General features: G+C 40.6%; 2 protein-coding genes and 3 pseudogenes across 3 annotated transcripts; all 5 read right to left on the bottom strand.

The window, feature by feature from the left end:
* Positions 1 to 3,140: 3,140 nt before the first annotated feature.
* LOC109689243 (cystatin-A) lies at positions 3,141 to 14,574 on the bottom strand. Its single transcript, XM_020167999.2, has 3 exons — positions 14,328 to 14,574; positions 5,865 to 5,966; positions 3,141 to 3,370 (listed from the first exon to the last, which is right to left on the bottom strand). The coding sequence occupies exons 1-3, from the start codon at positions 14,391 to 14,393 to the stop codon at positions 3,236 to 3,238; spliced, it is 303 nt and encodes a 100-aa protein (XP_020023588.2). The 5' UTR covers positions 14,394 to 14,574; the 3' UTR covers positions 3,141 to 3,235.
* A 123,464-nt stretch (positions 14,575 to 138,038) lies between these two features.
* LOC109677455 (cystatin-A-like) lies at positions 138,039 to 196,641 on the bottom strand (annotated as a pseudogene).
* On the bottom strand, positions 171,660 to 171,751 carry LOC141423663 (U6 spliceosomal RNA; annotated as a pseudogene).
* A 7,372-nt stretch (positions 196,642 to 204,013) lies between the features above and the next one.
* Positions 204,014 to 205,785, bottom strand: LOC109677454 (zinc finger protein 131 pseudogene; annotated as a pseudogene).
* A 7,212-nt stretch (positions 205,786 to 212,997) lies between these two features.
* On the bottom strand, positions 212,998 to 284,323 carry Casr (calcium sensing receptor). Of its 2 annotated transcripts, XM_074073269.1 has the most exons (7): positions 284,119 to 284,323; positions 245,022 to 245,448; positions 242,154 to 242,460; positions 236,541 to 237,425; positions 223,877 to 224,107; positions 217,665 to 217,788; positions 212,998 to 216,172 (listed from the first exon to the last, which is right to left on the bottom strand). In XM_074073269.1, exons 2-7 carry the CDS (start codon positions 245,204 to 245,206, stop codon positions 214,692 to 214,694), a joined length of 3,213 nt encoding a protein of 1,070 aa, XP_073929370.1. In that variant the 5' UTR covers positions 245,207 to 245,448; positions 284,119 to 284,323; the 3' UTR covers positions 212,998 to 214,691. The 2 variants fall into 2 exon arrangements, with proteins under 2 accessions (XP_073929370.1, XP_073929371.1); XM_074073270.1 differs by lacking the exons at positions 242,154 to 242,460; positions 284,119 to 284,323 and having other exon boundaries at positions 245,022 to 245,140.
* Between the last annotated feature and the right edge of the window lie 4,035 nt (positions 284,324 to 288,358).

Below are 288,358 nucleotides of genomic sequence, written 5' to 3'. Positions count from 1 at the left end.
TATGTAAGTTGGTGTTATTCTTTTGCAGCTTTCCATATTCTTTTTTGTTGTTGTTCTATAAGCTTGGCATTTTAACTATGATGTCATCACATTATATTCTATCATGTCTCTTTGGGGTTCTAAGTACCTGCTGTACTTGAATGTCCATATCTTTTCCTAGATTTGAAGAACTCTTCACTATAATTTCATTTAATCAATTTTAAGTGCCCTTAGTTTGTATCTTAGCTCCTTCTTCTTCCTTATAAATCCTTTCTTTCTTTAATTAAAGAGGTTCACACTTGAAAACTTTCCTCTACTCTTTGAGCCATGCCTTCAATCTATTTTGCTCTGGTTATTTTGGAGATGGGAGCTCACAAACTATTTGTCTAGGCTAGCCTCAAGCCACAATCCTCCCAATCTTAGCCTCCCAAAAGCTAGGATAACAAACATGAGCCATCGGTGCCCAGATATCCCATGAATTCTTAGGTTTCATCTATTGATCATGGCCCAGATTTCTTGAAATTTGTGGATATATTTGTTTGTTTTTTCATTTATTTCTGTCTGGATGTAATATTTCTTCAACTTAACTCTGTCTTCAGCCACTGATATTCTTTCCTTTTTTTCTTTCATTTCTTCTTCTTCTTTTTTTTTTTTTTTGGTGGTGCTGGGGTTTGAAGTAAAGGTGCTCTACCACTTGAGCCATTCTGCCAGCCCTCTTTCCTCTTCTTGATTTAGTCTATTGGTGATGCTTTCCATTGTGTTTTAAAAGTTAATTTACTGAGGTCTTCATTTACAACATTTCTTTTTTTTCTTTCTTTTTTTTGGTCTTTTGGTCTTTGAATCTTAATATCCTAACTGAATTTCTCGTGCATGCTACTAACTTTCTCATCCAGTTTTGTTTGTTTGTGTTTGTTTTTGTTTTTTTGTCAGAACTGAGGGTTGAACTCAGGGCCTCATACTTGCTAGGCAGGGGCCCTACCACTGAAGCCACTCTGCCAGCCCCTCCCCCAGGTCTTGAATTGACTTCCTTACTACATTCATCTGTTTGTTTGAACCATCTTTGAAGTCATTGATCATTTTTAAAGTATATTTTTGAATTGTTTGATATGTCAGTCATTTCATTATCTTTGGATTCAAGATTAAAGATTTATGAGCTTTTGGAGTAGTCATATTCCTTTGCTTTTTCCTATTTCTTGTGGTTCTAGGTTGTGATTTGTATATCTCTTAGTATAGATATATCATCTGGCTTTACTCTAGGGTCTTCTCTTGAGGATTCAATCCCCTTTCCACTCAGAAAGGAGAAAACAAACTTCTGCAACAGTAACAACACTGTTCAGGCCGATGCTGTCTGTGTGCTAGCACCAAGATGGTCAAGGGTCTGTTGACAGCTTCATGGCTGCATTCACTTTAGAAGCTTCCCTTCTTTGCATACCCTGGGCCATGTCTGATATTAATAAGCTTAGTAGCTTATGGATTGGACAGCTTCTCTTTCACTCTAAACCCCACCCCCACCCCCCACCCCCACAATTTGTGTACCCCATATCAGCAAACAACCTAACCTACAGGGGGAAGTCCCCCAAGTGCATATGAGAGTAGAGGGACTAAACAGAGCCCTGAGGGCTACACTGGAGGGGAAGAACAAAGGGAACCTGGCATTCTACCTATGGGTAGAATCAGATCTCACCCAGCTTTACATCACCCTGTGGGAAGGAGAACACTAGGAAAATAGAGCAATCTGCTGGGCCTGTGCTTCAAGCTCTCAGTCCCCTTTGGCAGCAGACTGCACTCAGAAGGGAGGCAAATTTTATCTTGGATGCCAGTGAATCTTTAGGTCATGGACTCGGGTTTGGGCTCAGAACGCTTGTCTATGGGGTGGTCCTCTATCAGTCTTTGCCACAGAGGGTGGATCCACTGACCCTCCTGCCTTTCACAGTTTGTGCTCTTACTGCCCATATGTCACACAGTCCATGTAACCAACCCTCTCCCACCCTATGCTTCCCTCTTCTGGCTGTGTCCCAGCTCAACACTGTGGCAGGGTATGTCTAGACTTCCTGACTTCCAATTGTTCCTTATTTTTTGGTCCTCAGTTCCTCAGTTTCAAATAGACCCCTTCCTGACAGTACCCAGCAATAGCACTCAGAGTTATGGCAATGACAAAGTGGTTTCCTTCTCCAAGGCTGGCCTGTCATGCAGGAATCACTCTCACACCAAATCCCCACACTGAATTTAAGACATGTTAGAATTGTGAGCTTAACCTGCTGCTGGGATCGCCAGTGTTTTCACCGGGGCTGCCTGGTTTGCCTTATGGCTGTGGTGGTGGTTTTGGCTTCCCCTTCCCCCCATGGATGCCAGAGCTGGGCTCCAGTACACTTCTCACTTTTCTTTCTGTTTCTTTGGGGTTTTCCAGCTGTCCTGTCACCTCTGTCAGGATTGCTGGTGATGTTCCTTTTTCTGTCTTTGGAATATAGTCTGTCCTGTGCTACCCTGCCTCTTCTCATTCAGTGTCACACAGAGGAGGCTTACAACTGGGGAAAGTTCGGTGATGTCTGGGACCTAGATGCTAGCCGGGCATCAGTGTTATTTCCTGACTCTGATGGTTTTACTTCAGTTATGCAGGAGCATAACCTTGTTGGTGAGAAACACACACTAGTATTTGTACTAGTGAGTACTAGTAAATATTTGTTGGTGATGGAACGTCACTGTAGGTAGGTGATTCTTAAACAAAAGGTCTTTCGCAGCTTTTCTGTAAGTTGAAGATTGTTTCAAAATAAAAATAGAGGGCAGAAGCATGACTTAAGGAGTAGCATGCCTGCCTAGCAAGCACAATTTTCCAAATTCAAATCTTAGTAACCCCCCCAAATATATATATTATAAAATGCCTAATTTATTTTTTGAATTTGAGGGTGGATATGTAATGTTAGGCTCTATAAACCACAAGGAACAAGGAGGTTGATTCACTGACAGCCCATAATCTCCCCTGTCTGTGGTGGGGTTGGAGTTGTACTCCTCTTTAGCCAGTTGCATTAGGACTGAATAGTTTTTACAAAGTTTCCAATTGACATCAGTTTGTCTAGAATTTTTATTCTAAAGCAGTAACACTGATTTTGAGAAAGAAAAAAGAATCTCTGTTTAATATAATAAATGAGATATAATTGAAGAAATAATTTTTTGAAGAGCACTGTTTCTTTATTGATAGCTGTATCTATTAACAAGGATTATTAGCCAGTAATATGAAGGAATTAGATCTGTTTGAGGATCAGTGGTGAAAGCCAGTCAGCTCGTCATCTTCACGTTTGCCTGTCTCATAACCAGTAAGTTCCAACTCCTTATTTTGTCCAGGAAGAGCTCTGAATACTCTCACATGAATATATTCACCATCACCTACTCTTATCTGAAAAGTATAAAAAAGAATGAAAAAAAAGATTTGTTCATTTGGATGTACATCAAGTGAAAGATCTACAGGCTTATAAAGACTTCACTGCATTAAGTCCTTCTGCGTCAGCACTTCTAGACCTGGTGCAGACTCATCTTCCAAACACCTACCACCTTATTTTATGAAAGAAAGGACAGGTTCATGGAATGGCAAGAAGCATACGTCCTAGGTTTATTATTCTTTATTAAAATCTGGGCAGAAATGACAATGCAGAATTGCAGTTTATTTTCATAGAAGCCCAGAGCATAGTAGATAGTAGTCTATATTTTTGTTGATTCTGTTTTCTGACTTCTAAATTGGGATAATCTATTTGCCATACAGGGAGATAAGAGAAAAAAATCAGAATTGCTTAAGAAAATTTGGGCTATATGGTTCTCAAATCTATACTATATTGGAACCTACTTTAGAAATGCCCACTGAGCATTTGAGGACTGAGCAGAGGAAGGTGAGAGCTGCCTCCCTTGTAAAAAGGTTTTGGAGTCGTTGGTATTGAAGGGATGGTAGTTTAAGCATGAATCCAGGACCTGGAAAACCCTTGGTAAAAATTTCTACTTTGGTTTTGAGGGGGGACAATAAAGGCCTGTTTCATGTGGTATTTATTGTTCTCTGATGTTCCTTGATTTTAACTAATGCCATTTATCAAAGTTTACTATAATACTATGATACAAGGATACATTTTATACACAGTAAGATACATTTTATATAAATCATTATATTGATTTCTTATTATAGGCCTAAAGAAAGGTAAAATAATATCCATTTTAAATAATCAGATACAGATTAATAGAGATTAAGTAACTTTCCATAAATCTCCCAGCAAGTAAATGGTAGAACTTAAATTTAAACCTAGATATGTTAGATTATGACATCTACATTGTATTTATTTATTTAGAGACCAGACCTTGATATGTTCCCTTATCTTGCTTGAAACTGGCAATCCTCCTGTCTCAGCCTCCTGTGTGCTGAGTTCTTAGGTATGTGGCACCATGCCTGGCTCAACATCTATGGTCTTTTGACTCTATAGTGTAGCATTTTAAAGTACTTATTTTGTATTTGGAGCAGGGCATCATCCTTTAAAAACATCACTAGAAGCAGCTCTGGATCCAGAGTCTGGGTCTTTTATAGTTGTGTGACCTTTGTTAGTTACTTCATCTTCCCAGGGCTTGAGTATTTGCTTTTTTGTGATTATAAGTGAGAAAGGACATGGACAGCTCTGAGAAGCATCCCTGCCACATTCTAAGTGTTCAGTAGATCATTTGTCCCATTATGCAGGTTACAGGATTAAGGCAGAGGAGGAGAATCTTTGAACATGCAGGATTTGACTAGTAGAACAAGTCAAGCAAAGATTCAAACTCAAGACAGGCACCAGAGCCTGTGGTCCTTCCATTTTACCCATCCTGCCTCTTGATAGGTACTCAAGAAACATAGGGAAAGTCACATCACTAGCAAGACCTTAAATCTAGAGAGTGGTGTTCAGAGCTGAGGAATCAACAACCAGACTGCATGAAGTAAAGAGGCAACTGGGGTCAGTGACTGAAATCTAACAGAATGTTGAGAGGAGAAGAAAACAGAGGGCTGGCTACACAGAGTGGTCAAGAGGAGAAATTTTCAATTTCTAATGAACTTTGTAAGAAATGTGTGAGGGAGTTAATATGTAAAATGTATGCATTTGGATTAATCAAAAATTATTAAAATGATCCCAGTTTTGATGGAATGTTTCCTATCTTTGAACAAAATTATTTTACCTGGAAAACTTTCTTTTCCAGTTGTGATGAAAGATGGCAAAAGGAGGAAATAATGCCATTTTCTTCTGAAGACACCTCAGGGTCTCATTCACATGAGTGTGCTCAGGACTGGAGCTCAAATTTTTTAAGACTGAGCTGGTCCACCTACCTGATTCAGTGCTGTAACTCACACTGAGCTGGCTACCTCCATTTATTTTATGCTAATTACATTTTAGAAATGTATATCTTAAGTAGTTAATTATTTTTAAAGAGAAATAAATCATATTGTTTCCCAGTCAAATGGTTAAAGTAAAAAGTAGGCAAATACACTCAAATGTCTGTTATTACTATTTTAAAAATCATCATTGTTATCTGGATAGGAAGGGATAAAAAGGAAGGAAGGAAAGAGAGAAAGAAAGAGAGAAAGAAAGAAAAAGAAAAGTTATTTTTTGGAATGGGGTAGGGCTCAAGTGGTAGAATGCCTGCCTAGCAAGGGGAAGGCCCTGAGTACAAACCCCAGTACCACCACCAAAAAGAGAATGAAAGCTTTCTAAATTCATAAGAAAAAAAATATATAAATACAATGTCATTTTCCAAATTTAGAATCTAGCACTTGAAAGGTATCATGCCAGCATCTTAATTTAGGACAACCAGAAAGAACAAAGCATATGGCAAGGGAAACAAGAAACACTATATCAAATGAGAAATAAATATCTTTCAGTGCTAACCTTAATGTAAAAATTAGTTCCAGCAACTACTTGAGTTTTATATTCTACAGCTTTAAATTCTTGGTAGGTCTCATTTGTTTTTTCTTCAAGCTGTAGTTTAATCTGAAAAAAGAAAAGAGGAAACAAATTATTAAAGTTGCATTTGTGCACATGTGGAAATATTACAATGAAACCTTTTTGGAAAGTGAATATACACTCATAAAATGTTAATAATAATTTAAAAAGCTAAATTGGACTCTGAGTTACAAATCTGTGAAAATCATATTCCTAAATGTTCGAGGATGGTAATGAGATCTAAGATCTATTTTCAGTAGAAAAGCAGTATTTCAATAGGAAACACTTATCTTTAAGAAGACAACATTAGGGCTAGAATGCCTCAAGCAGTAGAGCGCCTAGCAAGTGTAAAACCCTGAGTTCAAAACCCCAGTATCACTAAAAAAAAAAAAAAAAAAAAAAAAGATGGCATGGGTTAAAACATCACATTGTGTTGCTTTAGGAGGAATTAATGTCAAATCTATGTGATGCTGCAATACAGTCACTTTGTTTTTCCTTTTTTGGTGTACTGAAGTTTGAACTTAGGGCCTATACCTTGAGCTACTCCAAAAGCCCTATTTTGTTATGGGCTTTTTTGAGATAGGGTCTTCTGAGCTATTTGCCCGCCTGGCTTCGAACTGAGATCCTCCTGATCTCTGCTCCTGAGTAGCTAGGATTACAGGCGTGAGCCACCAGCACCTGGCAATATGGTCACATTTTGATTCATAATACTCCAGTGGTTACGTATGTCTTTGATTAGTAAAAAGCAGGAGAGCAATAGTTACTACTTACTTTATTTTATTGTTGTGCTGGGTAGGGGTACATTGTGGCATTTACAAAAGTTCTTACAGTATATCAAATATATCATACTTGAATTCACCCCCTCCACAATTCTCCTTTATCCCTTCCTTCCCCCATTCCTGGAATAGTTTCAACAGGTATCATTTTTACATTTATATACATGTGTACACAGTATTTACACACATTCACCTTCCTACATAATGGAACTACTGTGTAAACAGCTATTATACTGTATTGTTTAGGGAAAAAAAGTCTGTACCTGTGCAATACAGATGCAGTTTTTCTTAAGTATTTTTGATAAATATTTTTTATACATAATTGGTTGAATCTATGGATTCAGAATTCACAAATACAGAGCTCCAACAGTGTCTATTCCTCTGACACTACAGGGTACATTTGGCTTCACCCCTTTCCTTATTTATAACTCTTTTCTCAAATATTGAGATTGAAGTCTAGCTCTCATTATTCACAATGTACTTATTTGTTCAGATCTAGTTTATGAATGAAGTAGTTTCAGAATTGCTAATCTAAAACCCTGTGGAAAATACATTTACAAACTAAGGTACAGGATTTGTGTACAGTTGTTATAAAGACCCTGTGATTACTCTGGGCACACCCAGATAATTCAGGACTTTGCCATCTCAACCTAGTCACATCTTACACTCATTCTCCCCTAATTATGCATGGAACAAATGCTTCTAAAAACAACAACAGATTAGGGGAAATGCCTAGATATTGGGTGTCACATGGCTCAAATCTTCAGATCCTAGAAAATTACCAAATTTTGGTAATTTTGCTTTGTCGGGCAACACAGCTACAGGTTCTAGGAATTAAAATGTGAACATCCTCAGAGGATTACTATTCTCTCTACGACAGGGGATAGAAGCTTAGATGCCAGCACTGCTGAACCAGGTCTGAGAATTGAGCTAGAGAATCTCAAATTCAATATGCAAACTTTTACTAATCCACCAAGTTTTGGATATCCACCCCTCCTTTGTGTTCTTAGCTGGGCTGCTGGCTTGATATCTAGAGTTGACTGTGACCCCTCTGACCTGGTTTCTGCTGCTATACCCAGTTGCTGTTCCCCTTCCTTGGCCTGCCATGAGGAAACAGTGTGGGTTTGCTCCTTGGTTCCCAAAGGAAGGAGACTCTCAGAGAGGAAAAGCTGGTAAAATACATTTCCTCCAGAGTTGTTTGAGATTTTCTTAATGCTGCAGAGCATGGATCTTGGTGAGTTGGTAATTTTCTAGGATCTGAAGATTTGAGCCAGGTGACACCCAACATCTAGGCATTTCCCCTAATCTGTTGTTGTTTTTCAGAAGCATTTGGTCCATGCATAATTTAGGGGAGAATGAGTGTAAGATGATGGTGGCAACATAGGTATGACATATTTTGAGAAATTTATAGTAAGGAAGGGCAATTTTCATAGTAGTTGAAAGGACGGCAGGGGTAGTAGAGATGTCTTGTGAACATCTGTCATCATCCGATAAGTTTTGAAGGAAAAAGTCTGGGAAAGGCACCCAAGATGCAAGAAATAAAATCACCGGCTTACAGAAGCAGGACTAGCTGGGTGCTGGTGACTCACTTCTGTAATCCTAGCTACTTGGGAGGCTGAGACCTGGAGGATTGCAATTCAGGCCAGCCTGGGCAAATAGTTTGAGAGACCTCATCTCCAAAATAAGCAGAACAAAAGTGTGAAGGTGTAGCTCAAGTGGTAGACTGCCTGCTTTGTAAGTAAGAATTCCTGAGTTCCAACCCCATTGCCACTAAAGCCAAACAAAAATACTGAAATTAAAAAAAAAAAGGACTCCCTGAAGAAAGGAGGACACAAAGTCTAGGACTGAAGGGAGGAATGAGATCCAATGGGGGATAAGGTAATTTGTGGCATTTTCTCACCAGATGCCTACAATTTCCTAAGCAGAATAGGAAGTAAGACATTCTGTTTGAGGGATGATGGGGGACAGGAGAGATTGAGAAGCTGAGGAAAGGAGTAACAAATATGACTGAAAGGATGTTGGGGGTCCTGCTGTGGTTGTTCAGCATGAATTCATAGAACTATAATGGTGAGCTTTCTGTGGCTCTGTGTTTTCCTGGAGCAGAAATCTCTGGTCCTGTAGTAGAGAAGCTGAGGAGGGGGCAGGGTTGTGGGCGTGATCTCTAGTTGAGGACTGGAATGTCAGAGCTCGCAGGGTCATAGGAATTAGGGTGGAGGAGTGTATGAAACCTCATGGATAAGAGACGATGGGAGGTAAAGGGGTAAGGGAGAGTATTCGAAGGGGTTGAAAGACCAAAGTAAAGCACACCCACAGTGGGCATACTTTGAGACACCCGTTTGAACATCAACTTAAATATTAATAACAAAAACCAGGACTGAAAAACAGACACAGTGTGTGTGGGGAAGGGAGGCACTAGTGGGAGGAGAGAGGGTGAAGGAAGGAGATCAAGGTGATGGTATATGGTTGATGAACTTCATATACCTATATGAAACAGAACTAAAAAGCTTCTTGTAATTGCTTTAAGTGGGGTGGGGAGGGGGCTGAGGAGGAGAGACAATGGGGGCAATGCAAATAATGTACAATATAAATCTAATCTGAATTGTCACTGTGAATCTCCCCACCCCTGTATAATGAATATATCCTAATAAAAAATTATAATAAAAAAGTTAAAAAAAAAAAAAAGCATGTTGTGATGAAGATGGGAGGGTGAGTGCCCAAAGGATTCTGGTATGGCAGGTTCTTTGGGGTGGGGCAGTGGGATAGTTGACTGACTAGGAGGCTGATATCAGAGAGGGGAACATAAATCTGAAAGCCATAACATGCTAATCTCCAGTGTGCCCAGGATAGTGTGCAGATGAGGTGTTTGTATGGTACCTTGGCAAAAAAAAAAAAAAAAAAAAAAAAGAAATCATGCTTTGTGTGATTACGAGGAACGGTATTCAACAATCAGGTTCGTTGACTTAAGGGTGTGTGTGTGTGTGTGTGTGTGTGTGTGTGTGTGTGTATGTGTGACATACACATTTAATGTGTAATAATAGCCCTATTTTTAAAAGTAATTATTAAAGTAGCATTTCTTCCCTTCACATAAATGTACTCAGAATTCTCATCCAATGGTGTTTACATGTAATATAATAATGGATTAACAACTAATTCATTGTGGCTCAAGCCATCCATTTGTTTGGTCTTTCATTGCACCTACTATGGCTTCTTATGGATGGGCATGTATGTCTCTTTATTTCCCATATCTGTCTTAACTCCAATCAATTTTGTAAATTTGTCTGAGAGCAGAGACTATTTTATGTCTTCTTTCTTGGCATAGCAACTCACACAGTACTGTTTACATAATCAGTGTATTCTGAATGAGAAAGCTAACGTTATTTTCCTTTGAGACAACTTGTCTCCCAAAATAGGAAAGGCAGGTATAGCAATGACTTAGCTGATACAGAAAATCTTGGCAGAGAGAAGGGGCTTCTTCCCAGTATACAATGTACCCAAGTGCTTTTAGCATGCTTTAGTACATGATAGTAAAATGACCCATTTGATCTGTTATCTTTCTTCTGCCTTCAAAACTGTGCAAGTCTTCTCAATCCCAAACTCTTTCCTTGCCTTTCTCTTCTTTCTGACCTGATCCAACATTCCTCTTTCACTCTGATGTCGAATTCCCAGAACATGCAGTTATCACTTTTCTGTGGTACTGTCCCCTCTATTTGTGATGACCTTTCCCTTTTTCCTTCTTCCCTTCCCTCCCTAGTAGGGCTTTTGGTTGTCCACTGTGAGGCTTTCTGATAAATACAGGAAAACCTGCTACTCTTCAGCTCTTCTAAGAATACTTGCATTTTAACAGTTAGTTTTAAAAAATAAAAGTCCATTAAAAATTTAAGAAATAAAGGGAGGGGTGAGGATAGGTAAGACACCTAAAAAATTAGCTAGCATTTGTTGCCCTTAACGCAGAGAAACTAAAGCAGATACCTTAAAAGCAACTGAGGCCAATAGGAAAAGGGGACCAGGAACTAGAGAAAAGGTGAGATCAAAAAGAATTAACCTAGAAGGTAACACACATGCACAGGAAATTAATGTGAGTCAACTCCCTGTATAGCTATCCTTATCTCAACCAGCAAAAACCCTTGTTCCTTCCTATTATAGTTTATACTCTCTCTACAACAAAATTAGAAGTAAGGGCAAAATAGTTTCTGCTGGGTATTGAGGGGGTGGGGGGAGAGGGAGGGGGCGCAGTGGGTGGTAAGGGAGGGGGTGGGGGCAGGGGGTAGAAATGACCCAAGCCTTGTATGCACATATGAATAATAAAATAATTAAAAAAAAAAACAACTAAAAAAAAATTTAAGAAATAACACTAAAAAGCAAATAAAAGATAGTGGAGGGCTTTTTCTTTGGAACCCTCTCAAGTCATACTAAGTATGTGATTACCAGTACCTATTCTTGCCTAACACCAGAACAGGGAGCCAACCAATTCTATAATCTTGGAAGAGTTGATATGATTTTCTTACTTATCAACAGCTTTCAAGAATATCTGCCTCTAGGGGTTGCTTGTAGGGGAATGATGGACCTAGTTGCTGTTAAAGTGCTTCCTAAACTGCAGTTTCCTGAATACTCCCCCATCTTCCAACACTTAACTGGGAAATGTTCCCTAAGGCTGTCTCCTGCAAAAGAGACAGATAATAAGTGATAACTGGGAGTTTAACCTCTAACCATCCCACTAATTATCCACCTCAAAGGAAGGAGGGTTAACAAGCAATCTCCATTGTCCCTTCTGATCCCAAAACTATGATTATGAAAAAGTACTTAACTGGGTATTGTTTTATATTAGGTTCTAGATATCTTGACTTCCCCAACTACACTGTTAACTCCTCAAGCACAGAGACCATGTCTTATAGCCCTTAGGCAGCTTCTATAATATTTAGCACAATGCCAGACACCTAGGACATACTCAAGAAATGTACCTGCCATGACATGGTTCACGGAACCATTTTTTGACAGGGTCAAAAATCTGGAGGTAGGCCAATTTCTTAACTAGGTGACTCTTTACCACTTTGAGCCTTGATTTCATCATCTGAAAATTGGATAAAATGCCCTCCCAGCCTGCCTCAGGATTATAAATATCAAATAGGAGGTCAAATGGAGGTCAAGGCTTTGAGAACTGCAGAGCTCCTTTCTGTAGTGAGACAGCACTGTTAATGACTATTTCTCGTTCTATCTGTGTGACAAAGTCAGAGGCAAGCTGAGCAGCAAGAACACATTTTCAAATTAATGATATAATTTAAGACATGGCTCACAGCTGGGCACCAGTGACTCATGCCTGTAATCCTAGCTACTCAGGAGGCACCCAGGCAAATAGTTCTTGAGACCCTATCTAGAAAATACCCAACACCAAAAAGGGATGGCAGAGTGGCTCAAGTGTAGAGTGCCTGCCTGGTAAGTATGAGACCCTGCGTTCACAAGCCCAGTACCATCAAAAAAAAAAAAGAAAAGAAAAGATATGGCTCACAGGTGGCATTATTAATAATGTATGCACATACGAATAATAAAAAAAATTTAAAAAATAATGCAAGGCCTTCTGGTATTCTGGGTATGAGCTGTGGTGTGCACCTGTGGTCCCGGCTACTGGGGAGGCTGAGGCAGGGGGATCTTTTGAGCCCATGATTTAGAGACCAGCATGAGCAATATCATCAGGCCTTATTCCAAAAAAACCTATTGTATCTAACCAGTAGACAGGCCTTTAAAAAAAATCACTAAAATCTGCTGAACCTTCTTTATTGCAAATCTCTGCTGTTTCCTAGTTCCATAGAGATTCCCAGGGTTTTGTTGTTGTTGTTGTTGTTGTTGCTTTTTGATGTTGTTGTTTTGTTTTATTTTAGTTTTAGGGTCATGGGTGATTTCTGGCAAAACAATTTGAAGTAAATAATGTTGATGTCTAAGCCTGTCATATTTTTTTTCTGGTCATTTTTATGCATATTATTTCTGATAGTATTTCCAACGCTGAGACTGCTGGGGCAAGAAGTGTTATTTTCTTTATACAAATGAATTGAGAACTTTTATTTGGCAGCCTATTTTAAATAACCATTTGGGGCCAGGCATGTTGTTCAAGTGCAGTCTTCTTGCTAGGCCCTGGGTTCAGTCCACAGCACTGCTAAACAAATACATTAAATAAATAAATAAACGAATGAATGAATGCCCTTCCCCAGACCTCCCAGGATATCATATATCTCTGGTCTTGTGGAAAAGAGTAGGAGTGGTTTGCAGCTAGGAGCCTGTTAGAGACACAGAATCTCAGGCCCATCCAGCTCTCCTGAGTCATAATTTGTATTTTATCAAGACTGGTAGGTGAAGGGCTGGTGGAGTGGCTCAAGTGGTAGAGCCCAGTACTGCCAAAAAAAAAGGTGTGGTGGGGGAACCACTTGCCAAAAAAAAAAACAAAAAAAACAAAAAAGTAGGTAACTCACATGAACAATAAGCTTTACAACAATCTGACATGGAGATTCAACTGAAGGTATTAATGACTTAATATTACATTCTTCAAGGATCAAAAGCTCCAAGGCATCTATTAAAACCAAACAAATTTCTAAAAGAGAAACATTTAGCTCTAAAAGATGTGTGGTAGTACTTTATGTATCTGACCCCTGAGAACATTCAATGCCCTAAACTTAAAGGGCTCCTCCTCTTCCACTCACAGAAAAAGTTGATTTAGGTTGACAAACAGTTTTATAAAATGACATTTTAGAGAGGAAAAAGTAAGAAAGAATAATGTAAGAATGTGAGGCAACAAATTACAAACCTACAGCCATAATTTAGATTTATTTTATAAAATATACGGTACATAGGCTGGGATGTAACAGAGAGGTAGAGCACTGCCTAACATGCTAGCATGGGTGAGGCCCTAGGTTCCATCCACAGCCCCCCAAAAAAGAAAAGACATAAAATAAAATATGCAATATAGTAAATTTTTATTATACAGGTAATATCTAATCAAACACTTTGAAAACTGTATCACCTTGCTAAGAACACTAAGAGTTCTATTTTTACTGTTATCAGTTGGGCAGCCTGTAACATCCCACAATCACCATAGGCTATATGACTTCTTTTCTTTACTAATTTAATCATTAACTACTAAATGACATTTAGGCAAATGTGAAGGAAGTTTGAAATTGATCACCTTTACAATATTGTTCTGCATTCAACCTATAAAAAACAAACAACAAAAACTTCCCCACGATGCAAAATCTAACTCATCAAGTTAACAGCCTTAGACTTTCACTACATATTGGCTTCACTTAGTGAGACTGGAAAAACTCCGTGAGTAACTGGATTAATACTCCTAGAATCACACATTTAAGTAAAAGCTTTAGAGATGATCTAATAATATACATTCTTCTTTAACAAATGGGGAAACTGAGCTCCAAAACACAATGTGACTTGGTCAAGGTCACTCTTTCAGTGTTGGGATTATTTGAGGTTTCATCTGAATGGGTCCATATTCTGTTTTTAGCCCTCCAAAAACCTGAACAAAACCACATTTCCTAGTGCTCTGGTTTTCATATTTACCCACACCCTTAACATAGTGCCAAACTATGAACCCAGATTTTGGATCAACCTTTTTTTCTGAAATGCATCCACTCACCTTATCAGCAATCTCCTGGATTTCTGGAGTGGCAGGTCTTGCCTCACTCAAGCCTCCAGGTACCATCCTGGCTAGTTGTTTGGAACCAAAGTGATCAGGTCAGCATGGAGAGTCAGTTTTTAAAAGTAGTGTTCAAAAGCTCCGCCTATAGAATGTTCTATCTTCTTGAAAAAAAGCAAAGAGGCACTGGAAAATGACATGTGCCCTAAGGCAAGTCATCCAACTCTTGCAAAAGAATATGTTGGGTGAAATTGGGAGAGTTGAGGGGCCACGGGTGACAAATGGGTGTGCACAGGAATCAGGCCGTATTAAACATCACAGCTCCTCCCTCTGTTCTCTGTGCCAATGTTTCCATCCTGCTGTGTCATCTGAAGTATGACCTGAGAAACCAGTTCCCAACTAGTTTAAACTTCAATCTCCAACACAAAATTTTATATTTTTAAAGGAATTCTTATTGATAATGCCAAGGCTGATTGCTTAAAATTGATTTGACTTTTAAAAGACAGTAACAGGATCAATGTGGAAGGCTTTGGTTGGATATGTGTACTTCACTTTTAATTTTTAAAATGCCCAAAAATACAAAGAATAAAATAACATGCACCTATATTTTTGTCACTTAGAGCTAAAAATTTTGTTTTATTTGCTTCATGACTTTTTTTGGTAGTTGTTTTGAAGAAATGAAATATTACCATATGGAGGAGCCCACACCCACCCACAGTGATCTTGCCTTCCACATAGGTGAGTTACATTATGACTTACGTATCTTTCTAGTCCATTTTTGTACTCAGCGTGTTTTATAAATTTTACTTAAATTGTATGCTAACTACATATTCAATGTTATGATCTTTTTGTACTCGACATTTTTTTTTTTGGAGCATGGAGGTTTGAACTCAGAGCCTCACACTTGCCTGGAAGACACTCTGCCATTTGAACCACTCCACCAACCCTTTTTTGTGTTGGGTATTTTAGAGATAGGGTCTCTCATGCTATTTGCCCAGACTGGTTTGGAAACATGATCCCCCTGATCTCTGCCTTCAGAGTAGCTAGGATTATAGGCCTCAGCCACCAGTGTTGGGCTCTCGATATGTTTTTGAGTCTTTCCATTTTGATGTGCAGGCAGACCAATTTCATTCCATTAATTGCTCCATGCTACATCTGTCTATTTATTCTATCTAACTGCCACATAGTATTCCAATTTTATATCCTCGGTTCCTGGTTGATAAGGATTTTGTTTATTTCTAGTGTTTCACCCTTATAAGTCATATTGTATTTTCCCCTTTTGTACATAGGTGAGGCCTTCTTCAGGTAATTTATATAGAAGCACAGTCACTGTGTGGTGTGAGTATTTATTCCCATTTTTTTTTTCAATTTTGGAAGTTGGTAATACATCCATATGTATGATGAAAATGTTGAAAAGGAACCAAGTTTAAATTTAAGGAATTCTTCACTCAATTTTTCAGCCATCTTTCCATTTTCCAGAAACAACTGCTGGTCTTAGCTTCTTGTGTATCCTTCAGAGATGTCCTTTACACATACAAATGTAGAACTAACAGCACACACATGTACATGTATATTGTTCATACATATTGTACCCTACTACATAAACTGTGTTACAAGAGGTGCTGAAGACCTCTCTCAGCCAGGATGACCTAGCACGTGGAATCCAGAAGCAGCCAAAGCCTTAGGCAATGGCATTTCAAGTGTGAGGCCATCTCTGTCTGCATGCATACAACTATAATGAGCCTATGGATGTCAAGTTGGAAGAGGCTCTTTGTGCCGAGAACCTGGTCAACCTAGCAAGAAACTAGGGGAATAGGTAGATCTAGCAAAGATCAGTTAAAGAAACTAATGCAGCAGGGCACCTGCTCTGGAAATCTGAAGCCCTGAATTCAAACCCCAGTCCCACCACAAAAAAAAAAAAAAAAAAAGCAAGAAGTTAATGCAATGAGCAATGAAATGTTAATAAGCTAAAGGTGTGGCTCAAGTGGTAGAGAGCCAGGCTAGTAAGCTCCAAAACTAAAGAAAGCCTAGTCCAAAGTTGACAAGTAGATAGAGGAGGACTAGGACAAGTACAATGGTTTACATAAATATTAGGGGGAGGAATGGACAAGCAAGTCAAATGGCTAGCAAAGGAGTTTTGTGTGGGGGATCAGGAAGACAATTGTACTAGTGAGTAGAATGTGGACTTCAGGAAGAAGAGTGGGCTTAAGCAAGAAGGCCAATATTGAAAATATTGGGAAAAGAAGACAACCTCTTCCTGCCTGTCAAATGCTGGGGATCTTTGAAAAAGAATTTCCAAATGTTACAAGTACAATGTGGAAATCAAAAATCATGGGTCTTGGTATTTCAATGACCTTGTAGAAATTCAATTTTTAATCATAGTTCATAAAATGTCTAACAAAATAAAAAATGCCATACTGATCATCACATCAATAAAGATGAGGAAGGAGTAAAGGTTGGAGGATATTAATACCCAATGACCTCTGGGCACAAAGACGAAAAAGCAATGCTAGGTACATAAACGTCTTCTTTCATTTGTATGTTGCCAAAAATAATTACTGTCTTGTTACTTTACTAAGAAGTTTCAAGAATCTCTCCCCTAACAGATGTTTACTGCTATGAAATACAATGGTCAAGGATGGAATCTTTTTGTATGATATAATTCATACTCTTTTTTTTTTTTGAGTCAGGATTTTGCTATGTAGCCCAGTCTGGCACCACACTGGAGATTACCAGTGTGTGCCACCATGTCCTGTTCCTGATCTTTTTCTGAGAAGAAATTGGCTTTCTTGATTTTGTTGCAGGGTCTGCTCCTTTGGGAGTTGTCCTTAGCAGAATTGCTTTCACTTCCCCTCCCTTTGCCCTAATGCAAGATCACTTCTCCTCCCTAATCCCTAAAGCCTCTCCCTTTTGCACAGCATTCCAAATTCTAAAGAGAAGCTCCACCTAAATCATTAAGATGGCAACTGACAAGTCATCTTTCCTTACATCTACCAAACCAGAAGATCTGGGGACTTTCAGATAACATCTGAATGTATAATAACCCTCCTTTACATCTTCTTTTTCTTTTTTTGGGGGGGTACTGGGGTTTGAACTCAGAGTCCCAAGCTTGCTAGTCAGACACTGTACCACTTGAGCCATGCTGCCAAACTTTTTTTGTGTTGGGTATTTTTGAGATTGGTCCTCTTGAACTATTTGCCTGGGGTTGCTTTGAACCTGGATCTTCCTGATCTCTGCTTCTCTGCCTCCTGAGTAGCTAGGATTAGGGACATGAGCCACCAGCACCAGGCTCTTTTTTTCTTCTTAATCCCATTCATTAACTAACATAACCCATGTAAATTGCAGGAAAGTAGTATGTGTAAAAAGAACCATGGGAACTAAACCCAGGAGGCCAAGATCCTTTGCAATGTTCTGATGATCTGGGGAAGAAGGAAAAAGGAGAAACACGCCCTGGGTGATGAAGACCCAGCTCAGCACACAGCTTCCTGCCCTGCTCTTCCTTTTTCTCCCTATAACAGTGGGTTGAGCTCCTGATTCCTCCAAGATGGAGCTCTGAGGATGAGAGCCTCCTCCATTTTCCAAGGTACTGCCAGTTGAGTAAACCTGACTCCTCCCCACCAACTCTTCCCCTCAAGATTGGCCTTTGAGCAGACCTTAGCCCAGTAAGGATTTGAACTTGATTTTCCAGTAACAGTTATAGATACAGCAAATTCTTACTGCTTTAATAGATTGTCTCTAAATGCAATAAAGTTATATGTTCAACTAGATAGGATTTCTTTTTATTTTTTATTTTTAGATAGGATTTTAATAACTGTTTGTTTTAAAAGCTGAACTTAAACTCTCTGTGTAACCCATTTTGACATTGAATCCATGATCCACTTGCCTTCACCCCCCCACCAATTCTGGGATTATATACATGTGCAACCCATACCTGGCAGTAATTTAAAATGGTGTTCTTGTAAATGTCTTTGCTAATGTTGGAGCTCAGAAAATGATACCCCACAGCTAGGTATGTAGTTTAGTGATAGAGCACTTGCCTAGCATGCACAAGGCCCTAGGTTCAATATCCAGCACCAGCCAGGCACCAATGATTCACATCTGCAATCCTAGCTAATTGGGAGTCTGAGATCTTAAGGATCTCGGTTTGAGGCTAGCCCAGGCGGATAGTTTGAGAGACCCTATCTCCAAAATAACCAGAGCAAAATGGATTGGCCATGCGGCTCAAGCAGTAGAGCACCTGCTTTGCAAGTTCAAAACCCTAAGATTGAACTCCAGTCCTATCTATTATCTATCATCTATCTATCTATCTATCTATCTATCTATCTATCTAATCTACCAGAAAACAGAAGACAATGCCCCAAAGTAAAGCACTTTGGCATGCTGAGTACTTTGAATGAAGGCCATTGGAGGAGCCTAAGAAACAGAGTCTTTTTAGCTCTGTCTTGCTCTTCTTTCCCTTGCTTCTCTTTCTCCCCCATAGCAGACCATTAGAAACTCAAAATTCCTCTTCCCCAAATTGGATCATAGAAACTTGAGCCCTTTTCCCCAAAAGACAGTGATAAATTATAGAAACATCACTCTAACCTTCCTCTGTGTTTCTGTGGGGGAACTGGCCTACACAGAAATTCTCTGACCTACTTTGTCTGAGAATAGTTCATAAGACCCTCATTCCAGAAGGGGTCCTGCTCTACACCAGAGATGAAGAAATGCCACACAGAGAGGTCAGGATCATTCAGAACAAACAGGCCTTGTTGGTTTTCATGAGTCAGTTTATTATCATTAGGTCATGCCCTTTGTCGAATCATAGCTGTCCATTCTTCATCAAATCTAAGCATAAAAATGGACCTGACCTTTGTATCTTAGTTTCCACAGTCTCCTGTGTCTCATAAAACTTGTATTAAATAAATCTATTATGATTTTCTTTTGATCTCAGGAGTGTGACCCTTATGATGAAGAGGTAAGGTACCATACCCTCCACCCCTACAGTCCTTAGGATTTAGTTATTCCTTTTACAGTGTCTGACTAAATTTTTATTTTTATTTTTCAACTTTAAACTTTTTTTTACAGTGTTAGAAAGACTACTAATGACTAAAATTTTGAAATGCCTCTTTTATAAATGTTCACACTTGTTTCTGTGTAGTTTGCCATACAAGGAAGAGAATCATAGGTAGAGTCCAATCCAAGACATAGTTCTTCCTGAGATTGGCAGAGGAAGAATAGTAAATGGGAATAATGGAAGATGAAAATCAATGTGGAGGAACCCAGAGAGGAGAGGCAGGAGGCCAGGTTAGTGAGCTTTGTAGTCAGGAGGCTCCTGGAGTGACTTAGGTTTGATGTCATCAAAATCTGCACCTTAGCCCGTGGTTTTGGCTATGAGTCATTTTCTGTTTGGTCGTAGCTATACTATTGACATCACCCTGCACCATAATTGACTCTCCCTTCTGGAGTCTCCTGCCTTCCTACACAGAGCACTGCCAGCCATCCAGTTGCTCAATTCAGAAGCCACATGTCATGCTTTGTTTGCTTATTTCCAAATCAAATCCATCAGAAAATTTTGCCCTATTTTTTATCAAAAAGAACTGTGTGTCATTTGTTCCCACATAATGCAGAGTGATCTTCTTTACTGATATAATTTTTATGAGTACATATTAATTGTACAATATGAGGGGTTTCATTACAAAGTGATCTTTTGTAAACACAAGTTACATGGAATTATAATTCTGTATACATTCCATTAATATCTTCCCATTGATTTAAGAAAAAAAGGAAACCTCTCAGAATCCGTTATCACGGATAACATGTGTGCTCAGTGGCTGCCCAACGCTCCAACTTCATCTCGTGGCACTTCCCCCTTAATGAATTCTGGAGGCCCTGACCTCATTTAGATCCAAGAGGCATGCCATGTTCTTTCCCATTTCACTCTGCGCACTTGGTGTTCTGCAAGACAGTAACATCCTTTCTCAGTTCTTCTTGTCCATCATATCTCAGCAGAAATGTCACTTGTTAGCAGAGGACTTCTCCCACCCACCTCCTCCTGGTCTCTATTACATCATTACCTTTTTTTCTGGTTGTATTGGGGTTTGAACTCAGGACCTCATGCTGTCAGGCAGGCCCTCTACCACGTGAGCCACCCCCATCCCAACACTTTTTGCTTTAATATTTTTTGGGGCAGTGGGGGAGAAGGTCTTGATTTTTGCTCAGGCCTGCATGGACTGCGATACTCTTATTTATGCTTCCCATGCAGTTGACAGGACAGGTGAGTCAGATGCCCAGCTACCAGTTGAGATGGGGATCTCATGAGCTTTTGTCCAGACTTGGCAGAACCACAATCTTTAGGATCTCCACTTTCCAAGTAGTTAGGATTACAGGCATGAGCCACTGGTGCCCGGCTTCATCACCTTCTTTATTAACATTGCTATTCACATGCTGTGCTTAGTTTTGGTTACTTTTATACTCTTTGTCACCTCGAATAAAAACTGCCATGTTCTCAGAGCCCAGAGCTAGAACAATGCGTGGCACATAGTAAGCATTTAGTAAATGTCTATTGAGTGAATAATCTATTGCCTGTTTGCTTGTCTTTCTCCTCTATTAGACTTGTAGGTACGTGGGGAGCAGAAACCCTCCCTGAGTTTTTCCTCATTATTACTTCAGGTGGCCGGTACAAGGCCCATCACTTGGTAAATGCTCAATATTTGTTGACTGGAGATATGCACTCAAGCCCTCCATCTGGAATGGGTTACAGGTCTATTCAAAAGAACCCTACCTGGGCACTAGTGACTCATACCTCTAATCCTAGCTACTCAGGAGGCAGATGTCATGAAATCCTATCTAGAAAAAAAATCACAAAAATGGGGGCAGAAGGGCAACTGTCATTCTAGAGTAATTCTGAGGCATAGACCCCCATGGGGCCACTCTTTGTCAACCAGCATTAGTGGTTGAGTACCTCCCGAGCAGAGCTCAGAGCTGTTGCTCATGGGAGCAGATTCACATGAGCGGGGGATATGGGGTGGGGTTGGGAGAGCACCGGTGTGGTATATGTGGGAACCAAGGTGAGTGTATTTGGGAAGTAGTTGATTAGTAAGTGATGATTATCATCCCGTAGCTAGGCATCTACTGGGAATGCTGAGAGAGGGGAAAAGCCTCAGCTCTGCCTGCTCTGGCTTACTCATGGGACTGATGCATATATTGCAGACATGTTGAACTGGTGAGCAAAGTTTGGTTACGAGTCAGTTAACAGAAGTTGGCATTTTCCTCAGGAATGCCATCTGTGTGTAGCCCGTCAAAGCCCACTTAAATCACAGGTGTCTATGTAGTGCAGGGAAAAAACCCACTCAGTAAATGTACTGTAATCGCTCATTTTTCCCTTCTGTACTCAGATGGCTGTCACAGTGACAGGAGTAAGATGAACACGTGAAAAATGTGTGAGAAATAGCCTGTTGTGGAAAGTACTTGAGAGAAGAAGAGGGCTGAGCTGGGCTTTGGAGATACCTGGTTGGTTTCTGAGTTTCTCTAAGTGTGTCATTTAAAATTAAAAAAAAATCAGCTTTATTGAGGTATACTTGACTTAAAATAAATAGTACATATTTGTGTCTATTTTGATAACTTGATACATATGTACATACATGTATACACCACAATCTTTAGTAAAGTTTCTTCATTTTATAACTCCCATACTTCTCCATACTTCCTATCCCCAAACCATCAGTAATGTGCCACTTGTCCTTTTTACATAAATGGATTCATACCATATGTCCTCTCTCTTCTCATTTTTTTTTTTGTTTTTGGAAGTACTGGGTCTTGAACTCAAGGCCTCATGCTTGCTACACAGGTGCTCTACCACTTGAGTCACTCCAACAGTCCTGTTTTTGTGTTTGGTTTTTTCCAGATAGGATCTCATGAACTATTGACCCATCTGGATTTGAATTGTGATCCTCCTGATCTCTGCCTCCTGAGTAGTTAAGATTACAGGCATAAGTCACCAGCACCCACTTGTCCTCTCTTTTTGTATGTTGTTTTTTCACTAGACATAATTATTTTGAGATTCACCCATGTTGATTCGTGCATTAATACTTTATTCCTTTATATCATTGTGTAGTATTTTATTGAGTGGATATACTACAGATTACCTGCAGTCGGACATTTGGGTTGTTTTCAGTTTTTAGTTATTAAAATAATGTTGGTATAAATATTTATGGGTATAACTTTATATGATTTTATCTCTTGTGTGAGTATCAAAGAGTGGAGTGGCTGTGTCATATGGTGGGTGCATGTTTACATTTTAAAGCAGTTTCCAAAGTAAAACAGTTTATACCATTAACTAAAGTAGTTATACCATTTTATTTTTCCAACAATAGGGCATGAGAGTCCCAGTTTTCCTACATCTTTGCCAATTAAAATAATGCTTGTGTTAATCAGAATAGAAACTGACAAGGTATTAAAATTTTGTTGTTTTTGTTTGCTAATTTTTTTCTCATAACATTTTCTTTCCTATGATTTCTCCTTAAACTTTGCACTCAGAGTCTAAGTTGATAAGACAAAATGACAGGTGGGAGCTTTTTACACATGAGAACACAAGAGGTTCTTGGCTTGCAGATCCCATAAAGCTCTGGCTTTTCCTGCCATCATTAGGGCTGAGCAAGGGACCTCTAGGACACTGCAGAGCCATCCTCAGAAGAGGGACTGTGCAGATGCTGGGCCTGAGGGAGCCTACTGCAGTTTTGCCACTGACATCTAAACTGGGCCAGGCCTGGAGAAGGGGCTGTGACCTTTGGAGCAAGAGGAGGGAGGAAGGCGAGAGGCCTCAGTGAAGGGGAGGGAGAGTTCAGGTGCCACCAGTCCCTTTCAAATGTATGCGTGTATGTTAGAAAAAACACAGGAGCTCTTGGTGGGTGGCTCTTGTCACCACAGCAGAACTCAGCGGAACACAGATCATCCAGTGTCATCAATGGTCACGTAACTAGAATCTCTGCTCTCTCCTTGCTCTACTTCAACTTAGTGCACGACAATGCTGAACTCTTTCGAGTATGCTAGGGATGGGCCTTGGGCTCATGCAAGCTAAATTTGCTCTTACCATCATGGGCTACACCCCAGACCCCAAACTCCATTTTTGTTATAGCTCTTCTCTCTGCAAAAGCTCAGGGCAGTGGTTTTCAAATTGTCCTCAAGGATCTCTAAAGGTTTCTCAGAGCTCCCTCTGCAGTGGAGATGAAGGAGAAGAAGCCATGGACGAAGGGGATGAGCAGTTAGCCTTAGGAGGTCTACCTCTGCTCTTTGCTTCTACAGTAGTGACTTGAGAGGGTCAGGAGGAGAAGAAACCTAATTTCCCATAATTCCTATAGAGGGTACTCTCTGTTGTCAATGAAAAATTTTCTTATCAGGTCTCTTTAGGGAGGGAACTGAAATACTCAAACTTGGGTATTTTTGGTGGTACTGAGGTTTGAACTCAGGCTCTCACACTTGCTAGGCAGGTGCTCTACCACTTGAGCCACTCCACCAGTTCTTGAACAAAAGTATTTTTGTTCTGTATTCTGAGGGAGGAGAGACAATACAGGCAGGAGGTAACAGGAGGGCCAGCCTCCACTACAGCAGACCACTCACTCCCTCCCAGCCAAGCCCCATGTAACCAGACCTGCAGAGCTGCCTCAACTTTGCTAACTTCTTGGCATTGTAAGAAGTGCTCAAACTGCTTTTGCTGAAAAGCACTGAGTCCCTACTTGGGCCCACGAATTAACTAAAACCAGGAGAAGCTTGGCATCCCTGCCTCCATTTTGTATCTGTCTTTACTCTAAGCCATTCTCTTTGCAGTCACTTTACAATCGCCTTGCATTCCAGAAAGGACAGAACTGATAACATCTTTATGACAAGGGACTAAAACTTCCCATAAGGAATGTGCAGGACAGACCACCCCTCCAAATGAGGACAATTACCTATAATGGTGAGGTTGCACCCTGGAGCAGAAGTAATCATCTTAGGGAAACCAGATTACTCCTCTCAAGTGATGACAGCGATAACATCTTCTCCTGAACCCCTCTGGGAACACTTGGACTGAGCTAATGGTCAACCAGAACACGCCTGTGACTGGGACTGTTTAACTATGCATACCTTTGTCCCCTGCCCCAGTTCTTTTGTCTATTTAAACCTATACCTCATTCTGTACCCGAAGATGGCTAAAGATGAACTGAGTACTTACTCTGCCTCTTCCCATGGCATGTCCTGAGCCATGTATAAATCTTTCTCGGCCTTCACCATGCCTCTTTTGGCATATGCAATCTCAGGAGTTTGGGCCTTGAGTCCAAAACTCCAGTTTCAGCATGAAAGGATATTTTTCAGTATTTTTTTTTGGGGGGGGTGGGGATTGGCAGGGATACTGTGCACTGAGTTCCATGCCTAGATATATGAGAGCAACATAGAATGAAGAGAGGGGAACAAAGAACCCAAGTCCTCGTAGTCAGCCAAATTCTTGGGCAGGCACAGGGTTTCACCACACCGGAGGGCTCTGTGACTGTGTTGCTCCTAGTTCCCATCTTAATTCCACATGCTCTGGATTGTTTATGTGACAAAGTGTGCTTGAGTACACAGCTCAATAATATGTGCCTACATTTTGGCAATTGTTTATACCATGGTATAAGCTGTAGAATATTTCCTACATCCCAGAAAGTTCCTTCATACCCCTTCCCAGTTGATAGAACAATAATGTCGCCATTTATAAATCAGCGACCGTTTTATTCTCAGACCTCACTTGAGAAACTTCCAAGGACAGCCCCGCCCCTTAACAAAACTTCCCCCACTCCCAGACAAGCTCCACCCAAGCTCCGCCCCCATCAGGGACCCCTGTGCATGCCAACCTCTTACCTTCCCTCTTCTGTGAAAGGCCATGCCTGGCCCAGACTGGCTCTCTTCCTGTGCCACGTTTCCCGCGCCAGCCTGGCAGTTGGGGCCTGCCATTAAACTTTGCTCTATGGACATGAGACTTTTCTTGTGAGCTTTCTTTGTGAGCAGCGTTTTTCCTAACACCAGTCACCACAGTTTGCTTTTTTTTCCCCTGGTACTGGGAACTAGCACTTGAAGGCAAGTGCCCTTCCACTGAGCTAAATTGAAAACCCCAGGGGTTGGGGTTTCACTTGCTTGCCTGGCAAGTGCAAGGCCCTGAGTTCAGTCCCCAGCACCAAAAAAAAAAAAAAGGAAAAAATAGAAAACCCCAGTCACCATAATCTGTTCAACCACTAGTTTTTCCTGTTTTTAACTTTCCATAAGTGGAGGTCTCCTTTTATGTAGGTGTTCTTTGATGTTTGACTCGTTTGCTCAGCACAACTTTTGAGATTTATTCATGCTATTGTATTTATCAATCATTTATTCTTTTTAAAATTGTTGTGTGAGGGTCCAGTGCAGGAACAGGGCATATTTGTTTAGCCCATCTCTTGTGGAAGGACACTTGGGTGGTTCCTAGCTTGTGGCTATTTGGAATAAACCTGCGTGAAGTCTTTTCTCTGTCTCTGGGGTATATACCTAGCACTGGAAATCTTGATACATAGAAAAAAGATACCACATTTCACTTTCTTAGAAATTGTCAAATCATTGCCAAAGTCACTGTACCTTTTTAAGCTCCAGCAGCAAGTCCTGAGAGATCTAGTTGCTCCTTCTTCTCCAACACTTTTTTTTTTTTCCTTTTTGGTGGGACTGGGGTTTGAACTCAGGGCTTTGCACTTGTTAGGGAGGCGCCCTACAACTTCAGTCACACCTCCAACTGTTTGTGCTTTAGTTTATTTTCAAATAGGGTCTCACACTGATGCCCATGTGGAGCTGGCCCATAATCCTCTATTTATGTTTCCCATAGTAGCTGGGATGACGGGCACGCACCACCACATCCCGCTTTCATTGGTTGGGATGGGACCTGGAACAGCAATCCTCCTGATCTCTGCCTCCCAAGTAACTAGGATTATAGGCCTGAGCATAGCACCCGGCTGGGAGACTATTACTGCTTCAATCTCATTGCTTGTTGGAGATCAGTTCAAATTTTTAATATCTTCTTGGTCAATATATATATATATATGTCTAAATATATATATGTCTATGTTTTCCAATTTATTGTAATGTGTTTTCAAAATATTCCTTATTAATCCTCTAAATTTCATTAGTATCTGTTGTAATATTCCATTTTCACCTGTAATTTTATTGATTTGGGTCTTCACATTCTTTTTCTTTAATTTGGCTAAGTTCATCAATTTGATTTCTGTAAAAGAAAGAACTCTTTGGGTTTTTCCTGATTCTTTGCAGTGTTCTTTTAGTCTCCATTTTACTCATTTCTGCCCTGATCTTAGTATTTCTTTCCATCTACTGATTTGAGGTTTGGCTTGCTCTTATTTTTCTAAGACCTTGAGTGCATCATTATGTCATCTATTTGAGATGTTTTTAAGGTAGGCACTCATAGTTATAAACTTTCTTCTTTTGTTCTTTTTTAGGTGGTACTGAGTTTTGACCTCAGGGCCAATCCACTGGCTCCTTATAAACTTTCCCTTAGAACTACCGTTAGTACATCCCCCAGTACTGGTACTGGCTTGTTATATTTTTGTTTTCATTTGGTTCTATGAATATATATTTCTTTTCTTTCTCTCTTTTTTTTTTTTTTTTTGCTGTACTGGAGTTTGAACTCAGGATTTTGTGGTTGTGAGGCAGATGTTCTACAATTTGAGTCATGCCTCCAGCCCTCATTTGGTTCTATCAATTTTTAAATATCCTCTCTGATTTCTTCAATGAGCCACTGATTATTCAAAAGTGTATTGTTCAGTCTCTATGTATTTTTATTCTTTCTCCTGCTACTGATATCTAATTTTATTTCATTATGGTCTGGTAAGATATGAGAAACTTTCAATTTTCTTGTATTTATTAATAGTTGTCTTATGGCCTAAAATATGACCTATTTTGGAGCAAATTCCATGGACTGCTGAGAAGAATGTGTATTCTGCAGCTTCTGGATGGAGTATTGTATCTGTGCCTGCTAAGTGTATTTGATCTATAGTACAGTTTAACTCTGAAGTTTCTTGGTTGAATTTTTTTTTTTTTTGGTTTGGATGAAACCTCTAATGATAAGAATGGGGTACTGGAGTCGCTCACTATTATTGTATCTGGATCTGTTCCTTTATATTAAATAATGTTTGCTTATGAAATTGGATGCACCATTTGGTGCTTACAAATTTACAATGATTTTATTTTCTTGATGGATTTTTCCCTATATTAATAGATACTGAACTTCCTTATCTCTTCTGACTGATTTTTGGGCTTCTCTTCTTTGCCATATATAAACATAGATACTCCTATCTTCTTTTGGTTTCCAATTGCTTGGCATTTTGGTAGATTGTTTCCCATCCTTTCACTTTTGGTCTGTGTGTTTTTGCCAGTGAGGTGTCTTTCAGACAACAAATAGTTGGATCTTGTTTTTTAATACAATCAGCTAATTTTTGTCTCTTAATTGGAGAGTTAAGAACATTTACATTTAGGGTTATTATTGAAAAGCTTTTGCTGATTTCTGTAATTTTGCTTTTTTTTTTTCAGGTTGATTTGAGTATTTTTGTTCTTTTCATTCTCTTTTCTTGAGTCTGCTGGTTTTACTGAGTTGAATATGTTTGATTCTTTCCTTCTCATTTGTTTGTATATTCCTCTCTATATATTTATGTTTCACTGGTCTCTTGTGTTTGTGATCATCTTTCTTCCTCATCTGTGTGAACAAGTCCCTTATCTTCTCTGATGCTGACTTAGTAGTCATGTATTGCTTTAGTCTGTGCTTATCTTGGAAGCTCTTTATTTCTCCACTGACTTTAAAGGACCACTTTGCTGGATATAGTGGTTTTGGTTGGCAATTTTTTACTTGGAGATCTTGAAATCTGTCTTTCCATCTTTCCTGACTTTTAGGGCTTCTGTTGAGAGGTCTGATGTAATTCTGATATTTGCTTCGGTATGTATGTTGATATTATTCTTTTGTAAGCTTTCAATATTCTTTTTCTGTTCTGTAATCTTTGCATTTTAACTATAATGTGATGTGGAGAGGTTCTTTTCTGGTCATGTGTATATGGGGTTCTAAGTGCCTGCTGTACATGGAGGTTTATATCTTTTCCTAGTTTTGCAGAATTCTTTGCTCTAATTTCATTTAATCAATTTTAAGTGCCCTTAATTTTTATCTCAGCTCTTTCTTCTACCTTATGAATTCTTTTTTTTGAACTGAAAGGATTCACAATTGTAAACAGGAGCTGTACCACTTAAGCCATGCCTCTAGTTCATTTTGCTCTGGTTATTTGAAGAGGGATGCTCACAAACTCTTTGTCTGGGCTGGCCTCAAACCACGAGCCTCTCAATCTCTACCTCCCAAGTAACTAGGATTACAGTCATGAGCCACTGGTGGCCAGATACCCCATGAATTCTTAGATTTCATTTCTTGATCATGTCCTAGATTTCTTGAAATTTATGGATATGCTTCTTTTTAAAAAAAATTTATTACTGTCTGAATGTAATATTTCTTCAACTTAACTTTGTCTTCAATCACTGATATTCTTTCCTTCTCTCTCTCTCTTTTTTTAGTGGTACTGGGTTTGAAGTCAAGGTGATCTGCCATTTAAGCCACACTTCTAGCCCTCTTTTCTCTTCTTTGATGTAGTCTATTGGTGATGCTTTCCATAGTGTTTTAAAAGGTGATTTATTGGGATTTTCGTTTACAGCATTTTAATTTTTTTATTCTTTTTTTAAAAATCTCATTTTCATTGCTGAATTTCTCATCCATGCTGCTAAGTTTCTTATCCAGATTTTTTTTTTTTTTGTCAGTACTGGGGATTGAACTCACAGACTCATACTTGCTAGGCAAGGGCTCTACCACTGAAGCCAGTGTGGCAACCATACTGCAGGTCTTGATTGCCTTCCTTACTTCATTCATCTGTTTGTTTGAATCATCTTTGAAGTCATTGATCATTTTTAAAAGTTTGTTTTTGAATTCTTTGATATTTCAGCCATTTCATTATCTTCAGATTCAAGATTGAAGATTTATGAGCTTTTGGAGAAGTCATATTCCTTTGCTTTTTCCTATTTCTTGTGGTTCTAGGTTGTGATTTGTATATCTCTTGGTATGGGTATCTCTTCTGGCTTTATTCTAGGGACTTCTCTTGAGGACTCAATCCTCAGTACCACTCATAGAGGAGAAAACAAACTTCTGCAACAGTATCAACACTGTTCAGGCTGGTGCTGTGTGTGTGCTAGGACCAAGATGGTTAAGGGTCTGTTGACAGCTTCATGGCTGCATTCACTTTAGAAGCTTCCTTTCTGTGCATACCCAGAGCCATGTCTGATATTAATAAGTTTTGTAGTTTGTGGATTGGGCAGCTTCTCTTTCACTCCAGACCCCCCCAGTTTGTGTACTCCAGATCAGCAAACAACATAAACTAGTGGGGAGGGTCCCCCAAGTGCATATAAGAGTGAAGGGACTAAACAGAGCCATAAGAGCTACACTGGAGGGGAAGAACAAAGGGAACCTGGCATTCTACCTATGGGTTTCAGATCGTACAAGCTCTCACCCAGCTTTACATCACCCTGTGGGAAGGAGAACACTAGGAAAATAGAACAATCTGCTGGGCCTGTGCTTCAAGCTCTCAGTCCCCTTTGGCGGCAGACTGCACTCACCAGAGACGCATCTTGGATGCCAGTGAAACTCCTGGCATGGACACAGGTTTTGGCTCAGAGTTCTGTGTATGGGGTGATCTACTGTCACTCTTTGCCACAGAGGGTGGGTCCATTGAACCCCTGCCTTTCATAACTGGTCCTTTCCACTGCCCAGACTTCACACAGTCCATGGGTGACCCTCTTTTGTCATATGGTGCAAGTTGTATTATGACTGACTAGTTTTCAATTGACATCAGTTTGTCTGGAATTATTACTCTAAAGCAGTAACACTAATTTTGAGAATAGAAAAATAATTTCTATTTAATATAATAAATGAGAAATAATTGAAGAAGCAATATATTTGAGGAGGAATGATGCTTCATTGATGGATGTTTCTATTAACAAGGATTATTTATCAATAGTAACATGGAGGAATCTGGTCAAGTTGAGCATGAGTTGTTAAAGCTCATCATCTTCATTTGTCTGCCTCATGATCAGTAACTTCAAAGTCCATACTTTGTTCAGGGCCTCCAGTGAATACTCTCACATGAATATAATGAATATTACCTACTCATATCTGGAAGGTATAAAAGGAAAGAAAAAGGAGATTTATTCATTTGGATATACATCAAGTGAAAGATCTACATGCTTGTAAAGACTTCACTGCATAAGTCCTTTTGAGTCAGCACTTCTAGACTTAGGGCAGACTCCTTTCCATACACCCACCTGATTTTATGAAAGAAAGGGCAGGCTAATGGCACAGCAACAAACATATGCCTTAGGCTTATCATTTTTTAATATAATCTGGGAACAAATGACAATCCAGAGTTGCATTTTATTTTCACAGAAACCCAGAGCAGTAATAGATAGCAGCCCATATTTTTTTCTGACTTCCAAATTGGGACAATCTGTTTGCCATACAGACAGATAAGTAAGAAGAACTGCTTCAGGAAATCTGGGCTGTATGTTTTCCAAATCTATACTCTGTTGGAACCCTCTTTATGGCTACTGACCATTTGAGGACCAAGAAGGGGAAGGTGAGACCTGCCTCCCTTATAAAGGAGTCTTGGAGTCATTGGTATTGAAGGGATGGTAGTTTCAGCATGAATCTAGGACCTGGAAAATCATGGTAAGAATTTCTGCTTTGGTTCTTAGGCAGTGTGGGGTGAAATATAGGCCTTGTTTTCTGTGGGTTTCATTCTTCTCTGATGTCCCTTCAGTTTAACCAATGCCATTTATCAAAATTTACTATAATACTGTGATACAAGGATACATTTTATATGCACTATGATACATTTTATACACATAATTATATTGATTTCTTATTAAAGGCCTAAAGAAAAGTGAAATAATATCCATTTTAAATATTCAGAAGCAGATTAATAGACATTAAGTAACTTTCCATAAATCTCTCAGCAAGTAAATGGCAGAACTAAAATTCAAACTCAGATCAGTAAGATTCTGACATGTATGTCTTATTTAATTATTTATTTATTTAGTGACAAGACTTGTCTCTAATACCCTGGTCTAACTTCCAACTGGCACTCCTCCTGTCTCAGCCTCCCTAGTGCTGAGATCTCAGAATGTGACACTGTGCCTGACTCAACATCTATACATTTTGACTCTATAGTGCAGCTTTTTAAAGCACTTATTTTTTACTTGGAACAAGGCATCCACCTTTAAAAACATAATTACAAGCAGCACAGCCAGTGCTCTGGATCCAAATTCTTGTTCTAATTCTATATTTGTATGACCTTTGTTAATTAGTTCATCTTCTCAGGGCTCATTTTTTCCATTAATAACATAATGGAAGTGACATGTATTTTTTTCATAGATTTTTGTGAAGATTAAATGAGAAAGGACATGTCCAGCTCTGAGAAGAGTCACTGGCACATTCTAAGTATTCAGTAGATTATTATTCTCATTGTGCATGTTATGGAATTAAGACAGAGGAGGAGAACCTTTGAATACAAAGGATTTGTGTAGTAGAAGAAGTCAAACAGAGATTCAATCACAGAGCCTGTGGTCCTTCCATTCTACCCATCCTACCTCTTGATAGGTACTTAGACACATAGGGAAAGTCACATCACTAATAAGACCTTGAATCTAGAGAGTGGCTCAGAGCAAAAGAATCAACAGCCAGACTGCATGAAGTAAGGAGGCAACTGGAGTCAGTGGCTGAAACCAAACAGAATGCTGAGAGGAGAAGAAAACAGAGGAGTGGGTACACAGATTGGTTAAGGGAATAAATTTTCAATTTCCAATGAGCATTGTAAGAAATGTGTGAGGGAGTTAATATGTGAAATGTATGTATTTGGATTAATCATAAATCATTGAAATGGAATGTTTGATGGAATGTTTCTTATCTCTGAACAAAATTATTTTACCTGGAAAACTTTCTTTTCCAGCTGTGAAGAAAGTGTGAAAAGAGGACATGATGCCATTGTCTTGTGAAGACACCTGAAGATCTCATTCACATGTGTTTGCCCAGGTCCACAAGCTCAAATTTGGTAAGTCTGGGGTTGTCCACCTACCTAATTCAGTGTTGTAACTCTCTCACACTGAGCTGGCTAGCTCCGCTTATTTTATTTGATACTGAATATATTTTAGAAATTTATATCTTAAGTAGTTAATTATTTTTAAAAGAGAAATGAATCACATTGTTTCCCATTCAAATGATTAGGAGTTGGCAAATACACTCAAATATCTGTTATTATTTTAAAATAATAATTATTTTCGGGAAGGAAAGGAGTAGAAGAGAAGGTAAGGGAAAGGAAGAAGAAAGAAAAAGGAAAGAAGCAAAGAAAGATGTAAGAAAGAAAGAATGATGGAAGGAAGGAAGTTAGGAAGTAAGGAAGGAAAGAAAGACATTAAGGAAGAGAGGGAATGAAATAAAAGAAAGATGGAAAGAGAAAAGAAAGAGAAAGAAAGATAAAAAGAAGGAATGAAAGAAGGAAAGAAAAAGCAAAAGGATGAAGGAAGTTAAGAGAAAGAAAGAATGAAGAAAGGAAAGAAAGAAAGAAAGAAAGAAAAAAGAGAAAGACAGAAAGGAAGGAAGGAAAGGAAGAAAAAGAAGAAAGAAAGAAAAAGAACGAAAGAAAGGTAAGTCTTGGGCTGTGGGTAGGCTCAAGTGGTAGAGTGGCTGCCTAGTAAGGGTGAGGCCCCGAGTCAAACCACAGTACCACCATTTTGCCAAATTTGAGAGTCTAACACTTGAAAGGTATCATACCAGCGTCTTAATTAAGGACAGCCAGAAGGAACAAAGCATATGGCAGTGAAAATAAGAAACATTACATCAAATGAGAGATAAATATCTTTGAGTGCTGACTTTAATGTGGTAATGAGTTCCACCCTGCTTTTTTCTTTTATATTGTATAGCTTTAAATTCTTGGTGAGTCTCATTTACTTCAAGCTGTGGTTTAATCTTGAAAAAAGAAAAAACAAATTATTAAAGTTGTATTGGTGCACATGTGGAAATATTACAATGAAACCTTTCTGTAAAATAAATATACACTCATAAAATGTTAATAATAATTTTAAAAGCTATGTTGGACTCTGATTTATAAATCTGTGAAAATCATATTCCTAAAAGTTCTCAAGGATGGTAATGAGATCTAAGCTATTTTTCAGTAGAAAAGCAGTATTTCAATAGGAAACATGTATTTTTAAGAAGATGACATGGGGGCTGGATTGGCTCAAGCAGCAGAGCACCTACTTAGCAAGTGTGAAGCTCTGAGTTCAAAACCCAGTACCACAAAAAAAGAAAAAAACATGACATGGGTTAAAAGGTCACATTATGTTGCTTTAGAATTAATTAATGCCAATCTTTGTGATATTGTAATATAGTCATATTTTGATTGGTAACACTCCAATAGTCACATACATCTTTGATTAGTAAAAAGCAGGAGAGCAACAGTTACTAATTAATTATTTAAAATTGTTTTGCAATAATTTCATACTTAAAGTTGCAAAAATACAGCAGGATGCCAGTGGCTCAGCCTATAATCCTAGCTACTTGGGAGGCTGAGATTGGGAGGATCAAGGTTTGAGTCCAACTCAGGCAAATAGTTCATGAGACCCTATCTTGAAAAAACCTTCACAAAAAAAGTCTGGTGGAGTGGCTCAAGGTGTAGGCTCTGAGTTGAAACCGCAGTACCACAACTACCCCAAAATTTATGAAGTAACACTATAAAGTAAATGACAGGTAGTGAAGGTTTTCCTGGGTCCCCCCATCAAATCATACTAGGTATATGATTACCTATTCTTGCCTAACCTCAAACAAGGAACCAACCAAATCTATATTGTTGGAGGAGTTGATTGATTTTTAATAGTATCTTTCTCACTTGCCTGTGGCTCATGTTTGTAATCCTAGCTACACAGGAGACAGAGATCAGGAGGATCACATTTCAAAGTCAGCCTGGGCAAACAGTTCGAAAGACTATTTCAAAAATACTCCCCATAAGAAACAACTGGCAGAGTGGCTCAAGTGGTTGATTGCCTGCCCTACAAGCATGAGGCCCTGAGTTCAAAGCCTAGTACAAGCAAAAAAAAAAAAGATATGGCTCATAGATTGGAGCAAGCTTTTTCTCTCTCCCTTGTTACTACTGAACCTAACTGGGCCTAACTGGAGGCGATGAGAGATACAGAAAGGACATAGGATAGACAGACAGACAGAAAGTTGGGGCCAGGTGTGTTGGGCACTCTGGTAGAGACACACAACAGCCTCATTGCTTGTTTACTTCTCTTTACTCTGCGTCTTTCGCTATCTTTTCTTTAAGGCCTTACTCCTTTACAGTTCTTTAAAACCTCACTTCTAAGGTCTTCTTTTCTGTTTTTTAAAGTCTCTTTCCTTAGACTTGCTCTGTCCCATGTTTTCTCTTTAGCTTTCTTGAAGCCTCAGTGCTTAGACTTGCACTATCCCATGTTCTCTGTAGCTTTTCTTTAGCTTAGCTTTTCTAAAGCTGATACATAAAGTTCTTGGTGCAGACTTGCACTGTCCCGTGTTTTCTCTAATTCCCCTTTAGCAGTTTCCCTTCAATTCTTTTCCCTTCAGCAATTCTCCCTCCAGCAATTTCCCTTCATCAAAAAACCTCCTTTCATCCAAAAGCCTGCCTCACGTCCTCCTTCAGTGAGTCTTTTATACCCAGTGGTAAACAAGGAGGTGGAGTAATTGGAGAGGCATGATATTGTAACAGGAGAAACCTGCGTTCCTGCTTCTCTGAACGTAAACAACTTAGGAAAGCAGCTGAGCTAGATCTAACCTTCTCACTCTCCTCTGAGGCTGGGGCTGTGGCAAATCTCAGCCTACAGATTATTTGACAAAAATATTTTAGGAAAAGCAGCTATTTTGCATCTTACTCATAGGCTTCTCCTGCTTTGCTCCCCACAATAGATGGTGTTATTAGTAATACAAGACCTTTCTGGTGTAAGGGGAGCAATGACAGAGGTGACTACATTTTGGATGAGAGAGGTTCTTTAGAAGCAGACATATAAAAGGGGTGTGATAATGTTGTGGGAATCTCAAGCTGAGTTATGGGACACTGTGGCAATTCAGCAGGAAGCAATGTTTTATTGTGCCATCACAGACCCAGCAGACTTGTTTCCAAAGGCTGAGCCCTGAGAACAAAGAGGTCTCACCTTAAATACCTTTGCAAGCAGGTTACAGAAGCAAAAAGCAAAGCTCAACCCACTTGTGGCTGCATGTGACTTCATTGGCTATTTCATTTTCTCAGTGCTATGTGACCTTCTTCATGTTTTAATTCTTTAAGTTTTATCTCTCTGCTTTGCCATCCCTTCTCCCTGCGTCATTATCAGAACACAGCCTGTCTGTTTTGTTTTTTTTTTTCTGGCCCTCCTCCTTGCTACATCTTTCCCCTCTTTGATGCTCAGACCCAACTAGGGTCAAAGAGCATCATCTTGATTTAGAGGTTTGTATTTTCATAGCATCATTACTTTTTTTCTATAGTGGCCTCTATAATGGTCCTGAAAGACTGCAATAACAGGGGAACCAGGCAGGGTAATATTAAGTATGTTCACGGGATAAGGCCTATTGCTCCATCAGGGTTTTGAAACCACCTAAGGCAGAGAACCATCCTCCAAACAGGTCATTGGCAGTCCATCTTCCCCAAATCTGGACAGGGACATGGATAAGCTTTTTCATTTTATCTGTGATTTTTTATAACCTTTAAAAAATCATTAATCTGTAAGCAGTAGTTATTCAGGTTAAATTTTTTACAAACTCCTCTCTCAGAAGCCAGCAAATAGTCTAAAGCCAAGCAGTTCTGATAGATGCCATTGTGCATCTTAGTGCTTTGTCTTGCCAGCAAATTGAGGGCTCTTGCAGTTTCATTAGTTATAATGTCAACAACAGCCTGCAGCCTGATGATGTGGTTGAGCATATATATGGGGGTGTGATAGCCCCAGGACCCATCTTTGGCCCAAGTGGCAGGTCCACAGTACTGGATGATTCACTCAGGAGGCCATTTATCATCTTTTTAATTGTCAATTTGTAAGGCACCTCATTTTGTCTATTTAATCTTTTAATCTATTTTAATCTTTTTTCTGAGAGGAAGCAAGAAAAAGGATGGTCTGATTGAGCCTAGCATGTAAAACCCAAACCACCTGCTAGGTAGCACTGTATAAGCTTGCTGCTCACAGATCCAATATAGCCCTCTGGGTGCCTGCCAATCTATGTTTGCAGTAATATTGTCCCAAGCTTTCCTGAAATTAGAGAAGCTGCCAGTGGGTGGGGCTGGGTTTCTGTATGGTTAGGAGCTCCCCATCATTCAGTCTCTTGGGCAGTGTAATTCCTGATGATGGAAGTCGTTAGGAGCCAGACTCCTTTCCTGTGTTTTGGGAAAGCAGTTTCTTTAAAAGGCTCCTGTGGGTCCAGTTCCTTGCTTCCCAAGGCCAGTGGTCTCCCATGTTGGTCGCCCCACAAACATAGCACGAAGTGACATTCAGTGTCTGGGCTCTAGACTCAGCCAGTGAGAGGAACAAGTTTTTGGCTTTGGTAGAGATAGAAAATTCACTCCTTATCTCCTCATAAAAGGAGAGAAAAACTTGGTGTGAGGAACTCTCATGGGTATCAGTTACTAATTTGAGGTGCCTCAGAGTCTAGGGTCAAGGCCCTTTTCATCTATCCTTACACCAATTACATGTCCCTGTGTGCAATCAGATGTCTGAAGTACAGTGAAATTTACAAGAGTGCAGTTTGGGGCAGCTGTCCCATTGTGAAGGAAGACTGCATGTTTTGTCCTTTCCCATGTAGTCCATGAAACACACCCCAATAAGGGCAATAATAAGAACCCACATCATCACATGGCCAAGGGTTGTCTCCTGGCACATATACTTATCATTTGACATACAGGCTCTTTCCCAAGCTAGGCCCCTACAGCCACAGCCGATACTTCCACACCCACCTTGGTCTATGACCACACATGTATCAAAGAACATAGACACTGGTTTTTCAGGGCTAAACACCTGGGTGCGGCTGACAAGGGACCCAGGGTTGCAGACACTCCTAATCTCTAACCATCGCTCCTGAGGGCGGTAGGTGGGGTTGAAGCAGATATGCTCATTACTATGGGAGCACACTACTTAGATGGTATGGTTGTGAGTGTATGACCAAATGACAGAGCCTGCACAGGAATATAAGTATGGAAAAGCAAAGTCCTAGTGACAACACTTTCTGCCTAAGTAGTATGCATACACAGGTCACAGGATGAGGGCTCTGGGACTGTCAGTAACAATAAACAGTAATTATGTATCCTGTCCAAAATAGATAGAAGAGAGCTAATAAATCCAATCAGCATGGATCGTTTCTGCCATACCTATGGCAAAGACTAGGGTGAGAATTACAGTAGCAGAGACAGATAAGGAGTGGCAGTGCATTACAGTGAGATAACTGGTGTGGAAAACAGTCCGTTTGTCTCATTGGAGAGTTGACTCCCCAAGCTTCAGCCAGCTTCTTGGGGTGACAAGAACAGGGCTGTTGTCCGGCCATTCTTGGTTCCTTGTTGTTGCCTGGGAAGCAGACTCCTGCTGAGGGAGGGCACTCAGGCTGTGGAGGGTCATCGTACATGGTGAAGCCTGATTAGGGATGCGGGATGTGCTCCCACTCGAGAGAAGCCGGCTTGACTGACTGTGGTGAATCCAAGGAGCACTCTCTGCTACTTTAACTTCAGTGGGGACAGACAAGACAACAAAAGGGCCCCTCTAATGGGGTTTTAATGGCTGGACATTTTATTCTTTATTCTTTTACCAAGACAGTATCTTTTTTTTTTTAACCTATTCAGTTAAAAAATTCTATTCAAATTACCATGGCAACAAAATATCATCAATATATATGTCCAAGAAAGCACATTGTTTTTAAAAAAAAGTTAAAACCACCATCTTTAAATATTAAAGAACATGTTTAGAGCCAGGAAAAATAGATTTTTCATCTCTATGTAAGTTAGAAGACCCTGTTTAAAAAATATGAGTTTGTGTCTGGAAGGGCTTTAATGCCAGATAGCCACACATGCATAAGAACCATTCCCTCAATCCTCTCGGCCTTGGTTATTTTTGAGTGGTTTGGCAACAGTGACTCCATTTGAACTTTGATGGCTTTCCCCCCTTGTCTCCAAACTGTTTGTCTCTGAGCAATCTCTTTTGAAGATTTGTCTCCCATCCAAGTACTAATCAGGCCTGATCCTGCTTAGCTTCCAAGACCAGATGAGATTGGGCATGTTTAGGGTGGTATGGCCATAGACTGAAATCTTTCTTGATTGTGAGAATTTGTTCTTTCCTGGATTTTGTTTGTTTGTTTGGTTTTGGTTTCACATTGGGCGGGGGGAAATAATGAGCAGATCAGGTGTGAGTCAGTGCCAACCAGACCTTTTTGGCAAAATTTAAGCAACAAAGAGGCTTAGAAGGAGTGGTCCTTAGGCAATGGGCTTTTAGACAAGGACAATATAGAACAAAATCCAACAAAAGCAGATGTCTAAAAAGCTAACCTCGTTGACACATAAGCACTTATTAGAGTCAGTTTTTATGGACTTGATTGTAAATGACCCAGAAGGATCAGAACTGTAATGACGAAAACTTAAAAGAGCCATGGTTAAAATTTTGATGGACAATTTCATAACTAACAGAACAGTATATCAGCACCATTAACTTTTGTTACCTTGTTTATCTACATTTTGTATTTTAGAAGGCTTGATATACTTGAAAAACATAAATATATTTAGTATAAGGAACCAGCAATAGCATTATAGCTTTATAGAGGTTATATATACATATTAGTTTAGTTGTTCTTGAAGCAAAACCTTAGATTTTTATTAGTTGTAGCAGGGGAAGGACAGTTTTAGTAAACCCAAATAGCCCAGTCACAGACACATATAGGGTACCAACTGTATTAAAAATCACCCAAGACACACAAGACAACGGTTGTTTAACCATGAGGTCATCTAGAAAATTTTATATAAACTGTTAGAAAATAAGAGGCACAGAAGAGGCAGAGAGATGGCTCAAACACCAGTGCAGGGTTTATTGTTCAGGCAGGAGTCCTGTGGAGGGGGATCCCAGCAAGAGAGCTAGAGCCCATTGCCATACACTGGCTTGAGCTAGATATAGGGAACTAGTGGAAAAGTACCAGGAAGGTCACTAAGGGATATTGTTGCTGGGCAACCAAGAAAGATAAATTGTAGTAAGGTCATGGTCTGCCCAACTGTCTTTGGCATCCATTGGGGGAGATAAAGGTTAACAATTGTCTCTTTGCCAGTTTTTGGGGTTGAGTAGGGAGTTTGTAGTAAGCCATCTGCAAGGGGGGGAGAAAGGTCTAGTCCTAACATGGCTGTTCTCATTGTTAGCCCCAACATTAATGAACATGACTCAGTTACCTTAGCAGTGAAAATCCTGTCAAAAATCACCAGAGAACACAGGTAAATATTTATGGGTACTAAGTGTGGAGTTAGGAAACCTAATGGCCAAGAATCATGGCTCAGATGTTGATAAGGGATCATATCCCAGATTGTTGACATTAACAAATGGCTCATGATATATAGCAGGAGCCCACCAACCTATAGTCAATGGAGGCCCCCTAAAATAACAGGCCCAATCTGGCCATTCCAGGCCAAAAATTTCCTCTGCCTGACATATGGAAGGAGTAGGACTAACATCTCCATTCTGTGACTCCAATAAAAAATGGAGGTCTTGACTTTCAATGTAGTGCTCCTTTTTGAGTTTTTATTTTTTTCCCCTATCTGGAGGGTGCACTTTGCATTTTCTTTTTTTTTTTTTTAACTTTGCTTTACATAAGTAAATCTGTCTCAACACTCATATCAGTGCAGCAATACTTCTTGTGCTCAGCTGCCTCTTGCCTCTCTGTGTTTTAATTAACTTTTGTTGTCTTGACAAATTTGTGGATTAACCTGTAGCACCAAAAATTCTTGACAGTTATCTTGACAAAACAAAAACCATTTTTAAGACAGTTGTTTTTGTGAATGTTATCAAGAATAATACAATATTAATGATAGCCTTGTTATGAACTTAGAGAATTAAGTTTTAGTTTAACATCAGTACATTAAATTTTGACCATATAAAACCTTTAATATAAGTGGACTTTAATCAACTCAATCACTTACATAAGAAATTATAAGCTCCATCTTTTTATAACAACTTACTCTGTACCTTTATGACAACTTATTTTGTATCATCTGGGGGAGCTTGTCTTTACCTTTTTTTTAAAAGTATTTTTTAATCTTTTTATTTTATTTATTTAATTTTTAATTTTTATTTTATTAATATGTGCATACAATGTTTGGGTCATTTCTCCCACCTTACCCCCACTCCCTCCCTTACCCCCCTCCTTACTCCTTGCTACCTGGCAGAAAAAAAACTGTTCTGCCCATATCTCTAATTTTGTTGAAGAGAGAATATAAGCAATAATAGGAAGGACCAATGGTTTTTGCTAGTTGAGATAAGGACAGCTATACAGGGAGTTGACTTGCATTGACTTCCTGTACATGTGTGTTATCTTCTAAGTTAATTCTTCTCAAACTAACCTTTTCTCTAGTTCCTGGTCCCCTTCTCCTATTGGGCTCAGTTGCTTTAAAGTATCTGCTTTAGTTTCTCCGCATTGAGGGCAACAAATGCTAGCTAATTTTTTAGGTGTTTTACCTATCCTCATACTTCCCTTGTGTGCTCTCACTTTATCATGTGATCAAAGTCCAATCCCCTTGTTGTGTTTGCCCTTGATCTAATGTCCGCATGTGAGGGAGAACATATGATTTTTGGTCTTTTGGGCCAGACTAAGCTCACTCAGAATGATGTTCTCCAATTCCATCCATTTACCTGCAAATGATAACATTTCGTTCTTCTTCATGGCTGCATAAAATTCCATTGTGTGTAGATACCACATTTTCTTAATCCATTCGTCAGTGGTGGGGCATCTTGGCTGTTTCCATAACTTGGCTATTGTGAATAGTGCCGCATAAACATGGGTGTGCAGGTGCCTCTGGAGTAACCTATGTCACAGTCTTTTGGGTATATCCCCAAGAGTGGTATTGCTGGATCAAATGGTAGATCAATGTTTAGCTTTTTAAGTAGCCTCCAAATTTTTTCCAGAGTGGTTGTAATAGTTTACATTCCCACCAACAGTGTATGAGGGTTCATTTTTCCCCGCATCCTCGCCAACACCTGTTGTTGGTGGTGTTGCTAATGATGGCTATTCTAACAGGGGTGAGGTGGAATCTTAGTGTGGTTTTAATTTGCATTTCCTTTGTTGCTAGAGATGGTGAGCATTTTTTCATGTGTTTTTTGGCCATTTGAATTTCTTCTTTTGAGAAAGTTCTGTTTAGTTCACTTGCCCATTTCTTTATTGGTTCATTAATTTTGGGAGAATTTAGTTTTTTAAGTTCCCTATATATTCTGGTTATCAGTCCTTTGTCTGATGTATAGCTGGCAAATATTTTCTCCCACTCTGTGGGTATTCTCTTCAGTTTAGAGACCATTTCTTTTGTTGAGCAGAAGCTTTTTAGTTTTATGAAGTCCCATTTATCTATGCTATCTCTTAGTTGCTGTGCTGCTGGGGTTCCATTGAGAAAGTTCTTACCTGTACCTATTAATTCCAGAGTATTTTCTACTCTTTCCTGTACCAACTTTAGAGTTTGGGGTCTGCTATTAAGATCCATGATCCATTTTGAGTTAATATTGGTATAGGGTGATATACATGGATCCAGTTTCAGTTTTTTGCAGACTGCTAACCAGTTTTCCCAGCAGTTTTTGTTGAAGAGGCTGCTATTTCTCCATCGTATATTTTTAGCTCCTTTGTCAAAGACAAGTTGGTTATAGTTGTGTGGCTTCATAGCTGGGTCCTCTATTCTGTTCCACTGATCTTCATGTCTGTTTTTGTGCCAGTGCCATGCTGTTTTTATTACTGTTGCTTTGTAATATAGTTTGAAGTCAGGTATTGTGATACCTCCTGCATTGTTCTTTTGATTGAGTATTGCCTTGGCTATTCGTGGCCTCTTGTGTTTCCATATAAATTTCACAGTAGATTTTTCAATCTCTTTAATGAATGTCATTGGAATTTTGATGGGAATTGCATTAAACATGTAGATTACTTTTGGAAGTATAGACATTTTTACTATGTTGAGTCTACCAATCCATGAGCATGGGAGATCTCTCCACTTTCTATAGTCTTCCTCAGTCTCTTTCTTCAGAAGTGTATAGTTTTCCTTGTAGAGGTTGTTCACATCTTTTGTTAGGTTTACACCTAGGTATTTGATTTTTTTGAGGCTATTGTAAATGGAATTGATTTCATATATTCTTTCTCAGTTTGTTCATTACTAGTGTATAGAAATGCTAATGATTCTTCTATGTTGATTTTATATCCTGCTACCTTGCTATAGCTATTGATGGTGTCTAGGAGCTTTTGAGTAGAGTTTTTTGGGTCTTTAAGGTATAGGATCATGTCATCTGCAAATAGGGAAATTTTGACAGTTTCTTTACCTATTTGTATTCCTTTTATTCTATCTTCTTGCCTAATTGTTCTGGCTAGGAATTCCAGTACTATGTTGAATAGGAGTGGAGATAATGGGCATCCTTGTCTAGTTCCTGATTTTAGAGGGAATGGTTTCAGTTTTTCTCCATTAATTATAATGCTGGATGTAGTTTTGTCATATATAGCTTTTATAGTGTTGACGTACTTTCCTTCTATTCCTCGTTTTCGTAGAGCATTTATCATGAAATTGTGTTGGATCTTATCAAAGGCTTTTTCTGCATCTATTGAGATGATCAAGTGGTTTTTGTCTTTGCTTCTGTTAATTTGCTCTGTTTATTGATTTTTGTATGTGGAACCACCCCTGCACTCCTGGGATGAAGCCTACTTTGTTGTGGTGAATGATCTTTTTGATGTGTTGTTGAATTCCATTTGCCATTATTTTATTCAGGATTTTTGCATCAATGTTCATTAAGGAGATTGGTCTATAGTTCTCCTTTTTGGAGGTGTCTTTGCCTGGTTTTGGCATAAGTATAATACTGGCTTCATAAAATGTGTTAGGCAGTTTTCCTTCCCTTTCTATTTCTTGGAGCAGTTTAGGGAGGATTGGTATCAATTCTTCTTTAAAGGTCTGATAGAATTCAGCAGAGAATCCATCAGGTCCTGGACTTTTCTTTTTGGGGAGACTCTTGATTGCTGCTTCAATTTCATTTTGTGTTATAGATCTATTCAGGTGATTAATATCCTCTTTGTTCAGTTTTGGATGATCACATGTATCTAGAAATCTGTCCATTTCTTTAAGATTTTCAAATTTATGTGAATATAGGTTCTCAAAGTTGTCTCTGATCATTTCCTGGACTTCCATGGTGTTTGTGGTTATCTCCCCTTTTGCATTACCGATTCTACTAATTTGGGTTTTTTCTCTCCTCATTTTAGTCAGCCTGTCGATCTTGTTTATTTTTTCAAAGAACCAACTTTTTGTTTCATTAATTCTTTGTATCGTTCTTTTGGTTTCTATTTCATTGATTTCAGCTCTTATTTTTATTATTTCTCTCCTTATTTTTTTTGGATTTGCCTGTTGTTGTTTTTCTAGGAGTTTGAATTGTACCATTAGGTCATTGATTTGGGATCTTTCAGTCTTTTTAATATATGCAGTCATGGCTATAAACTTTCCTCTCAGGACTGCCTTTACTGTGTCCCATAAGTTCCGGTAGGTTGTGTTTTCATTTTCATTGACTTCCAGGAACTTTTTAATTTCCTCTTTTATTTCAGCAATGACCCTTGTTCATTAAGTAGTGAGGTATTCAGTTTCCAGTTGTTTGCATTTTTTTTGTCTTTACTTTTGTTGTTGAGTTTTAGTTTTATTGCATTGTGATCATGTAGAATGCATGGTATGATTTCTATTTTCTTATATTTGCTGAGGCTTGCTTTGTGCCCTAGGATATGATCTGTTTTGGAGAAGGTTCCATGGGCTGCTGAGAAGATTGTATATCATGTAGAAGATGGATAAAATGTTCTGTAGACATCAAGAAGGTCCATTTGGTCTATGGTATATTTTAGATCAAGGATTTCTTTATTGATTTTTTGTTTGGATGACCTATCTATTGTTAATAATGGGGTGTTGAAGTCTCCCACAACCACTGTGTTGGAGGTAATATATGCTTTTAGGTCTTTCAGGGTATGTTTGATGAAATTGGGTACGTTGACATTGGGTGCATGTAGGTTGATAATTGTTATTTCCTTTTGGTCTATTTCCCTTTTTATTAGTATGGAATGTCCTTCTTTATCTCTCTTGATCAATGTAGGTTTGAAGTCTACTTTGTCAGAGATAAGTATTGCTACTCCTGCCTGTTTTCAGGGGCCATTGGCTTGGTAAATCTTCTTCCAACCTTTCATCCTAAGCCTATGCTTCTTTCTGTCGGTGAGATGGGTCTCCTGTAAGCAACAAACTTTTGGATCTTCCTTTTTAATCCAGTTCGTCAAACAGTGCCTTTTGATGGGTGAATTAAGTCTGTTAACATTAAGTGTTAGTACTGATAGGTATGTGATGAGTCTTGGCATTTAGTTGTCTTAGTTGTTTGAAGGTTTGATTGTCTGTACCTAAATCGAGGTTTCTCTCTACTTTCTTGCTTTTTTCTTTTCCTGTAGTTTGGTGCTGCCTGTCCTTTCATGGTTATTTTGGGTTTCACTTTCTTTGTGCAGAATCCCTTGAAGAATCTTTTGTAGTGGTGGCTTTGTGGTCACATATTGTTTTAGTTTCTGCTTATCATGGAAGACTTTTATTGCTCCATTGATTTTAAATGATAATTTTGCTGGGTAGAGTATCCCGGGGTTGAAGTTATTTTCATTCAGTGACTGGAAGATCTCTCCCCAAGCTCTTCTTGCTTTTAATGTTTCTGTTGAGAAGTCTGCTGTGATTTTGATGGGTTTACCTTTGTATGTTATTTGTTTTTTCTCTCTTACAGCCTTCAATATTCTTTCTCTAATTTCTGAACTTGTTTTAATGATGATATGCTGTGGTGTAGTTCTATTTTGATCTGGTCTGTTTGGTGTCCTGGAGGCCTCTTGCATCTGTATGGGAATAGCTTTCTCTAGATTTGGTAAATTTTCTGTTATTATTTTGTTGAATATATTACACATTCCCTTGGCTTGCACCTCTTCTCCTTCTTCGATGCCCATGATTCTCAGGTTTGGTCTTTTGATGGAGTTGGTGAGTTCTTGCATTTTCTTTTTACAGGTCTTGAGTTGTTTAACTAATAGTGCTTTAGTTTTTCCTTTCATTATCAGTTCATCTTCAAGTGCCTCCACGCCTGCCTTCTCTGGCCAGGCTTGTTTATTTACAGTTCTGTGAGGGATTTCCCCTCCCCCCTTTCGTTGCTCAGTGTGCCTCACCCCTTTGATATGTGTCTTTTTCGTTTTGTTGTTGTTTATTCAGTTTTCTTTTTTTTTCCTCTTTTTCCCTGGGTGTGGGTTGGTCTGTCCAGGGGGCTATGCTGATCTGGCCCAGGGTTGTCTGTGGGAGTACCACGTGCCTCTTAGCTCACCTTGTGGTCTTCATCTTCCCAAGCCATCTGGGTGCTGCCGTCTGTCAGCGGGGCAAGGGCTCTCCTGGTTTCTCCATTTAACGTGAAGTGGAGATGCTATGCACAGGCTGGAGGTGTGGAGGGGTCAAAGTTTTGCCTCTTCTCGGTAGTTTTTCCTGTAAGGTGTATCTCCAGCGTCTCTCCAAGATTTTACTTTAGGAAGCATGCTTTCTGCTTCCTCCCTCTATTCACCATCTTGGAATCTCCAATCCTTTTATTTTAAAAACCATGTATGTGTGTGTTTGTGTTACTTTTTGAAATTAACTCATAAAACCTTTTAACTTAGAACCTTATATTTGTATGGAAAAAAAACCAGAAAGAAAGGAATCTTAAAATTATTTTTTGTATAAAAACAATTTATAGAAAACCCATTTGTTAATACACTCATGTATTATAAGAGAGAATTTAATCCCAGATTTTATTTATGACAGAATGTAACAGGCTAAGGTCATTTTTAACTACCCAAATTTTAAGATTTCTGTTGTAGAGAGTAGCCTCCCTTTTTTTTTCTGCTCTAGTCTGAGCCAGAGTTTTAACTCCTGAATGTTTGCATCTTAGTGAGACCTGATTGAAATAAGTTTGAAAACCTGTTTATTTTAAAAAAGTGGCAGTAGAACAGAGTAACAATTTTTTACATTTACTTTATAGTAAGAACCATCCTCAAGATGTTTACATATCTAAATGTAAGAAGCTAAAGCAGTTTGTAACAGAGATCTTTAAAACAAACACCCTGGTTTTTTGTTACTGTGAATAACAGCAGTTTAAGAACCATTTTGAAGATGTTTACACACACACACACACACACACAATTAGAGTGCACTCTCAAAAAAAAGAAAAAAATGTTTAAATTATACTCAGAGTGCTATCCAGTGGAATGATGGATAATGCCTCTGTTCTCTTGGGAGTCTCCCTGCTTTGGAACTGAATTTTTTGTTATCCGCCCCTTAACCTAAGTTGTGACTTTTTCCTGGGAAAAAGCTAAATCCCTCTCGGAGGTGTGTTATACACTTTTGCCCTGATCCCTTAACCTGAGAGACCCAGTTTCACCCCAAATAGGATTATTAGGAGGTCTCTGGGAGGTGATCAGTCTCATCTTCTGCCTCCTGGGGCAGGCCTGAATTCGAACCCAGGTTCTTACCTGTCTGATGAGCATTGCTTCCCTCCCCTCACTGGTTCCTGCACCTCACCAGGTTCCATTGTTCATCTGAGGCCCTCACCCTGATTCCCCGGGAGGATGAATCTCTCCTCCGGATCAAGCTGTCCATTGGTGCCTGGTGGGATTTTCTCCCAGTGGTCTGGGGGATGCACCCCAGTGATAAGGGAGGTGATAAATCACCATCTTTGCAATCCTGGCAATGAGCCCCCAGCAGTGTTGCAGGAATCTCAAGCTGAGTTATGGGACACTGCGGCAGTTTAGCAGGAACCAATGTTTTATTGTGTCAGCACAGACCAAATGGACTCTTGTCCAAAGGCTGAGCTCCAAGAACAAAGAGGTCTCACCTTAAATACCTTTGCAAGCAGATTACAGAAGCAAACAGCAAAGCTCAACCCACTTGTGGCTGCCTGTGACTTCACTGGCTATTTCATTTTCCCAGTGCTATGTGACCTTCTTCATGTTTTAATTCTTTAAGTTTTATGTCTCTGCTTTGCTATCCCTTCCCCCTGCCTCATTATGAGAACACAGCTTGTATGTTTCTTTTCTGGCCCTCCTCCTTGCTACACTAAACAATATTTCTCACAGAAATAATAAGTCTCTAACCACAATAACAAAAAGCAGCTGCAAGATGTGTGCCCCAAGGCCAGGGGGAGCTGACCAAACCTCCTTGGAATGCTCAGTTCCATACGGAGAAGGACAGACAGGTGGATGAGTTCAGCAAGAAGCTGACTCAGCACCAACCAATCACAAATGTGATTTCAAGGTAAAATAGTTGGAGCTAAGCCAGCTAATGCCCAATGTCATCTCCTAGACTTCAGCCACTGTTTGGTTTTGTTCTTTCACTAAGTCCCACCCATCAGGGTACTTTACTATTCTTTCACCAAACTTTGTGCTTGCTTTACTCTTAACTACTGGTCTGTGGTGAGAACTTGCTTTGTCTCCTAACTGCTTGTCTAGCGCCTTCAATCATCCACTGCACCAGGGTACGAACTGGGGAACAACAATCCAGTCCAGTATCACTGGCATTCTGGGTAGGTGCTGTGGTGTGCACCTGTCCTCCCAGTTACTGGGGAGGCTGAGGCAGGAGGATCACTTGTACCTAAGAATTAGAGACCAGCATGAGCAACATAGTCAGACTCTATTCCAAAAGAATTATTACATCTAGCTAGGTAATAGGCTTAAAAAAAATCAACAAAATCTTCTAAACCGTCTTTATTTCAAATCTCTGCTGTTTCTTAGTTCCCTAGAGATTTCCAGGGATTTCATTTGTTTTTTTGATGTTGTTTTGGTTTGTTTTAGTTTTAGTGTCAGGGATGATTTCTGGCAAAAATTCGAAGTAAACATTGACAATGCCTAAGCCAGTCACACTTTTTTCTGGTCATTTTTATGCACATTATTTCTGATAGTCTTTCTTGCTTTGAGACTGCTGGGGCAAGAGGTGTTATTTTTCTTCTTACAAATGAATTGAGAACTTTATTTGGCAGCCTCTTTTAAAAGACCATTTGGGGTTGGGCATGTTGTTCAAGTGTAGACTGCTTGCTAAGCCCTGGGTTCTATCCCCACTACTGCTAAATAAATATATTAAATGAATAAGTACATAAATAAATAAATGAACAAACAAATGAATGCCCATCTTCCCCAGGCCTCACAGGATATCATATGTCTCTGGTCTTGTGGGTAAGAGAGGTCATGGGTAGGAGTGGCTGCAACTAGGAACCTGGTAGAAACATGGAATCTCAGGCCCATCCAGCTCTCCTGAGTCACAATTTGCATTTTATCAAGACTGGTACATGATGGACTGGTGCAGAGGCTCAATTGGTATAGCATCTGCCTATTAATCATGAGGCCCCAGTACTGCCAAAAAAAAAAAAAAAAAAGAAAGTTCTTTCCAACCACTCCCCCTAAAAATGTTAGGTGACTCACATGCACAATCAAGTTTGACATCACCCATCTGACATGGGAATTCAAACAAAGGTACTAATGACTTAATATTATCTTTTCAGGTTAAAAACCTACAAGGTATTTATTAAAGCAAAGCAAATTTCTGAAAGGGAAATATTTAGTTCTAAAAGATGTGTGGTAGGATTTCAGGCATCTGGCCCCTTAAAACATTCAGTGCCCTAAACATAAAAGGTTTCATCTCTTCCACCCACACCGAAAATTGATCTGGTTTGCTAAACAGTGTCATAAAATGACATTTCAGAAAGAAAAAGTAAAAAATAAAATAAGAACATGAGATAACAAATTACAAACCTAAAGCCATAATTCAGATGTATTTTCTTTTTATAAATTATACAATACATAGACTGGGATATGGGTGAATGGTAGAGCATTAGCCTAGCATGCTAGCATGGGTGAAGCCCTGGATTCGATTCCCAGCACCAGAAAAAAGAAAAGATACGAAATAAAATAAAATGTTCAATATAGTAAAATTTTATTATATATGTGACATCTAATCAAACACTTTGAAAAATGTATCATCTTGTTAAGAACATGAGAGTTCTATTCTACTGTTATCAGTTTGGCAGCCTGTAACATCCCACAATCACCATAGGCTATATGACTTCTTTTCTTTACTAATTTAATCATTAACTACTAAATGACATTTAGGCAAATGTGAAGGAAGTTTGTAATTGATCACCTTTACAATATGGTTCTGCATTCAACCCATTTGAAAAAAGAAAAAAAAATCCTGCCATGCAAATTCTATTTCAGCAAATTGTTAATAGCCTTAGACTTTCACTACATATTGGCTTCACTTAGTGAGACTGGAAAAACTCCGTGAATAACTGGATTAATACTCTTAGAATCACACATTTAAGTAAAAGCTTTAGAGATGATTCAATCCACATTCTTCTTAACAAATGGGGAAACGGAGGCTCCAGCAAGCTATGTGGCTTGGACAAGATCACTCTTTCAGTGTTGGGATTATTCCAGGTTTCATCTGAATGGGTCCATATTCTATTTTTAGCCCTCCAAAAGCCAGAACAAAACCACATTTCCTAGCTGGTTTTCATATTCATCCACACACTTAACACAATGCCAAACTGTGAATGGAGAGTTTGGATCAAACTTTTCTTGAAATGGATTGACTGACCTTATCTGCAATGTCCTGGATTCTTTGGTTGGCAGGTCTGGCCTCACTAAAGCCTCCAAGTAACATTCTGGCTAGGTGTTTGGAACCAAAGTGATCAGGTCAGCATGGAGAATCAGGTTTTAAAAGAAGTGTCCAAAAACTCCACCTACAGAATGATCTATCTTCCTGAAAAAAGCAAAGAGGCACCAGAAAATGACTTATGCCCTGAGGCAGGTGAGATTGGGGAGCTGAGGGGCCAGGGGTGACGACAAATGGGTGTGCACAGGAATCAGGCTGTAGTAAGCATCAGAGCCCCTCCCTGTGTTCTCTGTGCTGATGTTTCCATCCTTTGTGTCTTCTGAAGTATGATCTGAAACCAGTTCCTATGTAGTTTAAGCCTCAATCTCCAAAACAAAATTTTATATTTTTATAGGAATTCTTATTGATAATGCCAAGGTTGGTTGCTTAGAATTGATTTGACTTTTAAAAGACAATAAAAGGATCTATGTGGACAGCTGTGTTTGAGTATGTATACTTCACTTTTAACTTGCAGAAATGTTTAAAATACTGAAAAAGACAAAGAATAAAATAACAAGCATGTATATTTCTGTAACTCAGAACTAAAAATTTTGTCTTATTTGCTTCATGTCTTTTTTTTGTACTTGTTTCAAAGAAATGAAATATTACAGTATGGAGGAGCCCGTACCCCACCCACTCCAATCTTCCCTTCCCAGAGGTAAGTTACATTATGAGTTTGGTATCTTTTACTTAGTATGTTTTCTAAATTTTACTTCAATTATAAGCCTACTGTGCATTCTATATTATGCTCTTTTTGTACTCAACTTGTTATTTTTTTTTTCTTTTTTGATACTGGGTTTGAACTCAGGGCCTCACACTTGCCAGGCAGGTGTTCTACCACTTGAGCCATGCACCAGTATTTTCCAGATAGGATCTCACAACCTATTTGCCTGGGCTGGCTTTGTACCACCATCCTCCTGATGTCCGTGTCCAGAGTAGCTAGGATATAGGTGTGAATACCAGTGTCCAGCTTTCAATGTTTTTTTTTCTCCCTGTGGTTATGGGTTTGAACTCTGGGCCTATACCTTGAGCCACTCCACCACAACTTTTTTGTGATGGATTTTATTCAAGACAGAGTCTTGCAAACTATTTGCTTGTGCTGCGTTCAAAATGGTATCCTCCTTATGTTTGCCTCCTGAGTAGCTAGGATTACAGGCATCAACATGTTTTTGATTCTTTCCATGTTGATATGTAGCCAGATCAATCTCATCCCTTTAACTGCTCCATGCTAGAGCTATTTATTCTACCTAATGGCCACATAGTATTCTATATTTTATATCCTCAGTTCCTGGTTGATAAGGATTTTGTTTATTTCTAGTGTTTCTTTCTTATAAGTCATATTGTATTTTCCCCTTTTGTACATGGGTGAGGACTTCTTAGGTAACTTATATGGAAGCACAGTCACTGTGTGATGTGAATATTTATTCACTTTATTTTTTTCAATTTTGGGAATTGTCAGTATATCCATATGTATGATGAAAATGTTGAAAAGGAACTGAGTTTACAGTTTAAGAAATTCTTCACTCAATTTTTCAGCCATCTTTCCACATTTTAGAATCAATTGCTGATCTCAGCTTCTTGTGTATCCTTTGGAGATATCCTTCACTCATGCAAATATAGAACTAACTGCACACACAGATATATGTATATTGTTCATACAAATGTTACCCTACTACTTAAACTGTGTTACAAGAGGTAATGAATACCACCCTCATCCAGGATGACCTAACACATGGAATCCAGAAGCAGCCAAAGCCTTAGACAATGGCATTTTGCATTTCAAGTGCTAAGCCATCTCTGTGTGTTTGCATCAACTGTAACGAGCCTGTGGATTTCAAGTTGGAGGAGGCTCTTTGTGTTGAGCACCAAGTTGACCTAACAAGAAACTAGGGTAATATGTAGATCTAGCAAAGAGCAGTTAAAGAAACTAACGCAGCTGCGTGCCTGCTTTGCAAGCTTTAAGTCATGAATTTAAACTCTACCACTCAAGTGGTAGAGAGCCAGGCTAGCAAGCTTGAAAATTAAAGAGATCCTTGTCCAAAGTTGACAAGTAGAGCAAGAATCTCTAACCAAAAGCGTTTACTGCTATGAAATATAATGATCTAGCACTGAAGCTTTTTGTAGGATATAATTCATATTCTCTCTCTCTTTTTTTTTTTTTTTTGAGTTAGGGTCTTGTTATGTAGCTCAGGCAGGTACCACTTTGGAGATTACCAGTTTGATTTTGTTTTAGTGACTCCTCCTTTGGGAGTTGTCCTTAGCAGAATTACTTTCACTTCCCCTCCCTTTGCCCTGCTACCAGATCAATTCCCCTTCCTAATTTCTAAAGCCTCTCCTTTTTGCCCAGAATTTCAAATTCTACAGAGAAACTCAACTAAATGATTAAGATGTCAACTGACAAGTCATCTTTCTGTAGATTTACAGAAACAGAGCATCTGGGGACCTTTAGATAACATCTGAATGTATAATGACCCTCCTTTTTATCTTTTTTTTTTTTGCCATTCTCGGGCTTAAACTCATGGTGTCATGCTTGCTACGCAAGTACTCTACCACTTGAATCACTCTACCAGCTCTTTTCTTTGTTGGGTGTTTTCATGATAGGGTCTTTTGAACTATTTTCCAGGGCTGGCTTTGAATCTTAATCCTCCTGATCTCGGCCTATTTGCCTCCTGAGTAGCTAGGATTACAGACACGAGTCATCAGTGCCTGGCTTTTTTTTTTTTTAATCCTATGCATTAATTAACACAAAACTGTTGGAGTGCTTTAACTTGCAGCCCACCTAGCCTAAAAATCAACTATAACTGGCGTGACCCTTGGGTAACCTCGAGCCCCACTCCCTGGAACAAAGGGAGGTGGACTGGTTTCTGGGAACAGGGAGTGTTTCTGATTGATCTTGCTGAACAGAATGTGAGTCAATATGTTAAGACATCTGGTGTTTTTCAAGTTCCTGACAGGTCAACCTGATAAGTAAACGTCTGGTGTTTTTCAGTTCCCAATAAGTAATCTTACCCCACCACCAGGATGTGGGCAATGTCAGAAAAATGTGACCCCAGGGGCATGAGAAATTCCTATGCGACAATGATTGATGCTTTAAAGAGTATAAAACCTGCTTAAACGTTGCATTCAGGGTCCTTGTTGAAACCTGCTGCATCGGGCGGATACTCAGACCCTAGCTAGCTAGAAATAAACCTCTTTTTGTAGCTTGCGTTGTCTGGAGTGTCTTTTGTCCTCTCAGAGGGTGGCCAGCCTCGGACCCCAACATCTGGAGGTTCCACCGAGATAGGCCCCTCCCTGAGAGGAACAAACGGCTTCCGACACCAATGTTTAATTGGGAAAGACCGCGGAAGGAGGATTGGCTACCTCCGTTTGGAGGGACCTGGAGTCCCCATCTGAATTTGGTTGAGAATTCTTGTTGAGTGGAGGGAAGGGGTTACAGCTCTGGAGGCTTCACTATTGGAAGTCGTGGGAGACATCCCCGACAGTCAGGAGCCACGCTGATGTCTTCAGTGGATGCCGTTTGGGCGGTCTTTGGGTAAGGATTTTGAATCTGGTGTGAATGGAGGTGCACCTGTGAGAGTAGTCTGGTTGACTGGCCGGTACTTGTGTATGTTGGAGAGTCCTGTGCGAATTTGTTTGTGTGCTGGAATTGTCTCTTTTGTTCTTTGTTGTCTCCTCTGTCCATCTCTTCTGATCATCATGGGACAGGCTCAGGTAACTCCCAAGACCCTTCTTCTGAGTCATTTTTCAGAAATCCACACTAAGGGACACAATTATGGCGTGGAAATTAAGAAAGGTAAGTTTGATGCCCTTTGCTCAGTGGAATGGCCAAACTTTAATGTAGGCTGGCCTCCTCAAGGTACCTTCTCCTTGGACATGATTAAGAAGGTCCATGATGTCATTAATAGACCTGGTCTTCATGGCCACCCTGATCAATTTCCCTATGTCCTTATGTGGCAGACTCTAGTAGAGGACCCTCCTTCCTGGCTGCGGCTGTTTATTCATGAGGCACCTACAGACCGGCCCACTATATTGGCCGTGTCGGGGAACACCCCCACTCCTGTTAATTCCCCTAAGAAGCCTATTGTCGGAGACAAGGCTCCCTTTGTGAGCCATTCTGTCTTGACCTTGCCCTGGAACATTTTGCGGTTGTTTGTCCCAACTTCTCCATCTCCAGCACAAGATGGCACCGTCCCCGCTTCTCTTCCCGGAGTTTACCTTGCCGCCGGCACGAATGTGCACCCTATCAGAAGTCCTATAGCAGAACCAGCCAACCAGCCTGCACCTTGTCATACCCCTCACTCCCTCAGCACATAAATACCCCTGTGTGAACAATAAAATTTTGCAGCTTGATCAGAACTCCTGTCTTGCTGTCTCCTTCGTGTCTCTTGTCCCTTCATTCTTCCCCTTCTAGGTTCGCTACCCATGCTGATGTGTCCTGCAGGACGGGACATCTGGCGTCCAACGTGGCTGTAGCTATTCCTTTGATTGCGGGGAGAACACTGTCCTCCGGGAAGGCTTGGGCCCAAGCAGAGTTCGCGATCGCCTCAGCAAATGCAACCGAGAGACAGATCCAGGAGGAGAGTGAGGATGGCGAACGGTGAGTGACCCACCCTGGGACAAGCAGTGTCGTCACATGATTTGTTTCTTTCAGGCCTCAAGGAGGCCCTCAAGACACGAGGGGCGCGTGTTAAGAAAAAAGACTTGAGGTCATTATTTTGTTACATAGGAGATTTATGTCCTTGGTTTCCTCTCGAAGGAACCATTGATGGTAAAAGATGGCTCCGGGTCAGAGACTGTTTAAAAGACTATTATGAATCTTTTGGCCCCGAAAAGGTCCCTGTGACCGCCTTTTCTTTTTGGAACTTGATTAATGACATTCTCAAAAGTGCACCCTTTGATAATGGTACTTTAAAACTTGTTAAAATTGGGCAAAATGCTATGCAGATGGCTTCCTGCCCTCCTACAGGGGTCTCTGATGGTGGAGGACCCACGGATGCTGTCAAACATCTTCAAATAATCGAGCTTTTAAAACCCCAAATCCCCGAACTCACATATCACCCCTTAATGTTGCCTAAATCTCAGATTCCAGATTTAGATCCCAATACATTAGATATTTTGGAAAGTACCTTCTCCTTGCTTAACACTTCCAACCCCACCCTTGCTAAGGATTGCTGGCTTTGCATGACCACAGGAGCAATAATGCCCATGGCAATACCTGTTAACTCCACTGGAAATAATCAGGATACCTGCCAATCTGGACTTCCCTTTAAAGTACAGCCTATGGATGCACCTACAGTATGCCTTCAAGGCAGGATGCAAAATAATTCTTATGATATTGACGTTGGGGTTAGTTCTTTTGGAAATTGCTCATCAGTTCTAAATTATTCCTCACCCACCCCAGCTCTTTGTCCCCCCAACGGTACAGTTTTTTTGTGTGGAGGAAACTCAGCCTTCCCCAGGCTTCCAGCAAATTGGACTGGTGGCTGTGTTGTTGCCTTATTACTCCCAGATATTACTGTTGTCTCAGGAGATGAACCTTTGCCCATTCCTAGCTTAGACACCTTAATTAAAAGACATAAACGGGCAATACAAGCCTTACCGCTCCTTGCCAGCCTTGGAATAACAGCAGCTATAGGCACAGGTACAGCTGGCTTAGGCACGGCTATACACTCTTACCATCGCCTATCTCAACAACTTATAGATGATGTACAAACTCTATCTGGAACCATTAAGGATTTACAGGACCAAATAGACTCCCTGGCAGAAGTGGTCCTTCAGAACAGGCGAGGCTTAGATCTGCTAACAGCCAACCAGGGAGGTATCTGCTTGGCCTTAGGGGAAAGATGCTGCTTTTATGCCAATAAATCAGGCATAGTACGCACCAAAATTAAACAGCTTCAAGAAGATTTAGAAAAGAGACGAAGGGAGCTATTTGAAAACCCCCTCTGGACTGGGCTTAATGGAATTCTACCCTACCTTCTTCCACTATTAGGCCCCTTGCTAGGTCTACTTTTAATTGTGATCATAGGGCCCTGCATTATAAACAGGCTGATACAATTCATTAAAGAACAAATTAACACCTTAGCCTCTAAGCCTATACAGGTCCATTATCATCACCTGGATATGGAAGACCGTGCTCCTGAGACCTTCTTTTCAATAGAAACTCGCTAAATGCTCCATCTGGGTTTCCAACTTTTCTCTCTGCCACCCCCTCTTCTTATATAACATTCTTGACCACTCATCGCCCATTGGGCCCTCCTCCACTGGGCCCCTCTGCTTGGGGGAGGCAGCACCCAGGGAGAGTGATCATAAAGGCTTTTCTAAACGAGGGTGCAGGTAAGACTGCAGGAGGGTGGATCCTAGGATCCCCAGACCCAAGACCTCTGTATGACATGCCCTGGTGCATGGCGGTTGGCATGCTCCTAAAAAATCCGCCTCCTCAAAAAACATGCCGAGGAGATTCTCTTGAGAACTTAGCAAGGACACTTGCTTACAAAGCAAAAATGATCTCCACCCTGAGGAACTGGGCCTCTGTCATCCCCTCTCAATAAGCCGACATATTCTGGTCATGTTTGTATAAGAATAAGGGGGAAATGTCGGAGACAAGGCTCCCTTTGTGAGCCATTCTGTCTTGACCTTGCCCTGGAACATTTTGCGGTTGTTTGTCCCAACTTCTCCATCTCCAGCACAAGATGGCGCCGTCCCCGCTTCTCTTCCCGGAGTTTACCTTGCCGCCGGCGCGAACGTGCACCCTATCAGAAGTCCTATAGCAGAACCAGCCAACCAGCCTGCACCTTGTCATACCCCTCACTCCCTCAGCACATAAATACCCCTGTGTGAACAATAAAATTTTGCAGCTTGATCAGAACTCCTGTCTTGCTGTCTCCTTCGTGTCTCTTGTCCCTTCATTCTTCCCCTTTTAGGTTCGCTACCCACGCTGATGTGTCCTGCAGGATGGGACAGCCTATTCTGCAGGAGGAACTGACTCTTTATCCGTCCTTGATAGACTTAGATTTTGAAGCAAATCCCCCGCCATATGCCGCTGCCACGCTGCTCCAGCCAGAGGCAGCTGGCCCCCCTGAACCTCCCCACTCATCAGCCTCCCTGTCTGCACCCCCTGCCCCGGTCTCCGAACCAGCGGGGACTCAGGCCCCGTAGGCAGCGAGAAGAAGTTCCAGAGGAAGAGCCCTCCTCCACTTCCACCGGGCCCCCCATCCTCCCGGTGCAGGCTCTGGGTGGTGCTAGTCCTGTTGGGGGACGCGCCTATCAGTATTGGCCTTTTTCAAGTAGTGACCTGTACAACTGGAAAGCCCAGAACCCTCCTTTTACTGAGGATTCTAGAGGCCTGACCAATCTGTTCGAGTCCATTTTGCATACTCACAGTCCTACATGGGATGACTGTCAGCAGCTCCTTAAAACTCTATTCACCACCGAGGAACAGGAGCGGATTCTCACTGAAGCCAGAAAGAATGTCCCTGGTGACAACAGATGACTGACTACCCTGCCAAACCTGATTGATGATCATTTTCCCTTGAACAGACCCGATTGGGACTATGGGAACACAGAAGGTAGGGAGCGTCTCCGGGTCTACCGCCAGACTCTTATGGCAGGCCTCTGGGCGGCAGCTCGCTGCCCTACCAATCTGGCTAAGGTAAAAGCAGTAGTGCAGGGGGAGAATGAAAGCCCAGCTGCATTCCTAGAGCGCCTTTACGATGCATACAGACAATATACCCCCTTAGATCCACTAGTGGAGGTGAATCAGTCAGCCGTGATAATGTCCTTCATAAATCAGGTTGCCCCTGATATTAGGAAGAAACTATATAAGCAGGATGGACTTGGGGAAATGGCCATCCAGGATCTGATGAAAGTAGCCGAAAGAGTTTTTAACACCCGAGAAACCCTGGAAGAGCGAGAGGATAGAATCAAGAAAGAAAATCAGGAACTACAAGAAAGGATTCGGAGGGAGGACAGGGAACACCAGAGAAAGGAAAACAAAAAACAGCAGAAGGAAATGGCTAAGATATTGCTAGCAGGGGTTCAAGGTTTGGCTGGACCGGGCTCTGGACGGACTGGCCTCCCCCATCCCCAAAGAGATCAACCCCAGTTAGGCCAGGGACAGTGTGCCTATTGTAAGGAATATGGACACTGGAAGAGAGAATGTCCCAAGCTCCAGGGTCACCCGAGGCCAAATAGCAGGCCCAACAATGACACCCGGGTTCTGTTAACTGAAATGGACAATGACTAGAGGGGACAGGACTTGGATCCCCTCCCCGAGTCTTGGGTAACCATATATATGAAGGGGAAGCCTGTGAGATGCATGGTAGACACAGGGGCCCAATATTCAGTTCTAAATAAACCAATGTTTATTCAGAGCAACTGTCCCAGAAAATTAGTCTCATGCAGGGAGCCACTGGGTCCAAGGCATATCAATGGACTAGCAAGCGTCAGGTGGATTTGGGCTGACATCAGGTGACCCATTCCTTTTTGGTCATTCCTGAATGCCCTGCCCCCCTTCTGGGATGCAATCTGTTAACTAAGGTGAGGGCTCACATCCACTTTGAGCCGGATGGTATCAAAGTGACAGATGGACGAGGACTGCCCCTCCAAGTCTTGACCATGTCTCTCGAGGATGAACATCACTTGTTCTCCTTGCGGGACCCTCCCCCGAAACCTATTGAGTGGTCCCCTGAAATGGCTTATTGGATTCAAACCTACCCCCAGGCTTGGGCAGAAATAGCAGGTGTGGGGCTGGCAGAGAATCGAGCCCCGGTAATAGTAGAAATCAAGGCTTCAGCTCAGCTCATCCAAGTCTGTCAGTATCCCATGTCTTCCGAGACTTGGAGGGGGATTGCCCCTGACTTTAACCATCTCCTGGAGGCTGGAATATTATGGCCCTGCTGTTCTGCTTGGAACACTCCACTCCTCCCCATTAAGAAACCAGGGGAAAAGACTATAGGCCAGTCCAAGATTTAAGGGAAGTAAACAAAAGGGTCGAGGACATCCACCCCACAGTCCCCAACCCCTATACCTTGCTGAGCCATTTGCCCCCCTCCCATGTTTGGTATACCACTTTGGACTTGAAAGATGATTTTTTAGCATAGCCCTGGCACCCAACAGTCAACACATTTTTGCCTTCGAATGGCATGATGAAAATATGGGAGCCCCCAGACAGCTAACATGGACTAGACTCCCACAGGGCTTCAAGAACTCCCCTACTTTGTTTAATGAGGCTCTTAATCAGGATCTGGACTCATATCGCCGGAGCCACAGTTCCGTCACACTTTTGCAGTATGTAGATGACTTGCTTCTGGCAGCTGCATCTGAAGCCAAGTGCCAGCAAGCCACTGGAGACCTTCTCCAGGAGCTGGGGAAATTGGGCTATCAGGCCAGTGAAAGAAGGCTCAAATTTGTAGACAAACAGTCACCTACCTGGGGTATGAACTAAAAGAGGGAACCAGATGGTTAACGAATGCTATGAAAGAAACTGTTTTCAGACTCCCTGTCCCCACCTCGGTTCGAGAAGTTCGTGAGTTCCTAGGGACGGCAGGCTACTGCCAGCTGTGGATATTGGGATATGCTGAACTCGCAAAACCCTTATGCGAGGCAACTAAAGATAAGGCCCTGTGGGTCTAGGGGCCAGATCAACAAAAGGCCTTTGAGAAGCTCAAGACCACCCTCCTAAGAGCCCCAGCCCTGGCCCTGCCAGACCCCCTAAAGCCCTTCACCCTCTTTGTAGACGAAAGGAGAGGAATAGTGAAAGGGGTACTAACACAGTGCCTAGGGCCCTGGAAGCGTCCAGTTGCTTATCTATTTAAAAGGTTAGACCCAGTTGCAGCAGGCTGGCCCCCATGCCTGCGGATCATAGCGGCAGTTGCCCTAATGGTAAAGGACGCAGATAAGCTCACTTTTGGGCAACATCTGAAGGTGGTAACCCCCTATGCAGTAGAGGGGGTCCTAAAGCACCCTCCAGGTAGATGGATAACCAACGCCCGACTGACTCATTACCAAGGGCTCTTGCTGGATGCCCCCTGCATCTTCTTCTCCGAACCAGTCTCTCTGAACCCGGCCACCTTGCTGCCAAATCTGGACCTGGAAGCCCTCCTACATGACTGTCAAGAGATCATAGCTGAAATCACCCAAGTGTGCCCCGATCTCCAGGACTTAGCCCTACCCAACAGCGAGCTGGTATGGTATATAGATGGGAGTAGCTTCTTTTTGGATGGGGTGCATAAGGCAGGCACAGCAGTGGTGGATTAAGGTGGGACCATAATTTGGAGTGCCCCGTTGCCCCCGGGGACCTCAGCCCAGAAGGTCGAACTGATCATGTTGGCAGAAGCACTTGAGCGGGCTGAGGAGAAATGAGTGACTATTTATACCAACAGCCGCTACACTTTTGGCACTGTCCATGTACATGGTGCCATCTTCCGGGAAAAGGGTTTCATTACAATGGAAGGAAAGGAACTGCGTAACCTCACGGAGATCCAGAGACTACTGATTGTGGTGCAGAAGCCCCAAGCTGTTGCGGTAGTACATGTTCCTGGTCACCAATCTGCCCAGACTCCGGAGGCTATGGGGAACCAGCAAGCGGATGAAGCGGCCGGAAACGCTACTTTGGCCTCCATGACCCTAGTGCTGACTTTACCCGTGCCCGAGCTTCTGTGCTTGCCACCGTGACCCGAGTATACCCTGGAAGACAGACAGTGGATCCAAGGTCACCGATGCCCGGAGTCCAACCAGCAAGGCTGGTATCGTGATGACAAAGGGCGACTGATCCTTCCTGAAAAGCTAGGACTATTTCTCCTCTCCAATCTACATCAAGCCAACCATTTAGGCAAGAAAAAACTACTCGCCCTCCTTGAGTCGGCCCACCTCCGGTTCCTGCATCAAACAGCCCAGATTCAAAAGATTGTGGACCAATGTGTTGGGTGCCAGGCTATGAAACCCAGCAAAAAGGGACTCCTACATACAGGTACACGGGTATGGGGGAGGGCACCGGGACAGAGCTGGGAAGTGGATTTCACTGAGGTGAAGACGGGAAGGTATGGGTACAGGTATTTGTTGGTTCTGATAGACACCTTCTCAGGCTGGGTGGAGGCTTTTCCTACAAAACAAGAGACTGCCCAGGTTGTAGCTAAGGTTTTGCTGGAGGAAATCATACTCAGATATGGCATCCCCGAAACTGTAGGCTCTGATAACGGTCCGGCTTTCATCAGTAATGTCCTACAAGGGCTGGCCCGGGCAGTGGGGACTAATTGAAAACTGCATTGTAAATATAACCCCCAGAGCTCAGGGCAGGTAGAAAGAATGAATCGGGCCCTAAAGGAGACCTTATCTAAATTAGCCATTGAGACTGGCGGAGACTGGGTGGCCCTCCTACCCTATGCCATCTTCCGGGTTTGAAATTCACCATATGTACATGGATTGACACCTTTTGAAATTCTATATGGGGCTCTGCCCCCCATTGTTGTCCGAACCCTACTGGACCAAGACCTCAGTATGGCCCCAAATTACTTGGCCAGCTTAAAAGCCCTACAGGAGGTCCAACATGAAATCTGGCCCATAGTGTGCACCTTGTATGAGACAAAGGACACATCGAACCCGGAACATGGCATTGTCCCAGGGGATTGGGTATGGGTAAAGAGGCACAGAGCCCGCACTCTGGAAGAAAGATGGAAAGGCCCTTACCTGGTCATTCTGGTTACCCCCACTGCTCTTAAGGTTGACGGCATCGGGCCTTGGGTCCATCACTCCCACGTGCATCAAGCCAATCAGCAGGAACAGAAAGAGGCTAGAGAGTGGACCATGCAGCGGCACCCAGATAACCCATTGAAGCTGAAGCTTTTGCGACCCCGGGAACATGCAGAGTCTTCAGGAGCAGCCATGGATGGGTTGGCTGGTCGCTCTGATCTTGCTCAACGCCCAGAGCAGGAGCCTTGCAGAAACCAACCCTCACCAGCCCTATAAGCAAACCTGGATACTCACTGATGGGGAGACTCACACCACCCTTAACGAGACTACTCGCACTGCCCCCATAGGAACTTGGTGTCCGGAGCTTCAATTCTGCTTCAGAGACATCAATCCTGCCTACAAGTCTACTGCCCCAGAGTCAGCCCGACGTTATGGTTTTCATGCTTGCCCCAGCCACAAAAAGAACAAGGACTGTGGGGGGATACAACACTCCTTCTGTAAGTCATGGGCATGTGTCACATCCAATGATGGTGAATGGAAGTTGGGGATATCAAAACCGGACCTAGTCAAATTTGCCTTTGTAAACGGGGTACCCTGGGGGTGCAGAATTCCGTCACCCACCCATGAATGCCAGCCCACAGATACAGATAGAATCAAGGTCACCTTCACTGACAGTGGCAAAGAGGACACCCCCGGATGGATACAAGGCAAGGTGTGGGGACTTGTGTTTTATAAATATGGTGGACATTCTGGCTTGACCATAGTAATCAGATTAAAAGTTGAGCCCATGGGGCCACCGTCCAAAATGGTAGGCCCCAACAAAGTACTCAAGCCGCCCTATGTAGAGCCACCTCTCCGACCTCGCACAACCCCAGTCCCTACCCGGCCTCACACAAAGGCTAGTATTAAAACTCCAGGACCATTAGGCACCGGCCCTCCCTTGGTGAAGCCCAGTCTCATGACCGGGTCCACAGACCCCCTCTGGAATTTGGTAAATGCTGCATTCCTAACATTGAACCACACCAACCCTAATATGACTACCTCCTGCCGGCTGTGCTATGATGTGAGGCCCCCATTCTATGAAGCAATAGGGCTAAATGTCACCTATGATATCTCGACTAGTGAAAACCCCACTCAATGTTCCTGGGGAGACCGTAAGAGAGGTCTGACCATACAACAAGTGAGCAGCCAAGGAACCTGCTTAGGGAAGGTGCCGGCAGGAAAACAGGACCTATGTGCTGTTGTAGATAACAACCCCACCTGGGGCGATGGTATTAAGTGGGTAATTCCAAAAGGCAATGGATGGTGGATATGCTCACAGTCCGGGCTCACCCCTTGCCTATCGACTAATGTCTTTAATGGCTCTAAAGAATTCTGTGTCCTAGTGACTGTGCTGCCCCGCATCATCTATCATTCTGAGGAGAGCCTATATTCACACTGGAATACAGGAACAGGGGAGAGAAAGAAGAGAGAGCCTATTTCTGCATTAACCATTGCTACCCTACTTAGCCTAGGGGTGGCTGGGGCAGGAACTGGCATAGCTTCCCTGGCTACTCAACATAAAGGGATGTCCTCACTGCGCGCGGCCATAGACGAGGATATAGAGAGGACAGAAGCCTCCATTAGTCACCTAGAAAAATCCCTTACCTCCCTATCTGAAGTAGTGCTTCAGAACCGACGGGGCCTAGACTTATTGTTCCTCCAGCAGGGGGGACTATGTGCAGCCCTAGGGGAGGAATGTTGTTTTTATGCTGATCATTCAGGGGTAGTTAGGGAGTCTATGTCTAAAGTGAGGGAAGGACTGGTAAAAAGGAAACGGGAAAGGGAAGCCCAAGAAAATTGGTTCGAAGCTTGGTTCAATAGGTCCCCCTGGTTCACTACCTTGGTCTCTACCCTGGTGGGCCCTCTGGTCATACTACTGCTTATCTTAACCTTTGGTCCTTGTATTCTGAATAAGCTAGTGACCTTCGTGAAAGATCAAATTAGTACAGTCCAACTAATGGTCCTAAGACAGCAATATGAAAAGTTACCTAGCCCTGAGGATGTTTACACTCGTCGCCCAGATGAGCATGATTCCTCATTATGAACAACTAAAGGGGGGAATGTTAGGGTACATTTGAGGCTTGCAGTCCACTCAGCCTGAATCGGCCATGGCTAACATGACCCAAGCCACCACTTACTGGAACAAAGGGAGGTGGGACGGTTTCTGGGAACAGGGACTGTTTCTGGTTAATCTTGCTAAACGGTATGTGAATCAATGAGTTAAGACACCTGGTGTCTATCAAGTTCCTGATAAATAATCTTCAAGTAATCTTGCCCCACCACCAGGATGTGGGTGATATCAGAAATATGTGATCCCAGGGACCATAAAAATTGCTGTGTGACCGTGACTAATGTCTAAAAAAACATAAAAGCAGCCTGAACTTTGTATTCGGGGTCCTCGTTGAAACCCGCTGCATGGCTTACATTATCGTGAGTGTCTTTTTGTTCCTCTGAGGGGTGGTCAACTCTGGACCCCAACAGAACAAGGGTTTTTGCTAGTTGAGATAAGGATAGCTATACAGGGAGTTGATACACTTTAATTTCCTGTGCATGTGTGTTACCTTCTAGGTTAATTCTTTTTGATCTAACCTTTTCTCTAGTTCCTGTTCCCCTTCTTCTATTGGCCTCAGTTGCTTTTAAGGTATCTGCTTTAGTTTCTCTGTGTTGAGGGCAACAAATGCTAGCTAATTTTTTAGGTGTCTTACCTACCCTCAAATCTCCCTTGTGTACTCTCATTTTTGTTCATCATATCTCAGCAGAAACGTCACTTGTTAGCAGAGGACTTCTACCACCCACCTCCTCCTGGTCTCTATTACATCATTACCTTTTTTTCTGGTTGTACTGGAGTTTGACTCAGGGCCTAATGCTTTTTAGGCATGCACTCTACAACTTGAGCCACCCCCATCCCAGCCCTTTTTGCTTTAATTATTTTTTTGGAGATGGTGAGAACATAGGATCTTATATTTTTTTCAGGCCTGCAGAGACTACAATGCTCCTGTTTATGCTTTCTGTGTTGCTGAGCTGGCAGTACCACAACCATGTCCAGCTATTGTTTAGATGGGGTCCCATGAACTTTTTGCCTGGACTCCCTAGAACAGCAATACTCAGGATTTCAGCTTCCCAATTAGCTAGAATTGCAGGCATGAGCCACTGGCACCCAGCTTCATTACTTTCTTTATTAATATTGCTACTCAGAAGCTGTGCTTATTTTTGGTTAGTTTTAAACTCTTTGTCACCTGTAGTAACTGCTATGTTCCCAGAGTCCAGAGCTTAGAACAATGCTTTGCACATTGTAAGCATTCAGTAAATGTCCATTGAGTGGATAATCTATTGCCTATTTGCTTGTCTTTCTCCTCTATTAGACTGTAAATAGGTGAGGGGCAGGAGCCCTGGATGTATTTTTCTTGATTTTTGCTCCAGGTGCCCATCTCAATGCCCATGGATTGGTAAATGCTCAATATGTGTTGAATGGAGACATGCACTCAAGCCCTCCATCTGGAATGGATTACAGGACTATTCAAAAGATCCCTAGCTAGGCACTGGTGGCTCTAGCTGCTAAGGATCTACTCATTTCATATGGCACTCTCCAGCCTGTCCAGGGGTTTGGTTCTGTGTGCACTGTGAGGGAAGAAGGGCAATTGTCTTTCTGGAGTAATTCTGAGGCATAGACCCATGTGTCTGCTCTTTGTCAACCAGCATTACAGGTAGGACACCTCCTCAGCAGAGCTCAGAGAAGCTGCTCACAGGAGCAGATTCACATGAGGATGGAGGGTGGGGTAGCACTGATATACAATTGAGCCAGGGTGAGTGTATTTGGGAAGTAGTTGATTAGTAAGTGATGATTATCATCCTGTAGCTAGGCATCTACTGGGAATGCTGAGAGAAGGGAAAAGCCTCAGCTCTGCCTGCTCTGGCTTACTCATGGGACGGATGCATATTTTGCAGACATGTTGAACTGGTAAGCAAAGTTTGGTTACGAGTCAGTTATCTAGAACTTGGCAATTTCCTCAGGAATGTCATCTGTGTGCAGCCTGTCAAAGCCCACTAAGTCGCAGGTGTCTATCTAGTGCAGGGAAAGGACCCACTTAGTAAATGCACTGTAGTCTCTCATTTTCCCCTCTGCGCTCAGATGGCTGTTACAGTGACTGGAGTAAGATGAACATGTGAAAAATGTGTGCAATAATGGCATGAGAAATAGCTTGTTTTGGAAAATACTTGAGAGGAGGAGATGGCTGAGCTGGGCTTTGGAGGATATCTGGTTGGTTTCTGAGTTTCTCTACATGTGTCCTTTAAATTTTTAAAGAATTAACAGCTTTATTGAGGTATACTTGACTTAAAATATACATATTTCTGTGTCTATTTTGATAACTTGATATATATATACATACATATATGTATATGCCACAAATTTTATTAAAGTTTTTTCATGTGCTTTTGTAACTCCCGTATTGGATTGTCCACACTTCCTATCCCCAAGTGACCAGTAATCTGTCACTAGTCCTTTTTACGTAAATTCATTCTTACCATAAGTTTGCTCTCCTCTCTCTCTCTCTCTCTGTTTTCTTGGTGGTACTGGGTTTGAACTCAGGGCCTCACACTTGCTAGGCAAGTGCTGTAACACTTGAGCCACTCCACCAGCCCTGTCCTCTCTTCTTTGTAGGATTATTTTTATTAGACATAATCACGTTGAGATTCACCCATGTCTCATAATTAATACTTTATTCCTTTATATTATTTAGTAGTATTTTCCTGAATGGATATATGATAGTATACCTAGAAAGACATTTGGGTTGTTTTCAGCTTTTAGTTATTAAAATAGTTTTGCTATAAACATTTATATACAAACCATAATATACGATTTTATTTCTTGGGTGAATCCCAAAGAGTGGAGTGGCTGTGTCATGTGGTGGGTGCATATTTACATTTTAAAGCAGTTTCCAGTTTTTTCCAAAGCATATACCATTTTACTTTTCCAACAATGGGGCATGAGAGTCCCAGTTTTTCTACATGTTTGCCAATTAAAATAATGTTTTTGTTAATCAGAATAGAAACTGACAAGGTTTTAAAAATTGTATTGTTTTCTCTTTTTTTGTAATTTTTTTCTCACAATTTCTTTTCTATGATTTCTCCTTAAAACTTTGCACTCAGAGTGTAAGTTGGTAAGACAAAACGACATGTAGGAGTTTCTTACACATGAGAATACAAAAGTTTCTTGGCTTTCAGATCATACAAAGCTCTGGTTTTTCCTGCCACCATTAGGACTGGACAAGGGACCTCCAGGGCACTGTAGAGCCATCCTTAGAAGAGGAGTTACTGCAGATGCTGGGCCTGAGGGAGCATACAACAGTGTTGCCCCTGACATCTAAAGTGGGCCAGGCCTGGATAAGGGGCTGTGACCCTTGGAGCAAGAGGAGGGAGGAAGGCGAGAGACCTCAATGGAAGGGAGGGACAGTTCAGGTGCCACCAGTCCCTTTCAAATGTATGTGTGTATGTTAGAAATAAACACAAGAGCTTGGTGAGTGGCTGCCTGTGACCACAGAATAACAGAGCATCCAGTGTCATCAATGGTCACGTAACTAGAATCTCTGCTCTCTCCTTGCTGTACTTCAACTTAGTGCACAACAATGCTGAACTTTTTCAAGTGTGCTATGGATGGGCCTTGGGCTCATGCAAGCTAAATTTGCTCTTACCACCATGGGCTACACCCTAGACCCCAAACTCCATTTTTGTTACAGCTCTTCTCTCTGCAAAAGCTCAGGGCAGTGGTTTTCAAATTGTCCTCAAGGAAATCTAAAGGTTTCTCAGAGCTCCCGCTGCAGTGGAGATGAAGGAGAAGAGGCCATGAAGGAAAAGGATGAGCAGTTAGCCTTAGGAGGTCTGCCTCTGCTCTTTGCTTCTATAGTAGTGACTTGAGAGGGTCAGAAGGAGGAGAGGAAACCTAAATTCACATAATTCCTACATAGGGTGTTCTCTATTCTCACTGAAGAATTTTCTCATCAGGCTCCTTTAGGAAGGGAACTGAAACACTCACACTTGGGTATAGTTTGAACAAAAGTTTTTTGTCAACCACTAGTTTTTCCTGTTTTTAACTTTCAATGAGTGGAGTTCCCAGTTCCCCCTCTTATGTAGGTGTTCTTTGGTGTCTGACTCTTTTGCTCAGCACAAGTTTTGAGATTCATTCATGTTGTATTTATCAGTCATTTGTTCTTCTTTTAATTGCCATACGGGGGTCCAGTGCAGGAACAGGGCATATTTGTTTAGTTCATCTCCTGCAGATGGACACTTGGGTGGTTCCTAGTTTGTGGCTATTTGGAATAAACCTGCGTGAAGTCTTTTCTCTGGGGTATATACCTAGCACTGGAAATCTTGATATATAGAGAAGGTGCACACTTCACTTTCTTACAAATTGCCAAATCATTGCCAAAGTCACTGTACCTTTTTAAACTCCACCAGCAAGTCCTAAGAGATCTAGTTGCTCCTTCCTCTCCAACACTTTTTTTTTCTTTTTTGGTGGGACTGGTGTTTGAACTCAGGGCCTTGCACTTGATAGGCAGGCACTCTACCACTTAAGTCACACCCCCAACTCTTTTTGCTTTTGTTATTTTTCATATAACTCACAGTGATGCCCAGGTGGGGCTGGACCATAATCCTCTATTTATGCTTACCATAGTAGCTGGGATGACGGGCACGCATCGCCACACCTGGCTTTTATTGGTTGAGATGGGACCTGGAACAGCAATCGTACTGATCTCTGCCTCCCAAGTAACTAGGATTACAGGCATGAGCCATAGCACCTGGCTGGAAGACTCTTTGTTACTACTTCAATCTCATTGCTTATTTTAAATCAGTTTAAATTTTTTTATATCCTCTTGGTCCAGGTTTGGTATATATGTTTGTGTGTGTGTATGTATGTATATATATCTCTCCAAAATTTCTTCTGTATTTTCTAATTTATTGTAATATTTTCAAAACATTCCCTATTGATCCTCTAAATTTCATTAGTATCTGTTGTAATATCCCTTTTTCATCTCTAATTTTATTAATTTGGGTCATCTCACTTTTTCTTTAGTTTGGCTAAGTTCATCAATTTGATTTCTGTGAAAGAAAGAACTTTGTTTTGTTGGTTTTTTGCAGTGTTCTTTTAGTTTCCATTTTCTCATTTCTGCCCCTGATCTTAGTATTTCTTTCCAACTACCGATTTGAGGTTTAGCTTGCTCTTGTTTTTCTAAGACTTTGAGTGCATCATTATGTCACTTATTTGGGGTGTTTTTAATGTATGCACTCATAAATTTTCCTCTTTTTGGTGGGTCATACTGGGGTTTGACCTCAGGGCCACCCCACTAGCTCCTTATAAACTTTCCCTTACAACTGCCTTTGGTACATCCCACAGGTACTGGTACTGGTATATTGTATTTTGGTTTTGGGTTTTTTTTCTTTTTCTGTACTAGAGTTTGAATTCAGGATTTTGTACCTGTGAGGCAGATGCTCTACCACTTGAGTCATGACACATTTCTTCTCTGATTTCTTCAATGACACATTGATTATTCAAATGTGTGTTGTTCATTCTCCATAAATTTGTCTACTTTCTCCTGCTTCTGATGTCTACTTTTATTCCATTATGGTCTGAAAACTTTCAGTTTTCTGGTATTTGTTAATACCTGCCTTATGGCCTAAAATGTGATTTATCTTGGAGCAAATTCCATGGGCTGCTGAGAGTAATATGTATTCTGAAGCTGCTGGATGGAGTATTCTGTGTGGGTCTGCTAAGTATATTTGATCGATGTGTAATTTAACTCTGAAGTTTCTTTGGATGTTTTGATCCTGATGACCTCTCTATTGATGAGAATGAGTATTGGAATCACTCACTATTTTTGTATCTGGATCTGTCACTTTAAATTAAATGATATTTGTTTATGAATTTGGGTGCACTGTTTATTGCTTACAAGTTTACTATAATTTTATCTTCTTGATGGATTGTTCCCTGTATTAATGTTTAGCAATCTTTTTAAAAAATCTCTTTTGATTGATTTTTTGGGCTTAAATTCTTTGTCACGTATACTCATGCTTGCTCTAGTTTCTACTTGCTTAGTATTTTGTTAGATTATTTCCCATACTTTCACGTTTGATCTGTGTGTTTTTGCCAGAGGTGTCTGTCTTGCAGACAACAAACATTGGACCTTGTTTTTTAATCCAATCAGTCAATCTGCATCTCTTAATGGGAGAGTTAAGACCACTTACATTTAGGGTTATTATTGAGAATTTTGCTGATTTCTATAATTTTGTTGGGTTTCTTTTTCAGGTTGATTTGAGTAATGTTTGTTCTTTTCATTCTCCCTTGTTCCTCTTAGGAATCTGGTGGTTTACTGAGTTGAATATGTTTGATTCTTTACTTCTCATTTGTTCATATATTGCTCTAGAGAAATTTATTCTTCACTCATCTCTTGTGTTTTGTGACCATCTTTCTTCCTCTTCTGTATAAAGAAGTCCTTTAAGAATCTTCTGAAATGCTAGTTTAGTATTCAAGTATTGGTTTAGTTTGTGCTTATCTTGGAAGCTTTTTATTTCTCTACTGATTTTAAAGGACCACTTTGCTGGATATAGTGGTCTTGGTTGGCAGTTATTTACTTGGAGATCTTGAAATGTCATTCCATCTTTCCTGACTTTTAGGACTTCTGCTAGGAGGTCTGATGTAATTCTAATGTTTACTTCTATATGTAAGTTTGCATTTTTCTTTTCCAGCTTTCAATATTCTTTTTTTGTTCTGTGATCTTGGCATTTTAACCATAATGTGATGTGGAGTGTGGGGAGTGGATTAAAGCCTATGAGAACTGGACACAAGCAAGGTGAGATGCAGTTAACTGCTTTTATCTGTAAGCTGAGATAGGCACAGCCCTCAGCCATGAAACAGGAAAAGGCAGAACAGCTGCATCTCCTAAGTTGTGTTCAGAGAAGCAGGAACTCAGTTTTCTCCTGTTACAACGTCACATCCCTCCCCGTGGCTCCACCCTGTTTGCTGCTATAAAAGACCCCTGAAGGAGGAAGAGGGGCTTTTGCTTGGCTTTTGTTTTTTGGGGCTTTACTTTGGGCCTTTTCTTATTGATGGTTGTGTCCATTTATAAAGATCATTAATCCAAAGTCAGTAATGTGAAGGAATCAGATTACTTTTGCATGAGTCATTAAAGCTCATCATCTTCATGTTTGTCTGTCTCGTAACCAGCAATTTCAGAATTCATTTTTTGTTCAGGATGTCCATAGAATACTCTCACATGAATATAATGAACATTACCTACTCATATCTGAAAGGTATAAAAAAGAATGAAAAAGGAGATTTATTCATTTGGATATACATCAAGTGAAAGATCTACAGGCTTGTAAAGACTTCAGTGCAGTAAGTCCTTCTGAGTCAGCACTTCTAGACCTAGGGCAGGCTTCCTTCCAAACACCTACCATCTTATTTTATGTAATAAAGGGTAGGCTTGTGGCATGGCAAGGAGTTTACATCCTAGGCTTATCATTTTTCACTATTATCTGGGCACAAATGACATTCCAGAGTTGATGTTTTGTTTTAGTTTTAGGGTCAGGAATGATTTCTGGCAAAAATTTGAAGAAAACAATGATGGTGCCTAACCTAATCATATTTGTTTTCTGGTCATTTTTATGCACATTATTTCTGATAGTCTTTCCTGCTCTGAGACCGGTAGGCCAAGAGGTGTTATTTTCTTCTTACAAATGAAATTGAGAACTTTATTTGGCAGCCTATTTTAAAAGACCATTTGTGGCTGGGGGTATTGTTTAAGTATAGATTGCTTGCGAGGCACTGGGTTCGATCCCCAGGACTGCTAAATAAATATATTAAATGAATAAATAAGTAAGTAAATAAATAAATAAATACATTAACAAATGAATGCCCTTCCCAGGCCTCCCAGGATATCATATCTCTGGTCTTGTGGGCAAGAGAGGTCATGGGTAGGAGTGGCTGCCGCTAGGTGTCTCAGAATCTCAGGCCCATCCAGCCCTCCAGAGTCACAATTTGCATTTTATCAAGACTGGTAGGTGATGGGCTGGTGGAGTGGCTCAATTGGTGTAGTGCCTGTCTGGTAAACATAAGGCCTTGAGTTCAAGCCCCAGTACTGAAGGACGGACTGCAGGAGGTCCCAAAAGCTGATAAGTGGTGAAGAAGACACTGCTCCTTCCCAGGAAACCTCTGTCTGCACCTGAGAGACATCTCTGCCCTCAGGCAATGCAAAAAGGCTATAAAACCCAATCCCCATGACCCATGGGGCCACTGGTTTCCGGGTCCTCCTGCATTCCCCACTATGCAGTCTTTCTCTTCTCTTCTCTACAAATACCGTACTGCCCTTGGGCAGAATCGACATGGACAGCAGTGGTGACCAATAATCCCTCATGTGTTGAGCCTGGAAACTTTTCCCCCAACCCTCAGCCTCTCCTTCCCCTTTCCCAAGTAGTTCAGGGTGAGTGTCCTCCTCCTGCCTTTGCTCTAAACAACAGTGAGCTGCTTTCTTCAGGGAGTTTGGGAAAAATCCCTGCAGGCACCAGAAAGTGCCAGTCTCTAATTTAGGCTTAACTGTCTTTGTGAAGCATCAGGTCAACTGGTTAAACAGGTTCTGCAGCCTGACCTCAGGGAAAGGAAAAAAAAAAAAAGTTAAAAGGCAGATACCTCATGGTCTTCTCCATTTTTGCCCCTTACCAGAGCAAAAGCCTTCAGAAGTGCTCTCTTCTCATAGAAAGTATATGCCTCACAGGATATATAGGGGGACAGAAGTCTTCTTCATCAGGAGTCCCCATACACGCCTCTGCAGAGGTCCTCCTTCTGGCCATGTAAGACATCTTGGTTACTTTGATAGTTATTTTTAAATTATAAGCCTTCAACTGGTAGAGGAGAACCAGGTACCTGGGTCTCAGGGCAAACAGGCAAGTCAAAATAGATAAGAGATTGGTCAAAGGTAATTTCGGTGGGGTGGTTGCACCTGAAATGCCTAAAAAAATCCTCCACAACCTTAGCCACAGGTGGCAGTGGCAGGAGCAAGGGAGAGCAGGACGCCCTCTCCTAGATAGAGTTTCTCCTCATCTGGGGACACCTAGCTAAAAGGAGAAACCTCTGTTAAGGTAACCAATTTTCCCTTGTTTCCCTTTTTTAGATGGGGAATCAAGCCTCAAGGATCCAGGAAGGATTCCCCCTTACTTGCTTATTAAAACATGGAAAGATCTTGATCCAGAAAGTTTTCAGCAAAAGCAACTCAAGTTTTACACCTAGGCTTGGCCACAGTACCCTCTGGGAGATGAGGAAAGATGGCCAGAAGAAGGGAACATTCTTCAATTAGATATGTTCTGTAAAAAGGAGGGAAAGTGGACTGAAGTTCCATATGTTCAACTGTTGTTTTTCCTAAGAGACTACCCAGAATGGCTGAGCAAATGCAGACTAGACACTCAGACCATGGTGACGCTTTGCAAAAAGCACCCCCAATTCCCTTGAACCAAAGAATGCATCTGACCGCTCCATCAGCTCCCCCTCTCCTCCCTTATCCAGCTACCTCACACACCAGGCATCATCCCACAGGACTCTACCCCCTCTAGTTAATTCCTGGAGGGGATAGGTGTCATGTTCCTTTAAGAGTGAGTGAGCTTAAAGAAATAAAAAAGGATTTAGGAAATTACACAGAAAACCCAGATCAGTACATCGAGGCATTTAGAGAAGTCAGCCAAAACTTTGGACTGAGCTGGAAAGATGTGATGCTATTGCTATCTCAGATTTTTACTTCTCTGGAGAGACACTGGGTACGAGATCAGGTAGTCACAGCTGGAGACAATTATCACTTAGATAAAAGTAGCCCTACAGGCCTGTCTCGACTGGGCCCTCACAGGAGGAGGAGGGGAAGGGAGAAGAAAGACAAAGACACTGGATATCGAAAAGGGAACCTCGATTCCCAATTCCAACAGGAGATCAGGCAGTGCCTAGTTATGACCCTAAGTGGGACCATGAAAATGACAAGGGTGGAGTCATAACCATTTCATCCACTGCATTCTTGAGGGTCTGAGGAGAGCCAAGGTAAAACCTCTTAATTACTCCCAAGTCACAGCTGTACAGCAAGGACCCTTAGAAACCTCAGTAGCTTTCCTACAGAAACTTAAGGATGCTTTACAAAAGCATACCAACATTATACCAGAGTCACAGAAAGAGGAAGTCGTCCTAAAAGATAAATTTCTAATGCAGTCAGCACCAGATATCCATAAAAAAGCTTCAAAAACTGGTGGCTGAAGGGAGCAGAGATCTAGACCATTTGGTCCATGTAGCCATGTCTGTATACTATAACAGGGACTTAGAAAAAGAAAACAAGGACCTGGAGAAGGAAAAGAGAAAGGATAAATGGAAGGAGGCTCTGATCACAGCACTCAGAGAGACTTCCCCAGGGCAAAGTCCAAAACTGAGGACATACTTTCAATGTGGACAGGCAGGCCATTTTAGGAGGGAGTGCCCCCGGAGAAAGCTACCTCCGGGACCCTGCCCCATTTGTCGGGGAAAACATTGGAAGACAACTGTCCTCAGTTCCCAGGGGAACCGAGGCCAGAGACTCCCTCCCAATGATAGGTCCCTGGGCCTCCCATCCAGGCTCTGTAACCAACCTAAAAGCAGAGGAGCCCTGGGTTAAGCACAAGGTCAGCCTCCTTATCGATACTGGAGCCAGCATCTCAGCTAGTCCTTTCTCTCCCAGACCCAGGTCCTCCAAGAAAATTACTGTTTGAGGCATATCGGGCCAGCCTCTACAGTGTTATTTCACTTAGCCTTTAGCCTGCTCCTGGGGAGATTTCCATTTCTGTCACTCCTCTTTAATTGCCCCAGATACCCCTACTCCTTTGCTAGGGCGAGACCTTCTATCCAAATTGGGGGTACAGCTACTTTTACCCCCAGGAGAATACTTTTGCTTGCCCCTAATAGAGGAACAAGTAGACCCCACAGTGTGGACACACTGTAGGACAGGCACGAACAGCTGCCCCAGTCCTAATTCATCTCAAGGACCCCTCCTGGTTTCCCCATCAAAAGCAATATCCTTTAAAGCCAGAAGTTAAGGAGGGGTTAATTCCCATAATCAAAGACTTAAAGAGACAGGGACTGCTAATAGAATGCTCCAGCCCATATAATACTCCTATTCTTGGTGTCAGGAAGGGACCTAACAAATGGAGGCTAGTCCAGGATCTCCGCCTGATCAATGAAGCAGTAGTGCCTCTCCATCCTGTAGTTCCAAATCCCTATAAGCTTTTAGCCCAAATACCTCTGGGTACTGCTTACTACTCTGTCCTGGATTTAAAAGATGTCTTCTTTTGCATTCCCTTACACCCTAAAAGTCAACCTATCTTTGCCCTTGAGGACCTCACAAGAAAGTCTGGACAGGTCACTTGGACTGTCCTCCCCTGGGGATTCAGAGACAGCCCCCACCTCTTTGGGTTAGCTCTAACACAAGACTTGGCAGAGTGACAGTATCCACAAGCTACTCTGCTACAATATGTAGATGACCTCCTGCTCTGTGGACCAAATGAGCCTGTCATTTCACGAGCCACTGAATCCTTACTAAACTTCTTAGCAGATAGAGGTTATAAGATCTCTAAAGAAAAAGCCCAATTGTGTCAGTCTAGGGTTACATATTTAGCTCTTGTCCTGGAGAAAAAAAATGAGTGCTCTAGGAGAAGAAAGGATTCTTTTGCTTGTGTTTGAGCCTTGTATTTTAAATTTACTTGTCAAGTTTGTTTCTTCTCACCTAGAATCCATCAAACTACAAATGCCTCTGATGGAGATGAACGCGACCTCTATTGTGGCCCCCTCAACAACCCCTCTTGTGGTCAGCCCTGATTCTGAGGGGACGATGAAGGGGACTGGTAAGCAGGAAGCAGATACTGAATAGACTTTGTTGTCCCTATCCCTAACAGCAGTTAGGGCAACCATTGAGAGGGGAGATTGAAGGACGGACTGCAGGAGGTCCCAAAAGGTGATAAGTGGTCAAGAAGACACCTCTCCTTTCCAGGAAACCTCTGGGAAGATGTCTGAGAGACATCTCTGTCCTCAGGCAATGCAAAAAGGCTATAAAAACCCAATCTCCAACCCACCAGATTCCAGGTCCCCCTGAATTCTCCACTATGCAGTCTTTCTCTTCTCTTCTCTACAAATAAAATCTTTCCAACCTCTGCTGCTGGAGTCCACCTGTGCTTTCATTCTCAGAGCAGGCTCAAGAAACCTGAGCACCTGAAATTCCTGCACATGTCATCTGTGCATCAGTACCACCAAAAACAAACAAAGAGAAAAAGGAGTGAGCTACCAACCACTCTCCTAGAAAAAAAATGTTAGGTGACTCACACCTATGTGATATGGGGATTCAAATGAAAGTATTAATGTCTTAATATTATCTTTTCAAGGATAAAAACGTACAAGGTATTTCTTAAAACCAAATGAATTTCTGAAAGAGAAACATTTAACTCCAAAAGGTGTATGGTAGGATTTCAGGTATGGCCCCTTAGAACATTTAGTGCCCAAAACATAAACGGTTCCATTTCTTCCACCCAAACCAAAAGCCGATCTGGTTTGCCACACAGTGTCATAAAATGACATTTCAGAGAGAAAAAGCAAGAAAGAATAATGTAGAACATGAGACCACAAATTGCAAACCTAAAGCCATGATTTATGTGCATTTTCCTTTTATAAATTATACAATACATGGACTGGGAAGTAGCTGAGTGATAGAGTACTTGCCTCACATGGGTGAGGTCCTGGGTTTGATCCCCAGCTCCAAAAAAGAAAAGACATAAAATAAAATATGCAATATAGTAAATGTTATTATACAGGTGTTATTTAATCAAACACTTTGAAAAATGTATCACCTTGCTAAGAACATGAAAGTTCTATTTTGCTGTTATCAGTCTGGCAGCCTGTAACATCCCACAATCACCATAGGCTACATGACTTCTTTACTAATTTAATCATCAACTACTAAATGACATTTAGGCAAATGTGAAATTTGAAATTGATCACTTTTACAATATTGTTCTGCATTTGGAAAAAAAATCTTCCACCATGCAAAACCTAACTCATCAAGTTAACAGCCTTAGACTTCCACTACATATTGGCTTCACTTAGTGAGACTGGAAAAACTCCGTAACTGGATTAATACTCCTAGAATCACACATTTAAGTAAAAGCTTTAGAGATGATCCAATCCACATTCTTCTTTAACAAATGGGGAAATTAAGGCTCCTGAAAGCAATATGACTTGGATAAGGTCACTCTTTCAGTGTTGGGATTATTCAAAGTTTCATCTGAATGGGTCCATGTTCTGTTTTTAGCCCTCCAAAAACCTGAACAAAACCACACATTTCCTAATACTCTGGTTTTCATATTTACCCACACCCTTAACACAGTGCCAAACTATGAACTGAAATTTTTGGATCAAACTTCTGGAAATGCATCAACTCACCATATCAGCAATGTGCTGCATATCTGGAGTGGCATCCATGGCTAGTTGTTTGGAACCAAAATGATCAGGTAAGCATGAAGATGCAGGGTTTTAAAAGTGGTGTCCAAAACTCCGCCTATTAATGCTGTCTTCCTGTAAAAAGCAAAGAGGCACGGGAAAATGACTTGTGCCCTGAGGTAGGTGAAATTGGGGAAGCTGAAGGGCCTTGGGTGACAAATGGGTGTGCACAGGAATCAGGCTGCAGTAAGCATCACAGCCCCTCCCTGTGTTCTCTGTGCCAATGTTTCCATCCTGTTGTGTCATCTGAAGTATGATCTGAAACCAGCTTCCAAGTAGTTTAAGCCTCAATCTCCAACACAAAATTTTATATTTTTAAAGGAATTCTTACTGATAATGCCAAGACTGATTACTTAGAATTGATTTGACTTTTAAAAAAACAAGAAAAGAATTTTTGTGGAAGGCTTTGGTTGGATATGTATACTTCACTTTTAATTTCCAGAAATGTTTAAATGCCGAAAAATACAAAGAATAAAATAACAAGCATCTATATTTCTGTCACTGATAGCTAAAATGAAGCTATTTGCTTTATGTATTATTTTTGTAGTTGTTCTGAAGAAATGAAATATGACCTCTATGGAGGATCCTGCACCACACCCACCCCAATCTTGCCTTCCACAGAGATAAGTTACATTGTGAGTTTGATATTTTTCTAGCCAATTATTGTACTTAGCATGTTTTCCATATTTTACTTAACTTGAATTCTAGCCCTGCATTCTATGTTATGCTCTTTTTGTACTCAACATGTATTTTTTTCTTTTTTGGTAGTATTGTAGTTTGAACTCAGGGCCTCACACTTGCCAGGCAGGTGCTCTACCACTTGAGCCACTCCACTGGTATTTTCCAGATATGATCTTGCAAACTATTTGCTCAGACTGGCTTTGAACTACAATCCTCCTGATGTCTGCTTCTAGGTAGCTAGGATATAGGTGTGAACTATCAGTGCACAGATCTCAACATTTTTTTTTTTTTGTGTGTGTGGTACTGGTGTTTAAACTCATGGCCTATGCCTTAAGCCCCTCAACCAGAACTTTTTTGTGATGGGTTTTTTCAAGATAGGGTCTTGAGAGCTGTTTGCCCAGGTTGGCTTCAAACTGCAATCCTCCTTATCTTGTCTCCTGAGTAGAAAGGATTACAGGTATCAACATGTTTTTGATTCTTCCCATGTTGATGTACAGGCAGATCAATCTCATTCCTTTAATTGCTCCATACTAGATCTATTCTATTTATTCTATCTAATGGCCACATAATATTCCATATTTTATATACTCAGTTCCTGGTTGATAAGAATTTTGTTTATTTCTAGTATTTCTTCCATATAAGGCATATTGTATTTTCCCCTTTCGTACACAGGTGAGGTCTTCTTCAGGTAACTTATACAGAAGCACAGTCACTGTGTAGTGTGTTTATTCACATTATTTTTTTCAATTTGGGGAATTGACAGTACATTCAAATGTATGTTGAAAATGTCGAAAAGGAACCGAGTTTACAGTATAAGGAGTTCTTTACTCAATTTTTCAGCCATCTTTCCACCTTTCAGAGTTAATTGCTGGTGTCAGCTTCTTCTGTACCCTTCAGAGATATCCTTCACTCATCTAAATGTAGAACTAACTACACACACAGATACACATATTTTGTTCATACAAATGGTCCCCTACTACATAAGTTGTGTTACAAGAGGTAATGAATACCACCCTCATCCAGGATGACCTAGCACATGGAATCCAGAAGCAGCCAAAGCCTTAGACAATGGCATTTTGCATTTCAAGTGCTAAGGCCATCTCTGTATGTCTGCATCAACTGTAATGAGCCTGTGGATGTCAAGTTGGTGGAGGCTCTTTGTGCTGAGCACCAAATCAACCTAACAAAAACTTGGGGAATATGTTGATCTAGCAAACAGCAGTTAAATAAACTAATGTAGCTGCGTGCCTGCTTTGCAAGACTGAAGCCCTGAAGTCAAATCCCAGTCCCACCAGAAAAAAGAAGAAAGAAACTAAAGCAATGGAGCAATGAAATATTAATGAACTGCAGGAATGGCTCAAGGCTAGCAAGCTTGAAAATTAAAGAGAGCCTGGTCCAAAGTTGACAAGTAGACAGAGTAAAAATGAGACAGATGCAACAATTTACATAAATAATATTTGGAGGGAGGAAAAGACAAGGGAGTCAGGTGACTGACAAGGGTGCTTTGTGTGGGGGATCAGGAAGACAATTGTACTAGTGAGTAGAAAGTGGACTTGAGGAGGAAGAGTAGGCTTAAACAACGAGGTCAATATTGAAAACAAAAAGATGTAATTGGGAAAAGAAAACCACCTCTCTCCTGCCAGGCAAATGCAGGGGATCTTTGAAAAAGAATTTCCAAATGTTACAAGTACAATGAGGAAATAAAAAAATCATGGGTCTTATATTTCAATGACCTTGTAGCAATTTAATTTTTAATAATATTTCATAAAATGTCTTATAAAATAACAAATGTCACACTGATCACCATATCAGTAAAGATGAGGAAGGAGAGAAAGCTGGAGAATATTAACACATTAATGACCTTTGGGCACAAAGAACAAAAGCAATGCTATGCACATGAACGACTTCATTCATTTGTATGTTGCCAAAAATAATTTAAATTACTGTCTTGTTACTTTACTAAGAAGTCGAAGGAATCTCTAATCAACAGACAACAGACATTTGCTGCTATGAAATATAATAGTCAAGGACAGAAGTTTTTTGTATGATATAATTTATAATCTTTTTTTTTTTTTTTTTTGAGTCAGGATCTTGCTGGCACCATTCTGAAGATTACCAGTGTGATTTTGTTTCAGTGACTCCTCTTTTGGGAGTTGTCCTTAGCAGAATTACTTTCACTTCCCCTCCCTTTGTTCTGCTGCCAGATCAATTCCCCTCTCTAATTTCTAAAGCCTCTCCCTTTTGTACAGCATTCCAAATTCTACAGAGAAGCTCCACCTAAATCGATAAGATGTCAACTGACAAGTCATCTTTATGTAGATTTACAGAAACAGAACATCTGGGGACCTTTAGACAACATCTGAATGTATATACCCCTCCTTCTTATCTTTCTTTCTTTTTTTTTTTTTTGCCATGCTCGGGCTTGAACTCATGGTGTCATTCTTGCTATGCAAGTACTCTAACACTTTAGTCACTTTGCCAGCCCTTTTTTATGTTGGGTATTTTCAAGGTAGGGTCTCTGGAACTATTTGCCTGGTTGACTTTGAAACTGGATCCTCCTGATCTCTACCTCCTGATTAGTTAGGATTACAGGCATGAACCATCAGTGCCTGGCTCTTTTTGTCTTTTTAATGCTATGCATTAACTAACACAAAGCGTGGAAATTTCTGTAAGGTTTAAATTGCAGAAAAGACTATGTCTAGTCCTAGGAGCCAGACCCAGGAGGCCAAGATCCTTTGCAATGTTCTGATGATCTGGGGAAGAAAAAGGAGAAATACGCCCTGGGTGATGAAGACCCAGCTCAGCACACAGCTTCCTGCCTTGCTCTTCCTTTTCCTCCCTATAAAAGTGGGTTGAGCTCCTGATTCCTCCAAGATGGAGCTCTGAGGATGAGAGCCCCCTCCATTTTCCAAAGTATTGCCAGTTGAGTAAACCTGACTCCTCCCCCCAACTCTCCTCCTCAAGATTGGCCTTTGAGCAGACCTTAGTCCAGTAAGGATTTAAACTTGATTTTCCAGTAACAGTTATAGATACAGCAAATTCTTATTGCTTCAGTAGAATTGAGGCAGGCTAAATTAGGGACTCATAGAAAAAAACCAAACCATTACATCTTAGATTAACCATGCTTTGGCTGAGAAATCACCCTCACCTGAGTGAGAACTGGCCATACGCCTCCCCAATCATTAATTATTGAATGGGAATCTACTCATTCTCCCCCTCCCTTTGGAGAGCCTAGGTTTTACAAGCACCTGAAAGGCAGAAACATTCTGTCTGTCACGCCTTCCAGCTTCCACCTGGGCCCCACCATGCCTCCCTTTGTATTTCCCTTCTGTAGCTTTTAATAAATTCTGTTTATACCACATGTCCTGCCATGGATTCTTCCCCACGGGACAAGAATTTGGAAGTCCTGTGATCACAGACTGCACCAGTGCCGGGACCATTAACAGAATGTCTAAAAATATAACAGTGTAAAGTCATGTGTTCAACTAAATAGGATTCTAACAACTGTTTTTTTTTTTAAAGGCAGGCCTTAAACTCTGTGTACCCCATTTTGGCCTTAAATCCATGATCCTTTTGCCTTCACCTTCCAAAATCTGGAATTATAGGCATTTAGCACCATGCCTGGGGCTACTTTGAATTGGGGTTGTAAATGTCTTTGCTAAGGTTGGGGGTCAGAAAATGATAACTCACGGCTAAGGATGTAGTTTAGTGATAGAGCACTTGCCTAGCATGTACAAGGCCCTAGGTTCAATATCCAGCATTAGGTGGGCACTAGTGTTTCACAACTGTAATCCTGTTTACTTGGGAGGCTGAGATTGAGAGTATCTCAGTTTGAGGCTAGCCCAGGCAGATAGTTTGAGAGACCCTCTCTCCAAAATAATCAGAGCAAAATTGACTGGTGGTGTGGCTCAAATAGTAGAGCACCTGCTTTGCAAGTTCAAATCCCTGTGCTTAAACCCCAGTCTCACCAATATCTATCTATTGATCTATCATTGCTCCACCAAAAGTCAGAAAACAACACCCCAAAGTAAAGCACTTTGGCATGCTGAGTACTTTGAATGAAGGACATTGGAAAAGCCACAGAAGCAGAGTCTTTTTGGCTATATCTTGCTCTTCTTTCTTTTGCTCATCTTTCTCCCCCATAGCAGACCATAAAAACTCAAAATTCCTCTTGAAATGTAAAAGTTTCATAGAAACTTGAGCTCTTTTCTCCAAAAGACAGTGATAAAACATTACTCTTAACCTCCATCTGTGTTTCTGTGTAGGAGCTGGCCTAAACAGAAATTCTCTGACCCATCTTGTCTGAGATTACATCATAAGGTCCTCATTCCAGAAGGGGTCCTGTCTTATACCAAAGAGGAAGGAATACCACACAGAGAGGCCAAGAAGAATATGAACAAACAGGCCTTGTTGGTTTTCACGACTCAGTTTATTACCATTAGGTCATAGCCTTTTGTCCAATCACAGTTCTATTTAGCTGTCCATTCTTCATCAAATCTAAGCATGAGGATGGACAGCTTTCCCTGGCCTTTGGTTCTTAGTTTCCAGTCTCCTGTGTCTCATAAAACTTTGATTAAATAAATCCATTATGCTTTTCTCTTGATCTACTGTCTTTGTGACAGGAGTGTGACCCTTATGATGGAGAGGAAAGGCACCACGTCCTTCCACCCCTACACTACAATTTTTTAGGATTGAGTTATTCCTTTTACAGTGTCTAAGTTTTTATTTTAATTTTTTTAACTTTAAACATTTGTTTAACAATGTAGACAGTCTACTAATAGGGCTGGTGGGGTGTCCCAAGCTGTAAAAGTACCTGTCTAGCAAGCATGAGGCCCTGAGCTCAAATCTCAGTTCAACCAAAAAAAAAAATAATAATAATTTTCAACAGTCTACTAATAACTAACATTTTAAAAATACCTGTTTACCCAAAAACAAATGTGTATATTTGTCAGTTTGCCATACAAGGAAGAGAATAAGTAGGGTCCAATCCAAGACATAGTTCTTCCTGATATTGGCAGAGGAAGAACAGTAGATGGGAATAATGAAAGATGAAAATCAATGTGGAAGAACCCAGAGGGGAGAGGCAGGAGGCCAGGATAGAAAATTTTGTAGTCAGGAGGCTCCTGGGGTGACTTAGGTTTTGGTGGTGCTGGGGTTTGAACTCAGGGCCTTACACTTGCTAGGCAGGCACTCTACCACTTGAGCCACACACCCAGTCATGACTTAGGTTTGATGTCATCAAAATCTGGACCAGAGCCCGTGGCTTTGGCTATGTGTCATTTTCTGTTTGGTCGTAGCTATACCATTGACATCACTTTGCACCATAATTGATTCTCCTTTCTGGAGTCTCCTGCCTTTCCAACACGGAGCACTGCCAGTCACCCAACTGCTCAGTTCAGAAGCTGTAATATCATGCTTTGCTTCTTATTTCCAAATCAAATCCATCAGAAAACTTCCCTCTTTTTTTTAATCAAAAAGAACTGTGTGTACCTTGTTCCCACATAGTTTAGAGTGATCTTCTTTACTGATACAGTTTTTATTAGTGCATAAATTATACAATATGAGGAGTTTCATTACAGAGTGATCTTTTGTATACACAAGTTAGATGACACTACAATTCTGGATACATTCCATTAATATCTTCCCACTGAATTAAGAAAACCTCCCTCAGAATCCCTTATCATGGACAATTAGGCCTTGTGTGCTCAGTGGCTGCCCAACACTCCAACTTCATCTCGTGGCACTTCCCCTTAATGAATTCTGGAGGCCCTGACCTCATTTAGATCCAAGAGGCATGCCATGTTCTTTCCCATTTCACTCTGCGCACTTGGTGTTCTGCAAGACAGTAACATCCTTTCTCAGTTCTTCTTGTCCATCATATCTCAGCAGAAATGTCACATGTTAGCAGAGGACTTCTACCCTACTCCTACTGATCTCTATTATATTACTTTTTTTCTGGTTATATTGGAGTTTGAAATCAGGACCTCATGCTTATTAGGCAGGAACTCTACTATTTGAGACATCCCCATCCCAGCCCTTTTGGCTTTATTTTCTTTTGGTGGTGGTGGGGAGATAGGGTCTTCGTTTTTGCTCAGGCCTGCTTGGACTGTGGTCCTCATATTTGTGCTGGCTGTGTTGCTGAGATGATAGGTGCACCACCATGTCCAGCTATTGGCTGAGATGGGGTCCCATGAGATTTTTGCCCAGACTGGCCTAGAACTGTAATTTTTAGGATTTCAGCTTCCCAGGTAGCTAGAATTGCAGTGTGAGCCACAGGTGCCTAGGTTTGACATCATCTTTAGTAATATTGCTATTCACAAACTGTGCTTATTTTTGGTTAGTTTTAAACTGTTTGTCACCTGTAATAACTGCTATGTTCCCAGAGTCCAGAGCCTAGAACAATGCTTGGCACGTAGTAAGCATTCAGTAAGTGTCCATTGAGTGGATAATATATTGCCTATTTGCTTGTCTTTCTCCTCTATTAGACTGTAAATAGGTGAGGGGCATGAACCCTGGATGTATTTTTCTTGAGTTTTACTGCAGGTGGCCGGCTCAAGGCCCATCACTTGGTAAATGCTCAATATTTGTTGACTGGAGACATGCACTCAAGCCCTCCATCTGGAATGGGTTACAGGTCTATTCAAAAGAACCCTACCTGGGCACTAGTTGATCATGCCTGTATTCTTAGCTACTTGGGATCTACTAATCTCATATGGCACTCTCCAGCCACCCAGGGGGTCTGGATCTTTGTGTGCACTTTGAAACCATAGGTCAACTGTCCTTGTGGAGTAATTCTGAGGCATAGACCCCCATGGGATTGCTCTTTGTCAACCAGCATTACAGGTAGGGCACCTCCTGAGAAGAGCTCAGAGCGGCTGCTCAAGGGAGGAGATGCACATGAGCACAGGAGATAAGGGGAGATCCGAGGTACAGCTGAACCAGGGTAAGCACATTTGGGAAGTAGTAGTGATGATTATCATCTGGTAGCTACAGGGAATGCTGAGAGAAGGGAAAAGCGTCAGCTCTGCCTGCTCTAGCTTACTCATGGGACTGATGCATGTATTACAAACATGTGGAAATGGTGAGCAAATTTCCTCAGGAATGCCATCTGTGTGCAGCCTGTCAAAGCCCACTTAAATCGCAAGTGTCTATCTAGTGCAGGGAAAGGAACCACTTAGCAAATGCACTGTAATTGCTCATTTTCCCCTCCGCGCTCAGATGGCTGTCACGGTGATGGGAGTAAGATGAACATGTGAAAAATGTGTGCAATAATGGCATGAGAAATAGCTTGTTTCGGAAAATACTTGAAAGAAGGAGAGGGCTGAGCTGGGCTTTTAGGATACGTGGTTGATTTCTGAGTTTCTCTAAGTGTGTCATTTAAATTTTTTAAAGAATTAACAGCTTTACTGAGGTATACTTGACTGAAAATAAATTGCACATATTTAAATGTTCATTTTGATAACTTTCTATATGTACATACATATATGTATACACCACAAACTTTATTAAAGTTTTTTCATGTGCTTTTATAACTCCTATACTTGTCCACACTTCCCATCCCCAAGCAACCAGTAATCTGTAACTAGTCCTTTTTATATAAATGCATTTTCTTACCACAAATTTGCTCTCCTCTCTCTCTCTCTCTGTTTTCTTGGTGTTACTGGGTTTGAACTCAGGGCCTCACACTTGCTAGGCAAGTGCTGTAACGCTTGAGCCACTCCACCAGCCCTGTCCTTTCTTTGTAGGATTGTTTTTACTAGACATAATCACACTGAGATTCACCCATGTCTCATAATTAATACTTTATTCCTTTATATTATTTAGTAGTATTTTCCTGAATGGATATATGATAGTATACCTAGAATGACATTTGGGTTGTTTTCAGCTTTTAGTTATTAAAATAGTTTTGCTATAAACATTTATATATAAACCATAATATATGATTTTATTTCTTGGGTGAATCCCAAAGAGTGGAATGGCTGTGTTATATGGTGGGTGCATGCTTACATTTTAAAGCAGTTTCCAAACTGTTTTCCAAAGCAATTATACCATTTTACTTTTCCACCAGTGGGGCATGGGAGTTCCAGTTTTTCTATGTCTTTGCCAATTAAAATAATGTTCCTGATAATCAGAATAGAAACAGACAAGGTTTTTAAAATTTTATTTTCTTCTGTTTTATAATTTCTTTTCATAATTTCTTTCCTGTAAGTTCTCCTTAAAATTTTCCACTCAGAATGTAGGTTGCTGAGGCAAAATGACAGGTAGGAGCTTCTTACATATGTGACACAAAATGTTGTTTTCTGATCCTACAACTCTCCGGCTTTTCCTGCCATCATTAGGGCTGGACAAGGGACCTCCAGGACACTGCAGAGCCATCCTCAGAAGAAGGACTGTGCAGATGCTGGGCCTGAGGGAGCCTACAGCAGTTCTGCCACTGACATCTAAACTGGGCCAGGCCTGGAGAAGGGGCTGTGACCCTTGGAGCAAGAGGAGGGAGGAAGGCGAGAGGCCTCAGTGAAGGGGAGGGAGAGTTCAGGTGCCACCAGTCCCTTTCAAATGTATGTGTGTATGTTAGAAATAAACACAAGAGCTTGGTGAGTGGCTGCCTGTGACCACAGAATAACAGAGTATCCAGTGTCATCAATGGTCACGTAACTAGAATCTCTGCTCTCTCCTTGCTCTACTTCAACTTAGTGCACAACAATGCTGGACTCTTTCATATATGTTAGGGATGGGCCCTTGGACCTCATGCAAGCTAAATTTGCTCTTACCACTATGAGCCCCAAACTCCATTTTAGTTACACATCTTCTCTCTGCAAAAGCTCACGGCAGCGGTTGTCAAATTGTTCTCACGGAACTCTAAAGGTTTCTCAGAGCTCCTCCTGAGAAGGAGATGGAGAAGATGCCGCCATGGACGAAGGGGATGAGCAGTTAGCCTTAGGAGGTCTGCCTCTGCTCTTTGCTTCTACAGTAGTGACTTGAGAGGGTCAGGAGGAGGAGAGGAAACCTAATTTCCCATGGTTCCTGTAGACGGTGCTCTCAAAATTTTCTTATCGGGCCTCTTTAGGGAGGGAGTGAAACACTCACACTTGGTATTGCCTGGCTCCTGGCCTTGGACAAAAGTTTTTTTTTCTTTTTTTGTTTTTGGTGGTACTGGGTTTCAACTCAGGGTCTCATGCTTGCTAGGCCGGTGCTCTTCCACATGAGTCACTCCACCACCTTGAACAAAAGTATTTTTGTTTGTATTCTGAGGGAAGAGAGACAGTGAGGGCAAGAGGCAGCCTGCCCTGCAGGAGGACACTCCCCAATCCAGAGCTCCATGTGACAAGAGCTGCAGAGTTGCCTTAACCTTGCTCACTTGCTGGCATGAGGGGACATTTTTGGGTTGGGGGTGGTGGCTGGCAGGGATAGTGTGCACTGAGTTCCATGCCTACATAGAGTGGAGCAAAACAGTGAAGAGAGGCGAACCAAGAAAGCAAGCTCTCATAGCTCAGCCAAACTAACAGGCAGGTGCAAGGTTTGTCCAACTGGAGGTCTCTGTGGCTGGGTTGCTCCTAGGTCCCTTCTTATTTCCATATGTTTTGGGATTCCATGTGGAATTCCCTCACTCCCTTTTCAAATGTAAAGCAGGGTTTATGTGTAGCAAAATGCACATTTAAGTACACAGCTCAGTAACATGTTCCTACATTTTGGCAATTATTTATACCATGTGATAAACTGTAGAATATTATCCACATCCCAGAAAGTTCCTTCATACCCCTTCCGAGTCATCACTGGTTTTTTTTTTTGTTTTTCTTTTTTTCTGGTACTGGGAACTAGCACTTGACAGGCAAGGGCTCTTCCACTGAGCTAAATTGAAAATCCCAATCACCATGATCTGTTCAACGACTAGTTTTTCCTTTTTTAAACTTTCCATAAGTGGAGTCTTCCTCCTATGTAGGTGTTCTTTGGTATTTGGCTTGTGTGTCAGCACAAGTTTTGAGATTCATTCATGTTGTGTTTATCAGTCATTTGTTCTTTTTTAAATTGCCATGCGGGGTTCCAGTGCAGGAACAGGGCATATTTGTTTAGTCCATCTCTTGTGGAAGGACACTTGGGTGGTTCCTAGTTTGTGCTATTTGGAATAAACCTGCGTGAAGTCTTTTCTCTAGGGTATATACCTAGCACTGGAAATCTTGATACATAGAGAAGGTGCACATTTCACTTTCTTAGAAATTGCCAAATCATTACCAAAGTCACTGTACCTTTTTAAGCTCCACCAGCAAGTCCTGAGAGATCTAGTTGCTCCTTCCTCTCCAACCCTTTTTTTTTTTTTCTTTTTTGGTGGGACTGGGGTTTGGACTCAGGGCCTTGCACTTGTTAGGGAGGCACCCTACCACTTAAGTCACACCCCCAACTCTTTTCATTTTTCATATAACTCACAGTGATGCCCAGATAGGGCTGGCCCATAATCCTCTATTTATGCTTCCCATTGTAGCAGGGATAGCAAGCACACACCATCACACCTGGCTTTCATTGGTTGGGATGGGACCTGGAACAGCAATCCTCCTGATCTCTGCCTCCCAAGTAACTAGGATTACAGGCATGAGCCATAGCACCCGGCTGGGAGACTCTTTTTTTTCTTTATGCATTTATTCATATGTGCATACATTGCTTGGGGCATTTCTCACCCCAAGTCCCTCATCCCCTTCCTCCTCCCACCCACCTTGCTTCCAGGCAGAACCTATTCTGCCCTTTTCTCCAATTTTGTTGATGAGAAGACATAAGCAATAATAAGAAAGATAGCATGTTTTTGTAGTTGAGATAAGGATAGCTATACAAAGAGATTCCTAGCATTGCTCCCATGCACAAGTGTATTACAACCTGAATTGATTCATCTTTACCTATCTCTTCACTACTTCTCAGTCACCTTCCTATAGTGACCTCTGTCGTTTTAAGGTTACTGTATTAGCTCCTCTGCAGTGGGGACATCAAACACTTTCAAGTTTTGGGTTTCCTACCTATCCCCATTTCTCCCATATGTGCTCTCCCCTTAGCATGTGACCCCAAGTACAACAACGTCACTGCATTTGCCCTAGATCTAAAGTCCGCATATGAGGGAGAACATACGATTTTTGTTCTACTGAGCCTGGCTAACCTCGCTCAGGATGATGTTCTCCAGTTTCATCCATTACTTGGAATGATTTCATTCTTCTTCATGGCTGCATAAAACTCCATTGTGTATAGATACCACATTTTCTTAATCCATTCGTCAGTGGTGGGGCATCTTGGCTGTTTCTATAACTTGGCTATTGTGAATAGTGCCGCAATAAACATGGGTGTGCAGGTGCCACTGGAGTAACCTGAATCGCATTCTTTGGGTATATCCCCAGGAGTGGGATTGCTGGATCATATGGCAGATCTATGTTTAGATTTTTCAGAAGCCTCCATATTGTTTTCCAGACTGGTTGCACTAGCTTGCATTCCCACCAGCAGTGTACGAGGGTTCTTTTTTCCCCACATCCTTGCCAAGACCTGTTGTTGGTGGTGTTTTTGATGATAGCTATTCTAACAGGGGTGAATTGAAATCTTAGTGTGGTTTTGATTTGCATTTCCTTTATGGCCAGAGATGGTGAGCATTTTTTCATGTGTTTTTTGGCAATTTGAGTTTCTTCTTTTGAGAAAGTTCTGTTTAGTTCAGTTGCCCATTTCTTTATTGGTTCATTGATTTTATGTTTAGTTTAGTTTTTTGAGCTCCATGTATATTCTGGTTATCAGTCCTTTGTCTGACGTATAGCTGGCAACTTTTTTCCCACTCTGTGGGTGGTCTCTTCAGTTTAGAGGCCATTTCTTTTGTTTTGCAAAAGCTTTTTAATTTTATGTAGTCCCATTTGTCTATCTTTTCTCTTAGTTGCTGAGCTGCTAGGGTTCTATTGAGGAAGTCCTTGCCTGTACCTATTGCTTCCAGAGTAGTCACTGCTCTTTCTTGTATGAACTTCAGAGTTTTGGGTTTGATATTAAGGTTCTTGATACATTTTGGGTTGATACTAGTGTAGGGTGATAAACATGGATCAGTTTTTTGCAGGCAGATAACCAGTTTTCCAGCAACACTTGTTGAAGAGGCTATCTTTTCTCCATCATATGTTTTTGGCACCTTTGTCAAAAATGAGGTGGGCATAGTTGTGTGGATTCATATCCAGGTCCTCTGTTCTGTTCCACTGGTCTTCATGTCTGTTTTTGTGCCAGTACCATGCTGTTTTTATTGCTATTTCTTTGAAATACAGGTTGAAGTCGGGTATTGTGATGCCTGCAGCATTGTTCTTTTTGCTGTGTATTGCCTTGGCTATTCATGGTCTTTTGTGTTTCCAAATGAACTTTTGGGTAGATTTTTCAATCTCTGTGATGAATGCCATTGGGATTTTGATGGGAATTGCATTAAACATGTAGACTGCTTTTGGAAGTATCGACATTTTTACTATGTTGATTCTGCCAATCCATGAGCATGGGAGATCTTTCCACCTTCTGTAGTCTTCTTTCAATCTCTTTCTTCAGGAGTTTGTAGTTCTCCTAATAGAGGTCAACCACATCCTTTGTTAAGTTTACTACTAGGTATTTGATTTTTTTTGAGACTATTGTAAATGGAATTGTTTATATATATTCTTTCTCAATTTGTTCATTGTTGGTTTTAGAACAGCTAATGATTTTTGCAAGTTGATTTTGTGTCCTGCCTCCCTTGCTGTAGCTGTTTATGGTGTCTAGGAGTTTTTGGGTAGAGTTTTTGGGTTTTTAAAGTATAAGATCATGTCGCCTGCAAGTAGGATATTTTGACAGTTTCATTACCTATGTGTACCCCTTTAATTTCTTCTTCTTGCCTAATTGCTCTGGCTAGGAATTCCAGGACTATGTTGACTAGGGGTGGGGATAGTGGGCACACTAGTCTTGTTCCTGATTTTAGGGGAAATGGTTTCAGTTCTTCTCCATTAAGTATGATGTTGGCTATAGGTTTGTCATATATAGCCTTTACAATGGTGAGATACATTCCTTCTATTCCTAGTTGTTTTAGAGCTTTCATCATGAAGTGGTGTTGGATCTTATCAAAGGCTTTTTCTGCAACTATTGAGATGATCAAGTGGTTTTTGTCTTTGCTTTTATTAATGTGCTGTATTACACTTACAGATATCTGCATGTTGAACCACCCATGCATCCCTGGAATGAAGCCAAGATGGTCGTGGTGAATGATCTTTTTGATGTGTTGTTGAATTCAGTTTGCCATTATTTCACTGAGGATTTTTACATCGATGTTCATTAAGGAGACTGGCCTATAGTTCTCCTTTTTGGAGGTCTGTTTGTCTGGTTTTGGGATGAGTGTAATACTGGCTTCATAAAATGAGTTAGGCAGTGTTCCTTCCCTTTCTATTTCATGGAAAAGTTTAAGGAGAGTTAGTGTTAATTCTTCTTTAAAGGTCTGATAGAATTCAGCAGAGAATCCATCAAGTCCTGAACTTTTCTTTTTTGGGAGACTCTTGATTGCTGCTTCAATTTCATTTTGTGTTATAGATCTATTCTGGTGATTAATATCTACTTGGTTGAAGATTAGATGGTCATAAGTATCTAGAAATTTGTCCATTTCTTCAATATTTTCAAATTTATTGGAATATAGGTTCTCCAAATAGTCTCTGATGATTCCCTGGATTTCTGTGGTGTTTGTTGTTATCTCTCCTTTTGCATTTCTGATTTTACTGATTTAGGTTTTTCTCTCCTCATTTTAGTCAGGTTTGACAGGGGTCTGTCAATCTTGTTCAGTTTTTCAAAGAACCAGCTTTTTGTTTCATTGATTCTTTATATGGTATTCTTGTTTCTATTTCATTAATTTTGGCCCTAATTTTTATTATTTCTCTGCTTTTGCTTGTTTTGGGATTTGCTTGTTCTTGTTTTTCTAGGAGTTTGAGATGTAGCGTTAGGTCACTGATTTGAGATCTTTCTGTCCTTTTAATATATGCACTCATGGCTATAAACTTTCCTTGGAGGACTGCCTTTGCTGTGTCCCATAGGTTCTAGTAGGTCATGTTTTCATTTTCATTAACTTCCAGGAAACTTTTAATTTCCTCTTTTATTTCATCAATGACCTATTGATCATTGAGCAATGTGTGGTTCAACTCCCAATTGTTTGCATGTTTTCTACTGTTGTTTAGTTCTAGTTTTAATGCATTGTGATCAGATAGAATGCATAGGATTATTTCTATTTTCTTATATTTGCTGAGGCTTGCTTTGTGCCCTAAGATATGATCAATTTTGGAGAAGGTTCTATGGGCTGCAGAGAAGAATGTATATGGTGCAGAAGGTGGTTGAAATATTCTGTAGACATCAGCTAGGTCCATTTGATCTATGGTGTGATTTAGTTCTAGAATTTCTTTATTGATTTTTTGTTTGTATGACCTATCTATTGGTGATAGGGGGCTATTAAATTCTCCCACTACCACTGTGTTGGAGCTTATATATATGCTTTTAGGTCCTTTAGAGTATGTTTGATGAAATTGGGTACACTGACATTGGGTGCATATAAGCTGATAATTATTATTTCCTTTTGGTGTGTTTCTCCTTTTATTAATATGGAGTGTCCTTCTTTATCTCATTTAATCAATGTAAGTTTGAAGTCTACTTTGTCTTAGATAAGTATTACTACTCCTGCCTGTTTTCAGGGGCCATAGGCTTGGTAAATCTTCTTCTAGCCTTTCACCCTAAGCCAGTACTTGTTTCTGTCAATGAGATGGGTCTCCTGTGAACAATAGATTGTTGGATCTTCCTTTTTAATTTAGTTTGCCAAATGGTGTCTTTTGATGGGGGAGTGAAGTCCATTAACATTCAGTGTTAATATTGATAGGTATGTGGTGATTCCTGTCACTTAGTTGTCTTTGTTAAGGGTTTGATTGTGTGCAGCTGAATCAATGTTACTCTCTGATTCCTGTCTTTTCTTCTCCTGTGGTTTGGTACTGCCTGATCTTCTCATTGTTTTGTTTGCTTTCATTTTCTGTATGCAGAATTCCTTGAAGAATCTTTTTTAGTAGTGTCTTTTTGGTCATATATTGTTTTAGTTTCTGCTTATGGAAGAATTCTATTGCTCCATCTATTTTGAATGACAGTTTTGCTGGGTAGAGTATCCTAGGGTTGAAGTTATTTTCATTCAGTGCCTGGAATACCTCACTTCATGCCCTTCTTATTTTAAGGTTTCCATTGAGAAATCTGTTGTGATTTTGATGGGTTTACCTTTGTATGTTATTTGTTTTTTCTCTCTTACAGCCTTCAATATTCATTCTCTATTCTCTGTGCTTATTGTTTTAATGATAATTTTGTAGGGTAGTTCTATTTTGGTCAAGTCTGTTTGGTGTCCTGGAGGCTTCCTGTACCTGAATGGGCATAGCTTTCTCTAGATTTAGGAAATTTTCTGTTATTATTTTGTTGAATATATTACGAATTTCTTTTGCTTGTACCTCTTCTCCTTCTTCAATGCTCATGATTCTCAGGTTTGGTCTTTTGATGGAGTTGATGAGTTCTTGCATATCCCTTTCACATGTCTTGAGTTGTTTGACTAATAGATCTTCAGTTTTTCCTTTAATTTCCATTTTAACTTCATGTTCTGAAATTCTGTCTTCCACTTGGTCTAGTCTGCTGGAGTGGCCTTCCATTGTGTTCTGTATTTCTGTTTCATTCTTTTTTTCTGAGGTTTTCCATATCATGGGTCACTTCCTCTTTAATATTGTCAATATTTTTCTTTAATTCATTTATCTCTTTGTTTATGGTGTTCTCTATTTCACTTTGGTCTTTATTTAGGGTTCCTATGTGTTCATTTATTTGTTTCTCTGTGTTCTTGTATTCTTTATTTTTGGTGTCTTGAAATTTCTTGAGTGCCTCTTGTATGTTTAGGTTGACCATGTCGAGTAACATCTCCATGAAACTCTCAGTGATTACTTGCAGGATTCCTTCTTTGAGGTTGTTCTTGTGGGCTTTGTTGGGTTCCTTTATATAGTTTATCTTGTTTTGTTGGAGTCAAGAACAGGGTATCCATTTTCTTCATTTCCCTGTGAATCCTGTATTAAATTGTTTTTGTGGGGAGAATGGTTTCCAACCCTTTTGCATCTTCCCATCGCTCTACTTGGTACTGTTCAACTAAGTTCTTGATAGGCTAATTGGTTGTTTCAGTCACTTGTTTTCTTTTCTTTGTTTAATTTTGTTTTGTGACCATATTGGGTTTTTAGCTAAGTGTGTGTGTATGTTATTTCTGTCCCTGATCTGGGTGTAACTTAGTATTAAATAATTCACAATAGTAAAACTAAAAACAAAAATAAAACAAAACAAAAACCCCAAAATAAATCAATGGAGAGAGATAAACAAACAAATACAAAGATACAAGAAACAAAACAAAAAACAAAACTCCAGGTTCAGGAACAATAGAATTTCAGTCTTAGTTTAAGTCCTGGTGTTACTCCTCCAGCATCCAGTCCTGGTGTTGGCATTTAAACCAAAGCTCTGTTATAGTCTTGCCAGGAGGTTGAGTAGTGTTTTATTTTTCTTCTTTCAGTGGCAGCTGCTTGGTCAGCTCTCCCTCAGTGTGGCAGTTTAAGTTTGTATGTTGCCCTCAGGTTCTGGAGATTAGCTCTGTAGCCCACAAGCTATCCTGCTTTGGAGTTGGATTTTTGCTGCACTAGTGTACTGGAGGCTTGTTTCTTTGCCTTGCCCCCTTTCTCTGGGGCAAGGTCAGTGATCCATCAACCATCCCCCTGCTGTCAGCGTGTTGTGATGGTTTGCTGTTTGTTTTCAATTTTGCACAGCTGTTTGGCTTTGGGTGTTGCTCACTGGCTCAGGAGATGAGCTTTGTGGACTGGACCGCTACCTGCCCTATTTCAGGCAGTGCCTTATCACCTGCCTGCTGTTGGCCCTCCTGACTTTCCAGCCTTTATTTACTGAAAGTTTATGCAGATATTAGCTCCTTGCCCCACCCCCTTTCTCTGGTGTGCTTTCAGCTTCCTCCCCCTCTGCTGTGTGCTAGTTTTCAGATTGTTGTTTAATGTTCAGTTTTTATTTTATTTTATTTTATTTTTTGCGGGGAAGTCAGTCTACCCAGGGGGCTATGCTGCTTTATCCCAGGGGTGGCTGGGGTAATATTGCATGGTGCTTGGTGCTCACCTGTTTGGTCTGCTGAATGTCTCCCAAGCAGGTTTGTTGCTGGCATCTGGAGGTGGTGGCAGCCTTCCTGTTTTCTCAGTGTAATGTAGTATAGAGAAGCTTTTTTCAGGCTAGGGGTTTAAGGTGTTGAAGGTTTGATTCTCCTTGGTGCTTTATTTCTGCCAAGTGTGGCTCCAACATCTGAGCAAGGTTTTGATTCATGGAGCTCACTCTGTCTGCTTCTGTGCCCTAGTTATCATCTTGGATCTCCTTGGAAGACTCTTTATTACTGCTTCAATCTCACTACTCAAGTTGGGTGCCAGTGGCTCATTCTGTAATCCTAGCTACTCAGGAGGCAGAAATCAGAAGGATCGTGGTTCCAAGCCAGCTTGGGCAAATAGTTCATGAGATCCTATCTTGAAAATACTGAACACAAAAAAGAGCTAGTAGAATGGTTCAAGGTGTAGGCCCTGAGTTCAAGCCCCAATACTGCAAAAAAAAAAAAAAAGACAAAAGAAAAAGAAAAAAGGAAAAAAAGTTCTCACTGCTTGTTATAAACCAGTTTAAATTTTTTATATGTCTTCTTGGTTCAAGTTTGGTATATATTATATGTGTCCAAACATTTCTAGATTTTCCAATTTATTATAATGTGTTTTCCAAATATTCCTTATTGATCCTCTAAATTTCATTAGTATCTGTTGTAATATCCCTTTTCATCTTTAATTTTATTAATTTGGATCTTCTCACTCTTTTTCTTTAGATAGGCTAAATTCATCAATTTGATTCTTTAAAAGAAAGAACTCTTTGTTTTGTTGATTCTTTGCAGTGTTCTTTTAGTCTCCATTTCCACCCTGATCTTAGTATTTCTTTCCATCTACTGATTTTTGGTTTGGCTTGCTCTTGTTTTTCTAAGACCTTGAATGCATCATTACATCATTTATTCGAGATGTTTTTAATGTAGGCACTCATAGTTATAAACTTTCTTCTTTTTTTCTTTTTTTTGGTGGTACTGACTGAGGTTTGACCTCAGGGCCTCTCCATGAGCTCCTTATAAACTTTCTCTTAGAACTGCCTTTAGAGTATCCCATGGATTCTTGTATGTTGTATTTTTGCTTTCATATGGTTCTATGAATATTTTTTTTTGCTGTACTGGAGTTTGAACTCAGGATTTTGTTCTTGTGAGGCAGATGCTCTACCACTTAACTCATGCCTCTGGCCCTCATTTTATTCTATGAATTTTTAAATTTGTTCCCTGATTTCTTCAGTGACCCATTGATTATTCAGAAGCATATTGTTCTATCTGCATCTATTTGTATACTTTCTCTTACTACTCATCTAATTTCATTTCATTATGGTCTGATAACATATAAGAAACTTTCAATTTTCTTATATTTGTTAATACCTGCCTTATGGCCTAAAATATGATCTATATTGGAGCACATTCCATGGGCTTCAGAGAAGAATGTGTGTTCTGCAAATGCTGGATGGTGTATTCTGTCTGTGTCTGTTAAGTGTATTTGATCTATAGTGCAGTTTAACTCTGAGCTTTCCTTGTTGAATTGTCTTTTTGTTCTGGATGACCTCTCTATTGATTGGAGTAGGTATTGGAGTTGCTTCCTATACTGTATCTGAATCTGTCCCTTTATGTTAAGTAATGTTTGTTTATGAAATAGGGTGCACCATTTGGTGTTTATACATTTACAATAATTTCATCTTCTTGATGGAATTTTCCCTGTATTAATCTATAGTGATCTTTTAAAAAATTTCTTCTGACTGATTTTTGGGGCTTAAAGTCTTCATTGCCAGATATAAACATAGATACTCCTGCTTTCCACTTGCTTAGTATTTTATTAGATTATTTCCTATTCTTTCATGTTTGGTCTATGTGTTTTTTGCCAGTGAGGTGTCTGTCTTAGAAACAAAAAATAGTTGCATCTTGTTTTTTAATCCAACCAGCCAATCTACATCTTTTAATTGGTTAGTAAAGACCATTTACATTTAAGGTTATTATTGAGAAGTTTTTGCTGATTTCTGTAAGTTATTTTTTTTCAGGTTAATGTGATGATTGTTTGTTGTTTTCCTTCTCCCTTGTTCCTTTTGGAGTTTGCTGGTTTACTGAGTTAAATATGGTTGATTCTTTACTTCTCATTTGTTTACGTATTCCCTCTAGAAATTCATTCTTCACTGGAGTCTGGTTTGTGACTTTCTTTCTCATCTGTGAACCAGTCCTTTAAGTATCTTCTGCAATGCTGGCTTAGAAGTCTTGTATTGCTTTGGTCTGTGCTCATCTTAGAAGCTCTTTATTTTTCTACTGAAAAGGACCACTGTGATGGATATAGTGGTCTGGGTTGGCAGTTATTTACCTGCAGAGCCTGAAGTATGTCAATCCATCTTTCCTGACTTTTAGGGTTTTTGCTGAGCATTCTGATGTAATTCTGATTTTTGCCTTGGTATGTAAGTTGGCATTATTCTTTTGTATCTTTTGATATTCTTTTTTTTGTTGTTTTCTGTAATCTTGTCATTTTAACTATAATGTGATATGGAGAGGTTCTTTTCTGGACATGTCTATATGGGGTTCTACTTGGATTACCATATATTTTCCTAGCTTTGAAGAACACTATGCTATAATTTCATGTAATCAATTTTATATACCTTTCATTTGTATCTCAGCTCCTTCTTCCACCCTGTGAATTTTCTCTCTCTTTTCCTTGTTTGGTGGTATTGGGGTTTGAACACTTGCTAGGCATCCCTCTAGCACTTGACCACCCTGTAATCTCTCTTTAATCTCCTCATGTAGTCTGATGGTGATGCTTTCCATTATGTTTTTAATTTGATTAATTGAGGTTTCCATTTATAACATTTCTATTTTTTTTGCGTTTTTGTTTTGGGAATCTCAATTTCTTTGTTGAATTTCTGGTCACTACTGCTAACTTTCTTATTTAGTTTTTATTTTTGGGGGTGGTCAGTAGAGTGGATTGAGCTCAGGAACTTACACTTGCTAGGCAGGTGCTCTACCACCAGAGCCACTATGCCAGCCCCTCACTCAGGTCTTGAAGTGACTGCATTACATCATTCATCTTTTTGTTTATATCATGTTTGAAGTCACTGATCGTTTTTAAAAGTATATTTTTAAAATTAGTTTGCATTTGTACCACTTCATTATCTTTGGATTCATGAATGAAGAGTTATGAGCATTTGGAGAAGTCATATTCCTTTGCTTTTTCCTACTTCTTTTGGTTCTAGGTTGTGATTTGTGTATCTGTTGGTATGGATATCTCTTCTGGCTCTATTCCAGAACTTGTTTTGAGGACTCAATTCCCAGTACCACTCAGAGAGGAGAAAACAAACTTCTGCCACAGTAATAACAGTGTTCTGGCTAGTGCTGTATGTGTGCTAGGACAAAGCTTGTTAAGGGTCTATTGGCAGCTTCATGGCTGCATTCACTTTAGAAACTTCCCTTCTTTGCATATCCTGAGCCACTTCTGGACCCAATAAGCTTTGCAGCTTATGGATTGGGAAGCTTTTCTCCAGATCCCCCAGTTTTTGTACCCCAGATCAGCAAACAAAAAAACCTTGTACAAGCAGCCCAATAAGTACATATGAGAGTGGAGGGACTAAACAGAGCCCTGATAGTACAGTGATGGGGAAGAACCAAGGGATCCTGGTATTCTACCTATCAGTCTCAGATCTTTCAGCTCTCACTCAGTAGTAAATCACCCTGTAGGAGAGGGAATGCTAGAAAAATGGAATGATCTGCTGGACTTGTGCTTAAAGCTTTCAGTCCCCTTTTGCAGTAAACTACACACAGCAGAGAGGCATCATGGATGCCACTGAATCTTTTGGTCATGGACTCAGGTTTGGGCTTGGCACTCTGTCTATGGGATGATCCACAGACTCTCTTTGCCACAGAGTATGGATCCACTGACCCTCCTTTCACAGCTTGTGCTCCCACTGCCCAGACTTCACACAGTCCACGTGTAACCAACCCTCTCCCACCCTATGCTTCCCTCTTCTGGCTGTGACCCAGCTGGACACCGTGGCAGGGTGTTTCTAGGCTCCATGACTTGCAATTGTTCCTTATTTTCAGGTCCCCAGAGTACCTTAATCTCAAATAGATGCCATCTTAAGACAGTACCCAGGTATAGCACTCTGAGTTATGGGGAATGATAAAATGGTTTTCTTCTCCAATGCTGGCCTGTCACACAGAAGTCATTAGTCACTGTCACACCAAATCTCCACACTGAATTTAAGACCTGTTAGAACTGTGAGTTTCCTGTAGCTAGGACTCCTAGTCTGTTTTCACTAGGGCTGCCTGGCTTACCTTGTGGTTATGGTTTTGGCATCCCCTTCCTCCCTGGGACTTATGGTTGGGACTAATAGGCTTCCTATTCTTCTTTGCATTGTGTTTCTCTTCAGCTGTCCTGTCACCTCTGTCATGATTGCTGATGATGTTCCTTTTTCTGTCTTTGGAATATAGTCTGTTCTGTGCTACCCTGCCTCTTCTCATTCAGTGTCACACAGAGGAAGCTTACAACTGGGAAAATTTAAATGATGTCTGGGACCTAGGTGCAAGTCAGGAATCATTATTAATTTCTGGATTTTGATGGTTCTACTTCACTTATGCAGGAGCATAACCTTGATGTGAGGAACGCAAACAAGTGTTTGTACTAGTGATCACTAGGAAATAATGGTTTTTTTTTTTTTTTTTGCTATGGGGAATCACTGTAGGTAGATGATTCTCAAACATCTGGGATAAAAGGTTTTTTTTTTTTTTTACCTTTTCTGTAAGTTGAGTATTGTTTCAAAATAAAAATGTGGGATAGAAACATGATAAAGGCAGTAGAGTGCCTGCCTAGCAAGCACAAAGCCTGAGTAAAACTCTTAGTACTACATATATAATATGTGATATATATGTGTTATAAAATCCTTGAGTTAGTTTTAGAATATGAGGATGGAATGTTGGGCACTGAGGAACCACAGGGAAAGTTGATTCATTGACTGCCTATGATCTAGCCTGTCTGTGGTGGGGGTGGGGTGGTACTAGCCTGTCTGTGGTGGGGGTGGGGTGTTACTATCCTTTGCCAATTGCATCAGGACTGATTAGTTTTTACAAGGTTTCCAGTTGACTTCAGTTTGTCTGCAACTTTTGCTGTAATGCAATAACACTGATTTTGAGAATGAATAAATAATTCCCATTTAATATCTACTGAATAAATGATTTCTATTTAATATAAATGAGAAATAATTGAAGAAATGATATATTTGAAGAAGAATGATGCTTTATTGATGACTGTCCCTATTAAGAAGGATTACTAATCAGTAGCCAGTACTATGAAGAATCAGATTGCTGTGAAGATGAGCCATTAGGCAGACAGCTCGTCATGTTCATATTTGTCTGTTTCATAGGCAGTAAGTTCCAAATCATTTTGTCCACGAAGACCTCTGAATACTCTCACATGAATATAAGGACCATTACCTACTCATATCTGAAAGGTATTAAAAGAAAGAAAAAGGAGATTTGTTCATTTGGATGTACATCAAGTGAAAGATCTACAGTCTTGTACAGACTTCACTGCATAAGTCCTTCTGAGTCAGCACTTCTAGACTTAGTGACGACTCATCTTGCAAACACCCACCATCTTGTTTTATGAAAGAAAGTGCAGGCTCATGGCATGGCAAGAAGCATACGTCCTAGGCTTATCATTTTTTACTATGATCTGGGCACAAATGACAATCCAGAATCACATTTCATTTTCACAGAAGCCCAGAGCATAACTGTTGATAGCAGTCTATATTTTTGGTGATTCTGTTTTCTAACATCCAAGTAGGAATAATCTATTTGCCATACAGGGAGATAAGTGAGAAGAAAATCAGAATTGCTTTAGAAAATCTGGGTTATGTTTCAAATCTACACTACATTGGAACCTACTTCACAAGTGCCCACTGAGCATGTGAGGACTGAGCAGGGCACGGTGAGACCTGCCTCCCTGTAAAGGGGTCTTGGAGTCATTGTTACTGAAGGAATAGTAGTTTGATCATGAATCCAGAACCTGGAAAAATCACTGAAAGAATTTCTGCTTTGGTTCTTGGTGGGGACAATAAAGGCCTTGTTTCATGTGGTATTTATTGTTCTCTGTTGTCCCTTGAGTGTAACCAATGCTATTTATCAAAGTTTGCTATAATTCTATGATAGAAGGATATGTTTTATATGCACCAAGATACATTTATACACATGATTATATTGATTTCTTATTATAGGCCTAAAGAAAGATGAAACAATATCCATTTTAAATATTCAGAAGCAGTTCAATAAAGACTATGTAACTTTCCATAAATCTCTCAGCAGCTAAGCTTCAAACCAGATCTTTTAGATTCTGACATTCTGACATCCATATTTTATTTATTTATTTACTTATTTATTTAGAGACAGGCGCTTGATATGTAGCCTGGTCTAGCGTCCAGCTGGCAATCATCCTGTCTCAGTCTACCCAGTGCTGAGATTTCAGGTGTGTGGCATTGTGCCTGACTCAACATCTAAGCTCGTTGGATGTAGCTTTTGAAAGTACTTATTTGTACTTGGAGCAGGGCATCATCCATTAAAAACATCACTAGAAGCAGCACAGCCAGTGCTCTGGATCCAAATCCTGGGTCTTTTACAGTTGTGTGACCTTTGTTAGTTACTTCATCTTCCCAGGGCTCAATTTTCTCATTACTAACACAATAGAAGTGGCATGTGTTTATTTCATAAATTTTTGTGACTATTAAATGAGAAGGGATATGGCCAATTCTGAGAAGAGTCCCTGGCACATTCTAAGTGTTTAGTAGATTATTTTTCCCATTGTGCATGTTAGAGGATTAAGGCAGAGGAGGAGAACCTTTGAATACCCAGGTTTTTTCTAGTAGAATGAGCCAAACAAAACTTTAAACCTATGATGGTCAACACCAGAGCATATGGTCTTTCCTTTCTACTCAGACAATCTCTTGATAGGTACTCAGGACTCATAGGGAAAGACACATCACTGGTAAGACCTTAAATCTAGAGAAAGGCTCTGGCAAGGGTATCAACAGCTAGACTGCATGAAGTAAGGAGGCAACTATGGTCAGTGGCTGAAACCAAACTGGACATTGAAAGCAGAATAAAAGAGAATGGTGGGTACACAGAGAGGTCAAAGGAGTAAATTTTCAATTTCCTATGAGCTTTGTAAGAAATGTGTGAGGGAGTTAATATGTGAAATTTATGAATTTAGATTAATCATAAATTATTGAAATGACCCTAGCTTGATGGAATGTTTCCTATCTTTGAACAACATTATTTTTACTGGATAACCTTCTTTTCCATTTATGAAGAAAAACTGTGAAAGGAAATGATGCCATTGTCTTGTGAAGACACCTCAGGGTCTCATTGTGACTGCCCAGGCTCTGGGGCTCAAATTTCGTAATGCTGGGCTCATCCACCTACTTAATTCAGTGCTGTAACTCTCTCACACTGACCTGGCTATTATTTTATTTTATGCTGAATACATTTTAGAAATTTCTATCTTAATTATTTTTAAAAGAGAAATGAATCACATTGTTTCCCAGTCAAATGATTAATAAGACTAGGCAAATACACTCAATTATCTGTTATTTAACAAAAAAATCATAATGGTCATAATGGAAAGAGAAAGGCAGGGAGATGGAGGGAAGAGAAGGAACAAAAGAGAGAAAGAAAGAGAAGAGAAAGAAGGAAAAAAGAAAATAAAGACAGAATGAGAAAGAAAGACAGAAGGAAGGATGGAAGGAAAGAAAGAAAAAGAAGAAAATAGAAAGAAAGAAGGATAGAAAGAAAAAGTAGAAAGGAAGGAAGGAAAGGATGGAAGGATGGAAGGAAGTAAGTTAAGTTTTGGGCTGGAGTTATGGCTAAAGTGGTAGAGTATCTGCCTAGTAAGGGTGAGTCCCTGAGTACAAACCCCAGTAACACCACCAAAAAAATAAAAAAATAATAATGAAAGCTTGCTGAGTTACTAAGAAAAAAAAAAAACCCAGTATAACTATAACATCATTTGCCAAATTTGAGAGTCTAGCACTTGAAAGGTATCTTGCCAGCATCTTAATTTAGGACAACCAGAAGGAACAAAGCATATGGCATGGGAAAGAAGAAACATTACATCAAACGAGAAATAAATATATTTCAGTGCTACCCTTAATGTACAAATTAGTTCCAGCAACTACTTGACTTTTATACTGCACAGCTTTAAATTCTTGGTAAGTCTCATTTGTTTTTTCTTCAATCTCTGCTTTAATCTTGAAAAAAAAGAAAAGAAGAAACAAATTATTAAAGTTGTATTGTTGCACATGTGGAAATATTACAATGAAACCTTTTTGTAAAATAAATATACACTCTAATAATGTTAGTAGTAATTTTAAAAGCTATATTGGACTCTGATCCATAAATCTGTGAACATCATATTCCTAAAAGTTCTTGCAATGAGATCTAAGAACTATTTTCCCATAGAAAAGCCATATTTCAAGAGGAAACACGTATCTTTAAAAAGATGACATGGGGACTGGAGTGGTTCAAGCAGCAGAGCACCTGCCTAGCAAGTGTAAAGCCCTGAGTTCAAATCCCAGTACGACAAAAAAAGAAAAAAATGACATGGGTAAAACATCACATTGTGGTACTTTAGGATGAGTTAATGCCAAATCTTTGTGATACTATAGTACAGTCACATTTTGGTTGGTAACACTCAAATAGTTACATACACCTTTGATTAGAAAAATGCAGGAGAGCAACAGTTACTACTTAATTATTTAAATTTTTTTGAAATAAGTTAATACTTAAAGTTGCAAAAATACAGCCAGGTACCAGAGGCTCATGCCTGCAATGCTACCTTCTCAGGAGGCAGAGTACACAAGGATAAGAGTTCAGAGATAGCCCTGGGCAAACACCCTAGACCCTATCTGGAAAAAACCCATCACAAAAAAAGAGTTGGTGGAGTGACTCAAGCGGTAGGTTTTCCTGCCTAGCAAGCTTGAGGACCTGAGTTCAACTCCCTGTATTGCCAAAATGATAATAATCGTAATAATAACTGCCTCTAGGGGTTGCTTGTAGGGGCAGGATGGACCTAATTAACGTGAAAGTGCTTCCTAAACTGCACTTTCCTGAAACTCCATTTCCAACACTTAACTGGAAAATGTTCCCTAAGGCTGTCTCCTGCAAGAGAGACAGATAATAAGTGATAACTGGGAGTTTAACCCCAAACCATCACAAGCAATCTCCATTGTCCTTTCTGATGCCAAAACTATGATTATGAAAAAGTACTTAACTGGGTATTGTTTTATATTAGGTTCTAGATATCTTGACTTCCCCAACTACACTGTTAACTCCTCAAGCACAGAGACCATGTCTTATAGCCCTTAGGCAGCTTCTATAATATTTAGCACAATGCCAGACACCTAGGACATACTCAAGAAATGTACCTGCCATGACATGGTTCACGGAACCATTTTTTGACAGGGTCAAAAATCTGGAGGTAGGCCAATTTCTTAACTAGGTGACTCTTTACCACTTTGAGCCTTGATTTCATCATCTGAAAATTGGATAAAATGCCCTCCCAGCCTGCCTCAGGATTATAAATATCAAATAGGAGGTCAAATGGAGGTCAAGGCTTTGAGAACTGCAGAGCTCCTTTCTGTAGTGAGACAGCACTGTTAATGACTATTTCTTGTTCTATCTGTGTGACAAAGTCAGAGGCAAGCTGAGCAGCAAGAACACATTTTCAAATTAATGATATAATTTAAGACATGGCTCACAGCTGGGCACCAGTGGCTCACGCCTGTAATCCAGCAACTTGGGAGACAGAGATTAGAATTATTGTTCTTAGCCAAATAGTTGAGAGACCCCATCTTAAAAATACTCCCCACAAAAGAACGCTGGCAGAGTGGCTCAAGTGGTAGAGTGCCTGTCCGACAAGCATGAGGCCCTGAGTTAAAGCCTTGTACCACCAAAGAGAAAAAAGATACGGCTCACAGGTGGTGTTAATAAAAATGCAAGGCCTTCTGGTATTCTGGGTATGAGCTGTGGTGTGCACCTGTGGTCCCAGCTACTGGGGAGGCTGAGGCAGGGGGATCTTTTGAGCCCATGATTTAGAGACCAGCATGGGCAACATCGTCAGGCCTTATTCCAAAAAAACCTATTGTATCTAACCAGGAGACAGGCCTTTAAAAAAAATCACTAAAATCTGCTGAACCTTCTTTATTGCAAATCTCTGCTGTTTCCTAGTTCCATAGAGATTCCCAGGGTTTTTTTGATTTCTTTTTTTGATGTTCTTGTTTTGTTTTGTTTTAGTTTTGGGGTCAGGGGTGATTTCTGGCAAAAATTTGAATTAAATAATTATGATGCTTAACCTAATCAATTTTTTTCTGATCATTTTTATGCACGTTATTTCTGATAGTCTTTCCAGCTCTGAGACTGCTGGGGCAAGAATTGTTATTTTTTTTTTAACAAACGAATTGAGAACTTTTATTTGGCAGCCTATTATAAAAACCCCATTTGGGGGTGGGGGTGTTGTTCAAGCGTAGAGTACTTGGTAGGCCTTGGCTTAAATGCTTGTACTGCTAAATGAAAGAAAATAAAAGAAAAGGAAGGAAGGAAGGAAGAGAAAGAAAGAAAAGAAAGAAAGAAGGATATGAATGCTTATCTTTCCCAGGCCTCCCATGATATCATAAATTTCTGGTCTTGTGGGCAAATGAGGTCATGGGTAGGAGTGGCTGCAGCTAGGAGCCTGGTAGAAATACAGAATCCTAAGCCCATCCAACTCTCCTGAGTCACAATATGCATTGTATCAAGATTGGCAGGTGATGGTCTGGTGGAGTGGCTCAATTGGTAGAGTACCTGCCTAGTAAGCATGAGGTCACAGTACCACCAAAAAAAGAAAAAAGTTAAGTGACTCACAATCAAGCTTGATAACACCCATCTGACATGGGGATTTGAATGAAGGCATTAATGACTTAATGTTATCTTCTCCAAGAATATAAAGCTCAAATTAGCTATTAAAACCAAGCTAATTTCTGAAATATAAATATCTAGATCTAAAAGCTGTGTGGTAGGATTTCAGGTATCAGCCCCCCGAGAATAGTCAGTGCGCTAAACAAAAAGGGCTCCATCTCTTCCACCACAGCAAAAGTTGACCTGGGTTGCCAAACAGTGTCATAAAATAAAATTTGAGAGAATAAAAGCAAGAAAGAACAATATATAAAGAAAAGAAAGAAAGAATAATATATATATATAAATTACAAATCTACAACCATAATTTATATGTATTTTCCTTTTATAAATTAGACAATACATGGGCTGGGATGTAGCAGAGAGGTAGAGCACTTGCCTAGCATGGTACCATGAGTGAGTCCCTGGGTTTGATCCCCAGCACCAAAAAAAGAAAAGACATAAAATAAAATATGCAATATAGTAAATTTTCATTATACAGGTGATACCTAATCAAGCACTTTGAAAACTATCCCTTGCTAAGAACATGAGAGTTCTATTCTACTGTTATCAGTTTGGCAGCCTGTAACATCCCACAATCACCATAGGCTATATGACTTCTTTTCTTTACTAATTTAATCATTAACTACTAAATGACATTTAGGCAAATGTGAAGGAAATTTGTAATTGATCACCTTTACAATATTGTTCTGCATTCAACTCATGTAAAATCTGATTTATCAAGTTGTGAAAAATCTTAGACTTTCACTACATATTGGCTTCACTTAGTGAGACTGGGAAAACTCCATGAGTAACTGTATTAATACTCCTAGAATCACACATTTAAGTAAAAGCTTTAGAGATGATCCAATCCACATTCTTCTTAACAAATGGGGAAACTGAGGATCCATCAAGATATGTGACTTGGTCAAGGTCACTCTTTCAGTGTTGGGATTGTTTTGAGTTTTCTTCCGAAAGGATCAATATTCTGTTTTTAGCCCTTCAAAAATCTGAACAAAACCACATTTCCTAGTGCTCTGGTTTTCCTATTCACCCACACCCTTAACACAGCGCCAAACTATGAACTGAGATTTTGGATCAAACATTTTCCTGATATGCATCTATGCACTAACTCACCCTGTCAGCAATCTCCTGGATTTCTGGAGTGGCAGGTCTCGCCTCACTCAAGCCGTCACGTAACATCCTGGCTAGTTGTTTGGAACCAAAATGATCAGGTCAGCATGGAGAATCAGGTTTTAAAAGAGGTGTCCGAAAGCTCCACCTATTAATGTTCTATCTTCCTGAGAAAAGCAAAGAGGCACTGAAAAATGACATGTGCCCTGAGGCAAGCCTTCCTACTCTTGCAAAAGAATACATTGAATGAAATTGGAGAAGTTGAGGGGCCAGGGGTGACAAATGGCTGTGCACAGGAATCAGGCTGCAGTAAGCATCAGGGCACCTCCCTGTGTTCTCTGTGCCAATGGTTCCATTCTATTGTGTCATTTGAAATATAACCTGAGAAACCAGCTTCCAAATAATTTAAGCTTCAATCTCCAACATAAAATTTTATATTTTTAAAGGAATTCTTATTGATAATGCCAAGGTTGATTGCTTAGAATTGATTTGACTTTTAAAAGACATTAATAGGATCTATGTGGACAGCTTTGTTTGGATATGTGTACTTTACTTTTGACTTCCAGAAATGTTTAAAATACCGAAAAAGAGAAAGAATAAAATAACAAGCACGTATATTTCTGTCACTCAGAACTAAAAGTTTTGTCTTATTTGCTTCATGTCTTTTTTTGTAGTTGTTTTGAAGAAATGAAACATAACTATACAGAGGAGCCCACACCCCACCCACTCCAATCTTCCCCTCCACAGAGGTGAGTTATATTCTGAGTTTAGTATCTTTCTAGACTTAGTGTGTTTTCTAAATGTTACTTAAATTGTATGCTAACTGCACATGGAAACACTCACAAACATTTTAAGACATAGGCACTGGTGGCTTATGCCTGTAATCCCAGCAACTCTGGAGGCAGAGACATGAGGCTCATGCTTCAAATCCAGATGGGACAAATAGTTCATGAGACCTTATCTCAAAATGTATGATGTAAATGTTGAAAATGAACTGAGTTTATAGTATAAGGAATTCTTCACTCAATTTTTCAGCCATTTTTCTGTTAGAATGAAAGAGGTGCAGAATGGATAGGCAGGGAGATAGCTTAAATACTAGTGCAGGGTTTATTGTGGAGAAGTGGTCCTGTGGATGGGGATCCCAGTAAGAGAGTTGGAGCCCACAGCTGCTTACAGACTGGGGATAGATGGATGGTGGGTGGAGAAGTCCCAGGAAGTTCACTGGGCCAAATAATCCTCAATGTCCCTCTCATCCTTCTGAGATAATGGCTTAAGGGCAGATCTTTCCTTCCAGGACAGGTGGGAAGTTTCTAATAAATTGGTAAAGGTCTATGTTTACTTTTCTTTAAGGCCAGGTGGATTTTCCAGTAAGTCACCTTCAAGGGGGAGGGGGTCTGCTTTTGTTCACCCCAACATTCCTGCCTTTTGATATACATATAAGGGAATGGGGAATGATAAATGTTCCTCTATCTACTTGCTCTGATGGGGGCCTGGAGGTCTCTCAAGGGGAAAACATATCAACAGAGTCTTCTTGTTTTAGGCAACTGTAGTGGGCCTATTGGAGGAACCAACCTGTGTTGATCTGCCTGTGGGTATTGTCCTGGAGGAATGCCTGGAGTTTCTGTGAAACTCCAGGGGAAGGGTTTGAAGGAGGCAAGGTCACAATGAGGAAAAAAAATAAGGGGACCCAGCAGAGGGAGGACCCATGGCATCCACTTAGCTTAGGAAGACCACTGTTCCCAAAAGTCCATTGTTTCTTGCAGAGATTGGCAGCATGTTCCTGAAGTCTCTAAGTAGCATCACAAATGATCCTGGACATAAAAGCAGCATTGACATAAGAATAGCATTCTTTGGACAAAGTTTTGAGTGGCGACCTATGTAAAGGAATGTAGGCATTGGGAGATAAAGTGAGACATGCAGTTCAGAATGAGTTGGAAAACCAAGGGATCTTGGGGTGAAGACATTGGCTATAGGTTTACATAGACCAAAGAACTGGGGGCAGGGGACAGAGGTATGTGTAGAAAACAGTCCCAACCACAGGTGTGTCCTAGTTGGTCACTATCTTTTATTTTGGGAGAGGTTCCAGCATTGTTATCTGGAACCATCCTTCAGTAAAAGCAGTTTAAGTTTAGGTCAAAAGTACTTGCTCTTAAGTTCTAAAACAAGAACCACCTTTTAAAAGTAGAATACAGAGTAAAAAAAGTCAGAATGCTCCTAATTAAACAGATGGGATAGGGGAAAATTAGTCCGTGAGCATGGACTAATGAAAAGATAGTTTAGAGCCAGCAAAAATTCAATAGAAGGCATTGGCCAAAAATATCAGTTTGCCTTTTGTCTGAGTTGCCTGCAAGGGCTTGGATATCCAGTAGCTATGTGTAAGATCACTTGTTTAAAAACTCCTGACTTTTGTGAGGTCTGGCATAGGTGACTCCACCTGGATTGTGATAGCTTTCCCCTCTTGTCTCTAAACTGTTTGTCTCTCAACAGTCTCCTCTGAATATTTTGGTAATGAACCATTCTGGTTAATGAAAGTCCCTCGTCGCCAGAAATAGCTTTTCCTGGATGTTTTTCAGATTCCAGGTTGGAGGAGCATTGGGCAGGTCAGGTGGGAATCCGTGCCAACAACGACTCATTTGGCCATATAATAAGCAACAAAAGAGGTTTAGATTCTCCTAGGCTAACCTGTCATCTACTTTTAGTTCTGTCTGGACTATAGATGATATCCTGACAAATTAAAAATGCTGCATAATGTTGACATGCAACAGTTAAAAGTTTTACAAGGAGAATACAAAAGCCAACAAAAGCAAATATCTAAAAGGCTGACTCAATTGAAAAATAGGTACTTGTTAGAGTCATATTTGGGGTTTGATTGCAAATGCTCCAGAGAAGGAGCAAGATTGCAAATGACAAGACTTACAATAGCCATGGTTAAAATGTTGAAAAGTTGTTTAGGAATTGTCAGAACATCTACTTATTTCCATTGCACACAGCATTTTAGGAAAATAATTATGACTAGCAGCATTAAAAGAACCACACTAAGTGCTCCTTCTTACAATTAGAGACATAAGAACACAACCCTGCAAGTCTAGCATTGTTAACTTTAGGTCTCTTGCAAGTTAGGGGGAGAACACCTGTGATCCCAAATAGCCTTGTTTTTCTCATGCACAAGTATATTTCATATATACAGTAACACTCATGTGGCTAAGACAAACATAGGCCAGGTTTTAAATGGCAGGATGGCCAAAATGGCAGGGTTTTTCTGAATGTTAGTGATTACAAACAGCAGAACTGTAAAAGTTTCATTAAGTATTTTGTATGCCAAAGGTTTAGATGTAATGTTTTTGGATAAGAGAGAGCTTTAGCTGGTCCTTTTACGTAAATTAAACTGACATATCTTTAATTCTGCAAATGTTTGTAGAATATTTGGATAATGTCTAGACACACGAACGTAGGCGAGGCCCTCTACTCCTAAAACCTCTCAGAGGGTGGGGGTAGAGATTGTGGCTGGATCTGAAGAGGAGGGTAGAGGAAGGTACAGGGAATGGGATCGTATGGGGGTGGGGGTATTGGGAGAGATGGTGAGGAATGGGGATGGAGTGTAGGGGTGGAAGGGGTCTTGGCTGAAGGAGGGGCAGCAGGTTGAGGGGCTGGGTAAAGAAGAGCCTTCTCTTCAGGGGCAAAATCTGTGAAAGACTGCTTGGGAGAAGAATTGGTTAAGGGAGGTGACACTGCTTTTAAGGGTAAGGTAGACACAGTTTTGGAGGGTTTTTCATTTAGGAGGATCTGGAAGGAATTACAAGACTGACAGGGACAGTTTTGAGCAGAGATAAGCGAAAACATGTAAGTATGGGACCTTGGACCATCTGTCATTAGTGTTGGAGAAAATTTTTGAGATCACGCTGAATTTGGAAATCAAAAGTACCATGGGATTGGTACAATAACTTACATATATAGTATTAGGAGCAAGTAAAGGACAGGTAGTCAGGTGACTGACAAAGGTGTTTTGTGTAGGGGATCAGGAAGACAACTGTACTAGTGAGTAGAATGTGGACTTCAGAAGGAAGAGTGGGCTTAAGCAAGGAGGCCAATATTGAAAATAGAAAGATGTAATTGGGAAAAGAAGACAACCTCTTCCTGCCCAGCAAATGCTGGGGATCTTTGAAAAAGAATTTTCAAATGTTACAAGTACAATGTTGAAATCAAAAATCATGAGTCTTAGTAATTCAGTGACCTTATAGAAATTCAATTTTAATCATATTTCATAAAATGTCTAACAAAATAAAGAATGCCATACTGATCATCACTATATCAATAAAGATGAGGAAGGAGAGAAGGTTGGAAGATATTAACACACCAATGACCTCTGGGCACAAAGATGAAAAAGCAATACTATGTATATAGACTTCTTTCATTTGAATGTTGCCAAAAATAATTTAAATTATTGTCTTGTTATTTTACTAACAAGTGGCAAGCATCTTTCCCAACAAACATTTACTGGTATGAAAAATAATGGCTTAGGGCAGAACCTTTTTGTATGACATAATTCATAATCTTTTTTTTTTCAGTCAGGATCTTGCTATGTAGCCCAAGTTGGCACCACACTGGAAATTACCAGTGCGTGCCACCGTGTCCTGTTCCTGATCTTTTTCTGAGAAGAAATTGGCTTTCTGGATTTTGTTGCAACAACTGCTTCTTTGGGAGTTGTCCTGAGCAGAATTCCTTTCACTTCCCTTCTCATGCCCTTCTGCCAGATCAATTCCCCACCCTAATTCCTAAAGTCTCTCCCTTTTGCACAGCATTCCAAATTCTAAAGAGAAGCTCCACCTAAATGATTAACATGCAAACTGACAAGCCATAGTTTTTAGGTTTACAGAACCAGAGCATTTGGGGACCTTCAGATAACATCACAATGTATAATGTCCCCCCCTTTTATTTTTAATCCTATGTAAAAACTAACACAAAGCATGTAAATTGCAGGAAAGTAGTATGTGTAAAAAGAACCACGGGAACTAGACCCAGGAGGCCAAGATCCTTTGCAATGTTCTGATGATCTGGGGAAGAAGGAAAAAAAGAGAAACACGCCCTGGGTGATGAAGACCCAGCTCTTCCTTTTCCCCCTTATAAAAGCAGGTTGAGCTCCTGATTCCTCCAAGATGGAGCTCTGAGGCTGAGAGCCTCCTCCATTTTCCAAGATATTGCCAGTTGAGTAAACCTGACTTCTCCCCACCAACTCTTCTCCTCAAGATTGGCCTTTGAGCAGACCTTAGTCCAGTAAGGAGTTGAACCTAGTTTTCCAGTAACAGTTATAGATACAGCAAATTCTTATTTCTTCAATAGAATGTCTCTAAATGCAACAAAGTAAAGTTATATGTTCAACTAAATAGGATTCTAATAACCGTTTTTTTTTAAAGGCTAGTCTTAAACTCTCTGTGTAACCCATTTTGACCTTGAATCCATGATAAAACCTAGAAACATTACTCTAACCTTCCTCTGTGTTTCTGTGTAGGAGCTGGCCTACACAGAAATTCTTTGACCCACCTTGTCTAAGAATAGTTCATAAGACTCTCATTCCAGGGGTCCTGCTCTACACCAGAGATGAAGAAATGCCACACAGAGAGGACAAGAAGTTTCAGAACAAACAGGCCTGTTGGTTTTCACGACTCAGTTTACTACCATTAGGTCATGCCCTTTGTCCAATCACATTTCTACTTAGCTGTCCATTCTTCATCAATTCTAAGCATAAAAATGGACAGCTTTCCCAGGGTCTTTGGGCCTTAGTTTCCATAGTCTTCTGTGTCTCATAAAACCTTGATTAAATAAATCCATTATGCTTTTCTTTTGATCTACTGTCTTCTCACAGGAGTGAGACCATATGATGAAGAGGAAATGCACTACACCCTTTCCACCCCCCGACTAAAATCCTTAGGATTTAGTTGTTCCTTTTACAGTGTCTGACTGAATTTTTATTCCTATTCTTTAACTTGAAACAATTTTTTATGGTCTACTAATCACTAAAATTTTTAAATGCTTCTTTGACAAATGTATACATTTGTTTTTGTGTAGTTTGCCATACAAGGAAGAGAATCAATAAGTAGAGTCCAATCCAAGACATAGTTCTTCCTGAGATTGGCAGAGGAAGGACAGGGGATGGGAGTAATGAAAGATAAAATCAATGTGGAGGAACCCAGAGGGGAGAGGCAGGAGGCCAGGCTAGTAAACTTTGTAGTCAGGAGGCTCCTGGAGTGACTTAGGTTTGATGTCATCAAAATCTGGCCCAGAGCCAGTGGCTTTGGCTATGTGTCATTTTCTGTTTGGTCATAGCTGTAGTATCATCACCCACATTGACTGTCCTTCTGGAGTCTCCTGCCTTCCAGAAAAGGGCACTGTCAGTCACCTAGTTGCTCAATTCAGAAGCCATAATGTCATGCTTTGTTTTCTTTTCTTCTTCTTTTTTTTTTTGGATATGAACTAGAAGCTTTATTAGGAAATCAACTGCCCATGAGAGAACATTTTTAGTTGCTTGGCAAAATGCCTGGGTCAAACAAAAAAGAATTCAGATGCTTTTGGTGACATCATGCTTTGTTTTCTTATTTCCAAATCAAATCCATCAGAAAACTTTGCCCGTTCTTATCAAAAAGAACTGTGTGTCATCTGTTCCCACATAGTTTGGAGTGATCTTCTTTATTGATATAATTTTTATGAGTGCATACTTTTGTGTGTGTGTGTGTTACTGGGGTTCGAACTCAGGGCCTACATATTGAACAGCTCTTTTCTGTGATTTTTTTTGGCAAAATTGGCTCATGAATTATTTGCCCAGGCTGACTTTGAACTGGAATCCTCCTGATCTCTGCCTCTAGAGTAGCTAGGATTATAGGCATTAGCCACAGGCACCTAACTATTAGAGTGTATTAATTATACAGTATGAGGGGTTTCATTACAGCATGATGTTTTGTAAACATAAGTTAGATGGTGCCATAACTATGGATACATTACATTAATATCCACTGATTTGAGAAAAAAAAAAGGCCTAGGAGAGGTGCATTGCTGTAAGATTCACCAACTTGCTAAGATGCCTTTTTATTTATTTATTTTTTAAATTTTATTTTATTCATATGTGCATAGAATGTTTGGGTCATTTCTCCCCTTTTCCCTACCTCCCCACCCCCTCCCTCTCCCCCCCCACCCCCTCACTACCCAGCAGAAACTATTTTGCCCTTATCTCTAATTTTTTTGAAGAGAGAGTATAAGCAATAATAGGAAGGAACAAGGGTTTTTGCTAGTTGAGATAAGGATAGCTATACAGGGAGTTGACTTGCATTGATTTCCTGTGGATGTGTGTTAGCTTCTAGGTTAATTTTTCTTGATCTAACCTTTTCTCTAGTTCCTGGTCCCCTTCTCCTATTGGCCTCAGTTGCTTTAAAGTATCTGCTTTAGTTTCTCTGTGTTGAGGGCAACAAATGCTATCTAGTTTTTTAGGTGTCTTACCTATCCTCATACCTTCCTTGTGTGCTCTCACTTTTATCATGTGATCAAAGTCCAATCCCATTGATGTGTTTACCCTTGATCTAATGTCTGCATATGAGCAAGATTCCTTTTAATTAAGTGATTCTCTAAAAGCTGACCCTTCTGCAAACTAAAAATTATTTTTCCTTGAAGACAGCAATGATTTTAAGAAGTATTAATACAATCTAAAGCAAATATTTTGGGAGAGGATCCAAGATGGCAACTAGAGTGCAGAAACAGACAGCATGGGGTCCACAAATAAAATATCTTGCTGAGACACTGGAGCCACATTTGGCAGAAAAAAATCACCAAGAAGAATCAAAACTTTGACACCCCAAACCCCCAGCACATACAAAGCTTTTCCACGCCACATTACACTGAGAAAACAGAAGGGCTCCTGCGCCACCAGACGCTGGTTCCAAACCTGCTTGGGAGATGCAGACCAATGGTGACACCAAGCATCATGCAGTGTATTCCCACAGCCACCTCTGGGATAAACCAGCATAGCCCCCTGGACAGACTGACCCCCTGCCCTGCAGAAAAAAAAAATAAACTCAATAATAAACAAGGAAATGAAAAGGAACACACAGCAGAGGGGACGGGGTGCTGTAAGCACACTAGAGAAGTGGGGAGGAGCAAGGAGCTGATCACCATGCAAACTTTCAGTAAACAAAGGCTGGAAAGGCAAAAGGACCAACAGTGGGCAGGTGATTGTTTGGCTGGTGGGCAGCCACCCCATGGCGATCAGGGACTCTCCGCTCGACTTTCCACTCCACCCCCTCCTTCCTTTCATGGTTACCATGGCAACTCTGGGGTGCCACAATTATGGTGCGTGGCAATTAGAGGCTTCATGGTTACTATGGCAACTCCCACACATGGCAATTAGAGACTTGCCATTTCACCTTCCTCCTTCCTCTTCCCCTTTAGTTACCATGGCAACTCCCACTGGTGGGCAATGGGTCCTGACCTATCCTACAGATCCATATTACCCTGAGCTCCTCCCCACCAAACCTTGACCTATCCCGATGCCCCATAATACCTTAAGCTCTTGACTTCACCCAGGCTATAAAAACTGGGCTGCCATTTCTTGGGCGCAACTTCTCTGGCCCTGTTCTTTGGGAACGGTGAACCTTGCCCGAGAGCGTGCTCTCAATAAAGCTTACTTTAAGCCTATTTGCTTTATTATTTGGCTCCAATTTGGCCTTCCCATCCACGTTGATCTAACATTTGGTGCCAAAACCGGGAGGAAGCAAGCCTCACCTGACTCCAGGCAGTCGGGGCCCTGGGCCAGGCCCTGGCTTGAGGCCCTTCCTCCTCTCTGGATAGATGCTCTGGCTCTGGCTTGGGTGAGTCTCCTCCCCTGTTTTGTTCCTCCTTGGGCCCCTGTCCTAGTTGCGGCCGCGCCAGGATCAGCCCCTCCATTTTTCCTCGCACCTGGGCATTCGGAGGGATGTCTCTCCTGTCCAGGCTGCCTCCTCTGAGCGGGGTCTCTTCTTTTGGTGAGGGATGCTTCTCTAAAGGTTGAGACTCTCCAACAATTCGGGAATGGGATCCTCCCAATCCAAGCCGGACTCAGGGACTCCTTTGTCCTGTCTTCTCTCAAATTTCCAAAATTCGGGACTCTCTCCAGACCTCAGCCACAAACAGCTCATTTTCTATTGCACCACAGCATGGCCACAATACACCTTAAACAACAACTCAAAATGGCCTCCACAGGGCATTTTCGACTTTAATATCCTCACTGATCTTGATAATTTTTGTCGCCGAACCCACAAGTGGTCTGAAGTCCCATATTTACAGGCCTTTTGGGAGCTGCAGTCTAATCCCTCTCTTTGCCTCCAATGTTCCCCTTCCCAGATCCTTCTCGCTCAGACACCCAATCCTTCTGGGTCCCCTCCCCCATACCCCAACCCTTCTCCTTTATCTGAATCCACTGAATTCCTCTCCCCTCCCCCCCACCAACCACAGCCACCCTCATCATCACATCCGGCTTCTCCTTCCCTTCCCCCTCCCCCACCCACAGAACCTTCCCCACCCAAGCAGCCATCTCCTTTGGCCTTGCCTCCCACACCCTCTGCTCCATCTACTCCCTGCACTCCTACATTCCCAATAGCCTCCCACACACACTCACACCACCCTTCCCCACCCCCTCTCCTTTGTCCTCTCCAAGAGGTGGCTGGAGTGGAAGGACTGGTCCGAGTACACGTTCCTTTCTCCCTCCAGGACCTATCACAGATAGAAAAGCGCCTGGGGTCCTTCTCCGCCAACCCCTCTGTCTATGCCAAAGAGTTCTGCTATCTATCTCAGGCCTATGACTTAACTTGGCATGACATATTTGTCATTATGGCCTCCACCCTTACCCCTGATGAACGGGAACACATCAAAGCTGCTGCCCGGTGTTATGCTGACCAACCCACTTGGCTGATCCCACAGTCCCAGTTGGGGAAGACGCAATTCCCGACTGTGACCCTAACTGGGACTACCAACCCGAAGCTTCAGGTCATTGCAGGAGAGCCATAATGACCCAATGCCTCCTACAGGGCATGGACACAGTGTCCAACAAAACTGTAAATTTTGACAAACTATGAGGTAACCCAAGGGGCTGATGAAAATCCAGCCCTTTTTCTTAACCACCTCCAGGAGGCCCTCACCCAATATACCCGACTAGACCCCACCTCCCCTGCTGGGGCGGCAATCTTGGCCAGACATTTTATATCCCAAGCCGCACCAGATATTAGAACTAAACTAAAAAAGGCTGAAGATGGCCCTCAAACCCCTATACGGGATCTGATGAAAATGGCATTTAAAGTTTTTAATGCCCGAGAAGAGGCAGCAGAGTCAACCTGCCAAAAATACCTCCAACAGAAGGTGGCCCTCCAAACCCAAGCCTTGGTAGCAGCCCTGTGGCTGGCTGGACCACAGCCCCAAGTCAAAGGAGGAACCCAAAACCTCCCATCAGCCCCTCTGGGGGCCTGCTTCAAATGTGGCAAGGAAGGCCACTGGGCTTGCCAGTGCCCCAACCCGAGACCTCCAACTAAACCCTGCCCAAAATGCAAACAGGTGGGTCACTGGGGATCAGATTGTCCTGGACAGGGCTTACCCCCTGCAGCTCCTTGTGGAGGATCAGCCCCACCAGACATCCAGATCCCCGACTTTCTCAGACTGGCAGAAGATTGATGATGCCTTGACTCAGGGACCTCAATCACCCTCGCCAAGCCCAGGGTCATGCTCCAGGTAGCGGGTAAGTCCATCTCCTTCCTCTTGGACAGAGGGGCTACCTATTCTGTACTGCCTGCCCACTCAAGTTTAACAGTTCCTTCATTGGTCTCTGTTATGGGAATTGATGGCTCTCCCTTCTGCCCATACAAAACTCTACCCCTCCCTTGCTCTGCTGGAGGTATACTATTTGTACACTCTTTTCTTATCATCCCATCCTGTCCTGCCCCACTTTTAGGTCGAGATATTCTAACAAAGCTTGGGGCCTCCATAACCATCCCTCCCCACCTACCAGAACCTCTAGCTTCCCACTCATTCCTTCTGGCCTCTGCCAGCCACCTAGCCCCTTTGCCTCCTGGACCTGCTCCACCCACCTTTCCTCTTCCGGTCAACCCCATTGTCTGGGACATCTCAGTCCCGGTTGTGGCTACACACCACCCACCCATCCACATTTCTCTTAAGGACCCTAACCAATATCCCTGTAGACCCCAATTCCCTATTTCAGAAACTCATCAAAAAGGCATAAAAACAATAATTACCAAACTCCTAAATCAAGGTCTCCTTATACCTGTAAATTCCCCATGTAACACTCCTATCCTTCCAATAAAAAAGCCTTCTGGGTCCTACAAATTAGTCCAAGACCTACGCATCATAAATGAGGCTGTTATCCCCATTCACCCATTGGTCCCAAATCCATATACAATCCTCTCCAGTGTCCCCCCTGATACTACTCACTTTTCTATCCTTGATCTCAAGGATGCCTTTTTCACTATCCTCCTCCATCCGGTCTCCTACTTCCTCTTTGCCTTTACCTGGGAAGACCCGGCTACTCACCTTACTCAACAGCTAACTTGGACAGTTCTTCCCTAAGTCTTCCATGATAGCCCCCACCTCTTTGGTCAGGCTCTGGCTCAGGACCTGGTCATGTGTAACACAAAACCCAGTACACTTCTACAATATGTTGATGACCTCCTTCTGTGCTCCCCCTCCCAGCAGGACTCTGAAAAGGGAACAGCCAACCTCCTTAACTTCCTAGCCTCTAAGGGATACTGGGTCTCCCCAGCCAAGACCCAACTCTGCTTACAAGCTGTTACTTTCCTGGGCTTCTGTCTCACCCCCACCTCAAAGGCACTTACCATGGACTGGGTCCAAACCTTGAAGGACCTCCCTCCTAATGATGCCCAAGAAATTTTATCCTTCTTGGGCTTCATTGGGTTTTTTAGACACTGGATTCCTAATTTTGCCTCATTGGCCTGCCCACTATACCAGGCTGCCAAGGAGACTCCCACTGGTCCACTCACCTCTCCGTCCATGGTCCATTGCTGTTTTTCTTCTCTCAGGGACACCCTCCTTCAGGCTCCAGCCTTAGCCCTCCCAAACCCTTTCAAACCATACCACCTATTTACAGATGAATCTTCTGGAATAGCCAAAGGGGTCCTTACCCAACTATCAGGCCCTATTCACCGACCAATCGCTTACCTCTCCAGGCAGCTGGATCCTACTGTCAGGGGCTGGCAGCCATGCCTCTGAGCTCTTGCAGCGGCAGCCACCCTCACCAGGGAGGCTCTTAAGATATCCCAAATACAACCAATAACTGTATATTCCCCACACTCGCTGACCTCCTCACCCATTCCCCTCTCTCTCTCATTGGAGCTTCCCGCCTACAGACATTTCACCTCCTATTCATCGATAATCCTGATATAACTCTCACTACTTGCTCCCCACTCAACCCTGCTACACTGCTTCCCACCCCCCCACCAATAGCCTCTAACCCAACCCATTCCTGTCCTGAAACAGTGGAGAGTCTCATGACCCCCAGGCAGGATCTTACTGACTCTCCCTTACCTTCTCCTGACCTTACTAGGTTTGTTGATGGGAGCTCCATCCTGGATGACCAGGGAGGCCGCCAAGCCACCTATGCCCTAGTCACCATTGACCCTTCTCGGGTACTGACAGCAACTTGCCTCCCCCTAGGAACAACATGTCAAAAGGCTGAACTCATGGCTTTAACCCAGGCACTCACCATTGCCAAAGATAAAACTGCTAATATATATGCTGACTCTAAATATGCTTTCCTTATAGTACACTCTCATGCAGCCATCTGGAAGCAGAAGGGCTTCTTGACTACAAGGGGCACCCTGGTGGTCAATGGACCCCTCATTGCCAAACTATTACAAGCTCTACAGCTCCCAAAGGGGGTCGCCATCATCCATTGCAGGGGACACCAAACCTCCAACGACCCAGTGGCACGAGGAAACACCTTTGCAGACCTAACGGCCTGAAAGACAGCCGAACAGTCAAGTCCCCCACCTATCCTTTTCCTCTCTTCTAACTTTACTCCAAACTATGAGCCAAAAGAACAAACTGCTCTTCTCAAAGAAGGGGGAATTATGTCCCCCAATGGGTGGATCTTCAAAGACAACCATCTGATCCTCCCCTTGGGCCAGACAACAGAGGTCATCACTGCCATCCACAACTCACTACACATAGGCCCCAAGGCCCTTCTCTCCTTCCTGGAACCCTTGTTTCACCCCAGGGGACTCCAATCCACCATCTGTCAGGTCCAGGAGGCCTGCTCCGTTTGCTCTCAAGCAAACCCCCACAGTGGACTCCATCGCCACCAATCCCTCCACCAACTTCATGGTAGCCAGCCCAGTGAAGATTGGCAGATCGATTTTACTCATATGCTTAAGCACAAAAAACTCCGATACCTTCTTACTTTTATTGATACTTTCACGGGGTGGATCAAAGACATTCCTATGGCCACAGAAGGGGCTACAATTGTAGCAGACACTCTCATCATTCCCCGTTTTGGTCTTCCACGAAGTCTCCAGTCAGACAACGGCCCCGCCTTCATCTCCAAGGTCACTCAACTAGTCTGTAAACACCTGGCCATCACATGGAGACTCCACACCCCATACCACCCCCAATCCTCAGGTAAGGTTGAGCGGGCCAATGGCCTGACCAAACAACAGCTCACCAAGTTGTCCCTGGAGCTCCGGCTCTCCTGGGTTGACCTGCTGCCCCTGGCCCTCACTTGCCTCCTAGTGGCCCTTAGGCAGCCAACTGGCCTAAGCCCCTTTGAGCTGTTGTATGGCTGCCCCTTTCTCCTTTCCCACACTTTCCCATCAAGCACACCTCCATTAATAGGATACCCACCTTACCTCACTCTCCTCCTCTCCTTGCTCCGAGCCCATGCAGATCACTACCTACCCCAATCAGATACTGTTCCACCAGACTATGGCCCCCTGTCTCCAGGCAACAGCATTCTTCTCAAGCAGCTACATCCAAAGCCCCTCCAACCCAGATGGACGGGACCGTACACTGTCATCCTCACCACTCCCGCGGTGGTGAAACTTCTGGGACACCCTACCTGGTACCACTTCACCCAACACGCCTACCAAGACTTGGCAAGTTACACCAATGGGGCCCACCTCCCTCTGGATCTCCCGGGTGGGGGACACTCTTAATGCTGATCCTAGCCCTTCCCCCGACCCTATCTAAACCATCTTCCTCTTATCATTGGAGATTCAGGATCCAAGAAACATATACAAAAGACAATAAGGTGGTCACCCACCTCACCGACGCTGGGGATTGCCCCTCCAGGGGGTGTAGAAGACTGCTCACCTTCCAGTTTCAGCACTCCTTTAGCAGCATGTATGGAACAAGAACTATAAATCTTGACTATTTCTGTTTTACATTTGATCAAACCAAACCATACTGTCAGGAGGGGGCCAAATGGGTTGAAGAATATGGAGGATGTCCATATTGGTCCTGCAAAATTCATTACATTAAGTTCAACACTGGATCTCACTCAGGCAACTTGTTGGACGCTTCCTACGATGGCTCCCAGGTACGCCTTTATATTCCTGACCCCTGAGATAATAGATGGCCAACTGGGGTGACAGCCAAAGGATATCAACCTGGGTATGACACACATCCCTCAACAACCTTCAAAATCTGGAGGCTATATGAATGAGTAGTCCCCCAGATTTTCAATGTACTAAAGGACCAGGCAAAAGCCATTAGGGAGGCAGAAAACAGCCTTCAAAACAAAACCCAGAGAGACCGTATTTCTTGGCTGTCCCTGGCACAGGAAGGTGCCCACTTGTTAAATAGGTCAGGCCTGGCCAATGTAACTAAATGTTTCCTTTGTGCCGCATTGTCCAGGCCCCCACTCATAGCTGTTCCTTTACCTGGGCCATTCCCATCAGCCTCCACACCTCCGCCTGCCCCCATCATGGGAGCCCTCCTATATAGAGATCCTCTATCCCTACAATTGCCCTTCTGCTACTTTGATCCTGGCCAAATATGTAACACCACTAACTCTACCATATCGGATTCTCTCTGGGCCCTTCCAGGAGGCTTCTTTTGGTGTAATGGCACACTTTCAAAAAATCTTACCCAACAGGCCCTAACTTCCCAGCTCTGCTTACCTGTCTCTATAGTTCCCCAGCTTACTATGTATGGAAAAGGAGATCCAACTCATAGGCCTTACATCAGGGACCCAGTCCTCACCTCCACATAGGACCAGGAGGGCTGTCTTCCTGCCTGTCCTTGTGGGCATATCTTTGGCAGCCTCAGTGGTGGCTACGGGTTTCAGCTCCAGTGTCCTGACTCACTCAATGATCCAGACCCAAAGGCTCTCTCAACAGGTTCTGACAAGCTTTGAGGACTCAGCAACATCCCTTGCCTCTCTTCAAAGACAGATAACCTCCCTAGATCAGGTAACCCTACAGAACCACTGTGCTTTGTACCTTCTCACAACAGATAAAGCTGGAACTTGCTTCTTTCTTCAGGAAGAGTGCTGCTACTATATTAATGAGTCAGGCCTGGTGGAAACTCATGTCCAGTCTCTTCACAAGCTCAGTGACGAGATATGCCACTACAATATTGCCTCAGCTGACACCCCTGGCTGGTGAAATTCACCCATTTAACATTCTCACTCTACTGATTGGACCCCTAATAATTATTTGCCTCTTTCTGCTTCTGGCACCCTTTCTCTTTCGATTTTTCCAGAACCGCCTACGCCAATTAACCTGGGTAACCTTCAACCAGATGATGCTCCAGGTTCATGGCTACCAGCTCCTCCCCATGGGGTCCGGCTGCACCGGTCAGATGGCCCAAGACATCCCTAGCCCCTAACTTTGCCCTTTTTCAGCAGGAAGTAGCCAGAACCAATTCTGCACCCCTATACCAAAGAGTCTAGGATGTTTGGCCGGTGGGCAGCCACCCCATGGCGATCAGGGACTCTCCTCTTGACTTTCCACTCCACCCCCTCCTTCCTTTCATGGTTACCATGGCAACTCTGGCATGCAGTGATTACGGCGATTAGAGACTTCATGGTTACCATGGCAACTCCCATGGAGACTTCCAGTTTCACCCTCCTCCTTCTTCTTCTCTTCTAGTTACCATGGCAACTCCCACTGGTGAACAATGGGTCCTGACCTATCCTACAGATCCATATTACCCTGAGCTCCTCCCCACCAAACCTTGACCTATCCCAACGCCCCATAATACCTTAAGCTCTTGACTTCACCCAGGCTATAAAAACTGGGCTGCCATTTCTTGGGCGTGACTTCTTCAGCCCTGTTCTTTGGGGATGGTGAACCTCGCCCTAGAGTGCACTCTCAATAAAGCTTGCTTTAAGCCTATTTGCTTTATTATTTGGCTCCAATTTGGACTTCCCATCCATGTCAACCTAACAGTGATAAACTGCTGTCTGAAATAGGGCACATAGCAGTCTACAAAGCAGTACACAGTCACTGGTCTCCTGAGTCAGTGAGCAACATCCAAAGTCAAATGACACTGCAAAATTGAAAAACAAGTAGCCTATCAAGAACATAGTTACACAGTACCAAGTGGAGTGATGGGAAGATGAAAAATGAATGGAAACCAATCTCCCCCCCAAAATAATTTAACACAGGATTCAGAGGGAAATGAAAAAAAGCAGATACCCAGTTCCAGACTCCAATAAAACAAAGATAAACTATACCAAGGACCCAATGAAACCCACAAGAACACCAAGAAAGAAGAAATCCTGCAAGTAATCACTGAGAATTTCATGGCGATGTTACTAGACATGGTCAACCTAAACATACAAGAGGCACTTAAGAAATTCCAAGATACCAAAAATAAAGAATATGAGAAGACACAGAAACAAATAAATGAACTCATAGGAACCCTAAATAAACACCAAAGTGAAACAGAGAACACCATAGAGAGATAAATTAATTAAAGAAAAAAAATTGACAATATTAAAGAGGAACTGACCCATGATATGGAAAACCTCAGAAAAAAGAATGAAACAGAAACACAAAAAACAATGGAAGGCCACTCCACCAGACTAGAACAAGTGGAAGATAGACTCTCAGAACTTGAAGATGAAATGGAAATTAAAGGAAAAACTGAAGATCTATTAGTCAAACAACTCAAGACATGTGAAAGGGATATGCAAGAACTCACCAAACTCCATCAAAAGACCAAACCTGAGAATCATGGGTGTTGAAGAAGGAGAAGATGTGCAAGCAAAAGGAATTCATAATATATTCAACAAAATAATAACAGAAAATTTCCTAAATCTAGAGAAAGCTATGCCCATTCAGGTACAGGAAGCCTCCAGGAAACCAAACAGACTTGACCAAAATAGAACTACCCCACAACAATTATCATTAAAACAACAAGCACAGAGAATAGAGAATGAATATTGAAGGCTGTAAGAGAGAAAAAACAAATAACATACAAAGGTAAACCCATCAAAATCACAGCAGATTTCTCAATGGAAACCTTAAAATAAGAAGGGCATGAAGTAAGGTATTCCAGGCACTGAATGAAAACAACTTCAACCCTAGGATACTCTACCAAAATACTGTCACTCAAAATAGATGGAGCAATAGAATAGTTCCATCTATGACCACCAAGCCACCCCTACAAAAGATTCTCCAAGGAATTCTGCACACAGAAAATGAAAGCAAACAAAACCATGAAGAGGACAAGCAGTACCAAACTACAGGAGAAGACAAGGAATCAGAGGGTAATGTTGATTCAGCTGCACACAATCAAACCCTTAAACAACAAAAACAAATGACAAGAATTACCACATACTTATAAATAGTAACACTGAATGTTAAAGGACATCAAAAACACCCCATCAAAAGACACCATTTTGCAACTGGATTACAGAGGAAGATCCAACAATCTATTGTTTACAGGAGACACATCTCATTGTCAGAAACAAGCACTGGCTTAGGGTGAAAGGCTAGAAGAAGATTTACCAAGCCTATGGCCCCTGAAAACAGGCAGGAGTAGCAATACTTATCTAAGACAAAGTAGACTTCAAGCTTACATTGATTAAATGAGATAAAGAAGGGCACTCCATACTAATAAAAGGTGAAATTCACCAAAAGGAAATAACAATTATCAACTTATATGCACCCAACATCAGTGCACCCAATTTCATCAAACATACTCTAAAGGACCTAAAAGCATATATATAAGCTCCAACACAGTGGTAGTGGGAGACATTTAATATCCCCCTATCACCAATAGATAGGTCATACAAACAAAAAAATCCATAAAGAAATTCTAGAACTTAATCACACCATAGATCAAATGGACCTAGCTGATGTCTATAGAATATTTCATCCACCTTCTGCACCATATACATTCTTCTCTACAGCCCATAGAACCTTCTCCAAAATTGATCATATCTTAGGGCACAAAGCAAGCCTCAGCAAATATAAGAAAAAAGAAATAATCCCATGCATTCTATCTGATCACAATGCATTAAACCTAGAACTCAACAACAAAAACAACGGTAGAAAACATGCAAACAATTGGAAGCTGAACCCATGTTGCTCAATGTCAATGGATCATTGATGAAATAAAAGAAGAACTAAAAAGTTTCCTGGAAGTTAATGAAAATGAAAACACGACCTACTGGAACCTATGGGACACAGAAAAGGCAGTCCTCCAAGGAAAGTTTATAGCCATGAGTGCATATATTAAAAGGACAGAAAGATCTCAAATCAGTGACCTAATGCTACATCTCAAACTCCTAGTACCCCAAAACAAGCAGAAGGAGAGAAATAATAAAAATTAGGACTGAAATTAATGAAATAGATACAAACAAATATAAAACAAAACCATACAAGAATCAAGGAAACGAAAAGCTGGTTCTTTGAAAAAATAAACAAGATTGACAGACCCCTGACAAACCTGACTAAAATGAGGAGAGAAAAAACCCACATCAGTAAAATCAGAAATGCCAAAGGGGAGATAACAACAAACACCATGGAAGTCCAGGGAATCATCAGAGACTACTTTGAGAAACTATATTCCAATAAATTTGAAAATCTTGAAGAAATGGACAAATTTCTAGATACTTATGACCATCTAATCTTGAACAAAGAGGATATTAAACACCGGAATAGATCTATAACACAAAATAAAATTGAAGCAGCAATCAAGAGTCTCCCCAAAAAGAAAAGTCCAGGACCTGATGGATTCTCTGCTGAATTCTATCAGACCTTTAAAGAAGAATTAATACCAACTCTCCTTAAACTGTTCCATGAAATAGAAAGGGAAGGAACACTGCCTAGCTTATTTTATGAAGCCAGTGTTACACTCATCCCAAAATCAGACAAACACACCTCCAAAGAGGAGAACTATATACCAATCTCCTTAATGAACATCGATGTAAAAATTTTCAATAAAATAATGGCAAACTGAATCCAACAACATGTCAGAAAGATCATTTACCATGACCAAGTAGGCTTCATTGCAGGGATGCAGGGATGGTTCAACATATGCAAATCTATAAATGTAATGCAGCACATTAATAAAAGCATAGACAAAAACCACTTGATCATCTCAATAGATGCAGAAAATGCCTTTGATATTATCCAACACCACTTCATGATAAAAGCTCTAAGAAAACTAGGAATAGAAGGAAAGAACCTCACCATTGTAAAGGCTATATATGACAAACCTATAGCCAACATCATACTAATGGAGAAAAACTGAAATCATTTCCCCTAAAATCAGGAACAAGACATGGGTGCCCACTATCTCCACCCCTACTCAACATAGTCCTGGAATTCCTAGCCAGAACAATTAGTCAAGAAAAAGAAATAAAAGGGATACAAATAGGTAAAGAAACTCAAAATATCCCTATTTGCAGGCAACATGATCCTATATCTTAAAGACCCAAAAAACTCTACCCAAAAACTAGACACCATAAACAGCTACAGCAAGGAGGGAGGACACAAAATCAACTTGCAAAAATCATTAGCTTTTCTATACACCCACAATGAACATATTGAGAAAGAATATATGAAACAATTCCATTTACAATAGCCTCAAAAAAAATCAATTACCTAGGAGTAAACTTAATGAAGGATGTGAATGACCTCTATGAGGAGAACTACAAACTTATGAAGAAAGAGCTCTAGGAAGACTACAGAAGGTGGAAAGATTTCCCATGCTCATGGATTGGTAGACTCAACATGGTAAAAATGGCTATACTACCAAAAGCAATCTACATGTTTAATGTATTTCCCATCAAAATCTCAATGACATTCATCACAGAGATTGAAAAATCTAACCTAAAGTTCATTTGGAAACACAAGCGACCATGAATAGCCAAGGCAATATTCAGCAAAAGGAGCAATGATGGAGGTATCACAATACCTGACTTCAAACTATTTCAAAGCAATAGCAATAAAAACAGCATTGTACTGGCACAAAAACAGACATGAAGACCAGTGGAACAAAACAAAGGTCCACATAGCTACACCAAACTTTTTTTGACAAAAGTGCCAAAAATATACTATGGAGAAAAGACAGCCTCTTCAACAAATATTGCTAGGAAAAGTGGTTATCTGTCTGCAAAAAACTGAAACTAGATCCATGTTTATCACCCTATACCAGTATCAACTCAAAATGGATCAAGGACCTTAATGTCAGAACCGAAACTCTGAAGTTAGTACAGGAAAGAGCCAGGAATACTCTGTAAGTAATAGGTATAGGCAAGGACTTCCTCAGTAGAACCCTAGCAGCTCAGCAACTAAGAGAAAAGATGGACAAATGGGACTACATAAAATTAAAAAGCTTCTACACAACAAAACAAATGTTCTCTAAACTGAAGAAACTATCCACAGAGTGGGAGAAAACATTTGCCAGCTATGCATCAGACAAAGATCTGATAACCAGAATATACAGGGAACTTAAAACACTAAACTCTCCCCAAATCAATGAACCAATAAAGAAATGGGCAAGTGAACTAAACAGAACTTTCTCAAAAGAAGAAATTCAAATGGCCAAAAAACACATGAAAAAATGCTTACCATCTCTGGCCATAAGAGAAATGCAGATCAAAACCACACTAAGATTCCAATTCACCCCTGTTAGAATAGCTATCATCAAAAACATCACCAACAATAGGTGTTGGCAAGGATGTGGGGAAAAAGGAACCCTCGTACACTGCTGGTGGGAATGCAAGCTAGTGCAACCACTCTGGAAAAAATATGGAGGCTTCTTAAACATCTAAACATAGATCTGCCATATGATCCAGCAATCCCACTCCTGGAGATATACCCAAAGGAATGCAATTCAGGTTACTCCAGTGGCACCTGCACACCCATGTTTTTTGCAGTGCTATTCACAATAGCCAAGTTATGGAAACAGTTGAGATGCCCCACTACTGACGAATGGATTAAGAAAATGTGGTATTTATGCACAATGGAATTTTATGCAGCCATGAAGAAGAATGAAACATTATCATTCTCAAGTAAATGGATGGAACTGGAGAACATCATCCTGAGCGAGGTTAACCAGGCTCAGAAGACCAAAAATCATATGTCCTCATATGCGGACTTTAGATCTAGGGCAAATGCAGTAATGTTGTTGGACTTGGATCACACACTAAGGGGACAGCTCATAAGGGAGGTATGGAAACCCCAAACTTGCAAGTGGTTGATGTCCACACTGCAGAGGAACTAATACAGAAACCTTAATGTGACAGATCAATATGGGAATGTGATTGGGAACTAGTGAAAAGGTCAGTTAGAGATGAATCAATTCGGGTTGAAACACACTTGTGCATGGAAGCAATGCTAGGAATCTCTCTGTATAGCTATCCTTATCTCAACTAACAAAACAGTTTGTCTTTCTTATTATTGCTTATGTCTTCTCTTCAACAAAGTTGGAGAGAAGGGTAGAACAGGTTCTGCCCAGAAGTGAGGTGGGGGGGAGAAGAAGAGGGTGGGGGGTAGAGGGGAGAAATAGCCCTAACAATGTATGTACATATGAATAAATGAATTAAAAAAAGAAAAAAAAACCCCTCAGAATCCCTTATCATGGACAAGTAGACCTGTGTGCTCAGTGGCTGCCCAACACTCCAACTTCATCTCGTGGCACTTCCCCTTAATGAATTCTGGAGACCCTGACCTCATTTAGATCCAAGAGGCATGCCATGTTCTTTCCCATTTCACTCTGCGCACTTGGTGTTCTGCAAGACAGTTACATCCTTTCTCAGTTCTTCTTGTCCATCATATCTCAGCAGAAATGTCACATGTTAGCAGAGGACTTCTCCCACTACCCACTGGTCTCTATTACATCATCAGCAGCATCATCTCTTTTGTTGTTTTACTGGGTTTTGAACTCAGGGTTTCATCTTGTTAGGCAGGTGCTATACTAGTTGAACCACTCTGTTAGTCCTTTTTACTTTAGTTATTATTATTATTTTGGTTTTTTAGTGGGGAGGCCAGGTTTTGCTCAGGCCTGCATGGACTGCATTCCTCCTATTTATGCTTCCCTTGTAGTTGAGATGACAGTCGCACCACCATGCTCAGCTATTGATTGAGTTCAGGTCTGATGAGCTTTGTGCCTGGACCAGCCTAGAACTGCAACCCTCATGATCTCTGCTTCCCAAATAGCTAGGACTACAGGTGCCCGGCTTCATCACTTTCTTTATTAATATTGCTATTCACATGCTGTGCTTAGTTTTGGTAATTTTTAAATTCTTTTTCACCTGGAGACACTGCTAGTTCCCGGAGTCCAGAGCCTACAACAATGCGTGGCACATTGTAAGCATTCAGTAAGTGTCCATTGAGTGGATAATCTATTGCCTATTTACTTGTCTTTCTCCTCTATTAGACTGTAAGTACGTGGGGGGTCAGGAACCCTGGCTGTATTTTTCCTCATTATTACTCCAGGTGCCCAGCTCAATGCCCATACTTGGTAAATGCTTAATATTTGTTGAATGAAGACATGTACTCAAGCCCTCCATCTGGAATAGATTACAGGTCTATTCAAAGGAATGCTAGCTGGACACTGGTGGCTTATGCCTGTAATCCTAGCTACTCAGGGTCTACTCATCTCATATGGCACTCTCTAGCCTGTCCAGGGGGTCTGGTTCTGTATTTGCACTGTGAGGGCAGAAGGGCAACTGTCCTTCTGGAGTAATTCTGAGACATAGACCTCCATGGGATCACTATTTGTTAATCAGCATTAGTGGTTCAGCACCTCCTGAGCAAAGCTCAGAGCAGCTGCTCACAGGAGCAGATTCACATGGGTGGAGGGTAGGGTGAGGTGCGGTTGGGGGAGGACAGGTGTGGTATATATGGGAACCAATACATTTGGGAAGTAGTTGATTAATAAGTGATGATTATCATCCCATAACTAGGCATCTACTAGGAATGCTGAGAGAAGGGAAAAGCCTCAGCTCTGCCTGCTCTAGCTTACTCATGGGACTGATTCATGTATTACAAACATGCTGAACTGGTGAGCCAAGTTTCCTCAGGAATGCCATCTGTGTGCAGCCTATCAAAGCCCCCTGAAATCACAAGTGCCCGCCTAGTACAGTGATAGGGCACCACTCAGTAAATGCACTGTAATTGTTTGTTTCCCCACTGTGTTCCAAATGTTTTTCACAGTAGTTATACCATTTTACTTTCCCATCAACAGGACATGAGAGTTCCAGTTTTTCTATATCTTCACCAATTAAAATAATTTTTGTGTTAGAAGAGAAACTTACAAGGTATTAAAGTTTATTGCTTTCTTTTGTTTTATAATTTATTTCTTACAATAATTTCTTTCCTATGATTTCTCTTTAAAACTTTCCACTCAGAGTATAAGTTGGTAAGACAAAACAACAGGTGGGAGCTTCTTACACATGTGAACACAAGAGGTTCTTGGCTTTCAGATCCTACAAACCTTTGACTTTTCCTGTCATCATTAGGACTGGACAAGGGACTCCAGGACACTGCAGAGCCATTCTCAGAAGAAGGACTGTGCAGATGCTGGGTCTGAGGGAGCCTACAGCAGTTTTGCCACTGACATCTAAACTGGGCCAGGCCTGGAGAAGTGGCTGTGACCCTTTGAGCAAGAGGAGGGAGGAAGGCGAGAGGCCTCAGTGAAGAGGAGGGAGAGTTCAGGTGCCACCAGTCCCTTTCAAATGTATGTGTGTATGTTAGAAAAAACACAGGCGCTCTTGCAAGGCAGTAGGTGGGAAGCTGTCTGTGATTATAGAATAACATAGAGCATTCAGTGTCATCAGTGGTCACGTAACTAGACTCTCTGCTCTCTCCTTGCTCTACTTCAACTTACTGCACAACAACACTGGACTCTTTCAAATATGCTAGGAATGGCCTTTGGGCCTCATGCAAGCTAAATTTTCTCTTAACACCATGAGCCCTAAACTCCATTTTAGTTTCAGCTCTCCCCTCTGCAAAAGTTCAGGGCAGTGGTTTTCAAATTGTCCTCAAGGAACTCTAAAGGTTTCTCAGAGCTCCCTCTGCAGTGGAGATGAAGGGGAAGAGGCCATGGAGGAAGGGGATGAGCAATTAGCCTTAGGAGGTCTGCCTCTGCTCTTTGCTTCTACAGTAGTAACTTGAGGGGGTCAGGAGGGGAAACCTAATTTCCCATAATTCCTATAGAGGGAGTGCTCTATTCTCACTGAAGAATTTTCTTATCAGGCCTCTTTAGGAAGGGAACTGAAACACTCATACTTGGGTATTGTCTTGATCCTTGGTTTGAGCAAAAGCTGTTTTTTGTTTGTTTGTTTTTTCAGTGGTCCTGGGGTTTGAACTCAGGGTCTCATGCTTGCTAGACAGGTGGTCTACCACTTGAGCCACTCCATCAGACCTTGAACAAAAATATTTTTGTTCTGTTTTTTTTTTTTTAACTCCCTCTATTGTTGTACTGGGTAGGAGTACATTGTGGTACTAAGAAAGGTTCTTTTTTTTTTTTTAATTATTCATATGTGCACACAAGGCTTGGGTCATTTCTCCCCCTTGCCCCCACCCCCTCCCTTACCACCCACTCCGCCCCCTCCCTCTCCCCCCCCAATACCCAGCAGAAACTATTTTGCCCTTATTTCTAATTTTGTTGTAGAGAGAGTATAAGCAATAATAGGAAGGAACAAGGGTTTTTGCTAGTTGAGATAAGGATAGCTGTACAGGGAGTTGACTCACATTGATTTTCTGTGTTACCTTCTAGGTTAATTCTTCTTGAGCTAACCTTTTCTCTAGTTCCTGTTCCCCTTTTCCTATTGGCCTCAGTTGCTTTAAGGTATCTGCTTTAGTTTCTCTGCATTAAGGGCAACAAATGCTAGCTAGTTTTTTAGGTGTCTTACCTATCCTCACCCCTCCCTTGTGTGCTCTCGCTTTTATCATGTGCTCAAGTCCAATCCCCTTGTTGTGTTTGCCCTTGATCTAATGTCCACATATGAGGGAGAACATACGATTTTTGGTCTTTTGGGCCAGGCTAACCTCACTCAGAATGATGTTCTCCAATTCCATCCATTTATCAGCGAATGATAACATTTCGTTCTTCTTCATGGCTGCATAAAATTCCATTGTGTATAGATACCACATTTCTAAGAAAGGTTCTTGCAATGTTCTGCGTTCTGAGGAAGAAGAGACAGTGCAGGCAGGAGGTAGCTGGAAGGCGGCCTGCACTGCAGGAGCCCCGCCCCCTCTGAAGGAGCCCCATGTATCCAGACCTGCAGAGTTTCCTTAACTGTGCTAACTTCCTGGGATGAGGAGATTTTGATTTTTTCTTAAGGAGGTGGGAGGGAGGTGGCAGGGTTACTGTGCACTGAGTTCCCTGCCTAGATAGATTAGAGTGAAACAGAGTGAAGAGCGGGAACTAGGAACCCAGACCCTCAGCCAAACTCTCGGGCAGGCTCAGGGTTTCTCCTCACTGGAGGTTCCTGTGACTGGGTTGCTCCTAGGTTGCATCTCAATTCCACATGTTTTGGGATTCTACATGGAATTCCTTCCCTCTCTTCATAAATGTGAAGCATGATTTATGTGTGGCAAATTGCACATTCAAGTATAGCTCAGTAATATGTGCCCACATCATTTTGGCAATTGTTTATACCCATGAAATAAGCTGTAGCATACTTCCTACATACTAGAGTTCCTTCTTACCCCTTCCCAGTCACAACGATTTGACTTTTTTTTCTTTTGGTGCTGGAAGCAGGTCTCAGGGTCTTGCATTTGCCAGGCAAGGGCTCTTTTACTGAGCTAAATTCCCAACCCTACTCACCATGATCTGTTCATCCACTAGTTTTTCTTATTTTTAAACTGTCTTTGACTGGAGACTTCCCCTTATGTAGGTGTTCTTTGGTGTTTGACTCATTTGCTCAGCACAAGTTTTGAGATTCATTCATGTTGTGTTTATCAGTCATTTATTCTTTTAATTGCCATGCGGGGTTCCAGTGCAGGAACAGGGCATATTTGTTTAGTCCATCTCTTATGGAAGGACACTTGGGTGGTTCCTAGTTTGTGGTTATTTGGAATAAACCTGCGTGAAGTCTTTTCTCTAGGGTATATACCTAGCACTGGAAATCTTGATACATAGAGAAGGTGCACATTTCACTTTCTTAGAAATTGCCAAATCATTGCCAAAGTCACTGTACCATTTTAAACCCCAACAGCAAGTCCTGAGAGATCTAGTTGCTCCTTCTTCACCAACACATTTTTTTTCTTTTTCGGAGGGACTGGGGTTTGAACTCAGAGCTTTGCACTTGATAAGCAGGCACTCTACCACTTGAGCCACACCCCAGTAGGGTTTCACAGTGATGCCCATGTGGAGCTGGCCCATAATCCTCTATTTATGCTTCCCACAGTAGCTGGGATGATGGGCACACACCACCACTCCCTGCTTTCATTGGTTGGGATGGGACCTGGAACAGCAATCCTCCTGATTTGTCTCCCAAGTAACTAGTATTACAGTCATGAGCATAGCACCTGGCTGAGAGCCTCTATTTTATAGCTTCAGGCTCATTGCTTATTATGGATCAGTTTTAATTTTTTTATATCTTCTTGATGGATTGATCCCTGTATTAGTCGACAATGGACCTCTTTAGTTCTTCTGACTGATTTTTGGGCTTAAAGTTTTCTTTGCCAGATACAAGCACAGACAATCCTGCTTTCTTTTGGTTTCCAGTTGCTTAGTATTTAATAGATTATTTTTCATCCTTTCACTTTGGGTGTGTGTGTTCTTGCCAGTGAGGTGTCTATCTTGGAGACAACAACTTGTTGAATCTTGTTTTTTAATCTGATCAGCCAATCTGCATCTCTTAATTGGAGACTTAGACCATTTACATTTAGGGTTATCATTGAGAAGTTTTTGCTGATTTCTGTAATTGTGCTGTTTTTTTATTTTTCAGGTTGACTTGTTCTTTTAGGAGTTTGCTGGTTTACTGAGTTGAGTATGTTTGATTCTTTTACTTCTCATTTGTTTATACATTCCTCTCTAGAAATTCATTCATCACTGGTCTCTTGTGTTTGTGACCATCTTTCTTCCTCATCTGTGTGAATAAGTCCTTTAAGTGTCTTCTGCAATGCTGGCTTAGTAATCATGCATTGCTTTAGTTTGTGCTCATCTTGGAAGCTCTTTATTTTTCTACTGAAAAGGACCACTTTGCTGGATATAGTGGTCTGGGTTGGCAGTTATTTACTTGCAGAGCCTGAAGTATGTCAATCTAGCTTTCCTGACTTTTAGGGTTTTTGCTGAACATTCCAATGCAATTCTGATGTTTGCCTCTGTATGTAAGTTGGCATTATTCTTTTGCGTTTTTAATATTCTTTTTTTGTTCTATAATCTTGGCATTTTAACTACAATGTGATGTGGAGAGGTTCTTTTCTGGTCATGTCTATATGGGGTTCTAAGTGCCTGCCCTGCTTGGATTACTATACCTTTTCCTAGCTTTGAAGAACTCTATGCTATAATTTCATTTACTCAACTTTGTACCTTTCATTTGTATCTCAGCTCCTTCTTCCACCCTGTGAATTTTCTCTCTCTTTTCTTTGTTTTGCGGTATTGGTGTTTGAACTCAGGGCCTCACACTTGCTAGGCAGGCACTCTAGCACCTGAGCCACTCTGCGAGCTCTCTTTAATCTCCTCTTGTAGTCTATTGGTGATGCTTTCCATTGTGTTTTTTATTTGATTAATTGAGGTTTCCATTTACAACATTTCTATTCTTTTGCATTTTTGTTTTTGAATCTTGATTTCCTTGTTGAATTTCTGGGCAATGCTGCTAACTTTCTCATCTAGATTTTTTTTCTTTTTTTAATTTGGTCAGATTGTGGATTGAACTCAGGACCTTCCACTTGCTAGGCAGGTGCTTTACCATTGAAGCCACTCTGCCAGACCCCACCAGGTCTTGAATTACTTCCTTACTTCATTCATATTTTTGTTTGAATCATGTTTGAAGTCACTGATCATTTTTTAAAGTAGACTTTTGAATTCTTTTGCATTTGTGCCATTTAATTATCTTTGGATTCATAACTGAAGAGTTAAGAGCTTTTGGAGAAGCCATATTCCTTTACTTTTTCATTTCTTGTGGTTCTAGGTTGTGATTTGGGTGTCTGTTGGTATGAATATCTCTTCTGGCTTTATTCCAGAAACTTGTTTTGAGGACTCAATCCTCAGTACCACTCAGAGAGGAGAAAACAAACTTCTGCAACATTAACAACATTGTTCAGGCTGGTGCTGTACGTGTATTAGAATCAAGCTGGTCAAGGGTCTGTTGACAGCTTCATGGGTGCATTCACGTTAAAGCTTCCCTTCTTTGCATACCCCGAACAACTTCTGGTCCTAAAAGTCTTTGTTGCTTGTGGACTTGGCAGCTTTTCTATCACTCTAGATCCCCCAGTTTGTGTACCCCACATCAGCAAACAACAAAACTTTGTACGGGAAGTCCACTAAGTGCATGTGAGAGTGGAGGGACTAAACAGACCCCTGAGAGTACACTGGAGGGGAAGAACCAAGGGATCCTGTTTTTTTACCTATGGGTCTCAGCTCTGTCAGATCTCACCAGGGGTAAATCACCCTGTGGGAGAGGGAATGCTAGAAAAATAGAATGATCTGCTGGACTTGTGGTTTAAACTCTCAGTCCCCTTTTGCAGTAAACTACACACAGCAGGGAGGCATCATGGATGCCAGTGAATCTATTGGTTATGGACTCAGGTTTGGGCTTGGAATTCTGTCTACTGGGTGATCCTCTGTCACCCTTTGCCACAGAGGGTGGATCCACTGACCCTCTTGCCTTTCACAGCTTGTGCTCTCACTGCCCAGACTTCATACAGTCCACCCTCTCTCACCCTCTACTGCCTGAGTCCCAGCTGAATTCTGTGGCAGGGTTGTCTGTAGGCTCCATGACTTGCAATTGTTTCTTATTTTCAGGTCCCCAAGTACCTTAGTCTCAAATAGATGCCATCTTAAGACAGTACCCAGGTATAGCACTCTGAGTTATGGGTAGTAATAAAATGGTTTCCTTCTCCAAGGCTGGCCTGTCATGCAGAAGTCACTGTCACACCAAATCTCCATTCTGAATTTAAGACCTGTTAGTTCTGTGATCTTATTCTCCAGCTTGGACTGCCAGTCTGTTTTCCCCAGGGCTGGCTGGCTTACCTCATGGTTGTGATTTTGGTTTTCCCTTCCCGTCTTGGAGCCAAGTTGGACTCCTACCTTTTGTTGTGTAGCCTTTCTGTTTCTCTGCTTTTTGTGTTTTTTTGTTTTGTTTTTCAGCTATCCTGTCACCTCTTTCATGATTCCTGATGCTGTTCTTCTTTCTGTCTTTGGAATATAGTCCAAAGACTACCCTGCTACTCTGACTCTTCTTATTCAGTGTTACACAGAGGAAGCTTACAACTGGGGAAAGTTGAATGATGTGTGGGACCTAGATGCTAGCTGGGCATCAGTGTTAATTTCTGGATTTTGATGGTACTACTTCACTTATACAGGAGAATAACCTTGTTTGTGAGAAACACAGACAAGTATTTGTACTAGTAAGTATTTTTTGCTGTGGGGAATCATTGTAGGTAGACGATTCTCAAACATCTGGGATAAAAGGTTTTTTTTTTCAGCGTTTCTGTAAGTTTAAGATTGTTTCAAAATAAAAATATAGAACTAGAGACATGATTCAAGCAGTAGAAGGCCTGCCTAGCATGCACATAGCCTGAATAAAAGTCCTAGCACCACCATAGGTATTGTAAAATGCCTGAGTTAGTTTTCGAATATGAGGGTGGAGGCGGAATGTTGGGCACTGGGGAACCACAGGGAACAGGAGGTTGATTCACTGACTAGATCATGATCGAGCCTGTCTGTGGTGCTGGGGGAGGGACTATCCTATCATCCAATTGCATCAAGAGTGACTTGTTTTTACAATGTTTCCAACGGACATCAGTTTGTCTGGAATTGTTACTCTAAAGCAGTAACACTGATTTTGAGAATGAATAAATGATTTCTATTTGATATAAATGAGAAATAATTGAAGAAATGATATATTTGAAGAGGAATGATGCTTTATTGATGACTGTCTCTATTAAGAAGGATTGCTAATCAGTAGCCAGTACTATGAAGAATCAGATTGCTGTGAAGATGAGCCATTAGGCAGACAGCTCGTCATGTTCACATTTGTCTGTTTCGTAGGCAGTAAGTTCCAAATCATTTTGTCCACGAAGACCTCTGAATACTCTCACATGAATATAAGGACCATTACCTACTCATATCTGAAAGGTATTAAAAGAAAGAAAAAGGAGATTTGTTCATTTGGATGTACATCAAGTGAAAGATCTACAGGCTTGTACAGACTTCACTGCATAAGTCCTTCTGAGTCAGCACTTCTAGACTTAGTGAAGACTCATCTTGCAAACACCCACCATCTTGTTTTATGAAAGAAAGTGCAGGCTCATGGCATGGCAAGAAGCATACGTCCTAGGTTTATCATTTTTTACTATGATCTGGGCACAAATGACAATCCAGAATCACATTTCATTTTTGCAGAAGCCCAGAGCATAACTGTTGATAGCAGTCTATATTTTTGGTGATTCTGTTTTCTGACATCCAAGTAGGAATAATCTATTTGCCATACAGGGAGATAAGTGAGAAGAAAATCAGAATTGCTTTAGAAAATCTGGGTTATGTTTCAAATCTACACTACATTGGAACCTACTTCACAAGTGCCCACTGAGCATGTGAGGACTGAGCAGGGCACGGTGAGACCTGCCTCCCTGTAAAGGGGTCTTGGAGTCATTGTTACTGAAGGAATAGTAGTTTGATCATGAATCCAGAACCTGGAAAAATCACTGAAAGAATTTCTGCTTTGGTTCTTGGTGGGGACAATAAAGGCCTTGTTTCATGTGGTATTTATTGTTCTCTGTTGTCCCTTGAGTGTAACCAATGCCATTTATCAAGGTTTGCTATAATTTTATGATAGAAGGATACATTTTATATGTACTGTGATACATTTATACACATGATTATATTGATTTCTTATTATAGACCTAAAGAAAGATGAAACAATATCCATTTTAAATATTCAGAAGCAGATCAATAAAGATTATATAACTTTCCATTAATCTCTCACCAGGTAAATGGCAGAGCTAAACTTCAAACCCAGATCTTTTAGATTCTGACATTCTGACATCCATATTTTATTTATTTATTTACTTATTTATTTAGAGACAGGCGCTTGATATGTAGCCTGGTCTAGCGTCCAGCTGGCAATCATCCTGTCTCAGTCTACCCAGTGCTGAGATTTCAGGTGTGTGGCATTGTGCCTGACTCAACATCTAAGCTCGTTGGATGTAGCTTTTGAAAGTACTTATTTGTACTTGGAGCAGGGCATCATCCATTAAAAACATCACTAGAAGCAGCACAGCCAGTGCTCTGGATCCAAATCCTGGGTCTTTTACAGTTGTGTGACCTTTGTTAGTTACTTCATCTTCCCAGGGCTCAATTTTCTCATTACTAGCACAATAGAAGTGGCATGTGTTTATTTCATAAATTTTTGTGACTATTAAATGAGAAGGGATATGGCCAATTCTGAGAAGAGTCCCTGGCACATTCTAAGTGTTCAGTAGATTATTATTCTCATTATGCATGTTAGAGGATTAAGGCAGAGGAGGAGAACCTATGAATATACAAGTTTTGACTAGAGATTCTAACCCAAGATGCTCAGACACTAGAGCCTATGATCCTTCCATTCTACCTGTCCTATCTCTTGATAGGTACTCAGGACACATAGGGAAAGTCATATCACTAACAAGACCTTAAATCTAGAGAGTGACTCAGAGCAAAGGAATTGATAGCCAGACTGCATGAAGTAAGGAGGCAACTGGGGTCAGTGGTTGAAACCAAACAGGATGTTGAGGGCAGAAGAAAACAGGAGTGGGTACTCCATAGGACAGTGCAACAGAGTGGTCAAGGGAGTAAATTTCGATTTCTAATGAGAATTTTAAGTAATTGTGAGGTAGTTAATATGTGAAATCTATGCACTTGGATTAATCATAAATTATTAAAATGATCCAGTTTAATGCAATGTTTCCTATCTCTGAACAAAATTGTTTTAACTGGACAACTTTCTTTTCAGCTGTGAAGAAAGATGTGAAAGTAGAAAATGATGCCATTTTCTTCTGAAGACATCTCAAGGTCTCATTCATGTATGTGACCTGGCCCAGGTGCTCAAATTTGGTGAGATTGGACTGTTCCACCTACCTCTCTCACACTGAGTGGGCTAGCTCCACTTATTTTATTTTATACTGAACACATTTCAGAAATTTATATCGTAAGTAGTTAATTATTTTTTACAGAGAAATAAGTCACATTGTTTCCCAGCCAAATGATTAATAGTTGGCAAATACACTCAAATATATAGTATTATTTTAAAAAATCATAATTGTCACCTGGAAGGAGAGGGAATGAAAGGGAAGAAGGAAAGAAAGAAAGAAGTAATTAAGGTAGGACTGAAGGAAAGAAGCAGAGAAAGAAAAAGAAAAGTAAGAAGGAGAGAAAGAAAATAAATACAGAAAGAAGGAAGGATGGAAGGAAAGAAAGAAGAAAGAGGACAGAAAGAAAGCAAAGGAAGAAAGAAAAAGAAAGAAGAAAAAAGAGAAGGAAGGAAGTGGGAGAGAGAGTGAGAGGAGAGAGAGGGTGAGAAAAGAGAGAAAGAGAGAGAAGTAAAGTTTTGGGATGGGAATAAGGGCTTAAGTGGCAGAGAACCTGCCTATTAAGAGTGAGTCCCTGAGACAAACCCCAGTACCACAACCAAAAATAAAATAATGAAAGCTTTCTAAACTCATAAGAAAAAAAAGCAGTATAACTATAACACCATTTGCCAAATTTGAGAATCTAGCACTTGAAAGCTATCATGCCAGCATCTTAATTTAGGACAAACAGAAGGAACAAAGCATATGGCAGGGGAAACAAGAAACATTATATTAAATGAGAAATATATTTGAGGGCTAACCTTAATAAAATAATTAGCACCAGCAACTACTTGACTTTTGTATTGTACAGCTTTAAATTCTTGGTAGGTCTCATTTGTTTTTTCTTCAAGCTGTGGCTTAATCTTGAAAAAGGAAAAGAGGAAACAAATTATTAAAGTTGCATTTGTGCACATGTGGAAATATTACAATGAAACCTTCTTGTAAAATACAGTCATAAAAATTTCATTAATAATTTAAAAAGCTATATTGGATTCTGATTTACAAATCTGTGACTTTCATATTCCTAAAAGTTCTTGAGACTGATAATGAGATCTAAGACCTATTTTTTAGTAGAAAATTAGTATTTCAATAAGAAACACCTATCTTTAAGGTGACATTGGAAATGCTCACCATCTCTAGCAATAAAGGAAATGCAAATTAAAACCACACTAAGATTCCACCTCACCCCTGTTAGAATAGCCATCATTAGCAACACCACCAACAATAGGTGTTGGTGAGGATGCGGGGAAAAAGCAACCCTCTTACACTGTTGGTGGGAATGTAAACTAGTACAACCACTCTGGGAAAAAAATTGGAGGCTACTTAAAAAGCTAAACATTGATCTACCATTTGATCCAGCAATACCACTCTTGGGGATATACCCAAAAGACTGTGACACAGGTTACTCCAGAGGCACCTGCATACCCATGTTTATTGCAGTACTATTCACAATAGCCAAGTTATGGAAACAGCCAAGATGCCCCACCACTGACAAATGGATTAAGAAAGTGTGGTATCTATACACAATGGAATTTTATGCAGCCATGAAGAAGAACAAAATGTTATCATTCGCTGGTAAATGGATGGAATTGGAGAACATCATTCTGAGTGAGGTTAGCCTGGCCCAAAAGACCAAAAATCATATGTTCTCCCTCATATGCGGACATTAGATCAAGGGCAAACCCAACAAGGGGATTGGACTTTGAGCACATCATCAAAACGAGAGCACGCAAGGGAGGGGTGAGGATAGGTAAGACACCTAACGCAGAGAAACTAAAGCAGATACCTTAAAAGCAACTGAGGCCAATAGGAAAAGGGGAACAGGAACTAGAGAAAAGGTTAGATCAAAAAGAATTAACCTAGAAGGTAACACCCACGCACAGGAAATCAATGTGAGTCAATGCCCTGTATAGCTATCCTTATCTCAACCAGCAAAAACCCTTGTTCCTTCCTATTATTGCTTATACTCTCTCTTCAACAAAATTAGAGATAAGGGCAAAATAGTTTCTGCTGGGTATTGAGGGGGTTGGGGGGAGAAGGAGGGGGTGGAGTGGGTGGTAAGGGAGGGGGTGGGCGCAGGGGGGAGAAATGACCCAAGCCTTGAATGCACATATGAATAATAAAACAATAAAATAAAAAAAAAGATTAAAAAAAAAAGTGACATTGGTACTGGAGACATGGCTCAAGTGGTCGAGTGTGTGCTTTGAAGCACGAAGCCCTGAGTTCAAATCTTTGCCATCAAAAAAAAGAAGGTGATATCAGGACTGGAGTGGCTCAAGCAGTAGAGCACCTGCCTAGCAAGTGTGAAACCCTGAGTTCAAATCCCAGTACCACAAAAAAAGAGAAAAAAAGATGACATAGGTTAAAGCATTACCTGTGTGGCTTTAGGGTGAATTAATGTCAGATACACACACATTTTGATTGGTAACACTCCAATAGTCACATACATCTTTGATTAGTAAAAAGCAGGAGAGCAGAAGTTACTACATAAATTTTTAAAAATTGTTTTGAAATAATTTCACACTTAAAGCTGCAAAAAATATAGCTGGTCCCAGTGGCTCAGGCCTGTAATCCTAGTTACTTGGGAGGCTGAAATCTGGAGGAGTTTTGAGGCCAGACCTGGCAAGCAGTTTGTGAGATTCTATCTCAAAAAAAATACTTCACAAAAAAAGGTCTGGTGAAGTGGCTTAAAGTTTAGGACCTAAGTTCAAATCCCAGTACCTCCCCCCATAACCAAAAAAATTAAAAATAACACTGTAAAGTAAATGACAGGTAGTAAAGGTCTTCCCTGGGACAGCCCCCCACTCAAATGATACTAGGTATGTGATTACCAGTATGTTCTCTTCACTGAAGAGTTGATTTTATTTTCCAACTTATCAAGGACTTTAAATAGTATCTGTGTCACTGGCCAGTGGCTCATGCCTGTAATCCTAGTTACTCAGGAGGCAGAGATCAGAAAGGTCAGGGTTTGAAAACAACCCCAGACAAATAGTTCCAGAGACCTTATCTTGAAAAACCTATCACAAAAAGAAGACTGGTGGAGTGGCTCAAGCAGTAGGAGTGCCTGCCTAGCAAGTGTGAGGACCTGAGTTCAAACCCTAGTGCTGCCAAAATTATAACAATTAATAATAATAATAATAATAATAATAATAATAATGTCTATCCCTTGGGATTGTCTGTAATCCAGCTACTCAGGAGACAGAGATCAGGAGTATCGTGGTTCTTAGCCAACCTGGGCAAATAGTGAAAGAGACCTTATCTCAAAAATACTACCCACAAAAAAGTGTTAGTGGAGTGGCTCAAGTGGTAGAGCACCTGCCCATCAAATATGAGGCCCTGAGTTCAAAGCCTAGTACCACCAAAAAAGAAAAAGATATGGCTCACAGATGGTGTTATTAATAATGGAAGGCCTTCTGGTATTCTGTGTAGGTGCTATAGGGTGCACCTGTAGTCCCAGCTACTGGGGAGGCTGAGGTGGGAGGATCATTTGAGCCCAAGACTTAGAGACTAGCATGAGCAACATCATCAGACCCTATTCCAAAAAATAAATGATTGTATCTAACCAGGTGATAGGCTTTTAAAAAGATCACCAAAATCTGAACCTTTGGTATTTCAAATCTCTGCTGTTCCCTTGTTCCCTAGAGATTCCCAGGGTTTCTTGTTTTGGTTTGGTTTAGTGGGGATCCCTGGCCAGGGATGATTTCTGGCAAAAAGTTTGAAGTAATAATAATAAGGCCCAACCCAGTCATATTTGTTTCTGGTCGTTTTTATGCATGTTATTTCTGATAGCCTTTCCAGCTCTGAGACTGCTGGGGCAAGAGGTGTTATCTTCTTCTTACCAATGAATTGGGAACTTTTATTTGGCAGCTTCTTTTAAAAGTCATATTTGGGGCTGGGCATGTTGTTTGAGGGTAGACTGCTTGCTGGGCCCTGGGTTCAGTCCCTAGTACTGCTAAATAAATGCATTAAATAAACATACAAACAAATGCCCATCTTCCCCAGGCCTCCCAGGGTATCATATGTCTCTGGTCTTATGGGCAAGAGAGGTCATGGGTAGGAGTGGCTGCAGCTAGGAGCCTGGAAGAGACATGGAATCTCAGGCCCATTCAGCCCTCCTGAGTCACAGTTTGCATTTTATCAAGACTGGTACGTGATGGCCTGGTGCAGTGGCTTAATTGGTATAGTGCCTGCTTATAATCGTGAAGCCCTGAGTTCAAGCCTCAGTACCACCAAAACCAACCAACCAAACAAACAAAAAGAGTGAACTATCAACCACTCTCCTAAAAAAACAAAACAAAACTTGTGACTACATGCACAATCAAGCTTGACAATATCCATCTGACATGGGGATTCGAGTGAAGGTATTAATGACTTAATATTATCTTCTCCAAGAATATAAAGCTAAAAGTATCTATTAAAACCAGACAAATTTCTGAAAGAGAAATATTTAGCTCTAAAAGATGTGTGGTAGAATTTCATGTATCTGACCCCTGAGAACATTCAGTGCCCTAAACTTAAAGGGCTCCATCTCTTCCACCCACAGAAAAAGTTGATCTGGTTTGCCAAACAGTGTCATAAAAACATTTCAGAAAGAAAAAGCAAGAAAGAATAATATAAGAACATGAGGCATCAAATTATAAACCAACAGCCTTAATTTATATGTATTTTTCTTTTACAAATTACAATACATGGGCTGGGATGTAGCAGAGAGGTAGAGCACTTGCCTAGCATGGTACCATGAGTGAGTCCCTGGGTTTGATCCCCAGCACCAAAAAAAGAAAAGACATAAAATAAAATATGCAATATAGTAAATTTTCATTATACAGGTGATACCTAATCAAGCACTTTGAAAACTATCCCTTGCTAAGAACATGAGAGTTCTATTCTACTGTTATCAGTTTGGCAGCCTGTAACATCCCACAATCACCATAGGCTATATGACTTCTTTTCTTTACTAATTTAATCATTAACTACTAAATGACATTTAGGCAAATGTGAAGGAAGTTTGAAATTGATCATCTTTACAATATTGTTCTGCATTCAACCCATTTGAAAAAAGAAAAAAAAATCCTGCCATGCAAATTCTATTTCATCAAATTGTTAACAGCCTTAGACTTTCACTACATATTGGCTTCACTTAATGAGACTGGAAAAACTCCATGAGTAACTGGATTAATACTCCTAGAATCACACATTTAAGTAAAAGCTTTAGAGATGATCCAATCCACATTCTTCTTAACAAATGGGGAAACTGAGGCTCCAGCAAGCTATGTGACTTGGACAAGGTCACTCTTTCAGTGTTGGGATTATTTGAGATTTCATCTGAAAGGGTCCATATTCCATTTTTAGCCTTCCAAAAACCTGAACAAAACCACATTCCCTAGTGCTCTGGTTTTCATATTTACCCACACCCTTAACACAGTGCCAAACTATGAACTGAGATTTTGGAGCAAATGTTTTCCTGATACTCACCCTGTCAGCAATCTCCTGGATTTCTGGAGTGGCAGGTCTTGCCTCACTCAAGCCTCCAGGTACCATCCTGGCTAGTTGTTTGGAACCAAATTGATCAGGTCAGCATGGAGAGTCAGGTTTTAAAAGAGGTGTCCAAAAGCTCTGCCTACAGAATGTTCTATCTTCCTGAAAAAAGCAAAGAGTCACCAGAAAATGACATGTGCCCTGAGGCAGGTGAAATTGGGGAAGCTGAGAGGCCAGGGGTGACAAATGGGTGTACACAGGAATCAGGCTCTAGTAAGCATCAGAGTCCCTTCCTGTGTTCTCTGTGCCAATGTTTCCATCCTGTCGTGTCATCTGAAGTATTACCTGAGAAACCAGCTTCCAAGTAGTTTAAGCCTCAATCTACAACATAAAATTTTATATTTTTAAAGGAATTCTTATTGATAATGCCAAGGTTGATTGCTTAGAGTCGATTTTACTTTTAAAAAGACAATAAAAGGATCCATGTGGACAGCTTTGGTTGGATATGCGTACTTCACTTTTAATTTCCAAAATTGTTTAAGATACCAAAAAACACAAAGAATAAAATAACAAGTATCTGTATTTTGTCACTCAGAACTAAAAATTTTATCTTATTTGTTTCATGTGGTTTTTTTGTAGTTGTTTTGAAGAAATGAAATATTACTGTATGGAGGAGACTGCACCCCACCCAACCCAATCTTGCCTTCCATGGAAGCAAGTTACATTATCAGTGTGGTATCTTTCTAGTCCATTTTGTACTTTTACTTAGTGTGTTTTCTAAATTTTACTTATTGATTGCTAACAGTGCATTCTATGTTATAATCTTTTTGTACTCAACATGTTCTGTTTTTTTGGCAGTGCTGGGGTTTAGAGCCTAACACTTAACAGGGAGGCATTCTATACTCGAACCACTCCACCAGTGTTTTCCAGATATGGTCTCACAAACTTTTGGTGGGCTGGCTTTGAGCCATGATCCTCCTGGTGTAGAGTAGGTAAGGATTTTGCTTATTTCTAGCTTTTCACCCTTGTAAGTCATATTGTATTTTCCCCTTTTGTACATAGGTGAGGACTTCTTCAAGTGGTTGTGTGGGGTGAATATTTTTTCACATTAATTTTTTCAATTTTGGGAATTGACAATACATTCATATGTATGATGTAAATGTTGAAAAGGAACAAAGTTTACAGTATAAGGAATACTTCAATCAATTTTCAACTGTCTTTCTGTTAGAGTGAAAGAGGTGCAGAATAGATAGGCAGGGAGATGGCTTGAACACCAGCACAGGGTTTATTGGGGAGAAGTGGTCCTGTAGAGAGAAATCCCAGCAAGTATGTTGGAGTCCACAGCAGCTTATGGTCTGGGAGTACATATATGCATTGGGTGGAGAAGTCCCAGGAAGGTCACTGGGTGGGACAATCCTCAATATCTTTCTGTTTCTCCAGAGATAGTGGCTTAAGGGTAGGTCATTTCTTCTAAGCCAGGTGGGGAGTTTCCAGTAAGTCACCTTCAAGGGGGAGGGGGCCAACTTCAAACATGGCTTCCTTTTGTTCACCTTAACATTCCAGCCTTTTGAGATACATATATACAAAACTTAAGGACTAACTTAAGGCTTCATGGGCAGGCCTGACACTCCACCCCCTCCATATATATGGGAATAGGGCACTGATGATCCTGTTTCTACTTCCTGGTGAACAGGGGTGTCAAGGTCACTTAAGGGGGTTAAGTAGGGGTATCAGCAAGGTCTTCTTGCTTCAGGCAACTGTGGTGGGCCTGTTGGAGGAATCAAACTGAGTTGATCTGCTTGTGGCTAATGTCCTGATTATAATGGCCCCTCCATTTTCCAAGGTATTGCCAGTTGAGTAAACCTGACTCCTCCCCACCAACTCTCCTCCTCAAGGTTGGCTTTTGAGCAAACCTTAGCCCAGTGAAGATTTGAATTTCCTAATTTTCTGGTGACAGTTACAGATGCAGCAAATTCTTATTGCTTCAATATAATGTCTACAAATGCAGCAATGTAAAGTTATATGTTCAACTAAACAGGATTCTAATAAATTTTCTTTTTGAAAAAGGCTGGACTTAACCTCTCTGTGTACCCCATTTTGGACTTGGATCCAGATCTTTTGCCTTAACCACCCAAGGTCTGAAATTATAGGCATATGTCACTATGCCTGGTATGAATTTAAAGTGGTGTTCTTATAAATGTCTTTGCTAATGTTGGAGCTCAGAAAATGATAGCCCAAGGCTAGAGGTGTACTTTAGTGATAGAGCACTCACCTAGTGCATACAAGGCCCTAGGTTCAAGATCCAACACAGCTGTTCACCCGTGACTCGTGTCTGTAACCCTAGTTACTTGTGAGGCTGAGATCATGAGGATCTCAGTTTGAGGCTAGCCCATGAGATAGTTGGAGAGACTCCCATCTCCAAAATAAGCAGAGCAGAATGGATTGGCAATGTGGTACAAACAGTAGAGCACCTGTTTTGCAAAGCCCTGAGATTAAACCCCAGTCCTCTCTCTCTCTCTCTCTCTCTCTCTCTCTATCTAATCTACCAGAAAACAGAAGACAATGCCCCAAAGTAAAGCACTTTGGCATGCTGAGTACTTTGAATTAAGGCCATTGGAGGAGCCTCAGAAGCAGAGTCTTTTTGGCTCTGTCTTGCTCTTCTTTCCCTTGCTTCTCTTTCTCCCCCATAGCAGACCGTAGAAACTCAAAATTCCTCTTCCTCAAATTGGATCATAGAAACTTGATCCCTTTTCCCCAAAAGACAGTGATAAAATCTAGAAACATCACTCTAACCTTCCTCCGTGTTTCTGTGGGGGAACTGGCTTATACAGAAATTCTTTGACCTACTTTGTCTGAGAATAGTTCAGAAATTCTCTGACCTACTTTGTCTGAGAATAGTTCATAAGACCCTCATTACAGAAGGAGTCCTGCTCTACACCAGAGATGAAGAAATGCCACACAGAGAGGTCAGGAACATTCAGAACAAACATGCCTTGTTGGTTTTCATGAGTTAGCTTATTACCATTAGGTCATGCCCTTTGTCCAATCACAGTTCTACTTAGCTGTCCATTCTTCATCAATTCTAAGCATAAAAATGGACAGCTTTCCCTGGACCTTTGGTTCTTAGTTTCCACAATCTCTTGTGTTGCATAAACTTTGATTAAATAAATCCATTATGCTTTTGTCTTGATCAACTGTCTTTGTCACAGGAGTGCCACCCTTATGATGAGGAGTGGATCCTCATCATACACTCTACAGTCCTTAGGATTTGTTATTCCTTTTACAGTGTCTGACTAAATTTTATTTTTTGTGTTTTAACTTGAAAAGGTTTCTTTTTTACAGTCTGCTAGTGACTAAAATTTTTAAATGCCTCTATGACAAATGTTCACATTTTTTTGTGTAGTTTGCCATACCAGGAAGAGAATTGGTAAGAAAGAGTCCAATGCAATATACAGTTCTTCCTGAGTTAGGCAGAGGAAGGGAGGCAGGCTGTAGGGAAAGTTCAGGACTCATAGAAAAAAATATTATTTCTTTGGCTCAGGAACCACACTCACCTGGTTGGGAACCACCCATGCCCCACCCCACTCATTGATTATTGGATGAGAGTCACCTGGTTCTCCCCTTCAACTAGGTTATCATAGGTTTTAAAAGTACACAATGCTCTCTTGATTTTCTGAGTTTGGGTCCTTGTTAAGAGAGACATTGAGTAATTTACTGGTTCCTGCTCTACCTGGACCCTACCATGCTTCCCTTTGTATTTCTCTTCTCTTATTTTTAATTAATTCACTTCACACCCATGTGTCCTGCCATGGATTCTTTCTGGTGGGGTACAAAGAATTTAGAAGTCCTCTGATCATAGACTTCACCAGCGCTGTTAACATTTTTGGCAAGCCAGTCAGAGTTTAAAAAGATAAAATGCTATGTTTATTGATTTGTTTTCTTCTCAGCCATTCCGCCCTGTCCTCTTCTGGCCCTGTCCCCTTATACATCAGCATCTACCCCAAGCATGCTGCTGGGAGACTGGGATGTACTTTATTAATCCAGCCCCATGTGGCATGAGGCATGGGGCCTACACACACTCACAAGCCTCTGTGGCTGCATCCTCATGGACACGCAGCCAGCAAGGGTAGAATTACAGAGGTGGCCAGTGCCACAGGGCACAAGTTTGCCATCTGGCCTGGGTGGAGAGGGCAGTCAAGACTTCCCATGAGGCCTTACGTTAGGTCTTAAGTTATTATCCTTGGCATCTGGTGCCTCTTTCCTTCAGCCGCCTTACGTCTGCACCCTTCCCCCTTCTGTCTCCCCTCTCTCTGATCCCTTTATAATTCCCCAGTCAGGCAGCCATGTGGCCCAGGAATCATGCTAGCAATGGTGGGCCTCAGCCATGGTAACCATGCTGGCAAATGAGAGGGTTTGTCCCACCCAACCAGCCTCAGGCCTTGTCTCTAAAATGAGAACAATTGGGTCAAATTTTAAGGTTTAAATGTTTACTAAGAAACTCTTAGCTTTGGATTCTATTGGCTCTGGGGTGGTTTTCTGAGTTTGGGTCCTTGTCTTGTTAAGAGAGACATTGAGTAATCTACTAGTTCCTGCTCTAATTGATGGAAGATTTCTATTTGAAATTCCTTGCTTTTGCTCTGTGTAGCTCCTCAGTTTGGGTCTTTGTCCTTTTAAATTCACCTCTGGGCTCTGGCTACCTAAGCTTGAATAGCAATTAGTGGAGTTGGGAAGTTGAATTGGATTGATTCCTTCCTGTGGCCACCATTTACCTGCTGCCTATCACAGGAACCAGGGACATGCCTGAGCCCCAGATATCTGGGCCTGCCTATCAGCACCAGCCTGGGAGCTTCAGTTGGAGGCTGGGAGTCTTGGGCACCCACCTGGGCCACTAGAAGCAGCCACGGTGGAGCTGAGGTGTGCCCAGGAGCCAGTCCCACCTCTCAGTGTGGGCCCTGAAGCTTGGCCTTTCAGCATGGGCCAAAAAGCCCTGCTAGCCAGCCTATGCAGTCTGCTGCTGCCCTGCACCTCAGTCTGTACAGCTGTTTGTTGCTGTAAATGTACTTAAATTCTCTGAGTAAAAACAGTGCCATTTAATTAATGTTGGGTCTGGGGACCTAAAGGACAGATGAGTGAGTCAGTATCCAATCTCCCATGGAAAGCACTATGGGTCCTGCACCCTGAGGAGCTCATAAACCTGCACTCCTGCACCCTGAGGAGGAGATACAAGGTCTCATAAATCTGCCACAGGGCTGATGAACAAAATGCTCTCAAGGTTGCTTCCCCTCAATAAGGGACAAACAGACCAGATCATCGAAGAGAGCCTGCGCCTACAACCAGTGATAAAAACCCACCTAACCCATACCCTAACCCAAAGTTAAAGCATCCATAAAACCTCCCAGCTTTCACCTGAGCAAGGAGCCACTGGTTTCTGGGCTCTGCTGCACTGCTCTAGGTGTAACCTTTCCTTTCTCTCTAATAAATCTTACTTCACATTCTGGCTTTGACTCACAAGTCAAGTTCCCTGGCCTGTGGAGGCAAGGACCCTTGACCCTGTCCCACAACACTTCACACTGGCACATAATATTAAGAATTGGATATTGGGAGATTCCAAGATGGCGGCTAGAGGGAGGAAGCAGAAAGCCTGTCTCCTGAAGTAAAATCTTGGAGAGATGCTGGAGATACACCTTACAGGAAAAAGCACCTAGAAAGGCAAAACTTTGACCCCTCCACACCTCCAACCTGTGAAGAGCATCTCCACTTCACGTTAAACGGAGAAACCAGGAGGGCCCCCGGGCTGCCGCCAGATGCTGGTGCCCAGATGGCTTGGGAAGGCACGGACCACAAGATGAGTTAAGTGGTACATGGTACTCCCACAGACAACCCTGGGACAGATCAGCATAGCCCCCTGGACAGACCGATCCCCACCCAGGGAAAAAAGAGAAATTCAGTAATAAGCAATAAGAACAATAAACATGTAGCAAAGAAGGTGGGGCACCCTGAGTGCTGAAGAGGGGGGGAGGGGAATCCCTCACAGAATTGTAAATAAACAAGCCGGGCCGGAGAAGGCAGGAGCAGCGGCACATGCCCAGCAACCAGGAGCGGCAAAGCTTGTAAAAGTGGTGGAGGGAGAAAAACTCCACAGGAGAGGGGGGAAGACCCACTTCCCACATGAACTGTAAATAAACATGCCAGCCTGAGAAAGCAGATGCAGTGTCACCTCCCCCAGTGTGCTTGGAAAGGGGAAAGCTTGTAGCAGTGGCTTGTGCACAGGAGAACTCTGAGTAAACAAAACCTGCAGGGCCAGGTGAGTGCTAAGCTCACCCCTGAGATCTGCATAAATAAAGCCTCCAGCAACAGCAGGCTGACAGCAGCGGGCAGGCAAGCCACAGCCACAGATAGCCATTCACAGAACTGTCTCCAGACTCTTTTTGTTTGTTTGTTTTCGTTTCTCTCTCTACCTTTGATGAGATAACAACCGAAGTATGCCTGCATGCTGAAAAACTTACTGAAACTGTATTGCATTTGAACTTGGGACACTTTGTAGGGTTTTTTTTTGTTTTGTTTTGTGCGATTTTGTTTTATTTTATTTTTCCTCTTTGATGAGACAACTACAGAACAACATTTGAGGCACCATCTCCAGGGTTGGAGGCTGAGGGACAAACACCAAAATTATTAAGACTGAAACTTTATTGCATTTGAGCTTGGAGACTTTTTTTTCTTATATATATATATATATATATATATATATATATATATATATATATTCATTTATTTATTATTTATTTTTATTTATTTATTTTTTATTAATCTTCTCTCTGTCTCTCTAATGCCTTTTCAGCTTACGGTTGATTAGTACACTGTCTCTCCCTGTTTATATCTTTGAAACTTTTTTTGTTTGTTTTTTTCTACTTGTTTATTTGTTTTTCCCTTTTCCTTTAACTTTTTTGCTTTCCATCTCCTCTTACCCTTCTATTCTAAATATCACTAGTGCTATTATTACAAGCCAGAAAATACTTAATTGCACACAGTACAGAAACAACAATAACACCAAGGGCAATGACAGGAAGACAGAAAAAACAGGGAAACCAGTTTCCCCACAGCAAAAAATTAGTACAGGAACCAGAAGGAAATGAAGAAAGCAGATACTCAGACCCAGACTCCAACAAAATGAAGATGAACTATGCCAAAGAACCAAATGAAGCCCACAAGAATAATCTAAAAGAAGAAATACTACAGGTACTCAATGAGAATTTTATAGAGATGATACTGAATATGGACAACAAAAATGTACAGGAGACACTCAAGAAATTCTAAGAAAACAAAAATAGAGAATTTGAAAAAGCAAAAGAAGAAATAAAGGAAACCATAGAAGCACTGTATAAACACCAAAGTGAAACAAAGAACACAATTAATAAAGAGATAAATGAACTCAGGGCAAAAATAACAACATTAAAGAGGAAATGACCCAGGATACGGAAAACCTCAGAAAAAAGAACGAAAAAGAATTGCAAAACAAACGGAAGGCCAATCCAGCAGAATAGAACAAACAGAAGACAGAATCTCAGAACTTGAAGATGAACTGGTAATTTAAGGAAAAACTGAAGAACTATTAGTTAAACAACTCAAGACCTGTGAAAAGAAAATGCAAGAACTCACCAACTCCATCAAAAGACCAAACTTGAGAATCATGGGCATTGAAGAAGAAGAGGTGCAAGCAAAGGGAATGTGTAATATATTCAACAAAATAATAACAGAAAATTTCCTAAATCTAGAGAAAGCTATTCCCATACAGATGCAAGAGGCCTCCAGAACACGAAACAGATCAGATCAAAATAGAACTACACTACGGCAAATCATCATTAAAACAACAAATTCAGAAACTAAGGAAAGAATATTGAAGGCTGTAAGAGAGAAAAAACAAATAACATTCAAAGGTAAACCCATCAAAATCACAGCAGACTTCTCAACAGAAACATTAAAAGCAAGAAGAGCTTGGGGAAAGGTCTTCCAGGCACTGAATGAAAATAACTTCAACCCCAAGATACTCTACCCAGCAAAACTATCATTCAAAATTGATGGAGCAATAAAAGTCTTCCATGATAAGCAGAAACTAAAACAATATGTGATCACAAAGCCACCACTACAAAAGATTCTTCAAGGGATTCTGCACACAGAAAGTAAAACCCAAAATAACCATGAAAGGACAGGCAGCACCAACCCACAGGAAAAGAAAAAGCAAGAAAGTAGAGAGTAACCTCAACTTAGGCACACACAATCAAACTTTCAAACAACTAAGACAACTAAATGACAGGAATCACCACATACCTATCAGTACTAACACTTAAAGTTAATGGACTTAATTCACCCATCAAAAGGCACCGCTTGACGAAATGGATTAAAAAGGAAGATCCAACAATTTGTTGCTTACAGGAGACCCATCTCACTGACAGAAATAAGCATAGGCTTAGGATGAAAAGCTGGAAGAAGATTTACCAAGCCAATGGCCCCTGAAAACAGGCAGAAGTAGCAATACTTATCTCTGACAAAGGAGACTTCAAACCTACATTGATCAAATGAGATAAAGAAGGACATTCCATACTAATAAAAGTGGAAATAGACCAAAAGGAAATAACAATTATCAACCTATATGTACCCAATGTCAAAGCACCCAATTTCATCAAATATACCTGAAAGACCTAAAAGCATATATTAACTCCAACACAGTGGTTGTGGGAGACTTCAACACCCCATTACTATCAATAGATAGGTCATCCAAACAAAAAATCAATGAAGAAATTCAAGATCTAAAATATACAATAGATCAAATGGACCTACTTGCTGTCTACAGAACATTTCATCCAACTTCCACACAATATACGTTCTTCTCAGAAGCCCATGGAACCTTCTCCAAAACAGATCATATCCTAGGGCACAAAGCAAGCCTCAGCAAATGTAAGAAAATAGAAATTATACCATGCATACTATCTAATCACAATGCAATAAAACTAGAACTCAACAACAAAGGTAAAGACAAAAAACATGCAAACAGCTGGAAACTAAATAACTCATTACTTAATGAACAATAGGTCATTGATGAAATAAAAGAGGAAATTAAAAAGTTCCTGGAAGTCAATGAAAATGAAAACACAACCTACCAAAACCTATGGGACACAGCAAAGGCAGTCCTGAGAGGAAAGTTTATAGCCATGAGTGCATATATTAAAAAGACTGAAAGATCCCAAATCAATGACCTAATGATACATCTCAAACTCCTAGAAAAACAAGAACAAGAAAATCCCAAAACAAATAGAAGGAGAGAAATAATAAAAATAAGAGCTGAAATCAATGAAATAGAAACCAAAAAAACCAAACAAAGAATTAATGAAACAAAAAGTTGGTTCTTTGAAAAAATAAACAAGATCGACAGACCCCTGGCAAACCTGACTAAAATGAAGAGAGAAAAAACCCAAATTAGTAGAATCAGGAATGCAAAAGGGGAGATAACAACAAACACCATGGAAGTCCAGGAAATCATCAGAGACTACATTGAGAACCTATATTCAAATAAATTTGAAAATCTAAAAGAAATGGACAGATTTCTAGATACATATGATCATCCAAAGCTAAACCAAGAGGACATTAATCACCTGAATAGATCTATAACACAAAATGAAATTGAAGCAGCAATCAAGAGTCTCCCCAAAAAGAAAAGTCCAGGACCTGATGGATTCTCTGCTGAATTCTATCAGACCTTTAAAGAACTGATACCAACCCTCCTTAAACTGTTCCATGAATTAGAAAGGGAAGGAAAACTGCCTAACACGTTTTATGAAGCCAGTATTACACTTATCCCAAAACCAGGCAAAGACACCTCCAAAAAGGAGAACTATAGACCAATCTCCTTAATGAACATTGATGCAAAAATCCTCAACAAAATAATGGCAAACCAAATTCAACAACACATCAAAAAGATTATTCACCATGACCAAGTAGGCTTCATCCCAGAATGCAGGGGTGGTTATATGAAAATCAATAAACATAATAAACAACATTAAAAGAAGCAAAGACAAAAACCACTTGATCATCTCAATAGATGCAGAAAAAGCCTTTGATAAGAACCAATACCATTTCATGATAAACGCTCTAAGAAAACGAGGAATAGAAGGAAAGTACCTCAACTTTATAAAAGCTATATATCACAAATCTACAGCCAGCATTATACTTAATGGAGAAAATCTGAAACCATTCCCTCTAAAATCAGGAACTAGACAAGGATGCCCACTATCTCCATTCCTATTCAACATAGTACTGGAAATCCTAGCCAGAGCAATTAGGCAAGAAGAAGGAATAAAAGGAATACAAATAGGTAAACAAACTGCCAAAATATCCATATTTGCAGATGACATGATCCTATACCTTAAAGACCCAAAAAACTCTACTCAGAAGCTCCTAGACATCATCAATAGCTACAGCAAGGTAGCAGGATATAAAATCAACATAGAAAAATCATTAGCAGTTCTATATACTAATAATGAACAAACTGAAAAAGAATATATGAAAAATTCCATTTACAACAGCCTCAAAAAAAATCAAATACCTAGGTGTAAACCTAACAAAGGATGTAAATGACCTCTACAAGGAAAACTATAAACTTCTGAAGAGATTGAGGAAGACTATAGAAAGTGGAGAGATTTCCCATGTTCATGGATTGGTAGAATCAACATGGTAAAATTGTCTATACTCCCAAAAGTAATCTACATATTTAATGCAATTCCCATCAAAATTCCAATGACATTCATTAAAGAGATTGAAAAATCTACTGTGAAATTTATATGGAAACACAAGAGGCCGTGAATAGCCAAGGCAACACTCAGTCAAAAGAACAATGCTGGAGGTATCACGATACCCGACTTCAAACTATACTACAAAGTAATAACAATAAAAACAGCATGGCACTGGCACAAAAACAGACATGAAGACCAGTGGAACAGAATAGAGGACCTGGATGTGAAGCCACATGACTATACCGAACTTGTCCTTGACAAAGGCACTTAAAAATATACGATGGAGAAATAGCAGCCTCTTCAACAAAAACTGCTGGGAAAACTGGATAGCAGTCTGCAAAAAACTGAAACTAGATCCATGTATATCACCCTATACCAATGTTAACTCAAAATGGATCAAGGATCTTAACATCAGACCACAAATTCTAAAATTGATACAGGAAAGTATAGGAAATACTCTGAAATTAGTAGGTATAGGTAAGAACTTTCCCAATGGATCCCCAGCAGCACAACAACTAAGAGATAGCATAGATAAATGGGACTTCATAAAACTAAAAAGCTTCTGCTCGACAAAAGAAATAGTCTCTAAACTGAAGAGAACACCCACAGAGTGGGAGAAAATATTTGCCAGCTACACATCAGACAAAGGACTGATAACCAGAATATATAGGGAACTTAAAAAACTAAATTCTCCCAAAATTAATGAACCAATAAAGAAATGGGCAAGGGAACGAAACAGAACTTTCTCAAAAGAAGAAATTCAAATAGCCAAAAAACATATGAAAAAATGCTCACCATCTCTAGCAATAAAGGAAATGCAAATTAAAACCACACTAAGATTCCACCTCACCCCTGTTAGAATAGCCATCATTAGCAACACCACCAACAGGTGTTGGTGAGGATTCGGGGAAAAAGGAAACTTCTTAGGCTGTTGGTGGGAATGTAAACTAGTACAACCACTCTGAAAAAAAAATTTGGAGGCTACTTAAAAAGTTAAACATTGATCTACATTTGATCCAGCAATACCACTCTTGGGGATATACCCAAAAGACTGTGACACAGGTTACTCCAGAGGCACCTGCACACCCATGTTTATTGCAGCACTATTCACAATAGCCAAGTTATGGAAACAGCCAAGATGCCCAACTACTGATAAATGGATCAAGAAAATGTGGTATCTATACACAATGGAATTTTATGCAGCCACGAAGAAGAACGAAATGTTATCATTCGCTGGTAAATGGATGGAATTGGAGAACATAATTCTGAGTGAGGTTAGCTTGGCCCAAAAGACCAAAAATCGTATGTTCTCCCTCATATGCGTACATTAGATCAAGGGCAAACCCAACAAGGGGATTGGACTTTGAGCACATGATAAAAGCAAGAGCACACAAGGGAGATAAGAGGATAGGTAAGACACCTAAAAAATTAGCTAGCATTTGTTGCCCTCAACGCAGAAAAATTAAAGCAGATACCTTAAAAGCAACTGAGGCCAATAGGAGAAGGGGACCAGGAACTAGAGAAAAGGTTAGATCAAAAAGAATTAACCTAGAAGGTAACACACATGCACAGGAAAGTAATGTGAGTCAACTCCCTGTATAGCTATCCTTATCTCAACTAGCAAAACCCTTGTTCTTTCCTATTACTGCTTAGACTCTCTCTTCAACAAAATTAGAGATAAGGGCAAAATAGTTTCTGCCGGGTATCGAGGGGTTGGGGGGAGAGGGAGGGGGCAAGGCTGGGTGGTAAGGGAGGGGGTGGGCACAGGGGGGAGGAATGACCCAAGCATTGTATGCACATATTTATAATAAAAAAATAAAATAAAATAAAAAGAAAACCAAAACCAAGAAAAAAAAAAGATTTGGATATTGGTCACCCACATTTAAATTTCATTTATTCTAAAAGCAAAATTAAAAGGGATAATTTATTCTATTGCTAAGATGTCAGTTTTTGCACTAAAATATGCGTTTTAAATAACTGTTCTGTGTTGATAAAATTAGGCTAACAGCCAAGAGATTAAAAGAATGGGTCCTGATGCATGGATATTTTAAATAGACAGTTTATTTGGTCTTTTATTAGGATGATTAGCTCATGGACAACTGTCTCTCAGGGGGATATGTCTTTCATTTCTATAACAGATTGCTGTTTTGATCCTGTATGTAACATGTCTTTGTGTTTCATTTGAGCGACACTTTGGGGAGACCATGTGGTCATAGGGAATGCTGCCTTCATGATGAAGACACTCAATTTCCAGAGCCATCTTGCCACTCCCTAGGAATAGGAGTCTCATGGGTGATGCCACTTTACCATCCTCTAGGAAAATTGTAAATAACTTATGGTTAAAATTCTCTAAATTAGTATAGTTTTTATACATGTTGTTTTTGATACATTTATCTGTTAAGGATTGGAGAAAAATAGAGTATTTGTGTTGAAGATCTGTTATAAACTACTTAGGAATCTAGATGACTAATCTACTGTAGATAATGACAAAGAAATGGTTTGTTTAATGAGTGCACTCTGAATTAATGTAATTGTTTTGTGTGTCATTGTGTATATTTTCTGTGCACATCTTTGTCTCCTACCAATTGTGACCACTTAATTTTTACTTTTTTTGAGCTCATATATGCGTGCTTTGATATTCTTTGGCATGCCTAGATCAAAACCTCTGTGTGTGTGGTTAGATGTCTTTAGGATGTTTCTTAAGCTATTTTTATAAAGTTAATGTGCACAACTATCTCAAAGTTATCTAAAGTTTTAATCCCAACCAGGCCTAACTATTATCTGCTTTAGGATTACAGAAAATTTGTAAACAATAATCTCAATCTGTTTCATTCTATCATAAGTGCAATTTACATTTAATTCTTTTATAATTAGGTTATTGCCCCATGCGTTCTTACAGATTTCTATAATTAAAAAGATGGCTTAATTTAATTTTCTTCCTAAGTCTTTAAGACATAAGATTGCTAAGTGTTTTATTAAAAACAGTGTTATCAAAATTTGGGTTTTTAGAAATGTTGTTTTAAGATACAAATTCAGGTCGTAAAGCTTATAAGTTTATATATGTGTGACTGGGTTGGCTATAGTTTAAAGCTTGCCCAGAAAGTTTTCTAAGGTGAAAATTTAAGGTACTAATATGTATTTAAAAATGGGTTTCTGTTTTATCAAAATAACTGTCAGGGATTTTTGGTGCTGTAGGCTGATACATTTTACCTAAACCAAACACAAGTTTACCCTCCAGATGGGATATTGGAATTTATTTCCTATCAGTATCCAAGCCATGACTCTCAGTCATTGCATTTCCTAACTTTATGCTTACTCCCTATCTCTGTTTCTGTATTTAATCATTCAAGACATTAATCTTATTGACTTATTGTTATCTTTTTAAAGAATGTACTTGTTTCCCTATTCTTTTGTTTTCAAGCTGGCTACAACCCCATGGCCTGATGTGAAAACTGACCAGCAGTGATAGGTTTGTATTAGCCAAGCTTACCTTGGTGCTATTTGGATTCTGTATTGGTTTCAAAAGTTCATATTAAGATGTTTCTCTTTGAGCTGGAGGCATGGCTCAAGTGTTAGAGGACCTGCTTTGCAAGTGCAAAGGCCTGAGTTCAAGCCCCAGTCCCACCAAAATTTAAAAAAAAAAAATCTTCAAAGATGTTTCTCTTTTAATAATCAACAGATTGTCCTCCTTTACATGTTGTTTTTGGTATCAGTCTCTTTGCCCAATGTATAATAGTTCTGATGTTTTAATAGTTGCGTTGGCATTTAAGGATCAGTATCCCATTTAGGAACCTTCATGTAGGGGTGCAAGTGACTGGCCCTTTGGAACAGCAGGAAGTCAGGGGACCCCGCTGCTTGTTTTACAGAGATGTCTGCTGAGGGCCTTTAAGGTTTAGAGGACCTGCAATTAAGACTTTCAAGATATAAGGGGGACACCCTGGAAATCTTGGAATCAATCTTGCTCTCTACCAAAGGGCAACATTCCTCCTTTCCTTTTCTTCTCTCTCTCCACCAGCAGCATAAGGAATTCTTGTCAGGAGCCCTTGAGCAGAGGTGAAGGGGTGAGTGGATTTTCCCCCTTCCCTTCACTCTCTCTCTGTCCACCAGCCAGCTTAGGGGAAGCCAACATGTTTACTTGGCTGTATCATTAAGTACTGGATGATGCTTTGATCCTGCTAACCAAAAATAAGATAACTAGTTCTCTTCATAGTCCATTTAAAATTATTTACTATTCTTTACATCCTGCTTAAATTAGTCTCTTGCCAAACACAAAAACCCTAAGGTATTTTTCTAATAACACTAAAAAAAACCTAAATTTGAACTAAGCAAAAATTCTTTTAAATGGTTCTAATACTGCTAGTGCCTTGTATCTACATGTTACAAAACCATTTACAGAGTTAAAAATGTATACATGTAAATAGCTATAGTTCTTTCATCTAAGGTACATTCTATCTAATAAAATCTTTGACGTTTCTGGTCTTTATGGTAAATGCTAAAAGTTCTGCCATTAGGCCTGACATCTGTCTCTCAGATGAACATTGGGTTATCTGACATCTGTTCATTGGATAAACATTAGTTGATCTGGAATTGGCTAGATAAACATTGTTTTATATATATATATAACAATTAGCCATCAAAACAGGGGCTATTTAAAATTACTGACACTACATTTCCCTAACCATTGGAACATTTGCTGTTTTTAATTGTCAGTATTTTGTTGACAGTACAGACAACCACTACCTTGTTACTTTACCAACCGAAATTCAAGGTTTAAACTATGATGCTACTACTGGCTGCTTTATAGGTTAGATGCCTTTGTCTTCAAGTATATAAGCCTTCTAAGATAGTTATAAAAACAAACTGTATTGAGTTGGTGTCTTATCTCCTTTTACAAGTTTGTGTGCATGTTCCTAATTGTAATAAGAGAGGTTTAGTAGTACTATACTATTATATTAATTGCTAAACTATTAACCATGGTTACTTTAAGTTTTGTTATTACAGTTCTAATCCTACTGGGACATTTACAAACAAAACCATGGAAAATTACTCTGACAAGTGTTTATCTGTCAACCAAGACAGACATTCTTAAGTATTGGGGTCATTTTGTATTTTCCTTGTAAAGCTTTATAACAGTGTCTGCTGACACTTTACAGCAATTTAAAGGTGCTGGAATATCCTCTATGGGAAAGACAATTAGATTAATTAAGCCCAGGCTAAGAGCCATTTAAAAAAATAAGTCTCTTTATTGTCCAATTTGGTGAAAAAGGTCACATTGGCACTGACTTCTGATCTACTCAATGTGTTACTCCCCCTCCTCCGGGGGGAAAAATCTGACTTTCTGGGAAAAGCCACTCTGAGGGACAAAACTGCCAAATTGGCCAAATCTTCAGCGACAACTGTTCAGAGAAACAGTTTAAGAAGATGTTGAGCACTCAGCATCCCCAACTTCTTAGAGGAACAAGTGGTGTTCAGCCACCCAAGACAGTTCAAAAAGACTTCACAAATGAGGGGACTTCTTCATTCCAGATAGAGTCAATTATGCCAGACCTCTAAAAGTAACCAAAGCTCAGAGATATTAAAAAGGGGTCTCTTACACATGTGCTCTAATATGTAAGCCTTCTATGCTTCTGGCAAAAGGCAGTCATATCTTTGGCCAAGGTCTTCTGTTTAAACAAAGGCAATACAACTTTCAATGGTATCTAGCTTCTGCTTAGGGATATACAGAACTGACTCATTGATGTTTACTCTCTAACTGGACTAACACCTGCCCCCTAGGACTCTGGCTCCTAATGTAGTCAGCCCTTCATTGCCTGCTATAGTGACAGTCCAAAATAGAGGGCCATCTAAGAGTTAAAAACAGCTTCAGATACAAATACCTATGGAATAAGTAGCATAAGATTCTCTGTCACTTTTCAAAATGAAAGCTTAGACTCTTTACCTTCCTGCTACACCTGGCAGGACCCCTTCTGATGCTCCTATCATTGTTAATGTTCAGGTCATGCCTTCTAAACCAGATTTATCTTTGCCAGAATGAAAGCCTTTAGGACCCAAATCATGAGACAATAAGGTCATTGATCTCTACAAACAAATGAGATCTCCATGAGCAACCCAGATCTCCATGAGGAAGCTTAATTGTAAAGGACACCTTGTGAGTCCCAAGGGAAAAATAGGGGAGACAATTTCCCCTCATAGGTAGGTTCTGTTGCCCCTTGTCAGCTCAAAGCAGATATTGAAGATGGACTGCCCCCCCTTCAGTAGCCCCAAAAAGGAACTTTTTGGAATATTGTCCCTCGAGGTAATTTGAGGCAGGCTAACGTAGGGAAAGTTTGGGACTCATAGTAAAAAATATTACAACATAGATTGTCAATGCTTTGGATCAGGAACCACCCTCACCTGGCTGGGAACCACCCTCGTCCCTTCCCACTCATTGACTGGATGAGAGTCACCTGTCTCCCTTTCAAATAGATTATCATAGGTTTTTAAAGTTCTAGAAGATCAGAAACATGCTCTTTCAGCTTCTGATTTCTACCTGGACCCCAACATGCTTCCCTTTGTATTTCTCTTCCCTAATGTTTAATAAATCCCTTTACACCCATGTGTCCTGCTATAGAGTCTTTCTGGTGGGATACAAAGAATTTGGAAGTCTACTGATCACAGACTGCACCAGCACTGTTAACAAAGGAGAGGGGTTGGGAGTAATGGAAGATGAAAATCAGTGTGGAGGAACCAGAGGGGAGAGGCATGAGGCCAGGATAGTAAGCTTTCTAGTCAGGAGCCTCCTGGAGTGACTTAGCTTTGATATCATCAAAATATGGACTAGAGACTGTGGCTTTGGCTATGTGTCATTTTCTGTTTGGTCATAGCTGTAGTATCATCACCCACATTGACTGTCCTTCTGGAGTCTCCTGTCTTCCAGGAAAGGGTACTGCCAGTCACCCAGTTGCTCAATTCAGAAGCCATAATGTCATGCTTTGTTTTCTTATTTCCAAATTAAATCCATCAGAAAACTTTGCCCTTTCTTACCAAAAAGAACTGTGCGTCACTTGTTCCCACATAGTGCAGGGTGATCTTTTCTACTGATATAATTTTTATTAGTATGTATTAATTGTACAATAAGAGAGGTTTCATTACAGCATGATGTTTTGTAAACACAAGTTACATGGTGCCATAACTCTGGATACATTACATTAATATCGTCCCAGGATTTAAGAAAAAATCAGAATCCCTTATCATGGACAAGTAGACTTGTGTGCTCAGTGGCTGCCCAACACTCCAACTTCATCTCGTGGCACTTCCCCCTTAATGAATTCTGGAGGCCCTGACCTCATTTAGATCCAAGAGGCATGCCATGTTCTTTCACATTTCACTCTGCGCGCTTGATGTTCTATAAGACAGTAACATCCTTTCTCAGTTCTTCTTGTCCATCATATCTCAGCAGAAACGTCACATGTTAGCAGAGGACTTTTCCTGCTACCCACTGATCTCTATTACATCATCACCATCATCATCTTTTTTGTTGTTTTTGTACTGGGTTTTGAACTCAGGGTCTCATCTTGTTAGGCAGGTGCTCTACTAGTTCAGCTACTCTGCCAATCCTTTTTACTTTAGTTATTTTTTGGAGGGACAGGGATTTGCTTTTGCTCAGGCCTGCATAGACTTCATTCCTCCTATTTATGCTTCCTATGTAGTTGAGATGACAGTCACACCACCATGTTCAGCTTTTGGTTGAGTTCAGGTCTGAACCAGCCTAGAACTGCAACCCTCATGATCTCTGCTTCCCAAATAGCTAGGACTACAGGCACCTGGCTTCCTCACTTCCTTTATTAATATTGCTATTCACACACTGTGATTATTTTTAGTTAGTTTAAAACTGTTTGTAACCTGAATAACTGCTATTTTTCCAGAGCCCAGAGCCTAGAACAATGCTCGGCAAGTAGTAAGCATTCGTTAATGTCTACTGAATGAATAATCTATTGCCTGTATGCTTATCTTTCTCCTCTTTTAGACTATAAGTATGTGGGGGTCAGGAACCCTGGCTGTATTTTCCTCATTATTACTCCAGGTGCCCAGCACAATGTCTCTCACTTGGTAAATGGTCAATATTTGTTGAATGGAGACATGAGCTCAAGCCCTCCACCTGGAATGGATTACAGGTCTATTCAAAAGATTCCTAGCTGGGCACTGGTGGCTCATGCTTGTAATCCTAGTTACTCAGGATCTACTGATCTCATATGGCACTCTCCAGCCTGTCCAGGGAGTCTGTTTCTGTGTGCACTGTGAAAGCAGAAGGGCAACTGTCATTCTAGAGTAATTCTGAGGCATAGACCCCCATGGGGCCACTCCTTGTCAACCAGCATTAGTGGTTGAGTACCTCCCAAGCAGAGCTCAGAGCTGTTGCTCATGGGAGCAGATTCACATGAGCGGGGGATATGGGGTGGGGTTGGGGGAGCACCGGTGTGGTATATGTGGGAACCAGGGTGAGTGTATTTGGGAAGTAGTTGATTAGTAAGTGATGATTATCATCCCATAGCCAGGCATCTACTGGGAATGCTGAGAGAGGGGAAAAGCCTCAGCTCTGCCTGCTCTGGCTTACTCATGGGACTGATGCATATATTGCAGACATGTTGAACTGGTGAGCAAAGTTTGGTTACGAGTCAGTTATACAGAACTTGGCATTTCCCTCAGGAATGCCATCTGTGTGTAGCCCGTCAAGGCCCACTAAGTCGCAGGTATCTATCTAGTGCAGGGAAAAAACCCACTCAGTAAACGCATTGTAATAGCTCGTTTTCCCCTCTGTACTCAGATGGCTGTCACGGTGACAGGAGTAAGATGAACACATGAAAAGTGTGTACAATAATGCCATGAGAAATAGCTTGCTGCAGAAAATGCTTGAGAGAAGGAGAGGGCTGAGCTGGGCTTTGGAGGATATATGGTTGGTTTCTGAGTTTCTCTGTCATTTAGTATTTTTACTCGTTTGGTTTTTTTTTCTTGGTTATTCTCACTTAAAATTTTTAAAAAATTAATAACTTCAATGAGGTATAATTGACTTAAATAAATTATACATATTTAAGTGTCCATTTCGGTAACTTGATATATACATGTACGTACATATATATATATATATATATATATATATATATATATATATATATATACACCACAATGTTTTTCAAGTTTTTTCACATGCTTTTCTATCTCCCATACTTCTCTACACTTCCTATTCACAAGCCACCAGTAATCTGTCACTAGTCCATTTTACATAAATGGATTCATACCATATGTTCTCTCTCTTTTTTTCCCAGGGGTTCTGGGGTTTGAACTCAGGGCCTCACAGTTGCTAGGCAGGTGTTCTACCACTTGAGCCACTTGGCCACTTCTGTCCTCTCTTTTTTGTTGATGTCTTTTTTTTTTAACTAGACATAATCATTTTGAGATTCACCCATGTTGCATGTATTAATACTTTATTCCTTATATTATTATTATTACATAATATTATTATATTATTGAGTACTATTTTACTGAATATCACAGTTTACCTGCAATAGGACATTTTGGCTGTTTCAGCTTTTAGTTATTAACATAGTGTTGCTATAAACATTTATGTATAAACCTTTATTTGATTTTATCTTTTGGGTGAAAACCAAACAGTGGATTGGCTGGGTCATATGGTAAGTGCATCTTGATATTTTAAAGCAGTTTCCAAACTATTTTCTAAAACAATTATACCATTTTACTTTCCACTAACAGGGCATGAGAGTTCCAGTTTTTCTACATTTTTGCCAATTAAAAGAAATTTTTTGTTAATCAGAATAGAACCTTGCAAGATTTTTTAACGTTTATTGTTTTCTTTGTTTTATAAATTTTTTCTCACAACAATTACTTTCTTATGATTTCTCCTTAAAATTTTACACTTAAAGTCTAAGTTGGTAAGGCAAAAGGACAGGTGGGAACTTTTTACACATGAGAACACAAGAGGTTCTTGGCTTTCAGATCCTATAAATCTCTGGCTTTCCTGCCATCATTAGCGCTGGACAAGGACACTACAGAGCCATCCTCAGAAGAGGGTTGCTGCAGATGCTGGGCCTGAGGGAGCCTACAGCAGTTCTGCCACTGACATCTAAACTGGGCCAGGCCTGGAGAAGGGGCTGTGACCTTTGGAGCAAGAGGAGGGAGGAAGGCGAGAGGCCTCAGTGAAGGGGAGGGAGAGTTCAGGTGCCACCAGTCCCTTTCAAATGTATGCGTGTATGTTAGAAATAAAGACACTACCTCTCGTAAGACAGTTGGTGGGTGGCTGCCTATGACCACAGTAGAACACACAGCATCCAGTGTCATCAATGGTCACATAACTAGAATCTCTGCTGTATCCTCGCTCAACTTCAACTTAGTGCACAACAATGCTGGACTCTTTCATATATGTTAGGGATGGGCCCTTGGACCTCATGCAAGCTAAATTTGCTCTTACCACCCTAAGCCCCAAATTCCATATTTGTTTCAGCAATTCCCTCTGTAAAAGCTCAGGACAGCGGTTTTCAAATTGTCCTGAAGGAACTCTAAAGGTTTCTCAGAGCTCCCTCTGCAGTGGAGATGAAGGAGGCCATGAAGGAAGGGGATGAGCAGTTAGCCTTAGGAGGTCTGCCTCTGCTCTTTGCTTCTAGAGTAGTGACTTGAGGGGGTCAGGAAAAGGAGGGGAAACCTAATTTCTCATAATTCCTACGGAGGGCGCTCTCTGTTGCCACTGAAGAATTTTCTTATCAGGCCTGTTTAGGGAGGGGACTGAAACTCTAAGACTTGTGTGTTGGCTGGCTCCTTGGCTTGGACAAAAGTTTTTGTTTTTTTTTTTTGTAGTACTGGGGTTTGAACTCAGGATCTCATGCTTGTGAGGCAGGAGCTCTACCATTTGAGTCATTCCACCAGCATTTGAACAAAAGTATTTTTGTTCTATATTCTGAGGGAGGAGAGACAGTGGAGCCAGAGGATAGCAGGAGGGCCAGCCTGCATGGCAGGAGACTCCCTCCACCCCTCCAGGGCCCTATGAATCCAGACCTGCAGAGTTGCCTGAATTTTCTAACTTCCTGGCATGGAGGTATAGTTTTGGGTTTTGTGGCAGGGATAATGTGCACTGAATTTCATGCCTAAGTAGATTGGAGCAAGACAGAAGGAAGAGAGGGGAACCAAGAACCTGAGCCTTAGAGTTCAGCCAAACTCAGGCATAGGGTTTCTCCACACTGGAGGTCTCTGTGGCTGTCTTCCTCCTATTTCCTATCTTAGTTACACATGTTTTGGGATTTTGCGTGAATTCCCCCCATCCTCCCTTAAAGTGCAAAGCATGGCTTATGTGTGGCAAAATGCACACTTAAGCACACAGCCCAATAACATGTGCCTACATTTTAACAATTGTTTATACCATGTAATAAGCTGTAGAATATTTCTTACATCCCAGAATATTCCTTCATACCCCTTCCCAGTCACCACAATTTGCTGTTTTGTTCTGTTTTTTTCCTGGTGCTAGGGTCTTGCACTTTCCAGGCAAGGGTTTTCCCAACCCCATTCACCATGATCTGTTCAACCACTATTTTTTCTTGTTTTTAACTTTCCATGAGTGGAGCTCTCCTCTTATGTAGGTGTTCTTTGGTGTTTGACTTGTTTGCTCAGCACAAGTTTTGAGATTCATTCATGCTGTTGTATTTATGAATCATTTGTTCTTTTTAAAATTGCTGTGTGGGGTTCCTTGTATGAACAGAGCATGTTTGCTTAGTTTATCTCCTGCAGATGGGCACTAGAGAAGATGCACATTTCACCTTCTTAGAAACTGCCGAATCATTACCAAAGTCTTTAGACCATTTTAAATTCCATCAGCACGTCCTGAGAGATCTAGTTGCTCCTTCCTCTCCAACATGTGGTATTGTTGGTCTTTTTTGGTAGTTCTGGCGTTTGAACTCAGGGCTTTGCACTCACTAAGCAGGTGCTCTACCACTTGATCATGCCTCCAGCCCAGTCTTTTTGATTTTAGCTGTTCTTGTGGATATTTAGTGTATCTCTCTGAGGTTTTAATTTACATTTCCCTAGTTAGTAATAATTTTTTCACCACCTTTCATGTGTTTATTAACTATTTGGATATTTCCTTTCATGATTGCCTTTTCAAGTCTTTTTGCCCTCCTCAAACTTTTCTGTAAAGTCAGCCATCCTTATCTATAGGTTTCACTTTTAGGAATTCACCCAACTGTGTGTTGAAAACATTTAGGAAAAAAAATTGCAACTGTCTGAATATCTAGAAATGTTTTCTCCTTGCCATTGTTCCATAAACAATGTAATATAACAGCTATTTACATGGCACTTACATTGTATTGGGTATTATAAATAATCTAGTGATGATTTGAAATATTTGGCAAGGTGTGCATAGATTATATGCAAATACTATGTATGCCATTTTACATAAAGGTCTTGAGTATCGCAGGTTTTGTTTCTCTCATGCATCCTGGAACACATTCCCTGATGATACCAAGGGATGGGAGTGTTACTAGAAAAGTTCTGGATGTTAGTATTTGTCAGATTGTGTGTGTGTGTGTGTGTGTGTGTGTGTATGTGTGTTATAGTTTGGATCTGGAATGCCCTCCAGATCCAATTATTAAAATGCTAATTTATTAAAAGCCTGGTGCCCAGCTTGTGACACTTTGGAACTTGTGGAACCTTGAGGAGATGGGGTCTGATGAAAGGAAGCTCGGCCATAAGATGCACACTCTTGAAGGGGTTATTGAAACCCTGGCCCCTCTCTATCTTTGATTTCTGGCCACCACGAAGTAAAGAGGCCTCCTCAGTCAGGTGATCCTGCCATGATGTACTGTGTAGCCACAGGCACAAAGCAATGGGGCAAGTGATCATAGATTGACACCTTTGAAAACATGTGCTGGAAGCAATCTTTTCTCCTTTTAATTTGATTATCTCAGGCATTTTTTTCACAGTGACAGAAAGCTGACTAACACAGTGTGTGTGTGTGTGTGTGTGTGTGTGTGTGTGTGCATAATATTTTCTCTCAGGCTGCAACTTGCCTTTTTATTTTCTTAATGAGCATTTTTTTGATAAACAGACATTTCAAATTTTGATGAAGTCCCATTTTTTTCTTTCATTATTGCTTATGTCATACATTAAAAAATATTTGCCTGTCCTAAAGTTCATGAATATATCTCCCTATATTTTCTTATAGTTGATTTCTTGTTTGAGCTTTTATAGTTAAATATATGATCCATCTTGACTTAATTTCTGTAGGTGTGGTGTAGTGTATGGTATGTGTGGGGGTTACAGGAGTCAAGTTTTTTGTTTTGTTTTGTCCTTCTTTGCTCCAACATTACTTATTAAAAAAAAAAAAACACCAAAACAATATAAAATGTTTTCTTTCATGTTGAATTTTATCAATGCCTTTTTGGAAAATAAATTGATTGTATGTGTTCTCCATTCCCCTGACAGGGCCTGATCAGTCAAGTGAAAGGGAATAAAGAAGAGAATATTACGTATCTTGCTAAGGAAGTCTAGATCTAGAGTAAGACACATGGAAGGACACAGTGTATAGTTGTTACATTTGTCCTTACTTTGTCCCCAGACCAATGATTCTGCTGTGAATATGGTTCTTCTATGGGGAAAGGTATAAGGTGCCAGGGATTTAAACAAATGGTATAGATTTAGGGGTTGCTAGAGACAAAGCTGCTAGGCTGTCAGGTTCTATCTTCCTTGATCTCTTGGATTGTCCCATGCTCGTTCACTTTTCCCATTTTATCCATCCAAATTGATGTGTCAGAAAGAATCACACATCTTTCACAACATGGTACAAATGAAAAAAAATCTCATGTATATTTATAGTTTGACTGGAGTGGGTACTTTGAGATTAAGAAATATAATGATGAAATCTTATAGACAGGAGGTGAGCAAATACTGTTTGGGAAGTAGGTTTGTATCATCTGTGTATTGAGTTAGGCGATCACCGTATGTTTTTAAATGTAGAGCAGGCAATTCTTTGATTCAAAAACTTGTTCTGACTTTGTTAAACCACAAGTGTCTATTCTACCTGCATATCCCCCAGAGACCTGCCCCTATCGATTTCCACGGTCTAAAGTTGGCAAGGATGCCAATTCAGTAGTTGCTGTGCAAGGAAGCAGGAAGTTTTATCATATGGAGAAAACAATGTTGAATTAAATAACTTTAGAGAAGAGTTGAAAGCCTAAAAAAATATATCCAGCTATCCCCAAGTATTTATAAATTTAATTAAATTTTCTCTAGATTACTCTATTTAAAAGTACAGTTTAGGGACTGGCTGAGTGGCTCAAGTTGTAGAGCACCTGACTAGCAAGTATGAGGCCCTGAGTACAAACCCCAGTGCTTCCTTAAGTAAATAAATAAATAAAATAATTACTAAGTGAAAAAAGATACAATTTAGAGATTGGTGTATACAGTAAGTTTTCCTCAATGATTCTCTAGAATATTTATATTCTATGTGTTATATTTATATGTTTAAAAATATAACATACATGTGAATTTACAACTCTTGGCCAACTATAGCCTAATAATCAGATGCATAGCATTCTAGCCACTTGCAGTTTTCTGTACCTCTCTGACTTTTTCGACCATGGTAAATTTCTGAAACTGCAAGAAAAACTTTCCTATTGTAAAACTAACAGATTCTATTCAAAACAGGGCAAAGAAAAAAATCTGGTTGCAGAGAGTGTTGGTTTTTCATTGAAGTTGGTTGCCAGTAATGGTCAGGGAAAGGGGCCTCCAACATCTCTCTAAAGGTGGCCAGCCCACTTTTGGGCACTCTCAAAACAATTCAGAGAAGGTACTATAATCTCAGGGGTCATTCAAACCTTGGTGCAGTAGCTTGCTCTATGAGTTGAGTTGTGTTTATGCCATTTGAGGGGAAAAGAAAGGGAGCTTACTTACCCTGATACTCATCAAGAGCCCTGACTGAGGTTGGCTTAGTCATTTTTTATGACTAATAATAAATGCAAGGGTGGGGTGATATTATGAAACCAACATTGCTGTGCCTATCACTAGAAGAAAATTCTGCCTGTCAGACACACCCAGACACCTCCCAGCATGACTTTGTGTCACTTTACACCCTGGGAAAGAGGCTCAAATATTCTTTGCATGAAAATAGGGAAAATGCTTTTTTTTTAATGTGGAACATTTAACGATTTTGTGTGTCATCCTTGCACAAGGCTATGCTAATTTCTGTATCCTTTCAATTTTAGTACACGTGCTGACTTCTTGATAAATGCTAACTTATGAGTTTGGCTTTGACATGGATCAATTATGTTGCTGGGTTCAACTTAGCACTGCTTTGGTAAGGTGGTATGGGACCACCCACACCAGAATCACCAATGCTGCTGGTTCAAGAAAGATTCCTGAGCCCTATCCTACATCTATTAAATTACAGTCTCTTTAGGTGTGGGCCATAGAATCTGCATTTCAAAAAAAACACAACAAACATCTGGAAACTGAATAACTCATTGCTTAATGAACAATGGGTCATTGATGAACTAAAAGAGGAAATTAAAAGGTTCCTGGAAGTCAATGAAAATGAAAACACAACTTACCGGAACCTATGGGACACAGCAAAGGCAGTCCTGAGAGGAAATTTTATAACCATGAGTGCATATATTAAAAAGAATGAAAGATCTCAAATCAATGACCTAATGATACATCTCAAACTCCTAGGAAAACAAGAACAAGCAAATTCCAAAACAAAGAGAAGGAGAGAAGAAATAAAAATAAGAGCTGAAATCAATGAAATAGAAACCAAAAAAAACATACAAAGAATCAATGAAACAAAAAGTTGGCAAACCTGACTAAAATGAGGAGAGAAAAAATCCAAATTAGCAGAATCAGGAATGCAAAAGAGGAGATACCAACAAACACCATGGAAGTCCAGGAAATCATCAGAGACTACTTCGAGAACCTATATTCAAATAAATTTGAAAATCTTAAAGAAATGGACAGATTTCTAGATACATATGATCACCCAAAACTGAACAAAGAGGATATTAATCACCTGAATAGATCTATAACACAAAATGAAATTGAAGCAGCAATCAAGAGTCTCCCCAAAAAGAAAAGTCCAGGACCTGATGGATTCTCTGCTGAATTCTATCAGACCTTTAAAGAAGAACTGATACCAACACTCCTTAAATTGTTCCACGAACTAGAAAGGGAAGGAAAACTGCCTATGAAGCCAGTATTACACTTATCCCAAAACCAGGTAAAGACACTGCCAAAAAGGAGAACTATAGGCCAATCTCCTTAATGAACATTGATGCAAAAATCCTCAAAAAAATAATGGCAAACCGAATTTTTTTTTTTAGCTCTTTCTTTCTCTACCATTTCTTTATTTTTTAAATTTTTTTTGTAGTGCATGTATTTTCCTTTTATTTTTGTTTTTTTATTGTTTTATTATTTATATGTGCATACAAGGCTTGGGTCATTTCTCCCTCCTGCCCCCGCCCCCTCCCTTACCACCCACTCCCCCCCTCCCTCTCCCCCCCATGCCCTCAATACCCAGCAGAAACTATTCTGCCCTTATTTCTAATTTTGTTGTAGAGAGAGTATAAGCAATAATAGGAAGGAACAGGGTTTTTGCTGGTTGAGATAAGGATAGCTATACAGGGAGTTGACTCACATTGATTTCCTGTGCGTGTGTGTTACTTTCTAGGTTAATTCTTTTTGATCTCACCTTTTCTCTAGTTCCTGGTTCGCTTTTCCTATTGGCCTCAGTTGCTTTTAAGGTATCTGCTTTAGTTTCTCTGCATTAAGGACAACAAATGCTAACTAATTTTTTAGGTGTCTTACCTATCCTCACCCCTCCCTTGTGTGCTAAAGCTTTTATCATGTGCTCAAAGTCCAATCCCTTTCTTGTGTTTGGCAAACGGAATTCAACAACACATCAAAAAGATCATTCACCACGACCAAGTAGGCTTCATCCCAGGAATGCAGGGGTGGTTCAACATATGAAAATCAATAAACATAATGAACCACATTAACAGAAGCAAAGACAAAAACCACTTGATCATCTCAATAGATGCAGAAAAAGCCTTTGATAAGATCCAACACAATTTCATGATAAAAGCTCTAAGAAAACGAGGAATAGAAGGAAAGTACCTCAACATTATAAAAGCTATATATCACAAATCTACAGCCAGCATTATACTTAACTGAGGAAAACTGAAACCATTCCCTCTAAAATCAGGAACCAGACAAGGATGCCCACTATCTCCACTCCTATTCAACATAGTACTGGAATTCCTAGCCAGAGCAATTAGGCAAGAAGAAGGAATAAAAGGAAAACAAATAGGTAAAGAAGCTGTCAAAATATCCCTATTTGCAGATGACATGATCCTATACCTTAAAGACCCAAAAAACTACACAAAAGCTCTTAGACACCATCAATAGCTATAGCAAGGTAGCAGTATGTAAAATCAACATAGAAAAATCATTAGCATTTCTATACACTAATAATGAACAAACTGAGAAAGAATATATGAAAAGAATTCCATTTATAATAGCCTCAAAAAATCAAATACCTAGGTGTAAACCTAACAAAGTATGTGAACAATCTCTACAAGGAAAACTATAAACTTCTGAAGAAAGAGACTGAGAAAGACTATAGAAAGTGGAGAGATCTCCGATGCTCATGGATTGGTAGAATCAACATAGTAAAAATGTTGATACTCCCAAAAGTAATCTACATGTTTAATGCAATTCCCATCAAAATTCCAGTGACATTCATTAAAGAGATTGAAAAATCTACCATTAAATTTATATGGAAACACAAGAGGCCACGAATAGCCAAGGCAATACTCAGTCAAAAGAACAATGCTGGAGGTATCACAATACCTGACTTCAAACTATATTACAAAGCAGTAACAATAAAAACAGCATGGTACTGGCACAAAAACAGACACGAAGACCAGTGGAACAGAATAGAGGACCCAGATATGAAGCCACACAACTATAACCAACTTGTCTTTGACAAAGGTGCTAAAAATATACAATGGAGAAAAAGCAGCCTCTTCAACAAAAACTGATGGAAAACTTGTTAGCAGTCTGCAAAAAACTGAAACTAGATCCATGTATATCACCCTATACCAATATTAACTCAAAATGGATCAAAGATCTTAATATCAGATCCCAAACTCTAAAGTTGGTACAGGAAAGAGTAGGAAATACTCTGGAATTAGTAGGTATAGGCAAGAACTTTCTCAATAGAACCCCAGCAGCACAGCAACTAAGAGATAGCATAGATAAATGGGACTTCATAAAACTAAAAAGCTTCCGCTCAACAAAAGAAATGGTCCCTAAACTGAAGAGACCACCCACAGAGTGGGAGAAAATATTTGCCAGCTACACATCAAAGGACTGATAACCAGAATATATAGGGAACTTAAAAAACTAAATTCTCCCAAAATTAATGAACCAATAAAGAAATGGGCAAGTGAACTAAACAGAACTTTCTCAAAAGAAGAAATTCAAATGGCCAAAAAACACATGAAAAAATGCTCACCATCTCTAGCAATAAAGGAAATGCAAATTAAAACCACACTAAGATTCCACCTCACCCCTGTTAGAATAGTCTTTATCAGCAACACCACTAACAACAGGTGTTGGCAAGGATGTGGGGAAAAAGGAACCCTCTTACACTGTTGGTGGGAATGTAAACTAGTACAACCACTCTGGAAAAAAATTTGGAGGCTACTTAAAAATCTAAACATTGATCTACCATTTGATCCAGCAATACCACTCTTGGGGATATACCCAAAAGACTGTGACACAGGTTACTCCAGACGCACCTGCACACCCATGTTTATTGCAGCACTATTCACAATAGCCAAGTTATGGAAACAGCCAAGATGCCCCACTACAGACGAATGGATTAAGAAAATGTGGTATTTATACACAATGGAATTTTATGCAGCCATGAAGAAGTATGAAATGTTATCATTTGCTTGTAATTTACGGAATTGGAGAACATCATTCTGAGTGAGGTTAGCCTGACCCAAAAGACCAAAAATCATATGTTCTCCCTCATTTGCAGACATTAGATCAAGGGCAAACACAACAAGGGAATGGGACTTTGATCACATGATAAAGCGAGAGCACACAAGGGAGGGGTGAGGATAGGTAAGACACCTAAAAAACTAGATAGCATTTGTTACCCTCAACGCAGAGAAACTAAAGCAGATACTTTAAAGCAACTGAGGCCAATAGGAGAAGGGGACCAGGAACTAGAGAAAAGGTTAGATCAAGAAGAATTAACTTAGAAGGTAACACCCACGCACAGGAAATTAATGTGAGTCAACTCCCTGTATAGCTATCCTTATCTCAACTAGCAAAAACCCTTGGTCCTTCCTATTATTGCTTATACTCTCTCTTCAACAAAATTAGAGATAAGGTCAAAATAGTTTCTGCTGGGTATCGAGAGGGTAGAGGTAGAGAGGGAGGGGGTGGAAGGGTGGGGGAAGAGGGGAGAAATGACCCAATCATTGTATGCACATATGAATAAAATAAAAATTTTTTAAAAACACAAAACAAAAAAGCAACTCCTTGTGCATTAAATTTAGAAGCCCAGTTACTTAAGCTTATAGAGGTACTAAGAGGTGAAAAGGGAGAAACCTTGGAGTGTAACCTATTGTTAGATGGAAGCCATTTCTACAAAAGAAAACACAAAGAAATTAAAAGAGCAATATGTGCTATTCATATTGAGGTAGATATAAGCCAGTTCTAGGTTTATGTTGTAGTACTCCATCATATACTACAATGGGACATGTGACGTGCCAATTGTTACAGTGTTTGTCCTAGCCCAATGCCCATGCTCTCAATCCCAGGTGAGGATTCTGTGTCCAGGCAGGGAGAGCTCTGTAATCAACAGAGTGGTGCCAACAATGTTGTGAAAGGACTACCACATTGTCAATTGAAAGCCAAGCTTTCCCCATAAATATGCACAATTATTATATATCAATTAAAAAAATTAAAGAGTCAAGCGGATCAATATTTCTATAACCTGTGGAGTACTGTTACTTTCTGTGTCATTTCCATTTTAACCCTTCTCCTGCTCCTTTTCCCTTGCACTGACTCAGCCACCTGGGAGAGAAAGGGAAGGCAGAGTTAAATTTTGAAACTTCTTTTATTTTACCTCTATTGACATGTAGAAATACTGTGTTCTTACAGAGGGCCTCAAAGACTGAAATAGAGTATTACCAATCCAAGCCTTACATTGCACTGAATGATGAAATCTTGACATAATATTTCTGCAGTGTTGGAAACCTCCAACTTCAAAGCTATTGCACAAAAACCTGGGGACAATGTCACCAGGAATTACTCCAACGGGCTGACAGTTGTGATTACATAAGATCTTTCAAATTCACTCTTCCTGCTGTTTCCTCAGGTAGCACTCCATCAAAACTTTCATCATTCCCTTACTTGCTATTGCTCATACATCCTGACTGGGTCCCGCCCTTCGAGTTCCTCCTGAAAATCGTACTTTTTTTTCTCATACATTTAAAAAGAGATGTTGCTCCATAACTTGTGTTCTTCCTGTCACCTACCAAACCCATTTGAAATGCTAATAGTACTCAATTTCTCAACGGTCATTTTGAGCCAGATTTCTCTCAGAAATTCACTCTAGCTTGCTCTTCTTAATGTCTCTTATCTCTTCTTCAGTTTCACTTTTGCCTCCACCTCCTTGCTAATATGACTCTCAACAAGGATGTCATTCTTCCTCTCTCCATCAACCTGCATCCAGTACTACTTTCAAAAATCAACCAGAGCTTTCTCTAGGTTCCCTTACCTCTTGGTTTGCACTACGTATTCTAATTATCTCATTCATTACATGCATATTTTCTCCATGATCTGATTGTAATCTCTTCTATGGCAGAGACAATATCTTGGCTGTTACCTCTCAAAGCTCCTAGATTAACAAGCACAGCAACTGTCCAGTAAATATGTGAACAAATTCACAGAGCTCATCACTTCCTTATGGGAGAAGTTGTCCACTAGCCCATGCAGTCTTCTGGAATCTTTGAAGGCTGTTGGATGAACATGTCTTGGTTAAATTTTCTATTTTCAGTTGAGGAAACTTAGAATCAGTTTAAGTACACAGTGCTTTCAATCAGAGAAATGAAACTAGACTTAGTTTAAATGATCTTCTTTTAAGAATCCCAAACAAAAAACAAAAACAAACATGAAAAAAGCAACAGCAACAAAGAATTCAAAACAAAGGAAATGCAGCTGGGTGGCCAGAAGTTTGAGGTAATACTCACTGATAACCATCTAAGCTTCAGGTTCACTGCACACTAGCCAAGATGCAGAAGCCTTGACAATTTGCTCTAATCTCTTCCTACAGATGTGGTGTATAGCAGTCTATTTACTAGGTCTGACTTAAGCCTCTGACTTGATAATTTATCAAAGCCAGTACCTTTATGGGGTTGCTAGGTTGCACAACTCCAGGGGCATTATTCATACTGTATTTGAACATGGAGCCTAAGTTTCTGGGATATGTTTTACTAAAAATACTTAATTATTTTCAGTAAGTATGGTAAGAGGCTTTTATGGAATGGGTTTAAGTTCATTCCAGTTCTCAAAGGAGGACTTGCTGGAGGCAGATAGATAGCATAATGGTTAAGAGCATCGGCTTTAGAGTCAAAGACAGTTAAGTTCAAGTTCTGTGTGACTGTGTAACCATGGACAAGTTAGCTCACTTTTGTCATCATCAAGTACATTGTAAAGTGGAGAAAATAATAACCACCTCACAGGTTTGTGAGAATGAAATGGGGATGTATATCTTGATTCCATGCCTGGCTGTGGCTAGTGTTACATAAATGTAAAGCAGTCATATTTTCATTTCTAGATATCTCAAAACTACAGCAATCACCCTTTCATTTTGTATCCCCAGTTGCATCTTGAAGGATCTATAAATGTAAAGAGAAAGGAAGAAAGTAAAACAGGATAGGAATATACAGTTGAATTTTGATTAATTTTTAATATTTGAAATGAATGAAATAAAAAGTCTTCTCATTATAACCAAATGAGTCTGAGTACCCAAGTACTTTTTCTTCTTTCTTTTCCTAATGTAAGATGTGGTCTTCAGGAGCAAAGCTGAGTGGATAATGCAGGATGGTCTCTCTGTTGCAGGGTTCTGCTCCTGACTAACCCTTCAACTTCTCCCATACATCTGGTCCTCCTCCTTTCATGTTTCATGCCTCAGTCCTTCCATTTCTCAGATAGAACAGTGTTATATTCTATTCTTCCCTCACTGTCACTCCCTTCTCCAGTAACCAGCAGCTCTTCTTCGTTATCTCAACTCGATCCACTTCTCCTGGCTTGTCCCAGCCTGGTTCAGGTCACAACTTTTTCTCCCCTGAATAACAGCAGCAGTATTCCCTGGCCTTCCCTTCAACCATGCTCTTCAATCTATTCTTCACACAAAAGGCAAATATTTCTCTCTCTCTCTCTCTCTCTCTCGATATATTCACTTACTTCAATAACAATACATATACCAAGTTGTCACCATGCAATGTATGTTCAGGTTAGACAAGAGAATGTTACAAGTGCACTAAAGCATTCTGTAAGTAGTTCATAGTTTGTGTCTAATGTCTGACTACATCGGTTTGCTTATAAACTGTTAATAATTTCCATTTTAGGTAAGTTATCTAACATTTATGATTCTTACTGAGAACATACTGCCCTCATTTAAGTATTCTTCATTTATTCTTGTATTATACTTAAAGTACCTATTTCTGGCCTGGGGATGTAACTTAGTCATAGAGAGTTTGCCTAGAATGTGCAAAGTTCTGAGTTTGATGTTCAACACTTCAAAAACCAAAGCAAAAATATTTCTATTCCAAGATGACATTTAAAAATTATAATTCTGATTGGCGGAGTAGTTCAAGTGGTAAGAGTACCTGCTTAGCACATGTGAGGCCTTGAGTTTGAACCTCAGTGCTGCAAAAAAAAAAAAAGGAACTAAAAAAATTATAGAAGAGCTGATTAATTTATTCTCAGGTTTACAAGCGTGATTCTGAAATAAATACTGCTTGTATGGTTTGGTTTAAACACACACAGACAAATACACACATACTTTCAGTTATGGGAAGACTTATATTTCATGTAAATTTTTTTTGCAGTGTTGGGGATTAAACCCAGAGCCTTAGGCATGAAAGGCAAACACTCTGTCACTGAGCTATATCCCAGTCCTATTTCATGCATTTTTTTGAAAGAGTTCTTCAATAGCCAACCAACTCTACTGAAGTTTTCAAACAAGTCCACAGGGAAGGCAGATGAGGCAAACAAGATTACTACGTGACACCCAAAGCACATGAAATTCTATAGCACACTGGAAATCCTTCAGGATTGGCCTGCTGTATTTTTTAGAATGAATTTCACCATAAAGGTGTAAGAGGGTGGAGATTTTAACACTATCAAGTGCATTTAGGTGACGTATTTCTTTTGTGTTGACTTGACTCCCATGAATGACTAGTGAACTAGTCACTGATAACTTGATCATCAGGCAAATAAACCTGAAAGGAAAGAAGCCATTATCAAAATACTGGGTTATCACCAAATCCATTCAAATTCTTTATTCTGACATGAACATGTAACTTTCATATAAGATATCTAACTAAAAGCAGGAACTTCCAACAAGACCAAGACAGCATCTCTTCTTCTAAGGTTGAGGTTTTGCCCAGAATTCCCCATACAGTCATTGCTCCCACAGCAAAGCCTTGGGCTGCCATGCTCAGGCAAATCAGCTGGAGGACATTTTGTTTTTCCCCTGCTCTTCTGTTTGGATAGTCCATATGCCACAATTGCTGCAAAACCTGCCACCCCAACAGTATCAAACAGTGCCTCTTTAGCTTTAAGGATAAGTTTAGATTCATAACCTTCATCATATGAAGAAAGAGAAACATCTGCCTTGGTTGGCATAGTGATTGCTTTAAGAATCTTTGGATAGTGACAAAACCCTTCACAATCTAATGGACTTCTCAGTAGCCAAATATTTCTTCTAAAAAGCACTGATTCCTAAGTTAAAGCGTTCAATAGCTGTCCATTATTCTTACTATGATGTTCCCACTCTTTTGCACAGCATGCAAGGCCTTTCTGACCTGCCAATTGTCAAATTCTTTTAGGGGGATTTTCTCTTACCTCTTGCTCACATTGGAAACCCATTCCTGCATTTATATTCACGTGACTAATGCCTCTTTATGCTTCAGGCCTGTTCGGGGCTGAATAGTACACCCCAGAGGCCTAACCTCAGAATGTGACCATATTTGGAGACAGGGTCTTTAAAGAGGCAAGTTAAGTTAAGGAGGTCATTAGGGTGGGCCCTAACCCAATATACCTTACCTGATGTCCTCATAAGAGGAGGGCACCAGTGCCAGAGGGAAGAAGACCATGTGAGGACACAGGGAAGAGATGGATGACAAGCCAAGGAGGGAGGCCTCCAAAGAAAACAATCCTGCTATACCTTGATCTCAGATTTCCAGCTCCAGAACTGTAGGATAATAAATTTGTTTTTTTAAGCTTTCCAGTCTGTGGTACTTTGTTATGGCATGCTAGCTGTAGGCCTAAGCTGAGGTGTGATGTCCCTGGGGCACACCTCCCATCCCCCAATACCGTGTGCCTCTTGGTGTGCTCTTGTACCACTCCGCAATTGTAGTTACACTATCACATCTCTTACCACAGTCTATTAGGATTGCTGGTTCACTTTTTTATGGATTTTTTTTTTTTTGGCCTTACTTCTACATAAACCACATATAGGTCTAATTATAGTCACAGACAAGGACTATGTCTGCTTTGTTCACTGTTTCATTCCCTGATGGATAGCACAGTATCTCACATATTCCAGACATCAATAAAGAGTTGAATGAATAGATAAACAAATTGAGGGTCATTAAAATCCTGGAGGTTAAACTAAGGTTAACCAAAGGTCAGCTAGATTAGACTTAGAGATCCAGGCTATAATTTTGATACTTTCTCAAAGAGAGTGTCAGAGATCAGTTTGGAAAGCACCTCAGTGTTTACCCCCAAAGTGGGTCTGTTCTGAGCAGGTAGTTTTTTATTTTTTGTTACACTCAGCAGCACAAATACAGAGGCACTCCTTCTGTTATACAGCAACTCCCAAACCAAACAGAAGATGAGCACGATGGACTGTAACTTCAAATGGAGCTTGAGCCTGGTGCCCAGTGGCTCATGCCTGAGAGGCAGAGATCACAGTTCAAAGCTATCCTGGGCAAATAGTTTGAAAATACCCAACACAAAAAAAGGGCTGGCAGAGTCGCTCAAGTGATAGAGTGCCTACCTAGCAAGCATGAGGCCCTGAGTTCAAATCCCAATACCACCAAAAAAATGGAGCTAAAGATAAATGAGTCTGACATTTAAATCTAATTAAAGTGGTTTTAAATAAAATCAAGTTGATTCAGCAATGACAGGAGAGTTCTTAATCTTCACATTCATAATTCTTCAGTGGTTATATCAGGAATCAGTGCTGTTCGCTGTTCTAAATACCATGACTCTGAGCTGCAAGTCTGTGTAAGAAAGTGGAGCTGTTGATTTTCTAAGAAAAAAAAATGAGAGCAAGCAGAACCTGGAGGCAGAGGGTGGGGTCAGGCACCGGGAAGTTTGCACAGTAGTCAGACCAGATTTTTACCCAACAGATTATTGATGACTCACTTAACCAATAAACCAGGACATTTACAATCAGTATGACAAATTCAAGTTACTCGCTAATCTACAGTAAATAGTGGAGAAACAGACTTGAAATACTGCGCCATTTTGGAGATACCCAGATGCTGGTCTGCTAGCGTAATAAACCTTCCTTTCCTCCAACCACCTGGGTTTGAGTCTTATCCTGCTGGTCAGTCATACTTTCTGTACCGTTCCTGCAATAGTAACACAGTGTCCTCTTGGATTAGAAATTAGTGTATGTGTAATTTGCAAAATACGTTTATTAAATACATTTCCCATGAGACAGCCAAGAAATTTAACTAGTACAAAAAATTTAGTGAGCAAGGAAACCCAACCAGAATCTGAGATGGTCTCCAGAGATTTTGTTTGTTGTGTTTTGTGGAGATAAGGTCTTGCTGTGTAGCCTTGGCTGCCTCAGCCTTGTCAGTGCTGGGATTACAGTTGTGAACCACCATGCTCATCTTGAGATGTTTCTTTTCTTACTTATTTTTGTTGTTGAAGATCCTTGCTCTTGTTCTTTAAAAACATTTCTTTTTGGGTGGTGGTGGGGTTTGAACTCAGGGCTTGCTAGGTAGGTGCTTTACCACTTGGCCTATGCCACCAGCCCTTTTGTTTTTGTTTTTGAGACAGGACCTTTTTTGAGGCTCGCTTTGAACTTGAGATCCTCCTGCTTCCACCTCCCAACTCTCAGAGATTGCAGGCAGGCACCATCATGGTCAGCTTTCCAGCCTTTTTCTATGGATTATATTCAAGTATGGTTGGTCCTGCATATTTGTGGGTTCCACATTGTGGGTTCAACAAATCTTGGATCCAAAATACTTGGTAAAAATTGGGTCTGTAGTGAATGTGTGGAGATTTTCTTTCTTATTGTTATTCAGTAAATAATACTGTGTAACAACTATTCACATAGCATCTACCTTATACTAGGTATTATAAGTAATCTAGAGATGATTTGAAGTACGGAGGAGGATATGAGTGGGTATATGTAAATATTATGCCATTCCAAATAAGGGACTTAGGCATCTGATGATTTTCTTTTTAGGAGAGGTCTTGGAATCGATCCCTCGTGGATACTGAGAGACTACTGTATGCATATTATAAAATTATGATTGTATAGTTCATACTGTTTTTATTATTTCATTGTCAGTGTTATCACGTATTATTTTACAACTTCCCATTTAGCAGCTGCATAGGGCTTTATGATCTGATCTTACTCTAATATGGAAATAGAGAGCCATAACAGAAATACTCAATTGAGGAAAATGGAATTAGAAATAGAAAGTGAATTAGCCAATGTACTGTATTAGAAGGATGGGGTGGTGATGGGCACAAAATTGTGCCAGCAAAGTATCTAGAACCATGTAAGTACTGCAAAATGAATGGGTGGTCAGATGGTATGTCAGATATTTACATTTTTTTTTCTATTTCTTCCTAGCCTTTCCCCACTTCAAGCTCATGTTCTCTTTGTCCCCATTAACTGTTGCATGTTAGAAGGCAGAATCTGCAAGACTTTCTGACTTGTGCTCTAAGAGATCAAATTCTAGAGCTGGAGGTGTGGTTCTAGTGGTAGATCACCTGCCTAGCAAGCACAAAGTCTTGAGTTCAAACCACAGTACTTCAAAAAAAAAAAAAAAGAGATTAAATTCTAGAATGGGAGACAGTAGACAGGTGTTTGCCTGAAATCAAAGTGGGACTTGAAAATATTATCCCAGCTCAGGGGAAGGGAAATAATGAATGAACAGAAATCTCTGAGGCCTGAAATGAAGGAGGGTGGGAGCAAAGCACGAAGAGGAACAATGGAGTGTGTCTAGGCATTCCTCATCTACTCCAAAAGTGGTAATCATCTTTCTGACTTCACTTCCTACACAGGCTCATGGGACAGATGAGGTGACGATGCTACAGGACCCCTGACTCACAATCTGCACTCAATGGTCAAGTCTTCAGGGTTCCCTCTTCATTCCTGATGAGGCACCATAATGGTGAGAGATTTTTAAATTTGATTTATTTAGTGATACTGTGGTTTGAACTCAGTGCCTCACACTTGCTAGGTAGGCACTATACCGCTTGAAGTGAGAGACTTCTTTATGAAGATGGGGCACTGTGCAGTTACTCTCTCCTCTCCTCTCCTCTGGTCACTGCTACCTCCTATCTCTCCTCTGGAAGTTAAAGACATTTTGCACAGACCAACCATAAGTGTAGATTCCCAATGTCTTATTCTTGTAGCTGTTCGCAGGTATGTGGTCGTAGAGCTAGTCTTGGTTGAAAGGTGGGGGTTTCATGGTCTTAGGTGCACATGGGAGAAGGGCAAGTGCTCTTTTTGTGCCCTCTCGTACTTTGGATTCTGATCACATGGAAGAAAGGATTAAGGGAAAGTCAAGCAGAGGTCTTACTTGGAACTTGTTCCATAAAGCTAGTGTAAGTTACTGACCTCACTGGTAACAGAGCTCATGGAAAACTTGAATTCTTTTACAGCAGAAAAAAAAAGGAAGTTTTTTTTGGAGGGGGGGAGTGTTTCACTGGGATTTCTCAAGTCTAACCAACTGCAAGACAGAGATTTTTCAGATTAATGAAGACACTTCTGGGATTCTCTTTGTAGTAAAGGGGGAAAGAAAGACGTAAAATTTGAAAACACAGATATATATTTGGAAGAATAAAGATCCTTTAAAAGTAATATGAGGTCCAAGAAAAAGGAAAAGCCTTTTAAAAATCTTATCTAATGGGAATGTAAGGAAATAAAGCTTGAGAAACTGCTTTACACTGCAGAAGAAGGTGCGAGATGGTGTGAAAGAAGCTACTTCTCACACTGGCTAGCTAAGCAGGGGATCCATAGCAGTTTAATCACAGGCCGGCGTTAGAAGGGAGTTAGAGAGCTTCTATCCCAGGGATTGTTGAACTAGAGCCACATAAGCCAAATCCAGTCCAACTGCTTTTTTTTTTTTTTCATACCCTTTGAGCCAAGAATGGTTTTTACATGTTTAAATGGTCACAAAAAATATCAAAAGAAGGAATAGTATTTTATGACATGTGAAACTACATAAAATTCAAATATCAGTGTCCAAAAATAAAGTTCTTTGGGAACCCGCCACGCTTATTTTGCTATGCATTGTCAATTGGTGCTTCTGTGCTAAGATGACAGAGCCGAGTAGTTGCCACAATGTGTAGTCTACTAAGTTTAAAAGATTTATTTCTGGCATTTTACAGAAAAAAACAAACGAACAAACAAACAAACAAAAACATTTGTTGACCCTTGATCTAACTCAGGGTCCAGGCAAAGAAATTGAATTCCTGAAAGTGTAATTAATTATTTCCAACTTAGATAGCCAAGTAGCAGTATGTTCTAAATCTCTTTCCAGTCTCTGTAGTTGTAGTTATCATTACTATGTTAGCAGTTTTCTTCTCCCTCTGAATCTTTTCTAGGTCCAAAGATCTTTCCTAGTCGAACTTTCTAGGTTGTAGTCACTATTTTTGGCAAAGACAGGATGTGTTTTGCTTTGTTTCCAATGCCCTTTTAAAGGATATTCATCCTTTTGCTTGTTTATCCAACGAATGTATCTGTGATCTGCCTGAAATATCTTCATAAAAATTAGTTTCCAAATCTATTAGTAGGTTTTTTTATTGCCATTTTAAAGAAACTTACACGCAGTTAGGATATATAGTGCTGCCACTAAGTGGCCAATGACATTTTGGTAATGCTTGCTCAACTGAGTTATCACAGAACTATCATAACATCACAGGATCCTGTGGTTGGAGGGAGCTTAAATTTCAGCCACTTAATCACTAGTTAAAGTGATCGTAATGCTGTCTAGTCACATGTTAGAAGTAAAAACAGAATTGTTTTTTCAAGATAAGCCCATATGCTTACTTTAGCACTTATAAAGCCAGATATAAAGAATCAGCAATATTTTTCCAGTACTGGGGATCAAACCCAGGGCCTTGTGCTAAAACCTGATACAAAGAAATGCAAGCTGAACTTGGGACTACTCAGGAGCTCCTGCCTACTCGGGAGGCAAAGATCAGAAAGATATCAGTTCAAAGTCAGCCTGGGCAAATAGTTTGTGAGACCCTATCTTGGAAATATCCAATGCAAAAAAAGGGCTGTTGGAGTGCTATTCACAATCGCCAAGTTATGGAAACAGCCAAGATGCCCCACTACTGATGAATGGATCAAGAAAATGTGATATCTATACACAATGGAATTTTATGCAGCCATGAAGAACGAAATGTTATCATTCGCTGGTAAATGGATGGAATTGGAGAACATCATTCTGAGTGAGGTTAGCCTGGCCCAAAAGACCAAAAATCGTATGTTCTCCCTCATATGCGGACATTAGATCAAGGGCAAACACAACAAGGGGATTGAACTTTGATCACATGATAAAAGCGAGAGCACACAAGGGAGATGTGAGGATAGGTAAGACACCTAAAAAAATAGCTAGCATTTGATGTCCTCAATACAAAGGAACTAATACAGAAACTTTAAAGCAACTGAGGCCAATAGGAGAAGGGGACCAGGAACTAGAGAAAAGGTTAGATCAAGAAGAATTAACTTAGAAGGTAACACACATGCACAGGAAGTCAATGTGAGTCAATTCCCTGTATAGCTATTCTTATCTCAACCAGCAAAAACCCTTGGTCCTCCTTATTAATGTTTATACTCTCTCTTCAACAAAATTAGAGATGAGGGCAAAACAGTTTCTGCTTGGAAGTGAGGTTGTGGGGGTGAGAGGGAGGGAGTGGGGGGAAGAGGGGAGTAATGACCCAAACATTATATCCACATATGAATAAAAGAAATAAAAGAAAAGAATTTAAATTAGAAAAATAAAAGGGCTGTTGGAGTGGCTCAAGTGGTAGAGCGCCTGCCTCGCAAGCATAAGACCTTAAGTTCAAACCCTAGTACCACAAAAAAAATTTACAATTTGGAGTTATCCTCAAGGTTTTAGTGTTATTAAACGTTGACAAAACTAACTATTTTGCCAAAAACTAACTAACTAACTATATCACAACTTTCTAATTCGTTCTGTTGTTTTTAATTAAGTACTATGCAGAGGTATTTTAAGCAACTTGATATCAAAAGCCCTGGTAATTTGCTGTTACTTATCTTTTAATTAAAAGCAGAGAGTGAATTCTGTAACTGCTCACTTCACAGCCTTTTTCTTCTGATGCAATATTGGAGTATGTGTTCATACCTTTTGACTACTTTTATTGGATTTTGGTCTTTGCTTCCTTTGATTTCTGAAAGTAATTTATCTATGATAAGCACTGCAAATATTTTTCTTGGTGACTTGTCATTGACTTTGCTTTTGTTTTTTTTTTTTTGTGTGTGTATGATGTAAACATTTTTTATTTTCATGTAGTCAAATTTGCTAGTATTTTTTAATATAAACCTGAGTTTGGAGTCATAGTTAGAAAGCCTTTCTTCACATTCAAGTTATAGTGGAATTCACTACGGATTTCTTCTTGGGGTTTATACAGTTTCATTTCATTTTTGCTTTAGGGCTCTGAGCCATTGGGAATTTATTCTAGCATATAGTTTGAAATATGGGTCCAATTTTATTTTTTTCAAAATGGCTATACCTTATTATTATTATTATTATTATTTGGTGAGATTGGAGTTTGAACTCAGGGCCTTGCTCTTGCAAAGCAAATGATCTACTGCTTGAGCCAGACCTCTACTCTATTTTGCTCTGGTTATTTTGGAGATGAGTTCTTATGAACTATTTGCCTGGGCTGCCTTGAACCACGCCTCCCAAGTAGCTGGGATAACAGGCATGAGCCATGGGAGCCTAGCTCAGACATCTTTTTAATGTTTCTGATCCTATTCAAGAGCATGTCTTTCTACATGCTCAAGTCTATATTTTGGTATTTCAGGCATATTTAAATTTTCCTCATACTGATTTGTACATTTCTTGCTAAGTTTATTCTTTGGAATTTATCTGTTTTGTTGCTACTGTAAATCCGGCTTTCTCCTCTGATTGTTTCTCCAACTGGTTACTGTTAGTGTCTCTGAAACCTTTTGATTCCTGTATGTTAGTTTTATATTCTGCTAACAGAGGTTTTTAGTGGCTTGGTTAAGTTTACAACTGATTTTCTGAGATTTTGTAGCTATACTATGATGTCATATGTGAGATGCTAGCTTTAAGATTGAAGCACATGTTTTATTAATTAAGGAAATTTTACTAAATCCTTCCTTCCTTCCTTCCTTCCTTCTTCCTTCCTTCCTCCCTCTCCTCTCTTCCTTTCTCTTTTTCTCAATAGGGACTTGGTAAGTAGCCCAGGCCAACCATGAACTCCTGGGCTCAAACAATCCTCCTACCTCAGCTTCCCAAGTATTTGGAGTGACAGGCACACATCACTGTGCTTGGTTTAAGTGCTTTTTAAACATCAGAAATAGGTATTGAATTTTGTTTAATGCTTTTTAGAATTTACATAGATAATTATATGGTTTTTTAAAACATAGGTCTATTAATATGGTGAATAACAATAATTGATTTTCTACTAAGAACCACTATTGTATTCCTAGACTAAATCTCACTGGACAATGTAATGTCCATGGAAGCCTGTTTACTAATATATTATTTTAGGATCTTCGTACAGCATAAGTGATAGTGTTCTGCCATTTCCTCCTCCCCTTCTTTTTCTCCTCCTCCTCCTTCTTGTCTTTCTTTGTTTTAAGACAGGCACTCACCTTATAGCCCTACTAGCCTCAAACTCACAATCCTCCTGCCTCCATTTCCCAAGCACCGTCATTTCTTTGTGTCATCTTGGTCATATTTAAGAATCAGTGTTATGAATTTGGACATTTCTTTTCTCTAGAACAAGTTAGGTTGTATTGGGACAGTCTGGTCCTAGAAGAGATGATAGAATTTTCCTTTGAAACTGAGCCTGATTTTGTGCGTGTGTGTGTGTGTGTGTGTGTGTATGGGGGGTAACTCATCAGTAATTTTCTATTTTTTATATGGACATTGGTCTGCTTATGCTTTTTATATTTTATTTTTATCAAAATGCAATTTTGATAAACTGAATTTTAGTAGGAAATTATCCATTTCATCTAATTTTTCAAATAGTGAGGTATAAATAATTGCTTATGATTTTAAAAATATTTTCTCTGTTTAAATGGTTATTTCCCTTTTATTATTTTGATTTGTCTATTTTGTTAGATTTTTCAGAGACTATCTATTTTGTTAATTTGAACTTTTACATTTATTAGTTTTTTTCCTTTCCTTTTGGTTACTATGTTTTTATTTTTCTAGCTTTTTGAATTGTGAATTTAATTCATTTACATTCTTCAATTTTTATTGCAGTAAGTGCTTAAGACTAGCTTTTTTCTCAGAACCACTTTTAAATGGATCCCAGAGGTTCTAATATATAGCATTTCAGACAATACTTTGGTAAATTTAATAATCTCAAGAAAAGTAACATATTTTTCTTTTCATCCAAAATATTTAATAGGATTCTTTCTTTTGGGGTGGAGCACTCTTTTTAGTTTTGAGATTAATGTCTATGTTTATTGCACTGTGGTTGTCTTCAATCTGTCTCTCTCTCTTCATTCTTTGATGGGACTGGGGTTTGAACTCAGGATTTCATGCTTGCAAAGCAGGCTCTCTACTGCTTCTGCTGTATCTCTAACCCATTTTGCTCTGGTTACTTAGGAGGTGGGAATCTCACCAACTATTTGCCCAGGCTGGCCTCGAACTTTGATCCTTGTCATCTCAGCCTCCCAAGTAGCTAGGATTACATGTGTGAGCCATTGGTGCCCCACTTAAACCTCTTTTACAATAGCATCCGTACCACCCACCCAGTCCCCTGCCTTTCCTCATTGACTTATTGGAGAAACCAGGTCATTTAGCTCACGTGATGTTCCACATCCCGGACTTGGCTGCTTGCTTTCTTGTGATGTCCTTTCATTTATTTCGTTATACTTCATGTTTCTTTAAATTGCTATTCACTCTTACAGACTTGATTAGATTTAGGTTTAATGTTTTTGGCATACTACAACATGGCGATGCTACTTCTATTGCAATATGTCATAAAGCATGTAATGTCTTATGCCGGTTGAATGTTGTGGCTACTGTCAGCCTGACCCTCCATTGTAAAGTCCACCATTAATCTTTTATACAATGGTTTTAGAATATTTTGCAGCTCTGACTCATTATTTCATTAGGTAGCAAAATGGAGATTTTTCAAATACTGACATTCCTTTTGTGGTTGTTGTTGTTTTACTTCACTTATTTATGTTTTAACAGCTTTATTGAGATTTAACTGTTGTACAATAAAATATATACACTTGAAGTATGTAGCTTAGCTTTGACATATTTTATGCCTATATAGCTTATTATGTAATATGTTACAAAATATTATCTATTAACAATGAAATTCTTTATAAGGAAGAATTTTCTACCATCAACAGGCTAAATACTTGATTCTTTTCCTTAACTTGTCAGTTAACACATTATGAGTTGGTGCCCTGAAACTTTCAATTGTGACATTTAAGGGTTTTTTTTTTATTCTTTTCTTAAGAGGTGGGGTGGGAGGATGATATTGTAAACTCATGATTTTTTATGTTTGAAATGTTTCAATCAATTACATATTAAGTAATTACATATTCAAGTTGACTCATGTTTTTGTGTGTGGGTGTGTTTGTGTGTATGTGTGTGTGTGTTTGTGTGTGTGTGTTTGTGTGTGTGTGTGCATATATGTGTGTGTGTGTGTGTGTATATGTGTGTGTGTGTGTGTGTGTGTGTTTGTGTGTTGCTGGAGATGAAACCCAGGATCTCACACATGCTAGCAAGTGCTCTACCATTTTATAGTATCTTTGCTTTTTGGCACAAGATGTCATAAATTAACCTGGTATATTTCCTACCACAGCCCTGTAATCAACTATTTCTCTAAGGAGTCTAGTTATTTTTAGTGATGAATAGTATATAGAACTATGAGCTACTTTAATTTTAAAAAAAATAACCTTTCTAAATTTACATATTGGTTCAGTTACTAATGATACATTATTGGAATAATACTTTTTATATAAACTGTGTACACTTACATTGTTTAGGATTGTGTTTTCTTATATCAGAGCTATATAATAGTCTGTGGTTCCTTCAAATAACATTACTCTATTTTGCCTGTTATCTTCATTCATGCAATCTACATTTACTCACCACAGAAGCTAATAGGAAAGGACTCTTGGATCACTAAATCAGGAGACCTGTAGACTCAAGCTATAGGTCTCTGCAGGTGGCGTGAGCTGGAGCAAAGTACCATATCTTCCTTTATGCTTCTGACTCCTTCACTACATGGTCACAGGTAAGGGCCATATGGACAGCTGATAGCAGTGTACATGCTCCTAGATATATAGCACCCATTCATTTGACATCAATAGTCATTTGGTCTCAGACAGAGAAGCAAAGGCAACCAAGACAGGACTGTAAGAAGGGCCAGATAAATTAGAGGTTTTTTGGTGGTACTGGGATTTGAATTCAGGGCCTTGCACTTGCTAGGCAGCATTCTACCACTTGAGCCACTCCTCCAGCCCTTGGGGCCAGATAAATTAGAAATACATCCATGCCCATCGTCCAGACCCAGAAGTGGGGGGGAGTAGGAGTGAAAGAATAGACCACGATCATTTCTTACTGTCTCCCAAATACAGTCTCTGCTGATGGGGGAAGGAAAGGATGTGAACATTAAATTGAATTTAAAATTCAAGCTACATGGACTTTTTAATAAGTAAAAAATGATTAGAAAGACAGATCCTGATCAAAATGTTGTTAAAGTACAGGAAAAAGAAATCAACCAAGCCTAGTCAAAGTCAGTAATGGGAGAAAAGCAATGCTATTTGGGTTTGTAGACTATTAATATTCAGAATCTCCAATAAACTCACTCTTTTTGGTAACTATAGTTGGAGAAGTTAAATTGTATGTATCACTAAATTTTCTGGAAGGAAAATTTAGAAGGAATTTCTTTACTTTTACTTAGAGGTGTTGATAATTTTGCCTCAGGCTTTTCCTGCATTTCAGTTATGCTCCACTAGGTGGTAGCAGATATCTTGACCGTGAGATCAAATTACAGTTTTCTGTACAAATTCCATTGCAGATTTTTTTTTTTTTTTTTTGGTGGTGCTACTAGATTTTGAACTCAGAGTCTCACACTTGCTTGGCAGGAAGGAACTCTACCACTTGAGCCACTCCACCAAGCCTTTTTTGTGTTGGGTATTTTTGAGATAGGGTCTGATTTTTTTTTTTTTTTCTGCCTGGGTTGGCCTGGAACCGCAATCCCCCTGATTTCTGATCTCTGCCTTCCAATAGCTACGATTACAGGCACCCAGCTCATGACTGCTTTGTTTGTTTGTTTGTTTGAACTGTCCATAAGTTTCCATTTTTTTATTTTCAGAGTTTCACTTTTATCCCTTCTATTGACAAAATCAAGAAATGAAATCCCTGACATGCTGAGACCAAAAATCCCCCTTCCACCAAGTCAGGCTTTATTCAGAGGGCACTAATTTTCCACTTATTCACAGAATGACATCACCTTCTTCCCACAAGTGTTCTAACTGGAAACTCATTTAAATGATTTTACATGTGCTGGTACTTGCCACATATTTGAGTTGTTACAATTAGTTTTGCTTATTCTTTTTTTTGTGTGTGTGGTGTTAGGAATACAATTAATTTTAGAAAGAAAGTTACAGTCATAGAGAGCATTTTAAAGCCCACGCACAAAGCTTCTAAGCAAAAATTCAATAAGCATTTATAAACAGCTTTTAAAAACAAAGTTCTTCAACTTTTTTTTCCAAAATTTCTAAATACTCATAAAATTAGTGTGCCAAACACTCCATACCACCACTAAGATTAAACAAATATTAATATTTTGCCACATATAGTAATTATGTATATATATTTTTGTGAAATTTCTTTTGCCAAACACTTTTTTGAAACAGCGTCTTGCTATAAACTCCCAGTTGGCCTTGAACTCATGACCCTCCTGCCTTGGCCTCCTGAGTGCTGGGGTTACAGGCATGTGTCACCATACCTGGATTACAAAACATTTAAGAATAAGATGCAGATGCTGTGAGTAAAGTGGTCAGCATGCATTTTCTAAAAATTAGGACATTCTCCCATTCAACCACATTATCCACCCTTATGACAATTAATAATGCTTTCTAAATTTCATCTAAAAACAAGTTCATATTCTCATTTCCCAAAATTTCCCTGAATTCAAACTTCACACATAACCTTTGGTGGTTGTGTCCATTTGACATTTTCCCTCCAGAATTTAGACTTTCACAATCTAGAAAGACCTTTTGACATGTACATTTTAATACATGGGATATATTTAATACATATTTATTTAGTATATATTATATGTGATTCTACTGACTTTTTGGAGATGCAAAGATAGTGGTTCTACAAAGTGGCAATATTTTGGATTTATATGACTTTTTCTTTGCAGTGTCATTTAATCCTAAGAGCACTTTATCAAATGTTTTTCTTCTTTTTTTCTTTTTTTTTTTCTTTTGGTGGTACTAGGGTTTGAATTCAGGGCCTCATGCTTGGTAGGCAGGCTCTCTACCACTTGAGATCCTCTGCCTAAAATTTTTTGTTTATATTATAATTATTATTCCAATAGCCCTTTTGTGTTGGATATTTTCTACATAAGGTCTCTTGAACTATTTGCCCACGTTGGCCTCAAACCATGATTTTCCTGATATCTGCTTCCTGAGTAGCTAGGATTACAGGTGTGAACCCACTAATGCCAGATGTCAAATTAATTTTATGACAGCCAGTTCCGATTACCATGTGAAGTTTTTCAGAAGTGGCAGTGGTTTGAACCCACAAAGTATTTTGGTCTGACTGATTCTTTTATGGTTCAGGAAGCCTTATGACCATGGACTGTCAAAACAGGGAAACCTATTTCCACATGTTAGAAAACTGAGACCCAGAAAGGGGGAATGTAATAGACTATCACAAACCAGTGTCTTTAAACAACACAGATGCGTTATTTTATAGTTCTAAAGGCCTCGCAGGGTTGAAATCAAAGTGTTGGCAGGGCTGAATTTTCCCTTTCTGGAGATAGAGGAAATCTATACTTTGCTTTTCTCCAGGCTACCTGTGCTACTTGGCTTATGGTGACTTCCTCTATCTGCATAGCCAGCAACACAGCATCTTCAAATCTCTTTCTGACTTTGACCTTGGCTCTTCTGCCTCCCTCTCCTATGTGTAATGATCCTTGCAATTGCACTGAGCCCACCCGAATGATCCAGGATACTCTTCCTATCTCCAGGTTAGCTGATTAGCAATCTTAATTCCATATGCAGACTTAATTCCCCCAGCCACGTAACATAACACATTTACAGGCTCTGCGGGTCAGGACATGGACATTTTTAGGGACCATTTTTGCTTACCATATTAAGTGACCTGACAATTGTGAGTTATTCACAGGAGTCCTTTAGACATTGCAATTTTTTTTTTTTGAGACAAGATCTCACTATATAGCTCAGGCTAGTCTAGAACTCACAATCCTTCTGGCTCTACCTCCTGAGTGCTGGAATTTCAGGCTTGTGCCACCAAAACTGGCTATCATTTTCTTTTTTTTCAAGATTGAAAAATTGTTATTTTTTTGACATATAACTTTTTTCTTTTTTTTTTTTTTTTTGGCAGCACTGCCTTTTCTTTGTGATGGGTTTTTTCAGATAGGGTCTTGTGAACTATTTGCCCAGACTGGCTTCAAGCTGTAATCCTCCTAATCTCAGACTCCTGAGTATCTAGGATTACAGGCGTGAACCACTGGTGTCTGGTGACAGATAACTTTTGAATTTAATAAAGAGATGGCAAAAACCTGTATATACACTATACGTCTTCACTCAGCATCAAGTAGAACAGTTTCCAGATTTTTCATCAAGACCACCTTTATTAAAGGACTGCCCCAAACGTAATCAGTTTAAGTTTTTAAACCAAGAAATCTAAAGCTGCCAATCACAGAGTCTAACAAGCATGAGACAACCAGGTTAAAAGCCCATAATATAAGTAAAAAAATGGACTTTTAAGAGCTTTGTTTAACCTATACATTCTAATTGAGGGGATTTATTGGCCTCAGACTGATGACCATAGTTCTACATGTCAAATATATACAGACGCACACAAACAAAAATGAGCAGTGAGTATCATATAAGAAGACAAACAACACATGGCCTCATAGGTTCAAGTCGGCCAACATCTAATCCTCATGGGCGCACAGTGCAGTGAGGACACAGAGACACATATACGTCATGGACCCACAAGAGAGAACCAAAAAAGTCCTGTTCCCTGGGGACAAGGGGAGAGGGCATTCCAAGGTGGTATCCAGGCCAGAGTCAGTGTCAGGGTGTGTGAGGAAGGGGCTTCAAGGCTGGACAGAACATGGGCCAAGACACTGAGCCACAAATTTACGCAAAAGTGGAGTGCTTGTTGTGGGTAAAGGGAGGCGATATAGTGGGAGACCGCAGATAAAACGGGAAAGGAAAAGTTCATCCAAGGGGCAAACGCCTTCCCCCACAGCCTTCGCATGCTCCTTGTGGGGGTTAAGTCGCCACGGACCTCTCTGCAGATCCCCCTTAACCCTGAGGCTCTTGGAATCAAACCCATGAGCAAGAACCTTCCTTAAGGAAACTGTCTCTACTCCAAAAAAGTGGAACAAAGCATCCCAAGCAAACAAAACTCAAGACTAAGATTGATGATCACAGTAAGCTTGAATCCCTCAGACTTCCCCAGTGCCCCAACTGACCTGCTACTGAGACAGGGTCGGCCCATTCCTTATACCTACCTAGTCATTCCGTGATGCTCCGAATACATTCTCCCTCAAAATGAGTAAAGATGACAACAAATATAAACTTAGTCCACATAAAAGCCAACATAAACTTAGGGATCCTTCTGTAGTATTCCTGCACTAACCTAGCGTATCTTAACCCTCGTCTCACCTGTTCCCAAACTATCTGTGCTCTGCATTGCCCTGGAAGCATTACACTGTTGCCTTAGATTCCTCTTCTTGAGATAGCTCAAAATCTTAAAACATAACAAATTTGCACACTTTTTATATTACCATGGATGGGTAGTTATCACAAAAGGTCTATAATCAAAATCTCTTCCCCCTCATTCTCAGATGGTTACAAACTAATCTAACAAATGGCAACAAAAAGAAATGAAGTCATACAAAAATAAATTTAAAATCAAACAAAAACAAAGCCAATAAAAATATTTAAAACAAAGAATCTGTGTCTTCACACGAACAATCTAAACTTTGTTAAAGACAAAAAAAAACTTACTTGGTTTATCAAACCTATAGGCCTCTTATAAAGTACTCAAGAAGTCAGCACTTGGGGTGTTGAAGCAGGATGATCCAGACTTCAATGCCAGCCTGGGCTACGTATCCAGACTTGTCTAACAACAGCAGCAAAAAAGATGAGAAATTAATAGCTCTTAAATACAAGGGGGGAAGTTCTAGGTGACAACATAAACTAACATCAACTCATTCACCAACAAAGGAGTTCTTCCAAAATTCCATGTCCACAGGAGGGATGGTTGGTAAAACTGTCTGTGTGGGGCAGCCTTTCAGGCCAGACGGACCACCCTTAGGTCGGTTTTAGAGGCTCAGGGATGTTGGTGGATGCCTGCTCTAGGTGGGCCAGGGAGCCCGAGGAATGTTGGCTGGCTTTTTGTGCTGCCTGTTGATGTCCTCCAGCACCTGCAGGGAGTGCCTCAGCTTAGTCAGCTACGTCTGAACAGCTCACCTTTCCATTGCAACTCATTCCTTAGTTCTAAGACGTTCACTTTGATCACGTGCTCTGGTTTTTGGACAGACAACTGCAATCTGTTTTGTAAGGGGTGGGGGGGGGAACATTCTGTCTTGCAATGTCCAGAAACTTCTGGATATACTGATCAACACCGATTTGAATTTCTTCCTGATCGATGCCATTGAATAGTCCTGACTCACAAGAGATGCAAAGCAAGCCTCAAACGATGACTAGGACTGGCTGGGGAGTCTGGGTGTAGGTGGCAGGGGCCTGGGTGGCTGTTCCGGGAACATGCCACTCAGTGGAGCCACCCTGTGTGGAATGGCGGGGAGGGACGCACTGCCCATAGTTTTCTTTTAGAAGATTTTCCCACCCTCTTCCCTCTTCCTGAAATAACATTCCCCTCTATGTGACCTTTTTCTCCCCCCCTTTAAAGCAAATCCTTCTCTAAGGAATATCTTCATTCTTTAGAGTCTTACAGTAAATTCAGCTTGTCCCAAAGTTCCTAATCCAGTAACTAGACCTCTAGTGAGATCTCTTTTGGCTCTAGCAATTGGCCAATTTTGATAAATGTACCAATATGTGCTCTTCCCATTGGAGAATAATCACTTTTGTACAATTTGGATAAAAAGAGTCAACCAAAAATCTTTGATTAAGTGGTGGCTTACTCTTGTAAGCCTAGCTATTAGGAGGCAGAGATCAGGAGATTGGAGGTTTGAAACCAGCCTGGGCAAAAAGTCCTCTAGACCCTATCACACACACACACACACACACACACACACACACACACACACACACACACACACACACACCCAAATCCCATCACAACAAAACAGAGCTGCTGGAGTGGCTCAAGTGGTAGAGCACCTGCCTCGCAAGTATGAGGCCCAGATTTCAAATCCCAGTACCACTAAAAAAACATCTTTGGTTATCCCATACTGAGTCAACAGAGTAGAAGGTACCCTGTGGTAGGCAGAAGTCATATGAGAATGTCATAGCACTCCTTGGAGGCCTCTGGGCCTGATGCAACATCATTTGGAATCCAAGTCCACCAAGTTCATCCTATAAAATGGAGTTCATACGGCTGATTGACATAATTAGAGCCCATGTCGGGGGGTGTCCAGCCACATCTACAGGACAGGCGGTCATCAGGACAGGTTATGCTGTGATAGGAAGCACAGGTAGCTGCAAAAGTTGACCATTATATCTGGAATTTGTTCTATCTTATCATCTCCTACAGCAATAGCAACACACTTGCTATCGGACTTAGTTAACATTCTTCCCTTTTCCTTAATAAGAAGGTCTATTATTTTGGCTCCAGGGCGGGGGCTGAGAGGAGGTGTTGAATCTAAAATAAAGGAGTATTGAAGAGGTAGTTCCTTTTGGTAGATTTCAAATAGGTCTCTGCTCGTCTAAAACCCAGAATGTTCTTTGTCTAAATTATACTGAATAATCAGAGAATTCTTTTCGGAGATAGTGAAAATTTTGAATATTTCTAAACACAAAGTGTTGGTTCAAGTAAAGTGGGAGGTTTGGGTTAACAAATATACAAGAACATAGTTAATGGAGGACATGTTACCAGCATCAGCACTTGCTTCACTGAAACTGTCAAGGTCAGCATTATTCTTATCATTTAAGAAAATATATCAAGGTAAATTTCTTTCTTTTTTTTTTATTGTTTTATTATTCTTATGTGTATACAAGGCTTGGGTCATTTCTCCCCCCTGCCCCCTCCCCCTCCCTAACCACCCACTCCACCCCCTCCTTCTCCCCCCTCAAGGTAAATTTCAAAAAGCTCAGATAACTTCTAAAATATACATATATATGTGAAAGTATTTAAGAAATATGTTCTAAAAGAACAAGATGTAATAGAAAAGTTCTAGAGGGATTTTGGATTTGGGGTTCTCAATTATCAACATAGTGGCAGACGAATATCACCTAGTTTTTCTGAAGTCCTCAGAAGGAGTATAAACTCCTCAGTTGAGGAGTTTATTGAGGAGTTTTTACCTCAAATGTACCTCAGAAGTACATCTGAGGTATAAATATGAGTCAAAGAATTTATACCCCCAAAGTTTTGCAGCATAGGAAGTAGTTAGAGGTATCTCCTAGGAGCCTTTCCACTGAGGCTGAAGGAAGTTTTTGATGTGGTGTCTTTTCTAATAGCTCTTTTTCATTCATTTCTTTGTCTCTTGGGAGATTGCTGTGAAAAAAAATCTTCAACCAATTTTTAAGTTTTTAGCTGTCATTTCCAAAAGTCTCTTATAATATTGAATAATGTCTTCCTTTAACAGAGATAATGCACACTGTTCTTTGTGTATTCTCATGTGTGCCCAGTAATTATTTCATAAAGATAAAATTGATGTTTTCCAAACAGGTCAGGTCTTACATTTGAAGAACTAATGGGACTACCTTTGGCCAAGGAGTCTGAAAGCTTCAGTCAATCTTGTCAATTAATTTTTTTTTTTTTTTTGGCAGTACTGGGGTTTGAATGCAGGACTTTACTCTTGCTAGGCAAGTAACCCACTGCTTAAGCCAAGCCTTCAGCCCTCTGTTTTCTGACCATTTTGGAGATAATGTCTTACATTTTACCAGGGTGAGCCTGGGCCATCAGCCTCCTTTTTTTAGGCTTACTGCTGTAGCTGGGATGACAGGCACATGCTGCCACAGCCAGCCTTTCTTTTTTTTTTTTTTGTCGAGATAGCATCTCACAAACTTTTTGTCCAGGCTGGCCTCAAACTGCAGTCTTCCTGATGTCAGCCTCCTAAGTAGCTAGGATTATAGGTGTGAGCCATTAGCACCCAGCTTCCAAGTAGGAATAATTCTTTCTAATATAATCTTTCCTACTGCTAAAGCAGTGGTTTCCTGACAAAGGAAAGCTTCAACCCAATGGGAAAACATGCAAACTAGCACTGAGGATATATCTATATCCTTTGTGTTGGAGGCATTTAAATAAAATCTAATAGCTAGGTTTCAAGTGGCACATTTGGTAAAAGGAAATGTCTTTGTGTCCCAAGAAGCAGTTTAACAGAATTGTGTTTGGGACAAATAGAGCATCTTGAATATATCTTCTGAGCCTTTGTTGAGGAGATTTCCAAAAAAGCTGTTACCATAAAGGATTATTTTCCCTGGTGCCCAATGAGTTAAACTATTTATGTATTCCAGCAGAGACAACTGGACACTTTAGGGTGTTATGGGCTTTTCATTAGTTCCCACTCAAGATTCTTTTAGGAATTGAATTTGCAACCCTTGGTTGTCAGACTTCTGCCTGCTTCTTGTGGTGTGATCTGTTGTGCCTGAAGAAGGTTTGTGACAGACTGGTTTAAATGAACAGGACAAATACTTTCAGGGCATACAGTGTCATATAATGTAGCTTGTTTTGTTTTCCACCAGCTAAATTATTATCTTTTGTTTTCCTGAATTTGTTTTAGAATGTTCTGAGATTTTAAAAACGGCTAATTGGGCATATGTACAGCATCTGACAATTCTGAGATCTGTTGGCCAGAGAGAGTTAGAAATCCTCTTTGTTTCCACAACATACCATCATCTTGCACTACTCCGAATGCACAGCAACTACATAGCTGGTTTTTTTGCTAAACAGTGTTCTCTGTTGAAGGCTATGAGTTCAGCCATCTGAGCAGATTCACTCCGAGGCAAATGGCACTCTTGCTTTAAGAGTAGAAGTAACTGTATAAAAAGTCCTTGCTAAAAAAAGAAAATGTTCTTGCTCATCTCTTAAACAAGAACCACTAGTAAACAAATTAATTCTCATTTTTAATAGGTCTCTTCTAGTGGAAAGGGGTATATCTGCTATTTTAGATCAGTCATGTTTATCCTTGTAAAATTACGTTTATCCCTGTAGTTCATCTGGTAAGAGAAGTAAAGTAGCAGGATAAAGAGTTACATCACACTAGGGAAACGTTCAAAGGTGAAAGCAAGCATCTCATAAGAAGTTAGAAGGTGTATTAGTCAGTCACTCTGCAGGATCCTCAGCATAGATATGGCTTCTTCAGAGAACTTATGTTCACAATACCAATGGTGGGGGATTTTCCCTAAACCAACTCTGAAGAATCTTTGCTCAAACTGGATTCAATAAGGGCAAAGTTTAGGACAGAGGTCAAGCTAAAGACTCAGAATTCTGACCAAGTTTGGATCAAAGGAGAGAATCTTTGTCAGATTAGAGACAAAAATAGACTCACCTGTGCAAAACTTCCAGGCCACCAGCCAAATCTAAGTTACTTGACCTTCCAGGAAAAAAATCAGGAGAGAAAATAGCCAAATTTCCCAAATAGGACATTTTCAATTGGTATGATAATTGAATTCCCTTTGCTTTAATCTTTATGCAAGGTAAACTGGAGTAACCTGATGTTAGCCAAGCAGTAATTTTTCTTTCGTTCTGTTCTGTCTCCTTTACCCTGCCATATTTGAAATGACCAATCTGCTTTTTGTTCTTTGTTTCTGCTTTGTTCAGCCCTTCTTTGTTTAAAAACTAACATCTTCTGCTCAGCCCCTAGGATCACTTATTCTATTTTATGGAATGAAGTCTTGCCCAATTCTAGATCACAAAATAAAGCCAATTAAGATCTTTAAATTGTGATTTTTGGTTCTGACGGGAGTAAATGAGGAGTGCACCCACTTCCATGATGGGATGCCATGGGCTCGCCCCTTGGTGAGCACAAAGTTGATGAGCACGACCAGGGGACACAAGAGTGAAGAGGGCTTATCACTCACAGCAAGTAAGGAGAGCCCCAGACATAGTTCTTAAGCAGTGTCTCCTGAGCAAAGAAAGCAAAGTGCATTGATTGAGAAAACTTATACATATTTACATAGGAAAGACTTGTCATCACCCGTAGACACGGGTACATTCCTGAGCATATTCAGTTTGAGGTCATATGTTCCATGTTCCAGAAAATGGTGGATGGGAATGCCTCTGGGTGGAAAATTTAGTATTAAATGGGCAAAGTTTACTCTAGGTCACTTAAAAAAGAGTCAGAGTGACTTGGTGAATTTGCTTGGTTCCTTTTAAGTTTCTTTGGAGGGCTTAGTCTGAAATAACAACAAACCCCCAATTTCTAAGGAGCATTAGCAGTCATTTTAAGGGACAGCAATTCTCCCCACCCCTTGCAGCCATAGGTGGTGACCATCCCTAAATGTACCTGCTTAGTAGCTAATACTTCCATAAAGGAAGCTACGGGAGAGGGCCCCTGGGCAGTGAAGGGGTCTCCTCCTTCTGTCCAGGTTATTTTTCTTTCTTCCTGTGTCCCGGCCTTGGAGGGGTTAACCATATGTGTAGGAAGGAGAGGGCACAGCATAACTGATGCAAGTAGGGAAACCACTGACCACTCCCTTGTCCCTGACTGCAGACTTGTGCCTCTGAGGGAGGCCCAAGCTGAGGAAGGAGAAGAGGACTAAATTAAATAAAGTTCAAAGTTTTCAGCCTTCAGGACTAAATTAAACAAAGTTCAGACTTTCTTGGGGCGAGCTGGGGACTACTGGTGATTGAGCCCAAGGCCCACACGTGCTAAAGACATGGTCTACCCCCGAACTCCACTCCCAGTTAGGATATTTTAATTTATTATTAGGACCTTATATTAACTAAAACTTACCAGAAAAGTCATACTCAATGTTTTCATTTAAGGGCAGGAAAATTATCTTTACAGAGCATATTTTTTCCTCATATTTTTAAAGTTTCCTTTAAAAATGTAAACATTTCCTAATATTTAACAGGTAAAGACAATAGTATAGTGGTTTATTTTATGTGATTGTTACATTTTATTTTCCAAGTAATACTGATTAAAAATGTTTGTACATCTACTTTTTTTAAGTCCACACTTTAGCAGTCTTATTTATATAGGTTTAAAAGTTATAACACAAGATCTTTACATTAAGGATTGGGGAAAAGATTCCATTCAAAGCAAAGCCTGATATATACATGTTTTTCTTTGTACTTTTTTTGTGTGTGTGTGGTACTGGGGTTTGAACTCAGGGCCTACTTTCCAAGCCACTCCACCAGCCCTTTTTGTGATGGGTTTTTCAAGATAGGGTCTCACAAACTATAGGCCCGGGCTGGCTTGGAACAGAGATTCTTCTGATCTCTGCCTCTTGAGTAGCTAGATGATAGGCATGAGTCACTGGTGCCCGGCTAATTTTTAAATGATGCTTATCCCTCTCTCTCTTTTTAAAATCTGGTATTTTTAAAATAGTAATGCAACTTCTCATCAAAATGAAGTTTATCACAAGTGTAAATGAATTTTCCCAACTGAAAATGGCCCTTCAGCTGCCATTAGATGAATTTCTCAACCTAACTTAAATGAAAAAAATTGGAAAGATCTCATTATAAGCAAAAATATGAAGTACTGTAGCATTATTCTACATTGCTCCTTACAATACAGATTTTGAAAGAACCAGAGATGCCTTATAAACATTTTAGTTGGTCTTGAATAGTTTTATGTGGGTGTGGATTTTTTTTTTTTTCACTTTCTAAAAAGGTTGGCACCACTATTCTGTTTCTGTTGCAGAGACGACATCTGTGACTACTGGGGTAGAAGAGAATGTTGTTCAAAAGAAATCAGACCCAAAGCTTAACTGCACAGTAGCAACACGCTTTGCTTCATGAGTCTTTTGTTTTCTATACAATCAATTTTCTAGCATGCCTAAGAACACATAAAATGGTATTCTATGTGGTTATACCATATGGAAAGTATTTCAGGAAGGGCATGAGCTGGGGAAGAGAAAAGAGAGATCCCTTACCACAATGAAAGTGGATACATCTGTACCCAACTATATAATACAAATATAATCCATTTAAATTTCCAGAAATATACTTCTCAAATCTCCCCTTCATTTGTGAGGAAGATCCCCACTTTGTGGCATTAATTGAAGTGGGGAAGTGGGAGCTTACGTTTGTTTCTATAGAAACAGTTCAGCACAATAGGAAATAGACTATCTTCCAATTATCTGTTAGCGTAAGGATAGTCACACTGCTTATAATCAGTTTTAAAAGCCAGTATGTAAATTAAAAAATGTATTCATTTCTTATTTCATTCTAAAACTGGCATTGCTGTTCTCTCATTCTCTGCCCTTTCGGCCTGGAAGTGCACTTCTGGATGATTCGTTTGGACCTACTCTGGAAGCTAACTCAGACCTGAATCATGCACTTGGCTCTCCTGGAGCAGATCTGCATGGGCTTGTTCCACAGTCACTCGCACTGAATCCAACTGGACCTGATTTCGTGCACTTCCCCAACCTGTTCTATAATAGTCATTGTGTTACTGGAATTGTTGACACTCCCAGGGAGGAGGTCTCCAGAAGGGAGGAGGCCCATACCTGGCTCTTGTGTACCGAGTTCATGATGTTGCAAGAAAGAATTTTAGGTCACATAGAGATAGAGTTTATTAGTAGAGCAGGGCACAGGAAAGACAGAAACATAGTATACAACCCAGACATGGGTGTGGGCACATCTGATAACAGGTGCAATGGGTGCTCTAAAGCCAGGGGTATTTATGTTGAAAAAGTGGGTTGGGGGGGTTTGACTTGAATATCCCTCAGGAAAAGTGGCCCCTTTGTTCTGACACCTGGTATAATTAGTTGCTTTTGCTATTACACTGTCTTATCAATTGGGTCCAGAGACTTCAAGGTTGGCCTGCTCATTAAATTTGAGTCACTATGATACAGATGTTTGACCATCCCTTCAAAGAATGGGTCCTGCCAGATGTTCCCCTCAGGACAGGTATCCATCCTTGAGATAAGTATTTTTCTTTGTAGACACTTTTTGTCTCCAGAGAAGTCATTTTACCAAAAGTTCTTTCCCAGGATAAGTGCCTTAAGCTTGCTCAGTTCTTAGAGTGCATGAATTAGTTTTGGGCAAGTGGGCAAGGTCAGAGGAAGAGGGCTGCTCTTTTTCCTCTTTCTTTTTCGTAAGTATTGCAGTTTGTTGAGGGAGTGTAAGGCTTAAGGCAAAGAAAGAAGCACCTATTATGTTTTATAATCAAGCTATTCATTAGTATACTACTTATTTGTAAATTCCTGGCTTCTGTTTCCCATGCCTCAACTTTCCTGATCTATTCTGCCTCAATTGATGTCACTGGTTCAGTTTGCCTATGTGTTTCTATGTGTTTTGCCTATGTGTTTCAGTTACTATGCATAAACCCCAAGTCATCTAGAGTACATGGATCAGGTTCGTTACCAAGTGATCTTTGAACTGATCCCAGCTATTAAACTCTTTACAGACCTGGTATTCGAAAAGCTTCTTCCTTCCCTTTTTTTTTTTTGCTTCATACCAGTTTCACATGCCGTGAGGTAACATTTGAGGGTGCTGTTTTCAGCTAATCATTCATGACAATTTGTACATTCAAAAAGCTTCTTACTTGTATGTTTTTAAAGATGTGCTTTATTTATTTTTGTAGTGCTAGGGATTGAACCCAGGGCCTTTCCACATGCTAGGCAAGCACTGTACCATTTGAGCTATACTCCCAGCCCTCAAGATGCTTTTTGAAATGTTCAAAGTATCAAACTGTTTCTCATAGTATTGACACGTGATTTTTTTCCCACTTTTCTTTTTCTCTTACTGACTACTTTCTTCAAGATGGTAACAGTTTAGGTGTTGTTTCCATGGGTCCTCTTGTGCAGATTCCTTTTATTGCATATTTCAAACTTGAAACTCTCAGCAGAGTATGATTTCATATGCTCCTCTTTGCTTATGGGATCAGATGCACAGCCATTTTCTCTAATCTGTCCTTAATCTGACATTAGTATTTGCCAACAGTGCTGGAGTGGAGCCATCAGAGGAGCCTGTGTTGTGCACCTCCTCTAATGTTTCATGCCCTCACCTTCCATTTTTTGCCTTTAGCAATCTCCACCTCAATTTCGACAGGTTCTGATTCTGCAAATGTCAATAAGTGGATTAAACATCTTAAATTTCTGCAATCTTTTTTTTCCTGTGGTATTTTCCTCTAATGCAACTGAGTTTTCTTTGTTTCTTCTATTTCCTGAATAGACCCCTGAAAGAATTTGTAGAACTTACTGCAAGCAGCCCAAACTGCCTTAGGAGCCTTAAAATGGTGTCTGTGGACAATCACAGTGAGTCGGTAAACGACTCCTGCTATCATTGTTCATTCAATCAATCTGGGATCATTTTATGGTGTTCAGAGAAATCCTGAAGGCATTGCATTATTTCTTCAGCTCCATGGTTGTTAGGGTACTGTCAACATACTATGTCACTGCAGCGCTCCAACTGATACCAATCTGCAGGCCAACCAAGGGAGGGATGGGCCATAAGCCAAGAGGGGGAGATTCGGGGTCCACACAGGTGAACCTGCAGGCTTTGGGAGAAAAGTAGACAGCAGTGATGTTGGACCTGAGCAAGGTCTGATTGTGTCAAGTGCGGGAGCCTAAGTCCCTGCTCTTATGCATCAATCCCTGCTCTCCTGCTCCTCCCACCCTCCCCATCCTGACCCCAGATGTCAGAGCTTCAGACCTCAAACTCTGAATAATCACAGAGAAGATTTAGATGGAGAGTGGGAGAGAAAAAGGAAGTTACTTTAGAATTTTATCCCATGACCCTTGCTTGTTCAATGAGATGTTTTTCAATTGTGATAGTCCAGGTTAGAGATGCCAGGTGCCTTAATTAATGGTGGGAAAGAGAAGAGACTAAGCAATGCTAATAACATTGTGTTCTTGTTCCACACTTGATTTAAAATTTGCTGCCACATCTGTATAACAAAGTGACTTAAAAATGATCCTTTGAGTGTTTTACTTTCTACTTCCACTTTATTATGGTCACTTAATATTGGCCAGGGTGTGGGGAAATCAATAAGCATTGTCCCAGCCTGTGTAATCAAGAATTTTGCTGGATTTAGCTCAAGCGCTCACAAGTAACTTACTTCTAATCTCCTGTCAACTGTAATCTTGGTTGCTGCTGCTTTTTTTTTTTTTTTGGCAGCTCTGAAGTTTGAACTCAGGGTCTCAGTCTTGCTAGACAACTACTCTACCGCTTGAGCCATGCCCCAGCCCTTTTTTGCTCTAATTATCTTTCACAAAGGGCCTCAGTTTTTGCATGGGTTGGGCTTGCTCTGTAGTTGGGAATCACAGGTGCTGACTGACTACTGCACCCAGCCCAATCTTGGCTTTATTAGTCCTCAAAAGGCAATAAAATGCCTCAGATGAGGCTGTGGTTTTTCCTTCCCCCCTTATTCCTTTCCTCCCTCTCTTTCTTCCTCTCTCTTTTCTTTCCTTTGTTTGGTGGAGTGATACATCTTTACAAAACAAAGAAGCAAATGAACAATGGGGTCTACTTTCCTGTCTCCTGTGCCTCTCCGTTTTTATGAAATTTCACTCATGCTATTCTGTGTGGACGTCCTGTTCTCTGTCCAGCCCTCCCTTTCACATTGCTTCTAAAACTTGCTGGGGAGTGTTTTGGCATAGCCCACATGTTTCCATGTCTCCTGTCTGTGGCTCCCTTCCATGATGGGATGCTAAGGCCATTTCTGTAGCCTCTGCCTTGGTGTTGGCACCTGGGTTGGCTCCAGTTTTCACTGGGTATAGGCCTCTCACAGTATGAATGACCAGGCAGGTCCTCTTTCAACCTGAACATGCTGTTACTTTTGCTGCCTGATGGATTGTTTTCTTGGGAGTGTATACAGAAAAGAGAAATGCTGGCACAGAGGCTAGGAAGGCTCTGTTAAGAACTTTTTAACATTTTGCCAGAGGATAACCAACAATTGATTCATCAAAAGACATTATCAAAATTAGATGTAATGCCATAATTAGATTCATCAAGCTCTAGGAAGGCCTTTCTGATGTGCTCCAAAGAATCACCTTTTGAAATTGGTAGTAAAGGTTTTAATTTAAATTTTGGCAGGTGGTGGGGGGAGGGTGTGCTGGGCCTCTGTACATGCTAAGCACACACTGAACTACTGACTTACACAGCAGACGATTTTTATTTTAAATTTTTTACTTCTCAACTGCAATTTTAGCAGCATGGAAGACTTTCAGTTTCTTTTTGATGTGACCATTTGACTGACTGACTTTTCCTGTGACTAATAGAACTAGTCAGATCAGGGAATTTGTGTGTGTGTGTGTGTATGTGTGTGTTTAACTTTGGACCGATGAATTTTTTAATCCTTTGACTGCTTTTTAAGATAAATTTTTTTTAGTATGGAAAAAAATTAAATCCCACAAAAGTAGAGGGAAAAAACGAAGTTTCCTGTACCCATCCCTTTACTTCAACAACTACATTTCTGCTCTTGTTTTTCCTTCCATACTCACCTGTACCCCATTTTTGTATTTTAAAGCAGATCCGAGGCATCATATGCTACCCATAAATACTAAATGTGCATCACGTTTTGAGAAATAACCTCGGCACAAATGACAAAGCAAATGGGACAAAATGTTAACATTAAGTCACTCTGGGGAGAGAGGGATAGTGTTCTTTGTACTTTTGCAAATTTTCTATAGGTTTATTTCCAAATAAAATTTGGAAATTATTTCCAAATAAAAACTAAAATCCAAACAATGAACAAACAAAAAGACCATAATATCATCATATCTAATAACAGCAGTAGTAGAGTTCTCCTTGTTTTACAATAAATCATGCTCATGGAAATTATTTAATTTTTATTATTTTTATTTATTTACTTCTTTGTTGTGCTGCTATGATCAAACCCAGGGCCTTGCACATACCAGGCAAGCTTTCTACTGCTGAACTATATCCCCAGCTTTATTTAATTTTTAATTTAAATTTGTATTTCTGTTTTTTCTTTGTGGAAAGAAATTAATGAAAAGCCCAGGAAAATATTAAAAAGAAAATTAAAATGATGCATAATTCTAACACCTAGACAACAATTGCTATTAAAGATTATGTGTCTTCAGGTTACTCCAGAGGCACCTGCACACCCATGTTTATTGCAGCACTATTCACAATAGCCAAGTTATGGAAACAGCCAAGATGCCCCACCACTGACGAATGGATTAAGAAAATGTGGTATCTATACACAGTGGAATTTTATGCAGCCATGAAGAAGTATGAAATGTTATCATTCGCTGGTAAATGGATGGAATTGGAGAACATCATTCTGAGTGAGGTTAGCCTGGCCCAAAAGACCAAAAATTGTATGTTCTCCCTCATATGCAGACATTAGGTCAAGGGCAAACACAACAATGGGATTGGACTTTGAGCACATGATAAAAGCGCAAGCACACAAAGGAGATATGAGGATAGGTAAGACACCTAAAACACTAGATAGCATTTGTTACCCTCGACGCAGAGAAACTAAAGCACATACTTTAAAAGCAACAGAGGCCAATAGGAGAAGGGGACCAGGAACTAGAGAAAAGGTGAGATCAAAAAGAATTAACCTAGAAGGTAACACACATGCACAGGAAAGTAATGTGAGTCAACTCCCTGTATAGCTATCCTTATCTCAACTAGCAAAAACCCTTGTTCCTTCCTATTATTGCTTATACTCTCTCTTCAACAAAATTAGAGATAAGGGCAAAACAGTTTCTGCCGGGTATTGAGGGGGTGGGGGGAGAGGGAGGGGGCAGAGTGGGTGGTAAGGGAGGGGTTGGGGGCAGGGGGAGAAGTGACCCAAGCATTGTACACACATATGAATAATAAAACAATAAAAAATAAAGAAAAAGTAAAGATCATGTGTCTTTCTCCAGGCTATTAAGTAGATACTGACAGTACACAGACACACAGACACACACACACACACACACACACACACACACAGGCACCCTCTCTTGGGACCATTCCCAGCTCTGGGAATTCTACTCTTTGCTACTTTTCTAACTCAGTAAACTCTCCCACTAAACAAACAAACAAAACACTCTAAAGATACACACACAGATATGTATGCACATATCCCTAACGAGTCAAATGGTGCTGGAGGTGTGGCTCAAGTGGTGGAGCTCCTGCCTAGCAAACACTAGGCCCTGACTTTAAACCCTAGTAGTGCCAACATAATAAAAAATAATAAAAAAATAAAAGCAAATCTGCTAACCTTTGGTCATCTGTAAATCCAGGTCATCTGGAGACCAGATATCTTACTACAGTTGCCTTCCACTTACCCTAATAGATTCCATCTATTTGGGATCTGCCTTGGTCTTCAATGGTCTCCTCAAATGAGCAGCCAGGCTCAGACCAGCTCTGGCTGTGCACCCGTTGTCTATGTTCTGTTTGTCCTCCAACAAAATATAGGTCACGAGCCAGGGGAAACTCTTGCTTGGGCAGAGCTAGTCCATAGACATGACTTTATCCAGGCCAGAATATGAAATGTGACTTTTGGAGACAGAGACAGGACAGCCTCAATTTTCCCCAAATCAAGACTAATACAATTAGAGTTTTGAAGATAATAGGGACTTTGCGGATAATAACATCATGTCTCCTTGAAAGTGCCAAACTAAATTCTTCTTTAAGACTATACAATTCATTTTCATTTTCAAAAGAAGGATAAGCAGTTTCTCACTGCCAATGGGTCTTGAGGAATTTTTCCCCCAAAAAGTGACTAAAAGGTGATTTTATGTTTTTCTCTTTAAGTCATTTCATTGCTGTCGTGGTGGTGGTGGAGCTGGCCCCGTGCATGCTAGGCTAGTGCTCTACCGCTGAATTACATATTAGCCCCTCTTGGGATCTTATATGTGAGAGAAAAACACTAGTATGCTGACACTACTATTTTTCAGATTTCTGCTGATAACAGGTAACAATATGGCTGGTAATTTTCTGTAGCCTAAGTTTGGAAAGACTCAGAAAATAAGGTTTATACTTCCCATACAGATTTGGAGAAGTGACTATGAGTCACTTCTCATACTTAGCCTGACTCAGGTATTTTGTTACAGTATCAGAAACAGACTAAAACATATGCCGCAAAGGAAGTCAGCATGGAGGCACAATTACTGCAGGTCAGACAAGCTGGCTCTTCACAATATTAACAGTAGCTGCTGCTGATTGAAGAGACTCAGCCCCTTTATGCTACAATAAACTCGTAGCTTGGAAGAGAGAAGAAAAACCTTCTGAATTAATCCCCCCAAATTTAAATTGATTCAGAAAACTTGGAAGTTACTGAGAAAATCCCCAGTTTGACTAAGATGAAGTTTCTGTCATTAGGCTGAATGGGAATTTGATATAGAAATTAGGTTGTTACAGGAAAATAATGAAAGTTCCTGTTTTAGATCTCTGCTTTGGTGCTGAGAGTCATGGCTGCTACATATAAATTGTTATAATGATGTTGCATCATTCTGAGGAGAATTAGGGGAGAAAGAGATCACTTAATTTGCAACCACTTGACCTAATGATAGTGTAACATAACTGTTGCATTTTCTTCACTTCCAGGAGGAAGAGGAAGTTACTTGCATGAGGTGTACATCGAAATCAAACCCCGGAAGGATGAGTATGTGACATTTTTTTGAGATTGTGTCCACATAGTTATTGTGTCACATTACCTTTAAAAAGCAATTAAACCTTTTTTTGTTCGTTTGTTTTGTTTTTAGGTGGTGGTGGTATTGGTGTTTAAACTTAAGGGCTTTGCCCTTGGCAGGCAGGTTCTCTACCACTTGGGCCATGCTCCCAGCCTTTTTTGCTTTGGTTATTTTTTAAATTTTATTTTATTATTTTTTTGGCAGTTCTGGGTTTGAACTCAAGGCCTTGTGCTTGCTAGCTTGTGCTCTACCACTTCAGCTACTCCATTAGACCTGCTTTGGTTGTTTTTCAGATAGGGTCTTCTTTTTTTGTTGTTGCCTGGTTGGACCACACACTGTGATTTTCCTAACCTCTGCTTCTTGCATAGCTGGGAAGACAGGAGCTTGCCACCACAGACAGCTTATTTGTTGAGATGGGGTCTCACTAACTTTTTGCCTAGATTGGCTTCAAACCAGAATCTTCCCAATCTCTGACTGCTGAGTAGCTGGGATTGTAGAAGTGAGCCACTTAGCCAGGCCTTAAACTTTCAGCTTTTAATTAAAAAAAAAACATTTTTGGCAGTACTGGAGTTTGAACTCAGGCCCTAGTGCTTGCTAGGCAGGTGCTCTACCACTTGAACTATGACCCCAGCCCTCAGCTTTTAATTTTTTTATGGTCAAGTGAAATGTCAAATGTAAATCCTTACTCAGGTCTGTCTGTGTCTTGCTCAGAGGCATGACCAGCAGAAGGCAGTAGGCTGGGCTGGGGCCTGGTGCCCTTTCTGGGTGGAACATGGGTACCTCACCAGGTCCTCCTGTGTGACTACCTTCTACGTCTCAGTCTTGCTCCCCATGGTACTCTCTAATGGCTTTTCATCATATTCTCCATGACCACTATGTCAATAATTACCTTAAAAATCATTGAAAGTCATCTCTTTGGAAGAAAGTGGAGGAAGATGTCAGCAAGAACTGTAAAATTTTGGGCCAGGCATGGTGGTACATGCCTATAATCCCTGCTACTCGGGAGGTAAAGATAGGAGAATCTTGGTCTGAGGCCAATCCTGGACAAAAGTGTGAAATTCTACCTGAAAAATAAACTAAAGCAAAAAGGGCTGGAGTGTGGCTTAAGTGGTAGAGTGCTTGCCTACCAAGTGCAAGGCCCTGAGTTCAAACCCTAATTCTGCCAAAAAAAAAAAACCTGTAAAATTTGAAACCATGGACAGAGAGTTAGTGTTTAGAGTGAGCTGAGAAACGGCCAACTGGTGACATTCTTCCTTGGTGCTGACAGGGTCGGTGCTGGTATCACAGAGGTGGAGCACTAGGGCCTCTGGGGGCTGACTGGCCTTCTCACTGTGGTGGGTTTTGGTTTTTTTGGCAGTACTGGGGCTTTGAACTCTGGGCCTCATGCTTGTTAGGCAAGCACTCTACCACTTGAGCCATTCTGCCGGCCCTTAGCCCCCTCACTGTGAATCAATGCTAATAGGCTTGATCCCTTGACAAGGGCCCCAGAGTTTTTGGGTTTATTATGGAGAAAATTATTGAAATGGGATAGGCAGTACAATCTGAATGGTTAATAAAAAATTGGTTTGTATTGTGTTCATCAGTTATAATAAAATACCTGAGAGAATTTTGAAGAAGAGAGGTTTATTTAGATGTTTCAGTCCATAGTCAGGTGGCCCCATTGCTCTGGGCCTCTGGAGGGGTAGGAGATGACAATGGTGATACACATGGAAGACAAACTGCTCATGACCAGGAAGCAAAGGAGAGAGAGAAGAAGGGGCCAGGATCCCACAGTTCTTTTCCTGGGCACACCCCCAATGACCTAAGGACCTCCCACGAGGCCCCACATCCAAAAGGTTCCTTGATGTCACAGTAGTGTCATCCTAGAGAGCAAGACTTTAACACATGGGCCTTTGAGAGACACTCAGAAGCCAAACTAGCATAGTATAAACAAGTGAAAAACTACAAATGATGATGTAAGTAATAGTATTAAGTAATATTTATTGAGTGCTTATTATGTGTTAGGCACCACGCTAAGTACTTTCCATACATTATCTCACTCAATCCACACATGAGCTCTGAGGGGAGAGGACAAACATTACCCCACTTTATAGACAAAGACGCTAGGGCTTATCGAGGCTATGGCTGCCTGTAGTCACTCAGTTTGTGAGCGACCAAGCTAGGGCTTGAACCTTGGTTCCTCTGGCCTATAGTCAAAGTTCCCAGCAGAAGGGTAGCCATTTAACATCTTTAGCTCCACTGCTGGAGGGAACTCAGTTATGTCATTTGTGGGATGGCACTCACTGGAACCATACTTTCTTACCCCAGCAATTGTTAGGGAGTAACAACTTGATACTTACTCAGGGTCAGACATAGATCTGGCTTCAGATAGCCTTTGGGATGGGGATGGAAGGAGCTCCTGGACGCTTGCTACCCAGAAAGGGCTTTCACAAGGCTCTGCTTATGCAGATGAGGGTGGTGGATCAGGAACGGAAAATGGAGCTCAATAATACTGCCTTATAGAAACCAGACTGTGACATTTTTTCAGTTTATATCATCCGTGGACCATTACAACAAAAGCATTTTCTTACAGATGAAGCTACATACAGCAATATTAATTACAGATATAGCTTGGATTTCTACAGTCCCTTCCCAACAATTTGAGGTGATTCTTGTGATCCTGGAATCTAAATATGGCATCACCATCACATTCTGGACAAAACCAGACATATTGCTAGGAAGGGACGCAAACTTGCAAGATGTCACATGATAGCAGCAACAGGTAGGACAACAAGACCAAATGTTTTCAACTTTCATAAATATGAGGGGATACATCCCCTGATGTTTTTGAACTTTAAAGTTCTTTCCACTGTCAAGGTGTTGGGCAGTCCTTGATGACATTCTCTCTTTCAGACTCTTAACTCTAGAGTTGGCAAATCCGATGTCTTGTCAATCTGCAAGCTTTTCTGTGGGACCATGATTCAGATCACAGCTGTCCATGATTTTCTACATACATATTTTAAAAGAGGCAGCAGATGGGTAGCATAAAGCCTTGGCTTCATCTCTGAGCTGTTGGGTGGGATAGGACATCAGGTATAGATGACAGCAAATCTGCCCATGACACAGTGTTCTGACAACCACAGAAATCCATGACTCTTCTCTTAATTTTAAAGGGAAACTTTAGTCAATTAGTTGTCATTTAAAGCAATGCAACTAAGTTCTGGCATCTGATGTGTCTATTATTCTTCCTTACAGTGATTTCTTATCCCTGTGATTCCAAGAAACCTCTGTAAGTTCTTTCTGGACAGTCTTTCTCCCACGTTAGGAGTGCAGTATGTTTTCTGTGACAGTGCTGCCTCCACCGCTGATGACAAAACTCCGGGACTTGGACATGACGAGGGCTGGGGACAGCTCTTCCCGGTCCCCAGTCTCTGGCTGGAGGTCCCCTCCTATGGGCCCTTGCAGGCCCGTCTCCTGGATGGTCAGTTCTGAGTCTGTGTCCCCGCACTGCAGCGGCAGCAGCGCCTGGTGTTTGGTCAGGGTGTCGTTGCTTTTCTGGGCCTCCAGAGAGTTGTGATGTGTGGAATTCCTGTGAGCCATGGCGTTCTTCTGAGGCTCATCAAAGCTCAGGGAGAAAGTGACTGTGCCACTGCCAAAGATGACCTTCTGCTTGCATCTGGGTTGCTGCTGTGTTGGTGGCTGCTGTGGCTGGAGGGTCAGGGGCTGCTGCAGCTGCTGCTGCTTCTGCCTCTCGGGCTGTGGGAAGGGGTCTTCGCTGTTGCTCTTGCTGCTGATGGAGGAGGAGGGGATGGATCCCGTGGAGCCCCCGAGACTGCTGGACCGCTTGCGGGAGACATTGCTGCGGCGCAGTGTGGCCCGGGCCGCCACCTTGAAAGCGTGAGCAGCGGTACTGCAGCGCACCTCCTCGATGGTGTTCCGGGAAGGTTTGAAGAGGATGATGTACACCTTGTTGAAGAAGATGCATGCCAGCAAGCCAAAGCTGGCTGCCAGGATGGCAATCACCTCCACGGCAGAGACAAACTTGCCGTAGGTGCTGGCATAGGCTGGAATGAAGGAGATCCAGACGATGAAGAAGATGAGCATGCTGAAGGTAATGAACTTGGCCTCGTTGAAGTTCTCTGGCAGCTTCCGGGACTTGAAGGCAAAGAAGAAGCAGATGGCAGCCAGCAGGCAGGTGTAGCCAATCAGGAAGCCCAGTGCCATGAGCGAGCCCTCATGGCATGTGATGAAGATGACCTCATCTTCCAGCTCGTGGTTGCGGTAGCTCGACGGGGGTGCAGTGTACAGCCAGATCACACAGATGACGATCTGCATGAAAGTGCAGAGGAAAACCAGCAGGAACTGCAGGTTAAGACCCCACCACTTGCGGTGGAAGCTGGTGGGGATCTTGGCTTCGAACACCAGGAGGACACGGTTGGTTTTCACCAGGATGCATGAGATGCAGAGCACGAAGCTGATGCCAAAAGCTGGCTGGCGCAGGCGGCACGTCCAGTCCTGGGGTTCCCCGATGAAGAACAGGGAGCTGGAGAAGCAGCAGAGCAGGGAGAAGAGAAGGAGGTAGGAGAGTTCTCGGTTGGTGGCCTTGACGATGGGTGTGTTGCAGAACTTGATGAAGACGCCCAGCACAAAGGCTGTCAGGAAAATGCCTAGCACGGCAAAGAGGGTGAGTGCTATCCCAAAGGGCTCAGTCCACGATAGAAACTCAATCTCCTTGGCAATGCAGGAAGTGTGGTTTTCATTGGACCAGAAGTCATCTGGACACTTGTCACAGGCACTGGCATCTGTAAAATGCCCCAGTAGAGAGTCCATTACTGTGTGGCATAGATCAACATCTGGGAATGTATATGGAAGTGAGGGCATGTAAGTTATTGGAGGTGGTCACTTTTTATTTTGTTTATTGGTAAAATCACTGTGATTTTACACTATGAAAAATATGTGCCTTTGGCCAGGCATGGTGGTATGTGCCTATAATCCTAGCATTTGTGAGGCTGATGCAGGAGGATTGTGAGTTTGAGGCCAGCCTAGGCTACATAGTGAAACCCTGCCTTAACTTTCCCTAAAACTCCCAAAAAAGTGCCTCTGACAGTTCTGTTATTTTGTTTTTTCTTTGCACACTTGTGGGGCACATGTTTCCTTTCACATTGTTGGCCGATGGTTTGTATCAGAGACTGCTCTGCATTTCACAGGTCAGGCATGATCCACTGACTCTTCACAAGAGACAGGAGCTCTGTCTGACTTATATTGTGTTTAAAATAAATTTTATTATTTAAGGTTTGCAATCTGATGTTGTGAGAGACATACAGACAGTCAAATGGTTACTATAGCGCAGCAGAGTAATGTGTCCATCATCTCATAAATAGCCTGATTTATCTTGGATACATGGAGGGAATTTTTGGAGATGCCAGAGCAGGTGTCCTTTTCAGTGTCCTCTGCACATGATCAGTGTTTCCCTTTCCCATCCCCATCCACACGCACGGCTTTCCAATGAGGGGTGCTGCAGATTCACTCAGGCAATGAGTGTTTACTAAGTCTCTGCCATGTGCAGTTTTGGTCAGGGAAGAGGGTGTAGGTTTCACATTTAGAGATGTGGATGAGATCCTGGCTATGCCATGTACTCGCTGTGTGGCTTTGTTCAGGCTCTTTAACCTCTCTGTGCCTCAATTTTCTCATTTGTAAGATGGAAGCAATAATAAGCCCATTTTTGAGGTGAAGATGAAATAATAACAATTTCAGTTAATATTTATAAGGCGCTTCCAATATGTTAGTCAGTTTTATTTAACAAATATTTATCTACCACTTACCACATGCTTTGCTAATATTAACTTCTATAAGTCTCAAAAATCTATAAGACAAGTTTAATTGTTATCCTCACTTTACAAGAACTCGAGTCACAGGAAAAACATAAGTAAGAAGCAAACACAGTGCCAGACATGAGTGGGCAAATCCTATTAATTTGAAGCTGGAACAGATGGCTCTTTGTCTACTAAGAGCCACTGAACTCTAAGAAAAGGGAAATGCTGTTGGAGAGCAGTGTCCCAGTGAGAGAAAGATTTGTGACTGGTGAGCTAATAAGCTCTTATCATATTAAAAAGACCTCTGATGTTTCTCTTCTATTCCTCCTTGTGCCTAGCACAGCACGATGCTCAGACATGCCCTTGTTAAATAAGAAATGGACTAAGAATCTCAGCCCAGTCCTTCTGTGGGCTTCACTGACCCCAGGGCCCTGATATGGTTCAAGCCCTGCACAGGGTCTTTTAGGGGCTGTTCCTTTACCTGTCTCATCGCTGTATTCCCCATCAGGGCACTCCACACACTCAAAGCAGCAGGTCGGCTCCCCCTCAATGATCCCCTTCCTGGTCCCTGCCAGGCAGTCTCGGCTGCAGTTGGAGAAGGGCACCTGCAGGGAAGAGAGCACAAAAGAGAGTGGCTGTGGCTGGGGGTCAAGGGTCAGTCCTATAGCAGCTTTGATATATGCAAGGGGAGGAATATGGGAACCAGAATTCTGAGCTATTCCAGGCAGAAGGAGGGCCAGGGCCCTTAGCCCTGTTCCTGGTGAAAGCAAGAGACGCTGTGGGCAAGTGTATACACACACACACACACACACACACACACACACACACACACACGTGCAGCTGTGTATACATGCACACACACAAACATCGATGGGACTCTGATGATGGTTAAGAGTCTATACAGTGACAGAAATCCTATTTAAATAATCCCCTCTCCCTTCCCTCCAGCTCACAGAATGAGGCACCTGTCTCTTCTTCATAGATAGGAAAGTTTGAGACCAACTGAAAGAAACAGAATGTGGGCCTACACACAGAGGGTCAGTCACAGGGGGAGGTACTGAAACAAGGAGAAATTTGTTTAAGAATGAGACTCTGAAGTTAACCATAAATTAAAATTCCTGCATCTTAATTTTAAATTTTATAGAGTCACTTCTGAGAGCCTTGCAACAGCTCAGTGAGGCACGTGATAGGCCTAGAAGAATCAAAAGAAAATGGACAAGAAAGCGGCATCAGGTAGCAACTAGCCAGAGAAAGACTTCGGGGGCTGTGTTAACATCAGATAACATATTATTTATAATTTCCTTAGTCAACTTTAGGAAGTTTGGTTAATCTTTATCCTTCCTTCTTCCCATCATTACTTGTCCATGTTTGAATCACTTCTCATCATTTTTAATGTCTACATTCAAAGTAAAAGCCAGAGCTGGGATAATAACCTCCACCTAACTCTGTGCTTCCTTCTACTCTTTACTCCTGCCTCCACCATGCATTCATTCCTGACATGATAAAGTAAGGAAGATATCAATCTGACCAACTATCAGAGAATAGGAAAACAAGGGTAAATTTCTAACTCATTCTTGTAAGGCCAACACAATAACCTTGAAACCCAAACCAAACACAAACAGTATAAAAAAGAAAAACATTACAGGCACATTAGTTACTTTAGGTTTTCTTCAGAAGCTGAATATAAGTAGAGGATTTGTGTGCAAATGATTTATAAAGACAGTTGTCCCAACAGGAATGGGCAAGAATGGAGGTGTAAGACATAGAAAGGGAGAAGGATTAGCAGGGGTTTGATCTCAAGCCAAGTCCATCAAGGATAGTTTCTTCATTATCCCACAGGGGACCCCTGGACTCAGAGCGTCCTGACTTAAGAAGTAACTAGGGTCTCATACATCCACATTGCTTATTGGTTAAGGCTCATTGTAAGGTAATGTAAATTCCTAGGTTCTTCTACCTCTCTGAGTCTGTGGGCAAAGTGCATTTCATTACCCTGAAGCCAGTCTTCTGATAAACAACCATGTATCCTGGTTACTGGAAGCAAAACAGTCTGGTAGTTCTGAATAAATCATCTGAGGGGCCTGGAAAGAGCTCCACTATTTTCCATTACTTGAAAATAGATGAAAAATACTAAAACAACTAGCAAACATAAAAAGACATAAGAAAAAAAGCACACCATAGCCATGTTGGGTTTATGCCAGGAATGTAAATAGGTTTAATATTTGAAAAATCTACAAGCTGGGTGTGCTTATTGTCTCAGCTACTCAGGAGACTGGGGGAGGAAGACTTCCTGAGCTCAGAAGTTCTAGATCAGCCTGGGCAACATAGTGAGATCTCATCTCAAAAAAGTTACAGTTAATATCATTCTATATGAGAAAATATTAAAAGCATTTCTTTTAAAACAAGAATGCCTACTATCACCACTATTATTTAATATTATATTTGAGGTCCAAGCTAGTGGAATAGGCAGGGGAGAAAAGGGTAAATATATTGAGATGGACTAAATAAAACAGTTATTATTTATAGATGACATGATTTCCATATAGAAAACCTCAAAGAACTACCAAATTATTAGAAATAATTGGAAAACAACCCAAGGCTAAAACACTACAGACTGCTAATGTTCCTACCAGCTTCATTAGTTTTCTTACACAAAAACATTTGACCTCTTGTTATATGCTTTTGGAAGATTTCTAGGTCCTTTAAGTGATTGTATTTGACAGTTTTGCCCAATTTTTTTGTCCATTATAGAAATTCTGCTTCTGTTTCATCATTTCATCATGCTGGGTAACTGATTAATTGCTCTAGAAATTTATTAGTTATTGACTACCTAATGGTCTATATATTTTAGAGATAGTAAATATATAAGAATGAAGTCTTTCTTGCAAGAACATGTTAAAGGTAGAAATCAGGTCTTACTCACTTTGTAAGTCTAGTTATAAAACCTTGAGTAGTGATTGATATATAGTAAGGCTTATATTTTTCCAAAATGGCTCTTTAATAAGTTTCTCCTCTACCTACCTACCTAAGACAAGTAAAAAAGTTAAAATCACAAAAACAATCAAATCATTTCCAATTTTTCTAACAGAAAAGAAACAACTGTCTTGATAAAGGAGTTAATGAAACTTGAAGAGTTGATTAACATTATCTTCTAGTGAATGAGGATTAGAAAGGGGTCTGGTGATTGCTGAGGGTCTCATCACCCTAAGAAGGAAAGGGAAGGGAATGGTGAAAAATAATTCACATTGGTACCACACCTGGTGACAAGGCACTCAGGGGTATTCCCTCGAGTCTTCTTCATTTACCAACCCATTTGATCATTGGATGAAAGCATGGATCCTGTGTCCTACCTAAGCCCACATTAGGAATCCTTCTAAAGTTTCCTTATTAAAGAACAGTGCTTGCCATATCCTTTAGGAAGGCAAAATTCCTTTCTATTTGTAGATTTATAAAGTTCTTGTTTTAATTTGCAAGGGTGTTGAATGTTACTAAATACTCCCTGTATTTACTGATATTGTTACTTATTTTGTTAATGTGATAAGCTGTACTTACTAAGTTTGTAATGTTTAACTATCATTACATTCCTGTAAGTTCACTGCCAACTCTACACAGTTATTGTGTATTATATATTTTATACATTGCTAATCTAGGTTTGATGGTAGTTTATTTAGGATTTTAAAATCTATGTTTAATAAGATTGCAAGTTATTCAAAACACTGGCCTATAAGTACCTATGCTTATATTACTCTTGTCTGTTTTTTTGGTACTGAGATATTAGCTTCATAAAATGAGTTTAGTAACTTCCTTTTTGATTTATTTTTGGCTGTAAGTGCCAAAAATCTCAAAATAACAATGCTCCAAAACATTGCAATGTATTTATCTTTTCTATAACTATCTGGGAATGTGGTCCAGGACAACAGAGCATTCCATGGTGTTGGAAACCTGGGCACTTTTTACTTTATCTTTCTGACATGTTAGGTGTTTGCCTCATGGTCCTCGATGATGGTGTCTAGTTTCTGGAAGACAAGACAGAGGGCGGAATGAAGAGAACAAAGGACACTTGTAGATACTTTCTTAAATAATATTTCCAGAAACCATCACATAAAATTGCCACTTTCTATCCCAGTCTTCAGGACTTAGTCACAGAGCCACACTTAGCAAAACAGGAGGCAGGTGATCGTCATCGTTATTCTGGGTGGTCATGTGTCCAGTTAAAATGGAGTTCTATTATTAAAGAAAAAGGGGAGCATAAAAACTGGCAGGCCTTTAGCAGCCTCTTCAGCTGTGTCTCTTTTTCTTTCCTTCATAATCGTTAAGGAGCAGGTTTAAGGCCACATAGTGATCCAGTTCGAGAGCTGAGGTTCACATCCAGGTCAGTCTCCAAAGTCTACACTTTTCACTATAGTAAACCTGGATATATTCTAATCAAGGATTAGAAAAATGTCACCTCTGAGTCCTCTTGCTAATTCTTTGGCATCCATCAGCTAAGGAAAATTCCTGTCACCTTAAGAGTGGCTTGAGGCAACTACTAGGAAAATCCACTGTGCAAAAAGCTATCAAGTATCTATCTCTAAGTCTCCCAACAGCCTTATTAAAGATGTCTGTCCAATTCTGGCCAAGGAAGCTCCTCTGAACCCCAAGATCCAAATGCATATGTTTCTTTTCTTACTTGTTACAGCAAAACAAAGAAATAATTATTGGCAGAGAGTATAGAGGATGAAACACTGAAGTCAGAATTGGGTCCTTAGAGTCTGGTCTCAGCCCTTACAGTGACCATCCATCTGGCCTAGAAAGTCAATTTTTCAGCCCTAAGTCTCAGTGTCATCAATTTCAAATTGTCACCAAGTGATGTGTTTGTAAGTAAATGGAAAAGATTGACTAAGGTGCTATGATGCTAACAGTCTCAATGGTAGAGCACCTACCTAGCACGCATGAGGTCCTAAGTTTGATCCCCAGCTTCACAAAAAAAGGAAAAAGATATAGTGCTATACAAATACTATTTATATGCAGGAGGGGTGATATCAATAGCAAGTTGTTGTGAGATATGTGGAGAATTTATTAATAATTTATAGTTAAATATAGATGGTATTTTTATGGTCATTTCTACAAAATATTTCAGAAAAGGAAGGGGTTAGAGATTAGACCCTAAGACTTGTTGACTAGCTCTCTCTCTCTCTCTCTGTCTCTGTGTGTGTGTGCCATGTCTTCAGCCCTTCAAAGTGCTAGCTTTGGGGTAATGTTTCTACAGAAATTTTAAATTTAATTTATAACCCTGTGAACTGAGTAGGAATAGGAAATAGCTTCCATGCAGGTGGTGAGAGGAGACATGCTCCAATTACAGGTAACTGATGATGTGCATTAATGGGGGTGAAAGATAAGCTAGATGATCAATGGTGGTGAATAGCTGACTAGTTTAGACTCCAGTAAGTTGAAATGTGTGACAGTTTAGACAAGGGTACAATTATTAGGCATGGAAATATAATATCTGGAACCCCAAACCCCCATCTAGAAAATTATGTTTGTAATTAAGACCTCTGAGGTAGAACAAAGACTTGCACACTATGCATGGGATTCGTTGTTACAGGAGAACTTCCCATCCTATATGTTGGGAAACTGAAATCATAGCATTTCATCAGATACTAACTAATACCCAAGAAGCTTTTGGTAACAAAATAAAGTTGGTCATGTTACAAAAAATGGTCTGAGATGCTCAAAGATGGTAAATGAAAGGCAAATACAGAGAAATTTGGTGGATCTCAGCCTGATTCTCTGGGAGAGTTAAGAAGGATGCCTGGTCCAGGGTCTGTTGGGGTTCTGCATCCTGCTGCATCCTAGAACCACAGCATGGTCATCATTTCAGCACATCTCATGTCTTTCCCTGGAGTTTACCTTCACTGATTATTCTGGTTATTCATTAGGCTTCTAAATGCAGTGCTATGTGGGGAAATGAGCCCTAGCAAGAGTCATGAGCATCCTCCTCTTTGCTTCAGGTCTCCCTTTGTAGGAGAATAAATGAACCTTTTGACTTATGGGCAGTTCTGAGCTATTTAGATGACAGGAAACCATCTCTGTGTGAAATGTCACTGGTGATAACAGAAAGTGCCTTATCCTGAATCATCCAGCTCTGTTTTGGTCTCAGTGTCTCTATAGCTGTTTCTGGAAAATGGGGTAAGTGGAAAACCTTTGTTATGTAAGATTATCCCATGCATGCAGGACATTTAGCATCCCTGACCCTCAAGTGCTGAAAGCCATTAGTACTTCCTGGTCATGTGACAACCTAAAATAGCCATCCCCTCCACTCTCAAGCTCATCTACCCTGCCCAAGTTAGATAGGATCTCCTCCTTGATCCCAGTTCAGAGCCACTGACTAGAGAGATGCTTATATTTGCATAAAATATTTTGCTCTGGTTGGGGCAAGATTTAACCAGGAAAACTTTGACTAGCCAGGGGAGATATTTGTAAAAAGTAAAAATTTTACAATATAATAAGAAGACATGGAGCCCAGGTTCCCTGGCTTCTTCTCTGTACACTAAACACTTATGGAGTTCACAGGAGCCCTGGATGTGCAGAGTAGGGGAGTCAAGGACAGGACTCATCATTTTGGTAGTCCAAGGGGAAGACCAAGGCCCTTCCCAAGGCCAGCATGGTTTCTTGCCCAGGGTGGTGGCATCTGTTGTTCTGACGGACAACACATACCTCCCTGGAAAACCCGCTCCACAGGATCTTCTCCTCATTGATGAAGAGTCTTTCTCCCTTCTTGGCATAGACATTGTAATACCCAACTTCCTTAAACACGATGGAGCCGTCCTCTGGGGAGAGATGCCAATTGATGATGGAATAGTTCCCCACCAGGTCACCACACTCGTCAAAAGTCACCTGCTCCCCCATGTTGTTGGTAAAGTTTAGATGCCGTAGGTGCTTCAGGACCTAAAGAGGAACAGAGATGAATGAATATAATCTATGGCTCTGCCACTTATGGCTATGCAGGTTGTATACTGTGCAAGAACAGTAAACTATCTTGTTGAAGAAGAGAAAGAGAGAAGGATATATCTCTCCTGGCCACCAGCTAAGCAGGAGCCAATCAAAAATCATTTTCTTATTTCCATTAAAAAACTCATTGTATGTACAAGACAAGGTTTGTACACTGTGGTGATTCAGCTTGATCCAACTGCAGCCATCTTGAATCTTAACTGCCAGGATTACTCCTTCATAGCCCTACTTTGTTTTTCCACATGGTTTCCCAGCATACTAAAAGTAGACAAAACCATTGGTGTGGTCTGTGGAGCTTTATGACTGGACACTGGTGCTGTCAGTGCCAGGATGTGCCTTATAAACCAGGTGCATTTTGCCTTGTATGAAGTCATTTTTAATTTGACCATTTTATAAACCACCCCCATTCAGACCCAAATTGTGGGGATCCATTGATCTTGCTGCCACCAAGGATTATGCTTCTGCAAGTAAGTCTCCAATAACTGCACTCTGAAATCCTGGACCTATTGGCCTTTCTTTAGTTCATGGCCCCTTGAAATATATACACTGGGACCAGACTGGAACTGTAAACTCTTGGGACAAATCAACCAGCAAATATTTTTAGAATATTCACTGTGTGTTCTGAGTTGTGCCACAGAAATATAATACATTATTATTATTATATGTCCTTGCAGAGTTTACGTATAGATTAGAGGGATAAAATGTAAGACACAATGTAAGACATAAATATTCATGAAACACCAAACTGTACAAGTTGATTACACAAATATATACACAATATAGTTAAGGGCTAAGTACAGAGAATTTCAGGTAAGAGGGAAATGAAAAGGGGCTGAAATAGTCAATGTGGGCTTTGTACTGGCAAAGGGTAGAGGGAAGGAAGATATTAAAAATGGTGGGAACAGGCTAGGTGAAGCCTGTAATCCTAGCTACATGAGAGGCAGAGATCAAGAAGTTTGCAGTTGAAGGCCAGCCTGAGCAAAAACTTCACAAGAGAGGGGAATTCCAAGATGGCGGCTAGAGGTAGGAAGCAGAAAGCAACCCTCCTATAGTGAAATCTTGGAGAGATGCTGGAGACACACTTTGCAGGCATAATCACTGAGAAAAGGCATAACTTTGACCCCTCCACACCTCCAGCTGGTGCAGAGAATCTCCACTCCACGTTAAACGGAGAAACGAGGAGGGCCCCTGGGGCGGCCAGTGGCCGGCGCCCATACGGCTTGGGAAGAGGCGAACCAGGTGAGCTTCGCAGTACCGCGGTACTCCCACAGACAAGCCTGGGCCAGAGCAGCATAGCCCCCTGGACAGACTGACCTCCACCCGGGGAAAAAAAAAAGAGAAACTGAGTAATAAGCAATAAGAACAGTTAAGACACACTGGAAAGAGGGTGGGGCGCCCTGAGCGCTGAAGATTGGGGGAAGGGAATCCTTCCCGGGACTGTAAATAAACAAGCCAGGCGGGCCAGAGAGCCTCTGGCGGGAGCAGGGCACGCGCCCAGCAACCAGGAGCGGGGAAGCTTGTGAGAGGAGGGAAGACCCACTTCCCACGTGAACTGTAAACAAACATGGCGGCCGGCAGGAGCAGAAGCACCGCCCAGTAAGCAGGAGCAGGAAAGCTTCTGAAAATGGCAGTGGGAGGAAAACTTCAGAGGAGAGGGGGGAAGACCCACCTCCCACATGAGCTGTAAATAAACACGCAGGCCTGACAACACGGGGGCAGTGTCACCTTTCCCAGTGCTTGGAAAGGGGAAAGCCTGTAGCAGAGGCTCCTGCACAGGAGAACTCTGAGCAAACAAAGCCTGTGGGACCAGGTGAGTGCTAGCTCACCCCAGAGACCTGCATAAATAACGCCACCAGCTGCAGGCTGAGAGCAGCAGGCAGGCAAGCCACAGTTGCAGATACCACTATCAGAACTGTCTCCAGATGCTTTTTTTTTCTTTTTCTCCCTACCTTTGATGAGAGAACAACCGAATTACACCTGCAAGCCGAAAAACTTACTTAAACTGTATTGCATTTGAACTGGGGACACTTGGTGGGGCTTTTGTGTGTGTGTGTGTGTGTGTGTGTGTGTGTGTGTGTGTGTGTGTGGTGTGTAGTTTTGTTCTACTTTATGCATCCCCTTTGATGAGACAACTACAGAACAACATCTGAGGCACCAACTCCAGGACTGGAGATTGAGACGGACACCCAAATTATTAAGACTGAAACTGCATTGCATATAAACTTGGAAGTTTTTTGGTTTTTTTTTTTTAATTTTCTATTTTCCATTTTAATTTAATTCATGTTTATATATAGATATTACTTTCATTTACTTATTTTTTATTTTTTTATCTTTGACTTTCAATCCTCTCTCTGTCTCTCTAATGTCTGTTCAGCTTACTGTTGATTAGTACATTAATACTCCCTGTTTATACCTTTGAAATTCTCTTGTCTGATACCCTGTTCTGCTTTCTCCCTCTTGTCTGTATATTTGTTTTCCCCTTTTCTTTAACTTCTTGCTTTCCATCTCAGCTCACTCTTCCATTCTAAATATTACCATTGTTATTATTACAAGCTAGAAAATACTTAATTGCACACAGTACAAGGACAGTAACAACACCAAGGACAATGACGGGAAGACCAGAAAAAACAGGGAAACCAGTTTCCCCACAGCAAAAAATTAGTGCAGGAACCAGAGGGGAATGAAGAGAACAGAAACTCAGATCCAGACTCCAACAAAATGAAGATAAACTATGCCAAAGGACCCAATGAAGCCCACAAGAATAATTTAAAAGAAGACATACTACAAGTACTCAATGAGAATTTTATAGAGATGATACTGGATAGGGTCAACCAAAATGTACAGGAGACACTCAAGAAATTCCAAGGCAACAAAAATAGAGAATTTGAAAAAGCAAAAGAAGAAATAAAGGAAACCATAGAAGCACTGTATAAATACCAAAGTGAAAGAGAGAACACAATGAATAAATGGATAAATGAACTCAGGACAAAAATAGACAACATTAAAGAGGAAAACTGCCAGGATATGGAAAACCTCAGAAAAAAGAACGAAACAGAATTGCAAAACAAAACAGAAGGCCAATCCAGAAGAATAGAACAAACAGAAGACAGAATCTCAGAACTTGAAGATGAAATGGTAATTAAAGGAAAAACCGAAGAACTATTAATTAAACAACTCAAGACCTGTGAAAAGAAAATGCAAGAACTCACCGACTCCATCAAAAGACCAAACTTGAGAATCATGGGCATTGAAGAAGGAGAAGAGGTGCAAGCGAAGGGAATGCGTAATATATTCAACAAAATAATAACGGAAAATTTCCCAAATCTAGAGAAAGATATTCCCATACAAATGCAAGAAGCCTCCAGGACACCAAACAGACCAGATCAAAATAGAACTACTGCACGACATATCATCATTAAAACAACAAGTTCAGAAACTAAGGAAAGAATATTGAAGGCTGCAAGAGAGAAAAAACAAGTAACATACAAAGGTAAACCCATCAAAATCACAGCAGACTTCTCAACAGAAACATTAAAAGCAAGAAGAGCGTGGGGTGAGATCTTCCGGGCACTGAATGAAAATAACTTCAACCCCAGGATACTCTACCCAGCAAAGCTATCATTCAAAATAGATGGAGCAATAAAAGTCTTCCATGATAAGCAGAAACTAAAACAATATGTGACCACAAAGCCACCATTACAAAAGATTCTGCAAGGGATCCTGCACACAGAAAGTGACACCCAACTTAACCATGAAAAGGCAGGCAGCACCAAACCACAGGATAAGAAAAAGCAAGACAGTAGAGAGTAACATCAAGTTAGGTAAACATAATCAAACCTTCAAACAACTAAGATAACTAAATGGCAGGAATCACCACATACCTATCAGCACTAACACTTAATGTTAATGGACTTAATTCACCCATCAAAAGACACCGTTTGACAAAATGGATTAAAAAAGAAGATCCAACAATTTGTTGCTTACAGGAGACTCATCTCACCTACAGAAATAAGCATATGCTTAGGATGAAAGGCTGGAAGAAGATTTACCAAGCCAATGGCCCCTGAAAACAAGCAGGAGTAGCAATACTTATCTCTGACAAAGTAGACTTCAAACCTACATTGATCAAATGAGATAAAGAAGGACATTCCATACTAATAAAAGGGGAAATAGACCAAAAGGAAATAATAATCATCAATCTGTACGCACCCAATGTCAACGCACCCAATTTCATCAAACATACCCTGAAAGACCTAAAAGCATATATAAACGCCAACACAGTGGTTGTGGGAGACTTTAACACTCCATTATCATCAATAGATAGGTCATCCAAACAAAAATTCAATAAAGAAATCCAAGATCTAAAATATGGAATAGATCAAGTGGACCTAGTAGATGTCTACAGAACATTTCATCCAACCTGTACACAATATACATTCTTCTCAGCAGCCCATGGAACCTTCTCCAAAATAGATCATATCCTAGGGCACAAAGCAAGCCTCAGCAAATATAAGAAAATAGAAATAATACCGTGCATACTATCTGACCACAATGCAGTAAAAGTAGAACTCAACAACAAAAGTAAAGACAAAAAACATGCAAACAGCTGGAAACTAAATAACTCATTACTTAATGAAGAATGGATCATCGATGCAATAAAAGAGGAAATTAAAAATTTCCTGGAAGTCAATGAAAATGAAAACACAACCTACCGGAACCTATGGGATACAGCTAAGGCAGTCCTGAGAGGAAAGTCCTGAGAGGAAAGTACCCAAAGCTGGTACTTTGAGGAGATTAATAAAATTGATGGATCTCTAGCCAAACTGATCAAGAGAAAGGAAAAAGATGCATATTTCCAATATGTGGATGGGGGAAATGATATCATGATAGGTACTGCAGACATTTATAAAGATAGTCTGATGGGGAAAAAGGAACCCTCATACACTGCTGGTGGGAATGTAAACTAGTACAACCACTCTGGAAAAGAATTTGGAGGCTACTTAAAAAGCTAGACATTGATCTACCATTTGATCCAGCAATACCACTCTTGGGGATATACCCAAAAGAATGTGACACAGGTTACTCCAGAGGCACCTGAACACCCATGTTTATTGCAGCACTATTCCCAATAGCCAAGTTATGGAAACAGCCAAGATGCCCCAGCACTGACGAATGGATTAAGAGAATGTGGTACCTATACACAATGGAATTTTATGCAGCCATGAAGAAGAACAAAATGTTATCATTCGCTGGTAAATGGATGGAATTGGAGAACATCATTCTGAGTGAGGTTAGCCTGGCCCAAAAGACCAAAAATCGTATGTTCTCCCTCATATGTGGACATTAGATCAAGGGCAAACACAACAATGGGATTGGACTTTGAGCACATGATAAAAGCGAGAGCACACAAGGGAGGGGTGAGGATAGGTAAGACACCTAAAAAACTAGCTAGCATTTGTTGCCCTTAACGCAGAGAAACTAAAGCAGATACCTTAAAAGCAACTGAGGCCAATAGGAGAAGGGGACCAGGAACTAGAGAAAAGGTGAGATCAAAAAGAATTAACCTAGAAGGTAACACCCACGCACAGGAAATCAATGTGAGTCAATGCCCTGTATAGCTATCCTTATCTCAACCAGCAAAAACCCTTGTTCCTTCCTATTATTGCTTATACTCTCTCTACAGCAAAATTAGAAATAAGGGCAAAATAGTTTCTGCTGGGTATTGAGGGGGTAGGGGGAGAGGGTGGGGGCGGAGTGGGTGGTAAGCCCATTAGGGCTTTCTGGCCACTTCTCTGAGACCACAGACCTCCCTTTATGTATGCACTGCCTTACTGTCATCGACTTAACTTCCCTCTCCTCAGAATGCCTTTGTCCTACTCTTTCTTTATGTATTTAGTCAACATGTATTTATTCAGTGACAACTTTGGGCCAAGCAGGCACTGTTTATATAAGACACAGAATAATATCGAAGATAGACAGGGAGACATTTAATCTACTCCAACCTGGTCAGTTATGTCCACTCTCAATTATCTGCACACTATTCTGTTTGGTTATGACCTAGGTGTTAGGATATGTGAACACTTGAAGCTCAAGACTCTGCATTTTTGTGTCTTCTCTTGGAAACCATCCCCTGACCTGCCAGCCTCTCAGGAGCTACAGAGCATGTGTCCAGAGGGACACACTGGCTATGGGACTCTTAGGGTAACTTTGGTCTCATTAGGGAGCAGACAATATGGAGCAGATGTGGGTTTTCTTATTAGCTAGCTATATGGCTGAGAAATAATTTTAGTCATTCTGGGTCTTTCTTCTTCTCATCTACAAAATAATAGTACTCAAGATTAATATTTAGAGGCTGGTCATGGTGGAACATGCCTATAATCCCAGCTACTTAGGAGGCAGAGATAGGAGGATTGGAATTTGAGGCCAGTCCAGGCAAAAGTTAATAAGACCCTATGTCACAAATAAGCCAGGGATGGGGATTCACAGGTGTAATCCCAGCTACTTGGGAGGTGGAGATAGGAGGATCACAGTCTGAGGTTGGCCCAGGCAAAAGCACAAGACCCAATATGAAAAAACAAAGCAAAACCAAAGAACTAGGGGTGTGGCTCATGTGGTAGAGTGGCAAGTGTGAGGTTCTGAGTTCAATTTCCAGTACTACCCTCCTGCAAAAGACTAATATTTACTAAACACTCTTACACACTCTATACATATTAACCAATATTATCCTCATAATAAACTGATAAGTCTCATGATCTCTGTTTCTCAGGTGAGGAAAGTGAGGCACAGGTACATTGAGTGAACGTCTAAGGTTAGAGAGCTATTTTGTGGCAAGTGGAATTGAGACCAGCTCAGTCTGTCTACATTACAAACGTCTCAACTGTTTCGCTCCATCACCTGGTCATACACAGGAGCAGATTAGACAGTCCATTAGGTTGCTCATCTCTACTTCAACAAATCAACTAGTGTAAAACTTAGGTTGAGAAGATGGACATCGTTTAAAAATGGAGTGGAGTAACCCAAGAGGCCATAATAGGAAAAATGGTCCAAAATGAATAACATCCTGATCTCCACTCATAGCCCATAGTTTCCCACTGTGGGGAACTTTTTGTTAACTTTTAAAAATTTCAGTCTACTTCACTGAGGTATAATTTACATAAGACAAAGTGGACTCATTTAAGTGTATAGTTCTGAGTTTTGACAAAGATACATGCCTTTTAAATAGCACCGCCATCACCCCAAATGGTTCCATGATGCCCCTCTCAAGTAAATCTCCATCCTTTCACAGCCCACCATTGATCTGCTTTCTCTCTCTCACTGGAAAGAGAATATCACATGCATGGAATCAGGCCATATGCACTCTGTCTTCTTTTTTAATATGATGTTTTTGTGATTCATCTATCTTGTGTTTTTCTTTGTATTTGACATTTCTTCCAAGGAAGAGATCCTTCTCCATACCTACAAATCCTATCTATTCTTTAAGACCCATTTCAGATGACATTTAAAATTTTCTTCTTTACTTCAGATCCTAACCTGAATGATTTTGTGTTTCATCTTCATAGAAGATAGGTAAATAAAATTATGTGGGTCTGGAACACACTTTAGTCAAAATTTGTACCTTATTAATTAAAAATCAATTATTTGCATACAAAGTCCAATATGTAAGTCATCTCTTTAAGTATCATTAAAATTTTGGCATGTTGACTTGCAAATTTCGTATTTAAGCACTTTGATTTCAGCGTATTTTCTTGCCTTTAAGTCGCATAACAGGGAAGAAGGAAATGAAAATCCTTTTACCCTTAAGAGCAATGGTAGTTCGAGGGGTGAATGTGACCAAAGTATATTATATGTGTTGTATGGAAATATCACAGTGAAGTGCCTTTGTATAATTAATGCACACCAATTAAAAAGAGAAAAAAAAAAAGCCAGGTACTGGTGGCTCACACCTGTAATTCTAACTACTCAGGAGGCAAAGATCAGGAGCCAGCCTGGGCAAATAGTTTGTGAGACCTATCTTGTAAAGACCTGTCACAAAACACAAAAAAGGGATGGTGGAGTGACTCAAGGGTAGGCCCTGTGTTCAAACTCCAGCACCGCAAAAGTGAGAGAGAGAGAGAGAGAGAGAGAGAGAGAGAGAGGAGAAAAGAGCAACTATAGAGGTATATAGAGAATCTTCAAGTTGATTATCACTGACCCACAAAAAAATGTAAGTTCAAGAATATTGTAGGTATTTTCCCCAGAGAAAGCACTGTTCAACTTTTAGAATTTTGAAAGAAGGAACTAAGAGTTCCATTAAAGAAAGATAAAATTTAACTTGAGATCATAATTTAACATATTATGCTTCTAAATTATTTATCTTATTTGGGGAGTAATATGAAGACAGAATAAATGAGAAGGAAGAGAAATGAAACAAAGACACTGACAAGCTCACAAAGAAAACTGAACACTGAGAAGGATACATATTAAAAGAAGGGTAAATAAACATGTGTGTGCTTAGAAAGTCACACATTCTTTTATGTGATGATATTCCCATCTTGTGGCCTTTTAGGGTATTTCCTCTAAAGGATTTGAAAGTTGAACTGTATGTACTGTAAGTACAAATGGGAATCATTTATTTACATACACTCTAAAGCACCAACTGAATTTAACCAACGACAGGGACTAGAAATCCTCGCTGTTGTTTAGGGCTTCTGTTAACTGGGGAACTGTAGAAGCTTAAACTGGATAGAAAACAGCAAAAATAAGGAATAAAGAATGACCAAAAAGAATGTATGTGGGAGTCTAATTTAAAAAGACTTCTAGGAGGTGAATTTTGAAAGACTTAAAAGTTTGTGGTGGAAAATGCTAATGGAAACAAAAATTGATGGCCCTCCAGCAGTGAGATGTGTCCTAAGCAAAGATGCTATACTAAGAACTAATGAGAAACAAAATTGCTGTGCCAAAAACTAAGAAGTAACTTCTGAGGAGATGCCAGGCAGTTTGGCAGGGAAGAATTGAGGGAAGATTGCATGAGTCATAGGTTTCTATATAGGTCTCAATATTGACAGTGAATAATTGCTGATTTAATCCTGATAAATAGAGACATGACCAAGATCTTAAAGTCTGGAGTGGCCACCTAATGGCCTGGGCTCCTGAAGCCCAGTGGATACCTACAGTAAGCACACAGGACACTGGCCAATGCCCAGATGTCTTTCCTCCCCAGAGCTCTGATCCCATTTTCTTATTCATCTGCTTTTCTGGAAAAATTGTGCTAAACCATGTATGAGCCAGGACTCATGTTTACCTGGACAAGGGCCAGGCGAGGTGTCTCTGTAACAGACATTTTAAACTTTGACTGCCTGGCTTCTATTTCTTCCTCCTTTTGGTAACAACATCCTAATTTTCCTTTGGGGATCCACATTGGTTTTATTCTTTCAGTCTCTATAGTTTGGGAGGACTTCTAGCAGCAAGACTCAGGAGTTGTCAATTTACATGATTTCTAGGGAGGTAAGGAAAGCCTAGACATACGGGTTTTCTGAATTTGAAGCAGCTGCAGATACTGAAAACAGCTAACCTTGGGAATAAGGAACAAAGAGATGGGGATGAAAGAATCTAGATGTACCTGGAATATGTCTGAGATTTCAATAACAGGAGCCGCTGAATTACCTCCACATCTTTTTATTGCTATTGTTCAAGACAATTTGGTTTTGTTTTTCTATTATACAATGAAAAGTCTGAATCTTGAGAGGGCCTCTTTTTAAACATTTTTTTCTCATAGGTCCAAGTCCTGGCCTTGATCATCAGGACCTTACTTCCTCATTTGGGAGAAGATTCACTAAAGAGCCAAGTTTTCCACTGGAAGCCTCTTTTCCCTTCAACACCCTGCTCTTTAGCTTTTTCAGAAGGTGAGATCTTCCTTCCATGGGACATGGAAGCAAAGAAAGGAGAAACAGTAGAGAAAAGACAATTTACCACTCAAATACTGTCTTCTTATTCTTCCTACTTAAAACTCACACATGGGTGGTGCATGCCTATAATCTCAGCTACTTATGAGATAAAGATTGAGCTGTCCAAGGCCAGCTCAGGCAAAAAGTTAGAGATCCCATCTCAACAAACAAGCTTGGCGTAGTGGTATGTACTTGTAACCCTAGCTACAGGCGAAGCATAGGAAGGAGGATTATGTCTGATGCTGGGGGCATGGATCAAGTGATAGAGCACAGCCTAGCAAGCAGGAGGTCCTGAGTTTAAACTCCAGTACTGCCAAAAAAGAAAAAATTCAGACCATGGCATCATGATTCCTGAATTCTTTTAGTCTTTGACGTTCGTTTGACCTCCTTTATCTGGCACCATACAATTTCAGGGTAAGGAAGGAGGTATTTGAATACTCAACAGAGGTAAGATTTCTACATATAAAAAGACCTGAGCACTTGCAGGTCCTGGTCCTCTCTGTCTAAGTCTAGATAGCCACTCCACTCATTCTCACCTCACGAGAATCTCCAAAACAACGGACATAAGCTTTGTTTCTTGGTATCTTTCTCAAAGGATGTGTGGTGGTTGGGTCTGTACAAAATGCTGTCCTAGTTGTCATTTTTTGCCTAAGTGATTAATTAGAGGTGTACTAAAATATTATTGTAATAATCACGCACCTATTGAGAGCTTGATAGTTTACAAATTGCCTTTTATATAGTAGTCCCCCTTTATCCAAGGTGGATATGGTCCAAGACCTCCAGCAGATGCCTGAAACCACACATAACACCAGACCCTATATATGCTCTGATTTCTTATACATTCATATTTATGATAGTTTAACTTACAAATTAGGCATAGTAAGAGATTAACAACAGTCATAAAAATAGAGCAGTTAATGTGAATATGGTTTCTCTTTCTCTCTTAAAACATCTTATTGTACTGTACTCACCCCTCTTCTTGTGAAGATGTGAGATGATACAATGCCTGCATGATAAGATGAAGTGAGGCAAATGATGTAGGCAGTTGTGATAGTGTTAGGTTAGTAGGTAAGGGTTATGTGACAACAAACACTGTGATACCATGACAATGAATTTGATAATGTAGCACGACTAAGTGACTATTCACACTAGTCAGAACGACATGAAGATTAAAACTTATGAATTATTTCAGGAACTTTCCATTTAATGTTTTCAGATTATGGTTGACCATGGTTAATTAAAATGTGGAAAGTAAAACTGGGAGGGCAATATTGTATATATCTCATTTCATTCTCAAGAAGACCTTGGGTAGACAGTAAGAAAGACATTGGGTCCAGTTTTAGAGGAAGAGACTGACTTAGAGCAGTGGCTTGCCTGAGATCACACAGCTTGGACATGGGGTGCTGGATCTGAATCTGGGAGCCAAGCCTTTAGACTCAAATTGAGGTGTTCCTCCCCACACACTCTCATGCAGTCTCTCTGATAGGTCAGTTAGAAACTGAGGAAAACATACAGGAGTGTAAAACACAGTTTGATAGAAGAAACAAAGTCCCATGCCAGACACGAACAGTTATGTAGGATACGAGTCAGACCAGAGTGTTTTCTTCAGAAGTTCTACAAAGTGAAAAACATGATGCCTCTCCTATGTGGAATTCAAAACTACAACACAAGGCTAGACGATGAAATGAGTGTAGACCTTCATTTAAGACTTTTTTTTTTCTATAACTACTTCAGTGTTTCTTTTGAAACATTAAATGCATAGTCCTTTTAAGAAGAGATTTTCTGTGCCTTTGATATGCTGGTGTGCCAGGCTTGTGCTTTAATTTGCCCACTGGATGGTTCACACACAGGCTGTGAGTGAAATAAGGGCAAACGTACTATGTGAACACACAACACGAGTTTTGTGCTTGTTATCGTATGGGCTGTAAAAGGTATTCGCAAATACTGGTTATTCACAGGGAACAACATCCTTAATTGAGGCATTAGAAAAATGCTCCATCCAGTATTAAATCTGTTCCAAGACATTTGAAAACTTTCAGGGGCCATACTTTTGGTATTCTTAATCACTGGACTAACAAATATTTGAACCATGCCTTTAAACAAATAGTCAAAGGAACCATCAAATTTTCAGAACTCAGTTGCTCAGGCAAGGCACTTGAATCCAAAGTTCCATTTAGCGGCTTCATTTTAGATAATGCCTTTTTATTTTTTTTCCTTTTTAAATTTTAATGCTTTTTGAGTCATGCCCCATCCTTTTTTGCTTTTAAGACAGAATCTCATGCTTTTTCCCGGGGCCAGCCTTGACCTATGATCCTCCCACTTCCACCTTCCGTAATTTTAATGTTTTTTGATATTGCCTTTTTAAAGTAACCACTATTCTTCTTGCCTGAATTAGCCCAAATCTGCTTTTATTATGCAGTGAACTGCCGTCTACATGAAGGACTTACCTGCCATGCTTCAACCTTCTTGATGTCTGCACAGGATCCATTGGTGAAGAGCCCTCTTCCAGGTAAGCAGGTGTAGATATCTTGCAGGGCATGAGCAATGGAGTAGACAGCTAAGTACACATTGTAGGATATCCGTAAATGTGTGTAATCCATATATGGGGTCTCCACACTGCTGATGTTCTCCTCTCCTGTACACAGAGGTCGGAAGGCAGTGGAGCTGTTGCTTAACCGGCTGCCAGCTTCTTCATGGCCTCTAAGGAGGGTGTCCACAGGTAAAGGTCCTTTAACATTTTCTTGGAGGTGGCAGTTAAATGTTTCTTCCCAAAATTCCTTGGCAAAACCATTGTGGACAGACTTCCTGGGATGGACTTTCTGTAGGAATTCCCGGAACCCTGGGATCTGTCCAGCTTTCAGAGCAAATCCAATGGTACCTCCGACCACGTGGAAGTACTCGGGCATGGCGATTAAGGAGGAGCTGGCCCAGGCCTCACTGGCCAGCCAGATCCTGCCTGTGATGTTGCGCCGGACAATCTCCTTGATGAGGGGTTCTAGATCTGGGCCGCTGGAGAAAACAACGATGACCTTGGCCGTGGAATTCTGGATCACCTCCATCACATGCTGAATCTCTTCTTCGTCAGAGTACTGGGAGATGAGTTCACTGAAGTCGATACAGATGTCTCTCTCCTCAGCTTCCTCTCGGAATTTCTCAATCCCTGGCCGGCCATAGTCATCGTCAGCTGCAATGGTGCCCACCCAGTTCCAGCGGAAATACTCAATAATATCTGCCATAGCGGTGGCCTGGTGTTCATCATTGGGGATGGTGCGGAGGAAGGACTTGAACTGGTTCTTGTTGCTGAGGAGTCTGCTGGAGGAGGCGTAGCTGACCTAGGAAGAGCCAAGACCCCAGAATGAGTAAGTGAGGTGCTGGCTGAGCCTCGGGATGTTCTGGAGTGGTTTTTCAAGCAGATCTTAACCTCATTTATCAAACATGCTATTCATTATGGACAGAATGAAAGGGTGAGAAAAATATCTGTTTTGCTCCAGCCTGAATCCTCAAGTACCTGTTAGTCCTAATTCTCAATGGGTGATTCTTCATGATGCTACCTTCAAACATGGGTCTGGCCATGGAATCAAACCAATAGTGGGACGTACTTCTCTTTTCAAGGAGTCTTTATGCACCATTTCATGTTTCTTCTACCCTCCACTGAGTTGCCTCACTGGTTATGATAGATCCATTTACACATGTCCTGCCTGTTGGCCCAGGTTGTGATCTATTATAGCTTCCTCTCACTGTGATGAACATTTTATGCATAGTCCACATGTGGAAGAATCAGGTTTCCTATGGGTTATAAGCTTTTTTTTTTCCTATGGTGCTGGGGATTGAAGCTGGGGCTTGTGCATGCTAGGCAGGTACTCCCCCTCTGAGCTATATTCCCAACCCCTGGTGTTATAAACTTAAGGCTCTTCAGAGGAGCCTCAATGGGTACCCTTTACCTATTCTGCCCAATTTTCCTCTTCCTGTCCTCCAGCTATTCCTCCTTAGTTCCCCCTCTTCCCTCCCAGTGTTTGAGATAAAACTAACCTCAGATGCAATACTTCCTGGGAACTGTTTATCTTTTAGGCTCAGTTAAGCCAGTTAGGCTCATTGGGCTCCATTCCCCTGCACCCTGATAACAATGATGAATGTCCTTAATTAAATACCATCAGAGAAACAACTTTCCTCTCCTGACTTCTCAGTGGTTCAACCATCTACAGCCCTTTTCTTTGTTCAATGGCAGGTGATAGCTGGGTCCACTTGACAGCTTCTAAGGTGAGTCTCTAAAACCTTATAGAGGCTGAAAAGGAACCCTGGAGAAGATGCGTTGTACATCTGAGCATGGGGTGTACTACCAAGGAAAGAAAGCCTTGCCTTTGATATTCAGACAGCAATGCCTCAAGTGTCCAAATACCATTAGCTAGTGCCGAAGCTTCCCAGGTTTTTTTTTTTTTTTTCCAAATCATGGCTAGAGTAAAGTTAGAAGGTGATTGACCCTGGTGGGGATGTTCTTCCCCCTCCCCACCCCCTCCTCCAGGCTCCACCTCATCATCTCAAAGTTAGAAAGGATAAGTATCTTTGACTGGACAGGCTCCAAACCACTGGCAGCACTCTGCTTATCATCAAAGCTCACCATTTAGGAAGTTCCAAGTTATTGAACCATCTCTTCTGAAGAATAAAACATTTTTTCTCTTACTAGGGTTTCCTCTAGGAAATGAAGTAGTGTTTAATATTTTTTATTCATTAGATTCATAGAGAGTTTTTAAACTTCTTAAGAAAACAAGTTAGAATGGATTAAGAAAATGTGGTATCTATATACAATGGAATTTTATGCAGCCATGAAGAACAAAATGTTATCATTCGCTGGTAAATGGATGGAATTGGAGAACATCATTCTGAGTGAGGTTAGCCTGGCCCAAAAGACCAAAAATTGTATGTTCTCCCTCATATGTGGACATTAGATCAAGGGCAAACACAACAAGGGGATTGGACTATGAGCACATGATAAAAGCGAGAGCACACAAGGGAGGGGTGAGGATAGGTAAGACACCTAAAAAATTAGCTAGCATTTGTTGCCCTTAACGCAGAGAAACTAAAGCAGATACCTTAAAAGCAACTGAGGCCAATAGGAAAAGGGGAACAGGAACTAGAGAAAAGGTTAGATCAAAAAGAATTAACCTAGAAGGTAACACACACACACAGGAAATTAATGTGAGTCAATGCCCTGTATAGCTATCCTTATCTCAACCAGCAAAAACCCTTGTTCCTTCCTATTATTGCTGATATTCTCTCTACAACAAAATTAGAAATAAGGGCAAAATAGTTTCTGCTGGGTATTGAGGGGGTGGGGGGGAGAGGGAGGGGGTGGAGTGGGTGGTAAGGGAGGGGGTGGGGTCAGGGGGGAGAAATGACCCAAGCCTTGTATGCACATATGAATAATAAAAGAAAAAAAAATAAATAAATAAATAAAAAAGAAAACAAAAAGATTTTGGGGAAAATGCCTTTTTATTCATTATCACCAGAAATTAATCTTTCTTTCTTTTTCTCTTTCTTTTTCTTTCTTCTTTTCTTTCCTTCCTTCCTTCTTTTCTTTCCTTCCTTCCTTCTTTCTTTCTCTCTCTCTAACCCTCCCTCTCTCCTTCCCTCCCTCCCATCCTTCCTTCCTTCTTTCTTCTCTCTCTCCCTTTCCATTTCCCTCTTTTTCTCTTTGTTTCTTTCTAGATGAGCAGCTTTAATAGCAAGGCAGAGGTGTTTTTGTTTTGGGTTTTTGAGACAAGGTCTCTTTGTGTAACCCAGGTGGTCTTTAAACTTGAAATCCTCCTGCCTCGGCCTCCTAAGTGCTGGGATCACGGATGTGCACCACCATACCTAGCCAACAATTAAGTTTCTATGTTCAGTATTTTAAAATAAAATTTCAAATATACTTCACTTTTATTAATGAATAGTTTTCACATTAGAAATGCAAAAGTTATTAGTCTATGAAAGAATGGAATCAACTTTACTACAGAGCAATCATTTTTCTGATAAGAGCTTTGATCTCAGAGGCCATAATATAAAATTGATATATTTTTCTTTTTTTCAGAATAAGCCCCTCTTGCTATACCACAAAAGTTCAGGAAGTGGTTAGATTAAATAACTTGTTTAGATTTTATTGGTTCTTTGAGAGCTTTGTTTAAAGACACAAATGATCAACTTTTGAGTTAAGCTTTTGCAAATGCAAAACTATCATTTTGCTTGCTTCCTTATTTTCTTCTGAGAAATGGATAAAAAAGATCTTAAAGGGGTAAAAATTGAAAACAAAAAAATCCTTCATGGATATGTTCTCTTAAGGAACGTACTTACAATATTTGACCAGTTTTCAAATAGTGACCTTTTTAAAGTAGAATAACTACTGCTTTGTGCTCACTCCTCCCCCAGAAAAGAAAAACCCTTAAAAACACAGAAAACTTTTCTTGTGAGCAGGGAGAATTTCATGAATGATTCAGAAAGCTGTTCTAACCACACTTTGTTCTGGTTGGTCTGCTTGTTCCATCCACTTGGTGGCGTGACGGGCATAGGAAATACCACTGGGCTGTGATACTGACCTGCACAACAGCGGTTCCCAGCCCTGCTATGCATGGATCAGTTGTGGAGTTTTAAAAGCGCCAAATGCCAGGCTGCAAATCAGCTCACAAAACCAAGAACTTGGGGGTGGAATGGAATGAGGCGGACCCAGACAGCAGGGCTTTTGAAGCTCCCTGAGTGACTCTAACTTGTAGCCACGACAAAGAACCACTGCTACAGACAAACTTACATTGGATTGTCTGATAATCATAGGCTTCTCAGTACTTTCATAATTCAAATTCAATTTCACCTTATCTTTCATTCAAACCACATAGAATTAAAGCCCCCCTTCATGTCCTATCTGGCTTTTTTTTTTTTTTTGGTGGCACTTTGATCTTATATCTGTTGGTCCTGGGGTAACAACTTATGTTAACTGTGTACTTAAAATAATGCTGCGTAATACACCATATTTAAATATGCCAAACACATTTACTAATGTGGATTTTTCCTGACCACTTTGGGCACAAAAGTTATAGAGCAGGGCTTCCCCATGAGGAACTCCTTGAATTCTCTGAAGTAAGGATTTGGTAAATTGACAAGACTTTCTCTGTTGTTGCATGTATATGAATGGATAATGGTCAACACCAAAGAAACAGAGCACTCCCAAAAGAGAAATGTGAAATTATCAACAGTATATTTAAAATGCAATAATAAACATCAAAAAAAATTCAAAGTGTGATTTATAATTTGATTTGAAATTTGATATGAAGGATGTATCACAATTGAGCTGATTCTCTATGGACATATAAGTTATTTCCAATTTTTCACTATTATAAGTGATCTATACATATTAAACTGAAGAAAGGTTTGCTCTACAATGCTAACGGGGGAAAACAGGTAATAAAATGACATGTAGAGTGTGCTGTCATTTTTTGAGGGGAATACAACTTTGAATAAATATTTATTAAAGCATTTGTTTCAGTAAGCTGTCAGTATTTGAAAATGCAACCATCTCCCCAGCAAGACTGAGTTCCTGCAGGCAGAGACTGCTTATTCATATATATTCTATAAATATTTGTCTAATGAAATAGAATATTCTAGAATGTGCAAGATAGTGATTGTGTTCTTGTTTCACGAGAAAATGTGCTTTGCTTCCCTCTGAGCTAAACTTTCAACTTGGTATCTGCAGAGAAGTAGAACTTTGAGGGAATAGGGTTAGGAACTGACATTTTTGGTCTAAAGATAGGACTTACATAGCATGGTTTCATTTCTTTTAGTAAAAGCAGAAGAAAGCTCACTCACTAAAGGAATAGATTGGAAAATAAATAAGTGAACACTGAAAAAAGAACGACAAACTTGTATACATGCAAGGTGCATTTATAAAGGAATTCTGGGAGAGTAGTGATGACATTGTTGACATCATGGTCATGTACAGTGCCCTGAGTAAATGAAAGGTCTTTTGTGGGAAAGTAAAGGATCCCTCCAGGATCCTCCTGCTCCTTGCCCCCAGTGCCCCTCTGAGAAGGTGCCAGTACCTGGGGAATGTAGAAGAGCCCCAGCAGGTTGGCCACTGCTGTGGAGACGCCAGATCCAGTTGCTCCCACCACAGCAATCGTGGAAGGGATGTGCTCAGAGCAGTTACAGAACTCATCAAGATTCAAAGAATCGATTTTGTTCTGGGCAACAAAACTCAGGGTGGCCTCCAAGGCCTTAGAAACAGTGTTGCAAGTGTCGAATATTCTGTATCCCAGCGTCATGTTGGGAAGAAGGGCTGGGCTGCTGTTTATCTCCTCTATGGCAAATATCATAGCTTGTAACCAGCGAAAACCACGAAAATTATACCTGGAAGAAAGAAGTACAAGAAAATGGGAGGCTTTCTGATCAACGGCATTGGAGTAAGGATGGGGCAGGGCTGAGCTTGAATTATGACTGTGGTTCCCTTTGGTTTTGTGCTGCACTCTCTGCGATTCAAGGTCCTCTCTGTAAAATGAGGATAACACTTGTCTCTGGGGGATAGGTGTGAAGATCATGGCACCAGGTGGTTAGGTAAAATCCTCAGCATGGTGCCATCTGCAAAGTTAGGGAAAAGAATTGTTAGTAACTCATTGAATAGTTTTTACCTGCCTCTTCTAGCATAGAATTTGCAGTAGCTAATGTGAAATACTTTAGTAAAAGCAGTACATAGAAGCTGGGCATGGTGGTACACATCTGTAATCCTAGCACTTTGGAAGCTGAGGCAGAAGGATCAAGAGTTCATGGCCAGCCTAGAATACATAGTTAGTTCAAGGCTAGGTTGGACTATGTATTGAGATCCTGCCCCAAAAATAACCTAAATAAGTAAATAAATAAAAGTAATGCATTGATTTAAATGAAAAAAAAAAAAAGGACCAGGGGAACATATGGGATCTTAAAAGCAACCTCAGATTTGGAGTCACAAATTCAGACTATAACATTCCTGAAGATCAGAGGGGAAAGAGGAAAAAAAAATGATCTCACTTTTGTAAACAAACAAACAACACATGAAGGTGTATATGAACAGTGGTTATTTCTGGGTGGTGGAAATGATAAGCTTTAAAATTGTGTGCTTTTGGCTTACTTATACTTTCTATTTTTAAAGAATGAACCTAACACTACAAAGAAATAGAGTCAGTGACAGTTTTCACCCTCCAGGCACTCGGCTTGGCGTGAGGGCTGAATAAATGCGCTGACTCAGTGTGTCAGGCCCAAAGGAACAAACATCACAGTTTGGCAGGTGCTCCCGTTATGCTAAGTGTACCAGGCTTGAATTCAGTGACAGGAGGTGAGAAATCTGGTCTGTTACATACTCCACTGAATCCTTTGGGTTCCCAATGTTTCTGGTTTAACTTTTAGTGTGACAATTTCTCTTTGCCACTTTCCTTATGTTTCCTTCTTTATTTGTTTAATTACTTGTTTTACTATTACTTGAGGGAGCGGTACTGGGGTTTGAACTCAGGGCCTCATGTTGCTAGGCAGGCACTCTACCACTGAGCCATTCCACCAACCCTAATCACTTGTTTTAAACCTACAAAATTATTGACATTTTAATTTTTTTTCTTATGTAAAAGCACTGCTAAGCTGATTTTGCTATCTTTCTTTAATTGGCTTTAAAACTATACTATTTCAGGGTAAGTTTCTTGGTTGATCTCAGCTCTACATATACATGGGACATGTGCTACTTTGTAGCGTAGGGAAAACACAGAGAGCATTTGTCTATATTAGTCATGTGAAGGATAAAATCAATATCAGCAAAATTCTGCACTTAGTTTTTCCACACGCATAAGAAAAATGTGAAAATGTTATTCTTATTCAATGTGCTATCATTACAGCATGAACGGAAATCCAGTTTTGTGGGAATGATCTTGGTTTTCATTTTCATTTTCCAGCAATCAGGAAGATCAAGGAAAAGTGCCGGATCTCTTCTAGAAGTTTCAGGGCTCAGAGAGAAGGTGCTAGTCTCTAAGAAACTGGGCCAAGGCATGGAGTGCAGTCATGGTCTCTGATGCCCCTACTGAAGGAGGTGATATACAGCCTTGTTTATCTGTGGAAGTCACACCCCACTGCAAAGAGATGCCTGCTTCTGGGTGCTATATTCTAACAGGGTCATGATCAATTAGGGAGCCTTGGATGGAGGACAAATGGAATGGTGAGGGGGTCTGAAAGTCAAGTCATAGAGGAGTTGATGAGAAAACTGGGACTGTTTGGCCTGGAGAAGAAAAGATTTAGTGGGACATATTAGCTGCCTTCAAATGTTGGAAGGGAGCATCCACAAGAAAGTTAGATGTATTTTGTGCTGCCCCATCTGTGTTAGAGGGGGTAGGGTGGGCAGGACATAGTGGAGGTGGGAGATAAAAAGACTTTTTAATAGGAACAGTTCCAAAATGTTATGGACTGCATTTTGAAAGTCCTTGGGTTTTGCACACTCCCCTGAGGTTTCTTTCAACTCCAAATTCCTACATTAAGGAAAAATAGCAACAAAAAAGAACAAGGCAGTCAACACTCAGGGATTACTTACCACTAAGCATGTAAGGTCAAGGGGGAATTTCCTACTAACATTTTCAAGAGCTATAGGTATTTAGTCTTCCATTAAGCCACATTGTTGCCAGGTGCTGTGGCCATGTGAACAATGATGCCCTGGCTACCCAATGAGCCACTCCACCAGTCCTTACAGGCCATGGAGCGTTCCACTCGATTCCTTGGACATTTCATTTTTGGAAAAAATTCTTCAGAAAAAAAGGAGAGGTCCCAAAAAGCTTCAGCATGGTAAGTAATCACCATTTTTGAAAAGAGAGGATCAAGTCTTTGTAAGTTACTCTGGATTTGATGCAGGTTTTCTCTAACCACTCAGGAATGAAGAGACCCTTGGGTTTGGCACCTTCTCTTACCTGATACATTCTACTGATTCTGGTCTTGATTTTAGGTCTTGATCTTTAGCTGCTACTCCAAAATGAATAGGGAAGAGCCCCCCGAGGATAATGTCCCCTTTCTTCTGGGCTCGCTGGTCAGGCCCATAGGCAGAGGAGTGCCAGACAACTGTCAAGAGGATCAAACAGCAGCTGCAGGACGCCATGGCTCTGCCTTCTCTCCAGGGAGAAAGACCAGGCTGCTCGTGGTTTGGGGGCCCTGTGAACTTTCCCTTGTGGTGCAGTTCACACCCTGCGGTGGGGACACATGTCTACAGAGTGATTAATAACCGAATGAAAGCCATGGCGTTTGTGTCTCCACTTCTGTCTTCTCCGTTGCAGATGTGTAAGGTGGGTGGTCCTGGAGTCTTCAGAAACCACATCATGTACAGACTGTTTGTGATGCTTTCTAAAACAAAAGAGAGACAAAAATGGATTCAACTAAACCTAAATCCCATCTTAGGAAGATGACAGAGGTGGCTCACAATTTCCATTTAGAGGGGCTGAGGGGTAGCAGACTGAGAAGGTGTGGCATATGGTCACATCTTTGTAGCACTGCATGTAAGATAGAGAAAACAACTGCCCCTAGTACAGAAGCACTGTGTTCAGTTATGAGAAGCCACGTGTTAAGGTGGCCATTGATAAGCACGTGTACTGATCTGCTGCCCAACTGCGATCCATTCATTCTTCTGCATGAATAATGCATAGAATTGACCTACCAGCATCAGCTATGTGTACTATGCTTATGACTAAACTCCTGTGTCCAAGTCTTCCTTTATTAGCAAGCCACCTTTACATAACTATCTGGCTACAGGATTTGCAGTGGAACATGAATCTATAATGACAGACTTTTCTGCCTGTTACAGCAAACAAATAGGAGGACGCCAGCCCATGGGAGAGTGTGACGTGGTGAGGGATGTCCTTCCTGATGACTTCCCACTTAACACACATTCTTACAGAAAATACAGAATAAGAGATATTTAACTTTAAATCTGACTTTAAACCAACAGAAATGTCAGAAAAGATCACTCATTCTTCATTTATTTTGATAGCCCCTTTTTTGTTCAAGTCTTTGGTTCCAGTTTGTAATATGACATTCTAGATATTGGGTGCTGGTGGCTTATGCCAGAAATCCTAGTTACTGGGGAGGCTGAGATAAGGAGGATCATGGTTTGAGGCCAGCCCAGGCAGGGAGTAAGTAAAACCCCATTTCAACCAATGGCTGGATGCAGTGGTGTACACTTGTCACCCCAAGCAACCCGGAGGCTGAGATCTGGAGGACTGTGGTTCTAGGCCAGACTGGAAAAAGTTCATGAGATTCCATCTTAGCAGAAAAAAGCTGGCATGGTGGTGCATGCCTGTCATCCCAGGTATGGCGGGAAGTGAGGAGGACTGTGTGTAGTCCAGGCCAGTCTGGGCAAAAAGTGAGGCCCTATTCTCAAAATAACCAGAGTTAAAAAAACAAAACAAAAAAATGTGGGGGGATGGAGATATGGCTCAACAGCTTCTGCCTAGCAAGTTTGAGGCCCAGAGTTCAAACCCCAGTACGGGGAAAAATAAAATAAAAAGAATAAAGAATAAAACAGACAAGAATAATTCTTGTAAAGGATTCAGATAAATCATGGGTCAGATTATGTCTTACAAAGCTCAGCCATTGGATTTTGGGGGAAGTCTTTCTGCTATTGCATGATTAGTCCAGTAAGAACTCTCTGATCTTTTTACTCTGCATCCCAAATCACCCATCATGTGTGTCAGTTACCAATTATTTGCTGATGTCAGCTTAATATACAGTCTTTCCTGAGGTTAAAGGCCAAGCATTAAATTGTAAACTGGGCATCTCCACTTGAATATCCCAAGGTGCTTCAACTTCACAAACCCTAAACTGACCTCCCTCCCAAAACTGTTCCTCCTTCGTCATTTCCTATTATGGAAAATCAACCATATACCCTCATCTTAATTGCCTTCATTCACTCTCCCCACTTCCACCAGTATCCCCCACCACACACACTGTGTCTATTTTACAGTCCTGACTTTAATTATTAATATTTAAGTTGCTGTTCAAACAGTTTTTTCAGTGTATGCCCACTGTGGGTGTGCTTTACTTTGGTTTAACCCTTCCATTACTCTTCTTTCCCCTTTACCTTCCACCCCCCATTTTTAAGTTTTCAATACACATCCTTATATCCTCTGTCTTCACAGATTTTATGTTTTATGATGTTACTGATGCCCTACCATTCTCTTTTCCTTTCCCTCTTCTCCCAAGTTCAACAGAGTAGTTCCACTATTACAAACTTGTTCTACATATGAGTTTGTAAATGGTCATGCTTGTTTTTAGGTATATGTTTATCTTTTGGTTCTATCTTCCACATATGACAGACAATGTGTCCTTTGTGTTTTTGAACCTGGCTTACTTCACATGATGTCCTCCAGTTGCATACATTTCCCTTCAAACCACATGTCATTATTTCTTATGGCTGAGTAACACTCCACTGTGTATATGTACCACAATTTCTTGATCCATTCATCGGTTGGAGGGCATCTGGGTTGTTTCCAAAGCTTGACTCTTGTGAATAGTGCTGTGATGAACTTTGGTATACAGGTGTCTCTATTGTATCCTGTCTTATGTTCCTTTGGGTAGATGTCTAGGAGCGGTATCACTGAATCATATGGCAGTTCTATCTCTAGTTTTTTGAGGAATTGCCATACTGCTTTCCGTAGTGGTTGTACTAATTTGCATTCCCACCATCAATGTATAATGTATCAATGTAGCCAGTGTAAAGCTGGCTTCATAGAATGACTTTGATTTTCCCTTTCCACTACATGTGCTGGAGCTTGGGAATGTACAAAGGTGACAGATATATATGTATTCCTGTTCTCAAGAACTCCCAGTATAGTGGGTAGGAATGCTTGTGTAGAGAATCAGAATTTACTTCAATATTTAGAAGTGAAAAAAAAAAGTAATTTTGTTTCCTTTGACTAAAGACACTACACTTAGTACAGTGTCTGAAATAGTTAATGCTAAATAAATGTTTGTTGGATATATGCATGGAAAAAGAATACTTTGGAAAGAAGAAAGGTAGAAACTAGCATTTACTGATCAGGCATTGAGCCAGCTCCTCTAAACTTAAATGTATTATAAACTTCACAACAACACGCCAAAGAAGGTAATGTCAACTCCACTTTCTTCACGGGGGACCCTGCTCTGTAAATTCAGCTTACTCAAGTGAAAAATGCTGGTACTTGAATTAAGAATGCCTCACAAACTCAGAATTTTAAGGAGTCCCGTGTACTGTACTAGAAAGAAACACTGTAACTGGTTAAAGTAAGTCACCAAGGCCTGTTAAAATTTTCCTGTGAAAGATTAACTCCTTGGGGGAAATTAATTAACTTCATTAGTCCATTCAGCAGAAAATTCACTGCAAGAAGTAATAGATGAAGGAGAGATTTTGGGTTAATTTGTAACAGTTAACACCGTTTTAGTCTAATGTAGTTTTCACACCATCCTTTTAGTCAAATTACAAAAGTCTAATTTGCTTTTGAAGCTAAGAGTCGTTCTAGATCCTTATCTCCTTTCCTCAAGCACCCATACCCCTTGTCCTGTGACTCTGATTTTGCCCCGTGCTCTGCCTTCTCCTTCCTGTTTCTGTTGTCGGTGCCTTAGTCCTAGCTCCCATGCCTTCTACTTTCTCTGTTGGAACAGCTTTCTTTCCTCTGTAGCTTACTCTGCCCCAATTCCAAGAAATGAGGACAGGGCCAAATGTGATCATAACACAGAAGCTTAACATTGTGTGACTTCAGCTTGCAGCAGCTACACAAAATGTCTTGCATAATCACTAACAGCACTTCAGTTTGAATATCTGTTGTAGAGGCCTGTACTTGTATCCCTCATATCTGCACTCCTTTCATGACACAGTAAAATCAGTTTTAGCTGCATAAGAAGCTATCCAAAATGAAGACTACTTCCGTCAACTTCTTTATGATTATGTGTGATATGACTAAGTCCTGGCCAATGGGATTTAAGCTGAAGTGTCCTGTGACACTTCCTACAAGCCTTGCTTTTGAGACATGGTGTTTGGTCTCTGTCCCTTCAACTCCTTGCCTTCACTTAGTTGCATGGAGGTAGATGGATCCTGGGTCTATCGGGAACCAGAGCCACTTTGTAGAGAATGACAGTGCCCTGAGTTAAGGGTTTCATGGAGTAGAACCTTGCAATTGGACTATCTCTGAACTTTTACATAACATGAGAAAAATGCTTTTGACTTATTTAAGCCAATCTGGTTATATATTTTTTATTACTGGTTAGCTCTAACAGTATCTGTTTGAGTTCCTACTATGAGTTTATTTCATTAAATCATATCTATCATTACTTCAAAAAAGTAATACATACAACACTGATGCTAATATTTGCTCTTTCTTCCAGTGGCAGATAAATCTTGGAAGAAGAAATGATCCGTGGGCCAGCTGGCTTTATGTTTAGAAGGTTTTTGATCTCATGAGCAGTGTTTCAGTATTGAAAAATGACTGCTCATTAAATTCTACATCTAAGAAATGTGAGATGGGAGAGGAGGGCAGACTGGTCTATGGGTTCCACAGGTCCATTGCTTTATAAATTCATGCAATTATTTATTCATGAGAATAAATAATTTTCATGAGCACATTATTATTGAGAGCACATTTCCTGAGCTCTCAATGTGCTAGACACCATGAAATGCAAGACACTGGGGAAAAAAATGTGAAATTCTTGCCTTTAAGATGCTCATAGTTTAAAAGAAGACAGAAAAATGCACTGTAATTATAGTAATGCAAATGCTATAAAAAAGACAGGAACTGAGTGTTGAGGAAGCACAGAGGGAGGAGTGAGGTTCTCTAGTGACTTCCAAGAGAGAAAATTAAAAAGGCAGGGTCTAGCAGCTTCATGAGTTCAAGGCCTGTCTCTTCCTTGCCATGGTAGCCTAGCATCAAGCAGCACGCTTGTAATTCAGTAGCTGTTCCATGAACACTTATTGAATTAATGAATGAATGGTCACCAGTGCAGACCAGGGTGGACTGGGCAATTTCAGGATAGAACAGGGAAGGGGTCAGCCCTTAAGACTCAAGGGCCTTATGGGGAGGACTTTCTTGTGACCATAGTTGTATCTTGAGCATTTAACAAGGAACCTGGCATTGAAAGGATGATCTGTGGAACTTGCCTTTGACCAAAAAAATAGCTCTAGGGCTTATCTAAGTTTTAGCATCAAGGATAAGTTAGCAGAGCATAATAAACAAAAAAGACCAGTGATCAACATTGTGAACTTTCAATTTTCACCAAAGTAAGAAACTCCCCTATTTTCATCACTTTGTTTTGACATTTCTGGAAGTTGTGCAACTCTTGAGCAAAATGATTTTGTTCTTATTTCAAACAGAGAAAACTCAGGTATGGACCTTCTGAACATAAAACCTCTCAGTAAATTAAAGGTATGAGCTCAAAAGCTACAATTTCACAATTCCTAGATTGCAGAAGTAAAATTCAAGGTAGCCTAGGAAAAAATGGTTATGAAGACAAATTCAATTTCCAGTGGATATCCTTTATCTTTGTAGGTGGAGTACACTTATTTCACTGTTATCATTGGTTTATTTCACTGGTTATCATTGCCTCTTTTGTCACCTGGATCATAATGACTATTAACCGTAGGGTTTCAAACCACTATTGCAGAAAGGTGAAGTGTGTATGCTTTAAGCAGGAAAACAGGGAAAAACACCTGAGAAGGTTCAACTAATAATCACAAAGCTCATGAACCTGGTTGTGGTTACGGCTTTTTTTGCCTCTTGCTGAGAACATGTCTGTGATGTACACACCTGGGGCACATTTGCTTAAGGAGTAAAGGAAGGACACCTTATCTGCGTCATCAATGTGATTGTCCCCAGTTCTAGCTCAGACTTTACTTCTTCTGAATTAAAGAAAGACACATCTTGTTTTAAAATAAGGGTCCTCTTTCAGCACCAGGGGAACATAAGCTGTCAGGTCACACCTGGTTGCCTCCCTCCGGCCTGGCTTGTCTGACGGCCAGCTGCACAGGTTCTGACTCTCCATCTCCCTGACAACAGGTGTGACTTTTGAGAGTCCATGCCTCATTTAGTCCTGGTAATGGCTTAATTGAGTTGGAAAAATGCAAGGACAGAAGCGTGATAAAAACCAGCTGAGCTGGGTTCCTGTTAGTCATTGGAAAAAGCTACTAGGAGAAGGAGGAGAAAGGATGAACAGCAATGTGGGGGGAAGCCCAGACCAAGCAAACAAGGAGAGACACAGGAGAGGACATTGCCAATGCCTGGTGCTCCATAGCAGGAGTTATTGGGGACCCAGACCAGGAGATAAGAAATTTCTTATCCTGACAAGTTTCCCTTCATGCCTTTTAAGTGATCCCTGCTGATGGATGTGTGGACACTCACAGGGTAAATTAAATGGTTCCTTTGAAAAGCAAACATATGCAAGTTATATTTTTATAAAGAAAACTACCAGGCCTCAAGTCCTACTTGAAAGAAATGTATCTGTGGAATAATATTCTAGTTATTTATTGCCTTCTAAAATCACAGGGAGCTCTGACTCCCAGGATGGCACTGTTCAGTCTGGAGTCCCAAGATGTGCCACTACAAAATGTCCTGAGGTAAAATAAGTTTGAGAACTGATGTGTACTCTGGGCATGGGGTACATTTGCTTCCTAGAGGCTGCAGTAAAGATAATTGCTTATTGAAGAATGGGTCCCCTCCACCCAACACCCCCCCTCTGTGAGACACATATGACAATGCTGTGGCAGTGCTGACGTTTGGGAAAGTACAGGGTCCTTAACCTGAGATTCTCCCAGGCTCTCTGGACACACTTTTGAATGGGAAGTTGTCTGCCCCCTCAATGGGCATCATGTTGGTAACCACAGCTAAATTTCAAAGGGTAGTACTGGGAAAACATGAAGCAGGTAGGTGTATGCAGACATATTTCCAAGTCATTTTCTGGTCTCATGCATAGGTTCCTGCTTTCTTTTCTCCAAGACACCTCTTTGCATATAATATATATGTAACATATTTTGTATCTATATAAAATCTCCTACCCACTTGTAACCTCCTGGTCCCTGTCTGAGGACCACTGTACTGTTTGCTAAGTATTCCCCCACAACAGTCAATTTTCAGACAGGATTGGGGCATTCAGCCTAGGTGTCCATAGCTCCACATTGGTCAATTTCAAGCTACTAATGCTTTAACCAACTTCCAAAATAAGTAAGTAAAAAATAAATTAATTTAAAAATCCTGAGAAGTTAATTTAAAAATCCTGGGAATTGAACCATTGGCTCTTAAGAGCCAGCAGAAGCCTGCCCTAGCACATTGCTGGTGCACATCTCTAACGGGCTAGTTTTATTTGGAAAAGCTGGTCCAAATTATTTCATAGGTATTATAAACTATCACCTCATATTTTTCTCTTTGCTTTGAAAAGCAAAAAAATTGCTGGGCGCCAGTGGCTCATGCCTGTAATCCTAGCTACTCAGGAGGCAGAGACCAGGAGGACTGTGGTTTGAAGCCAGCCCAGGCAAATAGTTTGTGAGACCCCCCCCCTCCATTGCAAAAAAGCCCTTCACACACACACACACACACACACACACACACAGGCTGGCAGAATGGCTCAAGGTGAAGGCCCTGAGTTCAAGCCCCAGTATGGCAAAAAAAAAAAAAAAAAAAAAAAAGCTGAAAATCAAATTTGTGGCCCAGCTCTAGCTAGGCTCATTATTTTTTCTTCCAGCTCTTATTTTACTGCAATTTCCTCACCCCATCAAACCTTTCCTTTTTATAAACAGTGATAGGGACAGAAACACATTTCGGTAGGCAATGAGAAGTGTCCCCAGGTGAAATTCCCTGTGTCATTAGCAGGAAGATCTCTAGAAAAGTCATTCTTGCCTCATTAACTGAGTGGGTGGGTTTAAGCAGATTGTCTTAATCTAAAGTATAAAATGTTAGAGATAGAAAGGACCTTGGACATTTATCTGGTTTCCACTGAAACCTTTTGACACTCAAATGCTTGAATCATGGTGGCTGATTTATCACGACTAGGAGGTGGAATTCACAATTTACTGAGAAAGAGCTGCTTGAGCTCTAGTAATCAAATAAAAGGCATTTTCTTTTCAGTAAAAATGAAGTCATCCCTCCCCCCCATTTGTCAGTGCGCAGTGTCTTAAAAATATCAGGTTAGGTCTCTAGACGACCTCCATGTCTTTCAATTATAGCATGAAATTTATTTACTATGGGAACTTCTTTTTTTAATTGGGCCACAGGTGCACAAAATTGGATTAGCCATAATCCTTGGTTGATGATACTTCCTCATCCTTAGTCTGAGCCTGGCTTGCTTTTATTTCTTTATTAAGTTATTTTTAATAATGAATTTGAGATCCAAAACAAAGAATATCAGTAGCAATCTACCTGAAGCTTCCTCTTTTGCATCCTGTTCTCCTACCACAGAAGCCATCATCCTAACCTCATGTTCCTCATTCCTTGCTCCCCACCCCATGCTTTTAGAGATTTTGTAAATTATAATAATGATTGGGAGGACAGACACCAAAGTGTTAAGTATGATTAGAGCTCAGTGGTGTAACTCTAGACTTCTTCTTTGTTTTGTCATTTCTGTTTGAAATTTGAAAAATAAACATGTATTTCTGTTTTTTCTGGATTTTCTTTTGGAGGGGTGAGGTTTTTTTTGGAGGTAGGAATTGAACCCAGGGCCTTGCTCCACCTTGAAGTATTACTCCCAGACTGTATTACTTTTAAAATAAAAAATGATGTTATTGTAAAGTGTTAGTAGAAGGGGGTTTGCATAGTTGAACATAAATATTAAACAAAAACATTACAAAAAGATTTTGCTGTCCAGTCATAGCTTTGAGATATATTTTGAGAACTCGATTGAGGCTCTAGCAGGGGACTGCACTTACTGGTACACTCTTGAATGAAAAACAGTTCTGTGCAAGGGGAGAGTACATACGGGAGGAATGGGGATAGGTAGAAAACCCAAAACATGAAAGCATTTGACATCCCCACTCCAGAGGAACTAATACAGAAACCTTAAAGCAACAGAGTGAGAAGGGAATCAGAAACCAGTGTAAAGATCAGTTAGAGATGAGTCAACTTAGGTTGTAACACATTTGTACAAGGAAGCAATGCTATCCTTAACTAGCAAAAACACTTTGTTTTCCTTATTATGCTTATGTCTTCTCTTCAACAAAATGAGAGATAAAGGCAGAACAGGTTCTGCCTGGAAGTGAGGGGGGGAGGGGGGTTGAGGGTGTGGGAGGGGGCAGGAGGGAGAAATGACCCAAACAATGTACACACATGTGACTAAATGAATAATAAAAAAATATTAATGAACAACCTTTTAAACGTATATTATTGAACTCGGCGGGGGGGCGGAGGGGGGCAGTCCTGTGAGGGAAGGTCATTGTCTTCCACCACATGGAACAGTGAAGGAGGAAGTAGACACCGGCCTACCCAGACAGACCAGCCGAACCAATTCTGGTGACCAACAGGGTGATAGATGTCACAGTCAGATCACCCTCACATCCTGAAATATACTTTGAAAAAATATGGATTTAAAAAAAGAAAAATATATGGAAATTTCTTCATATTTTCCTTCCATTTTGGGTTTTTTATTGTTTGTCCTTATCACTTTTCTATGTCTCTCCCTTCTCTTTCTTTCTCTCTTAAAAAATTCATAATAGATACCAATATGTGCATGAATCATAAGTAAACTTTCACAATTTAAACAGATTCATGTAACCAGCTTCCCAATCAAGAAATAAAACCAGAACTCCTTGGCCCTACCTGTCATTACCCTCCCCAGAGGACTAGCAGCTGACCTTCACCATCACAGACTGGTTTCCTCTGGTTTTAAACTTTATGCAAATAGAGTTGTGTATTATATTTTATTTTTGTCTGTTATACGTTCTTCTGTGTCTGACTTCTTTTGTCTAATGTTATGTTTGTAAGATTCAGCTACATTATGTGCAGCCAGTTTAGTTTTTTTAACCATTGTATAATGTAACCGTGTCACTTAGCCATGGGGATATATTCTGAAAAATATGACTTTATGTGATCATGAAAATCAGAGTGACTTACAGGAACTCAGATGGTGCTGACTGTCACTCATGTGGTCTCTTGATGCAGTCAAGTGTCATAGAGACATAAGATCTATGAGAATGCTGCCAGCTTAATGTGCCCCACTGTCTGCAGAAAACTTTTTCATAAGTAGGACTGCACTCTAAAATAACAATAAAAATACTGTAGTAAAGACTAAATCAGGGCTGGCAGAATGGCTCAAATAGCAGAGCACTTGCTAAGCAAGCACAAGGCCCTGAGTTCAAAATCCAGTACCACCAAAAATGATTACATAAAGCATTAACATAGTCATTTGTTACAAAGTATTGTACACTGTTCAGCATTGTCCTGCTACACTTTTATACCACCGGCGGCTTGTTTTACACCAGCATCAGCACAAACACGTAAGCAAAGCGTTGCGCTATGGCATTATGACGGCTATGACGTCACAGGATGACAGGAAATTTTCCGTTACAGTCTCATGGGACCAGTGTCATATGTGCGGTCCTTCTGTGATGGAAACATCTGTGGTGCATGACTACATTTTTATATCTTTCTATCATACACTGTCCATTCTTCCGCTAATGAATACTTTGGGGTTTTAATCAATAAATAGTAATGGTAATGAACGTTTTTGAACATGACTTTTGGTGAACATATATGAAGTATGTACCTAGAAGTGGATCATAGAATTCATGCATCTCCAGATTGTTTACACTTCCTAAGGGTTTGTATCAATTTATCTTCCCACAACATAGGTGAGAATTTCTGTTACTTGATATCCTTTCTGCACCCTTGGTAGTCTCAGCTTTTTCAATGTAGTCATCTCTTGCCTTCCTTTTATATGGCTATATTGTGTTTGACTATATTCCTAAAAATATTTGAACATTTTAAATTTTATAAAAGGATATCATTTAGCATGTAATCTTCTGACATTTTTCCTTTATTATATTAGTAAGATTCACCTACATTGTTGTGTTACTATAGTTCATGATTTTGACAGCTTCATAATATTCCACTGTGTGACTAAATCACAATTTATTCATGCTCTCTTAATGACCATTTAGGATTTTTCAACAGTGTGACAATTCTATAGCAGATCTCTATGAAATTTTAAAATAATGGATAACTGCTAATAACTTCTTGCAAATTTCCAAGACCACAAATGACATGTCACCACTGCTTTGTTGCTCCATTTTAAAGATTCCCTCATAATTAACTAAAAATCACATCTATTTTAGAATTAAGGCTATTTCTTCTTGCTCAGTTTACCACTGCAAAACAAGAGACTCTCATTTCATGTAAAGGTAAAATTGAGTCACTAAACTTTTTGGGGCGTAACAAGTTCCCTTTAAAATCTTTCCACTTAGAGTTATTTCACATTTCTCTAGGGATATCTTTTAGTACCCGCGGACCTTTTCTAACTTCTTCACATCCTTTCTCAGGGTATGCTAACAAACAAGGGTGCCATGCTTGGAGATGGATCTGGGATTGAGGGGAACAGTGTGCAGGCCTTTATGGACCAGATCTCAGAACGTGTTTGTTGCCTTTTTCTCCAGAACACAATAATGTGCTTGACTCACGTGCACAGTCTGGCTGTTTTCTATCATATGTTTGCTTTGGTAGTCCTTTCAGAATCAATATTAGCATTTCTTTAAATCCCCAGAGATATCACACTGCATTGTGCAAATTGAATTCACTCATTCGCTTGTGTAGTTGTTTGTTTTTGAGGTGGAGCCTCAACTGTAAAGCTCTGGATTCTCCTACCTCGGCCTTCGATAGTGCCGGAATTACAGGTGTGTGCCAACATAACCTAGTGAAGTTTGTTTTATTTTTGAAGAACTATGTGTCTCTGTTAAATTCACTTTGAATGTTGTTCTCATTTTTGAAGAAACATATCTGCCTGTCAGGAAATATATGTAGGTTTCTTAGCTGGCTTCTCCAACTTTGATCAGGAGCATTGTGAACCACCATTAAAAAAAAGAAAAATCAGGTTCTGGAACAAATCCTGGAACACATTCAGTTGCCTCTATAAGAAGACTCTCCATTGCTAATGATGCCTGAAGCTATCCTGGAGAAAGACTGTCCCAAATAAGCCTTCCCCAAATAAAGTCAGCTTCTGTAAGTTGACTTTGCTGCTGACTTATCCAGTGTATCCTCACACATGGGGGAGTCCCACCCAATATTCCCTATAATGTGGCAACCTTGAGCAGTGACTTCACGCAAATGCTGAAGTGCATCCTGTCTATTGGGCACTGGGCTGGGTGCAGGGTGGCCAGTCTTAGTGTGGGTCCTGAACCAGCAGCAGCAGCAGCACATTGTCACTTGGAAATGTGTTAGAAATGTAGATTCCCAGGTCCTACCTTGACCTACAGAATCAGAAGCTCTGGGGGAGAGGCATTCAAAAGCCCTCTGAGGGAATCTGATGTACATGCAAGTTTGAAAATTATTGCTGAATTATGTTTATTTGCATTAGCTCAGGCTCATATTTGTCCTAAGTTCTGAAAAATCTAAGAATGATTTTCAAAATGAATCTTTTCTTCCAACACTATAACCTTTTCCCAAGCACGACCTCACAAAGCAAAAAAGCATTTCAAACAGCTGCACAACAGTTTCCTGTCAATGTGAGCTGATTCTTTGGTTTCCCTGAAATCTTTCTCATGCAATAATTGTGAGTATCTTGTGAAACTAGTATTCTAGGAAACACAGTTCAGAAATCATTGCTCTATAGCTGGGTAACTTTCTGAATCTGTAATCAGTAAGCATGGTCTGTGAGAATATAGCCATTACCTACTTCTCAACCTGTCTCCCAGCCGAATGGAGGGGACTTACTTATAGAGTTGTCATTCTCCTCTACCCTTCCCCAGCAGAGTCTTGCAAACTCTACTTTAAATGCAAATCTTTCATTGTTAAATTCCTTTCTCAAATTTGCAAAATAAGCACATAGTCTTCACAGCCAATTCATTGGTTCCAGATGGGAATGCCTGGGATCCTGTTTACATGTGGCTTTTAGAAAGTCCCTGTCCAATGCTTCTGGGTCCTTTTCTGTTCTCCTGGGAGCCCTTTCTAGGACTTTGCTGAGCTGCTCTTCAGGAGCTAGAATTGTCCTCATCTTCAACATTCTGCAGTCTGTGCATCTCCAGTCTTCTGTGTCTCTGCCAGATCTTGGCATCAGAGAGTGGACCCCTGACACCAAGTCAGTGTAAGAACAAACAACCAAGGCCAGTCTGTTCATAGACACAGAGTAGCCTGGCTATTCAGAGGCCTTACTGAGAGCTCTTTCCTCTTTGATTCCATTCCTCAATTGAAATAAAATTCTGACCTCTCATTTTTGCTTTTTCCAAGCTGATTTTTAAGTCTTCCTCCCTAAAATCTCTGATGAGAAATAGTCTTTTAAAAGTCAAAGGCAAACATTAGTATTGCCCTTCTTATTCAGCTGTGCTCACATGTTGATTTCCTAAGACCAGGAGTCAGCCAACTACAGCCTGTGGGCTGCTTGCTTTGTAGACAAATTTTTGTTGAAATGCAGGCATGCCTAACTCACACAATATTTATGGTGGCTTTTATGCTGCAAGGGTAGTCTTATGACAAAGACTGTCCCACTAAACCTAAAATATTTCTATTTTACCCTTTACAGACCTCTGCATTAAACTGAGAATAGAGAAAACCCTATTTTGCCATGCATTAGACTTTGACAACTTTGGAAATAGCCATGGGCCTGGTGTGACCAATGGTTTCTGCAAGTTAAAAGGAGCCGATGTCACCAACTTTCTCAATAGTTTGTGGCCAAAGACAGAGGTCACCTCTTTCCCCTGGCTGTCATTTGACTCAGGAGGCACCAGTGAATTGTGTGGTGGGGACTCCCTGACTGAAAAACTTTCAGCTAAGGGTGGGAAGTCCAAGCCATGAGTCTGAATCACCAGCACAGTGATATTTGCCCCTTTAGATACTGCCAGATGGGTCAGTTCTGCAGGGCACTGCCTTCCAGTGAAATGACTTTAAGAGACCATTTGCTCCATGTGGCTTGGTTGATAAACAATAATGTCACCACCTCCCAAGCAGCCCAGGCATGATCTGGTGGGGAGTAGGCATGCAGGGAAGAAGCCAGAGCTACAAGAAAGGGAAGAAATGTTTGCTGCTCTCTCATCATGGGGTGGGAGAAAATTCCCCTGTGAAGTCATCCTCTTGCATTTCTCTTCCTCATTTTCCTACTCCACTTTGTGACTCTACTGCCCAACACCCTGACACCCACAGCAGGATAGTCAGAGAGGAGGGACAGATGTTGACGCCCTGCAGCTAAAGCCCACCGGGGCAGGGCTGGAATCAGACTAAGGCAAGAGAGGCACCCAGTGTGCCAAATGCAGGAGGCTCTTATGGCCAGTCCTGCACTGGTTCAACCCCAGTTCTAGCCCCGCACTTGGGGCACCCCTATGCTTGGACAAGTCGGGTGTGTTACCCATGGGAGAGAAGAAGGACTATGGCATTGTTCACTGAAAAAGTGCCAGAAAGGGCTTAGGGGATTGGGGCTCCTGCTAGATGAGTTGGGGGAGCGTTTGGAGAAGTGGGTCTTTGCACACTGTCAGAAACAGTGGTAATTCCATCTGAATAAATCTTATTGTGAAGGAAGGAAGACCAGAGTGAGGCTGCAGCTATATTGTAGGGCAACTGCAGTCAGTCATCTGAACCAAGGCAGAGAGATGCTTGCTTATTGCTATGCTTCGGACAACGTTAATGTTTTTTTCTACTGTGTTCATATGTGATTGTCCTGGTTTTGTTTTTATCATAGTCACAGAGTGGCCTTGCTTGACACTGATGTTCCGTGAAGTCATCAGTGTTCGTAGGAGAACACCAAAGCCTCAGGGATGGTCCACCCAGATCCAGGTTATCAGGGACTGCCTTTTCTCTTTTGCAGTAACCCTTTCACTCTCTTTGAAGTCAAAAAACCACAGGACAGTGGAGTTAGAAAGAACTTTGGAAATCAGTTAGTTCAATTCAAGGAAATGGAAGTTCAGAAATGTTACTTACCTTACCAATGTCACATAGCCAGTTAGTGTCCCAGCTGGTGACTCTTGCACCTCTACCAGCCTGGCCTTCTTCCTGTCTCATTTCCAAATGGCCTTCTCTCTTTCTATACCCTAACCCTCCCATCCCTTTAGTTTGTCCATTGTCCAGTGCCTTAATTGTCTGGGCCCTTCCATGAGCTGTTTCTGCTGCTTGGAACAGCACCTAGCTGCACCTTTTGCATAATTCATTCCTCCTCATCCTTTAGGGACTGGTTCAAACGCCACTTCTTAGGGAAGCCCTTCCTGATTATCTGTGTCTCTGCCTGTCATTTCTCAGTTAGAGCTGCTCTTACTCTCTGTGCAGCCAGGGACCTGGTCTGTTTTGTCATTGCTTTATGCGCAAGTCACAACAGATGCTTAACAATGAATGGCTGCTTTACCCCAAGCCTGGTGGAGGCTCTATTACCAGCATTGTTTTTTTAGTACAGCTGAAAAAAGATTCTGAAATCTCTTCTTGGGGCCTCAATATAAACTTAGCGTCTGGTTATAAGTAAAGAATATAGAGGCTAAAGTAAAAATGCTGAGGTGTTGCAAGCAGGTGGACGATGAATTTGATGATGCCATCCCATCGCCCTTCCTGTGATTGCTATCTGGATATGCGGGTGTGCTGGAAAGGCCAGGGTGCAGCCAGGAGCCCTTCACAGCACTGAGCCATACAGGGGTCTCTGGTTCAGGGTTAGCAGCAGCCTGAAGCTTCTATGCTCAAGTTCATCAGTATTTAAAAATTAGAAGAGAGTGTATGACTGACTGTACCACATGAAAAAATCCATAAAGATGAGAGAGGCCAGAATACATAAATATATTTGTGGGTGTGGGAGGTAATGGGTCTCTTTGATGCTAATGAAAACCAAGGCTGCTCTTTCCAGAAAATGAACATATATGTATAATTTTATACATTTCAGGAGCTGCATGTACCTGAAAAGCAATGTTACATGACTTGCCCAAGACCAGAGAGAGGTAGAGTAAAAAGAAACCAAGTTTCCTTATTTCTCATTTAGCATCTTTTCCCTTACATCAAAGTGTTTATTCCATTGTGAGAGGCAACGGGTTCAGATCTTTGCTTGAACAACTACTGGTGGGCAGACGGGGGAAACTGTTTCATTTCTGTGCCTCTCTGTCTTCATTCTGTATCACAGGAGTAACAATGGTAGGGTTGCTGTAAGGAATATATTAAAATAATACTTGTAAGCTTTTAGCATAGAACCTAGCAAATGGTAACTGCTCAATAAACATTAGTTCCTGGTATGATAATGATCATGAGCTCCCTTTCCCCAACCTTCCTCATCAAGACTTTTACAAAATGAATGGAGCAGGATGCTGACTTGCCACCTCCTCACTAGTTCTAGAACACTGTTGGTTTAGTTCCCCCCCAGCGTGACTCCCTTCAAACAGCAAGTCTGTGATGAGACAGGACTGGGGAAGAAAGCCACGCAAACCACCCAACTGGGTAAGAGAAATGGTGCCTTCAGACGCAGTTGGCATCCTGCCCATGGGGGTGGGAGGATTAGCTGTGTGACCCGCCCCTACAATGAGATCATGAGGGGATTATCTCATGTCTCTAAAGTGTCTGCAGGGCCACTGACGTCACTCAGAAATCTGCCAACCATCTGAACCGATGGTAAGCGGCACAAGCAAGGTAGATCCTGCGGGGAGAAACACTTTTCAGGTTTCAATGTGCACATCTCCCATCCTTTAAGTTATCAGTCCCGCACATGGGGCAACGCAACACCTGGGAAGCATGTTGTGAGGAAACCAAGAGAAGAGAGAACCCTTTGGCCCAAGCGGCCTGAGGCAGGGACAGAGAACTGGAAGGCTTCCCGCTCCCGATTGGGACGAGTTGCTGCCCTTCCCTGGGCTTTGGTCTCTTTGTAGGATGTGACCGAGTTGGGCAGCACAAAGCTGGTGGGTTCCGATCTGTGCAAGTGGAGTGTCAGTTAGAAGGCTGGGCTTAGAAGTAGCCACTGTCCCCGTCCCCTGCCCTCGCCTTGTTCAGGTGGGAGGGTCTCCCTCCCTCGGGGACGGCGCGGGCAGCGCAGCAACCGGGGAGCCGGGGCCGCTTTCCCCGCCCCCGCGCAGCCCTCCGCGGTTCCGCCCGCATCCTCTACAGCCCGCCGGCTGTGCTGGAGCAGAAAGATTGCGGCTCGATTTGCCGCCCCCGCCGGCCACGGCGTCAGCAGCGAGGAGAGGTTGTTTAGGTTTTGTCACGAGTCGCACTGAAAGAGTGGCCTGCTCTGACCCTGGGCTCCAGACACCACGCTTTACAGGTCCACGCGGGCGACTCCTGCGCGCCTCTGCAGGGCTCAGAGGACGCAGGACCAGAGCCCAAGCTTCTCCAGGGGCATTGATACCATAAGTCCAATAGTTAAAATCCAACAATGCCAAGGCCTGAGGTCTCTCAGAATACGTTCCATATAAATCTCCCGCAAACTGATCAACTGAGTCTCCAAGAAGGGAAGTGACTTGCCAAGATCACAGATGTGAATGTGGGCTCTTCGTTTCACGGTTGACAAGGTGTTTGTAATTTTTAGTGTGCAAATTTTTACAAAAGAAAATAAGCTACGATGGAAAGATCCACACCCCCAACAAAACCCCATTAAGATGTATTCAAATGATACATAATCTTAAATTGCAAAGGATTTTAGCAGTCTTCTAACTCGTCCCTTTGTCTGATTAGTGGCAAACAAGATTCCTGTGGGCTCTGCCTGCTGTTTATTAAATAAACAGAGAAACTCACCTTAATAGAAATGCAAATTTCCTACTGCACAATTGGAAAGGAAAGCAGGAAATTTTGGTAGTGTGTATAGATTTTGAGTGTGGGTAGAGGTGGCCCTGAAGGGAAAAGAAACTGGAAAATGTCTTCAGCAGACTTTTAAAATGTGGCTTTAAATTAATATTGCTTACAATCAAATACACGTTTAGTGTTGAGTATCCCTGTTGTGGGATTATTAAATTTTAAGTTCAAACATGGAGTTTTTCAATTTTGAATGGACTTCACTGCATACAGCCAAAGCTGTATAAGTTGTTGTAACCCTAAGAATCTGAGAGCTAGATCATTTTAATAAGGTGCTAAATATGTGACTGAGACACCTAGAAAGGGTGCATCTGAGGGTATCTGAGAGATGTATTAGAGAAGACTGGGAATTGGGGGATGGGAAGGTGTACATAGACCAAGGCAGGTCAAGTGACAGGAAAGAGAGGATGGTAAAGGCTCAGGAGAGGGATACAGTGACAGTTCTGTTCCCTCTCAGTCAGTTTCCCCTCTGTGAGCAGGCAGTCACTTTAGCCCTTATAACAGAGGGAATAGGGGACAAGGCTTACCCCTAGGGTGGTTTTACTAACACATGAAAAGTGTCTGCCTAACAGTCCCGAAAACAAACACAGCAACAAACTTAGCCCCTTCTGCTTTTTAAAGTGACCGGTCTGTCAGTCTTTCCTCTTTTTAAGGTCCAAATTCCAGCCAGAGATAGACGGGTCTAACTAAATGGACCATATTTAGCACAGAACATAGGACACGATAAATGTTCAATGCATTAGTTCTTAACATGGTCAGATCTAACAGGCATGACCTCCTCTGTACCTAGCAACACTATTTCTAATAGCAAATAATGGCACCTCATATTCTCCCTCAGACTGTGGTGTCCCTTGTAGGCACTGATGTCTCAGGAAGGGGGGCAGTATTCTCAAGTACTCATTGTCATGACCTCAGAGTCATTTAGAAGCCCTTGGCACTTTTACCTCCACGATTGGCACAGGTTTAAAACCATTTCCCACTCACAGATACCTAGCTTAATAGATCCTTCTCTTCAGTATGGGCTGCTCCAGTCTTGATGAACTATGGCCCTAATTCCATTTGCTCTAGGTACTCGATTAGGTACCTGATTCCTGACCTGGGTTGTGTCTCCTTAATGTCAATGACCTATTCTTCTGGAGTTTGGGAAATTACAGCTCAGTCATTTCCTGGACTCATGATAGGACTCTCAGATTTGTTTTTGGAGTTCTGTAGGTAGGCAACACAAGCTGACTACCTCTGCAACTGATTGGTGCCACCCCTTATTTTGGGGTCACTTAGATCTTTAATGAGGACAACTGACTTTATAAAACACACCAGATACCTGTCCACCTCTCTGATTCACTGCCACACCCTCATTTTCTATCACTTGAATGACTGGCTCCTTACTGGTCTCCCTGATTTTACCCTTACTCTGAAATAATCCATTCTCCCTACCCCCACACCCATTTTCACATAACAATAATCTATTAAACACCAATCCGATCATTCTAGCTGCTGTATAAAGAAGAGAAAAAAATCCAAAATCTTTAGTGTGACTTAGAAATGATCTCCAGCCTCATTTTGTTTGACTTCTCCATGCTAAGTTCAGCTGTGATCATACACTCCGTAATTCAAAGATTTAATTATTTACCTGTTTATTTATTTATTATCAACTCTCCAGTTCCGAATGTGAGTTGTAGTTCATTGAGGGCAGGGTCATTTGTTTTGTTCACAGTTGAAGCCTCAATACTTAGCAGAGCATCTGGAATTTAGTAAGGGCTCTGTAAGTATTTGGTGAACGAATAAGCTGATTCTTCACACTTCTGACTCTTAACCACCTTCATCTGGTTTACCACTAGCTCCTAAGTAACTCTTGATTCTTTCTACTTCTTTTCAGCTCTATCTCTACTGCTGTAAGCTAACTTACCATCAAACTTCACATGTCCTGCTTTGACAGTCTCTAAACACTGACTGCCTGGGCTCCCCTCCAAGCCATTTTTCTCCTTGCAGTGCATGATCTTTGAATACAGACATCTGCATTCAAGCCATGTCAATGCTCTAAGGGTCAAGGCCACAATTCTCATAATGATCTTTAAGGCCTTACCTGGCTTGGTTCCCGTAAGCACTGAACTTCATTTTGGCTCTACAACCCTTTGTTCTGCTTCATATGTGACTATGTCCCGTTCCTCCCAGCCTCAAGGCCTTTGTACATGTTCCTTCCATGGGGACTCTGCTTTTCTGCACTCTTTGCTCATTCTTTGGATCTCAACTCACATGTCAATTACTTAAGAAAACCCTCCTGGAATCTTCCCTGCCTCCTCCCTATCCATCCACATAAAATCAGGTCCCCTTAGCTGCATGACCTCATGGGATTATACTTGCGTTTCAATGATTCACAACAAGTTCCAACTAAATATTCATTTCTGTAATTACTAGTTTGCAACCTGTCTTCTTCATTAGGCAGGAAGCTCCATGTAAATGAGGGCTAGGTCTGTTTGTCTTTCTGTGTACCTGTAATGCATGGCACAATGCCTGGCACATAGTAAGCAATGGATAAATACATGGAGAATGAATGAATACAAATAAAATAGTAGACATCCAAATGGCAAAATTATACCTGTAACTTATATATGATTAATAGTAACTCATTGCCAATGGGGCACACTTTCATGTGTCCAAAATCCCCAATGGCTTATCCACTGACATCCTTCTGACTATGGAGTCTATACATTCCAATCCTTATATTAATAATAACACCAAAAATAATGACTAAAATCTATTGGACTTTTTATGTGCCAGGCTGTACTAAGTGCATGAAGTTTAGTCTACCCAACCATTATTAGAATGGTACAGTTATTACTGCCAATTTTATAGACAACTATAGTTTTTAATCTTCCCTTTATTATGCATCATGTGAATGCCTGAGAAAACTTTCAGATTTCAGAGTCCCCTGTTCTGTGATATATGTACTTTTTGAGTCTTTCTACTTAGTCCAAGCTGGTCTCAAACTCACAATCCTCCCGCCTCAGCCTCCCAGATGCTGAGACTGCAGCATGCACCACCATGCCTGGCTAATGAAAGACATTTTGATGAGTTTCTAATCTCCATAGAACTTCCAGGTAACTAGGAAACTGACCAGGTCCATCACATTTGCAAAATAGAAAGCCTAGATGAAATCATCCACCACACAAGTTAGAAATGAGGTGGTGGTGATTCAAGCTGTGTTCCACCAGCTTTCTCTGATTCCTCCTGCCCACACTTGAGTACAGTTAAAAATGAAGATCATGTCAAGGGTACGGCAGCCTGGCAGGGACAAACCTGTAGCAGGAGGAGGGCAGAAGGGGAGAGAACAGCCTTACCCAGTAAGGCTTTGATGGTGTGGCTGCTATGGACTGACTGCAGAAGGTGTGCCCATCAAGAAACAAGATTAATTTGACAAATATACTTAAATAATAGAGTCTAACATTTGTATAAGGCTTGCTCGTTTGCAAAAGAGCTTTCATGTCCCTGACCTAATTTGATTCTTATAACAGTTTATGAAAAGTAGACATTATGAACATCCCATTAAAGATGAGCAAACAGAGGCTTCTCAAGGGGAAGAACCTGACTGAAGTCCACAGCCCTCAAGGGAGGCAGCCCTGGCTCAGTTCCAGAGGTTATGGTTCCCAATACTTCTAAAACCCCACGCAAATGTCCTTCACCGAAAGTTTCATTGATGTTCATTGGTCACTTCTGACATGGGTGCCCTCATGATAATTTCTAAGTTGTCCAAGAAAACAATTTATACTTGGCTTGGCACCAAAATCTTGTAACCCAGCTTAATCATTACTTATTCACCAGACTTAAATAGCTCCTGGCAACTCTAACCTATTTTGAAAACTCAAAACCTGTCACACAGATGGAAACTTTGCCAAAACCAATGATTTCAAAAGAGTGGAATATGTACAAATCGCCCTGAATAATGTTCAGCAAATATTAATGATGGACTTTTAGGTGCTTCAAAAAACTTTAGATTTTTGTTCTTTTCTGCAATGATGGAAATTTCTATAGTTCATTAACCATGTTTCATTTTAATGAGAAGTAGAAAGAGATTTTTCTAAAGAAAAATGTTGGACTCACATATGCCAAAATATTAACAGCAGTTAATTGTGAGTTGTGAATACAGATGGCCATCATTTTCTTTTTGGGGTTTTCCTTCACTCAACTCCTTAATCTTTTGAGCAACATGCACACTTTATGGAATAAGTGAAAATCTTTTCAATGGTTTCACTCAAAAGGCTTCACTTCATTTGGCTGTGTACCCACCAGTGTGTTTGTTTAAAATAAAGTAGCAGGTTATTTTATACCTCATTTATACCCCAATGGTCTATGTGTGCCCTAGTTTACTCCTGGAGGAAGGAAGCTGTAATTATGGTAGGAGCCAGCTTTCTCAAATGTGTAAACAAAATCTTTTTATTTATCTTCTATAGTTTGTCTCTTATGTGTCCACCAAAAGCCCATATGTCCCCAGGCTTGGTCCCCATCGGGCACTATTTAGGAAGTGGTGGAACCTTTAAGAGGTGGGTCTCACTCTTGGGGATATACCCAAAAGAATGTGACACAGGTTACTCCAGACGCACCTGCACACCCATGTTTATTGCAGCACTATTCACAATAGCCAAGTTATGGAAACAGCCAAGATGCCCCCCTACTGACGAATGGATTAAGAAAATGTGGTATCTATACACAATGGAATTCTATGCAGCCATGAAGAAGAACGAAATGTTATCATTCACAGGTAAATGGATGGAATTGGAGGACATCATTCTGAGTGAGGTTAGCCTGGCCCAAAAGACCAAAAATCATATGTTCTCCCTCATATGCAGACATTAGATCAAGGGCAAACACAACAAGGGAATTGGACTTTGATCACATGATAAAGCAAGAGCACACAAGGGAGGGGTGAGGATAGGTAAGACACCTAAAAAACTAGCTAGCATATGTTGCCCTCAACACAGAGAAACTAAAGCAGATACTTTAAAGCAACTGAGGCCAATAGGAGAAGGGGACCAGGAACTAGAGACAAGGTTAGTTCGAGAAGAATTAATTTAGAAGGTAACACACATGCACAGGAAATCAATACGAGTCAACTCGCTGCATAGCTATCCTTATCTCAACTAGCAAAAACCCTTGTTCCTTCCTATTATTGCTTATACTCTCTCATCAACAAAATTAAAGATAAGGGCAAAATAGTTTCTGCCGGGTAGCGAGGGATAAGGGGGGGTAAGGGAAGGGGGCAGGGGGGAGAAATGAACCAAACATTGTATGCACATATGAATAAAATAAAAATTTAAAAAAAAAGAGGTGGGTCTCTAGGTCATTGGAAACGTGCCCTTAAAGGGGATTGGGGGACCCTGGTCCCTTCCTTTCTTTTTCTTCCTGGCCATGAGGTGAGTGGTTTTGCTTTTCCAGATGCTCCTGTCATGATGTGCTGACTGCCAATCGACCAAAAGTGACAAAGCCAACTGATCATGGACTGGAACCTCCGAAACTGTGAGCCAAAACGAATCTTCTCTCCTGTGGGCCAGAGTTGGGACACAGGCGTGTGCAGCATGCTGATCTGCCCACCAGCTCCCTGAGATTTACGAACATTCTGAACTGAGAGAGGACGGTGTCTTTATCCTCTTGTGTGAACCACAGACTTGAGAGACAGCACAGAGTAATACAATGGCTTTGGACGGGGAGCAGGACAGGAGAACTGATTCCCTTCCAGCTCTGCAATTGCTTGCCCATAATCCACCCCGACTCCTTAGGATACCCTAAAGCCACTGTGATACATTGTAAAAGAAGTTCCAAGGATAGTTTAAAAAAATTTTTTTTGGTTAGAAGCTAGTCCAAATCAAAGGTTTTAATGATAAAAATCACAAGGAGGAAGTGATGGGCAAATGGTAAGCAACAACAAAACCCCAGGCACTTCTCAAAGTCACCTTGGAATTTTCAAGAAGATTCAGGGTCAAGAGTTTTGAGCTAAAGTATGCAATAGTAAAATATATGTGAAGGTGTAAGAGTGTTAAAAAAAAAAAAAGCAGGCCGAATAATCAGGTGTGAGAAGGCAGAGAAGTATGTATGGACACCATATTTGCATGTCTGCTAGAAGAATGTTCAATTCTAAGATCAGAATTTCTTAGAATTTAAAGCACTTTTACCTCTAGTCTCACAAGAGTCAATGCATCCAGGAACAATGAAACAACTTGCTTAAATTGCTGATAGCAAATATGGGACCAAAACTCTTCCTAGATTTCTATACATTTGTACATGTGAAACTATTAGAGTTTATCCAGAGGCAAGAAACTACCTAAATCCAAGGCAAGCTTTCCAGAGTTTATAGAGCAAATGTGGAGATACAGATTTGTATGTTTTAATGTAAGTTAATAAGTTGAATCAATTGGTCCTAATGACAAATATGTAAAGTGAAGCGAACGAATGCAATTACTCTAGTTGACCTCTGATAAGTCACTCCTGTCGTATGGGCTCAGCTGAACCTGTGCAGATCACTGCTATGGTTTCTTCTGGCTCTGATATGTTGCATATTAACCACAAAAGCCAGAGGCAGCTTTTAGACATGAAGCCCCAGACAGCACGCTGGTCCTTGTCAGGGTGGTGGCAGCAGAATAGAAGGAGAAAGGAGAACTTACTCCTTTCCTCTTTTTATCCATTGTTTAGGCACACCCTGATGACTGTATCATTTTCCAGTCTCATGTGTGGAGTTCTGCTTTGGCTGTCCTTGGCACATCTACTATTGGTTTCCATCCGCCAAGACGATGGCTTCCACTTCCTCCTGTGTGACCTTCCCTGTCCTACCCCTGCTACTTGCTGAACCTGAGCTCACATCAAAGCATCGCTGGAAGGCACTGTAGCTACTGAAGTGAATGAAATGACTTTAAACCTTGTCTGCATACAGTCCTTCCTTTTCTTTTCTGCTTTAAGAATAAATCCAGTTTACCTGCTTACTGGAAAACTTGCATTAAGTTTCTTATTTCCTGGGTCCAAGTTTCTGGTATGCACAGCACTTGCTGTTTTTCTTGGCATCTCTCTGTGGGATACGTCTTCACAAGGAAATGTGCCTTAGTGACCATCCTATTGTTGCCCTCCCAGAAGCTATACAAGTCTCCCTGTCGCCCTTCCCCTCTGTGCTCTTTGTGGGATGCAAACTCAACAGTTCTCCCACCTGCTGCCTTGTCTTAATTCTGGTCCTCCTTCATATTTTTTCATGTGTTCCTTATATTGTTCTACCCCAAATCTCTTGATGTTTTTCCTGTGTCTCCCTGTCCTTCCTCTCCCATGTTAGGAGATGGCCATCTGTCACCCTGCAGGGAAGTACTTATGGTCACTCTGCAGTCTTACTCCTTTGCTCTCAGACACTTCAATCATTTTGTTTCCTTGACTCTGAACTGTCCACCATGAAGATGCTCTAAGGAGGCAGCATCAGGACAGTGGTTCTCAAAGTGTGACTCCAAGACCAGCAACATAGGCATCATCTGCAAACTTCTTAGAAGTAAAAATTTTTATACCTCTGACTCATAAACTTGAGAAGGGCCTAAAAATGTGTGATTCTTATATCTGCTTGAGTTTGAGAAGTATTGCATTAGATGAGTTTTGACTAGTGACTCAGAACTCCCCACTACTGCCCTTAAGGTTTCTGAGGAAAATACAGGTACTAAAATATTAGCTGGCCTCCAAACCAAAAAGTCAAACTCTAGTGACTGAGAGGGAACCATATGGAAGGTCCTTTTTCTCCACTATGTCAGCTTAAGGAATTTAGATGTTGAACATGCAATCTTTTCTCCAAAGTGATGATCAAAGTTCCCTGTTTCTAATCAAATGTAAGGAAGTGTGCTCCAAAATACATTCATTTCAGCAAGGAAGGAGAGAAACAAGAAGAATGTTTTTTTCACAAGTTCCAGGACAACTGAGTTGCCTCAGCTACTAGAAAGAAAAGCATTTGATAAAATTCCTCACCTACTCATGCTGTAGGAGCTTAGCAAGGTGAGCGTTTAAGGGGTTGTCATTAATGTAACAAAGGGTACATTAAAATGTACCATTAGCGTAGTCAACATGATAGTCTTAGAAGATACATACAAATAATTAGAATTAAGAGTATTTAGCTAAGTTGCCAGATATATGGTATATAAAAGTCATTTACATGTCTATTAAACCCCTATAACAAAAATGTACATTTGATAAACAGATACAAAGTAAGTTTCTCAGGAATGAAATGAACTAAAGATGTGCAAGAATGTAATGGGGAAATATTCTTACATTGTTGAAAGACTTCAAAAACAGTAAAAATAAATGAGATCTCTCTTGCGCTCATGCACAGGGGAACTCAACAGTGTTAGGACGTCCATTCTCCCCAAATTCATCTATGACTAACTACAGTGCTAATAAAAGAAACCCGCAACAGCTCTCTGTGATTGTGTATGTGCATGTATGCATTGTGTGTGTGTGTGTGTGTGTGTGTGTGTGTGGTGCCTGCTCACAACTTAACTGCTTAAGTCTTTAAAATCATATGGACAAGCAAAGGAATGAGAATACTGTGTTCCTGGAAAAAAAGCTCACCCTCTCTGCTGCCCAAACTTAATCCTTTGTTGGAATAATTGAGATAGTTGGTAATGGCAGGGAAGACAAACGGTACAGAAAGGATAGCCCAGAGACGGACTCCTCAACACATAGAACTTTGACAGATACCAGATGGCAGCAGGCACTGTGGGAGGAAGCAGAGGCCACTCAATAACATCACCAGAACAACTGGCCATCCATGTGGAAAAAATGAATTTGGGCCTGTATTCAGATCATACACAAAAGTCAACTGTCATTGGCTTGGAGATTCAAATGTGATAGGCAAAATTTAAAAAAAAAATTCAGAGGAAAATACAGAACGACTTTATAATTTCAGTTACAGAGGATGTCTTAAAAAGGTCGAAACTACAAAAGAAAAAAGATAATTCAATCACATTAAATTAAGAATCCTATGACTAGGATTGCTAATCATAAGCAATCCTAGGAAGTGAAAAGTAAAGCCACAAACTGAAGGTGGTCATTGCAGCAATGTAATAAAAAAAAAGATTAGCTTCCTGAATGGGTAGCATTCATCTTGAAAAACAAACAGAAGCTTTCCACTGGAAAAATTGTGATCACTGGACATCAGCAGGCATTTTAAAGAGAAAAATCTAAAAATAGGCAAAGAAAAGTGCATACTCATGGGTAATCAAATGAAAACCAAAACAATTTGGCCACAATTCAACTGTTGGCAAGGAAGTGCTTAAATGAACACTCTTTCATGCTAATGGAGGAAGTCTAAATTGATAAAGTCATTTTGGAAATGCATTTTCATCATCTAATAATCATAAAGATGTTCATACCTCTGCCTCACACTTACTTCTAAATACAATCCCCTACAGACTTTTGTAAATGTGCTAAGGAGTCATGTACAAAAGTGTTTGTAACAATTTTATGACAGCAGGAGATTTCAAATACCAATTGCTCCATTGATAGAAGGATAGATAAATGAAAATAAACAAAACACAGCTATAGTCATATTAATGGATTACTCCTATAAAAACAATATTAAAAAACTCATTAGAAGAATTCAAAAAGCATTATAACTCCATGTACAAAATTTAAAACAATGCAACATTAAACAATGCACTGTCTAAGAATACAAGTGGTTCTTGTATAATGCAATGTGTATTAAAAAATCCCAAATCTTTGCCTTCTATAATACCACCATTAAAAATAACAGAGATGGGCTAGAGGTGTGGCTCAAGTGGTAGAGTGCCTGCTTTGCAAGGATGAAAGCCTAAATTCAAACCTCAGTCCCACCAAAAAAAACAAAACAGAGATTATGAATTCTTTTCTATATGAAAAAAAGGAAAAAAAATTATGTAACTTTGTAACCAAAATATTAACAAAACTAATAAAATCCTACTAAAAACATTAAGATAATTACAAGACATTAAATTTTTAGCAGATGAATACTGCTACAAATATAAGAATTCATTGCATAGGAAGGAAAAAGATAACTTGTGTGTGTGTGTGTGGTACTGGGATTGAACCCAAGACCTGGCACAGCAAAGCAAACCACTGTAGCACTGAGCTAGCTACACTTGCAGCCCAAAATAAAACTTTTTTTGTAGCACTGTAGTTTGAACTAAGGGCTTTATGCTTGCTAGGCAGGCGCTCTTACCATTTGAGCCATTTCGCCAGATCCCCAAAAGATAACTTCCTAAGAGAAGATTTAAGGAAGGGGTGAGGAAGCCACCTAAGAACAAAATGCCTGGAGATCAGGAAGAACTGTGTTAAAAGTACTTCCAAAACCAGGATGCAAGGCCAAAGTGAGCTGAGTGGAAGGACTGGCAGCGGATGGGTTTCATGAGCTGACACAGACAGCTTGCTGCGTTCAGCTGTGCTAGTGTGCTCTGCAGCCAGCTGCAGTTCCGTGGTGGTTCAGAACATTTATGCGTTGGGAAATGCTTTTTATAAACAAGGTGATTTCTGTGTACAATGACATATTCCCTTATTTACCAGTTGCATATGACTTAATGTGCACTATATCAACACAAGTTATACATAATGAACTAAACATATATGTCATAAAACTGTAAAGAAAGGGAATGTGAAACACAAATTCAGGAATGCAACAGGAAACTCAGGAAGAAACAGGAAAGACTTCCTTAGAGTTACACAGGTATCCATTTTGTTGTTATTCTTCAAGCTGTACATATATATTTGTATTATCTCTAGTATGAAGGACATATTTCATGGTAAAAAGTCAGGCAAAAATGAGTATTTTCCTAGTAAAATGTTACAAAATTGACAATGAAAAGTTGACGTTAGCTAAGTAATTTACTAAGAAGGAACCGAGTAGTTTTTGGTTTAAATTATTTGTTAAGTATAACAGAGAAAAACAAAAAGAACAAACAAAAACAAAACTTAAAATTCACAGAAGTCCATCATCAAGAGACCTTATTTTAGTGTTGACTATATATACATATTCATACATAATTTTTCAAAACTGGGATATTACACACTCTGGTCTGAAACCTGTTTTTTCATCTCACAGTATGTACTTATTATCATAAATGCCTAATAATCATACTTAATGTCTTCATGGTGGTGTAAAGCATGGTTTCCACAGCCAACCATCTGCTGTTGGGCATTTAAAATCTTTCTTATTTTCTACTATTATAAATAACAGAGTGAATATGGAGCAAATACTGTGTACACATGTAAATGTAAAAATGTTACCTGTTGAAACTACTCCAGGAATTGGGGGTGGAAGGGATAAAGGAGAGCAGTGGAGAGGATGAATTCAAGTACGATATATTTGATACAGTGTAAGAACTTTTACAAATGCCAAAATGTACCCCCACCCAGCACAACAATAAAAAAGTATCAAAAAAATAACATTTCAATTAGGCTATTTTTATGTACTTCTTTCTTTTCCTTCCTACCTCCCTCCCTTCCTTCTTTCCTTCTCCATATGTTGTCCAGGCTGGCCTTGAACCCTTGATCCTCCTGCCTTAGCCTCCCAAGTGCTCAGATTACAGACGTGCCAACTTACCCAGCTTCAAATACTTTTTTAACATTAGGATTCATTCCCAGTGGTGATAAAGCTATATCATGAAATCAAGTTTTGTAAAAACCAATGTTTTGGTTTTTATGCAAGATCTGTTAATCAACCTTTGTGTGTCAGTATTTATCTTCTGAGGTTAAACTGTTCCTTCTATGATTGATTATGCTGTAAAGAACAAAGCTCGAGTCTGAAAGTCTTTCGTCACTCTCAGGAGTTCAAGCAATGAGACTTGTTTTACAAAGATCTGAAAACCCACCTCAGGGAAGGTACAAATCAACAGCTCAGATGGTTAGACAAAGGATTACCAGTTGAAGCAGCCATCTCAGACTATAAATAGATGATAAGCAGAGAGGTAGATGCTCTAGATACAGAAAGAGGTTAATGAAGGAAGCTGGCAAAGATATGATCGAAGTGCTGATAGCAGAAAGCAAAGTTGAAGAAAGAATGGAGGAGGCATTTTTCAAAGTCTTCTCAGAGCTTCCTGAAGACAAGGGGAGGTGATGTGACAAACATAGGAGATCGATATGAGTCAACAGTTGCACAGGCAGTTGGGAGGTGACCTGGTCAGGAAACCAGATCACACTGGGGCAAAGAAGAAAAAACTAATGCAAGCCTGCATTAAGAGGGAAAAAAAGTTATTAAAGAGACTGAGGAACTAAAACCTAGCATCTGTGGAAATGCTTGTTTGATTATGGGGTCATTGTAAGTATAAAATGGGGGCAAATAAGAACAGTGCTCAAAGATCTACAATTAATTTGTTTTTCAGTACTGGGAGGTGAACCCAGGGCTTTGCACGTGTTAGGCAAGAGCTCTACCACTGAGCTACATCCCAGTCTACATTTTTAATATGTACTCTGTATCTGTCTCTATCTCTGTATCATTTCTCTTTGAATCTATTTAATAATGATTTTTACAAAAATGAGTTTATATTGAAATTGTTACTTACTATATCTTAAACACACTTCTATGCCATTGTATACTCTTTCTCCACATGACTTTTAAGAACTGCTTGGTATCTCCCTGACCCCATGTGCCACACTGTAGCTAATTCCCTTCTGCTTGACATGCAACCTGTTTCAAATTTTTAGTATTATAAATATTGCAGTTCCCAATTTCCTTAGAGGAAAATCTTCACACATATTAATAACTTTCTTAGCATAACCTCAGGCATGGGAATTGATAAGGAAAATATTTTTAAAATTTTTCATAAATACTGATAAATTGCCCTCTAGAAAGAGTGTATTCATTTACAGTCTCACAGCAGAGTGTGCCAGAGCTTTTGGAATACTCATTTGTTTGTTTGTTTGTTTGTGGTGCTGGGATCAGAACTGGGGCCTTGGACTTTTGAGACAGGGTCTCACTGCATAGCCCAGGGTGGCCTTGAACTTGAAATCCTTCTACCTCAGCCTCTCCAGTGCTGGGATTATAGACATGTACCACCATGCTCATTACATTTTTTTTGAAAGAGAAAAAAGTCTCAGAAAGTAAATTTTGACCATAGGCTTTGGAATAAGGAATTGAATTTGAATCTAGGCAGTTCCACTTACCAACAGTGAGACCTCAGGCATGTCATTTAACCTCAGTAAATCTTAGTTTTCCCAAGTGTATTGGGATAATATCTACTTAAATTTTCGATAAGCTTAAACAAAAAATGAATTAAAGTAGTACAATACCTGACACATTAAAAACACAAAGTAAACAGGAAATGGTAGTCCTTGGGATGTTTTCCCCTAGGATCCCACTATAAAAGATATCAAGAACAGCATGTAGAATTAGGTACCAAGCAGAAGGAATTCAGATCACAGGACACACAGAAGGAAAGCATCAAGACCACCACACAGCTGGTTCATTAATGAGGATCAGTAAACAGCATCTGAACAGGAAAATAAATTGAATCAAAAATGATGAAACAATGCTGGAGTCAGTGTGGCAGTGTGCCACATGAAGCTGGGACACAGACACAATCAACACTAAATGGATGCACAGGAAATAAAAGCATACAGATCTTACCCTTGCTATGAGGCCTGGCTGCTCTAAAGGCTGTTTCAAGGAAATAATGCCAAGTTTCTGGAAAATTGCAAAAGGAATATTACAAATCCAGGGATATTCAAGTTGGGTGCTGTTACAGTGGGTTGAAAACACCATCCAAACAATAATAAGAATAATGACCTTAAGGAAAAGAAGGAAGGTAGGGATAGAGGTAAGAAAAGAGAGAGGAGGAGAGAAGCAAAGTTAGGAAGAATAAGGAGGAGGAGGAAGGAACAAGGAAGAAATCAAGGAGGGAGGGGTGGAAAAAAATAACCAAAGTGCACAGACTAAATGAATGAGTCCGTGATGCTGACCCCAATAGACCTCAGTAGGGGAAAGTAGCTCCACAGATGTAAATCTGGGAGTGGACTAGTGAGGACCCTTGTCATATATGTGGTCAATGACAAGGACGTAAGGTGAAACTGAGAAGTACCATAATGAAAGGACCACAATGAAATGAATTTGAGAATACACAGGAGGGAAAAGGTCCTAGGTGACCCTCGAGAAGAACCAAGGTTTGCAGACACCTCTCTATCATATGCAGGGTCTCATGGGAAAGTTCCTTCTCAAGACATTGTAGAACAACAAGGGAAACACAAAAAACCACACATGGCTGAAATGCAGGGGCAGGGATTAAGAAGGGTTATATAGGGTCTATATTTTGCCTTGTTGTTGTGACTTGATTGCATCAGGATAGGAAGGAACATGTGGTGGGGGGTAAGGACAGGAAGGGAGAAAAGCAGGGGTGAAGGAGGCAGTAAGTCCACCCCCACCATGGCTCATCCAAGGGGGACTCAGAGGTTCTCCAAATCCAGTTAGGAAGAAAAAGTCCCTTGGTTTGGAAAATATGCCCACGTGATACATGGCAAGTAGGAACAATAGTGCTGTTGGTGTGGGCTGTGAGCAGGTGTAGTGGGCTGCTAGCAGGTGTAGCTAGGGGTTGTAGGTTTGTGTTGGTCTCTGGACAGGTGATGGGAAAGTGGAGGTTCCAGCTTGTGAATGTCAAAGGAATGAAGCAGTGAGAGAGAATGAAGAAGCCATGCAGACCAGAGACCTGGTGACAGTACCACCAGGTGAAAAAGGCAGGACAGTAACATGGAAAGAGCTTGTGCTCTGGGGCCAGGAAGACTTGTTCCTATCACCTACACGTGGGGAGGTCCAGGATCTCATCTCTCATCTCTACATCCTCCCTTCAGGATTGTTGAGGGGATGGAAAAATAATATGAAAAAAGTAACACAATTACTGGCACGGGGTAAGCTCCCAGAAAGTAGTAATTTTATTATGGCACTACTTCTAGAAATAAAAGCAAAACATAGAAACTAGAGGAGAGGAGAACAAGAACATAAAAAACAAGTTGAAAATTTTCCAGGAATGAAAGGGTTGAAATAAAAAAGGGAATGTCACAATTGATACAAATTAAAGAAGATGTGGATAGAGCAGGGCTACCAAGAGATGATCCTTGAACCCACATTGCCTGGGAGCTGTAGGAACTACAGACATTTGGTCCCATTCCAGGCCTACCAATCAGAATCTCTGGGGTGGAGCTCAGCAATCTACATAATAATAATAATACCCTCCTTAAAGTCTGGAAGCCCTGGGCTGAGGATTTAGAAAAGGTTTTTGGTCACAAGATCAATTCAGAATAGATAACACCTACTCTCCAGTTAGCTGTGACCTCAAAATTAATTTCCGTACATGTGTAAAGTTATTAATTTATAAAGAAAACCTTAACAATTCTTCAAGGGAAGTAAAAGTATAGAAAAGAATTAAAGTTTTGTTATAGCTATCCAATTAGCCACAGTAAGCAGAATAAATAGATTTGTTTCAGTTCAATCATGTTTTGGGGATAATTAAGTCAGAAAAAACCTTTACCATTTTAGAGCTTGCAAGATTTTGGAATCGTAGACTTATGATGATTCATTTAACTCATAATAACTCCATGTTGTAGATACTCTTAGCATCCCCAAAATATGAGGAAATTGGGGCATAAAGAGATTTCCATAGTTACAGGCTGATATATGCCAGAAGCAGGATTTGAGCCCAGGTGGTGAGGTTCCAAAATGCACAATTTTAGCTGCTAGTCTATGCTGCTTCACACCAACCATAATATATCTAACTATTCCCTTATTATTGGACAGATAGGTTATTTCTAGCATTTCACTTTCAAATACACACTGTGAAGAACATCTTTGTAAAGTCTTTAACCAAATTTCTCGTGATTTATTTATGATAAGAGTCCCAGAAGTGGAATTCCTCAGTAAAAAGCTGTGAATAATTTTAAGGTAACTTTTTTTTCCAGATAATTTGTTATAAGGACAACCATTGTGTCCTATTTCACCAGGATTATACTTAAATTGTATTATTCTTTATAATAAAACTGGTATATTCTTTTAAAAATGCTTACTTCTTTCATTCCAATAAAGTGAACATATTTTTAAGTTTCACCATTCATGTACTCTTCCTCATTTGCATACTTTCTCAAAACCACCTAATATTATTCTTATTAAATTCTATGAGTTTGTTAGATATTGAAAATGTTGACCATTTGGCATGTTTGTTGCAATTTTAAGGTTTAGTTTCCTTTCAATTTAATTATGACTTGTTATACATAGTATTTAAAATGCTTATGTAATATAACCTATTGACATTTTCCTTCATAATTCTCTGCTACTTCCATACTTAAGAAAGAACTTCCTTGTTCTCATAAAATATCCACCCCTCTCTCCTCCAAGTTAGAAATGTACCAAACTTCAAGCTTTAACTTGAAGTTACAAGTATATTTATAGTAAGAAGGTTCATCTCTTCAGAGAGCAAAATAAGCTTCGTTCTTGAAGGTGGGTATCCTTTGAGTTCCATGAAACCTGTGGAAAACGGAGAGGCAGCCAGATATGGGAACAGCAGAAGGCTAGGCACAAATGCAGCCAGGCCTGTCATGGTAATATGCAGTCTTTGGCAAGCCACTCTACCTTCCAGCACCTTGGTTGTCATAATGTATAAAATGAAGATGGTGATGCTTTTCCTCACTCTTATTTATCTCCTGCAATGTTCTGAGGATCAAATGAGTTAGTGCTAGGAGGGTACTCTGTCCATCACTGACTGCTACACCAAGTCATTCACTCATTTACTTGTTCATGGATCAATTGATTTGTTCATCTCCTCCAAGGTACCACTTTATGGTAGATTCTGGGGCTTCAAGTTCTCTGTGCATGAATGAACTTGAGCAATGTGCATTAGCTCCTACAAGTCTTTCTAACAATCAACAGCATAAATAATATTAATAAATTCACTTTATAGGTAAGGAAAACAGGGATGGAGAGGTCAAACAACTTGCCCAAGGTCACACACAGATTCTGAGTTGTCAACCTGGGATAGAAGCCCACGAAGTCTGATTCCAAAGCCCAGGCTTTTTACGCACTACTATATTGTCTTTCAATGATGAGAGTGAAAATAAAATGATAATTGTACAGGGCATAAACTTATTTGGAATATTTTCATTTTCAAAACTGTCAAAAGAGGTCACCTAGTCTCCTCACTACCTTTTTCTCCTGGTCTCTCACAATCAATACTTAACACAAAAGGGGGGAGGGGGGAGGGGGGCATAGGCAGGAGCAGATCCAGAACCTGACTTGAAAGTGCTCTGATGCTGTGGCCCATAAGCTTGGCATGAGGTTCCCCTGTCCCTTCCCCTGCAGTCTCAGAGCAGCTGGCACCCACCCTCTTTTCTTTCTATCCACTCTTTCCCACAAGGCATCTCTGTGTATACAGTGCTAACTCCACTTCCGACATGCAGCTGGAACCCTCTTTCTGTTCACCCTCTCCCATAAGGCATCTCTGTGTGCATAGTGCTAACTCCATCTCTGACCTGCAGCTGGAACTCAACAAATGAACTAAACTAAAGGCTTATGTCAAGTTACAGAATATTTAGAAAGACTATATAAAGGATAAGACCGTTGTTTTTGTCAACTTCTAGTAAGAGGAAGAAAACAAAACTTTTCCCTTAAGGATGAATGAACAGAGCACGGTGTTTGGGGAAACAATTACAATCTCTTTGAGTCTGCCCCTTTCTTTCCACATGAGAAACAACAAACATGCAGGAAACATGCTTGTCAGGAACTCTACCAACAGAAAATGTAGGAGAAAGAAGTCAGAGAACTCTATTTTCCTCTTTGATAGTGACTTGACGTGTGTGTGTGAGAGAGAGAGAGAGAGAGAGAGAGAGAGAGAGAGAGAGAGAGACTTGTTGACAGAAGAGCAGCTAAAATTAGTTTTTTCTCTACTGGTATCAGATTACCTTTGGTCCCATCATCCCTGATAAGCCTTCACTGAACAGAGAGGAAAACAGATTTCTGCCTGGCTTCCAGGAGGAAAATCAATTATAGATGAAAAACAAAAGCAAATTAATTCAGGTTACTTAACCTAAGAAATCTTCACTCTTCCTGCTTTTTCAATGCAAGAAAAGACGTTTGGAACTAGCTGAGCCAAGGGGTGCTTGCACTTAACCAGGCATTGATTGTGTTAAACACTTTCTATGTATAGCTCCCACATCTACCATTTGAAGGGGATATTACCCTAGTTTTACAAATATCAAATGACTGTCCACCTGTGTAAACTGAGGCTCAGATAGATTCATGTCTTACCCAATGTCCCAGAGATAGAAAGTTCACTTTTAATGAAACTAGATTGTCCCTGGTAGAAGCTGATCTTAGTTTTCCTCATTTTACATTTGGTCACCACTCATTTGGCCCTGCCTAATTATAATGTCTGCTCATCTTTGTGGCTTTGAGTAAAAATACTGTTGTTCAAGCAACTGAATCCAGCAGCATACATTTAATCAGCTCTTTACAGTATCCACCTTTAGTGGAAACAGGCATAAGATTTCCAGCAACTTTTCAGCAAATGCCATCACACATGACACATCTGGATTGTTTTCTGCCTTATCAATGAATGAATGGTTTCCAAGACTGCACTGCATTGTGAAGCAGGGATCACCTAAGCCCTCTAATTCCTACTACCTTTAAGAAGTTCACATGAGCACATCAGTCCATGATTATTGAATTATGGGAGGACACACGCGAAAAAAGACAAAAAAAAGTCAATTAGGTTGGTGGTCAGGTATGTGGTGCCAGCATGAGTGAGAGTTATATATGCCAGTTCATGGCAATGACATAAGAGTGAAGTGTAATGTTGGTTTACCCTGAACCAAAAGCCTTGTAGGAGGGAGGGAGAGAAAGAAAGACTGACTGACTGACTGATTGATTGATTATATTTGTTATGGATCAACTAGACCTTCTTGATCCTATTTTACATTACCACACAGAAGTTGTCAAAGGGGTCTTCTGAGACTCAAACGGTAGAGCTCTTGCCTAGCAAGCTAGAGGTCTTGTGTTCAAACCCTAGTACCAAACCAACCAACCAACCAAATAAATAAAGCCCAAAACTTTACTACTTTCTTTTGAAGAGTCTATTTTAGTTTGCAATCACATAGTTAATATTTATTTTGGGGAGTTGCCTCCCCAAAGCATCTGTAAGCACCAGGAAGGCTGGCTTCTTGTCTGGTTTTATTCACTATTTTGTTCCCAGTAGCTGGCACAAAGTTAGGCACTCTGTAAACATTTTGAATCAATAATATTTTTTTCACCTCTTATCCATCCATTGCCCTATGTGCTTAAGAATTATATATAACTCCTTATCAGTCTGGCCATCATAAGAATAGGTCCTTATTTTCTTTTCCTCCCCACCCACCATTCTAAGTCTTCTTAGAATGGACAGCTTCTATCCAGCCTGAATTTACTGACAGTTCAAGGCAGCACCACAAAAAAATAAAGGAGGCTGGTGGAGTGGCTCAAATGGTAAAGCACCTGCCTAGCAAGTGTGCTCAAGTAGCCCTGAGTTCAAATCCTGGTACCACCAAAAAAAGAAAAAGGAACAAAATAAAGGAAAGCTATTAGGCTATTTTAAACAGTTTATACAACTCAGTAAAAATAAGTTCAACCACTTTTATCATACAGACAAAAAAGGCTGATTTGTTGATTTTTTTTTCACTCTCAGTATTTTTTGGCCTAACACAGAAAAAGTCCTGGAAGAGTTGATTGTGCTGATTGTTGGTGTGAAGTAAGCCTCATGTGTGGTCTCTTAGCAAAATTACCTAGGGTCTGTTCCTAAACCACAGGACTCTGCTCCAGGATTCTTCTCCACTGCAAAGTCTTGGCCTGCTCCTCCCTCACTACTTCCCACTTCCCCTCCAACTCTCTCTTCTGCATCTCCCCCTCCCCCAATCTACCACAAAGTTATGTTCCTGAGCCCCTTCACAGGGCTGTCTGGAGGCTAGTATAAAACAAGCACCCTGGCAGGGTCCTACAGAGGAAAACTCCTAGGTGCACCACTCTGGAGGGTGTGAGGTGAAGAGGCAAAGGGAATGGAAAGGTGAGTAAGTGGCAATGCTCTTCTATAAAGAATAGGAGCCTGTGCAGTGTTAAATTCTGATATCTACCACATTTCAGGAAATAGCCCTCATTAATTTCTCTCAGTACCAGACTCTATTTAAACCGCACTTAGAAGTCCAGTAGGGAAAGAACAGGTGGGTACAGAACTTGTCACGGACTCTTGCCTAGCCTGTTTTCTTCACAGTGCTGGGAGAGTGAAGGCAAGGAAATGAGGTAGCTTCTCATGAGACCCCCCTATCTGAAGGTCCCCACCCCGGGGCAGGGCGGGGGGAAGGGGGAAGACACTGGAGGACTGCAGAGGTGTTCTGAGGGGGAACACCGGAAATTAAGAGATGTGGGCAGGTGACAACTTCTGGTGCTTTTATTAGGCCGGAGGTGGATAAAGAATCAGAAGGAAGGACAAAGTAGAATAGGAGAGCATATGGTAGGAGAAGGGAGGCAGAAATAGACACAAATACAGGCATTGTCTGTAGACGATAAACGTTTATATTATTTGATATTTTAAAACCATGTACACATACTACCAATTGAAAACGACAATGTTAAAATAGTAATAAAAGATTCTCGATTTTGCTACTTTTTTTTCTCCCCAAGGCCTGGGGACTGACACACTTTAATTTGGTGCCACGGAGGCAAGGTCCCCAAGGCAGCTGGCGACTTGGACCAGCAATCCTATGAGAGGACTCATGGTCCATGCTGAGGGTGCTGACGCTGTGGCCCTGCCTTTTGCATACAACTACATTCTAGAAAGCTACCTCTCTTGTTAACACACGGAAAAGTTCTTTCTGACCATGTCACCTGCAGAAATGCAACAGAGGCGAACTCGCCTTCATTCCAGCGGGCGACCCCATCGCTCCTTATGCGAAATCCCTGCGCTGCAAACCCCTGGTCCTGTAACCTGGACCTGGCACGTCCTGCACTAGATGCCGCCAGGTCTGAGTTGCTCTGGCCAGCGTCCTTCTTTTGGTCCCCCAGCCTGTGATCCCCCGAGTCTCCATCAGAAGCCCCTCCGGCACCGGAACGCTTTCCGCCTGTCCTCCTCGCGTTCCTCGTCCCTACCTGGCGTCCTTTCCGGACTGCTTGGCACAGGGGCAACTCCGAGCCCTCGGCGGCTGGTCTCCACGAGATTGGGCTGGACACTGAGCTCAGGATGGCTCACGAGCGCTGCTCGCGATGCCAAGGTCACGGACTACCACCTGGAGCTTCCAGCGAGCGCAGCAGCCCCTGCAGACCCTCTGCACGGCCGCGGCCCGGGCCCCAGAGCTCCGCCCCTCTCCTGCTCCCCGCCCGCCTGCTCCCTCAGGGTCCCCGGCTGCTGAGCCCAGGTCCCCTCGGAGCCCACTTGCAGGCTGTTCTCTAATCCCCACCTGTGCAGCCCCGGTCTTCCTCACGTCTCCCTAGCCGGGTGGAGCTAAGCTGACTCCTCCAGGAGCCCCGCGCTGTGGGAGCACCGTCCCTCCCCCGAGGCCACCCATCGGGTCTGGTCCCCAGGGGACACCGCGGCCCTGCGCTTAAGCTCTCAGTTCCCTCTGTGCCGCGCCCGGTGTTCCTAGCCCTCAGAGCCTCGGATCTAGCTCCCGAGGTTCAGAGGACCCCCTTGCCTCCTCCTCCTTGGAGATGGAAAGGGTAGGATGTCCACCAACGTTCTCTGTGCCAAGGGTGCAATACTTTTTTCCTAATGAAAGGCCAGAGAGTCTCAATATAATAAATATAACTCTCGGACCCGAACTCTTACTCATTCTGCAGGACCCTGGTCAAGCTTCGCCTGAGCTGGGTGCTCACAACAGCTGGCCCCTTCCACTCTCAGGCGCAAGGCCGCGCTCCTCGCTGGCTGGCCGCTGGCGTGCGTGGCTTCGTCTACCCACACCACAGGGCGCCGCTTGAAGACCGGCACCCAGCCTTGCTCATCCTTGTCTCCAGCCCCTGGCACAACGCCTGCGGCACATCATGACCCTCGAATATTTTCTGAATAAGTGGAAAGTGAATTTCTTTGGTAGAAAATTAGTTCTTGTTTTTCCTTTCTCAAAGTCTACCTATTCCTTTGTAGACAATATGCTAGTTTCTATAATAAAGTTCTTTCTTTTTTTTTTTAAGTATCCGTTTTAAAACATTAATTCCACGCTTGGAGAAATTTCCAGGACAAAATAATACTCACACGCAGGTGTTGGTAGCAGGATCATTCATGACAGAGAATAATAACATTCAAAACCACAAAAAGCGAACAAAGTCAAATTGTCACCATTAGGAAATTGGGTAAGTAAATTGTGGGTGACTTAATGAGACATTGCATAACCATTATGTGACATCAAGAACAAGAAGATAGTATTCACTTAACCAGGAAAAAAGAGGAAAATATGAAGTAACATGAGAAAGTGTTTACAAAATAATAGTAAGCCAAAAAGGTAGAAAATTGCCTATCTATTCTACTTACTGGCTTCAAATTAAAATGAAGATTTCTTTTCTATAAACAATGCAGGTAAACACCTCCCTTGAGGTGCGCTTGGCTTATTGAATGAGCTATTCAAGAAAAGTGTCTGAATCATAGTGGATACTCAGCAAAAAGCTTCCATTTCCATTCTTCTCAGGAACACAGACTCACATCCAGAGTATTGAATACATCCTCATCCTGGCCTGGTTCTGCCCATTTGCCTGCCTTCCCCTCAAATGCCAGGTAGAAGGAGTTGAGCAAAAGTGAAAGCCCCACGGTAAAGTGAGTACCTCCTGGAGTCCAGACACCCAGCAATACAGGTTTGCAATGGGGGATTTGGCTCATTAGCAGCAATTATCAAAATATCTTAGAAATCTTAGTTGACTACAAGTGCCCAAAGCCTGAATTAATTCAACCCCAAAGCTGAACGCATACTCTTCAATGGTCAGCTCACACCAAGGGGTGATGTTCAATAGTGGGCATCAAGAACATGTCACTTTGAAGAGCTGTTGTCACTCCTATTTTAAAGGTGAAGAAACTGAAGCATACAGACTTCACAGTATCTAGGAAGCTGCTGAGCTACAACTTGGGTCTGGTCACCTTGAGCACCATGCAGGGACTTGGTCACTCCGTCAGCATGCTCCAGTGTGCACATTTTACACAAGACATGCCTTTTGAGAGGCTCACACACAATAACATTAACTAACACTGGATTGTAAGGAGAAAAAAACTTACGTCCTTTTCAATTCCCATGTTCCTGTGGATTAGGTCAAGGAAGAAGTATCATTTTTGTGGTATTTGTCTTTATACCTCTCTAACCTTTGCTAATCTCCTATTTTAACAACAGTGAGCTTGCCTCTCCCTCAGATCCTTTGCTAGGAAACAGCTCCTAAGTAGAATTTAACATCATCACTTTCTCTTCTGTTTCCAGTTTTTCTGTATGCTATTAATTTTTTTCTTTCTTTCTTTTTTTTGGTGGTATGGGATTTTGAACTCGGGATCTTGCACTTGGCCAGGCAAGTCACCACTTGAGCCACGCCCCTAGAAATATTGTTAATTTCCAATTGATACAGGTTTTCCACTTACAAGGTGATGGAGCTTCCATGTAAGGTAAATTTAGTTAAGTAGGAAAAGGGAGGCAATTTAAAGGAAAGATGGAAAGGAGCTAATTGGACCAGTGAGGTTTGACATTTGAAATACTTTCTCACATTCTGTTAAGAACAGCTGTATGGAAGGAATAGTGAGGTAGATTCCAAAATGAATGAGAACTTCCTAACAATTATAGCTGTCTGGGAAGATGCTGAAGGGTTGCTCTGTGAGTGTGTGTGTGTTGGGGAGGGAGTATTTAATCACATTCCCTTCACTTTAGGGTTGAAGCAGACATCAGAGATTAGATTTCTGCCTATCAGCAATAATGCCATGAGAATTCAAACATGATAGGTCAGAAACTTTAAGTTCCTGGCAACCAGGAGAATCTGATTCTTGACAGCAGAGCTGACCAGAGATCCAACTCTGGGAAGACAGATTTTAAAATAAATGACATTAACTCTTTCTAGTACAAATCTCGAAGGAGAGCTCCAAGTAATCTTTGAGCAACTGTGGTACCAGTGTGACTACTGTATAATTTAACAAAGTGCTGGCAGATTCTCCCCAAGGTAACTTGTTTTGATGAAACAACAGGTGAGGGGATTTAAAAATCTTGGAGTTTTTGTTTACAATTCAATCAGTTACTCACTAATTACAACATCTGGAACATTCCTAACCATCCCAGAGGGCCCCAGGATCCAGGTATTCCTTCTTGTCACATATCAGCAGCTCCCATTGCCAGGTTCTACTTTGTGAGGCCTCTGTTTTACCCAAGACCCTGCTGTTCCTTTTAACCCCTCTGTACCAGTATAAAAATGCATACGTGATTGAAAAAACAAAAAGGTACCCTAGGGTCCCTAGCAGTTAAAAAAAAAGTACCTTGGTATAGGAAATCTACTTTGTAACTGTATGGTCTGAAAATTCATAATGTACAGAACCATGGTATAATTGCCTCATGGCTTTAGAATGTTTGGTACATGGGCTAGCTTGGGGATTATATGGGCTCTTATGATAGTATGATATATATGTTTTGGTTTTCAACAATTCTTGCCTCATAACTCCCTTCCAAGCCTGGTCATACAAATTCTAATCTTCTCCTGCTTTTAGCTAGCCACAAAGAAATTCACTGACTTACTTTGTCTGATGGTAGGCCTTTAGACACTCCACATTCTGAAGGGGTCCTGCCTTGGCGAGGGACTGTTACAGAATTTGGACAGGCCTTGCTGTGTTTCTTCATCCAGTCTATTAGTAAGTATGCCTATACAATGAGGTCTTCATAAGAACCCAAAAAAGACAGGATTCAAAGGGCTCTGGGTAGCTGAAAACTGGAGGTTCCTAGAGGGTGGTGGGCCCAGAGAGGGCAAGGAAGCTCTATGTGCCTTCCCTCTTATCTTGCTGTATGTGTTTCTTCATCTGTATCCTTTGTAGGGTCCTCTATAATAAACTGGAAAGCATAGTTATTTCCTGAGTTCTGTGAGCTGCTCTAGCAATACTCAGGAGTGCCTTTGGGAACTCCAGTTTATAGTTGCTCAGTAAGAAGCACCAGTTAAATAACTTGGGTCTTAGGACTGGCCTCTAGAGTGGTGGGTGAGCTGGGGACTGAGCCTTTACCCAGTGGTATCTCCAGGCAGATAGTGTCAGTTTTCCTTTGCAATGTTGTGTAATATTCCATTGTATGACTATATCACAATTTATTGATACATTTTACTATTGATGGATATTCAAGTTAGATTTAGTTTTGAGTTATTGTGATGTTTTAGTTTGCATTTCCCTATGACCAGTGAG

The sequence above is a fragment of the Castor canadensis genome, chromosome 5 (genome assembly GCF_047511655.1).
Source record: "Castor canadensis chromosome 5, mCasCan1.hap1v2, whole genome shotgun sequence".
Lineage (NCBI taxonomy): Eukaryota > Metazoa > Chordata > Mammalia > Rodentia > Castoridae > Castor > Castor canadensis.
The sequence above is the reverse complement of the archived record's forward strand: the minus strand, read 5'-3'. Positions and strand labels throughout refer to the sequence as shown.

Excerpts from the sequence above, each read along its gene's own strand:
- LOC109689243 (XM_020167999.2), bottom strand. The coding sequence starts at position 14,393 with ATGGTACCTGGAGGCTTGAGTGAGGCAAGACCTGCCACTCCAGAAATC. Across the intron at positions 5,967-14,327 it reads TCCAGGAGATTGCTGATAAG|ATTAAACTACAGCTTGAAGA; the intron begins GTGAGTGGATGC and ends TTCTTTTTTCAG. Across the intron at positions 3,371-5,864 it reads GAACTAATTTTTACATTAAG|ATAAGAGTAGGTGATGGTGA; the intron begins GTTAGCACTGAA and ends TATACTTTTCAG.
- Casr (XM_074073269.1), bottom strand. The coding sequence starts at position 245,206 with ATGGCGTCCTGCAGCTGCTGTTTGATCCTCTTGACAGTTGTCTGGCAC. Across the intron at positions 242,461-245,021 it reads GAATCAGTAGAATGTATCAG|GTATAATTTTCGTGGTTTTC; the intron begins GTAAGAGAAGGT and ends TCTTTCTTCCAG. Across the intron at positions 224,108-236,540 it reads AGAAGGTTGAAGCATGGCAG|GTCCTGAAGCACCTACGGCA; the intron begins GTAAGTCCTTCA and ends GTTCCTCTTTAG.